The following is a 271,441-nucleotide window of genomic DNA, read 5'->3' as shown; positions in this document are numbered from 1 at the left end:
GCTTGGGTATTGCAATACTTAAGCTAATGTGCTCTCAATGTGGGAGAATACTGTCCAACTTTTTTAAATTATTATTATTTTTTTTTTATTATTATTATTTTTTTAATCCAAAAAAAAAGGCTATAAATCTGCACCTTCCATGAGTTGATAGTGCCCGGAAAGGAATACCTTTCTGATTGCTCCTTGTGCGTGGTCAAGGATGTGCCATATTATCCCAACCGTAAGGTGCACCGGTATATAAATCGCAGCAGCAAAAATTGAGCAAAAACACATCGTTTGCCATGGATAAGGCACACTGGACTATAAGCCGCATTTATATGGTGGTAATATGAAACTTACATTTTCTTTATATATTTTTTTAATATTCTACCAACTAAAACATCCTCTCTTTAACAGACTGAACATGCCTGCATGTTTAGTCCCAACATTATATTTATAGAAAATGGATGGATGGCTATTACCAACAGAATACTGCAGTTAAATAGCATAGCATAAATACAATCATACTGTATACCGTATATCAAATTTACACGTCACAAACTTTTATACAAGATCTTATTCAATTTAGACTTTACATATATGTGTGTGTGTATATATATATATATATATATATATATATATATATATACACACACACATATATATACATACAGTGGGCCCCCGGTTTACGAACTCCCTCTCTTACGAACTTTTCGACTTACGAGCGTGGACCGCGGCGTTTTTTGTCCCCCTCTTACGCACAAACCTTTCATCTTACGAACAATCCGACATGCCGGTCAATGTGATCGCACAATTATTTTCGCTTTGCTGCATCAACGAAATCAAATGATCACGCTTGTCACGGCAACGCTGAACGCTATTGCTCTTACAATGTCACAGTTACTGTCTCAGTCACGGTGTCAGTCACGGAGATGCCGATATGCTATTGGTCAATTAAGGTCACAGTCCCAGTCTCACTCACGGAGATGCGGATATGCTAATGGCCGGCGTCATGTCAATCGCAGAAATGCCGATATGCTATTGGCCGAACGCCTTCATCAAGCTTGATGACACAGCTGGTCGGTGTGTTGTGAAGACTTTGCAAACTTTATCTGTTAGACATGGCTTCTAAAATTGCAAGTGGCGGTAAAGGAAGAAGTAAGAGGATGATGACAATAGAAACCAAGCAGGAGATAATAAAAAAATACGAAGGAGGCGCACGCATAGTTAACCTTGCTCATGAGTAGGGCCGTAACCGCTCGGCAATCTTCTAAGGGTAAGACTTTCCTTGCCGAGGGACGAACCTCGGTCGACAACAAAATGGAGAGGCTTCTTCTATTATGGATTAGGAAATCGCCGGTGATATGTTCTCGTTTAAGAAAATAAATCAATAAATTCTGCGGGTTGGTCTCTGCTCCCCTCCACCTCCACCCAGCTCAAGTCACGTCGCCCCAAAGGTAAATGTCGCCCCAAAGGTAAATGTCATATTTATGTTATTTAATTTAACTGTACAGTAGATTATGTTACTCATTTTTAATATGTGTATAAAGTCGTGATGTTTTTACCTAAAGTTTTTGCACGCGTTGCACGCATTCACTAATTAACATAGGTTTGGATTGCCCGTCATACGAGCAATTCGGGTTACGAGCATAGCCATTGAACGGATTAAGTTCGTAACACCGGGGCCCACTGTAGTTATACATATATATATATATATATATATATATATATATATATATATATATATTGAAGGAATCCAGAAAAAAGCTTCTTGCCTTAAACTAGTTCCTAGCGTGTTCATTTTTGTTGAAAGATCGCCCATACCACAACATAGTGAAACAATTGATTTAATCCAGACAGAGTGGGAAAGTACACGAGGCCTCGGGCCAGTCTTGCCACAGGTCGGAGCAGAAAATGGCAACGTTTCACCTTCAACATTCAGTTCTTATACCCTTTTGGGGCATCTAGTCCCACTGTGGAATGCAAGTGCGTGTGTGTGCGTGCGTGCCTGTCGGTGTGTGCGTGTGTGCATGCGTGGGGGTCTGTTTGCGTGGTAATGGTGTCTTCAAAAGTCTTTGTTCTCCCGGCCATTCTTTGAAGCGGTAGGAAGTCTGAGCGCCATAAAACCCTGACTGATATCTTCTCTTGAAGGCCACACCTAGCCTTTTGCCCATGGTGGAATGTTGGTCGGGGGATGCCATCTGTTCCTTTTGGAGGTGCCGACTTGTCTTTATTTCCCCTGGACCAGGACCATATCTGCTTTATACTGACATTACATCGTCTCAGTCTTTATTAGAATAACACAGTTCCATGTACACACTATTTTATTGATATATTGAATTTGAAAAATATGAATTTCCTTCAATATATATATATACACACACATATAGATATTTTTAAAATAACATTTTAAAACTCTTTTTGAGCACAGCCATTGATTCACATCTTTTCAGTTCTATTTCATAGTTGTTGCATAAACTGACTCCTTGAACACACATTTGCTTGACCGGTGGGAAAAAAACAGCAGATAAGCCCCACTGGACAATAACCCGCAGGGCTCAAATCATGATGAAAAAGATGCGGCTTATAATCCAAAAAATACGGTAAGTGTTCTGACCAGTCAGCTAGCTAGCAGGAAATCGCCAAATTTGATATTTCTCTAGAGAAGACAAAACTGTCTGCAGGAGCAATAGTATATGAGATGAAACTGACCAATGAACCATAGCAAAGTCTTCGTTCTTGTGCTGTGCAGTGTACTTCAATGATCTCGGTTGACTATAAGTGGTTTGGTTGCGAATGTAAATGTACATTCATTTGATGTTTTACATTGTCAGTCTGCATGTTGAGATTAGTGCAAAGATGTCCCCAGTTAAATCACATTTCATTTTTGGATATGACAACTTTTTTTTTCTTTTCTTTAAACACAGGGTTCTGGGATGACCATTCTCGGCAATGTCAGTTTTGGATATGACAACTTTGTTTTTTCTTTAAACACAGGGTTCTGGGATGACCATTCTTGGCAATGTCTATTGCCTTATTTGGAACTTCTAACCTAAAGTCTTCATGTGTGACCTGGAATTTTAATTTGTTCTTATTGTACCTCATTTTCATCGTGGACTAGCATAATGGCCTGGGCAGTTCATAGGTTTGCGGCTTTCCTATTCCATAAGTGGTTATGGATTCATGTGAAAACTATTATTCTCAGAGAATGTGCCAATGACTTCTCAGAGTAGTTTAAAATTGCTCTACAGAGAAGTTACACAGATGTTGAGTGGATTTTTTTTAGAGTTGATGTTAATTTTCTCTTATAAAATCAGTTTGTTCATAATCATTTATGAGATATAATTACAGTTGTTTGTAGTTACCTCCTAAATATCCTCCTTTAGTGGTATTTGTTGTTCTTTCATATTCATTCAAATATTTGGTGGAAAAGTTATTTCTCTGTGATAAGTGCAACTTTTTGAACAGTTCTCACAATTGGGCATGAGGATGTGTCAACATTATTGGAATGAAACTGAGATTTTGACCGTGTCATGTCAGACAGTTAAAAATCCCAAGGCAGAAATTAGAAACGCGTATGAAAACAAAATTTATTTTTTATTGGTAATACTGCTTTCTGCTCACTGTATTGCTTAGTTCTTGGTATGTTGTGTGACTTAGTAATACTAACACTTTTCTAAGATATGAATCTACAGTTATCTCTACAAATTATGCAACTTGGATTATCATCAATGTTATCATCATGATCTTTTTGGGTCCAAAAGTCGCAATGGAAGTGAAATGGAAAAAAAAAAAAAAAAAGACCTGTAACTGCAGGATTTCACCTTTGGGAGTATTTACATCAATAACAAGTAAACCGTTTAAGAAGTAAGCAATTTATCAGTTTTGACAAAAGTCACTTTTTAACTTGTTCGATTCCAAAGACAGTTTTATGGGGGGTTTTCTTAACTCTTTCAGTGCCAATTGTTATTGGAAAAGGAAACCTCCGTGCTAGTTGACCATCGGCCAAAAGTGGTCGCTGTGCCCAGTAAAGGGTTAAAGTAATCAATTATATTTGCAGTTATTTACCTAAAGTAATCGATTACTCAGGTATTTAACTACCTAAAAAATTACTTCAGTATTTAATTTATTTACTATCATCCAAACCTTCTTTTACCCAATACTTGGAAAAGAATGAAAAAATGTAAATCAGTAACTGGGATTGACTGTCTTTTCTAATCTATTAAAAAAAACATTAGAAATGTCCTTGGAATGACATGAGTTAAGGGTTTGAATGTTGTCTTTTTGATTCAGACTTCAGGCTGTAATAGACATCAAAACTATTTGCATCTAAGTATTAAACTGTCCAATCTAATTTGTGATTGCTCCAATACTTTTGTTCTCTCTAAATCAGGTTTGATCTTATGTAGTGGAATTTGTAGTGGAGTCCAAAAGATCAGAATTATCAATCTCCCAATATTTATAAACTCGATCAAGTCTGTGTCGGTTTTTCAAAAATATGTATTTTTCAGAAGCTGCTGCACCTCCAACTTCTGGTTAAGTATAACACTGGCCACACACGTCATAAAACTACGGCCCTGAATACAAGAGGGGTCCCCAACCTTTTTATCACCACGGACTGTTCAACACAGGAGGTGGGGCAGAAATCTGAATATCAAGTGAGCTCACTCTTAACAAAAAACTAATGTGAGTCCTCAACCTTGCCTGAGTCTCGAACATACTTTTGGGACTGCCGCCTTAAAATGTACACATTACGTTGATTAAATCAATCATACAACTGTTACAAATGCTATTCATTTCAATACAAAACGTTAATTAGATGCAAATGAGTAGGCTACTTATTAATGCAAAATGTTTTCATATGCTAACATACCAAACAAAAATGCTAACGAGCTTAAGGCATACAAATGCAGCAATATATAACATGCTGAAGATAAGAACTAACATTAGCTAGCATGTTATCCACAGTCACACGTTGTTGGATCAACAAACAAATTTATATTATCACAAATGACAACATTCTTACAAAGAAAATGTAATTTACAGACACTCGTGGGCCAGATTGCAGAGCAACAGAACACTGACCGTGATTGCTCTCAATTGAAGCCACACCCGTCCTCCCTCACGACAAAAGGTAATATCAAGACGGGCCACAGGCAGCGGCAAAAACAAAGATCTAGGCAAACAGGTGTGGCCCATACCAGCTGATCCCCGCACTAGATAGCATAGATACTCGCATTTCTTTTGACGAGATATATCAGTTCAAAGTGCCTCCTTTGGCAATTACACTTCAGTTGTCCTCATGTTATGACAATGGGAATTGGAGTGTTATTTCAGGTTATTTTAACAATGGCCCTGAACGAAAGTCTGTTTATGTTGGAACTGTATTGAAAGATGTTGTTGCCAGTATGTGATGAAGAGTAGAATGACTCTTTTACCTTTTTTTTTAAAATCATTGTTTAATATTTGCTGTTGCTTTATCAACATTTTTTTTTTTTTTTGGAATCAAAGAATTCTTGCCCATCTCACTTGTGCTCATCTATCCATTGTCTTTGAGAGTTTTATCAAGACGTGATAAACTCTAAAGTCATATTTAGCCACGTGGAAGCCAATGGTTGGTTTCAAAACCACAGTCTAACTTCAAGGCACATGAAGTATAGAAAAATGTATTTGTGTGATGTAAAATGAGCCCATAGTTGGCAGGGATGAAGGCGAACTCTCTTAGTTGCCTTACGCACTCTCCTGTTAAGATGAGCTGGGTATTGAAAGCACAGTCCAGACAATCATGGAGACAAAGCCAACCGCAGAGAAAAGTCTCATTTTCGTACAAGGATTTGACTGAGGCTCGCATGTTGGACTTTTGATAACACACAAATCTTCTTTTTGTCCTTCTGGTATACCTCAATTTTCCCAACGCATATAGAATATAATTCCTATTCTATTTCATTTGTACTGACAGTATCTCTTTTAGATCACATGTTTATAATTTCACATCAAGCCTCCACACATTTCAAGAGTAGAAATGTGTAATTCTATATGCAATGACCCCCTTTCTGTGAATAACAGGTCCAATTGTGAATGTAGCAATTACTGCCGTGTTTTTTTTTTTTTTTTTTGGGTGGTGTTTTTCACAGTGCTACATCCTACATTCAGGCTGGAGCATTCACATTTTCTTGTAATTATAAACAGATCCGTGTGTGTGATTAATCTTTTTTTATGATGGCATTATTATGAATCGTTCATGGTACCTGAAATTACTTGAAGTGTATGTGCCTGTAATGTCCCCTTAATGATATGTAGATACTGGAAGTCCCACCTTTACACTGTGAGGAAATAAAACTTGGAGCACTGAAATTTTATGCTATGAAAATATGATTTAGAAACCTTGATGCGCTATTGAAAACTAAAAGCACAATAAATACGGGATTCACATTCAATCAAAACTGATGATGTGAGGCTATCAACTATAGTACTGTGGTGCAGTTCTATTATAAGACTCAGTCAATTACAGGCAAGACTGCACAAATATAAGACTTTGTGCAATAACAGCATGACACTTAGTAATTTCTGCCTTTAATAAATATTGTGCATGACAATATTTATTGTAATTTTTTGTCCCATCTCACAAGATTTCTTACTGAAGCATTCCAAAAAAAAAAAAAAAAATCCTTCTTGATGTATAGCTGATTTCCTCCGTCTTGGATGTGCCTTTATTTTGTTGTAACATCTCATTTGTTGTATTTGTGAGATGCCATGAAAGAATGGTTTTGAGATTTGAACAATATTCCTGACTGTGATTGGGAATGATGGAAATGAGACAAAAAAATGTGTAACCTCTTGATTCAACTGTTACTTTAAATCATTCGTGATTGGATGTATGTAACAATAGATTCTATGTTTTATTTACTTGAATCGAGATATTAAAGTGATCTTAAGGTCCTCAACATCCTGTTCGTTTTTTATTGCTATTCACTGTGCTGTAGTTCTTTGTCAATATTAAAGGAAATGTGTGGGTTTTTTTTAAATGCAATATATCAGTAAAATAACGTGCATTATAATGAGGATTGACATGACTGGAAGTCAGTATCAGAAACAGGAATGACTTGGTCCCGGAGACGTTGAGACCAGATGCCACCTAGAAAAGAAACAAAAGGCTTCCTCTAACATCCCACTGTGAACTGAAGAAGATAACATTCAAGAGTTATGGCGCACTGATTTCCCCCTCTTCAAAAGAATGGTCGGCGAATGAAAGACTTAAAGACACCATCTCCACGCACACACATGGCCACGCACATGCACACTCGTGCACACACGCACATTCACACCTGCATTCCATCGTGGTTATGCCGGCTTTGTCCACAAAAGGGAGAGACGCCAAGGATCTTTGCACTGATGTTTACTGAAGTTCATTTGGTTACAACAGTTCACACCGTAGAACTGACACATGCAAAAGAGATGTCAGCTACGGACAACATTATACGCATTTAATGCAAATACATAAACCAAACGCATACATACCACTTTGGGCCGCTAAAGATAGACAAAGCTGGAAACACTTTATGTCTTCAGTGAATGCGCGTGCCGTCGCGTCTGACGTGATGACGGCAGCGTTAATGACCTTCCCGGAAGCACCTTTCGCAACCCTAAATAAACTCTGATAGCTGACGGATTGAAAATCATCCATAAATAAATACTATTGCGGTGGACTTAGAAATAATATGTAGCCATTTCAACCAAAATACAAAATATATAAATCGAACAGAACAAAATTGGGATAGGTTTGAATACAACATCGTCCTCTTCCGGCGTATGCACGGCATTTCATTGCCAACCGCCAACCCCCAACCCCCAAAACTAAAAGAATTCAATGTGGAAGGTAAAAGGTTGCCATTTTCTGCTCCGACCTGTGGCAAGACTGGCACGGGGCCCCGCGTACTTTCCCACTCTCTGTCTGGATTAAATCAATTGTTTCACTATGTTGTGGTATGGGTAAGCTTTCAACAAAAATGAACATGCTAGGAACTAGTTTGACACGAAGTTTTTCTTTTTTCCTTCAATACACTTCCTGTATTCTGCCTAAATACTTTACCAATATCTCCTGCTAAGTGCACTGACATGATTTTGATCATATTTTTGCTACACTGGTAAATCTGCTGGGTTAAAAGTAACCAGCATTGGGTGAAATGGCTAACCCAACTCGGGGACAAAAAGGAACCCAGCCAATGCGAAAGAACCCTGTAGTAAGGCCAAGGTTTTGATCCAACCGGGGATGTACAAATAATATTGGGTACTTCAAAACTGCAATGCATTATTTTATCACTTATTACTGTCTTTTCAAAGTAATTAGTTACCGTACTTTCCACACTCTAAGGCACACCTAAAAGCCTTACGTTTGTTAAAAAGCCGACGGTGCGCCGTATAATCCAGTGCGCCTTATACATCAATCATATCACGTGCTGACTGCAGAAACTGCTGACTTCGCTGATCATTGAGTTGACATTCCCTTGAGCGCAGCTCGATCTCATGGACACATAACAGAATGCAAATGCAGCCCTAGCCACCACTGTAGTTTTGATTCCATGCACATAAAAGCCTTAAATTTGTGTTGTGAAAACACCACCTGACTGACATTACTTCTGGAAAAAAACAAAACAAAACAAAATGCTGTTCATTTTTGTATTCATTTTTGGAGTGAACAGAGCTGTAAGAATGCTTATATACTATTAATAAAGTTGGAGTGACTTATCTGATCAATGACTTGACATTCTATCAGAATAATTGTAAAAATTGTGATTATACATTTGCTATAAGAAAAATATAACTACTTGCAATGAAGAAATTCTTTTTTGCTATAATAAAAATAACTTCTTGCAATGAGACTAGATGCACTGCTTCAGATGAAACTGTGTGCTATGAGAAGATTGCTGTCTCAAGTTTCGCCGTATGAAGGACGACCAGCCGGATCAAGCTTGGCCACAGTCAATGTCACTTTGCTTGTTTTCTACAAAATATCTTGTCACATACAAACACAGGAAGACATGTGTACATGGTTCCAGACATGTTTTTTTTAGGTTGGGAACCTTTATGTAAATTAGGAACTTCTAAAATCAAATAAAACCAGAGGGTTCGGAGGGGCGGCTTCAGCCTAGTTAGAATTGATCTTGTGCAGTCTTTCTCCGTTCTCCTCATGCATTAGCAAGAAAAATGCCTTCTTTGTGGAAAGTTTCTCATAAATGTCCAACAGGTGAACCTGACACATCTAGTGCAGCTTCATGTAGTGCAGGCATGTCCAAAGTCCGGCCCAGGCGCCAAATGCGGCCCGTGGCCGTCCGGCCAGCTGCCTCCGTCATAAAATCAATAACGTCTGGCCTGCATGGAGAATGAATACATTGGGCAGCAGCGCTGTCACGTGTGTGTGCTAATTGCTACCATCTATCGGCTCAGTTAGGAACAGCAAATTAGTACATGAGTAATTGACTGTATGAGCCCCTAACTTTCTAAAATGGCATTAATCAAAAAAAGGAGGAAAGTTAACTGCGAGGGCCGACGGTCTAAGGATGAGTGGAAATTGGACTATTTCTTCACTGAAATACAGAACACCTGTGTCTGCTTCATTTGTAAAGAGACAGTGGCTGTTTTTAAAGAGTTCAATATGAAGCGACATTACCAAATAAAACATGCTGACGTATATGGCAAGATCATATGTAATGAAGGCAGCGAGAAACTGAAACATCTTGAAGCTAGTTCAATCTCACAGCAGCAATATTTTACAACTTTTACCGACAGCTGGATGAGGACAAGTTCCGAGAGATTCGAGCATTTGGTAAGAAAATGCTAAGCTTGTTCGGGTCTATGTATTTGTGTGAGAAGACATTCTCGGTTATGAACTTAAATAAGAGCCGTGTGGGGACACGGCTATCAGACTCTCACTCATGAGACATCTTGCGCATCCATACTACTGACATAGATCCACACCTGGCCTTTGTCCTGCACTCCAGATCTCAGTTTCACCCATCACACTAATTCGGACAAATCATTTTTCATTTACGTTAAGTCTGAAAAGATTTATTTATTTATTTAGTTAGTTATGTATGTATTTATTTATTTTAAGTTTTCACTCCAGAATAATAACCATTTAAAAATCCAATCAACATTTATAGTTACTAATGTCATATTTTAAATGAGCTCTGCACTTGTTGATCTTACTATTACTGGTTCATTTCTCTGTTATTGTGTTTAATTTTTTTATAAATATTAAACTGCCATGGTGAGATTTTTTTTTTATGTTTCAAATGTAATTTTGCACCCAAGAGTACAATTACTTCTGTTCAGCTGTTACAAAAAAGTTGTAGTGTTAAAAAAAGTGAAGTGAATATTCAAATTCAGTATTTCATGTCAATACAATTTTGATATGCATGTTTCAAATTAACCAAAACACATGCTTAAGATAGCTGAAATTAAAATAAAAGAGCAAATGTGAAACACAGAACGGCTCGCTGAAATGTATTTAAATGAATTGCTGTTATATGTAAAGAATGCCCGCCAAGGTTGACCCCCCCCCCCCCCCCCCCTACATTTTTAACACAAAAAACCTGGCCCCCTTTGCAAAAAGTTCGGACACCCCTGCACTAAATGGAGTTGCATTATGCATTCACTAGATAATGGTGCACCAAAGGGAATGTGTTAAAAACAATCAGCTAAATCATCAAACTTTATTCATAGAATTAAACTTTATTAATACAGATAAGCGTTCTCACAGCCGCCAAAATGAATAAACAGCTTTTTTGTTTGAGTACTATCTGAAGAATGGGGGAAAAATACCTCTTGATTACATTAAAAGACTGTTTAGATCAGGCATGTCCAAAGTCTGGCCTGGGCACCAAATGTGGCCCGTGGTCAATTTCCATCCGGCCCGCGCCTCAGTCAGAAAATCAATAACGTCTGGCCCGCATGGAGAACGTTACGTGCGTGTGCTAATTGCTGCCATTTATAGGCTCAATTAGGAACAGCAAATTAGTATATGAGTAATTGACTGTATGAGCCCCTAACTTTCTAAAATGGTGACAATCAACAAAAGGAGGAAAGTTGACTGCGAGGGCCGACGGTACAAGAATGAGTGGAAATTGGACTATTTCTTCACTGAAATACGGAACAACTGTGTCTGCTTCATTTGTAAAGAGACAGTGGCTGTTTTGAGTTCAATGTGAAGCGACATTACCAAACAAAACATGCTGATGTATATGGCAAGATCAAAGGTAATGAACGCAGCGAGAAACTGAAACATCTTGAAGCTATTTTAATCTCACAGCAGCAATATTTGATAACTTTTACCGACAGCTGGATAAGGACAAGTTCCGAGAGATTCGAGCATTTGGTAAGAAAATGCTTTGCTTGTTTGGGTCGACGTATTTGTGTGAGAAGACATTCTCGGTTATGAACTTAAATAAGAGCTGTATGAGGACACGGCTATCGGGCTCTCACCCACAAGACATCTTGCGCATCCATACTACTGCCATAGAGCCACACCTGGCCTTTGTCCTGCACTCCAGAGCTCAGTTTCACCCATCACACTCATGCGGACAAGTCATTTTTCATTTGCGATCAGTCTGAAAACGTTTTTTTTTTTTTTACTTTTCACTCCAGAATAACAACCATTTCAAAATCCAATCAACATTTATAGTTACTATTGTCATATTTTAAAAGAGCTCTGCACTTGTTGATATTACTATTACTTGTTCATTTCTCTGTTATTGTGTTTAAATTTTTTATAAATATTAACCTGCCATGGTGAGATATATTTTTATGTTTAAAATGTAATTTGCACCCAAGAGTACAATTACTTCTGTTCCACTGTTACAAAAAGTTGAAGTGTTAAAAAAGTGAATATTCAATTTCAATATTTAATGTCAATTCAATTTTGATATGCATCCATAACCACGTATAGCCTGACTGCTTTCTCTGGATGATCTTTTGGATCTTTTGCAAGACATATTTTTGAACACGACCATGGACTTTTTCCTCCTCCGCAGATCTCATTATGCTTCGATATCACCTCTGTTGATTCATCGATCGCTTGCTCTGTAGATTCCTCAGTGTCTGCCTCCCCGCCTTGCTGTACCACCTTTGGCATGTTTTTTTTCTGGAGCAGGCCCAGGGTGCAGAGCGGAAACATGCCTTTCACTGCCACATTCTGTACACTTTCTCAGAACCTTACAGTCATTTGCAATGTGTTTTGTTGAAGCACAACAGTCAAAACAATAGTGATTTTCCTTGAGGAAAGCTCTACGTTCTTCAATTGTCTTATTTCTGAAGCTGCGGCACTTACTGAGGGGATGAGGCTTTTTGTGGAGAGGGCAATATTTCTCCTGGTCATTGTTTTCTGTAGATCCACTATCCACCTTAGTCTTCCTTACTGACACTTGAGTTCTGCTTTTCAGTTCTTTCTTGGTGAGCTGTGGGGGACCACAGGAAAGGAAGTTGAAACTAGGATCATTTCTTGTCCTGGCATGGTTGCATACAAATTGTGAAAAGAAGGTGAATGGTGGAAAAGCGACTTTGTTTTGGTCTTTGTAGTGGGAACCTGCAGTGATCCACTTCTCTTGTAATCCATATGGTAGCTTTCCAACAATTGGATTAATTCCTCTGGCTGTGTTTAGATATGTGAGTCCAGGCAAATAGTCTTCCTCCACTGCAAGCTCCAGTTCCAGAAGAAGATCTCCTAACTCCTGTAGTTTTAAATGGTCTTTGTTGGAGATTCTCGGAAAATCGTCTAGTTTCTTAAAAAGGGCTTTCTCAATTGCCTCTGGAGCACCATAGGTTTCCTCTAGACGCCTCCATACCATATGCAGGCCTGCAGCTGCGCTCTACACACGTATAGAACCGATCCTCTACGCCTGCTCAGATGACTGAGGTCCGAGCCACTTCACCAAGAGATCCAGTTCTTCTCTTGGGGACAGTCCCAGATCTTTAGTGAGGCTGATGAAGGAGGATTTTCACCCCCAGTATCTCTGTGGACAGTCGTCAAACTTCTGGAAGCCCAAAGTTACTACTTCCTGCCGAATTAGAAATTTCACCATGTCTGGGAGAGCAGCTGACTCATTAGTGGGAGAATTTTGTGAATTTGTTTGAGGAGACACATCATATTTCTTCAGAATTGGCATGGGTTGCTGGCCCGCATCCAACTTTGGCTGTAATATGTGCGCTCTCAATGTGTGGCTGGGTGGCAATGGCTGGAAGTTTATCGCTTCCTCAACTAGTTGTCCAGTTTCTATTTGGTTTTCACTGGTATTTTTTATAAATATTAAACTGTCATGGTGAGGTATTTTTTTATGTTTCAAATGTAATTTGCACCCAAGAGTACAATTACTTCTGTTCAACTGTTACAAAAAAATTATTAAAGTGTTAAAAAATAGTGAAGTGAATATTCAATTTCAATATTTCGTGTCAATTCAATTTTGATATGCACTTTTCAAATTAACCAAAACACATGCTTAAGATAGCTGAAATTAAAATAAAAAAGCAAATGTGAAACACAGAACGGCTCGCTGAAATGTATTTAAATTAATTGGTGTTATATGTAAAGAACGCCCACCAAGGTTGACCCCCCTACATTTTAACACATCAAATCTGGCCCCCTTTGTACACGTTTGGACACCCCTGATCTAGTGGATACTTAACAGAATTCAAATACAGCCTCAGTCACCACTGTAGCTTTGATTCCATTCGTCTTATTATCCGGCGCGCCTTATGTATGAATTTAAAAAAAAAAAAGGTAATTTATTGAAGGTGCGCCTTATAATCCGATGCACCTTATAGTGCAGAAAATACGGCACATTACAACATTACTGTATTTAAAATATAAAGAATTACTCTATTATTTCATTACTTTTATATTACTCATCAACATAACTGGAAATATGGATTTGCCATTCTAAAAGTGGCTCATTACACTCAATACACATCCAGGGGAAGGTTGTCTTAAGCCTAAAAACAGTACAAATCATTTGCTATCTTTTGTGTTGTAAACCTTTAAAGACAAAATACTGTACAAAATATTTTATTGTAATTGAATCCCTTTATTACTTTGCTTGACAGCATAGCAGTGGTGAACCGTAAGGACCAGCAAGGCCTGGCTTAACATAACCTTGATATCATTATCATAATAAACTATAATAATTACAAAAACTATAATGAAAGTCAATTTCATTTCAAATTCATTTTTACGAAATATATATATATATATATATATATATATATATATATATGTATATATATATATATATATATATATATATATATATATATATATATATATATATATATATATATATATATATATATATATATTACTTATACATTTTTTATTTATAAAATTATTCTCCATGTTCTGTTCTTTTCGTGTCACATTATATCCATTTGGTTACACTCCTTCTAGTGTTGTAGTTTTAAGTTGGAGTTTTTAGCCAATTAGAATCCAGCTAACTTGTCGCCAGGGTGTATGTAATCTGCCTTAGCCAGAAGCTAGGGCATTCGCATCAACACGGCACGGGCTTCTCCACAAGCGCAAAATAACTTAATGGACAGCTGTTAAGCAAATCAAGTCATAAGATCGCCTTCTAGAGGCCTCATGTTGAACGTGACGTGAGTCACTGCTCACTGCAGGAAGGTGGTGCAATGCTCAACAAGCAAGCTACTCAGTGTTGGCTTTGGCTAGAGGCGTAGCGTAGCTATTAGCTAACCTGTACCAACTTGGCCATATTTCTGAGTGGGCTACCAGGGGCGTGAGCACCTGATGCTGCGTCGTCAGTAGGTAAATGACTAGTTAGTGTAAAGCGCTTTGAGTACCCAAGGTAGAAAAGCGCTATATAAGTGAAAGTCCATTTACCAAGTCCATTTAGGATGCTTTTAAAAACTTCTTGGGACACACGAGTGAATATACAGTATTGTACATCTCAGTCCGAAGGTAAAGAGATCTCCTCAAAGCGCTACGGTGCTTTTAAAAAACTTCTGGGAACACCCAATACGCCCAATACCGTGATTGAAGCAAGGATTCTCGCACTCACTTGGAATGATGTTTATTCATATATATTAGTAGGAGAACACCATTGATACACACTGTCAGTAGAGCCCGGTTATCTTGTGTGTCTTCCTGTTCCAAGTCTCGCAATACTAACACTCATATATCAACTTGAATACTGTTTTAACTGTAACTCACTACATCCCTCCTTTTCAACTTTAGCTCACAATTAAAAAAAATATTGTAAGAAACCTGTGCTGGACTTTTTTTTTTCTTTTCACTTAGCATAAGAACATGACTCAATACCTGCAGGAGGTTGTTAGAGGCTATTACAACTGTCAAAACAAACAGTCTAACTTTGGTTGAACACAGTGTAGCAAAATCAATGCAAAACACAAACGACATATCTCCTTCCACTCACCATGTTTCACCAGTACGCATTGAGTATTGAATCAAGGTATTGAACATTTGGCTTAGAAACTCTCCCGTATCTAGTGTGATACACACCAGTATTAGGCAGGCTGCTACTCAACCCGTTTACATTCTTCTGGGAGTCGTGTCATCATTTGATTCATTTTGATGTTGTTATGAGGAAACACCTGCTGAGAAACCAGTAACATCAGTCACTCTATTTGCTTGTCTATTCATGTGTTGAGATATTTGCGCATGTACATGTGGAATACATGTAAGATTTTTTTCTACTGTTCACCACAGCCAGTAGCTTCTTCTGTATTTGGGCATACTTCAACTTTGTTTGGGTTAGTGTTCGTGATGCGTTAGCAATAGGATGTCCTTCCTGAAGACAAGTGGCTCCTAAACCATATTGCGATGCATCGCAGGTGAGAGTCACTGGTTTTCTCACGTCGTAATATTGCAGCACTGGTGGACTGGTCACGCATGCTTTAAGTTTGTCAAACGCTTCCTTTTGATGCTGATTCCAGCTCCAAACTGCATCCTTGTTTAACAATTGAGAGCGTAGTGTTGATATCTCACTCAAGTTTGGGATGAATTTTGCCAAATCATTGGCCATTCCAAGGAAGCGTTCTAAAGCTGATTTTTCATCAGGAGGTGGCATCTTGCTGATTACTGTGATTTTCCTTTGATCAGCTTTGAGTCCTTTGTCCGTGAACACGTCCTACATAGCTCACCTCATTAAGCTGGAATTTGCATTTTTTCGGGTTGAGCCTAAGCTTGACTTTTCTGGCTTGCTCCAACACTTTTCTTATGTTTTCATCATGTTCCTCGACTCCTTTACCACCAACAATGATGTCATCTACAATTATGGCACACGGATAGCCAGAAAACAGTTGCTCCATTGCCCTTTGGTATAATTCAGAGGCAGTATTAATCCGGAAAGGCATTCTCTTGAACTTGAATTCTCTTGAACTTGAACCTGCCAAAGGGTGATGTCAATGTAGTTAGGCGAGATGAGGCATCATTGAGTTTGATCTGCCAAAAGGAGCTCTTAGCGTCCAGGGCGCATAAGACAGTTGTGCCTGCCAATTGAGCTGCTACTTCTGGGATGATGAAGGCTTAATTAAGCTCTCCACGATGCAAGTCCACAAAAAGAATGCGGGCCTTTTCAACTGTGTCCTTTCACCATGCTTCTCATCACAAAGCACCCTCTGGAAGTACGAAACTGCTTTGCGCCGCCAGCTACTCCTAGCTTTGTTGACAGATTTCACAGCAAGAATGACGTATATCAATTTATTAGTATGAAGCTAACAGATATAAGTAAAGAAAAATCAAATTAGGCTCCATTTTCATTGCAGTGTGTTGCAGCAGCTTATTTGGTTCACCATCCTGCTTGACAAGAGGGGGAGTGCAGTTTCTCCCCCCCTGCTTCACGTCACCAGTTCAATTTGAATAAGTTACCCCGTCTGCTGTCCCTCGGTAGCAACGCAAACTCATGGGCCGCGGACCAGGAACTTCCCACCAGAAACGTCCTCGTCCTCGTCCAGGAATTGAGAGTTCCTTAACTGTTTGGTGTGAAAGGGGCTATACTGTGTAATTAAGTCTAAATTAATTTATTAAAAGCAGTTACAGAAAGATTTAAAAATCAAGAAAATTAAAAAAGCAGCATACTAAAAAGAAGGTGAGCATTTTGGTAAGGATGTTTTTGAAAATACTTAAAAAAAGACTTTACCTATCAATGTATAGCAAAAATGCATAGTTGTTTCCCTTTAAAAGTATTCACACTTTATTGCTATGTTTGAACATATGAACATATTCATATGACTCAATGAGAATGAAGAAAATTGGGGAACGATACACATAAATACAGAGAAGAAAGCTGTTTTAAGCTGTTTAAGCGTGAATACGAGGTGGTGTATTATACATTATTAGTTTTTACTGGAATCCAATATGATCAAAATCCACAACTCTCCTGAGTCAGGAATTGGTTCCAGTATTTTTTTATGTGGCCAATGCTTGAAAGAAAAATCTTTGGTCTGGTGATACGAATATGAGTAAAGACACACACACACGCGCACACACACGCGTACACACACACACACACACGCGCGCGCACACACACACACACACACACACACACACGCACGCACACACACACACACACACACACACACACACACACACACACACACACACACACACACACACACACGCTATTATTTTATAATATTTTAAAATTAGCTTTAAAAGTGTTTAATTCTTGCTCCAGTTGATTTTTCTGTTCCTCGTCATTTGATGGTGTCAGCCTTTTTATTATATTATTTTGCCCTGTTGAATTACTAGTCTGTCGTCCTTCTATTTCAGTCGTTTCCCTCACATCTCCAGTGTATCCTCCCTTCTTACTTTCTTCTACCCAGTCACCCTTCTTGTTCACCCTCCCCCGCTGCTTTTGGCCATTTGTAGAGTCCAGCCAAAACTGGGAGTGTGGCCTCAGAGCTCCATAAATCCATGCGGCCATCAGCGTTCTGGCCATAATGAGGAAAAGATAGTAAAAATGTGGTTATTATCTGGAAACATGAGCGAATGAGGGGGCAGATGAGTTGGACACATGCTGTTTTCAACACGATCCAGTTGGATGGACAAATAAGTGAAAAAACACACTTTAAAGGAATCAGCCTGCAGATGGAGGTGCTCAAATGGACCACCGCTAGCTTTGTCGTTTTAATTTAATGAGGGTTTTTTTTCTTCACATCCCTTTTTTTGACAGTAAAACGGTAAATGGTGGGACACAGAAGCTTTCAGGTAGAACAGGTTCCCATCTGATAAGGTGAAAATATGTATCTTGTACTAAGCAGCAGTTCCAAAGTAGTTGGAATGTTGTACAAAATATTCTTAAAAAAATAATGCAATATTGAACTGAGTATAAATTAGTAATGTGGAAAGTGATGGATGGAGCAGTCGTTGATACGTCCGTCTCACAGTTCAGGGACCCAAGTACAAATCCAGCTGGCTCCGGCCTTCTTGTGTGGAGTTTGCATCTTCTCCCCGATCCCGCGTGGGTTACCTCTGGACAATACAGCTTCCTCTGACACTCCAAGAACATGTATTGGACAGACTAAATTCAAAGTTAAAGTCAATTTAATTGTCAATTTCTTCACATGTGCTTAACATACAAAGGAATTGAAATTCAGTTTCTCACTATCCTCTGCGTGTTACATGTACAATAACAAAGTGGAGGTGCACAAGACGAGACAATCCTAAAACTAGATTCTTATCAATAATAACGTGCAGTATGTTAGGGCTACTTTGCCTCGTGTTGCTAAACTAAAACTAAAAACGAAAACCATCATCACCGCCCTTCATCACTTTCCACATTACTATTTTATACTCAGTTCAATATAGTGTTCATTGTATTATTTTTTTAAGAATATTTTGTACAAACCAGGTGTGGAAATTGTCCTTAAGGGTGATTGGGTGCGTGAATGGTTGTCCGTGCCTGTTTGCTGGGATAGGCACCAGCAAGCCTGGGACCCTAATGAAGAAAATGGGTGGAAACTGGTGAATGTTATTTATTTCTTGTGCAAATATTTGCTCATTTTGAATTTGATGCTTACAACATATTCCAAGAAAGTAAAGCAAAAGGCCAACAAAAGACTACTAAAGTTGAGGAATGGCTAAAAAAAAAAATAACACGGGTTTTGGAACATTCCACAGGTGAATTGGTTAATAGGGGAATGTGATTGGATAGAGTGGAAGCATCTCCAAAAGGCTCATTTGTTTACAAGCAAGGATGTCATCTCTTAATGAGAAAATAGATGAAAAGTTTAACAACATTTCTAAATGTACATATTTTTTAAAAAAATGCAGGAATTTCATCATCTATATGTTTGACAAGCAGCAAGGTCAAAATCCAACTTTAAATACTAGTAACCTTCTCTCTGGTGGCACTGCACAAAAATCCAGCACCATTTTTTCAAGCAGGCATTCTCAAACATTTTGGAGTCAGGGACCCCTTTTAGAAAGCAAAATCATTGGAAAATGACCCCCATTGCAAATGTTTTGGGGAACAAAACAAATTTAAAAAAGCAATTTAAGCCAAACTAAGTGCCCTTTTTAAGCACCAAAAGATTCAGTTTGACAGCAAGTATAATTACTTTTCAACAATAAGGAAGTTTAGAAGATAAAAGTTGCAAATTGCATGCCTCAGGTTGCCGTCAATCATTTAGTTGAAAACAGCATTTTCAAATAAAATAAAAATCTTGTGTTGATTATTGCTACCACGCTGTTTTATTCGTCTATTAAACAAAGTCAATCCAAGACTCCAACACTTGAAATTAGTCATCACCGCATACTGGAAATATGTGATGATGTCCCCCAGCTCTCAGCCTATTTCCTGGCAGATTTACGGAAGCAGCCTTGAATGTCCGCCTGTTGTACATGGATCGGAGCCCATCGTGGTCTGGGAGATGAGTTCAGTCAGCCTAGGCTCTGATCCACAATAATAGCAAGAGAATAAAGGAAGGGCTCATGTCCACCCTAGTCACATATCAACTTGACATATGAGTTGGTTTGTACTTCAATGCTCAGCTCTCATTTGCGCAAGCAGAGTGTAATCATTAAAGCGCATGCTAAATTATTAGTGCAAATTCATAAAGAATGTCGGACATATACAACCCATGTTTCTTTTTGTTGAAATGGTAAGCAGTGAAAATGTGCAATTCACTGTCAAGATAATAGCTCAAGGGAGTACATTACATTACTTACATTAAGTGCAAATAATCTTTAGGAAGTACCTTCTACAATTTATACAAGTCTGAGTTACATAGAACAAAAACATGTGATTTAATTACTTAATTCAATCGTCACTTCAAACCCCAAATTACAGGTGACAAATGTTTATTCTGGAATTATTTGGCTCTGCTTAATTTAACCTACTTCTTTAAATGACAAACAATAACTAATCCTAATAGAATCATGCCTGTGGGATTCTAGCTCAAAGCTTCATTTTAAATATAGCCAATTAAAAATCATTTTCATTTTATGCATACTTAAAGCAATTTTAAAAACTGGTTATGAAAATGGTACCTAAATCAGTGCTCCATTATTGTGAGCCCCCCACCTACTCACCCACTTGCTCCCTTACAACTGCATATGGAGATACAGTAAACCTCAGATCCAAAATGCCCCTGTGATTTAGTAGAATTTCAAAGACTATATTTTCCGCACTATAAATTGCACCTTCGATGAATGGCCTATTTTTTTTTTATTCATATTTAAGGCGCACCGGATTATAAGGCACACATAGAACAGAAACTACAATTACGGCTGGGGTTGCATTATGCATCCACTAGATCAGGCATGTCCAAAGTCCGGCCTAGGCGCCAAATGCGGCCCGTGGTCAATTTCCATCCAGGCCACAGCCTCTGTCAAAAAAGCAATAACGTCTGGCCCGCATGGAGAATGAATACATTGGGCAGCAGCGCTGTCACGTGCGTGTGCTAATTGCTGTCATCTATCGGCTCAATTAGGAACAGCAAATTAGTATATGAGTAATTGACTGTATGAGCCCCTAACTTTCTAAAATGGCGACAATCAACAAAAGGCGGAAAGTTAACTGCGAGGGCCGACGGTTCAAGGATGAGTGGAAATTGGACTATTTCTTCACTGAAATACGGAACACCTGTGTCTGCTTCATTTGTAAAGAGACAGTGGCTGTTTTTAAAGAGTTCAATGTGAAGCAACATTACCAAACAAAACATGCTGATGTATATGGCAAGATCACATGTAATGAACGCAGCGAGAAACTGAAACATCTTGAAGCTAATTCAATCTCACAGCAGCAATATTTTACAACTTTTACCGTCAGCTGGATGAGGACAAGTTCCAAGAGATTCGAGCATTTGGTAAGAAAATGCTAAGCTTGTTCGGGTCGACGTATTTGTGAGAGAAGACATTCTCGGTTATGAACTTAAATAAGAGCCGTGTGAGAACACGGCTATCGGACTCTCACTCATGAGACATCTTGCGCATCCATACTACTGCCATAGAAGTAGTAGTAGTAGTAGTACTGCCTTTGTCCTGCACTCCAGATCTCGGTTTCACCCATCACACTAATTCGGACGTCACTTTTCATTTACGTTAAGTCTGAAAAGGTTTTTTTTATTTATTTATTTATTTTAAGTTTTCACTCCAGAATAATCACCATTTAAAAATCCAATCAACATTTATAGTTACTAATGTTATTCTGTCCTCGTTTGACGTCGCTGTCGAACTAGACAGATAGCTAACAAGAGTTGAGTTGGTTCAATGAAAGCTTGAAGCATGGAAGTTTAAGTCCTTTACTTGTTTTCCTTGCTTGTACAGCTATTTAGAACCTATACTCATTTTCCTTTCTCTCTTTCTCTCTTTCTGCAAACAGACATATAATTTCTCAACTTTGCAACGAACGAGGTGTTTAACTGTAGACTGGCAATCTTCAAATGACCGACGGCAGAGCCTCTTGGGCATATAATGTAAATGAACACAAGGTGGAACTAAAGGACAAAACAATAACCCCATCAACCTATAATGTGGAACAGAACAATCAAACTGTGTAAATGAAACAAGTATAGTTCCAGCACACTCCCCGCCTGGTATAAACATTATTACTACGTTACGCAAAGAAAGTCCATTTCTTCAGGATTTCTTTGGAAGAAGAAGAGTGAGTTCCGAAAGTGGCCTTAAATAAGTCTTGACAGTTCCTTGCTTCACAACTTTCACTTCTGCCTTTCTGACTTTATTGTCCCGGCTTGAGATGATATTTATGACCAGTCCATTGGGCCATTCATTCCGCTTGGTCTGGCTATCCTTAAGCAACACAACATCTCCCCCATGGATTTTGCGGTTCTCTTCAGTCCATTTTCTGCGGGGCTGAAGCGTCACCAGGTACTCTTGTCTCCAGCGCTTCCAAAATGTGTCGGCAATACACTGTACATGCTTCCACTGTTGTTTATAGAGGTTTGAGAGATCAAATTCCCCATGTGGAGCTGACGTTGGTTCGATCTTCCCAGTTAAGAGCATAGCTGGTGTTATGATATTGGGTGACTCTGGGTCATATGACAGAGGAACCAATGGCCGGGCGTTCATAATCGCCATTACTTCCGCCATCAGTGTAGTAAGAACCTCATGGGTCAGACGAGTGGGCCCTGCTTGTAACAACATACCGTCCAAGATTCGTCGTGCGACCCCAATCAGTCTCTCCCAGCATCCGCCCATGTGTGATGAATGAGGGGGATTAAAGGTCCAGGTGCATCCCTCACCTAAGAGGTAGTTTTTTATCTCAGGGTCATCTGTCTGGATCTTCAGTTCCATGCAAGTGCCAATAAAGTTAGTCCCGCGGTCAGGCCTGAGAAGCTTAGCAGGACCTCGGACAGCAAAAAATCTTCTCAAGGCGTTAATAAAGGTTGATGTAGACGTGCTCTCTATTATTTCTATATGAACAGCTCTGGTCCCAAGACAGGTAAACAGCACAGCTCACCTCTTGCTATCAGCACTTCCTCCCCTTGTGCGGCGCGTAGTAACGCTCCATAGTCCAAAGACGTCTAACCCCACTCGGGTGAAAGTGGTTCTGTGATGAGTCGTTCAACCGGTAAGTCTGCCAGGATTTGCTTTTCTGTCTTTCCTCTCAGCTTATGACAGATAACACAACCATTTATCACACTGGAGACCAGCTTCTTACCTCCGATGATCCATACTCCTGCAGAACGAAGGGCCCCTTCCGTGAGGTGACAACCTTGGTGAGCAACTTTTTCATGATAATGATGTACCAGTAGGGTCGATATGTAATGTTTCTTTGGAGGATGTACGGATGTTTCTCATCTTCTGGCATGTCCGCTGCAGACAGACGGCCTCAAACACGTAGGAGACCTTCCAGGTCAAGTACGGGTTTCAACTTGTGTAACAGGGTTTTCTTGGAGACCTTCTGTTGTTATTTTAGTCTGGCGATGTCCTCCTTGAAGACTTCTCTTTGAACACACCTGATGACCATGACTCTTGCTTGTGATTGTAAATCTTGAGCGTTCGGTTTGGGAAGTTTGGAGTAGACCCTTGCGAGGTGGATGAGCCTTGATATGCCTCGAATCATTGACCTCCAAACTGAAAAACGCTCAAAGCGATGAGTGCTGAGACATTCTGCCCCAGCCTTGGTTGAAATGGTGACCTGTGGCCGTATCTCTCCGTCTGTCTCAGGATCCACAAGCTCAAACTTCCTTAGTGTCTCTACTGTGGATTCTCCATTTTCAACCTGCTTGAGGAAAGCAGGACCACAAAACCAAGTGGTGAGTTCTAAAAGACCTGCTGGAATAGATCTAGTGGTGTGGTCTGCTGGATTGTGGTCAGTGGTCACATGATGCCACTGATCTGGGTGTGTGGACTTTCTGATTCTCATGACTCGGTTAGCGACATAGACGTAGAACCGACGGGATGTGTTATTGATGTAGCCCAGGACAATGTTGCTGTCGGTGTAAAATTTCACAGCTTCTATGTCAAGGTCCACCTCCCGGGAAATTACCTCTGCCATTTCAACTGCAAGGACGGCAGCACATAACTCCAGCCGTGGGATGGTGTGAGCTGGTTGTGGTGCTAATTTAGCCTTTCCCATCAAAAAAACAAGGTGACACTGTCCGGAAGTATCCACTACCCGTAGGTAGGCCACTGCTGCTATGGCAACAGTAGACGCATCAGAGAAGATGCAGATCCCTTTCTGTCGTGCTGAGCACAGGGGTACCTTGGTATAGGGCCTTGGGATGGATAGGTGTTCCAAAGCACGTAGCGAATCTTTCCAAGCTCGCCAGTACTGTTCCTTTTCAGGAGGAAGAGGGTCATCCCACTCACATCGCTCAGAAGATAACTCCCGGATCAGAGCTTTTCCCTGTACAGTAATGGGAGCTACAAATCCTAGAGGGTCATAGAGGCTGTTAACTGTGGACAGCACACCTCTCTTGGTGTATGGCTTCTCTTCTTTGGACACCCTGAAGACGAAACTGTCCGACTCGAGGTTCCAACATAGTCCTGGACTCCTCTGGACAGGTAACGGCTCCCCTCCAAGATCCAAATCTTTGAGACCTTTGTCTTCTGAAGGAAAGGATCTCATGACTGTGTAGCTGTTAGATGCTATCTTGTGAAGGTGTATGTTGGACTTTGCCAACATGTTTCTTGTTCTTTTTAGAAGGTCGATGGCTTCTTCTTCTGTAGGGACAGAAGTTAACCCATCATCGACCTTAAAGTTTCTGTTGACAAATTCCTTTGCATCCGTACCATGTTCTTCCTCTCCGGCGTGTGCAGCTCTCCGCAGTGCATATATCGCCACAGCTGGTGAGGGGCTGTTCCCGAATACGTGGACGTTCATCCTATATTCGGTGATGTCCTTCTTGAGATCATGATTTTGGTACCAAAGAAATCTCAGGTAATATCAATGGTCTTCGCAGACACTGAAGGAGTAAAACACCTGTTGCACATCTGCTGTTATGGCTATGGCCTCTTTTCGGAAGTGCATAAGTACTCCTACCAGTGTGTTATTGAGGTCAGGACCACTTAATAGGACGTCATTCAAGGAAACACCTTCATGTTTTGCACTCGAGTCAAAAACAACCCTGATTTGTACTGGTTTTTGTGTGTGGTAGACCCCAAAAATTGGTAAGTACCAACATTCTTGATTACTTTTAAGTGTTTGCACTTGTTCTGCATGTTTTTTGTCTAGCATATTTTGCATGAAACTGATGAAATGTTCCTTCATGTCCGGCTTCCTATCTAGTGCACGTCTGAGAGTATTGAGACGTCTCAGGGCTTGACTTCTATTATTTGGAAGGCAGGAGCGTGGTGTACGAAAGGGCAAGGGAGCAGTCCATGTGTTAGAGCTATCCCTGACAACTTCCTCATCCATAATGTCAAGAAACATCTGATCTTCTACTGATAGAGCAGGCCGATCGTCATCCTTCATCCTGACGAACACTGTTGAACCGAGACTGTCTGTGGTCTCGTTTTGTACAGTGCTGTCACTAGAGTCCTGCCGAAGATGGCTTGGCTGCGTTGTACGACCAGACAAGGATTCTTTAACATGGATTGTGTTTGAGCAGGGTGTGAGAAATGATGACCTCCCATTGTTCAGCAAGTTTGTTTTGTAGACTGTTACATTGGTGGGCTTGTGAACACATCCAAGACACACGTCTCCAATCACAACCCACCCTAGGTCGAGACGTTGTGCATATGGTGCATCTTGAGGTCCATTGTACTGCTTCCTCACTTTGTGAAGTCTCAGGACGTCTCTATCTAAGAGTAGGAGGATGTGTGCCTGGGGGTCGAGCGGTGGGATTTGGTCAGCCACTGCTCTCAGGTGGGTATTATGTTGCGCTATATCTGGAGAAGGAATCTCGGACCTATCATCAGGAATTAAGTCGCACTCCAAAAGAGTAGGGAGAGGTACTTTTGTGCTTCCATCGAGAGATTCCACTATGTAGCCATGTGCTCTCCTTCCTGTTGTTTCCATTACACCCAAGCATGTCTTTAGCGTGTTGGTCACAACGTCTCTGCCGATGTTGAAAAGATCGAAGAAATCTGACCGTGCTAAGGACCGGTTGATTTGGTCATCCATAACCACGTATAGCCTGACTGCTTTCTCTGGATGATCTTGACAAAAGAGCCATCTGTTTGGGGCGTCAAAAATTGCAAGATGCCTGAGACCCAATGATATTCGTTGTGGTTAAAAGTACCGACCCAGATGATAGGGTCTATCAGATTCACCCAAGAGATGGAGCTGGGGATCTCAGGAATGTAAACAGATCTGAAACTGAAAGTCCTGTCTCTTTCACCAACCTTCAAAGCTCAGACCCAGGCTTGATAAATAATCACCCTCAACGATTTGGTTCCGATTCGTCAGAGGAAAGTGAGTCAGATGCCAGTCAGTGTGACTCTGCATGTTCATGAAGCTCACTTCACAAAATTTAGATAAAGTAACAAGACGCTCAGCGTCATAGCTTGTGAGACTTGGCTGACCAGTGCTCCCAGATTTGTATCCAACACGTGATAACAGTAAAGTTAAAAATATCATTTGAAATTATCGATATATTAAGCTCACCGTACAAGGCGCACTGTGAGCTCTTGAGAAAATTTAAGGCTTTTAGGTGTACTTTATAGTCCATAAAATACGGTACTTCCAAGGCATGTATTTGTTACGGTGGTCCCTCGTTCATATGGGGAGTGCAAGTCGAGTTTTTTGTTCTCATTTTCAACACCCATAATAGGAGGATTGACTTGTAAAAGCATCATTCAAAACAGGTCAATTTTTCCACAAATCTGTGTTTGGATAACATTAATTTGAATGGTAAATAAGTAATATTATGTCATTTACAAGGCTTAAAATGATTATATACAGTATAGCTCTAGTGGTGTCTCCAGCATGAAAAGTTGAGTGGGGCACCAGTGTGGGCACGGGAAGCAAAACCTACACAATAAATTTCTATTCAAGAACACAATGCTTTTTATTAATAGTTTTACAAATTATGCCTATGAATAAAAGCTTTAAAAGATTCCAAATGAAAGTATCCCTCACCAGAGCTGTTCACTTCTTGAATAGAAAGGATGCATGTCTATCTGTCATCTGGGTAAACTTGTCAAAAACCCATTGTGCATTTAATCTCTGCTGGCCCATTGAGTTTCTTGAAAATGTCTTGATACTTTTTAGTGTTGAAAAGTTTTGTTTTTTTCCCCCACAATTTGAATGCTGTCAGCGGCTTGGTGGCATAGTGAATAGCACCAAACAGTGGATTTTGCAGGTTAGTATTATATTTAAGCAACCTGAGTTTTTGACATGTGGGACAGCATTGGCCCATTAGTATTTGGAAGCGGAATAAGCTCACTATATACGACAGGGCTGTCTCTAAATCATTGTTCAATTATTTTTTGCAAAGTCCCCTCTAGGAAAGAGAAAACATTGAGTGACCCACCCATTAACAATGAAAAAAAGCAATATAAATACATTTTCCGCAAATGTTAACTTTTAAGCCTGCCCCTTGGGGTCATGAGCGCTCCCCCTGGCATTGCCTCACGGCCTCAAGGTGGGCCCGCTCCACTGTTTGAGGACTGCCCTAAATCAAGCTAATTTGATTATTGAACAAGTGAACAGTGAAATCATATTAAAACAAACAACATTTAAATCAGACAAAATCACTTATATTAAAAGAGTTGAAACAAGTGAAAACTTAATTTCAATAAGACAAAAAAGCTTTTTTTGTTTGTTTTTGTTTTTTCCCCCTGGTATTTTCTTCCATGTAGCTTTGCTCCTTGTATGTCTAGTTAATGCTTTACCTTCAGGTGTTGTGGTTTCTTAATATCTGAAAATAGATGTTGCAGAGAGGGCTGATCTTTTTTCTCATGTATTACTATCTGGTCAAAATGAACAAAAACGTAATGGTTTTTTTTGGTGAATGTTTGTTTGTTTATGCACTTTTGTTTACACACTTCACTTTTGATATCACCTCTAAACGGTTAACAATGCACAGGTACTAACCAAAACATAAACACAAAGCTGTTCAATAACAAAGCTAATTCTTATTTGATCAATTATGAGAATTTACACGTAGAGTTGTGTGCTGAAAACACTGCTCTTGGTATAAGTACTATGTTGCAGAGAGATGCACTGTGAAGGTTTACTGCATGGCAGACACACGAGTTAACCATAAATGCACTTACCACGGGCACTCCTTGGACGTCCAACTGTTGCTTTACACATATTTACTTAAATCTTAAATTATTAAACCTTATACAACACTGTACTATTGTCCCTTTCCGTTCCCGTTTGCTTTGAATGTAGTCTCGGAGAGCCACGGAGGGAAATTAATTGCAGCCGGCTTTATTTTTAATGTTCCTTTGTGAGTTGATATACTATGAATAACATAAATCAGCATAGATGTACATGTACACACTTTTGTACTAAAGGTAAATCCAAAATAGCGACGTACCTGCCTAAGCAAAGGGATGTTGTGCCACCCTAGGGGATCAATATTTCCAAATAAGGCAAACTGAGATAGTGATTTGTTATCTGAGTTTTAATTGTTTGACTCCAAATCAACTCCTCATCTCTCCCAGTTATCATTTTCAGGTTAAACAGAGATAACTCTGAGCTGGCTTCTTAAACCTGAAGTATTTAAAATGGGCCAAAACAGCCATTCCTTTGAGCGCCTCTTTGAAAGAAACAGATCGGGCCGCATTGTAAATTTCTTACCTAGATTTTTTTTTTTTTAAATTATAGATTGGAATAAGTGTAAACTCTGACTGTTTGGTCAGCTACAGGCTTCACTTTAATTAGACTTCGGGGCGCCGCTTAATATAACCGCAGCTCTCTGTGTCAAGTCGTGGCATGGCGGCATGAGGCGGTGGAGGGAAAGGGACTCAAAAACGCAGGAGGACGGAGAGGGTGTGCTCAAACAAAAATGCTCTTTTAATAATAAAACAAGGCAGGAAAAGCAGTAGACAAAAACTTGACAAAGTAGCAAAATAAATGAGGAACGGAACATAACTCACGAGACTTAATTCGGATGACGGGGAAGAAAGGAGGGTGAGTAGGAGGGAAAAAAACACAGGGGCACAGGGAACACGAATTGACGATATCGGTGGGGTGAGAGGTACAATAATCCGACGAAGGCAACAGAGGGTCGGTGGTTTAAATACATGAAAAGTAATTACAGAAAACACACTACAGCTGGACGGGGACAAGAGGCAGGGGAACCGGATTGGCTAACACGTGTGGAGCGGGGGCACACGGACAACTGGTGGACGAGATAAAACTAACGTGACAGAGAAAAAGGCAGACGCAGGGAAACCAACACGAATGAGTCAGACGAAATGAACCAAAACTACTTAAACTAAATCCAAAAACCCGAAAAACCCACACAGAATGTGACACTCTGTGAAACTACAAATGGATGGGGAAGGATAACAGTACAGTTACTATACAAGGTTTAATAATTTAAGATATTAATATATTTGTCCTATGATGTAAAGTATAAATACTTTTCACATTTAAAAAAAAATCAGGTACCCACATACACGTGGATGAAAATTCCGTCAGAGGGAATTTTACTTTGTGGGTTTTCACTTATTGCGGTGCGGTCCCCATTAACCACAAAAAACGAGGGATCCGGAATGAGGTAAAATGAGGATTGCAATACGATGTTCATTTTCCAATATACCGCATATTGGTTTTGAAACGCCTGATTTTAGTTTTTTTTTTTTAAATTCAATATACTCCAGAGTGGGTTTCTGTTATGAATTTTGTCGTATTATAAATCTTGTTTTACATGTAAATCATTCGAAGCACTTAAAGGACTAAATATACAATTCAAGCTACTAAACCAAGTCCATCAAAGTATGACCAGGACAAAGACTCAAACAACATGAATAAAATTGTTGGTGTACCATAAAGCAGCATCCATTCATTCAAAACCGAAAAACACCTTGTAGCACTGATATTGCAATAAAGCTAAAACTCAAATGCGGTCTCTCTGATCACCATAATGTATTATTTTCTGTTAACTTACCAAAAACATACTGAACAAAAATACAAATGCAACATTTTTGTTTTTGCTTCATTTTTTCTCAAATATTGTTCACAAATCTCTTGAAGTTTGTTTGAAAACATTTCTTTGCCGACATAATCCTTATCAACAGGCTTATCAAGATGCTAACTACATGATGATTATTGCACAGGTGTGCCTTAACAGTGCTGCCCACCATCTAAGGACACTCCAAAAATGCACGTTTTGTTTTCATTTCCATTTAATTTCATCACTGACAATAAGGACACTTGTAAAAATACATAAACAAATAATCTAATGTTGCAATTTCATTTTTTCTAATGCCACAGGGATTTTATGTGTTAGAGTATTTTAGTCTGAACCAGCCACGGTTATGATGTACAAAATGATGACCACATGTACATTTTCGGCGCAAATTCTGTTACACCCTGAAATACAGTGCTTTGCATGACGCAGTGCTTCACAATTATTTTTGCTAAGCCCCCTTCCAGGAAAGAGAAAACCTTTTGCACACCCCCCCACTCACTGCGCTAACTCTAAATCAGAATATCATCTCTAAAATTTGTATAAGTATACCCAAAATTGTTTCCTGCAATATAAATTAACTTTCAAAAACTGTTAACTACTTTTTACAAAGCTTATACATGTTACTGGGTAGCCTGAATCTGAAAAAAAAAGTAACAAGCGCATGGCTGGCTCATATTGGGCACAAGCTGACAAATCCCTCTGGTGCAGTAGGGAACTCCAGTTCCTCTCCTTGAGTGCTGCATCCTCCCCAATTTCAATTTCGCACGTTCAATGATTCAATGATTCAAATGCTGTGCATCCTGATCAGGCTGATGGTCTGAAGCATCGAATCAGGTGTGTTGATAGTGGGAGACTGAAAATGGGCAGGATATTACCCTCGAAGAATAGACGTTCCCTATCCCCAAGTACTGCAATTTGATCATGAGGAACTCTTTAATGGCATGAACAGCAGTGAAAAAACTCACAAGGAATTCTCAAGACACTAAGATGCGATTGCCGTAGTTTAATGGAAAAATCACATTAAATCACAAAAAACACATCTTACATGTTCGAAAATCTGATTAGCATCGCCTGAAAACATTTGCGAATAACTGAACTTTATTTGGGACCACAACTTGATATTTAAGTAGGAAAAATATGAATATGAAAGAATATTTATAGTTTTGAATGATAGCAATAATCCAAATACTCATATCAGTAAAATTAAATAATTTTTAAAAGAAATTGAGTTGGGTGTGCTTTTATCGTTATTGATTAAACTGTATAAAACTTGACCCATGTAGAAGTAATGTTTGTGTGCATGTGAGTGTGCACGTATCTACAGTATATATATATTATATATATATATATATATATATATATATATATATATATATATATATATATATATATATATATTCCTCGCTACTTTGCACCCCTTTGCATGGTGGATATTGCATAGAGGTATACTGTGAAGGTTTACTGCATATATATACACACACACACCTACACACAATTAATTACAGCAAATCTATCCATCCATTTTCTTAACCACTCATCCTTACTAAAATCCTTATTAGGATTGCAGGCCAGCTGTTGCCTATTCCAACTGTCTATGGCCAGTAGGCGGGGCACACCCTGAACTGGTTCCTAGCAAATTGCACAAGCCAAGGGCATACAGAGACAAACAACCATTCACATTCACAGGCACACCTGAGGGCAATTTAGAGTGTCCAATATACCTACTACACATGATGGGAGCTGAGATTAAACCCACGACTTCATTCAAAAATGTTTTTTTTAATTAGTTTTAGTGTTATTTTTAAAAATATGGAGTGCAAGATAAAAATCTCGTACAGAACTATATGAAGGTTAACTACAATTGACAAACAACTGACCTTCCTTCTTGTGTGACTACAGATCTACAGCAAGACTGAAATAAATACAAAAACACACCAAAAGATCATGTATTATATTAACGCATTCAGTGTTATTGATGTCTAATGACGTTTTTACTCGTCTAATAGTGAATAAGTGAATGTATTCTGATTGTGTGACGACAGTCACTACAATGACTAAGTGAACTACTGTGACTAAGTGAACTTAAATGGTAAATGTTCCAAAATGGTTGACCCCATTCTAAATAACCATATCTCGACCAAACTACTTAATGAATCTTAATGAAACTAAGTAGACTTTATGTTGAAGGTCCTAAGTTTTATTGGTTAAACTTACAAAGAAAAGAACAAATATTTGTTGGTTCTATGACAGATTTCCATAAATGTTCAATGTGAGCACCACCTGTGACTCTGCAGACGTTGATGATTTAGGTATGCATAAGCATGTCACGGGAGAAGGAGAGAGGACCCAAGAGCACGCATGAGCTGGTAAGAGCAATGAGAGGGTATTTATTGAACGGAATATGCAGGCAGTAGTGGGAGCTGACGGGAGCGTGGCATGGAGTTCTGAGAGGGTCCTTAGTAAGGGAAGCTGAGATTTGGCAGGCAGCCGGGCGAAGGGAGGTGGACGAGAAGGGGGCTTGGGCGAATTGGTTAAAACGGCAGGCTAGCGGGTGGTCAGAGGCAGGCAGGGTCGAAATACCAAGGGTCCAGACAAGTCGGCAGGCAATCGGGTGGTCAAGGACGAACGGGGTCGGAGAACAGGCAGTCAGGCAGGACGAATTGCTGGAAAGCTCAGCGTGGCGCATTGAGACAATCTGGCAGGTTGTGGATGGAAGTGACCAGGCTTTATACTAGGCGGGTGAGTGGTTGCAGGTGTTAGTGTTTGGGCTGATTAGCAGGAGGGCTGAGCAAGTGAGGCTGGGAGTGAGGTGGCTGAATTGGTGAACTGTGACAGAACCCCCCCATCAAGGGACGGCTCCCGACGTCTCAAGGCCACCACCGGGCGGAAGGGAAAGGCCAACGGCCGGGTAACCCCCCTGGGCGGGGGGGCGGGCAACATGCCGGGGTGCGCCACGACGCCCAGACGGTTGATCAGGGTGAAGGCGGTGAAAGTTCGCAATCAGTGTGGGGTCCACAACTTGGCGGGCGGGGATCCATGATCGTTCCTCAGGACCATACCCCGCCCAGTCAACCAGGTACTGAAGGCCCCTACCCCGACGACGGGAATGGAGCAGCCGCCGGACCGTGTACACCGGGCCTCCATCGACGAATCGAGGAGGTGGGGGGGGGCGGGGCCGCCGGTACCAGGGGGCTTTCCATAACTGGCTTGACTCTGGAGGCGTGGAAGGTTGGGTGGACCCGCATCGAGCGGGGGAGCATGAGACGTACTGCTGCAGGGCTTAACACCTTCTGAATCGGGAAGGGACCGATGAAGCGGGGCGCCAGCTTATTGGATTCCACGTGGAGGGGTAGATTCTTAGTTGACAACCAGACCTTCTGGCCAACTTGATAGGTTGGCTGCGGGGAACATCGCCTGTTGGCGGTGTGAGTGTAGCGCCCACTTGCACGCAAGAGCGCAGAGCGAGCCTCGAGCCCAGGTCTGTCGGCATCTGCGAGCGAAGGTGAGGGCAGAGGGGCAGGAGGTATCATTATCCAGGGCAGGAAACAGCGGGGGCAGATACTCATACACGCACTCGAAAGGAGACATGCCGGTTGCCGAGCTGGTCAGGGAGTTATGGGCATATTCAGCCCACAGGAGCTGGGTGGACCAGGAGGAGGGGTCGCGTGAAGCTAGGCATCTAAGGGCTGTCTCAACCTCCTGAATAATCCGTTCCGTCTGTCCATTGGTCTGGGGGTGAAATCCAGATGACAGGTCGGCGGTTGCCCCGATTAGGCGGCAGAACTCTTTCCAAAAGGACGATGAGAATTGCGGTCTCCGGTCAGACACTACTTCAAGGGGCATGCCATGAAGGCGGAACACATGGCGAGTCAGAAGCTGGGCAGTCTCTTCAGCTGACGGGAGTTTTGGGAGTGGGACGAAGTGGGCCATCTTGCTGAAGCAGTTACGACCCTGAGAATGATGTATTGCCGTCGGATCGGGGAAGACCTGTAATGAAGTCCAGGGATATATGAGACCAGGGTCAGTGCGGGACAGGAAGTGGGTGCAGCTGACCGGCAGGGAGCTGATTGGCAGGTTTGTGTTGGCTGCAAACAGGGCAGGCCTTGATGAACTCCCGCACGTCCTTTTCCAACGTAGCCCACCAAAAGCGTCGCTTCAGAACGTCAATCGTACGCTGGACTCCTGGATGGCAGGTCAGCTTCAAAGAGTGTGCCCACTGGAGAACTTCAGAGCGAAGGGATTCAGAGACCAACAGGCAGTTAGCTGGGCAGGCACTGGGAATGGGCTACCTTCTGGCCGCGGCCTTTACCCTCTCCTCAACCTCCCAGGTTAACATTCCGACAATGCATGGTGGAGGCAGGATAGACTCAGCATCCTCGCTCAAGCTTCCCTCACGCTCAAACTGCCTCGAGAGGGAGTCCGGCTTTATGTTCTGGGATCCAGGGCGGTAGGAGAGGGTAAAGTGAAACCGTGTGAAGAACAGTGCCCAATGAGCTTGGCGGGCATTCATCCTCTTAGCCGATCGGATGTACTCAAGATTCTTATGATCAGTCCACACCAAGAATGGGACCTGGGTGCCTTCAAGCCAGTGTCGCCACTCCTCCAAAGCCATCTTGACTGCCAGCAGTTCACGGTTGCCTACATCATAATTCCTTTCAGCAGGAGAGAGGCGACGGGAGAAAAAGGCACATAGGTGAAGTTTATTATCTTTCAAAGACCGCTGGGACAACACCGCTCCTACGCCGACATCAGACGCATCCACCTCGACTATGAACTGTTGCTCTGGGTCAGGCATCTGGAGAATGAGGGCTGGGGTGAAGCGTTCTTTAAGGGTCCGGAATGCCTCATCTGCAGCTGATGTCCACTGGAATCTGGTCTTAACTGGTGAGGGTTGTGAGTGGTCGGGCCACGGTACTGTAGTTTCGGATAAAGCGTCTCTAAAAGTTGGCGAATCCGAGAAAGTGCTGCAAACTGCTTTCTATTTTCAGGGACCAGCCAGGAGGTGACAGCAGAGACTTTTGCAGGGTCCATGCTAATGCAATCCTTGGAAATTGTATAGCCCAGGAATGAGACTGAGGGTGAATGGAAGTCATATTTCTCAGCCTTGACATACAGGGAGTTTTCTAGCAGTCGTTGCAGTACAGAGCGGACGTGGAGGACATGCTCCTGCAGAGTTCAGGAGAACACTAGGATATCATCAAGGTAAACGAAGACGTACGGGTCAAGCATATCACGCAGAACATCATTCACCAGAGCCTGGAAGACTGCCGGGGCATTTGTGAGGCCGAAAGGCATTACGAGGTATTCGTAATGTCCCAAATGGGTGTTGAAGGCCGTCTTCCATTCATCTCCTTCCCTGATCCTCACTAAATGGTAGGCATTGCGCAAGTCCGACTTAGTAAAGTAAGAAGCACCCTGAAGGAGCTCGAAACCGGAGGTCATGAGAGGAAGGGGATATCGATTTTTGACCGTTATGTCATTTAGGCCTTGATAGTCGATACATGGGCGCAAGGTATGGTCCTTCTTCTTAACAAAAAAAAAAAATCCCGCTCCTGCGGGAGAGGATGACGGGCGGATGATGCCTGCGGCTAATGAGTCATTGATGTAGGTTTCCATTGCCTTGCGCTCCGGACCAGACAGTGAATACAGACGGCCTTTTGGGGGCGTCGTTCCTGGCAGCAGGTCAATTGCACAGTCATATGGGTGATGCGGAGGAAGGGACGTGGCCCGGATCTTGCTGAACACAGGGCGAAGGTCATGATATTCGGACGGAAGACTCGAGATGTCTGGCTGAGGGGATGAGACGACACAGGGCTCTGGAACTGATGCTTGTTGGAGGCAAGTGAGGTGACAGGATGGACCCCAGCTGAGAATGTTTCCTTTCACCCAGTCAATGTGGGGGTTGTGCCGCTTCGGCCAGGGGATCCCCAGGATCAATGGAATGTTTGGCTGAGCCAGGATGTGGAACTGAATCTTTTCTCTGTGGTTGCCTGACAGGTGCATGGAAAGGGGGACTGTCTGGCGTGTAATCAGTCCTAGGGGACGCCCATCCAGGGCATGGGTTGGGGTTGGTTTTGGGACGGGAGTGTCTTCAAGGCCGAGTTGTGTCGCCAATTGTTGGCTGATAATGTTGGCATCTGCCCCGGAGTCCACTAAGGCCGCCAGGACATGTGTACGCTCCGGCAAGATCAGCCTGACCTGGAGATAACGCCCTTGTTGCGGAGGAGAAAAGACGGCTTGACCCAACCTTATCCCCTTGCTTATGGCTGGGACCCTGGCTTTCACTGGACAGGAAGCAACGTAATGACCATTTCCCCCACAATAAAGGCAAAGCCTTCGAGTACGGCGTCGGCGCCGTTCGTCTGGTGTCAGAGAGGCACGGGCCAGCTGCATTGGCTCCTCCTTGCTCCCAGAGGGCGCTGGTGCGGCCGGTCGACGGCGGTCCGCCTCTTCCGAGGAAGCCGCCCACCTACGCAATGCCGCTCCTTGTCGCTCGCGCTGTCGGTGCTGCAGCCGAATGTCTATGCGTGAGGTGGCATACGTGAGGAACGCCTCACATGTTTCCGGATCGCCCTCGTATCGTTCCGGGGGCCCAATATGAGGCTCGGGGGCATTGTGGACCTGGAAGGAGGACGGGGGAACTGGAGCGAAGACGGGCGTTACGGGCGAGGCCGTGCTGGGTCCATTGTTGGCCAGATTGTACTGTCACGGGAGAAGGAGAGAGGACCCAAGAGCACGCATGAGCTGGTAAGAGCAATGAGAGGGTATTTATTGAACGGAATATGCAGGCAGTAGTGGGAGCTGACGGGAGCATGGCATGGAGTTCTGAGAGGGTCCTTAGTAAGGGAAGCTGAGATTTGGCAGGCAGCCGTGCGAAGGGAGGTGGACGAGAAGGGGGCTTGGGCGGATTGGTTAAAACGGCAGGCTAGCGGGTGGTCAGAGGCAGGCAGGGTCGAAATACCAAGGGTCCAAACAAGTCGGCAGGCAATCGGGTGGTCAAGGACGAACGGGGTCGGAGAACAGGCACGCAGGACAAATTGCTGGAAAGCTCGGCGTGGCGCATTGAGACAATCTGGCAGGTTGTGGATGGAAGTGACCGGGCTTTATACTAGGCGGGTGAGTGGTTGCAGGTGTTAGTGTTTGGGCTGATTAGCAGGAGGGCTGAGCAGGTGAGGCTGGGAGTGAGGTGGCTGAACTGGTGAACTGTGACAAAGCAGCCCTTTTCTTGAAATTTATGGTGCCAAGTCCTAATTTCTTCTTTGCAAAATTTGTTAAGAAGGCACGCTGCACTGTCTTCTTATACTTTAACACACAAAATGCCTTTTATTTTGAAGTGAAGGGCATTTCTTAACCTGAAAAGATAGAACTGCCAAACGTTACACACAAAAACATCAAACGTTTTTATACAAGCTGTGAAAATTTGAGGTCATTCCAATGAAAATTGTCATAATTATTGTCCTAGAAAATTGGGTCAAACATTTTGGAACACCCATTTACAGCTTTCAAAGTAGAAAGTAGAAACCGAGAGCTACTTATTTGGTACAGAGTAATATGAAGGACTACCAGTTTATGTGATGACCCTGATCCTGTTATTGATTTCTCACAATAACAACAAGAAAGAGCTGTAGTAAATATGTAAATCAAGTGTAATGTATATGTCATACATGAAATAATCATTGGTAAAATTCCTGGAAAATCACAATGTTCTATCACTTCTAAACAATTTGCAGAACAGGTCTGTGGGCTACTCATGTGATACTAGGGGGCTACCCAGTGCCCGCGGGCACCACGTTGGTCACCCCTGAACTACGCTGTATATTTATATATTTATGAAATTGAAATAGTAGTATTTATTACTTCATAATCAGAGTATTATGACTTTTGAAGACTTACGTGTTGTGGGAGACCTGGCTAAGCCAATCATCGATGGCAATGAAAGCCTTGCAAATGTCATAAATAGGCCGCTTGTGCTCCCCGGTTGTTTTAGAGTGTCAACACAAAAATTTCTATTGCGCCCTATTTGTGAGTTGCCGTTGAAAAGATTATTGCAAAAATCGGGGGAAATGCCTGATAAAACATTTTCAATATGTCCAAAATGGACAATATTTCTTATTTTGAATGACAGTAAATGACATGGGCTAAATTTGACTAAATTTCCTTTGAATATCACATCAAAAACATCTAAAAGCCAGAGTTGGGTCAAAATTTCCCCCAGGGGTTAACCCAGGAATTACACCTAAATGATGTTGGTCAGTCAATTTCGAAAGCAACAAAACATGTGAGTGCTTCTCAGAGTGGGCCACAACCTCTCTGAAATAAATACAAGAATTTGCCATGAAAGAGCACTATTTAAAGTCCATCAATGAGAAATAGTAACTAGGCTATTGTCAGCAATAAGTTAAGAACAGCGGAGTCCAATCAATTTTCCTATGTTGGAAACCTTTCCATCTTGCTTTGACCCGAAGACATTTACCACATTTTAGAAAATGGGTTTAAATGTTAGAATATTTGACTTTTTATGTGGTGTGTTCCTAAGACTCCTTGTTTCCTTCCATCGTTTGATCAAGCAGATGTGGTGTCTCCTGTCCGGACGCGAGCCTCAGACTGGCTTGGACGCCAGAGAATACCTCCTCTACACTGCCACAGTAAAGCAGGGAACGCATGGGCCATTTCTGTGGGAGAAAAATATTTCATTCCATCGGCACTTTGTCCACAATCACTTTTTTCTTTGTATTCGTATGTATGTAACAATTACTCGTGTTTCACTCTCATATTACACTTGATCATAATAAATTTTGTGTCCATTATTTTAGTTATGTCAGAGAAGACAATGTCAAATATTTTGAGAACAGCTCTCTGTATAACAATGCAGTTCTATACACTACAAATTACAACCACAGTCATCAATGGCTTGTTAAACAAATACTAGTTTTGACATTATTATCTAAAGGCAAACTACTTGATACAACTCTTGTACTAGATTTTATGGCATTGGGCGGGTTATATTATTTATTTATTTATTTATTTGCATTTCACAGTGTCTTGTAACTATGAAGCCTGCTTCTCGTTTGCATTAGCAACATTAAACTGACAATTTGAAAAAACAAAAGCTACCCTAGAGAGCTCAAGTTGTATGGCCTGAGAAATAAGGATATACCTGTATATATACCGTATATATTTACCTGTTTTCTAAGGTTGGTCACATGACGTTCAAACCAATATTTTGATGCTGGTTTTTGAGAAAAGTAAAATACTGACTACTGATCGATTACTGTATTTTTCAGAGTACAAATCATGTTTTTTCCTTCATTTTCAACGCCCATATTAGGGGAATGACTTATAACTGCATCACTCAAAACAGACCAATTTATGCCATATATATGTGTTTGAATAACATGAATTTGAATGTAGAATAAGTGATATTATGATATTTACAGGGCTTAAAAAGATTATTTATACCTCTAATTCGATATAGTATGCATCTGTTGATGCGTTTGAGCAGAACGACGTAAAAATGCACTTACATCAAGCACCATATAATTTCCTCCTTGTAACAACAAGGCTCACTTTTTTCGGCGGACATTGATGCATTATGAAAAGGAAAAGATGGCCTCAGATGTGTGCTTGAACATGGATGTGGACAGGTGGGGGGAGAAACAACAAAGGGCAACCTTCCTTTGAAATTTGTCAAAATACGTTTTATGTCTACAATTGCTTGCTACCTAGACGATGAAGTGACTTATAACTAGTCATAGGAAATATATCAAATTTCGGAAGTAACATGCCTAAGAATCATGCCTAAGCATAACCACTAGTCTCTAGTACAGTGGTTCCCAAAGTGGGGTACACGGAATCCCAGGGGTCCATGGCCTAATTGCAGGGGGTCTGTAAAATATATATATATATATATATATATATTTTTTTTTTTTTTAAATACATTTGTGTTCATTTTATTTTATTTTATATTAAATTATTATATTAAGTTTTTTCATGACTCATCAATAAAGCAATCAATTCATCCAGTTTAATATATTTTTGAAAATGTACAGTAATAACTTTGAAATTTGTCAAAAAGCGTTTTGTGTCTACAATTGCTTGCTAATGAAGCAATGGAGCCAGCAAAGCTAAAGTGGCATTTTATTTGATAATTCTGTTGTTGACTAAATAATTGGCAGCAAACCTTTGGGGGGAAATTGATCTGGTTTGTTATAAGGAGGCGTGAAATTGTCACATTTTGGTTGGGTTAGTTGCTTTCCTCGGGTTGTGTAGTGTTGGTTCAGGTCCTTAGTTCATGTTTAGGTTTCCCTCACGTCTGCCTTTTCTCTCCATGTCTCATTAGTTTACCCGCTTCCCCCACCTCTTGTCTTCTTCCAGGTGTTTCGTGTTGTCTTGATTATTTTTTTGTGTCTATTTAAAGTCCCTGTCCACGTCGAGCCAGTTGTCGGGTCATTGTGTTTGTACATACCGTGCTGCACTAGTCCTCACAGACCTTCCTACTCGAGCCTCGTAGTCCCCTGTCCCCCATAAGTTTGTATTTGCTTCTTGTTCTTTTGCTACTTTGTCTCTTTTTTGCCATTGATGTTCCTGCCTTATTTTTCCTATTAAACAATTTACTTTTGAGTCATCCGCCTGCACTCCTGCACTTTATTGGTTCACCTCTCCCACGTCCTGCACCCTCCTTACGTCGTCATGCCCGACGTGACAGAAATGTGCAATTTTTATTTTCTGAACTTAGGTGTAGCTGAAAAGTAAACAAATATACTTTTGGTCACATTGCATGTTTCTGAATAAAATGGGCACTTATGTTCAGCTTAAAATATTTTTGTTGTTGTTTTGTTCCAACTAAAATTTGCAATGGGGGTCCTGGGGAAAATTTGCTTTCTAAAAGGGGTCCCTGACAACAAAAAGTTTGAGAACCCCTAATTTAAACAATTCATTTTTCAATTATTTTGACAGGTCTGATATGATGTTATTTGGTCTGTTATTGTAAACCTTTTATCTCATTTTGAAGCTGGGACTGACCATACCTGTTTTATTATTATTGACATAATTTAGACAACAGATTATGTGTCATTACGTTCATATGTAGTATTGTGTTAAATAAAAAAATAAGGGGGGGGGGCTGCCAAAAATCAACTAATTAGTGGAGGCCCATCAAATTGTATTGATCTTATTTTAAGAAAAAAAAAACAGCACCGAGCAGCATCATTTTATGTAAAATAAGCAGATTTTAAGCAAAATATGCTCAATTCCAATGTTCATGTTGTGATTCTGTTTTCTAAAAAAAATCGCTCAAGGGTTTATTTTATTAAATATGTACAGTGTGTAGGAAAAGTTCAACAGTCAACATGATACATAAAACTAGGGTTCAGCTGTAGTTCAGCTTTACCTTAACCGGGTGAAGATAGCCTGGTCTCGGTGGCAAGGTGTGCTCACTCAGAGTTCTTCCCTGATCCAGTGTCTGTGTCAGGTAGGCAATGTAGTTGGTCGCCAAAATCAGAACATCCAGTTTGGACAATTTAGTGTCACGAGGGACTGAGGGCAGAGCAGCCTAGGAAAGAATTGATGATCACCATATTTTTTCAATTTGGAACATAATACGTACATATTTGGATCTGGAAAATGCCACTGCTCACGCCACTTGTTCTGCAATGGGCTTTGCAAAGCACTTTGTTATAATACAGGTGGTGAGATATATAAATATATGTGATATGTGTGTCTTTGCATATTGAAATTAATCCAATAAGAAAAACAGCACTCTACAATATTATATACTTTAAAAAACATCAGAGTAAAAACTTTCAAAAAGCAAAATAAGATGTGAAGAATTAATTACTTGTTGGATTCAAGATTCCGTACTGCATTCCAATTCAAAATGCTATGTCTGCATCGGCCGCTTGGAGTCAGTCGACAAATCAGGGCTATGACAGTCAGTGACTTTGTAAAATGCTGAAATTGGACATTTTTTTCATATAGGATAGAAAATATATGACCAAAAATATGTACTGTAATTCACCAAATACAAGGTGCACCTGTGTATAAGACACACCCTTAATTTTGGGGTCAAATTCTGGTCTTTTCTTTGTTCCCCTGTATAAGACGCACCAAAACAAAACAAAAAGAGTCTCATCTTCCTTAGCTCTTCATATTTTCTTGTGTATATATAATCTAAATCTTCCTCACTGTCCCTTTATATAAGTTATATATTTGTTCGCCTTGTGTGTTTCAGAGTTCCCACATTGTGAGCAGTCAGTGAACGACTCGCCAGTGTTACGTTTGAATGTGCTTGAAGCAGTTTTTCCTTTTTCTCACAACGTGGCTGGTGTTCATTTAAGCATAAATTCCCAAAGTTGTGCAGCAACCATGTTTCACCAAGTTTAGGATTGTGTGTATTAGCTGACCACAGCAAAAAGACCACAATTAATAAACGAGTCAAGTGGAATACCTGTTTGTCAGTGGATGCAGCTTGCCACTCTTAATTGATTTAGCTGGACATTGGTTCAGTCTGCTCGCTTCTTTTATTGAAAATAATGCCATAACAACCGCAGCTAACACAAGCTGCTGTTAGCTGCAACAGACAACTGAAGTCCAACTCAAGCTCGTCTGGATACGGTAATTATTGTATGTAGGGCTGCACAATTAATCGAATTATAATCTCGATCACGATATTGGCTGCCACGATTAATTAAGCTGATCCTCAGTGAGATTAACATTTAAAAAGCCGGTTATACATGTCAAATCAATCACTTTGTCATTCTACCACTATGGGGCTATATTTCCCACCTGTTTGCATGATAAAAGCGCCTGCTTTTCTCACCTTAATATGTTATTTACCAGTGTGAAATGGTGTTGAGTTTCTCACCTGATTCCTATTATATACAGTGGTAGCTGTCAATTCTGATCCCAAATTGGAATAAAACTCGGTTTAATCATAATAATAAATTTGAAAATGACATTTTTACTGCTAATTGATTAAAACGTGCATAAAAGTAAATAATATGCTTGGTTACTGCTTGTTTAAAAGACGGGCAATATAGACCTGTTTTGACCAAACGTGATGAATTATCATGATTGATAATCATGATTTCAAAATTGACCTAAATACTGTAATTGTTATTATTGTTTTGGCCATAATTGTGCAGCCTTAATTGTAAGTAAGAATACGGCCGATAAACAAATGCACATCTGTGTGGCAAAATTTGGCATACGTTTCAATTTTCCTTGAATGGTGTCGCATAAAAAAAAAAAAAAAAAATCTAGTTTTAAGTTACTGTTTATAAGACACACCCATACCCTTTGGCCTTTGCTACTTGCTGTTGACTGAAAATGACATCACTTGCTGAACACTCCACTTTTTTAATGAAAATCTAAATCTTCCTAACTGTCCCTTTAAAGCGCAGGGTAACTAAAATGCAGGTAAAATAAATGTATGAAATGCCACAGCCGTGTGTCATTAAAAAAATGTTTTATTAATTAATTAAGCGTGTCTAAAAAATAAATGTTTAACTAGTTAATTAAATATGCCATTAATAAATGTTTAACTATTAATTAAATATTTGTACTTAATGAAACATTAAATAAAATATGTAATTTTTTACATATGAAACGTTTCATTAAATAAAACAATGAATTAATGAAACATTTATTGAATTGATGACAAATGTTATTAATTCATTAATTAAACATTTAATTATGTAATTACACTTTTATTTAATTAATGAATAGTACATTTATTTATTGAATTTTGGCATTTCCTGTCCTCCATACACCGTAAGCATGTAAGTAATGTTTTCCATTTATGTTAGCATTAAGGTAATATGGACTCTTATGAGGTAGTCAAGTCAAAAGGCATCCCTAAAATAATACATTTATTAATATACTGAAAATGAAGTCATACATTAGGGTATCAAATGTTTTAGTGGTCAAATACAGTATTGTTATTTTCCTTCTGTAGATACCCTGTCCAAATGTGACCGAAGGATTGTTGATATTTTTCCTTTCTTTTTCATCAACAGACTATGAATCAAGGCATTTAAAATAGAATTTGAGTACCTGCAGGCTGTGGAATGCTTGACGCAGGTTGCGCACACGGCTTCTCTCTCTTGCTGCGTTTTCCGGGGAGTGATGATTGCGTGCTGTGCTGATGGTCAGCGTTTGATCGTTCGTATTGGATCTAGGCCCGCAAGCAGATGGCACCTGAAAATTACACATTCCCAATTAAAAAGGGACAGAAAGGATTCAGTAAGAGATCTGTTCAGTTTTTGTACGCTAAAGAGAAATGAAAAGATGTTCTTTTTTTTGGGGTATTTTTTTTGCCAATTTGCCAATGAAAATACTCTGTTATACATAAACCAAAAAATTAAATAACATTTTGGGTCTTTTTACATCAATGCCAAAAAGAAATACATTCTGGGGGCTCTGCCAATCACATCATCAAAATATTAAGCACTATTGAGTATGACTGCTACATAAATATACTATAGTGCAAAATAAAGTACATGATCTAATGCAGGGGTTCTCAAAGCAGGGTATGCGGGCTCCTGGGGGTCCGTGGCCTGACTGTAGGGGTCCATGAAAGAATTTGTGGTATTAATATATATTTGTGTTAATTTCATTTTGTTTTTAATTTATTTTATATTAAATGTCTTTTTTTTAAAGTTGTTTAATAAATTATTATTGAAAATATTAAATTTTGAATGTACTCATGTCTCTTCAATAAAGCAATCACTTCAACCAGTTTAATAGATTTTTTGAAAATGTAATAATTTTGAATTGTGGGGAAATTGTGTCAATGTTATTTTTTACCCCATGTTATCCCAACATGGTGTATTTTATAATGCTGTCTTTGACTTGGCAGCAACCTGTTTGGGGAAAATTGACCCAGAATTTATGAGGAGGCATGCAATTTGCAAGTTTTATTTTGTGAACTTCAGTACTGCTTAAAAGTAACAAAATTATTGTTGTCAAATTGAATATGTTGTAAGTGATTGCTAAATAAAAAGGGCCCTTATGTTTGGCTTAAATGTTTTTTTCTTTTTGTTTCCGCAAACATTTGCAATGGGGGTCTTTGGATGATTTGCTTTCCTAAAAGGGGTCTCTGAGTCCCAAACATTCGAGAACCCCTGATCGAATATACTGTACTCCATATAGTCCCATGAAAAGAAAGTTCACTTTCCCAAATGCCAGTTGTATGTGTCATTCAAAAAAGAAAATTTTTGTCAATGTCTCAACAATATTGGAAGTATCTTTTGAATTGTGTAGTGGTTTGCGTTTCGACGGGTTTATCTTTGAAGCAAACAGAAAAGATGAATATTATTTATTCTTGTTTTTCTCATCATACAGAAGGCTTACATCTCCTTATGACTATTTCAACTTCATAAACACTTAGCTTGCACTTATGGTTTGCTTAAGCTATTGTTGATTCTGAAATTAGGCAAAACAATAATAATAATGAATTAAAGACAGGAGCAACAGAGGGGAAAAAAAAAGCAAGTCTGACGATTTTTTTCACCAATTTCTTCTGGAGAGATGTCGTAATGCCATATCATTGTCTTACGATGTAATGTTTTATACCAGTGCTAAACAATTAGACGATCATGAGGATAAGAGGTTAATGTAATGGATGGAGGAATGTATTTTAGCCTATTCAAAAATAGGTCATGTGGCCAGTATCTAGCCCTATTATTGAGTATTATTGCAATGATAACTTGCATTTCATTAGTAAGTACATCAGAGTGATATTATTCAATTCTTAGATGTGATAGATAATATGAAATACTTTATATGTGAAATAATAATTTGATTCTGTCATTTAAAACAAAACATATTTTATGTAATTCAGGAGTGTCAAAATTCTCCAAAAAGAGTGTGTATCAACGTCAATGAAATAGAACCAGACTAAATGATTCAATACACTCAGATACATTATTAGTATATTGTGGCTAAGCGCTATCCAGTTGAGTCTATCACACTGGTAAAAGTAAATTAGATTTATTTATTTTTGCTCACCAGATAACACAAGTTAGAGTTGCTATCAATGCTGTGCCGTCTTCTTTTCATGCACGCTGGGTTTCTTCTGGTGGAGGCTTGCTGGGTCTCAGGTTCTGCTGGTTGGTGGCTCACGGCGACCAACATGAGACTCTCCAAAGGATTTCCTGCCATTAGTGCTGGGAAAGAAGTAGATGAGCGTAGATTGTCCTGAGGCTTCACCAAATTGTACTGTTGAGTCTATGCCCATTGGCTGGATACTAGTTCATCCCAGGGGTTGACATGGTAATTGATATCTTCACCTAGGATTTCTGTCAGTCATTCATCGCTTCTCGAGAATTTTCAGTATTGAGGTGTCATCTCTGATACCTCAACAAGGGGTGAGAAGTCGATCAGGAAATGTTTGAACGCGATAAAATCCAGTCATAGTTTTCCAAATGCTCCCCTACTGTCTCTGTCTGTGGCTCTGCCTTATAGAGCAAGTGGTGAAAAGTTCACAAGCAAAGCTCTGAGCAAATCTGCATCCATCTAGAGCATTCCAAAAAATGGGACCCCCCACCCCCCCATACCCCGCCCACTTAGCGCCGTCTCACTTGTTCCTTTATCAAGTGAGGTAATGTGGGGAACTTCATGTGGTCCTTATCTAGGCTGCCCGGTCGTCCTGATCCTCCCTGCTTGTTCTGCTGCCAAGAAGAGCATGAAGCGGGCAGTCAGGCCAGGGGGAGTGCAGGACAAGAAGGGGGTCCTGAGCCGGTGCACTCTGGGCGGCTTGGGAAACTCAAAATTGTGCTTAACAGCTGGACTTGGGTGGAACGGAGAGGGTCAGGGGCAGACCAACATTGGTTATGAAGAGTTTGAAGAATTCAGGAATACAGTGAAACCCGTGAAGTATTGTATCAGTCCCTAGATTTCTATGTACGCCCCAATATAACTGCAGTAATCATAAACAATCCCCTTTTTTATTTTTTTCCTATTATTTAACATTACATTATCCTTATTAACATTATTGTATATTCATTAAATAACAAATATAGTGATCCCTCCTACTTCGCGGTCTCAGATATTGCAGTCTCAGTACTTCGCGGGATTTTCCAGGAAAAATTAAAAATATTTCAAAATAAAAAAATAATTTAAAAAGTGCGCAAAAATTGAAAAAAATTGAATAAAGCAAAAAAGTACACTATACAGTACTCTATCCATCAAATAACTAAGTAATATTAGTTAATAACTATGTTAAGAATTCTTCAAGCGTTAGAGTTCGTGACGTTTTTTTATTTATTTTGAAATTTATGCTTTTAATTTGTCGGGTCGCGTTGGATTTCCGTTTCCTATTTTACGTTCTCTGTATGTCTTTCAACTCGTCACGGGTGACGTAGTGAATGACAACGTAAGCTCATTTTTATAGTTTATTATCATTTATGTTGATAACGCACATCACTGCCTATGTTTAGTAAGCGATGAGTGTTTATTCTGTTTATGTGTTCGTTTGTGTAGAGGTTGCACTTTACAGTTGTTGTAGTTGTTGTTGTTGCTAACCCGCTAATGTCGGCTAAAAATACAGTAAATTCATAGATTAAAGTTCGGCAAGTGTTTATATGTTAGTTGACTGACTTTAACATTGTTGTTGATTTATTATTCATCAGATACTACATGATCCACCATACATGAGCCAAAATAAAAGTGAAGTTCAACGTGATGATTTGCGTACTCTTTCACTGGAGTCTTGGTGCAGATAACCAGTCCTGAGAACAAATTCTCAACAAACCAAGTAATACTGTATACCACCTTTCTCTTCTAGACACGTTATGACCCGTAAATATACAAGAATAAAATTAAATATGCCACATGAGCGTATAAAGCAGGGGTGTCCAAACCTTTTGCAAAGTGGACCAGATTTTGTGTGTTAAAAAAGTAGGGGGGAGCAAATTTGGCAGGTGTTCTTTAGCTATAACAGCAATTATTTTAAAATTCATTTCAGCGAACCGTTCTGTGTTAACATTTGCTTTTTTATTTTCATTTCGGCTATCTTAAGCATGTGTTTTGGTTAATTTGAAACATGCATGTCAAAATTGAATTGACATTAAATATTGAAATTGAATATTCACTTATCTTCACTTTTTTTAACACTTTAATTTACTTTTTTGTAACAGTTGAACAGAAGTAATTGTACACCTATGTGCAAATTACATTTGAAACAAAAAAAAAGTCTCACCATAGCAGTTTAATATTTAAAACATTTTTAAACACAATAACAGAGAAATGAACAAGTAATAGTCATATCAACAAGTGCAGGGCTCATTTAAATTATGAAATTAGTAACTATAAATGTTGATTGGATTTTTAAATGGTTATTATTCTGGAGTGAAACCTTAAAAATAAATAAATTAAAAAAAAAAACCTTTTCAGACTTAATGTAAATGAAAAATGACTTGTCCGAATTAGTGTGATGGGTGAAACTGAGATCTAGAGTGCAGGACAAAGGCCAGGTGTGGCTCTATGGCAGTAGTACGGATGCGCAAGATGTCTTGTGAGTGAGAGTCCGATAGCCGTGTCCTCACACGGCTCTTATTTAAGTTCATAACCAAGAATGTCTTCTCTCACAAATACGTCGACCCGAACAAGCTTAGCATTTTCTTACCAAATGCTCGAATCTCTTGGAACTTGTCCTCATCCAGCTGTCGGTAAAAGTTGTAAAATATTGCTGCTGTGAGATTGAATTAGCTTCAAGATGTTTCAGTTTCTCGCTGCGTTCATTACATGTGATCTTGCCATATACATCAGCATGTTTTGTTTGGTAATGTTGCTTCACATTGAACTCTTTAAAAACAGCCACTATCTCTTTACAAATGAAGCAGACACAGGTGTTCCGTATTTCAGTGAAGAAATAGTCCAATTTCCACTCATCCTTGAACCGTTGGACCTAGCAGTCAACATTCCTCCTTTTGTTGATTAACGCCATTTTAGAAAGTTAGGGGCTCATACAGTCAATTACTCATATACTAATTTGCTTTTCCTAATTGAGCCGATAGACAGCAGCAATTAGCACACGCACGTGATAGCGCTGCTGCCCAATGTATTCATTCTCCATGCGGGCCAGACGTTATTGATTTTATGACAGAGGCTGCGGGCCGGATGGAAATTGACCACGGGCCGCATTTGGCAAGTATCCCAGACTTAAACAAGTAATATTGTAACATTATAACACTATGAGCTCCACAGCTGGACCCCAACAGACTGGACATGCACACAAGGATAAGTCCAATATATGAATTTATTAAACAAATGAGCTTGCAACACGTGAAAAAAGAACAACACAAAAATGGCAAAGTATCAACTCAAAATCTCGGTATTAAAAAATCTGTCAAATTAAAAATAAAAAAGACATAGAAACAACTGTGTGGCTGAAAATCTTCTAACCAAAATGCTGGGGGGGGGGGGGGGGGGCAAGCCAGCTGGAGGAAGCCGTAGAAACTGAAAGCACAACCAAAACCTGATATGAGGAAAATTGCACACTTTCAAGTAGCAACAGAAATACTCCCAACTTTGGGTGCAAAAGCACCCGAGGGAAGAAGAGAAATGGGACGATACAGAAATTATGCAGTTTACTCCGACAACCTCCTCCTGGTCCAGCCGTGAAAAATGGCAAAGATATAAGGAAAAAACTGAAAAAGTGGAATTGTGGGTAATTTTTGAATTCTGGGAAGAAAGCGAATATCACCATAGATGGGGGGGCATTGGGGGAATTGATTAAAGTTGGAACGGTAGGAATCGGATGAAGAATGGCATAGATACAAGGGAAAAACTGAAAAAGTGGAATTGTGGGTAATTTTTGTATCATGGGAAGAGTAAAATGGATAAACCAATGGAATGGCTGGAATTGGGGGAATCAATTAAAGTTGGAACGGTAAAAATCGGATGAAAAATGGCAAAGATATAAGGGAAAAACTGAAAAAGTGGAATTGTGGGTAATTTTTTATTCATGCGAAGAGAAAAATGGATAGACCAATCGAAAGGCGGGAATTGCGGGAATCGATTAAAGTTGGAACGGTGGAAATCGGAGCAGGAATGGCCAAGATAGAAGGTTACAAAGTTTTGGTGAGGAAAATGGGAATGAGGAATTATGGGTAAAATTATTAATATTGTTATGAATTACTGGTAGGTGAGAATATGTGTAATGATGACAATGTGAAATGAATTAGCTGAATGATTTGAATGCAAAATGGGGAAGCTTCACGTAAGAAATGTTAAATCTGCCATTGGGAATGAATTACGAATTGTTATAGGTGAAAAATATGGAATTATGGGAAAATATGAATAATTATGAACTATAGGAATGATTGGGATGAGCCATAAGGCAGATTGAATGAGTTAATTGTTATGAATATGAAAAAGGAAAGCTCAAAATGTGAAATGTTCAATCTCCCATTGGGAATGAATGGGAAGCCCTCGCATTGGAAATGAATTAAGAATATTTAAAGATGGAAAAATGTGGAATTATGGGAAAATATTGAAATGTATTAATTACTGGAATGATGGGAAGGATCCCTAAGACGAGATGAATGAGTTAAATGTTGAAAATATGAAAAGGGAAAGCTGTAATAATGAAACAAAAAATGACCCAATGTAAGTCAATGGAACTTTTTGGGGTGGAAAACTGGGAATTCTGGGAAAACTGTGAATATTTGGAATGTGAAAAATGGAAGCCCCTCATTCCTGAATAAGTGGAATAACATGAAAGTGGAAGAAGTTGAATTAAATAAACTGGGAATGAGTTGAAACGTGCCAAAAAACAAGTTGAAAAACTGAAAAAAAGTTGAACTGTGGAATTTGAAGATGAACTAGAATATGTGCAATTCCTGAAGAAATTGCGTGTGAAGGTGAAATACCTGAAGGGAGAGGTTTTGAATTATGTGGAATGGCGGAAATTGGGGGAATCGATTAAAGTTGGAACAGTCGGAATAAGATAACAAATGGCAAAGATAGAAGGGAAAAACTGAAAAAGTGGAATTGTGGGTAAATTTTGAATTGTGGGTAAAAATGGAATGGCAGGCATCGGGGAATCAAATAAAATTTGAACGGTCGGAAACAGATGAAGAATGGCAAAGATACAAGGGAAAAACTGAAAAAGTGGAATTGTGGGTAAATTTAAAATTCTGGGAAGAAGTAATTGGATACCATAATGGAATGGCGGGACTTGGGGGAATCGATTAAAATTGGAACGGTCGGAATTGGATGAAAAATGGCAAAGATATAAGGGAAAAACTGAAAGAGTGGAATTGTGGGCAATTTTTGAATTGTGGGTAAAAATGTATGGACGGGCATTGGGGGAATCGATTAAAGTTGGACCGGTGGTAATCGGAGCAGGAATGGCAAAGATACAAGGGAAAAACTGAAAAAATGGAATTGTGGGTCATTTTTGAATTCTGGGAAGAAAAAAATGGATACCACCATGGAATGGCGGGACTTGGGTAAATCAATTAAAGTCAGAATGGTAGGAATCCGATGAAGAATGGCAAAGATATAAGGGAAAAACTGAAAAAGTGGAATTGTGGGTAATTTTTGAATTGTAGGTAAAAATGGATGGGCGGCTATTGGGGGAAATGATTAAAGTAGGAACGGTCGAAATTGGATGAAGAGTGGCAAAGATATAAGTGAAGAACTGAAATAGTGGAATTGTGGGTAAATTTTGAATTCAGGGAAGAAGAAAATTGATACCACCATGGAATGGCGGGACTTGGAGGAATCGATTAAAGTTGGAACGGTAGGAATCGGATGAAGGATGGCAAAGATATAAGGGAAAAACTGAAAAATTGGAATTGTGGGTAATTTTTGATTTGTGGGTAAAAATGGAATAGCGGGCATCGGGGGAATCGATTAAAATTGGAACGGTTGGAATCGGATGAAGACTGGCAAAGATAGAAGGGAAAAACTGAATGAGATGTCTGATCAGATATCCAAGATGGCCGCCCCTGAGGGTTGATGGGAAATGGAATCTCAGTGTATGTAGTCAAGTGTCCAAGATGGCCACCTGACGACCCCATGGGAAATGGAGTACTTTGTCTACCTAAACAGTAGTCCACAAAGGCCTAACGCCCACACAATGAATGACCTCATTGAAAATGAATTGGTTCATTAAAGGTACAATATGTGGAATTGTGGGAAAATTTTGATTCCTGGAAAGAGGTAAATTAATACACCAATGAATTGGCGTGGATGAATGGAATCGATTAGAGTTTGAACGGTCGGAATCGGATGAAGTTTGGCGAAGACAGAACGTTACAATGTTTTGGCAAGAACAATTAACTAAGGAATTATGGGTAAAAAATGGTAAAAACTTGAAATTTTTGGTGCGAGGGTGTTCTTGCCAATCTAACCCATAATGGGAAACACCTAAATTTGGAACGATAAGTATAGGTCGGACGCAAATGGAGATAGCACAAGAGGAAACGCGAGTTTTAGGGGGCTATTACTTATGCAAATTAGATGCATTATGGGTAAATGACACTCTGAGGTCATAGGCAGGGTCAAGATGAACGGTTAAACGCTAAATCGGCCTGAATCGGACAAATACCTGTAGTCATTAAAGTGAAAAAAACAACAATTTTTTGAATTTTGTAAAAGATCACAAAATTTAAAAAAGTGAGAAAAAAGTACACTTAAAGTTCAAATTCAATAAATAATTAATAGTTTGGATGTTCAACATTAGGAGAGTTTTGTTTTTATTGTTCTGAGTTAACCAAGATGGCCGCCATCTTGGGTGGAAGTTGGGCTGAGCGCTCATGATATGTCTGATCAGATATCGAAGATGGCCGCCCCTCAGGGTTGATGGGAAATGGAGTCTCAGTGTATGTGGGCAAGTGTCGCAGAACAATTACGGGAAACACCTAAAGTTGGAACGACCAGTATAGGTCTAACGCAAATGGAGAAAACGCAAGAGGTAATCTAAAATAGCTTATATTATACAGGTTAAGCGGGCGGCCATTATCGAACTTCGGAAAATCGGCTCTATTCGCTTATCGGAATGTCGGAGCGTCGCGGCGTTAAAAATCCACAACGATGGTCCATGAGTTAGGTGGTTCCGCTCATTTCCACGTGAGGGTTTCCCAAAAAATTATTTTTCCCCACTTTTTTCCACTTTTCCCCATTCAAAGTGAATGGGCTGCGGCAAGAGCTTGTCAAATGTCCAAGATGGCCGCCTTACAGGGGTGTATGGGAGCTGTAGTATTTGATGTAGGTCAGAGTTCATCCAAGACGGCCGCTGGATGGGGGTACCATGGTAAATAGAGTACAACGTGTACCTGAACAGTAGTCCAAGAAGGTCACATGCTCACAGAATGAATGACCCCATAGAAAATGAATGGATTCTTTGTGACTACAGAATGAGGAATTGTGGGTAAAATTTTGAGTTCTGGGAAGCTACCCCTTTGGAATGCCGGGATTTGGGGGAATCCATCAAAGTTGGAACGGTGGGAATCGGAGTAGGAATGGCCAAGATAGAAGGTTACAAAGTTTTGGTGAGGAAAATGGGAATGAGGAATTATGGGTAAATTTATTAATATTGTTATGAATTACTGGTTTGTGTGAATATGTGTAATGATGACAATGTGAAATGAATTGGCTGAATGAATTGAATGCAAAATGAGGAAGCTTCAAATAGGAAAAGTAAAATCTGCCTTTAGGAATGAATAACAAATTGTTATAGGTGAAAAATATGGAATTATGGGAAATTATTAATAATTTTGATTTATTGAATTGTTGGGAATGAGCCATAGGGTGGAATGAATAAGTTCAATGTTATGAATATGAAATGGGAAACATCAAAATGTGAAATGTTAATTGTCCCATTGAGAATGAATGGGAAGCCCTCCCATTGGAAATGCATTATGAAATATTAAAGGTGGGAAAAATATGGAATTATGGGAAATTATTGGAAACTATGTATTACTGGAATGATGAGAATGATCCCTAAGGCAAGCTGAATGAGTTAAATTTTGAAAATATGAAACGTAAAAGATGTAATATTGAAATGAAAAATCACCCAATGTAAGTCAATGGCACTTTTGGCTCGGAAAACAGGGAATTGTGGGAAATCTATGAATAATTGGAATTATAAAAATACACGCGCACCGAATGGGAATAAGTGGAATAAGATGAAATTGGAACGGTGTGAATCGGATAAACTGGGAAAGAGATGAAATGTCACAAAAAACGGCAGAATAATAATAACTAGAAAATGTGCAATTTCTGAAGAAATTGCGTGTGAAGGTGACACCGTTGAAGGTTTGGGAGGTGAAAAGTGGAATGATGTGGAACGATTGAATGATGTGAATCTGTGAAGAAATATGAATACAAAGTTGAAAAACTAAAAAAAAGTTGAACTGTGGAATTTGAAGATGAATGAAAAACTGAAAAAAGTTAAACTGTAGAATGATGTGAATCTGTGAAAAATTATGAATCCTACATAGTTGAAAAACTGAGAAACTGAAAAGAAAACGAATGTTTGAATCATAAAAAAGTGTGGATGATCCGAAGTAAAAGCAGAAGAGAAAATACAATATTTATTTTTCACAATTCTTCACTGTTTCACATCAATCCACAATCCACCTCATTCAATCCACCTCATTCAAATGATTAGCTCTGTATCAGGAGTTTAAAAATGATCCCTAATCCAACTTTTTCAGTTTTTTTACTGCTTGAAATATGAATAATACAAAGTTGAAAAACTGAAAAAAAAACTGAATGTATGAATCAAGCTGAGTTCACCAAGCCAGAAGCTGTACTAGGTGGAAGCAGAAGTGAGAGGTAATGAGACGTCTAAGAAAATATCCAAGATGGCCGCCTATGAGGGCAGATGGAAGTTGGAGTCTTCAGTGGTCTAAGATGGCCGCCCGATGGCATCATGGGAAATGGTGTACTTTGTGTAACTAAACTGTAGGTGTCAAACTCCAGTCCTCGAGGGCTTGTATCCTGCATGTTTTTGAATCACACCATTCACTTAACATTAGGCCATTTTTTACGGTAGAAAAACTTGAATTGTAGCTGAAAGATGAACTGTGGTATAATGTTAATGTGAAGAAATATGAATAATACAAAGTTGAAAAATTGAAAAAAGTTGAACTGTGGAATGATGTGACTGTGTGAAAAAATATGAATAACACAAAGTTGGAAACTAAAAAAAAACGAATGTTTGAATTATAAAAAAAAGTGTGGATGATCCGAAGTAAAAGCAGAAGAGAAAACCAACTGTAAACGTGAAACGCGATTTGCCCGAACCCGGACACGGACATGTTGAAGATGACAACTCTAACACTGGGCCACTGGGGGGCGGTGTCAGACCACACTGTGAAAGCTTTAAATAAAGGGAATGAAGTATGTTTGAACGTGAATCTGTGAAGTATTACGAATAATACAAAGTTAAAAAAACTGAGAAAAGTTCAACTGTCGAATGAAAAGTAAGATGAAATGAAAGTAAGAACAGTTTGAAAAGGCTAAATTCTTTAAATATGAACAGTATAAAAACGTGAATTGTAGGAAAACGATGAATAGTTGAACATTGAAAAATACAAAAGCACGGCATGAACGGCATGAATTGGATGAACTGGGAAGGAGTTGAAAGCAAAAGAAAATACGGAATTAACTGAAAAAAAAAAACTGAAAGTGCGAAAAGACGCAGCCTGGGATTGAACCCACGAACATGACGTGCGAATGCGGTACACAAATCCCATGAGCCACGGGGACATAGGAAATGCCGAAACCGTTAAAGTTTAAAAATAAAGTACGAAGACCAGCCCATTCACTTAACATTAGGCCATTTTTACGGTACAAAAACTTAAATTGTAGGAAAACGATGAAAAGTTGAAACTTGAAAAATATACCCGCACTAAACATGGATATGTGGAATGATATGAAGTTTGAACGGCATGAATTGGATGAACTGGGAAGGAGTTAAAACGAACCTAAAAAACGGTCGGAATAAAAAAAAAAATAATAATAATAATAATAAAGGTGGAGAAAAACATAAGTGTGAAGGTTTCACCTTCACACAATAATAAAGGTGGAGAAAAACATAAGTGTGAAGGTTTCACCTTCACACAATAATAAAGGTGGAGAAAAACATAAGTGTGAAGGTTTCACCTTCACACAATAAAGGTGGAGAAAAACATAAGTGTGAAGGTTTCATCTTCACAAAATAATAATAAAGGTGGAGAAAAACATAAGTGTGAAGGTTTCACCTTCACACAATAATAAAGGTGGAGAAAAACATAAGTGTGAAGGTTTCACCTTCACACAATAATAATAATAAAGGTGGAGAAAAACATAAGTGTGAAGGTTTCACCTTCACACAATAAAGTCAAGGAATAACATATGTGTGAAGGTTTCACCTTCACACAATAATAATAATAAAGTCAAGGAATAACATATGTGTGAAGGTTTCACCTTCACACAATAATAATAATAAAGTCAAGGAATAACATATGTGTGAAGGTTTCACCTTCACACAATAATAAAGCGGTAGAATAACATATGTGTGAAGGTTCCACCTTCACACAATAATAAAGAAAATGGCCGAGCATAATAACATATGTGTGAAGGTTCCACCTTCACACAATAATAAAGAAAATGGCCGAGCAAAATAACATATGTGTGAAGGTTCCACCTTCACACAATAATAATAAAGAAAATGGCCGAGCACAATAACATATGTGTGAAGGTTCCACCTTCACACAATAAAGAAAATGGCCGAGCACAATAACATATGTGTGAAGGTTCCACCTTCACACAATAATAATAACTAGAATATTTGCAATTTCTGAAGAAATTGCGTGTGAAGGTGTAACCTCTGAAGGAAAAGTTGTTGAATGGCAAAGATAGAAGCTAAAAACTGAAGTAGTGGAATTGTGGGTCAATTTTGAATTTTGGGAAGAGGAAAATGGATACCACCATGGAATGGCAGGAATTGGGGTAATCGATTAAAGTTGGAACGGTTGGAATCGGATGAAGCATGGCAAAGATAAAAGGGAAAAACTGAATAAGTGGAATTGTGGGTAATTTTTTATTTGTGGGTAAAAATGGAATGGCGGGCATCAGGGGAATCGATTAAAGTTGGAATGGTCAGAATCGGATGAAGAATGGCAAAGATAGAAGGTAAAGACTGAAAGAGTTTAATTGTTGGTAATTTTTGAATTGTGGGTACAAACGGAATGGCGGGCATCGGGGGAATCGATTAAAGTTGGAACGGTCGGAATCGGATGAAGAATAGATAAGATAGAAGGAAAATTCTGAACAAGTGGAATTGTGGGTAAATTTTTAATTCTTGAAAGAGGAAAAAGGATACCACCATGGAATGGCAGGAATTGGGGTAATCGATTAAAGTTGGAACGGTTGGAATCGGATGAAAAATGGCAAAGAAAAAAGGGAAAAACTGAATAAGAGGAATTGTGGGTAATTATTGATTTGTGGGTAAAAATGGAATGGCGCTTATTGGGAGAATCGATTAAAATTGGAACGGTCGGAATTGGATTAAGACTGGCAAAGATAGAAGGGAAAAACTGAATGCGATGTTTGATCAGATATCCAAGATGGCCGCCCCTGAGGGTTGATGGGAAATGGATTCTGTGTATGTAGTCAAGTGTCGAAGATGGCCACCTGATGACCCCATGGGAAATGGAGTACTTTGTCTACCTAAACAGTAGTCCACGAAGGCCAAACGCCCACACAATGAATGACCTCATTGAAAATGAATTGGATCATTAAAGGTACAGTGTGTGGAATTGTGGGGAAATTTTGATTCCTGGTAAGAGGTAAATGAATACACCAATGAATTGGTGGGGATGAATGGAATCGATTAAAGTTGGAACGGTGGGAATCAGATGAAGAATGGCGAAGACAGAAGGTTACAATGTTTTGGCAAGAACAATTAACTGAGGAATTATGGGTAAAAAAATGGGAAAAACCTGAAATGTTTGGTGCGAGGGTGTTCTTGGCAATCTAACCCAGAATGGGAAACACCCAAAGTTGGGACGATAAGTATAGGTCAGAAGCAAAAGGAGATATCACAAGAGGAAACATCAAAAATCTGATTTTTCGCGAGTTTTAGGGGGCTATTACTTATGCAAAACAGATGCATTGTGGGTAAATGACACTCTGAGGTCATAGGCAGGGTCAAGATGAATGGTTAAAAGCTGAATCGGACTGAATCGGACAACCACCTGTAGTCATTAAAGTGAAAAAAATTATAAATTTTCGAATTTTGTAAAATATCACAAAATTTCAAAAAGTGAGAAAAAAGTAAACTTAAAGTTCAAATTCTGAATTTTGAGGGATTATATTTAATAGTTTGGATGTTCAACATTAGGAGAGTGTCGTTTTTATTGTTCTGAGTAAACCAAGATGGCCACCATCCTCGGTGGAAGTTGGGCTGAGCGCTCATGAGCTGTCTGATCAGATATCCAAGATGGCCGCCCCTGAGGGTTGATGGGAAATGGAGTCTCAGTGTATGTGGGCAAGTGTCCAAGATGCCCTGCCTGACGACCCCATGGGAAACGGAGTACTTTGTCTACCTAAACAGTAGTCCACGAAGGCCAAAGACCCACACAATGAATGACCTCATTGAAAATGAATTGGTTCATTAAAGGTACAGTGTGTGGAATTGTGTTAAAACTTTGAATTCTGGTAAGAGGTAAATGAATACACCAATGAATTTGCGGAGATGAATGGAATCGATTAAAGTTGGAACGGTGGGAATCGGATGAAGAATGGCGAAGACAGAAGGTTACAATGTTTTGGCAAGAACAATTAACTGAGGAATTATGGGTAAAAAAATGGGAAAAACTTGAAATTGTTGGTGCGAGGATGTTCTTGGCAATCTAACCCATAATGGGAAACACCTAAAGTTGGAACGATAAGGATAGGTCGGACACAAATGGAGATATCACAAGAGGAAACATCAAAAATCTGATTTTTCGCGAGTTTTAGGGGGCTTTTACTTATGCAAAACAGATGCATTGTGGGTAAATGACACACTGAGGTCATAGGCAGGGTCAAGATGAATGGTTAAACGCTGAGTCGGCCTGAATCGGACAAACAACTGTAGTCATTAAAGTGAAAAAATCAACATTTTTTTTAATTTTGTAAAATATAACAAAATTTCAAAAAGTGAGAAAAAAGTACACTTAAAGTTCAAATTCTGAATTTTGGGGGAATAAGATTTAATAGTTTGGATGTTCAACATTTGGAGAAAGTCGTTTTTATTGTTCTGAGTTAACCAAGATGGCCGCCATCCTGGGTGGAAGTTGGGCTGAGCGCTCATGAGATGTCTGATCAGATATCCAAGATGGCCGCCCCTGAGGGTTGATTGGAAATGGAGTCTCAGTGTATGTGGGCGTGTCCAAGATGGCCGCTTGACGACTCCATGGGAAATGGAGTACTTTGTCTACCTAAACAGTAGTCCACGAAGGCCAAACGCCCACGAAATGAATGACCTCATTGACAATGAATTGGTTCATTAAAGGTACAGTGTGTGGAATTGTGGGAAAATTTAGATTCCTGGTAAGAGGTAAATGAATACACCAATGCATTGGCAGGGATGAATGGAATCGATTAAAGTTGGAATGGTGGGAATCGGATGAAGAATGGCGAAGACAGAAGGTTACAATGTTTTGGCAACAACAAATAACTGAGGAATTATGGGTAAAAAAATGGGAAAAACCTGAAATGTTTGGTGCAAGGTGTTCTTGGCAATCTAACCCATAAGGGGAAACACCTAAAGTTGGAATGATGAGTATAGGCCGGACGCAAATGGAGATATCACAAGAGGAAACATAAAAAATCTGATTTTTCGCGAGTTTTAGGGGGCTATTACTTATGCAAAACAGATGCATTGTGGGTAAATGACACTCTGAGGTCATAGGCAGGGTCAAGATGAAAGGTTAAACGCTGAATTGGCCAGAATCGGACAAACACCTGTCGTCATTAAATTGAAAAAAACAACATTTTTTGAATATTATAAAATATCACATCATTTCAAAAAGTGAGAAAAAAGTACACTTAAAGTTCAAATTCTGAATTTTGAGAGGTTATATCTAATAGTTTGGATGTTCAACATTTGGAGAGAGTCGCTTTTATTGTTCTGAGTTAACCAAGATGGCCGCCATCCTGGGTGGAAGTTGGGCTGTGCGCTCATGAGATGTCTGATCAGATATCCAAGATGGCCACCCCTCAGGGCTGATGGGAAATGGAGTCTCAGTGTATGCAGGCAAGTATCCAAGATGGCCACCTGACGACCCCATGGGAAATGGAGTACTTTGTCTACCTAAACAGTAGTCCACGAAGCCCAAACGGCAACACAATGAATGACCTCATTGAAAATGAATTGGTTCATTAAAGGTACAGTGTGTGGAATTGTGGGAAAATTGAGATTCCTGGTAAGAGGTAAATGAATACACCAATGCATTGGCGGGGATGAATGGAATTGATTGAAGTTGGAACGGTGTGAATCGGATGAAGAAGGGCGAAGACAGAAGGTTACAATGTTTTGGGAAGAACAGTTAACTGAGGTATTATCTGCTTTATACTGACATTACGTCGTCTCAATCTTTATTTGAATTACTCAGTTCCATGTACACACTATTTTATTGATATATTGAATTTGAAAAATATGAATTTCCTTCACGACATACCCTGAGACTCCCTTTCCCATCAACCCTCAGGGGCGGCCATCTTGGATATCTGATCAGACATCTCATTCAGTTCTTCCCTTCTATCTTTGCCAGTCTTCATCCGATTCCGACCGTTCCAATTTTAATCGATTCCCCCGATGCCCGCTATTCCATTTTTACCCACAAATCAAAAATTACCCACAATTCCACTTTATCAGTTTTTCCCTTATGTCTTTGCCATCCTTCATCCGATTCCTACCGTTCCAAATTTACTTGATTCCCCCAAGTCCCGCCATTCCATGGTGGTATCCACTTTCTCCTTCCCAGAATTAAAAAATTACCCACATTTAAATTTTTTCAGTTTTTCCCTTATATCTTTGCTTCCTGCTCCGATTACCACCGTTCCAACTTTAATCGATTCCCCCGATGCCCGCCATTCCATTTTTACCCACAAATAAAAAATTACCCACAATTCCACTTTTTCAGTGTTTCCCTTATATCTTTGCCATCCTTCATCCGATTCCTACCGTTCCAACTTTAATCGATTACCCCAAGTCCCGGCATTCCATGGTGGTATCCATTTTCTTCTTCCCAGAATTCAAAATTTTCCCACAATTCCACTTTTTCGCTTATATCCTTGCCATTCTTCATCCGATTCCGACTGTTCTAACTTTAACAGATTCCCCCAATTCCCGCCATTCCACATCATTTAACACCTCTCCCTTCAGGTGTTTCACCTTCACACGCAATTTCTTCAGGAATTGCACATATTCTAGTTCATCCATCAACTTTGAATTAAAAAAAATACAATATAGTAAAACATGGTATCTTTTCTTGATTAAAATGTCAAATAACAATTGTGTGAATAATTTCTGACCTCTGCTCAGATTTGGCTATGACAAGTTGAATTGACTTTTTCATTTTTAAACAATTGAACCTCAAGAAGTCGCTGAAACTCCAGAAGCATTGAAGAATTCAATAGTCATGAGTGTCGAATTGTGGGTGAACTAATTTCTCTAAATGTTATTACTAGCTCGTTTGTTTGACCATTATGCGTAAGTCTTTCCAAGGATGTCACACATTGCACGGCGTATGGCCGAGCATCAACTTATTTAGAGCCTTCTAAGAATAAAATCAAACAATTATACTTGAGTAAATTAACATTTATTGAAGAATTTAACTGTTGTAAGCAAACATCAATGTTGAGCTGTTGCAGAAAATCGGAATGTCCCTCTTCAAGTTGTGTTCATGCTTATAAAAGATGACGTGTGGAGTTGAGGTCCAAATCAAATTTGAACTTTTTGATGTACTTGAAATTCAGCTTTCAACATCAATGACTATCTCGTTTGAATAATAAATGAAAGCTCTCCCAAAGAGATTAGGGTGCGGAAACTGCTAAAGGAGCAGCACTTTTTGTCTATTTTGTACATTAGGCCCGTATTTCTCTTTCTGCTCGATTGCAATCCCACACAATAAGAGATGTGATCCAATGCTTCGCGTGGAGAATCAGGATTTAAAAAAAAATAATCAGACAGCAAGGTACAGATAACATATGGACTATATTGAATAAGATCATCTAGCTTGTGTTAAATCTCTTTTCTCCGATCCTGGTGGTGGCGCTGTGGTCCCAACAACCACAGTCAACTTAGTCCAGGCAGCGGTACTCCTTTTCCGTTATGTTAGTCTGTCTCCATTGCACCGCTGTGCGTCTCTTTGGACACCATCAGTCTCATTAATTTTGCATGCAGCTTTTCAATCTTCTTCACATCTTGAGCCTGGTCTGTCTTGTACTGTAAACACTAAGGAGGGATAAACACAAACAATACACATGACCATTCTGAAAATCTCTGACTGCATGTATGACACCACATCCATCTTGTGTCAACGGCACAACTTTGCAGTAAACAATCTTCCCAGAAAACAGTTCATATTGTTTCTAAAGCAGGCTCTGCTTTTCCATGCTGCCTCTGACAGGTTAAATATGGTTCTGGAATTTGGTTTGGAAAACATACCGTACATACAAACTAAATGTGTGGGACAATGACTGGCAAAACATACTGAAAGTACATTCAAAAGTTTAGAGATGGTCAAATTAAGTTGAAGTGCATTTTAAGGTGATCCTGAAGATCTACCAGTATTTTTTTTGTGAGCAATATTTACAGTTATTCATTGAAATAACCCACTCTAAATTTCAATTAGGTGTAAATAAATGTGTTCTATCAACGTTTTCTTTTAGCTATGAAAAGCAAAACGTCCGTCAACATAATTCAAATAATCTTTTGGGTGTCACTTTGTGTCTTGTGTGCAGTTGAGTGAGTTACTAGTTTGTATGCCAATCGCAAATAAAAACGGATTTAATGAGACCAAAGAATCTTATTTTTTATGGTCTGAGAGTCCCAAAAAGTGTGTTTTTTGGCTAACTGTGCTGGCTTACATTGAGGAGCAATGAGGAGATGCTTCTGTCAGGCCACTTTGTCATAAAGCTCCAACTAGTGGAAGACTGCAGTGACAGTTGACTATGTAGAACTTTCTCCCATCTCCTTACTGACTCTGAAGCTCACCCACAGTAATATTTTAGTTATTTTATTAAGTTTCTCACCAAGGCTCTTCACCCAAGATTGCTCAGTTTGGTCAAGGATGATCAAGGAAGAGTTCTATTCACCCCAAACTTCATCCAACTGACGATTATGTAGGTCACTGTGCTCTTAGAACCCTGAGTGCTGCAGAAATTATTTCATAAGCTTTGCCTGAGATGTGCTTTGCCACAATTCTTTCTCTGATCGACAGTAATTGGGCATTTTTTTTCAACCTCATGATTCTCACTTTCTCTGATAAGCACTGTAAGCTGGAAAGTCTTATATAGACAGGTGTTTGTGCCTTTCCTCATTAAATCCAATCAGTTTCATTCAACACAGCCAGACTTCAATGAAAGAGCAGAACCATCTCAAGGAGTTTCAAAAGAAATGCACATCATGTGAGTTAAAGATGAACGTCACTGGGGTCTGAATACTTTGCGTATCAATAATAATATTGATACAATAATGATGGTCAATGCACACCCACGAGGCAAAACACATGATTATGAATCTTGAATCCACTGTTTATCCTTCCCAGAGGATAGCCATTCTCCCATTAGCTGGCTACTGATAATGACACCACAGCTGCTCAGGGTTAAAGTAAGAACTAATCATGACTCACCTATTTTCTGAGTTTTGTCATGTGCCGTTGGCATACATGGTTACTTGTTGTTTGCTTCAAGGCGCTTAGCGAATCTTTCATATACTGCACATTGAAGCATTAAATATAATAACTAAAAAACAAACAGTTTCTTTAGTCATTGTTTAAAAATGAAATTTCTAACCATACAACTGGTTAGGGAGTGCACGGTCTTGCAAAACTATAAAGAAAGGGAGGAAACAAAAATAGAAAAATCTTTATTTACTTAAAAATACTTTTCATTCATGATATTATATTATCCTGTTGTATCAGTTGTCTGCTTTTAATATCCTCTTATTTGTTGTTAATTGTTTTTTTATTTTTTTTATCATTATTGCCAGTATTGTGGACTTAAAGAGGTCTCCAATTTTAAAGTTCGTTATATACACTATGTATATTTGATCAACGGGGCACTTAAGTGCCAAACACTGGTTTCAGTGCTTTTACCTTACCATCTCCGACAAGTTTATCCTTAAAGAATATTTCCAAAACTGCTTGTGATATCACACTTACCACGGCATTGTCAGTCACTTTAATGCAAATTTTCCCGTCACAGTGCCTGTACTTGATAACCACTCTCGCCTAAAAAAAGAGGAACAGGCAAACAAACCCAATGAAATGAAAACATAACAGTTGTTTTCCCAAAACGAGATCGAGGGCTAAAATGGCTAGCCTGGTATTTCATTAGTAAAGCTGAATCTTACCTTCATGGGGTCCGTCAGATATAGTTTTTCAGCAGCTCGAGCAAACTCATCCCAAGTCTGAAAGTACGGCATTATTTTAGAGGCGGTGGAAAGCTTATTCGATCAAAATTGGGTATGTCGCATGAACAGCTATGCTAACTTAGTAACACCGTATCAGCAGCAACATGAAGGAATAGTAGCCAATCGGAAGAGAAGCGTGACGTAAAGTAGTTCCGGGTTATCCTTTCAAAACAAAACGAGAATTTGAGTTGAACCCCCTCACTCCCACCCCTCCATTCCCCCGAAACAATTTTTAAACGGTGGATTAAAATGTTCAACTGCATTTAGTTATTGTTAAGGTGATATGAGTTTGAATTGTGCAAATTTACAGTGAAGCAGGGACAGCTAATTTTAAAGTTAAACTCTTTTGTATAACTTTGACAGACAGAAGTCACTCTGCAAAAGGAAAACAAGAAACCACTCAGTGAAGAAGGATTGATTTGAATTGAATTAGCAAAAGTCCAACATCAAATTCTCAATTTCTATCCTTTATTCAAGATAAATTGAAGTGTGAAAATAATACATCTTAGTCTGTTTACTGCTAAGCATGACAATGAATTTGGAAAATAAACATGACAGTTTATCAATTTGGAGAGCCAGCAATAGAGCTGATGTAAGTACACAATGTGAGTCCCACAATATAAGTATGTCATATCAGCCAATACATACTTTTTTTTTAAACTATTCAAAACAATTAAAATGAATATTCAACGGATTAAAATTTAATGACAATCAAATAACCATCTAGAGGGATTCCAGGCACATTCTTGAGACAATATAGTTATATCCAAGTAACTAAAAGAAGGAAACTGATGCATCTAGCATACTATGCAATGCACATACACACATCCATTTTCTGTACCACTTATCCTCACTTGGGTCTCGGGGAAGCTGGCACCTATCTCAGCAGACTCTGAGCAGTCGTGCTGGCCTCCTATTTCTGCTTTTATCTGGAACATTTTGATTTAATTTGTAACTAATGATACATCCCCTGAGCCAAAACACACATATCATTGAATTTTTGACTAACTAAATTCAGTTGTGTGTAAAAATAACATGTTCCTCATTTTGTTTGTTCTCAGGTTCCATCAACCATGTATAAAGATGCTAGTACCCATTATCCAAGGTTCAACATATTATCGCGGCATCTGTGCCAAAAGCAGCGAGTATGCATATGTTGTCTCACATTTGCAAACTCATAACAAGTCAATAATTCATCACAGAGGTATGTCTGAGTTTTAAATCCAATATTACATGTGACTGGAACAATATGTTATTCTCATGGTAAGCAATTAGTTTTGTTAGTTTAAAGGGGATGTTCAACACATGTTTTTTTTACATCTTGCTTATATTTTTTTGAGTTTGTGAAATTTCTCTGCAGAATTCAGAGAAACATACAGGATCCCATTTGGCCTCATCACTTGCAGACACTGCAATGTAGTTTTTAAAGACACAAACGGCTACTGGGGATAGGGAAAGAGAGGAGAGTTCCTTGGATTCATATCAGACTTCAGTCCAAGAAGATGCTGCAGTGATTGCCTTTTTTTAAAACTTGAATAAATGTGCTTTTGACTCATGTTTTCTTTTTTTCTTTTTTTGGAATGGGTATCTGAATTTTAAAACAAAATGTGTGCACAGGCCATAGCAGCTAACATAGGTATTACAAAAAGGTGTTTATATTGGACCATTGTAAAATGGCAATTAAACACTTCGAGTAAAATTAACTTTGTATATAGTTATCGTTTACAGGGTTCAAAACATAACAAACGGAAATGTACAAATATGACAGCCAATGAGCACTTGACCTTTAATAATCCAGACTAGTTGATAAAAGATAATGAAAGCCAATTTAAAAGGGGGGGCATCATCAATTATATCACAGTTTATATGTTTAACACAAAAACCCATCAAGTCCTAGCCTTGTTCTCTATTACATCATAACAAATACTAGTTCTAGTTCATATATCAGCACATTTTACAGAGACACACATTTGCTTATGTTAGTTCTTACACTTTTTTGAAATTGCTTGTACCCCTTCAAACCATAATAGCCTTTTCTTATAGCGAAAAGCTTCTGGATACTGTAGCAAAGTTGGCCATTATATGTTATATACATCATTTGTGCCATTTTGAATTCCACTAAGTCATCCTAAGTAAGTAAGTAAGATCATAAGTTGTTCAAGACTCACTCCATAGCAGCAAACACTGCAACTGTCATTAATATATAATGTAAATTATATAAGACCAAGCACAGGGCCTTGTGGTATACCTATGTGGTATCTTCAGCTGAACTGATTTTTTTGTTATTACAGTAAATTGCACATACTGAGTTCTATCATCCAGGTAACTTGTTATCCATTTATATACCAGTCCTTTTAAAAAATCCATTCATACAGGATGGTCTATAGTAACAAATGTTTTATTTAAATCTATGAAAATCAAAATTGGGAATTATGTGTTATACATATTAGTCACAATTTCCTACAAAATCTCCAATATTGCCATTGAACTTGGACTCGTTCTTGAAACCATATAAATTTTCACTTATATGATACTTCTTAAAAGTGAATTTATCAATGAAATTATTAATTGTATGTGAATAGAACTTTTCTAGATTTTTTTGCCAATTGTGGTAATATTTATTTTGCTCTCCACTTTTATATTTTAGAATGACTTTTACCATTGCCATTTTGGATGGGGAAAAAAAACCCAGTTGTACGACGTATCAAGGATGTATCACAAATGTATGCAAAACGTTGTACTGTACTACATTTTCCATATTTTTTTTTACTAATGATGTATGAATATTACAACAGTCTGTCGACCGTTTTTTTAATAGTTCTATTGCACGTATTGTATTTAAGATTTCTTTTAATTACATAAATACATAACATAAACATTAGATGCATTATTTCACTCTATAATACAGTATCGCTTTGTGTATGTGTACCTGTCGGGACAAGACGTTTTCCATAATATTTTTACTGTCATATCAATATTACAATAGTCAGATGACCTTTTATTTTTTTCCAACGCTTTACAACATTTAATAGTTCTATTTCACTGCATTATGTTAATATGATATATAGTAATTACGACATAAACGTTAGACTCATTTCACCCTCTAATATAGCTTTATGTACCTGTCGGTACACATTAAGGCCTCCCTAGAAAAAATAATTACGCGCCCCCTTTTTCCTATAAAGGCAAAACCCCTCCCAGGGGGTGTGTAGTTCTTTTGGTGCCATTTTTGGAACCACACGCCCCCTGTCCAACATCCTGCAATCAGACCCATATGAATAAAACTGATTCTGATTCAGGGTCATGCCTTGCAAGCGGACCTTTGCAAAAATAAAACTGTCCACTAGAGTGAGCCATTGCATTTTTGCATGGACAGTTTTTCATTTATTTCCAGCCATAGGTTTATTTTTTTTGTTTAAAGGGATAGTTTGTTAGATTTAGACAGTTTTTCATTAACGACAGCAGGAGGTGCTGCAGCGGCTGTGTTTGTAGCTTTTGTCTGTAGCTTTAACAAACATGGCCGCCTCCAGAAAAGTGCCACCCCGCATGTAATATAATTTAATGATAATTAGACCTATGGTTATTTTGAAAACATACTGTTTGTCATTAAGAACACATTCATTTGCAAGTTTTTTTTTTTTAATTTACAATTGTTTAATTTATTCCTTTTGATAAAAAACTGTCAAAATCTTACACACTGTCCCTTTAAAAATTACAATATTCTGCTTTTATGAATTTGGAGTTTGAGTTTATTGGAAAGAAGCAATAGAACTTAACAATATCACATTTTTTCTACCCATTTGCAGGATTTCTTTCACTGTTTTGTAAGTCAGGCCATTGGTATCACTATTGCAAAAAGATGCTCACACTAGTATAAACATGGTATTATTGTATTTGTAGAATATGATTAAAATTGTAAAAATTCTCGGGGGGGGCATAATTTTACCACTTGTTGTCGACTAAGAATGACATCAAAGCTGCTTGAGACTCAAGTAACAACCAATCACGGCACAGCTAGCACAACATCACATAACTCGGAAAACAGATGAGCTGTGATAGGTCAGGGGTCAGGGTAGGGTGTCAAAATGCAGGATGAATATTGGGCACGCAAAATTACCCACAGTGTACCTTGAAACGTAATGAGCATTGATCATTGACTCAACAGATGGAAACAGATGGAGGAAAAGACCTCTTCAACAGCTTGCTGAAACATTCTGACGTCTGGGGTCACCCATGTGGGAAAACGACCTCTTCAACGGCCTTCCAAAACATTCTAACGTCTGGGGTCACCAATGTGGCAGAATGACCCGTCCAGGGTCACGCATTCTAACGTCTGGGGTCACCAATGTGGCAAGATGAAGAAACCACACGTTGCTGTGCTAGTGTACGTCTTTGTTCTTCGCATGCCATCACAAAACTCATACAACACTGTTCAAATAAGCAAAGACAAAGCCAACAGGTTCAAAGCATCAAAGGTAAATTGCAACATGCCTACTGTGTGAGAGACATGGTCCTCGTGCCCGCCATAGTCTCCTATTTCACAAACATTAAGCAATACAGTAATTAAACACTAAAAAAAAAAGTAAATATTTTCTTTTGGAAAGAAAATATGACAACGGAAACAAAATTTTTTGAGATGAATATATTTTTATTCACAATATTCATAGACGTTAATGCCCCTTTACGGTTCTACAAAAAAGTGCAAATAAATGAGTTTGGAATTCAACTGTAATAACTACCTTACAGTGTTTACGTTTCTTGCCAAAAGGTGTTTGATTTGAAAAACGGTTTAGACTACTAAGAATTGGTCAGTATTTAAGAATTTTTTTATTATTTCATAATATCTGAAAAACAATGTAAAAACAGCACAGCTCTTGAGTTTGGTTGCCAGGGGCAACCTGAGCTGCAACATCGAGCAATGCGTCACACGCGCCTTTACATGCAATGCGAAATCTAGAAATACGAGGGGGGGGGGGGGGGGGCACACACACACACACACACACACTCACACACACATACACAAGACCTTGCTCATAACTGTATTGCAATATCACTGTGAAATTTATAACTAGCATCTTTTTTTCTTTGAGTGCATTTGACAGTCAAAATTAACTTGGTGATAGAGTGGTGTTAATTTTTTTAAACACTCATTCCGTGATTTTCAGCCAGAAAATCTTATTGAGTGTATATTCTTGCCGTTAAATGAGCACAAAAGATGCATAAATAATTGAGGAGCTTACTGTATGTCCCTGAACGCAGCACTTGTTACAGCCATTGAATACTGAACTGCAGCCAACTGGTATTTGAGCGGCTTGGGGCCGCATCACATCTCCTACCGTACGTCACGAAAACCAGAGAAACACAGCGATCCCCCTTTACCACGTTCAGCGAACCAACATCAGAAGTGGAGCGGCAAAATACTAGACCATGTAGGATTAGACTGCTGCGGGTACCGATTATTTTTCGGTTTTGTTTTTTTGTACTTTTGTCGGTTTATCTATAAACGGAGCCACTAACACGCCGCCTGCCTTTTGCACATCTTTGCCTTGTATCATTGAAACCCGAACTTTGGTGAAAGCTACCAAGCAAGTTAAACGTCGTCGAAATACCAGTTTGGATATAGTCGGCGTGACAACACTTTTCACGATGAGGTAAGAAGCCACAGTTTGTGTTTAACAAACAAACAAAGACGAATGGGTGCCTTGCGATAACATGATGGAAGTTGGGAGCAGCGCAAGGACATTGCAAATAAGCTCATCGTGTTGCTTTAGGAAACGACGCTTTCTAAAGTTAATGTTACTGTCATTGGAATTTCCGAATATCCACAGCCTCGGGTATGTGGGACTGTTTTGAATATTGTTATGAAATAGTGTCAGCTTTTATACACGTCGACTGCCTTGTCAAACGCTAACTTGCTTGTGCAGCATTTTGAGTTTGGAATGGCGCGTATGCTGTTTACTGCTGCTGTTCCCAACACCACACAAGAGGAATTTTGATTGGGCGACGTGCATTTGATGCAAAATTGGATGGACACACAAACGCTCGCACACACAGTACAAAAACACAAGTCAATTGGAGTGAAATTAGTTCATCCTATCATTTTTTCTACGCACCAGCCAACATGTCCACTTCAAGGGAAATGTCCACTGAATAATGGAGGGAGGTCCAACGATAGAAAGACAAACAAGACACAGGCACATTTATAGAATGTCAAGACATTACTTCTTCAACCGGGTTGGTAATAGGATTTTCTGGAAATTTTCCAGTGGACCCGTCTCCTAAATCCACTGCAAAAGTGGCAACTCCATCCCGCACATGAAAAAATTTTGTATCCTGCATGTTTTCCAAGTTTTTCTTCAAATGATTGGCTCTTCAGGAGAATCGTAATGATCCTGATCATTTGAATCAGGTGGTTTGCAAAGCAAAGAATAGCAAAGCAAGCAAAGAATTTGAAAAACATGTAGGACACAGGACCTGGAGTAATATTAAATATTTAATAAAATATTTCCATATAAATGATGACCTTTTACCTTTGGCTATTGGCATAATTTTTTTAAATATGAGGATTTTTTTTTTTTGGTAGCAACATGTCTAACCAAGAAGGGAAACTACACCTCTCACGCTGTGGCTGCTGCATCCCTTTCATGACTTATTTTCATGGCAATTGAAGAGGACCAGCCACAAAACAATAACTAAGAAAAAAGCATACATTATCTTGGGGTATGCCAATTTATGTGTGCAACTGTGATTTTACTCAGTAGCTGATGTAAACTGTACTTCACATTGAAGAGGGTCAGAAGTTTAGTTGCCAGAGAAATATGCTCTATACATCATTAAAGTGCCATATTCATTAATGCACATGCTTCTATTTTGTACAGCAAAGCTAACATGTCCTTACAACTATGGCCTCCATCTGGCGCAAATGAGAGAATTGTGCCAGATTTCATTTGTAATTTTGCAGCAAATCCAGACTTACACGGGAGGTTAGGGGCGATGTAGAGGCGGTACGAGGGCTTTCCTTCCTGCTCTGATGTTATTGTGTAAGATGTAAAAATGGGGCCAGTGCTGAGAGCGAAGAATCATTCTCCGAGATTGGTCAAGGAAGAAAAATAACACTTTGGGGAGTTTTAGGATGAGTACTGTACAGTACACACTTTTTTTCCCCACAAATGAAGTCCAAAAGTTTGGGTGCGTCCTATAAACAAGCAGTCCCCAACCACTGGTCTGCAGCCCGGCACTGGTACGGTCCTGGTACTAGGCAACGTCAGCTGAACCTGAAATAATGATGTTTTGGAACCAATTTAGTTTAACAGTTCATTCATTTGTGCTTTGTTTTTTGTTCTGTTGAAATTCCATTTTGTAGTGAAAAGGATACTTTGGCTTTAATTGGCTTTAATCGATGACACACAAATTAGTTGGGGTCTCTGCAAAATCTGGTCCACGACTGTCTTAAGTTTAATTAAGGTTTTGTATGAAATGAATGCATTTGTAATTCATCCACCCATCCATCCATTTTCTATAGTCGCTTATCCCCACAGGGGTCACAGGCACCTATCTCAGCGGGCTTCAGGCAGTAGGCAGGGGACACCCTGAACTGGTTGACAGCCAATCGCAGGGCACACAGAGACAAACGACCAATCATGCGCCCAATCACACCTAAGGACATTTTAGTATGTCCAATTCACCCGCCATGCATGTTTTTGGGGAGTGGGAGGAAGCCAGAGTGCCCGGAGAGAACCCACGTGAGCTCGGGGAGAACATGCAAACTCCACACAGGAAGGCTGGAGCCAGGTAGATTTGAACCAGGACCTTTAAACTGTGAGGTAGACGTGCTATCCACTGCGCCACCGAGCCGCCCATTTGTAATTCAGTTGTATGAAATTATACTAAATGGACAACAACCTTCGCTGATATGAGATGCTGTTTGCTGCAAAAGGTACTGACAAAATATATCAAAATAAATATTCAACACAGTCATCGCTGACAAACTGACAGACAAGCTCCTTGCGCTTGGTCTGGCACCCCGCCTCTGGGATCTGCCGGTGAGGAAGTTCAGCACCCAGTTGAAATTAGTCTGAGTCCACAACCGCAAATCCAGCACCAGAACTGTAAGCACAGGGACACCCCATGGCTGTGTGCTGAGACCCTGCTCTTCACCGATGACTGTGTCGCCTCCCAAAACAACACCAGCATAATTAAGTATGCAGGTGACACTCCAGTCATTGGGCTGATCACTGATGGGATTGAGACAGCATACAGGAAAGAGGTGGCAGACCTTGTGGCCTGGTGTCGCAGCAAAAATCTCCACCTCAACACAGACAAAACCAAAGAACTGATCATAGACTCAAGGTGGCAGGTGGAGCTGCACAAACCGCCACCATTCATTCATGGGACAGAGGTGGATAGGGTGAATATCATGTTTGTTTGACTTGGCGGTGAAGGGTGTCAAAGTCAAGTTTATTGTCAATTTCTTCACATGTGCTTAACATACAAAGGAATCGAAATTGCGTTTCTCACTATCCTCTGCGTTTTACATGTACAATAACAAAGTGCAGGTGCGCAAGACGAGACAAACCTAAAAGCTACATACTTATCTATAGTAATGTAAAGTGCAGTATGTTTGAGCTACTTTGCCTAGTGTTGCTAAACTAACAACTAAAACTAAAAATTAAATACGAAAAACCAGGTATGGCAAGAGTACCCCAAGACAAGACATAGGTAGCAGCATATGACAGGACAATCCAACAGTACGAGACAAAGCAGGACAGCTCTGGCTGTGGTTGTCCCACTTGTGTGCATTTGAGGTAGTTGTGATAGTTCTAAGTGTAATCGCTAGTGCAATAGAAGTATAATTATAAATAAACATGGCAGCAGCAAGTCTGTGCAAATTTTGCAAGTGCATGAGTAAAGTTTGAGTTTAGGTGGGTGGCCAGCTAGGTGTTTCTTCTGGCTGGGGCTGAATGTGAGCGAGAGGAGTGGAGAGAGAGTTCAGCAGTTTCACGGGTGGGAGGGGAGTAGAGTTCAGCAGTCTCACGGCCTGGTGGATGAATCTGTTCCTGAGTCGGGTGGTGCGGGAGCGGAGGCTCCTGTACCTCTTTCCGGAGGGCAGGAGGCTGAACAGACTGTGTGCAGGGTGGCTTGTATCGGTGACAATCGTGACGGCTTTGCGGCCGAGGTGGGTGGTGTACAGGTCTTGCAGGCAGGGGAGCGGAGTACCAATAATCCTCTCAGCTGTCCTCATGATGCGTTGTAGATCCTTCCTGTTGTATTCGGTGCAGCTCCCGCCCCACACGGTGATGCAGCTGGTGAGGATGCTTTCGATGGTTCCTCTGTAGAATGTGGTTATGATGGGTGGCGCGGCACTTGCCCGCTTCAGTTTGCGCAGGAAGTAGAGACGCCGCTGTGCTTTCTTGGCCAGAGATGCAGTGTTGGTGGTCCAGGAGAGGTCATCGCTGATGTGCACCCCCAGGAACTTGGTGCTGCTCACCCTCTCTACTGCAGCACCATCGATGGTCAGTGGGGGGTGTTGGGTGCGGCCTCTCTGGAAGCTGACGACCATCTCTTTGGTCTTGCTGATGTTTAGCAGGAGGTTGTTGTCTTTACACCATCCGGTCAGAAGCTCCACCTCTTTCCTGTAGTGGATCTCGTCGCCGTTGGAGATGAGACCCACCAGTGTTGTGTCGTCAACAAACTTCACGAGGTGGTTGGAGCTGTGGGTTGCTGAGCAGTCGTGTGTTAGTAGGGTGAAGAGGGGGCTGAGCACACAGCCTTGTGGGGCCCCCGTGCTCAGGGTGATTCTGCCTGAGATGTTGTTGCCAACTCGCACCACCTGAGGCCTCTGGCTGAGGAAATCCAGCAGCCAGTTGCAGAGTGAGGTGCTGAGGCCCAGTTTGTCCAGTTTGCAGGTGAGTTGTTGGGGTATTATGGTGTTGAACGCTGAGCTGAAGTCTATGAACAGCATTCTCACATATGAGTCTTTCTTGTCCAGGTGGGTGAGTGCCGGGTGGAGGGCAGAGCAGAGTGCGTCGTCTGTGGATCGCTTTGCCCTGTAGGCGAACTGATGTGGGTCCAGGCTGGGGGGCAGGATGGATTTTATGTGTGACAGGACTAGTCGTTCAAAGCACTTCATGATGATGGGTGTCAGTGCCACCGGACGATAATCGTTGAAGCAGGATGGGGAGGATTTCTTTGGCACAGGTATGATGGTGGCAGCTTTGAAGCCTTGATGGCACAATGGCTTGCCTCAGGGAGGTGTTAATGATGTCTGTAAAAACATCTTTCAGCTCCTCTGCACAGTCTTTCAGCACCCTGCCAGGGATGTTGTCTGGACCTGCTGCTTTCCGGGTGTTGATGGCGGAGAGTGTCCTCCTCACGCTGGCAGCAGACAGGCACAGAGTTTTCATGCATGTTTAGATCCTCAAAAATGGGAAAGTGAGAGTAAATATTAATAACTAGATCTGCAAGGGCACGACTTTTAAAGTCCCTGCACTTTACGGTAGATCCGGAAAGAAGAGCATTGCTGAGAACTTTCACTTTTCTGGGATGTGACAGAGCCAATATTTTCACCGACAGCACCTTTATTCTTTGCGGCAATACTCGCCTGCCAAAAGACAAAAGTTCCAATGTCGCAATCAAGTGGCCGGGACCGTGCTAAATATTGTCCTGACAATGCAGCGCTATTGTTAGCTTAGCACATACCAGTTGTCCAAAGTTCCGCCTTTCGACAAGCCAGGTGAGTGCTCTTGCTTGGCTCTGTTTCGTATTAAAAGCTCAGCTGGCCGTGTTGAATCGCTCCCGGTGAGTACAAAATCCTCCGCTTTTTCGCCTCGTTCGCGTTCGATGCGCGCGTACCATTAAACTAAATCATCTCCAAAACATGATTTCGGGTGCAGCCCACGCGGCCCGGTACCAGTTGTTCCAAGGGGGTTGGGGACCACTGATGTAGAAGATTTAGACCATGAGTCTAAATGATACCGTCAATTTTCAGATATTTTAAAGCTTGTTCAGCTGAGTTATAAAGGTTTTGGTCACTGTGGCGCTATGCCTAATAATGGAGCACGCCAAATTTGAATTCGATCAGGTCAACAGTTTAGGACCTATTAGGAGGAATTTGGTACCTGCAAACATCCAAAAACGGTCCCAAAAGGCACATAAAAGAATGCATATCTCTGGTCCTGTACAATGTACAGTGTACATCCTAGCATATGGTGCTCCATAACTTTTTTGTAGTTCTTGAGGTCTTACAAATGCCTAACAAAGTTTCAAAGCTCTAGGTGAAACGGGCCGTGACCCAGGAGAAGTGTTCGACTCTAGGTGGCGCTAAAAATCAAATTTTTTGGAAACACCAACATACCAAATTTTACAGCAGGCCCGATGACTGTTCAAATTTTGGTGACTTTTCGTGCATGTTTAGGCCCTCAAAAATATGATTAATTTCAGAGAATAATAATAATAATAATAAAAAATAATAATGATAATAATAATCAGGAGAAGAACAATAGGGACCTCACAGCAGTTGCTGCTCGGGCCCTAATAATCTGGAGAAGAACAATCGGGACCTCGCAGCAGTCGCTGCTCAGGCCCTAATAATAATAATAATAATAATAGGGCGGCTTGATGGCGCAGTGAATAGCACGTCCACCTCACAGTTCAAAGGTCGCGGTTCAAATCCACCTGGCTCTGGCCTTCCTGCGTGGAGTTTGCATGTTCTCCCCCGAGCCCGCGTGGGTTCTCTCTGGGCACTCCGGCTTCCTCCCACTCCCCAAAAACATACATGGCAGGTGAATTGGACATACTAAAAATTGTCCTTCGGTGTGATTGGGCGCGTGATTGATTGTTCGTGTCTGTGTGCCCTGCGATTGGCTGGCAACCAGTTCAGGCTGTGTCCCGCCTACTGCCTGAAGCCAGCTGAGATAGGCGCCAGCAAGCCTGCGACCCCTGGGGATAAGCGGCTATAGAAAATGGATGGATGAATAATAATCTGAAGAATAACAATAGGGACCTGGCAGCGGTCGCTGCTCGCGCCCTAATAATAATAATAATAATAATCTGGAGAAGAACAATAGGGACCTCGCAGCAGTCGCTGCTTGGGCCCTAATCATAATAATAATAATAATCTGGAGAGGAACAATTTGGACCTTGCAGCGGTCGCTGCTCGGGCCCAAATAATGATGATCCGGAGAAGAACAATAGGGACCTCGCAGCGGTCGCTGCTTGGGCCCTAATAATAGTCCGGAGAAGAAAAATAGAGACCTCGCAGCGGTCGCTGCTCGGGCCATAATAACAATAATAATAACAATAATCAGAAGAAAAACAAGAGGGCTCTCGCAGAGGTAGCTACTCGGGCCCTAATAATATTAATAATCTGGAGAAAAACAAGAGTGCTCTTGCAGCGGTAGCGGCTCGGGCCCTAATAATAATCCGGAGAAGAACAATAGGGCTCTCGCAGCGGTAGCTGCTCGGGCCCTAATAACAACAATAATAACTAGAAAACGTGCAATTTCTGAAGAAATTGCGTGTGAAGGTCAAACCGTTGAAGGTTTGGGAGTTGAAAAGTGGAATGATGTGGAACGATTGAATGATGTGAATCTGTGAAGAAATATGAATACAAAGTTGAAAAACTGAAAAAAAGTTGAACTGTGGAATTTGAAGATGAATGAAAAACTGAAAAAAGTTGAACTGTAGAATGATGTGAATCTGTGAAAAATTATGAATCCTACTAAGTTAAAAAACTGAGAAACTGAAAAAAAACCGAATGTTTGAATCATAAAAAGTGTGGATGATCCGAAGTAAAAGCAGAAGAGAAATTACAAAGTGTTTCAACTTTGTATTATTCACAATTCTTCACTGTTTCATATCAATCCACAATCCACCTCATTCAAATCCACCTCATTCAAATGATTAGCTCATTATCAGGAGTTTAAAAATGATCCCTAATAAAACTTTTTCAGTTTTTTTACTGCTTGAAATATGAATAATACAAAGTTGAAAAACTGAAAAAAACTGAATGTATGAATCAAGCTGAGTTCACCAAGCCAGATGCTGTACTTAGGTGGAAGCAGAAGTGAGAGGTAATGAGCCGTGTAATAAAATATCCAAGATGGCCGCCCATGAGGGCAGATGGGAGTTGGAGTCTTCAGTGGTCTAAGATGGCCGCCCGATGGCATCATGGGAAATGGAGCACTTTGTGTAACTAAACTATAGGTGTCAAACTCCAGTCCTCGAGGGCTTGTATCTTGCATGTTTTTGAATCACACCATTCACTTAACATTAGGCCATTTTTACGGTAGAAAAACTTGAATTGTAGCTGAAAGTTGAACTGTGGAATAATGTTAATGTGAAGAAATATGAATAATACAATGTTGAAAAATTGAAAAAAGTTGAACTGTGGAATGATGTGAATGTGTGAAAAAATATGAATAACACAAAGTTGGAAACTGAAAAAAACCGAATGTTTGAATTATAAAAAAAATGTGTGGATGATCCGAAGTAAAAGCAGAAGAGAAAAAACAACTGTAAACGTGAAACGCGATTTGCCCGAACCGGGACACGGACATGTTGAAGATGACAACTCTACCACTGGGCCACGGGGGGGCGATGTCAACCCACACTGTGAAAGCTGTAAATAAAGAGAATGAAGTATGTTTGAACGTGAATCTGTGAAGAACTACGAATAATACAAAGTTAAAAAACTGAAAAAAGCTCAACTGTGGAATGAAAAGTAAGATGAAATGAAAGTAAGAACAGTTTGAAAAGGCTAAATTCTTTAAATATGAATAGTATAAAAAACGTGAATTGTAGGAAAACGATAATAGTTGAACCTTGAAAAAAACAAAAGCACTTCACGTGAATATGTGGAATGATAGGAAGTTTGAACGGCATGAATTGGATGAACTGGGAAGAAGTTGAAACCAAAAGAAAATACGGAATTAACTGAAAAAAAAACACTGAATGTGCAAAAAGACGCAGCCTGGGATTGAACCCATGAACATGAAGTGGGAATAGGGCACACAATACCCATGAGCCACGGAGACACAGGAAATGCGGAAACCGTTAAAGTTTAAAAATAAAGTACGAAGACCACCCCATTCACTTAACATTAGGCCATTTTTACGGTACAAAAACTTAAATTGTAGGAAAACGATGAAAAGTTGAAACTTGAAAAATAGACCCGCACTAAACATGAATATGTGGAATGATATGAAGTTCGAACGGTATGAAATGAATGAACTGGGAAAGAGTTAAAACGAACCTAAAAAACGGTCGGAATAATAAAAATAATAATAACTAGAAAATGTGCAATTTCTGAAGAAATTGCGTGTGAAGGTGAAACCGTTGAAGGTTTGGGAGTTGACAAATGGAATGATGTGGAACGATTGAATGGTGTGAATCTGTGAAGAAATATGAATACAAAGTTGAAAAACTGTAAAAAAGTTGAACTGTGGAATTTGAAAATGAATGAAAAACTGAAAAAAGTTGAACTGTAGAATGATGTGAATCTGTGAAAAATTATGAATCCTACAAAGTTGAAAAACTGAGAAACTGAAAAAAAACGAATATAAATATAATAATATAATATAAATAAATATAAATAAATATAAATAAAAATATAAATATAAATACGGAATTAACTGAAAAAAAAACACTGAATGTGCGAAAAGACGCAACCTGGGATTGAACCCATGAACATGAAGTGGGAATAGGGCACACAATACCCATGAGCCACGGAGACACAGGAAATGCGGAAACCGTTAAAGTTTAAAAATAAAGTACGAAGACCACCCCATTCACTTAACATTAGGCCATTTTTACGGTACAAAAACTTAAATTGTAGGAAAACGATGAAAAGTTGAAACTTGAAAAATAGACCCGCACTAAACATGAATATGTGGAATGATATGAAGTTCGAACGGTATGAAATGAATGAACTGGGAAAGAGTTAAAACGAACCTAAAAAACGGTCGGAATAATAAAAATAATAATAACTAGAAAATGTGCAATTTCTGAAGAAATTGCGTGTGAAGGTGAAACCGTTGAAGGTTTGGGAGTTGACAAATGGAATGATGTGGAACGATTGAATGGTGTGAATCTGTGAAGAAATATGAATACAAAGTTGAAAAACTGTAAAAAAGTTGAACTGTGGAATTTGAAAATGAATGAAAAACTGAAAAAAGTTGAACTGTAGAATGATGTGAATCTGTGAAAAATTATGAATCCTACAAAGTTGAAAAACTGAGAAACTGAAAAAAAACGAATATAAATATAATAATATAATATAAATAAATATAAATAAATATAAATAAAAATATAAATATAAATACGGAATTAACTGAAAAAAAAACACTGAATGTGCGAAAAGACGCAACCTGGGATTGAACCCATGAACATGAAGTGGGAATAGGGCACACAATACCCATGAGCCACGGAGACACAGGAAATGCGGAAACCGTTAAAGTTTAAAAATAAAGTACGAAGACCACCCCATTCACTTAACATTAGGCCATTTTTACGGTACAAAAACTTAAATTGTAGGAAAACGATGAAAAGTTGAAACTTGAAAAATAGACCCGCACTAAACATGAATATGTGGAATGATATGAAGTTCGAACGGTATGAAATGAATGAACTGGGAAAGAGTTAAAACGAACCTAAAAAACGGTCGGAATAATAAAAATAATAATAACTAGAAAATGTGCAATTTCTGAAGAAATTGCGTGTGAAGGTGAAACCGTTGAAGGTTTGGGAGTTGAAAAATGGAATGATGTGGAACGATTGAATGGTGTGAATCTGTGAAGAAATATGAATACAAAGTTGAAAAACTGTAAAAAAGTTGAACTGTGGAATTTGAAAATGAATGAAAAACTGAAAAAAGTTGAACTGTAGAATGATGTGAATCTGTGAAAAATTATGAATCCTACAAAGTTGAAAAACTGAGAAACTGAAAAAAAACGAATGTTTGAATCATAAAAAGTGTGGATGATCCAACGTAAAAGCAGAAGAGAAAATACAAAGTTTTTCAACTTTGTATTATTCACATTTCTTCACTGTTTCACATCAATCCACAATCCACCTCATTCAAATCCACCTCATTCAAATGATTAGCTCATTATCAGGAGTATAAAAATGATCCCTAAGCAAACTTTTTCAGTTTTTTTACTGCTTGAAATATGAATAATACAAAGTTGAAAAACTGAAAAAAACTGAATGTATGAATCAAGCTGAGTTCACCAAGCCAGATGCTGTACTAGGTCGAAGCAGAAGTGAGAGGTAATGAGACGTCTAAGAAAATATCCAAGATGGCCGCCCATAAGGGCAGATGGGAGTTGGAGTCTTCAGTGGTCTAAGATGGCCGCCCGATGGCATCATGGGAAATGGTGTACTTTGTGTAACTAAGCTATAGGTGTCAAACTCCAGTCCTCGAGGGCTTGTATCCTGCATGTTTTTGAATCACACCATTCACTTAACATTAGGCCATTTTTTACGGTAGAAAAACTTGAATTGTAGCTGAAAGTTGAACTGTGGTATAATGGTAATGTGAAGAAATATGAATAATACAATGTTGAAAAATTGAACAAAGTTGAACTGTGGAATGATGTGAATGTGTGAAAAAATATGAATAGCACAAAGTTGAAAACTGAAAAAAAAAAAAACGAATGTTTGAATCATAAAAAAGTGTGGATGATCCGAAGTAAAAGCAGAAGAGAAAAAACAACTGTCAACGTGAAACGCGATTTGCCCGAACCGGGGCACGGACATCTTGAAGATGACAACTCTACCACTGGGCCACGGGGGGGCGGTGTCAGACCACACTGTGAAAGCTTTAAATAAAGAGAATGACGTATGTTTGAACGTGAATCTGTGAAGAATTACGAATAATACAAAGTTAAAAAAACAGAAAAGTTCAACTGTGGAATGAAAAGTAAGATGAAATGAAAGTAAGAACAGTTTGAAAAGGCTAAATTCTTTAAATATGAACAGTATAAAAAACGTGAATTGTAGGAAAACGAATAGTTGAACCTTGAAAAATACAAAAGCACTTCACATGAATATGTGGAATGATATGAAGTTTGAACGGCATGAATTGGATGAACAGGGAAGGAGTTGAAACCAAAAGAAAATACGGAATTAACTGGAAAAAAAACACTGAATGTGCGAAAAGACGCAACCTGGGATTGAACCCACGAACATGAAGTTGGAATACGGTACACAATTCCCATGAGCCACGGGGACATAGGAAATGCGGAAACCGTTAAAGTTTAAAAATAAAGTACGAAGACCACCCCATTCACTTAACATTAGGCCATTTTTACGGTACAAAAACTTAAATTGTAGGAAAACGATGAAAAGTTGAAACTTGAAAAATAGACCCGCACTAAACATGAATATGTGGAATGATATGAAGTTTGAACGGTATGAAATGAATGAACCGGGAAAGAGTTAAAACGAACCTAAAAAGCGGTCGGAATAAAAAAAAATAAATAAATAATAAAGGTGGAGAAAAACATAAGTGTGAAGGTTTCACCTTCACACAATAATAATCCGGAGAATGGCAGCTGCTCGTGGTCGCTGCTCAGGCCCTAATAACAATAATAATAATCCAAAGAAAAACAAGAGGGCTCTCGCAGCGGTAGCTGCTAGGGCCCTAATAATTCGGAGGGCTCTCGCAGCGGTAGCTGCTCGGGCTCTTCCATAATGGTGGAACGTTCAAGCTTTGTTTGCATGTGCGCGCTTACAAAATGAATTTATAGTGCATTTTAGTGCTTAATTCAAACTTGAATTGGTTAGGCATGGGTCCTAAGATTGCTAGTGATGTTAAAGAGAGAAGTAAGAAGATGATTAATATGGAAAGGAAGCTAGAGATAATCAAGAAATATGAATAAGGCTGAGCTAGGCTAGGCTCCCATCACTATGGAATATGGCCGTAACGAGCTCTCATGTCAATCAAAGGCAAATGTCTTTTGCAAGGGCACCAATGATCCCAAGCTGCAGGAATTCATTTGCTCCGATTTCATTTCATTCCCTAGCAGCTCCAGTGTGAGTGTGTGGCTTCAATTTATTTTTATCAGGGAGAGAACCCATTGTGAATTTCTGTTGAATTAGGAGACATACAGAGTCGATAAGGCTTCTTCTTCTTTTGTTTTCTGTTTTTTTAAAAAGGCCTTAATTTAATACAGCTGTGGGTCAAACTAAATTGAACAAAAGCTTTAGTTTTTGCTTCAGAGCAGCAGTGCATGTTGGAGCATGAAAACAACTTTGCATTTATTAATCTGATTGCTTCCATCATCCCTGCTTCATATCACGTTTGGTAGATGAGATTTTTAAACGTTTGTCTTTTGGAAGCAGATCTGCTGACAGCACTGAAAAACTGATGACAGCAGAGAAGAATTGGTTTGTAAATATGCTTTCTCCTTGCTTTTAAAGAGGGCAGATCTGTATCCTGAAGGGTGGTATTTTAGTGTATCTGTATTTAGTGTATAACATGTCCGTATTATTGGCAGTCTCAGCTACCCACAGCTGACTCATGCAAGACACTGAGAAGCAGATGGGGAGAACTGCCCCCACTAACATTTGTACGAACGCTCTTTGCTACCACTTGAGTTCAATTTCTACTTATAAACATTTGGTGTATTATATACAGTTCTTTTATTATTGGTCTTGCAATATTTAACTAAGCAGTCAGGGCAGATATGATTTGCTTTCCCACGCGTACTGTATTCTTGTAATTGCACATTTGATAGTCATAATTTTTTTTTTCTTTCCTTGGTATCTCTAGGCCACAGGTATGTCAAACATACGGCCTTGCAGGATGGATCCGACCCCCAAGGAGGCTTTGTAAAGCATTAAAAAATTAATAGGACTGAACCCATTAGTTCACTGTCTATCATCAGTTGAGAAAAAAAAAATCTTACTTTTATGAGTAATGCCTCGATGAGCACTGCAACTTGCAAGCGAAAGTAACCAGTTGCCATCTTTCTGCAGAATTGCTTGCAGATCGCTTCAGTGACAGCAAGTAGACCAATTCACGTTCCCATTAGTATCTAGCGTCGTCGTTCTACTGCTCAGTGCTGATAAAATTCTTCGATTACCTCGAAGAGATTGAAAATAAGTCGAGGTTCCCAAATATTCGGCTGTAGTCCATGTTGTATTCAACAATCAATCTTGTATTTCTTTCGATGTGACATCATGACTTCTTTGTGTATTAACTTTTTTCCGTCACATACAGTATGTAATTACATTGATGCCACCCACTGTCCAAAATGAGACACTATAGCACCATTTTATTCTGTTAATTCTTCAAACTTTACTGTACGCTTTGCAAAGACTATTGTAATATTAAAAAAGTCAGTCTTGTATTTCTTCTTAACGTTGTATACAGCTCAGCATTTAGCACACAGCAGTTTCATATTTGACATGACATCACAGCTACTTATTCATGAGTTTTCAATTCTTCTGTCATATCCCGTATTTCTCCGAGTACAAGTCGAATTGGGTCAATTTTATAAAAACGGAAGTATAAGTCTACTCCTGATTTGAGTGGTTACATATCTAATGGATGTCCAATTAAAACACTTGGTGTGTGTTATTAAAAATACGAAATTACGCTACATTTAGAGGCATTTCAACATCACATATCAAGTAACATACTGTTGTGGTTATGGGTGGGAGGTGGGGTGGAAATGAGACAAGACTGCGAGGCAATGTATGTGTTCGCATAGACGCAAATGCTAAAATTAATGTCGCAATTCAAAATAAAGTGTTATTAAAACACAGATATGTGGAGAAAAATGGTCTGTTTTGAGTTATGCAGTTATAAGTCAATGCCCCTAATATGAGGGTTGAAAATGAGGGTAAAAAAACCTCAACTTGTACTCTGAGAAATACGGTGACACTGCGGCACCTTTTTATTCTGTTTAATTTTATTTACACTTCATTGTACTCCTTGAAAAGAAGTTGTACAATCACATATTTTGATTGGGGCTATTTTGTCACAGTCTGTCAGCCCGGCCACTCATTGCCCAACTCATCACACCTTGCTCAACCCTCCTACCAATCAGCCCTGTACATCAACAGCTGCCACCACTCAACCACCCAGTGTAAAACCCGGTCTCTGTCCCTCACAATCCGCCAGATTGTCTCCATGCGCCACGCCGAGCCTTCCAGCATTCCCGCCTGCCTGATTACCTGTGTTTTGATCCCGTCCGCTCTTGACCACCCAAATAGCCTGCCGATCTAACCCGACCTCTAGCGCTTTGACCCCACCCGATCCCGATGACCCGATAGCCTGCCGGTCCCACGAGTTGGCCTGTGTCTCCTCCCTGCTTGCTCCTACCTACCCGACCGCCCACCATCTCCCGACTGTGCCTGGCCCTGGCGACCTACCACAACAGCCTGTCCCCAAAAGTCTTCAAACCAGCAAGTGCCCGCTCGTAAATAAAGATCCCTTGACGGCACTGACCTGTCTCTGCATACTCTTGGGCCCTCTCTATTTCTCCCGTGACATATTTCCTTCCACTGCCTCCATTGCAGCGTCAACCAATGATGCACAAATCCTAGACATGATGACTACATGACCACATGCTGTGGCTGCCCGACTAACCGACATGTTTACGTGATGGTCAAGTTGATTGAGGCAGCGTTCCCCTCAAAGGCAAAGCTTTGACATAAAAAATGAAGTTGTAACTTTGCTCATTCGCAATCAGTTCTCATTAGATTTACTTTTCGTATCTATACCAAAACGTGTGCTACATGTACTCAATCGTGAAAACGAGTGAGCATTAAGAAATGGTGGCAGCCAGATGATTTGCCTGCAATGTGTCAAGCCGCACATACAGTAATGCTGACGCAGGGTCAATCAATCAATCAATTAAATTTTATTTGTATAGCCCTAAATCACCGAAGTCTCAAAGTGCTTCCAGATGGAAAGAGGTCATGTGGAGACTTCTTTCGAAAAAAGAAGTCATACAGAGACATCTTTTGGGTGTAAGGTACACAATTAGGGTCCCCTGTCAAAGCTCCCAGAAGGGGAAGGAAAAACTCAAAAACCCCAATTAAGGGAAAATTAGAAACCTCCAGAAGGGACCACAGGTGGGAGGAGCCCCCTTCTAAGCCCACAGAGGTTGAAGTGGATGCTGCATGTATCAAATACAGAAAAATAGATACACATTTCAGACAAGTACAGGTACACAATATAGATTACAGAAAACATATTGTGCTACATAGTGCAATGATGACTTGACAGCGCCAAAGCCATTGGGCAGGAACATTCCAATCAAGTGGACCGCAGATGGCCGATCTCCTAACCCGTGATGGTCGATCAGCGCAGGGCCAAATGGAGGTGGTCACGTCAACCCTCACCATCTAGCTAGCCCCCTCTCCGAACTGGAAGAGGGGGGCAGGAAAAAGGAAAAAAAGAAGAAAGCTGCAGACAGGCCCATTAACTAAATGCTTTTGAGTATAAATGTGTTTGTAGTCAGGATTTGAAGATTTCTACTGAGGTGGCTGCGCGAACTTCCATAGGTAGAGCATTCCATAGTACTGGCACGCAAATGGAAAATGCCCTTGATCCCGCTGACTTCTTTTTAGCCCGTGGGATCGATAGCAAACCGGCATTTTGTGACCGAAGTAATTAACAGAACCTTAAAATCACATCTCATGTGTATTGGAAGCCAATGCAGGTCAGCTAGAATCGGAGTAATATGAACGAACTCTCTCGTCCTTATCAATAGTCTCGCTGCTGCATTCTGTACAGACTGCAGGCTTTTGATGCAGGACATGTAACGTTTTGTTTTCTGGACTTTCCAATAGTCTAGGCGCGACGCAACAAATGCAAGTATTAATGTTTCTGCATCACTCGGATAGGGCGAATTTTTTTGCGAAGGTGAAAAAACGCTGTTCTTGTCATGTTATTAATATGTGTCAGAAAGGAGAGAGTTGAGTAAAATATTACACCGAGATTTTTTGCAGAACTACTTTGGGAAATAGTACAGTTTTCCAGGTTCTATGTGGTATTCTTAATCAAGTGCTGATGATGAGCAGGGCCAATAATTAACATCTCTGTGTTACTAGAGTTAAGACGCAGAAAAGACATCCATTGTTTAATCTCGGCAAGGCAGGCCTCCAGTTTACTGCACTTGCACGGATCTGTTATTTCTAAAGGCATATACAGTTGGGTATCATCGACATAGCAATGAAAACTAATAGCATGTTTACGTATAATATCGCCAAGAGGAATCATGTAGATGTTGAACAGTAAGGGACCAAGTACTGACCCCTGCGGGACACCACATGAGACGGAGAAAGATTCAGAGATCGCATTGCCATAAGAGACACTATGCATCTTTCCCAGGATTTAAGATCTGAACCAAGAAAGTGCTGATCCCGAGATACCAACACATGATTTAAGACGTTCTATAAGAATATGATGATCAATAGTATCAAATGCGGCACTAAGGTCAAGCAATAATAATATTGATGAGATTTTGGAATCCATGGCTAAGAGAAGATCACTTTTACAAGGGCTGTCTCAGTTTAGTGGTAGGCCCTAAATCCTGACTGAAGGAGTTCAAATCTACTGTTATCAATCATGTAATCCCTAAGCTGTTGTGCTACAACTTTCTCAAGAATTTTTGCAATAAACGGAAGATGTGACACCGGTCTATAATTAGAGAGATGTTCAGGATCGAGGTGAGGATTCTTAAGTAATGGTTGAATGACGGCCATCTTAAAAGCTTCTGGTACAATGCCAGAGGAAAGTGACAGATTGATTTTTATTCAAGAGAGATGACCCTAAGACCGGGAATAAGTCTTTAAAACGAGTTTGCCTGGAAGCGGGTCGAGCATGCATGACGTCGGCTTTGCTGCATTAACCAGGTGTAAGACACTCCAGGGTTACTAAATCAACCTGGGACAGGCTAACCAGAGTTTCTTGAACCTCAATTGTTATTGAGACATTTCTTGTCTCAATTGTTATTGAGACAAGGAAAATAAGTGACATTGTCAGGGTTACTGGACTGGGAAGAGCCATGGTGACAAGCCTTAACAACTGTGGACAGACGTGCCTCTCAGGCGCTGCAGTTGGACACCACAGATAAAACAATACAAAACAACAGAAGCGTAGACCTGTTTAATTGTAGAGTCGGACCTCATGAGATTAGATAAGATTGATTAACTTTATTGTCCCCAGGGGGAAATGTTTCCTGGTCAAAAGGGATTTGACCACAACAGTGTTAAAACAGACATATAAACACACATCAGCATAGCAGCAGTGCAGAGAAATTAGGCCACTCTAGCATGTTAATGGCAATCCTGCAATAAAATCAGTCTTCTACTTCAAAATATCAACTAATCTACTTCAAAAATCAAAATAAATACCAAAGATAAAAGAACTTGATCCTGCTAAGGCTCTATCCTTTTGACTTTTGTTCAGTAAAACAAACTATAAGTTCAGTAATACCATTAGCTCTGCAGGATGCAATAATAAGGTCAGCCGAAGGCCAATTTGGAATGCAAATAAATTCATTCAGCGCAAGTAGGTTCTGAGGGACAGACTACCAGGTGACACTGCCTTATATATGTCCCCGATGTCATATACATGATGTTTTTGATGGTATGCATTCTCGTCTTGCGCTTGCGCGAAGGCTTGTTCCGTGCTTTTAGCACCGCCTCTGGCGGTCATCTGGGGCTCATAGAACCGCTGTTACATATGCAACTGTCTTTTCCTTATGAATTTTAAAAGTGATTGGTTGTCAACAGTGACTCATTAAACTTTGACCTGCAAGATAATGCATCACGTTTGTGTCACGGCTGATTTGACTGCTCAACTCCAGTTAACTCGACTCACAAGGGTCGTGGGCTCGTGGCTTCCTGGTGCCTATCCCAGCTGTCGACGGGCAGTAGGCAGTGGACCTCTCGCTTGCGCTTCACACACGATCTCGGCTGGTTGCTGTTGTCCATCTTCCGCTGTACCGGCTGTGTTATGCACCCGTTGCGTTTTTTTTTTTTTTTTGTGGCGTGTTCCTCTTGCCGTTCGGCGGCATCTCGCCTCCGCTCTCAGCACCCTGTCTCCGGCTCGCATGGGTTGTGTCCCGCACCGGCTCCTGCCTAAACAGCTTTTGTTGCACTTTTCTCAGTCGTATGGAGGGTTCTGTGCTGTGCTCCAGTTGTGGCTGTCGCGTTGTGCTGGCAGACTCACAGGGTGGATGCAGTTTGCGTTGCCGTGACTCGGCGCACTTTAACACGGAGGTGAGTGTGGCAGTGAATGATGTGACTGGTCCTTTGGAGTCCAACAAGGTTGCCTATTTGCGTCCCCAATTGGAAGGGATGTCTGCACTGTTGCAGGAGCACCTCCAGCCATGTGCCTCTGCTTTCGGTGAGCTGTCCTCTTTTCAAGGCGCTGTTGCAACAGACCTTTACAAGGATGTTGATGCCATTTCTCTGTCTGCTTCAGACTCATGCTTCCGTGGGTGGGTCTGAGTTCGATTCTAGGGACTCCACTGTTGGTTCCCCTCCTTCTGAAACAGGCTCGTCCCTCAACGTATTGGGTGATGCGGATTCACTTATGTCCCTTTTGCGCGCTGCTTTGCGGGACCTTCAGGTGGACGTCCCTTGTCCCCAATCTCCCCAGAGAAATCCCTTTTTCTGTGGTGGCCGCTCATCTGCTGCCTTCATTGTTCCACAATGTGGCCATGATTTAGATCTCTTGCAGTCCTGTTGGGCCGATACTAGTGCTTTTGCCCGCCTTACTTCTGAGGGGCGTATGTTGGCTGCTAACATTGGGTTAGACAGCATGTATGTTGTGGAGGAGGATGTCGATTCCTTGCTCTTGTCACCAGATGATCTCTCTCGGAAAACGCGGCGTTGTCCTAACGTACAATGTCACATGGCGAATGACCTGTTGCATGTGCACACTCGGCTCGCATTGGCAACTCTGTCTTGCACCTTTTGTTCGCTGCCATGGATGTGGCGAAGAAAGGAGATACTGAGTCGGTTTTGTTGTTTGGCTAGGCATGTCTACATGCTTTTGCCTTTATGACAAGGGACCACGGGTGGGTGATGTCCTACTTGGTGTGTTCGCGCCGCCTTTTGTGGGTGTCTCAGTCCTCCTTGACTGAGTCCTCCAAGCGTACTCTGCGGGACTGTCCATGTTGTCCCTGGGACGTTTTTCGGTTCTGGTGCAGTGGAGGCACTGGAGCGGTTGCTCTGGGTCCATCAGGCCCGTGTGCAGCTCTCCAACCGTGACAGAGCTTCTGCCAGTTCTGGTCCTCCTTGTTTTCCCGCCTCTGTGCCTCGTTACCGTTTTCCGTCGCTTAGCCAATTGTATAGGGGCACCAGTTCCTTACGTCTCCCCAGAAGATATGCTGCTGTGGGCAGTTTCTCTTCTGCGCGCGTGTCCACAGCAGGTTGCAGTTCCGGCGCCGGCCCTCCTAACAAAGTCCAGTCCAGGAGACCTTTATCGTCGACACGGCAAAGGCCTTGGCCCTTGATCAGGAGCTTCTTACTCTCCTGGCCAAAGGGGCCATCGGGCCTGTTTTCCTTCCATGGCTATCCAGGGACTTTTATTCCCCTTACTTTCTTGTCCCAAAGAAGACAGTTGGTTATCGTCCGATTTTGGACATGAGGGCTCAATCGTTACTTCAAGAGGTTACCATTACGCATGCTAATGACGTCTGACGTATTGCGGTCGGTCAGTTTTGGCGAATGGTTCACGTCAGTCGATCTGACAGACGCTTACTTTAATGTCCCCATCACGCCTCATCACAGGCGTTTTATGCGCTTTGCTTACAGGGGCGCCCACTGGCAGTTCTGGGTGTTTCCGTTCGACCTCTCACCAACGGTGTTCACTCGCTTCATGAAGGCGGCCCTTGCCCCCCTGCAGACGAGGGGCATGAAAGTTCTCCCATACCTGGACGACTGGCTGATCTGCGCTCAGTCTCGTGCTCAGGTGGTCAGGGATACTACCATGCTGCTTCATCACGTGTCTCGGTTGGGCATCAGGGTGAACTTGGCAAAGGTTCCTTCACAACAGACCACCTTTGTTAGGGTGTCACTGGACTCCGTGGCCATGCTGGCCCACCCTTTACTTGAGCGAGTGGACGACGTTTTGCGTGTCCTGGAGGGTTTTTGCTTAAACAGGCGCCTTTCTTTCGTACATTTTTTTGTACCTACTGGGCAAGTTGACTTTTCTCACCGCGGTGGTTCCTCTGGGGCTCTTACACCTTCGTCCCTTACAGATGTGGATGCCAATAGACATCGGGACCGATGCCTACGGGTGTCTCGTCGCTGTCGCATTGGCCCCATGGCGCCGGCGTGCTTTTGTAGCCGCGGGTGTCCAGCTCGCGGTGGTGCCGTCTCACCGGGAAGTGGTATCCACGGATGCTAGTCCCTCTGGCTAGGGTGCCGTTTGGAAGCACAGGTTCGCTCAGAACATTGGTCATCAGCGGACACCACAGACCACATCAATGTCCTGGAACTTCGGGCTGTGGATTTGGCACTCATCCACTTCCTGTCATTCCTTCGGGATCGGCACATCCTTGTACGGTCGGACAATACCTCGACAGTTTTCCACATCAATCATCAGGGGGGTACCAGGTCCATCAGGCTGCTGCTGGTCGCTCGAGCCGTTCTTCAATGGGCGGCCGCCCACCTAGCCAGGGCAGCCTTACTTCCGGGTGTCCTGAATCAGGTAGCGGGCTTGTTGTCTCACGGGGTTCCAGCGCCAGGGGAGTGGCATCTGCTTCCGGAGATTGTGCTCACTGTATGGGCTTGTTTCGGTCAGGCTCAGGTCGATCACTTTGCCACGCAAGAGTTCACTGTCGCCTTTGGTTCTCCCTGATGGAGGTCAACAGTCCACTGGGGCAGGATGCCTGACACATCCTTTGCCGTTTTGTCTCCTATATGCCTTCCCTCCACTTCCCCTGATCTGGATGGTGCTCCGGAGGGTCCTTCAGGAGGGCCACACCCTGTTGCTGGTGGCCCCCTTTTGGCAGGCACAAACGTGGCACTTCACCTGTGTTTTTGGCCTCTGGGGGGCATGACCCATTGCTGAGCTGCTGCTCTGATTCAGTCAGGTGCACTATTTTCAACGCCAGGACTCCTTCCACACGGTTGTTGTATAACAACAGGTGGACGTTTTTTGTGCCGTGGTGCACGACGCTTGCCACGGACCCAATGGCTTGCCCTGTTCTTGCTTTCTTGGAATTTCTGCAGTCTCGCCTGCAAAAGGGTCTTTTGCCAGTTTCTACTTTGTGAATGTTGCAGCCCCCCATTCTCTGTGGTCTTGGGCTCCTCGAGGGCGTCTGTGAGGTTGAGGTGAGTACTGTGGTCTCCTAGTGACTTCCCTGTTATTCGTCATTCCGTGCTTTTAGCACCGCCTCTGGCGATCTGGAGGGGCGAACTAGAACGACAGTTACGTATGGAACAGCGGTTCTATGAGCCCCGGATGACCGCCAGAGTTACTTGTCACTCCGATTCCTTGTCTCTGTGTTGTTTGCGCGAGTAGGTTCTGAGGGACAGACTACTGGGTGACACTGCCTTATATATGTCCTCAGTGTTATATACATGACGATTTTGATGGTATGCATTCTCGTCTTGCACTTGCGCAAATGCTTATTCCGTGCTTTTAGCTCATAGAACCACCGGGGCTCATAGAACCACTGTTACATAAGTATCTGTTGTTTTCTTGATACAAGGAATAACATTACCTAAATTAGCATAAACTTTAGACTTATGTTTTCTAGCTAGCCGCTTCTTTATCCCTGCCATGGGCAAAAATCTTTCTGCTTTTCAAATAGAAGTTACAGTTCGAGCCAAATTAAAACAAAAAGAATACAATTTAAAAAGTGTTTTAGGTTCAATTTACTGGCTTTATCTGCCCGTTTCCCTTTACCTCTTTCTCTGTCGCTCTCCCTCTTGCTCGTTCACTCACTGACAATTAGTTGAGTTTTTTTTCATTGATTAATTTGTGTCCAAATAAATCCATCTTCTCTGGCCCAAGTTTGTGTGAGGTGAACTCGTTTGCTATTTCTGGGTGAAGGTAACAAGCAATCTAATTGGACAGCAAACAGTCTGTCAATGTACTTTTGCTAGTTTTGATTGGCTGGCACTTTCTTAACACGTGTGCCAAGCAGAGCACGCAGTAAGCACATCTACAGTAGGTGTTGAGCAGGGAGAGGCCTATCGTGTTGAGAGATTTTTAGCAAGCAAAATCTTATTGTGTGCAAAATTTTTGATTCATTGCTCGTTGATTGCTCGATAGTGATTTCACCTGCGACATAGAGGAGGCTCTTTCTCGCGGGCTCTCTTTCCCTCTCTGACAAGGAAGTACAGATGATAACGCTGACATCTTGAACGTAAATAAATTACCATATTCATGACCCATGTGAGAGTTGCTTATGTGGAGCGCCGTGACATATCAACACAGTAGTAAAGTATCATAGAAAGTAGAATGTTATGTTAACAGGGCTGCATGCATTTTGTGCATAATAACTATTATTGTAAATGATATGTTTATATAAAATGTGAATTAAATAACTCAGAAAAAAAATATATACTCCTGTTTCATTTCAGATTATATTTTGTCATTACAGGGTATGGGACAAGAGAAAAATATATTTCTGTTCGGAACATCCGGGACATCTTTCTTGATGATCTGTTGTAGTGATTGCTATTATTTTAATCTTGTTGTTTTAGGTTTATCTCCATGCTACCAATGAGAAGTGATAGAACATGTTTGTTCACATTACGTTCTTAAATTATTATCAGGAATAGTTTTCAGTTTTTTTTTGTTTTTGTTTGTTTTTTATTGTCGTTATTGAAACATTGGCCACATATTACTGTAGGACCACTATGATGAAAGCACTGATAGAAACAGATGCGTAGAAAACTTGAAATATTTCCTTCAGTTTGGCAGAAGGGTTGTTTGTTTACCCTGTAAATTGGTGTCCTTGCCATACTGCGCCTCTGGTAAGTGTCTGTCACTGAACTCACATACTGGGAATGAGAACATGGAATGCTGTGAACTTGTAGTCGGGTGTCTAGACGAAGGCCAGAGGTAACTTGGAAACAAAAATGACAGAGGCTTGCCTAATGGGCGTGAATGACAGACTAGCAGGCTGTCAGTTTGTAATTGTTGACACCTTGTATCTCTTAGCCTATTCCCTAACATTGCTAGCAGCTAACATGAAATGATTAAAGCAGCTTGTACTTACTGTAAATGACTTTCATCTCAAAACTGAATGTCAGAGTTTCTCTTTTTTTTTTTTTTTTTTAACTTTTAATCTACGATCACCTTTTACTTCATGAATCTAACCAGGGAATCTGACCATAACAAGCTCATCACATAAAGGTCAATAAATCCTTTCCATAGTTTTTATTTATGATGTTTTTTAATTGTATACATGTATATTACTGTATACATACATACTTACCATACTATTTTGGTACCAGTTTTTAAAATGTATATACAATTTTGATGTTTTTACCTGGGGTTTTACATGCATTAGCAAGTTAACATACAGTAGGTTTGGAATGCCCGCCATACAGCAAATCCACGTTATGATCCCAACTGCGGAACAGATTAATCTCGTAAACCGGGGGCTCACTTTATATATAAATAAAATAATACACCAATGAAAAGTCAAGGTCCATGGAAAAAAACTGATGAATGTTCAGACATGTATCAACTAGCCTTCTGATTCGTTAATTCAAGGCTGTGGGTATTTCAAGAAATGGTTTTCGAATTGATTTTAGTCCAAATAAGACATGCGTTACTGCCCTGTTGCAGTGTCGACTATTTATTATTTATTTACTATTACTAATTATTGAATAATTCATATTGGTTGGCTAAGAGAGCATTTTTACACCCAGCTCACACCAAAGATTGGCTTTACCTGAATTTTCTGCAGATTTTAAACTTCAGAGAGAGAGAAGCTGGAGTAATCAAATCCTATGTTTAGTTGAGGAAATAGTTTAGCTTTGATTTGTCTTACAGTTTGGCGAGTAGATTATAATGCTTAACCACCTCCGATACAGAAACAAAACAGGAGGAAAGGAAGCTTGGGATCTGCATTTCTGTATTGACCACTGTCCGTTTTTTATTTTCTGTTTGACAATTCTCTTGGACTCTGAATTTCACTCCCGTTGGTGCAATGCATTTTGAAAAAATGGCAGTGGCGATCGTGGGAATCGTAGCATTAAGATGAAATGGCTTCCCAGTGGTTCATTACACACCTAGGTACAAATTCTAATGGCTACTAGCAACTTTTCTTTTCACAAGAAGCTAGTGCTCAGCCTACTTTTAACAATTTACGTTGTTTTGTAGAATTTTTGTAAATTAACTATCTAGTACTACGGAAATATATTGATGATATGTGCTATATAGCTATATAATGTATGTGTTTTTTATAGATTACACTGATGACTATGTATTGTAGGGGTTTGGTGATCATTTTCACTTTTCTGGCACCTTTATATTATTATTATTGTTTGAAGGCATTTTTCATCTTTTTTATTCCGCCCGTTTTTTTGGCGCGTTTCAACTCATTCCCAATTCATCCGATTCAAATGGTTCCAATTTCATATTATTCCAATTAATCGTGCAGCAACTTCCATTTTTGTCATTACAAATATTTACAGATTTCCCACAATTCTGTTTTCCATGCCAAAAATCCCATTGACTTAACATTTGGTGATTTTACATATCATATTTACAGCTTTCACATGTCATATTTTCAATATTTAGCTCATCAATCTCTCCTTAGGGATCATTCCCATCATTCCAGTAATTTATGCATTCAAATATTTTCCCATAATTCCTTAGTTTTCACCCTTTAATATTTCAAAATTCATTTTCAATGGGAGGATTCCCCATTCATTCCCAATGGAAGATTTAACATTTCACATTTTGAGCTTTACTATTTCAAATTCATAATATTTAACTCTTTAAATTCACCTCCTTCCCACCATTCCTATAATCATAAATATTCATATTTTCCCATAATTCCATAATTCCTCTGCTGGAGCAGAGTAGTTTGATAATTGTAGATTAGATGGGCACATCTGATAGTGCGGGCCTTAGCCCTCTCGCTAGTCTGATTAGCATTCACGCTAAGCCGCTAGTGTCGGCTTGCGTGGGCTGTAGCCTACCTGCTAGTCCGGCAGCAGCCTGCTAGGCGCGGTGAGCCTATTCAGACGCATAATCATTTTAGCCCCCTTGTTAGGCACACACCATTTCAGTCTACTGGCTCCCGCACATTAGTTATAGGGGACTCCATCAATCCTGACATTAAGGTTAAAACGCCAGCAATGTGTATTCCTGGGTCCAGAGCACCTGACATTGAAGCTAGTCTCAGGGAGCTGACACGCAAGAGACCTTAGACACCAGCATAGTGCAAACGTGATACATGTCGGCTCCAATGATACGTGATTGAGACAGTCTGAGATTACAAGAAGAACATCGCTAGGATTTATAATCTCGCTAGAAAAATGAGTCACATCAAGTAATTGTCTCTGGCCCTCTGCCTGTGAGAGGCAATGATGAGAGGTTTAGCAAATTATTGTCGCTTAATCGGAGGATGGCTAGTTTCTGTAGAGAGCAAGGTTTCCAGTTTGTAGATAAATGGCCCTCTTTCTGGGGCTGGTCCAACCTGCTGAAGAAGAACGGGCTTCATCCTATTTGGGAAGGCGCCAACACTCTTTCTGGAAACATAGATTACTGTTTGAGCCTTCCATGACTTCTCATATCAGAGCATGTCGGATCGCAGGTGAGTAGCGAACCTGCTAGAACTGGTGTTGAGTCGTTAAGGCTAGAGTTAACTGGCACAAGGCTAAACTGTTACAACACACTTAGGCTAGGTCACTGCAATCCACGCAGTTTCATTGCCTAATGCTGAATCACCTAGTGATAAGATTTCTGCTGAGGTGGCACTAAGTAAGGAACATATCCATGCTTCCTCAATCAGTCGGATTAGTGACATAATACCTTGGAGGAATATTAATACTTGCGTGGTACCCATTAACAACCTGATTCCTACATTATTAACATTGCAACAAGGTTTTTATTACTTAAAATACAAACTGAGACCCAGGCATCAAATTCGAATTAATATTCGCACTGCTAACTCTAAAACAATAGTTTAGGAAAACATTCACGGTTTAAATTCGGCTTTATTAATATTAGGTCACTCTCCTCAAAAGCACTTCTTGGAAATGACCTTATCAGAGATCACAATGTTAAAGTGTTTGGTGTCTGCGAAACCTGGTTAAACCAAATGAATTCTTAACGATAAATGAGGCCTCTCCCCCAAACTTTGTGGGTTCACACGTTGCTCGTCATTTTATAAAAGGGGGGAGTGTTGCCCAAATTTCAGAATCTGGTCTCAAACCCAACACAAGTACTAATCACACCTTCAGGACATTTGAGGCTCTCGTTATGCGATCCACCTCATCACCACCATTCTATGTGGCAGGTATTTACCGTCCTCCGGGTCCATACTGTAATGCTGGGTTGTTAGATAAATTTCCTGAACTTATGGCTGATTTAATAACTCATGCGGACAATATATTAATTATGGGTGACTTCAATATTCATATAAACTCCCTGTTGGAGCCACCTACTGTATCTTTTCAAGCAATAATCGAAGCATTTGGTTTCACACAAATGCAGCGACTCACCAGAATGGTAATATCTTAGATTTAGTGTTAACCCGTGGCCTTACTGCCTGGAATGTCACAATTTTGCCGTATGCTAACACTATGTCTGGTCATTATCTTTTAACCTTCGAAGTCCTGGCTCAGTGTGATCTTATTGACCACAACCAAGGTTATAAAAGCCTTAATATTAACTCATTAACCACTGCTGCACTTTCTGAACTACTGCCTTTGGCAACATTTACTTTTCTGTCTTTCATTGGTTCAGTCGATAAGCTCACATACGATTTCAATAGCTACGGTTCTTTTAAATTCGCTAAACTCCGTAGCACTGTTAAGATTTAAAACTTGTCTGAAGCGGGACACTCCTTGGTTTACGAATGAAACGCATGCGCTTAAATTGTTAAGCAGAAAACTTAAATAAATGCCGAACAACCAAACTTGAGATTTTTCGTCGAGCTTGGTGCGATAGCTTGCTGAAATATAAAGAGGCTCTTAGGTTAGCTAAAACAAATTATTTTTCCATAAATGATGAGTCTTAATAAATATAACCCAAAATATTTATATGATATGGTAGCAAAGCTAACACAGCAGAAGTTTAATCATAGCTTCCTCCATTCAGCACACAATTGCATTTACTCAGCGGATTCAGCTAATAAGGGACGAAATAAAAAATGCAGCGCCACTTACCCTCTCAGGTTCTGTGATTGCTGATGTTGATTTGGACAATCAGGTTAATGAAAGTCTGTTAGCCCCGCCCCAGTTTTATTCAGTATCTCTGGAGTGTCTTACACACCAGGTTAAAGCAGCAAAGCCGACATCCTGCATGCTCGACCTGCTTCCTGGCAAACTTGTTTAAGACTTATTCCCAATCTTAGGATCATCTCTCTTGAATATTATCAATTAGTCACTCTCCTCTGGCATTGTACCAGAAGCTTTTAAGACGGCCGTCATTCAACCATTACTTAAGAAACCTCATCTCGATCCTGAACATTTCTCTAATTATAGACCGGTGTCGCATTTTCCGTTTATTGCGAAAATTCTTGAGAAACTTGTAGCACAAGAGCTTAGCGATTACATGATTGATAACAGTAGATTTGAACTCCTTCAGTCAGGATTTAGGGCCTACCACTCAACTGAGACAGCCCTTGTAAAAGTGATGAATGATCTTCTCTTAGCCATGGATTCCAACATCTCATCAATGTTATTATTGCTTGACCTTAGTGCCGCATTTGACACTGTTAAGTTCCACTCTAGTTTCTCTCTAAAGGGACACACGGGGACAACTCTTGAGTCCATATTGACGAATTTTTATTTCTCAATTTAAAAATATGTTGGCGTCATGTAGATCATCATTAGGTTGATAACATTCAAAGCACAAAAAGCAGAGGCTAACTGTCATTTTGCTAATACATTTCAAACAGTTCCCAAAAATGAAACCAATGAATTAATCATTTTAAGTTGAATGATTTGAATATCAAAAACAATTAAATCCAACTTCAAGCATTTCAAACTGATCAATACATTCGACATTGAATAATGAATTAAGTTAAATCAAAGAATCACTGTCATTCATATATTCATTTCCAATGGGAGATTTAACATTTCACATTTTAAGCTTTCCCCTTTCATATTGACAACATTTATCGCATTCATTTTGCCTTATGGATCATTCCAATAATTCATACATACAAATATTTTCCCATTATTCCATATGGTCATGTCAATATTCCAATACAGTGGACCCCCGGTTTTACAGCGTCCCTGGCTTACAATTTTTTCATGTGCGATGTGGAGTTTTTTTTGTCCCCTCTTTAAGGTATTTTCTCCGCTTTGGAACAAAAACAACTGTCATGACCCTAGGGGGTTGGCTGTATTTGTGTTGTTTTGTCCCCATCTGTAGGCGTCTTTACGTAATTGCACTTATTTTCTGTTGCTGTCAGTGCCTCCATGCAACGTGTCACTAATGCTGGTTTGCTATTGGTCGGTGTCTCCTCTTGGAGATGCTGGTCTGCTGTTGGTTGGCGTCACCCGTTTCAAAATAGTGGAATGGTAAATCTTTGTTCGATTGTGAGTGGTTACAAAACCGTATTTATAGTGCATTTTACTGCTTAATTCAAACTTGAATGGGTTAGCCTTGGGTCCCAAGATTGCTAGTGATGTTAAAGAGAGAAGTAAGAAGATGATTTATATGTAAACAAAGCTGGAGATAATAAAGAAATACGAAGCTAGCCTAGCCTAGGCTATACTTACTAGGGAATATGGGCATAACAAGCGCCACTCAAAGGTAAATAAATCCTGTCTATATTTTTTATTTAGGATGTTTTCTGATTGTATTCATGTACATTATATATATGTAGCGATTACTATACTATTTTGGTACCAATTTTTAATATGTATGTACATTTTGATGTTTTTATCTGAGGTTCTAAACACATTAGCTATTTAACATAGGTTTGGATTGCCCACCATATGGCAAATTTGTCAGAGAAATCTCTAAAAGAAGACTAGGACAAGCCTAGCTGCTAAGCAGCAAAAAGAGTAACTCAGACCAGCCAAGATTGACTTTTCTCTGCCCAGACAAAGGGAGAAGAGCTTGGTGTACGTACTCATGCGCTGCCAATAACACCTTTTCGTCACTCAAGCGTCCCTGCCTGCTTTTTATTCATTCAGCAAAGCATTGCACATGACAAGACAACAACAAGAGCTTGTCGGGCGCCACCAACAGCTGGGCCAAGGTCCCAACTCACACTTTCCTGTGTCAACAGCTTTATCTAAGGACTGGGGCGAGATGAACAAGGACTGCATAGATGCACACTACTCTAGACAAGAAATAAGCACATCATGTTAACAACCTAATATATGATTACCTTCACAATTCGCCTTACGAGCACAACTGCGGAACGGATTTATCACGTAACACGGGGGCCCACTGTATTCATATCCAATAAAAGACTTAACATTTCACATTTTGAGCTTTCCCATTTCACATTCACAACATTTAACACGAGAAAGACCAGAGAGGTGTCATTTGGCACGTCTACCTACAAAGACCATCAGAGTGCCAAATGGCACTAAGGTTTATACATTAGTTCGCATCCTCAATCACCTGTGAATGGCTAACTTTTGAAAATGGCCTATTGAAATGGCCTGTTGGATGCAGATTGCATTACTATTAGGAATTCTCAAGAATTCTGTGGTGTGCAAACCCCTAAAGAACAAAAATGCAGAGAAGACTCAATGCTCAACAGGCATTGGAAATAATATCGGATATAGTATCTTGAGTGAAGTAAATCACAATGACTCAGATGGAGAAGACATAAACCTTTCGCTGTCTTCAGGAAACATTCTGTTTCATATTATTCTCTTTTTCATATTTCTTTTCCAACAAGGTGAAAAATGCAAAAAGTGGAGTGTTTGTCTTTTTTTTTTTTTTTTTAACTTTTTTACCTGTCCACTTAGCACCTTGTAAAGAGTTTTGGGCCTTCTTGTAGTCTCCATTTTGTTTCTGGGGGTGGGCTCTTGCGCCGAGTCACCAGGGTACCGTCACTAAATGTCTGTTGGTCAGTCAGATTCTTTCTGCTTCCTCTTGCATTCACTGCTGTTCTCTCAGTCCTGGAATGAATGCCAACAACTGAAAAGCATATTGCCATTTCTATTTAATGGTTTATTTTTTATAAACACAGTTTAGCTGCCGAAGCATGTCTGAATGTCAGCGTTTGAATTACAGTTGATCGTTTGTTTTGCAAATGATGAAGAGTGACTTTTTTGATAATTGGGAGCTTGTTTATACATTTCAAAGCACAATTCATGCATCTGCCATGACATAATTTCCATTTTAAACAATTCTCAAGGTGTCAGTTTGGAAGATTACTGTGATATAGATAGATAGATAGATAGATAGATAGATAGATAGATAGATAGATAGATAGATACTTTATTCATCCCCGTAGGGAAATTCACATTTCCAGCAGTATCCAGCAGTATCAGATATATTCTTGTCTGTGTCATTTTCAGTGTATGAATCAGCGTTTGGCACGTGTATGACGTGCCAAACGCTGATTCATATACTGAGCACTAAAACAGGTGGCTGCTCTGTTTGTCCACCTGTCTGCTCTTGTCCCCCAGCAGCTGTCTGAGTGTGTTTTTACTCAGGTCAAGACACACAAACAATCTGTAATCTCTGTCAATCTCCTTGTACCCCTATGAACCATTTGTTCCTACCTAATTACAGTTTTGCCCTTTACTTAGGCAGTGTTCTTTTCCAGTATGTATTGGTCCATGAGGCACACCATATTATTAGGCCGATCATTGAATATGTCTTTTTGAAACCATTTTCATAGGCCCTTCATTTTGGCGGAGCATTGTATGTTTAATGGTTCATTCATATTTTACCAATTGTTTTTATGACATATTTAGTGCAAACAATCTGTAATCTCTGTCAATCTCCTTGTACCCCCATGAACCATTTGTTCCTACCTAATTACAGTTTTGCCCTTTACTTAGGCAGTGTTCTTTTCCAGTATGTATTGGTCCATGAGGCACACCATATTATTAGGCTGATCATTGAATATGTCTTTTTGAAACCATTTTCATAGGCCCTTCATTTTGGCGAAGCATTGTATGTTTAATGGTTGATTCATATTTTACCAATTGTTTTTATGACATATTTAGTGCTATTATGCTTGGTTCAGACCAAACACACAATACAGGATAAGGTTGGATGTCGTTCTTGGCTGTGGTCGGCATGCAAGTAAGCAAATCTTGCTTCAGGTAAAGAAGACAGTGATCTTCCGATTGACGGAAAAACACATGAACATTACTTGTCTGATAATGACCAGTGGTCATTGTTATGCTGGGTAATGCTGAATTTTGTTTTGTTTGACAGTTCAATGGCTGTAAACAAATGAAAGCACTCACCATTTTCCAAGTTTTTATTTATTTTTTGTTTTGTCACTGAATGAATAGCTGTCATTTACCTCGTGCCAGTCCTACATTGTAACATTGGGAACATGCTGCCTGAATTCGCATTTACATCTCTGTCTTCATGATGGTAGTGTCCCAGATTGTAGTTTATAAAATTTGCTGCCAAAAACACTGAGCTTGCTAAATGTGTAACTGAACGATAGGGCCAGTTATTAGAACTACATTTTCCATGATTCTTAAATATGGAAGCACAAAGTTGTTCCATTTCGGATTTTGATAAAACAGACACCTGCTTATGATTAAAAGTGATTGAGAATGATAACACAAGCGTAAAGCAAGGTAGACTAACTAAAATCCAAGATACATCCACCGGATTATAAAGCGCAACTTCAATGTATTAACTTATTTATTTTTAGGAAAATTAAAGGATTTTAAGTGTGCCCTTTGTTTAAAAAAACATGATTTATGCTTCACAGAAGTGACAAATGATCAGTTTGAAGAAAGAATAATATTTTTTTTTGAGAAATGATCATTACATACTAAACTGCGCATGAGTTATTAAACATTTACTTTGATTAAGTTTTTGACAATGAGGTGCTTCTTACAAATGGCTCTTGTTATGAAAAATTTCGGTTATGAAAAGCCTCAACAGAAAAATTAAGATACGAAAGGCGACATTGTTGGCATATATGAGCCACGCAACACTTGCGCTTGCTACAACAAGACTGTATGTAATACGTTATCACAACTTGTGATGTCTACCGTATTTGTTACAGTTTGTGACAGATTTTGAAACACCCTCATTTTGACTAAAAGGGAAACAATGTTCCTTACAGCAGTGCAAGAAAAAGAAATAATTAATATAAATAAATGTAAACAAAAAACATCTACTGATTTTAATAACATCAATATGAAAATTGTGAAAAGGGTCATTGTGGTGATTTCAAAACCATTAACTTTCAACTGTAACTTATCATTCCTGTCACAGTTTACCAGTTCAGCCACCTCACTCCCAGCCTCACCTGCTCAGCCCTCCTGCTAATCAGCCCCAAACACTAACACCTGCAACCACTCACCCGCCGAGTATAAAGCCCGGTCACTTCCATTCACAACCTGCCAGATTGTCTCAATGCGCCACGCCGAGCTTTCCAGCAATTCGTCCTGCCTGCCTGCCTGTTCTCCGACCCCGTTCGTCCTTGACCACCCGATTGCCTGTCGACTTGTCTGGACCTTTGGTATTTCGACCCTGCCTGCCTCTGACCTGGTAAAAGCCAGGGCCCAGCCGTAGATAAGGGGATATGGCTGGGCCAAGCTCTCTCTTCCCCCCCTCGTTCAAAACGCCTTCCCCAGGTGCGCTTGGTCCTATCTGGTGGCATGCATATCCTGGGGGCTCTGGTTGATTCTGGGGCCGACGCAAACATCATCAGCAGAGAGCTGGTCACCCAATTTGGCCTTGCAAATACTCCCTTGCCCAAACCAACACCGTCCTGTGCTCTGGATGGCCGCCCTCTCGGCCTGATTGTCTGGGAACCATGAGGAGAAGATCCAATTCCACATTCTGAACAAACCAAACATCCCCTTGATCCTGGGCCTCCCCTGGCTCTGTCTCCACAATCCTCACATAAACTGGGAGACAGGAGTCATTCTTAGCTGGTCTCAGTCCTACCACTGGTCCTGCCTCAAACGAGCTTCGACTCCTGACTAATGTATTCCTCCACCGGCCCAGGTGGACATGGCGGGCGTCCCCCCTGAATACCATGATCTCTGCCAAGTTTTCAGCAAGGCGCGAGCGACATCCCTTCCTCCTCATCGACCATATGATTGTGTCATCAACCTTCTTCCTGGGACGACGCCTCCCAGGGGTCGCCTCTAATCATTGTCTGCGCCAGAGCGACGAGCCATGGAAGAGTACATAAATGACTCCCTGTCAGCAGGCATTATCCGCCCGTCCTCCTCCCCTGCGGGGGCTGGATTCTTTTTCGTCCAAAAGAAGGACCAGACGCTCCGTCCCTGCATAGATTACCAAGGCCTCAATGACATAACCGTTAAAAACCGGTAAACTCTCCCCCTTATGACTTCTGGGTTTGAGCTTCTCCAGGGCGCCTCCTTCTTCACCAAGCTGGATCTGTGCAGCGCTTATCATTTGGTTCGGGTCCGGGAAGGGGATGAGTGGAAAACTGCATTCAACACCCCCCTGGGACATTATGAGTATTTGGTCATGCCCTTTGGTCTCACAAACGACCCAGCAGTGTTTCAGTCTCTGATCAATGATGTCCTGCGGGATATGCTGGAAAAGTTCGTCTTCGTATATCTTGACGGCATCTTAGTGTTTTCCCAGACCCGGGAAGAACACACATCCCATGTTCGCACAGTACTCCAACAGCTGCTGGAAAACCTGTTTGTGAAAGCAGAGAAGTGTGACTTCCATAAAACATCAGCCTCCTTTCTGGGATACATCATCTCAATGGCAGCATCGGTATGGACCCTGCCAAGGTCTCGTCTGTCACCTCCTGGCCTGTCCCCGAAACCCGCAAGCAGCTTCAGCGTTTTCTCAGATTTGCTAACTTCTACAGATGATTCATCAGGAACTATAGCACCCTGGCCCGTCCACTCACTACCCTGACCAGTTCAAAGATCAAATTTCAATGGAATCCCGCGGCAGACGAAGCCTTCCGGTTGCTTAAAGCCCGCTTCATTTCAGCTCCAATCCTGATGCCAGATGCGGAGCGACAGTTCGTGGTGGAGGTGGATGCCTCCAACATTGGACTTGGGGCCGTCCAATCCCAACGCTCCGCAAAAGACAACAAGCTCCATCCCTGCGCTTTCTACTCCCGCCGCCTCACTCCGGCTGAGGATCAACTATGACACCGGGAACCGAGAACGTCTTGCCGTGAAAGCGGCACTAGAAGAGGGGCGGCATTGGCTGGAGGGCACCAAGGTTCCCTTCCAGGTGTGGACAGACCACAAGAACCTCGAATATATAAGGCAGGCCAAAAGACTCAACTCACGCCAAGCCTGTTGGGCGCTCTTTTTCACACGCTTTAACTTCGTCCTTGCCAACCGCCCTGGTTTCCTGAAACATAAAACCGGATGCCCTTTCCAGACAATTTGAACACATGGATTCCCCAAGCAAAGAACCAGATCCGATCCTTCCGCCCTCATGCATCATCGGAACCCTCACCTGGGACGTTGAGGAGAGAATAAAGTCAGCCGCCAGGGATCAACTCACGCCTAGCGCTTGCCCGCCCAACTGCTTGCCTGTCCCCGACCGCCTGCGCTCTGAGGCCTTGCAAGAGGCTCACTCCACCAAATTGACCTGTCACCCCGGGGTTCACCGAACAATAGAGGCCTTGAGACACCGGTGGCCCACCTTAGAAAAGGATGTACGTGAGTTTGTCAAGGCCTGTCCGGTCTGCAACCAAAATAAACCCAGTCGACGACCCCCTGCTGGCCTATTGCACCCTCTTCCGATCCCCCATCGGCCCTGGTCCCATATCTTGTTAGACTTCATCACTGTTCTACCCCCTTCCAATGGCAACACAGTCGTTCTGTCGATAGTGGATCGGTTCAGCAAAATGGTCCACTTCGTTGCACTCCCAAAACTCCCATCCGCCAAGAAAACGGCCTCCCTTCTCTTAAATCATGTCTTCCGACTCCATGGGCCCAGTTCGCCTCCTCTTTTTGGAAAGAATTCTGTCTGCTCCTTGGGGCAAATGCCAGTCTTTCGTCCGGGTTCTATTCCCAGACCAATGGGCAGACTGAAAGGATCAACCAGGAGCTTGAGAAGGCCCTCCGATGTCTGTCCTCATGGGACCCGCTGTCCTGGTCCACCCACCTCCTATGGGCTGAATATGCTCTTAATTCACAGACCACCTCTGCCACAGGCCTAGCTCCCTTTGAATGTGTGTTTGGATACTTACCTCCGCTGTTCCCTGCCCTGGACACTAAAACCTCCTGCCCTTCCGCTCTTGCATTCGCCCGCCGGTGTCGGCGCACATGGTCTCGAGCTCGCGCCGCACTCCTGCGGGCAAGGGAACGATACATTCGCACCGCCGACAGGCGGCGCACCCTGGCGCCTGCATACCAGGTGGGCCAGAAAGTCTGGCTGTCAACCCGCGACCTTCCTCTCCGGGTAGAGTCCAACAAGTTGGCTCCTTGTTTCCCATACAGAGGGTCTTGAGTCCGGTTGTGGTCCGTCTCTCGCTTCCCCGCTCGATGGGGGTCCATCCAACCTTCCACGTCTCCTGGGTTAAGCCTGCGGTTGACAGTCCCCTGGTCCCGGCTGCTCCGCCCCCTCCTCCTCCTCGGCTTGTTGACGGAGGCCCTGTCTACTCGGTCCGCCGGCTTCTTCGTCCATGTCGGCGGGGCAGGGGCCTCCAGTATTTGGTGGACTGGGAGGGGTATGGTCCTGAGGAGCGTTCCTGGATTCCTGCTCGCCAGGATGTGGATCCATCCCTGATTCCTGACTTTCACCTCCTTCACCCGGATCAGCCGTCTGGATTATCTGGGCGTCGTAACGTGCCCCAGCACTTTAAACACTTTCAATCATCAGCTTTCAACACAATCAATCATGATATATTAATTAATAAACTGGAACAGTATGGGATCAGGAGGGATAGTTTTGCACTGGGTGAAGAGTGATTTAAGGGACAGGAGACAATTTGTAAAGTTAGGAGACTTCTTCTTCATGCCTAGACATTGCTTGTGGCATCCCCCAGGGGTCAGTACTGTGTCCAAAACTATTCAGTTCGTCTGTAAAGTCTCTAAGGTTTTAAAATTAGTTTTATTTGCAGAAGACACAAATATTTTTTGTTCAGGGGGGGGGGGGGTTTACACAAGCTTTTGGGCATGATCACTACAGAAATGTGCAAATTAAAGAAGTGGTTTGACAGAAACAAATTATTAAATCTAAACAAAAATAAATATGTTTTTTGGGAATTCTAAGAGGGACATTCAAGCACTAATACAGGTAGATGGGGTTGACATTATGAGGGTTCACAAAAATACATTTATTGGTGTAATTATGGACGATAAACTATCATGGAAATCTCACATAAAACATGTGCAAAACAAATTGTCACGGAGCATCGAGTACTCAGTTAGGCAAAACACTTTCTAGACCACAAATCACTCCACATTCTCTACAATGCTCTACTATTACCATATTTAAGCTACTGTGCAGAGATCTGGGGCAATACTTATAAATGTACATTACAACCACTGTCTGTACTGTCAAAAAATAGTCATAAGGATAATTCATAACACTGGTTACAGAGAACATACAAATCATCTATTCTTAAAATCAGAAACATTGAAACTTACTGATCTGGTTCAATTTCAAACAGCACAAATCATGTATAAAGCAATAAACAATCTACTTCCGGGAAATATTCACAAACTGCATTTTCAAAGAGAAGGGGGATATAATCTGAGGGGAGAACTGAATTTTAAACGTCTCTGTGCTCATACAATCTTAAAAACATTCTGTCTTTCAATATGTGGAGTGAAACTGTGGAACAGGCTGACGGGGTAGCTGAAGCAATGTCCAAGCATGAGCAAGTTGAAACAGCGGTACAAACACATCATATTCACAAGGTATGGGGAAGAAGAAGTGTGTGACAGCCATTCGTGTTCTCATATATTGTCTGTCTACTTGTTTATTCATTTTTTTTGTACCTTATTTTGGGCACATTCATAATATGAGTATGTGATTAAAAAAAAAAACAGGATACACAGAAAAGATACATATTAACTATTAAGTGGAGATTGGGTAGGATTAAATAAGATTAAGCTTCCTCCTACTCCTTTTCGAACATGATAAACCAATGTTGTTTCAACTGTTTTCATTTTTCGTTTTTTCTTGGTTTGTTTGTTTTGTATAATCACATGTTCAAAATAAACAGCCATCACAACTATTGGGTGTCAAAACCTTTCGTTAACGAAATTCCAACACTGTCTTATTTTTATCATTTATTATTATGCTGGCTTGCCCACAAATGAGACAATAGTTTTTGCTTTGATGTTTACTGTGGTTTTCCACTTTTCATCTTTACTCGTTTCATCTATACTTCCCACCAACAATTTACATCATAGAACTAACAAACAAAATTGACATTCGCTACAGCTAACATTATACACAGTCACAAAAAAACACAATATGCAGGTTTGTTGTTGTTTTGAATGATATGTTTGCAGAAGGACTTTTACCAACCCATGTTTTTCTTATTGCTTATGTAGTTCTGCTTACTTTGTACTATGCTTATATATATCTGTACTATTTGTAATTTTTTGTTGGAATATGATAAAATCCATTAAAGTTAAAAAAAAAAAACACAATATGCAACATTCCACTTTGGGCTGTCGCATATGACGTAAGCGTTGTTCGCACATCGTTAGCACTTAGCTAGTGGACTGATTGTCATCACACATGAGGCACTTTGCACGACCCCAAACTACACTTAAGTAAACTTACATGCTCAAAATAATTCAAACATAAATATTATTGCTCCTGTGGACTTCTAAATGATTGCTGGATCACTGAATATATAAAATAAAAATATGCACATTAAATTATTACAGTACTGCATAACTTTCCAAATGCCTGGTAGCCTCTACATATGACCTGAAACAATGTTGTTTCTTTTGGATTAGCCAAGTCTGCTCTTATCAGTTCAAGATTTTCAGCTAAAGAAATTTCACTCAGGGTGAACACCTTATCTCCCTTTTTTCCATTCCCTTCATCATTATACTTTCCTTCCCCATGGTCAATTGTGTTCTGCCCCATTACTTTTTTTTTTTTTTTTTAAACTTTAGTATTCTCATCAAATTACAGAGATTTAATGCGTCTGAGTCATTCAAGCACCGGGTGAGATTAAATGTAGCTTGGTATATTCAGTTGGTGTTGATCTTCCCATCGAGAATAAACAAGCAGGTTTTAGCTGTCTAAATTGTCTCTAACTGCAGCTGGCTGTTGCATTTTATGTTGCAGTGACTCATCACTTACATCATTTACAATCCTGGAGCAATCTTGACTTCTTGAAATCTGGTTAATACCGGTAATATTAAAAATAATCTTGTTCTTCTTTTCCCATTTCGGGATTTTCATTCGGCGAATCAGTTGCTACCATCTAATCCTGTCCTCTGCATCCTCTTCTATCACATGTACTACTTTCATGTCCTCTTTCACTACAACCTCCTATTTAGTCTTCCTCTAGGCCTCCTCTCTGTTATTCAAAATTCAGTATCTTTCTACATATACACTGCATTTGCTACCTCTCCCGTGGACATGTAAGAATGTCCAAACCATCAAAGTCTGGTCTCTCTGATTTTATCATCAAAACCTCTAACATGTGCTGTCCCTCTGATGTATTCATTTCTGACACTATCTTGGTCACTCCCAAAGAGAACCTCTGCATCTTCATCTCTTCTACATCCAGCTCTCTCCTGTCTTTTCCTCAATGGCAGCCAAACAACATTGTTGGTCTAACCACAGTCTTGTACACCTTTCCTTTCATTTTAGCTGAAACCTTTCAATCACACACACTTTATAATTATTATAAACACGACGTCATCATCATCATCATCATCATCATCATTGGCTGACTTGTGAGTTAATTTTAGGTTTGTAATCAGTTCCGTAAGAATTTGGAAGGGTAGAAATTAGAGGGGCAGTGTGGGGCTGCTGGTTTAAGTCTTTGTTGGCCTTAAATCCATCATGCTTGTAATGGAGATACTGTACGTTGTTACATTTGTAACCGGGAACTACTACGTAGCTGGACCCCAGATAGACGGACAGCTCGCAAATGGTCTGAAAAATGGAACTATGGAAAAACTCGGAAGGAAGGAAAAGTATCAACGTAAAATAGGCTAGGCTGTCAAATAACAACTACTCAGCAACTGGGAACTCGGAATGGCACGGGCTGGAGGTGTAAAAAATACTCCACCTTGTTCAAAATATTTGGGATTACCATCCTGATTGATATTAACTTTGAATATTCGTTGAGGCCAAACACCGTAATTTCCCAAATATAAGACACACTTGTGTATAAGACGCACCCTTAATTTTAGGGTCGTAGTCTGTTATCTTGTATGATACCGTGAATATGATGCACCACCACTTTGGCAAAAATCTAAAAACTATAGTAAAACAGAATCAATCTCATCTTCCTCATCTCTTTATATTTTCTTGTCTTCATGGTAGTAAGTTATTTATTTGTTGCGCGTGTGTTTCAGATTGCCCACATTGCGCAGGGTCAGTGAATGCCTCGCCAGTGTAACTTTGTATGTGCTCCGAGATATTGTTTCTTCTTTTCTACACGAGGCTTGAGTTAATTTTATTTTATGTATGTCAAAAGACCAAAATTAATAAACACGTCAAATAGAAAACCTTTCTGTGTTCTCTAACTGGTGCACTAATTGAATCAAATGGAGACATCATAACTTTTGCATAATCCTCTCCATTTTAGTAATATTCCTTTGCGCGAACAAGGATGGACATTGGTTCAGTCTGGCCACTTCTTTGATTGAAAATAGTACCTTAACAACCTCAGCTAACACAAGCTGCTGTTAGCTGCAACAGGCTCTTGATGCTCACAGCCAACTGACGTCCCCCTCTAGCTCGTCCCATTATTGTAATCATTGTACGTAAGAATACGGCCAATCTAAAGTTGTGCATCTGTGCCTCAAAACTCGGCTTATGTGGCTGACAGATCAATCTTCCTCAAATTGTGTCGAAAAAAAAATCAAATTTTTAAATTACTCTTTAGGACGCACCCATACGTTCAGCATTTATTTTGGGGGGAAAAAGTGTGTCTTAGTTTTATGGTAATTACGGAAACAGTTTTCCTTTTCACATTTAAACCTTTTGTATCACATATTAAAGGGAGTTGACAACAGATGAACTACAAATGATTTTTTTAATCTAAATCTGGTGCAACTGGCTTGATATTTTATAAGAAGAAAATAAAGGAAAAGGCAAATGAGGCAATTTTTGATGTGGGAATGGCATTCACGAAAAGCTAAACCTGATCAGTCAGGCACTTTGCAGAGAACCTTAAAGGTTAGTGTGTAAGAGTTAGACAGTTTTTCATTACGGACAGCAGGAGGCGCTGCAGGTGCTGCATTTACCATTGTTAGCTATAACAAACACGGCCACCACCCACTATGTAAGATTATTTAGTGATAAGTAGACTCATGATTATATTCAAAACTGTCGGTCATTAAGTAAACATTCATTTGCAAGTTTTGGAAATTTAAAATCATTTAATTGATTCCTTTTTCATGAAAAACGGTCTAAATTTTACACACCGTCTCTTTAAAAGAGTCCAGGGTAGCAACTGGTCCCATGTGTAACATTGTCTGTTTTCATCATGGAGGATAACAATGATTTAGACACTCTGACACTCAGCACTGAACGCGACAAAGTGTGTCGTTTACGCTCTACCTGTGGCATTTTGTTGCGAGGTCAAGATGATCACTTTTGTGAAGTCACTTTTTGTCGCGCGAGAGGAGGGGAGTGAGCTTACTCTGCACTTAACAGTGGATCCGGAAAGGAGAGCACTGCTGAGAACTTTCACTTTTATGGGATGTAGCAGAGCCAATATTTTCTTCTACGGCACCTTTATTCTTCTTTTTTTTACACTGCGTGTCCCTCGCTTTGCGGCGTCTCGGGTCCCTCCATACCCGCCCATCGCGTCGCCCGACACGCCATCACGCCCCGTTACGTGAACTCCATTGACTACAACACAAAACTGTCCGCTTTTACGTCTTGATCGCGTTTGGTGTGAACGCAGCATTAGAATCACATTTGTTCAAAGTATTCATGGATTTCAAAATATATCATGTAAAGAATAATAATAATAAAAAACTCTCCTAATCCCTTCAATGATATTAAATGTTGCAGTGAAAACACGAATTCAGTTCCTTTGTCTGCCTTGAGATGGTACTAGTGTGTTGGTGACAAGTGCAGAAAGAGACCTTTTTAGGTCGTTTTCGTTGTACGTTATTATTTTACATTTCCAGTGATCATCGGCATCGGGAGCGATAATATTTATTTTTGGATTATCTTGAGCATGTAAATTTACTCACGTTTAGTTTGAGGTCATGCAAATTGCTTCCTGTGTGATGTCATGCAAAGTGCTGCCTGTGTGATGTCATTTAGCAACTATTAAAGTGCCAACAACATGCTAACGACGCTAGCATCACGCGCGACAGCCCACAGTTACAGATGTGTTTTTATGTGTGTATGTACAATATTATCCGTAGTCCGTAGCTAATGTCAGTTTTATGTTTGTTGGTTCTTCGTGTGAATTAGTGGTCTAAAGTGTGGATGAAGCAGGCAAAGATGAAAAGTGCAAGACCACCGAATACACCAGTGGAAACAACTCATGTCTCTCGTTTGTGGACAAGCCATTATAAAAATACAGTCGACCCCCGGCTTACGAGCACCCTGATTTACGAACAATTCGCCTTACGAGCGTGGATCAGGGAGATTTTAATCCTCCGCTTTCGAACAAACCTCTCGCCTTACGAGCATTCCGAATAATCCAGCCATTGAATTTGTTGTAATGTTCTCGCTTAACTGCGTCAACAAATTTAACAGTTGCGACATCGTGAACGCTATTGGTCTTACAACGTCACACTGACTGTCTCACTCACGGTGTCTAAATATAATTACCATTTAAGTGTAGTGTTTGTACAGCTAAAGAGAAAAACAGCCGACATGAAATTAAATGTGCCGATTGCAGGACAAAGAATTGTCATTGGTTTAAATGTGTGTTTTTTTTAAAATTAATTGTCAATACATTCCAACCGTTTAAAAAAAAAAGTGCGAATAATTATCAGCCAGTCAAGGAGACGCCAATATGCTATTGGTCGATTAAGGTCACCCGGTCTCACTCACGGAGATGCTATTGGCCGGCGTCACACGTCAATCACAGAAATGCCGATATGCTATTGGCCGAACGCCTTTATCTAGCTTGATGGGACAGGATGGAAGGAAGTAGAGAAAATGTGTGAAAAACGGAATGTTTTGAAGACTTTGCAAACTTTATCTGTTAGACATAGCTTCTAAAATTACTAGCAGCGGTAAAGGAAGAAATAAGAGGATGATGTTTTAGTATCTCCGTGATTTGCACCATGACTGAAAGAGTTACTGTAACACTGTAAGACCAATAGCCTATTTGCGTTGCCGTGTTGGCATTGAGCGTTAATCACTGCATCCTTTTACGGGTGGAATTTCAGTGCTGTTTAATGGTCGTTCTACATAACTGCATGTCATGTTAGACGGCAACCTCCCGACATGCTTTGGGACAGCGCCCTTGTTGCAATACTGTGAGTTGAAACCAACATTGAGCTAATGTTCGAATAAGCTATAAGTATGGTGCCTAGTCAATACAACACACACACCCTCCCCTCCGCCTCCACTCAGCTCAATTCACGTCGGGAAAAACAGCTGACATGAAATTAAGTGTGCCGATTGCAGGACAAAGAATCGTCACAGGTTTAAATGTGTTTTAATCAATTAGATGTCAATACATTCCAACCGTTTAAAAAAACGTGCCAATAAGTATCAGTCAGTATCAGTCAGACGCCAATATGCTATTGGTCGATTAAGGTCACCTGGTCTCACTCACGGAGATGCTATTGGCCGGCATCACACGTCAATCACAGAAGTGCCGATATGCTATTGGCCGAACGCCTTTATCTAGCTTGATGGCACAGCTGGTTGGGATGGAAGGAAGTAGAGAAAACCCTGACTGAAAAAGTTACTGTGACACTGTAAGACCAATAGCATGTCTGGTTTATAGTGTTGACTTCTGCTTATCTCAGCTCAAGTCACATCTTTCCAAAGGTAAAAGTCGTTATTCCTTTGTATTTGTTATTCAATGAAACTGTACAGTAGATTATGTGACTCAATATTAATATATGTATACAGCGTGATGTTCTTACCTAAGGCTTCTGCGCGCGTTGCACGCATTCACGAATTAACATGGGTTTGGATTGCCCGCTATACGAGCAATCCGAGATACGAGCGTAGCCGCTGAACGGATTAAGTTCGTAACCCGGGGGCCCACTGTATATCAAAAACTCTTAACAAATGGACATTGCGGGTTGTGATGACGTACTACATTACATTAGTACTACATTATTATTATACGCCAACAATGTCGCCTTTCAAATCCTGATTTTTTTTTTTTTTTTTTTGTAGCAAGAGGTGATCAGAAGTAGAGGTACCACTGTAGTAGGATTGCAAACACTGGTCATCACGTAAAAACATTAAAAGCTCAAAATGTCCCAGAAGACCTGATACAGATGGAAGGTAATGAAACAACAGATGCTAAGGTGTGGAAAACTAAAGCTAATTGCATATCAGTGTATATTTTTGCACAAGTGACTTTATTCATACACAGTAGGATTTTTTTCAGCAATGAGGGCAGGCATGCTGAGATACTATGTAAACAAATTACACTTGACTGCAGTATAGTATTCAACAATTTCATTGAATTGTGATTTTTCTGGCAAGTATTTCGATTTTGATACAATTAATGTTTTTTTGTTTTACAACTCCAAATTTCAGTGTATCATCACAATGTACAATCAAAACCTTTCAAAATATGACAGAAAATTACATCATACGTCAAAACATTGAAAGCTGTAAAAAAAAGGTCTTGTGAACAAGGCAGTCCTTTTTAACAGTTTTTAAAACACGTTAAAGACAAGAACTATTCTACTACTTTGCCAATTTTTTAAAAATTAATTGGCAAAAATATCCAATTATGTGGAATAGTGTACGTGAAAAAACGTTCTCATTTTAAAAAAAATCACACAAAGCTGCATTTGAAGGCCAAGCAAGGAAATGTAATCATCTAAGCAGTCTACCGTAAATTACCATATATGGTATGAATGTACGTATATAGCATAAAAATTAGCTGGGTAAATACTTTTCTGTGTTGATTCTCTGTATTTTGTTTTTTTACACTTGTTAGGCATACTTAGCCAATTCTTACTTCTGCAGCAGTTATGCTATTCGCTGGATAATATCATATCATATCATATCATATATATGAAAAAAGTTAAAATGCGAAAGCCATCCATAAACTAAAAATGAAGACAACACCTGCTAACAGACTGTCCATCCTGGCATCATTTGATTTTCCAACCCTGCTAAACCAAATTAACCAAACTACCAAACTGTTAGTATGTGATTCTTTCTCTGAGCTGTTGTTTGGTGCATATATATGCACAGCTAACAATCAGAACCTTTTGACACAATTCCTCCTCAAGCTGTAACTGGCAAGAATCCAGGGTTGTCGGCCTGGTCACAAGGCACGCTTGGGCCATACTCATGTACAAGGTGGGGTCTCTAGGGAAGAAAAAAAAAAGTTCATTTCATGTAACAACTTGTTTTGCAAACCCACACATGCTCATTATGATGCTGCGGCCAAGGATCTGTAAGTTCTATATTTATTGCACGTTTAGTTAAGCGTCTTTCAGATTTGCCACATTGTGAGCAGGCAGTGAACACCTCGCAAGTATTGAATGCACTCAAAAACTGTTTTTCTTTCTTATCCTTGCGACACGGTTCGATTTCATTTGACCATGAATAATACGAATTTGAGCAGCATTCGTAATTCACCAAATTTATAATTGTGTGTAAATGCCAAAAGACCGCAATTAATAACCAAGTCAAATGCAATACCTTTTCATCGTCTCTCACGGGTGCACTCTTAATTGAATCAGCTGGAGACATCATAACATTTACATGATCCCTTCCGTTTTAATATTATTCCTGGACTCGTACTTTAGGTATATCTGCTCGCTTGTTTTATTGAAAATAATGCCATAACAACCTCAGCTAACACAAGGCACTGTTAGTTGCAACAGGAGCTTGTTGCTAACAGCTAACTGACATCTTCCCTTCAAGCGCATCCCGTTACTGTAATCATTGGAAGAATACGGCCGAAAAATAATGCACATCTGTGTGTTAGAACTCATCATATGTGGATCAGATCAATCTTCTTGGTGTTGATTAAAAAAATAATAATTTTTGAGTTACCATTTATAGAACGTAACGTTTCTAGCCTTCATTTTTGGGGGAAACAAAAGTGTGTCTTTCATTTGGGGATTTTTGGTATTTCTGGTTTACATATATTTTCTATGTGTGTAATCTGTTTTGCAACCGACGAAGGAAATAAAAATTCCCAAATTACTCCTTGTAATTCTGTAACAGCCTTCTCTGACAGGCTCAGCTCAACGTGTGCACTGTACAGAATGTAGAAGTAGCGGCAGCATATTAAAAGCAAAACATTTGATAAATTTCTCTGCTCCATGCTTTCGAGTAATTTGAACCTTGCAAGATACTTGTCAACAGGAGTGCTTTATTATCTTTCCCAGTGAGACAGCATAGCGCTGTTTTACTCAATCTGTAAGATTAACAAAACTGCTTTCAGAAATGATTTCATTCTGAGCTGATGTTAATTTTGAACCACAAGGTTAAAAAGATAAATCATCAAAGAAGATAAGAGAGAAACAACCAATCATAGTACACGACTGCTGCTGTCATACCCCACCGGCTTTATCAAGTTGAAATGAGTATGCCAAATATTAAAATTACAATTACACCACGAGCTGACAATCATTCCCCTCATCACTGATCAAGAACTTACACCATTTTCTGATGTAATTAAAAATGCGGGTGTTATGGAAATATTAAAAATAGCACAAGTTAATTCTGTGGCTTTTGTTGAACTAGGCCGCAGGGGTGGGCAATTCTAGGCCTTGGGGGCCGGTGTCCTGCATGTTTTCCCGTTTTCTCTCTCAAACACACCTGATTCAAATGATTAGGATTAATTTCAAGCTCCAGCGGAGCTTGTTGATGAGCTAATGGTTTAAATCAGGTGTCAGGTGTGTTAGGGAGAGAAAACTGCAAAACATGCAGGACATCGGTTGCCCACCCCTGAACTAGGGGATACATTTAGGGCTTTTGAGGTTATCTCATTTTCAACAAACATTAAGAAGTTAGTTCTCAAAACAGATGTGCAATGTACTACCATCATATTTTCCTTACTTAATCATATTCCACAGTATCAATATAACTCATGCTTTTTGTTTTCCTCACATCAAATCAGAAAGAATATAAATGTACGTTATTAGAAAATAAAATAGTTAAAAAAAAAAAAAAGGTGGATACATCTTTATCAAGCTGTTAATGGACAACACCAGGCCAGTTCCACCTTTCACAAGACTGGTACTCCATTAAACACCCAAAGTCTGGTGCATACAATGAAAATAACAAAATGTGGACTGTACTTGACCATTTTTTTCCTTTTTTTTTTTTTTTTGTCAGATACTTCGGCATGATATGACTGTCCAGGTTAAAGAAAGAGAAAATATTCTGGAGACAAGCAATTGAATGAATGAATGTTTAATCCTTAGCAGGTGTATGTTTATTCATACACAATAATTTGTCAGTGCTTTATACTTGGGTGAACATATTTTGACTATCAGACTCCCCAACAATGATGAACTAGGACTTGAATTTCCTCATTTAAATACCCAAAAATGAAGCAAAACTTTCAACACATAATTGAAGTGTATACTATACTGAAGTGTATACTGTATCTCGCGTCCCCCGCGTGACTATAAATAGTATCATTTGTCTATAAAATTGTTATAAGTACACCTCTGCATAACACTGTATCCTTATTAATGTATAAGAGAATAAAAACATATGGACCAACTCACAACAGCTTTATTAACTGTAACAGAAAAGATTTAAAGTGCATCTGAAATTCAAAAATAAAATTAAATCCTTAATTAAACTATAAACATTTTTTGACTGACCATGTCAAACCATATGATACTGAAAAATAAAGTATAATAAAATTAAATAAAATCAATATATATATATATATATATATATATATATATATATATATATATATATATATATATATATTTATATATATATATATATATATATATATATATATATATATATATATATATATATATATATATATATATATATATTGATATAACAATGCATTCAAACTGATCACCAACATTAACTTAAGAGCACAATATTTAAAAAAAAAACTTTGACCTGCAAAACAAAAATATATAAAATAATTTGTGCTGATTATTTTAAATCAAAGATGATGTCTGGATTAAGGCTACAATGAGCATGTTTTGCAATCCACAGCTTTTCGAAGCGGGCTTTGAAGCAAGACACAGCAACTCTCAGCTCCTGCTCAATTTGTAGAGCAGAGCAGCAGAGAAGCCAGATTCACACCAGTAAGAAGTTGCAAATGGAAGAAGAATGTGCACAGCTCTTTGTCCTAAAAGTGGGTATTGCTTCTCCACATTCAGCCAGAATTCACTCAGTGTCTGGGATGTGAAACTTAGTCTCATTGTGGAGTCAGATGTGATGTCTATGAACTGCTCCTCCTCTGCAGAGTTGAAACCACTTGGAGCAGGTGCATTAAAAGGATCTCTCACCCAGTCATACTGTGAACTGTTTTCAAGGAAGTACTTTTTAAAGAATCCCATCAGTGATGAAATATGCTGCTTAAAATATGGAATCACTGAGGTGGCATCATAGTTGTGATAACAAATTCCTGTAGGTTCTCAAATGGCTCAGTAATTCCTTCATCAAGTTGCCTGTCCCACATTGCAAGCTTTCGTGTGAAAGAGCTGATCTTGTCTGTGACCCGAGGAGGTGTTGAACTTTCCCTTGAAGCTGTAGATTTAGTTCATTGAGCTTTCCAAATATGTCACTCAGGTAGGCCAGTTTCATCAGAAAGTTCTCATCACCAAACTTGCTTGCAACTTCATACTTGTGTTCCTGCTCCAAAAACATTCTTATCAACTCTCTGAGCTCAAAAACTCGGGACAACACTTTTCCTCGTGACAGCCACCTTGCCTCACTGTGAAACAGCACAGCTTGATGTTCAGCTCCCATCACCTCACAGATAGCAGAGAAGACTCTTTTAGTGGTCTGGTCTTCATTAAATTGACTACACCTACAATGTCAGTCATAACCTCACTTAATTCAGAGAAAAAGTGTCTTGATGGCAGTGCTTCTCTGTGTATAACACAAGGTGTCCACTAGCATTAGGTGAGGCCTTCTTGATTAGAGTCCTAAGTCCTTTTCTCATCCCTGCCATGGTCTGTGCACCATCACTGCAAACACCAATGCAGTTCTCCCACTTTAGCACATTCTCAGTCAGGAAGCAGTCGATTATTTTGAAGAGCTCTTCAGTTGTGGCTCTGTCTCTGACATATTTACAAAAAAGTAGATCCTCACACAGGGAATTTGTCATGTCAAAACGTACATTAGCAATAAACAGTCTTGGTTGCTGTCAGTTGCTTCATCAAATTGTAAGGCAAAACGTTTGTCTTTGAGTTTATCTACCAGCTGTTCTTTAAGATCGTCAGCAATGTCATTTATACGTCTAGCAACAGTGTCATTGGACAGAGGGATAGTTTTTATAGTTCCAGCACTTGCAGCATCCAGCATGACAGAGACCATGTCTAATGCTGCAGGCAGTGTCAGCTATGGTGTGGGTTTTTTTGCACAGTGCAATTTGGTACACCACCTTATATGATGCCAGCAGTCACAAATTGGGATGATTGTCGGCAATATTCGGCACATTTTCGCTAAAAGAACTCATGTGGCTTATCAGAGTGATTGGGGTGTAATGTATTTAAGTGACGCCTTAATTTATTGGGCTTCATGCTGTCCGCTGCCAACATTTTTAGACACAGTAAGCACACCGGTCTTTCCTCGTCTCCTACCGTAGTCACAGTGAAGCCAAGCGCTACATACACTTCTTCATATTTCCTTGTCTTAGCTTTTGGGAGATTTTCGTTTGTGTTTTTATCTCTTTCTCTCTCCGCCTGTCTTCTCATCCCTATTTTTTCATGGTGTCACTTGAGGGTCTGCTACACTTCGTGTCTACACTTCATACTCAAACTCTGTGCTGTGTGCAAAGCGCGCATGCTCAGTGCAAACAAAACTCCAACACCACCAAGCGAATGCTCCCTGCGTACACTCTGCCAATGAGAGCGCCACTGCCCCCTAATGTAGTGGAAGTGCAGTTGCACTTTATTCTAAGACAGTAAAAAAAAAAAATCAAAATAAAAAAGCATGTTCCCCGAGGCCTTGATGGCCCCCTGGGGGGGGGGGGGGGGGGGGGGCACTTTTTGAGAAGCACTGGTTTATGGGGAGGGCGGAAATGAGACAAGTGTGAAGCAAAATGCGTGTGTATGTCGACGCAAATGCAGTAATGTCATCTGCATAATTAATTATGCTGATGTTGTTTTGGGAGGCGACACAGTCATAGGTGAAGAGTGTTTTAAGCTCAGCACACAGCCCTGGGGTGTCCCTGTGCTTACAGTTCTGGTGCTGGATGTTCGGTTGTTGACTCTGACTAACTGGGGTCTGCGTGTTAATTGGGGTTTGCCTGTGAGGAAGCTCAGCACCAAGTTGCAGAGGCGGGGTGCCAGACCAAGGCACTTGATCAAGGTGCATTTTTATGACCTTCTGTGCGAACACTCTGAAACGGATGTATGCTATATCGAATTAGAGATTTATACAATCATTTAAATTTCATGATAATACATATTTCGTATTCAAATGAATGTTGTTCAAACGAATATGTGGAAAAAATTGGTCTGTTTTGTGTTATGCGGTTGTAAGTCGACCCCCCCTTATATGAGGGTTGAAAATGAAGAAAAAAGAAACTACTTGCACTCTGAGAAATACGGTGGCTGTTTATTTGATGTAATGGAAATTTTAGATACAATGATCAAAAACATTTGCCGTCAATATGTACTATAAGTCTGGCGCTGATGGGCTTCCTGAATATCTTAGTGAATTTCCTGTTTGTTAGACTTTTACTGCAGCCAGCTTTCATTTCCTCCTGACATATCTTTTTTTTCCTACTTTCAAATTTAGTGTGAAGAAAGCTTTATTGGCGATGCGATTAAGCCACTGATTCAGCCATTGGAGAAAACTCAATTTATTTGCTTCCAAGCAAGTCAAGTCTCTGCTGGTACTAATTCAACATTTCCTTTAGAATGAAACTTTAAACGACTTTCAACATGGTACAAATTATTAGTAAATATCAAGAACAGGAAAAAGAACATGGCCTCTGACATTCTCCAATTAGATTCATTGAATTGAAGAGATCATGGTCATATTGTCTCAGCATGATGAGAGATGGGCCCTATCCAATGTGGCAACATACAGTAGATGAGATTTTGTATAGCATCTCCCTCCATCAGCAATTCTCAGGCATACAGTATATTATGTGGTACCCTTTCTGATTGGGGTGCGTCACAGCGGAAGAGTGGTTAGCTCATCCGCCTCAAAGTTAAAGGGTCAGAGTTCAATTCCAGCTGGCGCGGGCCTTTCTGTGTGGAGTTTGCATGTTCTCCCCGAACACTAAGGCTTCCTCCCGCAGTCAAAAAACATGTATTGGACACTCTAAATCAGGGCTCACCAACATGGTGCTTGCGGGCTATCTGGTGCCCACGAGCACCAGAAATAAGTAGCCCACAGGCCTGTTGTGCAAATAGTTCACAAGTGATAGAACAGTGTGGTTTTGTAGGTTAGTTGCAATTATACATATATTACATGTACATAACATAGTTCACTTGATTTACATATTTACTACAGCTATTCCTTAATTATTGCGAGAATTCATTAACATGATCGGTGTCTTTCCATGAACTGGTGCCCTTCGTATTAGTACCAGAAGTAGCTCTCATTTTCAAAAAGGTTGGTGATCCCTGCTCTAAATTGTTCCTAGGTAGGATTGGATGTGTGAATGGTTGTTCATCCCTGTGTGCTCTGCAATTAGCTGGCAACCAGTCCAGGGAGTCCCCCGCCTAATGCCCGAAGACAGCTGGGATTGGCACTAGCAAGAATGCGACCCTAATGAGTATAAGTGGTAATAAAAAATGGATGGTTGATTGGATGTAAATAAACAACTTCTTGACCTCCCTTACTTCCGCGGTCACGTTTCTGACCGGTGATTGTGATTGTGATTGTGAGCTGTGCCAGTAAATGAACAACAGCTCATCTTGTGTGTCAATATTTTTATGGACTAGTATTTTGTTTGTCTCTGTATGAAAGATATACTTGTGTCATCAGTATGATAATATTACCACAATGGCACATCACGAGTAGTGCTCAAACCAGGATGGTACTACACTGATCAGTTTATTTAACAGTAGGAGTTGCAAGTGCAGACTGAAACATATTTGTTTATCAGATTCATCATGTAACATTCAAGTATATGCAGCTAAAAATTATGCCATGAAACAGCATCCCAGCAGTTCAATGTACACTTATCTGCAGATTCTAGTGGAATTTAACTTTTCCATACACAACAAGCCAGTGCTGGGCCCACTAACAACAATGTACTGTAGCTTGCATTGTCAATTAACCATCTAGTCCTGTGGAATCATGTGTGTTACTGTAGATTACAGTGATTAGTATGTATTGGAGGCCTTTGATGATCATTTTCATTTTTCTGGCACGTTTCTATTCTTCTTCTTCTTCGTCTTCTTCTTCTGATTATTATTATTATTATTATTATTATTATTATTATAATTAAATACCGATGGAACAGAAAATCCATGGGCCTGCAACCTAATCTATGGAAGTGGGAATTGTTTAACTAAATTGTCAAGTATCCTAGACTTATAAACAAGAAATATATGCTAGCAGACCCCCCGATCAAGGTTGAGGCTTTACTGGTGAATTTTTTATCTTTTATTGATGATCAATATTATTTTTCATTGCCATCATCGGCACTTTCACCATAATTACATACACCTGGATCACCCTCTCCGTAAAAGCTCAAAACAATGTTCAAACATGTACAAATATAAACTCAATACTTGTTCCGATTATAATCAAACACATGAAATGAAATTAAACAGGTAATAAGAACACATTTTTTGCCTCTTCGGAGGGACTTGCTTGCTACTGTTCAAACTCAAAGCTCCGTGCCAACGGACAAATCAAGCTACCTTTTATCTATACTGCAAAACTGGAAGTGCGAAGGAAAAATAAAAGTGTCCAATACAAACCAGCTTGTAATTGTTATGCAAACAAGTGGGATGCCTTCTTTTGCAATCGTCACAAATGTGACGATGGCGACAATCTTTTGCATTGTGGCCCACTTTTAAGGATCCATAGCAAAGTTTGTTTTGCTTAATGTACGTGCGCTTCTCTTCCAGGGGTTTAGTTGTGAAGATTGGGCAATTTGACAACTGGTGGCCTTCCTCTTTGCAAACCATGCAAGGTGCCTTTACACCTTTTCCCTTTGTCCTTACGTTATCGTTTTGTAACGTGGTTTGCAATGCAAATGCTTGAGTGGGTCTGTTTGATCTAAGGTTCTTTGTGTTCTCATTCTCACAGGGTGATCTGTATTGATGGAGAGTATTTAAAGATGTTGCACGGTTACATGCAATTTCTGCTTCGATAGCCACAAACTGTGCAAAATCAGTGACGAAAGGAAAGTCTTTGCCTTCAGGGAGCGTAATTGTGAGTTGACGATTCCAGCGAGATGACAACCACTCGGGAACGTTGTGCAACAGCTTTTGATTTTCTTCACAGTCACTTAATATTTCGAGGCCTTTTACATGTGGAGCAGCTTGGATACATGCATCTGAAAATTCAATCAAATCTGAAAATGTCCTTAATCCTTCCGCATCTTTTGAATTTATTTTAGGCCATTTTGCTAATTTATCTCTAAAGGCTCTTTGAATAATAAAGGGTTGTCCATAACCTTGGTCAAGCTTTTTCTCGCATCTCTGTATGCTTCTTCATCACTGTGATAAAATGTGCCCTCAAGACAGTTTTGTGCTGAGCCCGTGACGTATCAGCAGGAGAAATGCTTTTACTGTCAACAAGTGACATGAATGAGGTTTTCCATTCAACATAGGTGATTGGGTTTCCGCTGAAGACTGTTGGCATTGGCACGGCGATTCTGTTTATGGCTATGTGGTCTTGGATCGCTTTGGCCAACTGGGAGATGTCCGTAGAACTTGCTGGGATGGCAACTGTTGGCTCTGGATTAGACTCATTGAGATATGCAGCTTTAGAGATTTTGGTTTGCGACATGAATGAATGGGATATGCCACTAGATGGTGCTGGTGGTTTAAGTATTGGTTTACGGTCAACAGTGGACTCCATATTGATCTGCGTTTGCTGGTCAGATGGAAACATGTTTAGTTCTTTGTCATAAACTTCCAATTTAGCATGAGCAGCTTGTATTTCTCTTTCCGACTTTAAATGCTCAAGTTGCGAATTTTGTGCTTCCATCTCCCTTTTGTATTGTTCCTCGATATTTCTTAATTTCTCCCTTTGCTTAATTTCATCCTGCTTAATTTTATACTCTGCTTCCTTTGTTGCCACTTCTGCCGCTGCCCCTATCCTTTTGGCCGTGATACTGGAGAAGTTTTCAGGGTTACTTTAAAAGTGTCTAAAACTTTAAAAGTAGACTAAGACAAGCCCTGCTGCTGAACAGCAAAATAGTAACTCAGACCAGCCAAGATTGACTTTTCTCCACCTAGGCATAGGGAAAAAAGCTTGGCGTACATACTCATGCGTTGCCAATAGCATTTTTTCATCGCTCTAGCGTCCCTGCCTGCTTTTTATTCATTCAGCAAAGCATTGCACATTAACATAACAAAAAGAGCCAGTCGGGCGCCACCAACAGCTGGGCCAAGGTCCCAGCTCACACTAAACTGCGTCACACATAAGCACATAATGATAACAACATAATGCAGTATATGATTCTCTTCACATAACCCTCCTGATTATCATTATTAAAACACATCAAACGATGTCAAAAGCTATTGCTTGAGTGGGAGGAATACTACCCAAAAACCCAGTGGGAAAATGGTAGAAACCCTTCCCAAGCAAGAGCTGGTTACAAAAGAAAAAAAAAAAAAAAAGCAAAAGCTAAAGCTCTTTTTGGTCCAATACATGCACATCACAAACCATGGGACATCAACATCCTACGTCTAAAATCTTTTCCGTAGGTGCATCTTGAATGATTTACATAGATGTTGAATCATTGTCGGAGTCAGAGTTAGAGTCAACAGGTTGATATTCAGTCATGGCCACGGTCACTTGCGCTGCTAACCCCAACAGCATCCACGATTGTCTCTTTTGGATGGTTATAAGTTAAGTAGCATGTAATTGTGAGGCTGAATGCCTCAAGGTATGCCTTTGGGTGCCTCCGTTGAAATCAGTCAACGTGTATACTTTATGATTTAAATAATTGAGCAACTTGTGTGTTTGTACACAGTCACTGGAAAAAGAGCACCACTTATAGCAAATGCGAACCCGCTGCATTTGCTTTGTCAATCAATTTGTCTTTGTCAGGAATGCTCCAGGTCAGGCCAATCGCATCAAAAATAAACTGAAGTTTGTCTGGTGATTGGGACCAGTGGTTTGTCAGTGTTGCGTTTGGACCTATGGGTGGAGTTCTCAACAGGGAAATAAACATAACATTTATCACCGTTCCTGTGATGTCCGTCAGGAGCTGGGGGTTGCCCATGACGCTGGTGGGCAACCGCTGTGTGAGAGGTAGACGTTGTTGGTCGTCCGGACACAAGGGCGCCACCAAGCAGCATGCTGCTCTGAGAAGTGCTGGCGGACAGGTCATTCTCCTGAGAGGGGTGTGTTTACCAAAAAACCCTTTTTCCCACTGTGGTCTTTCTTTGGTGCACCTTCCATGCACTTGGGGGTGTTGATTCTCACTTCGAGTGACTGGCATCGCTAGGCCCGTCAACAGGGGGTCGAAGGATCTTGCACTGCGACTGGTGGATCCACCCGTCACGTCCTTCAACTTTCACCCCAGCTGGTGTTGCTGCGATCACCTGGAACGGGCCATCCAAGCGTTCACTGTCCCAACGAGGTCGTCGGCACCTTAAGGAACAACTTGCCTCCGAGTTGGACCCGGATATTCTGTGGGATAGAACACACTGGCCAGTCATTGTGCTTATACATCTTCCTTGTGCCAAACAGTGTTTTCATGTGCACTGAAATAGAACATCCACTAGGTGGCTGGTCAGGGGTTAAGTCTGGTTGTGCGTATTGTCCTCCATATTCTATTTCAAATGGTGATAACGTTTTTCCTTCAGCAGAACAATTCTCATTCCTGTGGCCCCAATAGGAATGCAATCTGGTCGCGGTCTCTTCATTGCTTGCATTGTTTTTATGAGTATGGCCTTGACTGTCCCATTTGTTCTTTCAACAAGCCCTTCTGATATTCAACAGTTCTCCAACTTTTGTTACAGCTTTTTTCACAAAATGTAATCCATCGTCATTGTTAATTACTCTTGGAATGCCAAATGTCTGTATGATTCGATCACATAATGCTTTGACAACTGTTTATGCATCACAATGCGCTGCTGGGAATAATTCAACCCACTTGAAGAACGCATCTAATATAATGAATCAATACTGCTTTCCTAATGCCTTATTTGATTCAATGTCATCCATATATATATCATATGAAATGGTTTCAGTGGTTCTGGAAATTTGCCTCTATGTGGTCACAAATAAACTTGCGCATTATTCCAAAAACAGATATCACAACATTTACAAAATAAAAAAATGGAGTATAATGTGAACCCATGTGCAACTGATCATACATATTCCCCCCGTTAACACACGGCAAAGCTCATGTGTCAACTGCTGCTCATTCAGATCAATACTTTAGTAACCATGGTTTTCCAACTGCCAATCTACTTATTCTTTCAACATCGTGTTTTGCTCCTTTATTGCTGATTTTTACCTTGATTTCAAGATGGTCTGTGTGTTTTGTTCATCACAAGGTGTGTCAATTCGGGTGTCAATGCAGCTGTCTTGTGTTTTGGCAACTTTGGGCACACCTATGACTGTTTCAATGGCTGCTTTGTTTGCCTAATCGGTTTCCTGCTGTAATTGGGTTGTTTATTTTCCTATTGTGGTTTTGAAGCCGCGGTTAGCCCAAAGTTGACAAAACATATGCCATACTGGCTGTCTGTCCATATTGTTAACATCTTTGCTTTCAAATATTTCACACGCTTTGATCAGTGCGGCCAATTCAGCTGCTTTCACTGAACATGTTGATTTTAATGTTCCTTGAAACTAAATTTTCATATATGTAGTAACTGCATATCCCACCCTGTTGCGGTCGTCTTCCCCTTTGCTCACTGAACCGTCAACAAAAACAACTTCTCCAGTCGGGAGAGGGGTTTCAGTCAGGTCAGGTCTTGGTTTTGTGGAAATTTGGACGTGGCTTCCACAGTCATATGGGATGCCGTCTACAGGCGTGGGCAAAAGTGTCGCAGGGTTTAATGCTCCACATCTAACAATTACAATGTGTCCCTGTGATCAAAGTAACGCAGTGCAATATAAATGTCATGCAGGCGATAAAAGTGTCATTTTTTTTGGTTTCCAGCTACAAAACAAATACATAGAGAACCTTCAACGTGAGGGGGTGAAACAACACAACCTCCGCTGAAGCCTCCACTGCCAATGCTGCGGCCAGCACCACCTGAACACCTTCAGGGGTTGGCCCAGCAACTGCATCCAATTCCTTCGAATAAAGTTCAACTGACCTCAGTTTCCCGCCATGCTTCTGCAATGAAACTGATGTCATGAATCCCTGTTTAGGTGCTCAAATGGTTTGCTGTAATCAGGTAGTGCCAATATGGATGAATGAATCAATTCCAATTTTCACACTTTCAAATGCATTATCAGTTTTTTTTTTTTTTTTTTTATAAATGATATCCGACAGTGGCCTAGTCAACGCAAAATAATTTTGGAATCCATGTGCTACAAAATTACACAGCCTCAAAATGACATAATTTGTCTTTTGGTCTGTGATTTTCGGGCCTTTGCAACGGCCTCCTTTCATCTATCACTAACAAATCTGCCATCCTTATCTCGTTAGTTCTGCCAACCTTCTTCCATTTGTTTTCATTTGCCCAAAATCTTTCTTGCCACAACTCCAAAATTCTTATGCATTCAATTTTGTCTTTCAACTCTCTCTTACTACATTCTTCTACCTTTTTTCTTCTACTCCACCCTCAGCTGAATCGTGAACTTATCTAATCTCTTAATGTTGGAGTTCACTCACGTCCACACTTTTATTTGTAGTATAATTCTATTTAGTCTTGCATTTTTTCAGCTGCTGTCAATATGTTCAGCCTGTTTATCCATTATCTACCATAATGCAATTTGTTTTTAGAAAACTCGCAAATTATACTATATCAAACAATTAACTAATCAACTGGTTCATCCTCCCTTTGCACAGTTGAATCTATTTGATTTTAAAATCTGATACTATTATGCTAATCTATCCAAACAATTATTACACTATAAGCCATCAATATTCTACGTTCTTAATTCATATCTTGTAAGGTGCCAGGCTTTCCTCCGCTTTTATGTACTTGTCTTTTGGGCAGGGCCAGTTTACAAAAATGATTCTTCTTCATCTTAACATGCAGGGTTTGCTACTTGGATCATGAAATACTCCCTATCACGTATCTATGCAGTTTTCGTTACAGGTGTGGATGGCAGAGAAGGGTCATATTCCTGTTTTCAGAAAGTGGAGGATAAATTCCAAAATAAGTAGCAGTTGCGGTAAAAAGGGAGGCAGAAGCCTCTGATTGCCACTCCTGCTCTCCACGCCCCTGCTTTGTCCCATTATCTGCAATCCTCCCAAGCAGCTTTGTTTGGTGTCTACTTGGCTGTTTTATTTTCTCTACAGGTCCTTTAATGGCTGCTGCTCTTTACTTATCCAATTTTTTTTCTTTAATCGATTTTGCTATTTGAAGTTTTTCTTCAGCTTTGTTCTAACAAATTCGGTGGTCTCTATCAATTTCCCAATTTCAAATATTTTCCACATTAAAGAACAACAACAACAAAGCCAACTTTAGCAATAACAACAATTCTCACAACTATGGCAACAACAATAACAACAATGCATGCAGCAAACTGTGTAAAAATTTTAACAGAGCAAGCTTCACAGGCTTACACTCACAATCTCTTCTCATTTTCATACCACAGTCTCCCAAGCTGGCTATCATACAACAACAGTCATGCCTACATCTTATTAAGCTATGAAAACACATCATTTACAATTAATTCAACATTCTCTGGCTATCCACCCTTGGCATAGCTTCACATATAACGCAACAACCTTGTGTACTTTATTTGTTTCAACCACTAATTATTTATTGCCAGTTAATCGAGCATTTGAACACATCCTAATTCATAATTTAATCTCACCTCATCCCATAATATATTTTCCTATTTTTCACTCATTTCACCTGTGTGCTGAGAATTCACCCTGTGAATGAACCAGTTTCTGTCCACAAACCTCAGGTTTGACACATCTAAAATTTGTCATTTTGACTTTTAACCATGCAGACTAGATAAAGCATGATCTAACAATGCATTTTGGCCCCATTTCAACCAATTTCATTGTTTATTTCTAACAATCTAACATACAAACATGTAAAACACCAATAGTTAACACACCAGCAAACATGCAGATCCACTTCACACAACATACAGTTCACAATGTTTATGCAGACTCTATTAATCTATTAAGCACGTACAAGACACATTTTTTGCGCACACCATTTCAAATGCCTTTACTCCCTTGGCTTCATGTCAACCCTCAGTACTCAGATGTGGAGCTGAGACCCAGTCCCTAAAAAGGGTCTTACTGCCTTTGCCATAGTCTTGCTTGGTAGTCAACTCTGCCTCTGAAAACCTCAGGTGTCTGGGTTTAAGAAAATGGTGGTACACTCAGGTACTAATTGTTGGTGTCTGTTTTCCACCGTTAATTTGGGTTCCTGTCTGGCTACATTAGTTGCTGGCAGAGCAGTGGCTGTAGTCAGATCATTATCTACTTTCTTTTTTTCTTTCTTTTTTGTCAGCCACTTTCCTCTCTCATTTCTGTCTGGCTCTATCAACTAAAGCCTTGCATTTAAACAACTGTTTATCATCACTGTTTTTACTCTTTTCTCTGTCCTTCAATGACAACTTTCTCAACACTTTCTCCAATCCGCCACTGTCATCTACATCCCCTGAAAAACCGTGTTGGTTTTTCCATTTTTCCCATATACTTAGTACTTTCTTTTTCTGCTAAACATACATTTTCTTTCAATTCATCTACACTGTAACAACATTCCCATTCCCATTCCGCCTCCTTGGGCCGAGTAGCGACCTCGGAGGACTTATTTTTGTTACTCATGATTAACTATGTTTCCTTTGTCACGTGAAAAATGCTACGTGCCTGGTGTCGTGTCGGATACCGAGCTTCTACCTCGAAAGGCGGATATCCCCAGGTGTTTATACTCACGACCCGTTTCACCAGTTTTAGATTTCCTGTCACTCAGGACATTCACTCCACATGTCCACACTCCACATAGAATGTCTCCACACTACCTCACAGAAATGATCAGTAACTGTGCACCAGATATTAAACTGTCTCATTTAGGTCCAACTGCTTGTTTAAAGTCTGATGGACTGTTCGTTTAAGGTCCAATGGACCGTTCAGACTCGTCAGACTGAATCCGTCAAGACGTTCGTTTAAGGTCCGATGGACCATTCGTTTAAGGTCTGATGGACCGCTCGTTTAAGGTCCGATGGACCGTTCGTTTAAGGTCCGATGGAACGTTCAGACTAAACTCGTCAGACTCGTCAGGCTGACCTTTACTGTTCGTTTAAGGTCCGATGGACAGGGCAGACTGACCTTTTTGTTCTTGCAATCTCTCTGCTGGTCGAGTCATTCTGGTTCGTTGGATGGTGTTTGCGTTCCTCCGGTGAGATGTGTCCAACGTCTGGCCTTGTGGAAAGGAGAGCTTCTAGAATCCAACAGATTCCAACGGTGCACCGATTGGTTTAGTCGTCGTTGATCGTCCACCAAAGAGAAGGCGTTTTAACCATCCCGGCTCAAAGGACCAAGTTATGTCAGGGTTAGCTTTAAAAATAGACTAAGACAAGCCCTGCTGCTAAACAGCAAAATAGTAACTCGGACCAGCCAAGATTGACTTTTCTCCTCCTGGGCAAAGGGAAAAAAGCTTGGCGTATATACTCGTTTGTTGCCAATAGCATTTTTTCATCGCTCAAGCGTCCCTGCCTGCTTTTTATTCATTCAGCAACGCATTGCACATTACAAGACATAACAAAAAGAGCCAGTCGGGCGCCACCAACAGCTGGGCCAAGGTCCCAGCTCACACTTTCCTGCGTCAACAGCTTTATCTAAGGACTGGGGCAAGATGAACTAAGACTGCATAGATGGATAGCAACGCACACTATTCTAGACAAGAAATAAGCACATAGTGATAACAACCTAATATATGATTCCCTTCACAGAAGTCTGATCGACTACTACTAATGTTTGATAACGAGGCGGTACCATAGCTGGAATGGGCGTATTCATTGGACAGGAGTTGTTGAAGTTGCTGCTTTTCTCTATTTGCATCAAACTCATCTATTTCTTTTATATGTTAATTTCTGATTTGCATAATGTCTTTTGTTACCGCTTCACATGCGTCCATTTTGCGTCTTGCTTCAGGACATGAAGTACTTTCTCTTATTTCACGATAGACTGTCATCATCACCTTTGTGATGTCATTCGCCATTGAACACAGCCTTTGCTCTGATAAGTCCGTCCTTAACTGTTGTCTAGATGTTCTGATAAGTTCTTTCCATCGCTCATAAATACTTAGCAACCGTTTATTCCTTTTAATCATCTCATCCCGTTGGTAGGCTAGCATATTTTCGTTAGCACACGAGGCCGTTCCGATCGCCTAGGATCGCCTTGAATGATGTATCCTGCTGTGTGCTCAGCTCACTTAACTAACATTCATCTGTTGATATGCTGTCAACAGTTCCTTTATCAAGCGACGCACTTGCGCCATCCATTTCTGTTTGTAGCTATAGCGTTTGCTCTTCGATGCCGTCCGTTTTCTGTGTAGTTGTTCGATCACCGTTCTTTCGCCATTGTAGCTCCACCGCATTAGCCGCCATTGCTGCTCACCCTTTAGCCGTTGTATCTCCACCTTTAGTCATTGTAGCACCACATCATTATTGAGCAGCTCGGCAGGAGCAGAGGTAAGCTCTTACTGTAGCAGACCCCCGATCAAGGTTGACGCTTTACTGGTGAATTTTCGATCTTTTATTGATGAGCGACATTATTTTTCATTGCCATCATGGTCACTTTCACCATAATTACATACAGCTGGATCACCGTCACCGTAAGAGCTGAAAACAATATACAAACATGTACAAATATAAACTCAAAACATTGTTCCGATTATAATCAAATACATGAAATTAAACAGGTAATAAAAACACACCTTTTGCTTCTTCGGAGGGACTTGCTTGCTACCATTCAAACTCAAAGCTATGTGCCAACGGATAAATCAAGCTACCTTTTATCTATACAGTAATCCGTCGTTTATCGCGGGGTTTGTGTTCCAAAAATAACACGCGCAAAGTGAAATCCGTGAAGTAGACAGCTTAGTTTTTTTTTTTTTATTTTACAATGCAATACTGAACTATAGAATAAAACCAAAAATCAAAACTAGTTTTAATGTCCCAAATTAGTAATTAGTAAATAATAAGTAAGTAATTAGTAATAATTAGTAAATATAGTAATACAAGGTTGGAAACATTGTCACTCGCGTATTTCACAGTCCCAACTGTGCTTCTTTGTCCTGACTCCGCACATTGTGATGGATAGTTGTTGGCGCTCTTCCTTTTTCCGAGCAAGAAGATTTTTATAAACGGATATGCTTGGACATCGAATTAAATTGAAGCCTCTTATATCATAACAATACACTTGAAATTTCAATTTAGTACAAAATAAATCTTGGTAAAAGTCAGATTTCCAAAGCTGCGCATTTCTTCGTTGCTGTCTGTGTGACTACATAGTGTGTGCGTTTGCTCTCGGCATGCCTATAAGTCACGTGATCGGCTCCCAGAGACAAAGCTCTCAATCAATGTGCTTACTAGCACTTCTGTAACTTGTGCGTGTATGCTGAGCTGAGTGCACACGGGTGGCTACAGGAGAGACACAGGAGAGACGAAAGCAAGCTTTTGGATCCTCTTGCCTTTTTGCAATAAATTGACAAGTGAAAAACCAAAACAGTAGGACGCATCCATGGCACTGCACGCACGATAAGAAAGCTCCGGACATTTTGGCCACTTTTTTAAGTTTTGCCCTCTTCTCTGCCAAGGTGTTGTCCTATTTTCGTCGGCCCGTTCAACTAAATGTCTACGGCACGCAAACAATTAACTTTGACTCCTTCCTCAACCAAACAAAAGAAGAAAATTAAACCAGCTAACAGCCTCGACACTATTGCTAATGCTAGCAGCATGGATGAATCCCTGGCCAGGCTTGAAAATGTGGTGAGATCTGAGATGGCCGCAATGAGAAATGACTTATAAAGTCATATGGATACTATGTGCGCGAAGGTCGACAAAATAGCTGGAGATCAGAAAGAGCATAAGTCCATCCTGAACAGCCATGCTAGCCGTTTGGACACAATTGAACAACAACTTGTTGAACTTCAGGACCGCAGCAGACGCAACAACATCCGCCTGCTTGGCCTCCCAGAAGGTATAGAAAAGAATGATATGGCGGGCTTTCTCAAGATATCACTTCTGATCTGGCTGCCTACACTACCGGACAGGGATTTTGAGATTGAGAGGGCACACCGCACTTACGGGAGTGCTTCAAACAATAATAGGAGATCACGACTTGTCATCTTTAAACTTCTCCGCTACAACGATAGAGATCTCATACTACGTGAAGCCAGGAAACACGGTCCTATTCATCTGGATGACGGAACGACACTTAGCCTTCTTCCTCTTCCTACTCCTCTACGACGGCCAAAAAGCGGAGCTCCTTCACTGCGGTGAGGAGAGAGCTGAGGGAGAAAGGGATTCAGACCTTTCTTCAATACCCTGCAACCCTGAAAGTTACCTGGAACGGAGAGACTTAAGTTTTTGAAAACACCGGAGGATGCCCATGCTTTCATCCAATCTACTTGATTATGAAACCACCTCTTCAGGTAATAACAGGGACTGGCTGTTTGTCCATCTGGCTTGCTTATCTGCTAAATGACTGTCTGATAGTGAATATACACGGAGATTAAAATCTACTTAAGGTCCGGTTTGAAATAACAGGTTATAATTTAATGTGAAATTTCTCCCTCACTTTACAAACGATGCACATCTTACAATGTTTATGTGTTAAGTTACTGTTATTTGTTGAGGGTATTTTCTTTTTCATTTTCATTTATGTATTCTGAAATGGGGTTTCATTTATTTTCTGGGTACTTTAATTTGTATTTATTTTATTTGGGCATATGTCGGAGCTCTAAGAGTGTGCATACCAGTGATGATGTCACGGATTAATAAGGACTGTGACAGACCAGGGCCTGTTCGGTGCCCTGGCTGCACAAGGGGTATTCTTACATGTTCTAGTTACTGTAAGAGTGGAGGGAGGGGGGGTGGGGGGCGGGAGGGTTTGTTCAGGACGGGTTTCCACATGGGAAGGTATAGTTGCAGCATGGACAAATGGGCCAACTCAGTTTCTGTTTTGAATGTGTTTGACTCAGGGAAAACTTGCTACAGATCTTTCAGTCTATTCTTACCATACCTCAATAATGGCAGTAGGTAAATATAACGTGATGTCGTTTAATGTTAGGGGGCTGAACTCTCTTAATAATTTTGGTGCCTTATCTGGTTTCAAAATAAATCTCACAAAATCTGCCTTGATGCTATTAAATGAAGATAGGGGTCAATTGGTCCTACCATCTGCTATAACTTTAACTAAAGAGGTCAAATACTTAGGTGTTCTGATTCGACTCTCTATTCCAACCATAGCCAGCTTGAATTACACTTCTGTGCTTGGGAAGGTGGAGGAGGACGTTAAAAGATGGACAACTCTACCTGAATCTGTGCCCTCCGGTATTGCTGTAATCAAAATGAATATATTGCCCCGCATCAATTTCATTTCCTCTATGTAGCCGTTGTCCCCACCAATTGGTTACTGGTCTAAACTTGATACACTACTTACAAGATACATATGGAATGGTAGACGCCCCCGCATTAAACGAACCACGCTTCAACGTAACAAACTAGATGGTGGCTTGGCACTTCCTCACTTTGAATTTTATCATTGGTCATTTTGTATTAACTAAAGTTGTGTATATAAGTACTCTGCTATGTTATACTGTAACCTTTATCTAAAAACAATAAAAAATGAGTACGAAAAAAAAAAACAGTAAAGCGTCAATATTTTATTTCTAGACAACAGTAAAGCCCCTGAGCCAATCAGGATTCAGAGCACAACGCACTGTAAAAAATATCCACACTGTAAAAAATCTGTGAAGCAGCGAACCTGTGAAAGATGAACTGTGGTACATCGAGGGGTTACTGTACTGCAAAACCGGAAGTGCGAAGGAAAAATAAAAGTGTTCGATACAAACCGGAAGATGCCTTTCAGGCATCAAATTCTTGATGTTTTTTTTACATATGCCATAAGTTTTTTTGTTTGTTTTTTTTTCGTGCCCGGGGGGGGGGGGGGGGGGGGGGGGGGTGAAAGGGTTAAGAGCATGAACGTTTGCATCCTTTTTTGTTTCTTGCTGCTAAATCCTTTGGAACAATCAAGAAGTTATGAGAATTTTTCCATATTGTGGAGCATTTAAATTCTTTTGTATATGTGTCTAAGTGTGAGTGAGCATCAAGGAGGTTCCAAAGACCAGAGAAACTCAAGGAACCATTTATCAGTCCTTCAAAAATGTCCTTTGTAAAGGACATTTGCTTTTGCTCTACTTTTCATACACTTGGCACTGCTCACCTGTGGCAGAAAGGCTTTATGTCTTTCTCTAAATCTGACACACACAGATTTGAAATGTGCTTATTTGTGTAAGGACTTGAAATAAAGTAAAAGCCCAAGTTTCTAATGATGTATGTTTATGATTTTCTAGGCCATGTGATTACATCATCTTGACTATAACAATTGCTTTATGTAACCAAAAATTTACAATTAACTTACCATGATCATTTTATTGAATAGTGCAAAAATAGTTTGAAGTGTTCAGGTTACAGGTTGATGTTGTGTTTATGGGGGTGACATTCACAAATGAGTGTCCCAAACCTCTTTTCAAGTTGATGTCGTCACCAGTTGTTTCATTTGGTGCAGACCTTGTATTGGTGGCTCCCGACAAATCCCCCAGATAATCCTGGTTGATGATGCATGCAGGTCACAAAATCTATTTTTGGCGGAGGACACATACATTCTACGGAAGAATTTCACAGCCCCTAGCAGTACACCAGTTGCACCCTGCTGTTCCCCCTCCCCCAGCCACTCTACTTTTAGCCCAGGCTCCAGTGAGGTGAATGCGGGTGGGTGCAGGCTCCAGCTGGCTGTGTGGGTGGGTGTGCACCCTCCCTCTGTCACTGTCGGTCCAAACCCCAGTCACTTTCTCCCTCTGAAGTTAGCCATTCAGTCCTTCAGCTTGCCAAGCAGTTCGTGGACAAAGCGGAGACCTCAGTAGTCTGAACAATATTTGCAACAGCAGAATTTTCTTGTAGGCGGAGGTGCTGGATTCACCCATTGTTGTTGTCAAGATGACTCGTGACTCGTAAGTTTGTGGTTGCTCACTTAGAGTTATTATTGGATATTAGGATAAAATGGTAGTCTAGGCCACGATGTCAAATTAAAGATACGGCATTTCTCTATAAATGAAATGAGATAAAAATGTGTTAAAAAGATGAAGAGTATTTTCATTGATTTTTAGTGAATATTTTAATTTTCATTTTAATTTTTAATTTATTAAATGCATAGTATGGCCATATAAAGTGTTTTTTTTTCACAATAACCTTACCTGTAGTAGTTAGGGTATTAACAATATGGCCCACTACAGCAAAAATAAAAAGTAATTTCATTTATTTTTAGTGAATATTTTCTGTAATTAAATACATAGTATGGCCATATAAAGTGTTTTTTTTTCACAATAACCTCTCCTGTGTGAGTTGTTAAACTGTGTACGTTTTCAGATTTTGTGTTAGTACCTTCTTCGTCGTTTCCATTATCTCATGCCCTACCCTGAGAAAACAACGCATTATCTCATACCCTACGCCGAGAAAACAACTCAGTCCGGCAAATGAATACACTCCTGAATAAGTGAAGCCGTTTACGCAGTGGTTCACTCAGTCGTCAACAGCTGTAACAAAAATATCAATCTTAATATTAATTAATTAAAAAAAAAAGTTCTTATTGGTAACTCTTTTGATTTGATGCTTATGCATATGACTTGTACAGATACTGTACATTTGTTTAAATCCAACAAATATTAGTTCACTTTGACCAAACTATTTCATTGATAGATATACAAAACGGGTACCAGAAAATTGGTCATGTTTGTGCCATGGCATTGTCAGTAGTTAAAAGCCTGATCTACACTTTCTGCATGTGTCATGTTTTTTTTAAGTTCACGTCACAGATAGTCAATTCAAAAGGGAATAACTGCTCACTAACTCAAAACCAAATTAGACGTTCTGCCATCTTCAGCAAAGCTGACATTTCAACACACTGGCTATTATTAGAGTAGATGAAAACAAATGTCATTTATTCAAAATTTTACAGAATATTAACAAAACATGTCTTTATTTTTTACAAAACAAAGGTGTGAACATGACAAGAAAAATACTGGAGCAAATGCCAAATGAAAGTATCAAGGTCCTTGATAAACATATCGACCAACAATGCTTTTCACACATATCAATGTTTAACATTTCAAAAGTATAAAAAGATAAAAACTGGCAAAGATTTACATTGAAATTCTATCTAAACTTATGACATTACTTATGTACAGTAGATGCTAAAAGATTTCATGCTTTAAATCAGAATCACCATAGTCTGAGCGAAAGCCAACTTTTGTTGTTTGTTATTCTTTCATATTATTCTTACGCTAGTTTTTAAAGCTGTTTGAGTTTGGGAATGTGAAATTGGAACTTTTTTTTTCTTTACATTTGTATTGTAAAGGTAAGGTGGGGTTTATTAGGTTCCAACTGTAATGTGGTATATTTATTTTGTTACATTTTCTTAAACAGTTTTTGAAATATATTATTATTATTAATCTTATTACAATAATATCGCTGCAATTGGCAGACATTCCCAGCAGACCCTCATGGTGCGTTTGGGTCTGTAGGGTCTGAGGGCTTCCTCCCCCACCATCGAAGCTAACACACCACCGGGTGGTGATCTGTTGACAGATATGTCCCTCCCTTCACCTCAATGTCCAAAACATGCGGCTCCAGTTCAATGACATAACCACAACGTTCATCGGACTGTGTCATAGGGTGTCCTGAGTGTCCTGGTGCCAAGTGCACATATGGACACCCTTATATTTTGAAGATGGTGTTTTTTATGCCTGATTTGGCTGGCAACCAGTTCAGAGAGCCCCCCGTCTACTGCCCATAGATAGCTGGGATAGGCAACAGCAAGCCGAAGAGCTTATAAATATGGATAATTACAAATACTGTTTTAAAAGTAGGAAGTCACCTCTGTAAAAATGTCAAATTAAAAGTAAAATTTGCTCTGATTGCTGTCTTCTGTGCAAAAAAGAAAGTAAAACGCTTTCCAAAATCACATTTTTTAAATTAAAGATTTTGTATCTGTTAAGGCAATTTTTAGAAAAGCCCTGAGCTGTTCTGTGCCAAAATATGATTGGGCCAGCAGTTTCTTTTTACTTCCACTGTAGAGCAGCTTCCCAAGCAAGCAAGTAAGCATAGCAACCAGTAAAAGCGAGTAAGATTTGCTGTATCTTCAATAAACATTTGGCAATATATATATATATATATATATATATATATATATATATATATATATATATATATATATATATATATATATATATTATATTTGAGTTATTGATTTTGGATGAATGGTATCATTATCACAGTAGCACTGGTTGTTATCCTGTTGTATGACGATGGTAGCCAGTCGCGTTCAATTATGAAATAAAAGCACTGAATTACATTGGAGCCGGAATTTGTAGATTTCAAAGGCTTTACATATTATATTACTTAGCTGGAAGTGCTCTGAATTCTTTGTGTTGGCAGTGCATGTTTAACATCATGTTTGAGCATTCTTTGTTCCATTGCCATCAAACACGATAAACTGTGACTGGCTCGGTCTTCCCAACTTAACATATTTATCTCTCTGTGAGGGAAAGAGAGGGAGCTGAGATAGGTGGGTGGCTGGTGTGTTACAAATAGCACATACAGTCAAGCTGATAAGCCACAAGCAAAGATAGGAAAGGGAGGAAGGGACGGGGCCAAGAACAGATGAGAGACTGAGAACAAGTGGGATGCAAGCGATGTGAGTTGGCTTCAACAGAGGAGCAACACAGCCACTCCCCACTGCCGCTGAACCTTCCGGAGCTGAGCTGAGCTGGGCTATATGATTCTTCCGCGGGGTGTGATTCACAAAAACAGCTTTCCTACTGCCGAGCCCCGAGTGCTCAAGAGCCTGTTGCCTGGATACCTGACTGGTGTTGCGGCTGCAGAAAGAAAGCTAGGACTGATTCAACTGTGTATGTTTGTTGGCATGTGCTGCGGCCATGGGAAAAGTGCTGCTGACTCTTTCGATGGCTCGCTGGCATTCTCACTTTCTGGCTGACTGGCTGACATGGCACGTATGAATAAGTAAGGAATCCCCTTCATACCTTTTGTGAGAGGGGTAGACTGGAACCAAATATGGCGAAGAGGACAACAGTTTGGTAGAGCGAAGGAAATTGTCGAATCACCTGGGATACTAACCACAACTATACCAAAATAGGGGAGGTCTATCTATGACAGGGAGACAATTGAAAGCCAGGGAAAGGTTTGTAGACTATTAGAGACGGAAGCTGGTGAGGACTGGTGGGGCATTAGAAAAGCAAGAAGTGGAAGGCAGCGATGAACAAACCTGTGTGTGGAGTCATGCAGATCCAGTCTTCTGGTCCACATTGCAAATCCTCCATTTTCGTCCTCAATGAAAGATGTGTGCTGGCATCCAAAATGGAAATTCATCGGTAGGTAGCTGTTGTCAAAGATGACTCATTGTTGTTTTGTTATCCATTCATGTTGCTATTCTGTTGCTCAATTTAGTAGTTGAAGAGAGAGACTTTCTTCAAGCCTTCACAATATGATTGAAACGAACATATTTGGCTATAAAGTGTCCGGTTTCATTTTTTTGCCATTCACTCTTCTCTCTACATTTGTTCTAGTTTGAAGGGCTCAGGTTGTTAGTCTCACTGTAAGTTTGACAGAATAACACAAGGTGGCTGCATATTCTTGAATGCGTATCTGAGACACCTCAAACCTGTAATGAAACTATAGTCTAGCATTTATCATCATTCTGTGACAGTGTCATTTTACAAGAACAATTAAAAATCATTTTTCATCCACATGCTGTATTTCATAAAACCATTCCCAAATGAGTCTTGTATAGCTTAACTCTATTTTTGCACTGCCGCCGTTGTTTGTTACACATGCTCGTTTAATAAATTCCAATGGATTTGATGGCGTGATTACAGTGATCCCTCGCTATATCGCGGTTCATCTTTAACTGCTTCCCTGCGTCACAGATTTTTTATAGTGTGGATATTTTTTACAGTGCATTGTGCTCTGAATTGGCTAAGGGGCTTTACTGTTGTCTAGAAATAAAATATTGACGCTGTACTGTATTGGTTTTTCACTTGTCAATATATTACAAAAGGCAAGAGGATCCAAAAGCTTGCTTTCGTCTCTCCTGTGTCACTCCTGTAACCGCCCGTGTGCACACAGCTCAGCACACACGCACATGAACGTGCTAGTAAGCACATTGATTGGCACCTTGGTCTCTGGGAGCCTATCACGTGACTCGTAAGGGTGCCGAGAGCAGACACACACATCTGTGTGCCTACATAGAGAGCAACGGAGAATGCACAGCTCGGGAAATCTGACTTTTACCTAGATTTCTTTTGTAATGAATTGAAATTTCAAGTGTATTGATATAAGAGGCTTCACTTAAATTTGATGTCCGGGCATATTCGTTTATAAAAATCTTCTTGCTCAGAAAAAGCAAGGGTGCCGACAACTACTTATAACTATATTCTTCTCTTGGAGAAAGACTCCTGCGCCTTCAGTAGAAACAGTCACTAAAACGGAGCGGAGTCAGGATGAAGAGGCACAGCTGGGACTGTGAAATACGCGAGTGACAATGTTTCCAACCTTGTATTACAATATTAAAATTGTTTTAAACAAATTTTGGGCTTTAAAACAGGTTTTGATTGTTGGTTTTATTCTATAGTTCAGTATTGCATTGTAAAAAAATAAAAAAACATAAAGCTGACTACTTCACGGATTTCACTTTGCATGTGTTATTTTTGGAACGTTACCCCTGCCATAAACGAAGTATCACTGTCCAAGAACAATGGAGACTGACTTCATGACGAGCAATTGCAATTCATTGTTTCTCCATGAATCGATGGTAAGCAAGGGAAACTGTTGTTGCCGTTAGACATCTTCCTTAAAAAAGCAGTGACATCAAAATCAGTAAAATCAAAATCTGTATAATTAATGGTTTAACTCTTTAAGTACGAAGCACTGTCTGAAAAGGCAACCCCGAGTGCCAGACTGTTTTAAGCATTTTTCAGCCGACAGAATAGTGTATTGTATGACTATGTAGACATTGGTGGTACCATATGAATGATTGGATTCCATTCTTGACTTAGAAAAAGAAAGTAAGATTCTTCAGTATATATATATATATATATATATATATATATATATATATATATATATATATATATATATATATATATATATATAATATATATATATATATATATATAATATATATATATATATATATATATATATATAATATATATATATATATATATATATAATATATATATATATATATATATATATATATATATATCGCTTTGCTACATCAATGAAATCACGCATGTCATGGTAACGCCGACGGTGTCAGTCACGGAGATGCCGATATGCTATTGGTCGACTAAGTTCACAGTCCCGGTCTCACTCAAGGAGATGCAGATATGCTGTTGGCCGGCGTCATGTCAATCACAGAAATGCCGATATGCTATTGGCCGAACGCCTTCATCTAGCTTGATGGCACAGCTGGTCGGGATGGAAGGAAGGAGAGAAAAGGAGTGAAAAACGGAAGGAATGTTTTGGATACTTTGCAAACTTTATCTGTTAGACATGGCTTCTAAAATTGCTTCTAAAATCACAGAAATGCCAATATGCTATTGGCCAAATGCCTTTATCTAGCTTGATGGCACAGCTGGTCGGGATGGAAGGAAGGAGAGAAAATGAGTGAAAAAAGGAAGGAAGGAAGCAAGGAATGTTGTGAAGACTTTGCAAACTTTATCTGTGAGACATGGCTTCTAAAATTTCTAGTGGCAGTAAAGGAAGAAGTAAGAGGATGATGACAATAGAAACGAAGCAGGAGATAATAAAAAAAAATACGAAGGAGGTGCACGCATAGTTAACCTTGCTCGTGAGTATGGCCGTAACCGCTCGGCAATCTTCTAAGGGCAAGACTTCCCTTGCCGGGGGACGGACCTCGGTCAACAACAAAATGGAGAGGCTTCTTCTATTATGGATTAAAGAGAAGGAAATCGCCAGTTATATGTTCTCGTTGAAGAAAATAAATAAATAAATTCTGTGGGTTGGTCTCCTCTCCCCTCCGCCACCACCCAGCTCAAGTCACGTCGCCCCAAAGGTAAATATCATTTTTCCTTTGTATATTTATGTTATTTATTTTAACTGTACAGTAGATTATGTTACTCATTTTTAATATGTGTATAAAGTCATGATGTTTTTACCTAAGGTTTTTGCACGCGTTGCACGCATTCACTAATTAACATAAGTTTGGATTGCCCGTCATACGAGCAGTTCGAGTTACGAGCGTAGCCGCTGAACGGATTAAGTTTGTAACACGGGGGCCCACTGTATATATATATCAGTGGCAGTCCATGACTTTTCATATGTACTCCTTTTGTACGTTCTTTTGTAAAAGCTCCGTAGCGCATTGAGGAGCTCTCTTTACGTTCGAACTGAGATGTACAATACTGCATATCCACTCGGGTATCCCTATAAGTTTTTAAAACCACCGTAGCGCGTGTGTCCAGCTGTGCTGTGGTGTCTCGTTGCCGCCCTGCTTAAACATATGAAGTTAGCAAATCCAGTGTAGCTCCAAACACAAAATCGATCCTTTGCAAACAAAAGGCATTCCCAGCAGATCTATTTGCCAGGGTTAGCTCACGCCCCTGGTAGCCCAGTCAGAAATATGGCCAAGTCGGGACAGGTTAGCTGATAGCGACGCTCCGCCTCTAAAACAATCAGGAAAAGCCAACACCCCCAAGCTTGGTTGTGAATGAATATAAAATGAAATTGACTTTCATTATACTTACTATGATTATTATAGCTTATTTTAGTTAGGTTATGTTAGGCCAGCAGAGAGGGCCTTGCTGGCCCTGACGGCTCACCACTGAGAAAAATATGAAGCCTACTTAGAACCAAGCACATAATACAACCAACAAGTAACAACACCTACAACAACCCTAAAGTTTTAGTTTTTTTTTTTTTTGCAAAAAAAAAAAAAAACACTACAAAGGTACCAGAATCACTGTACCAATCAAGTGAGTATGGCAGTCAAAATGTCATCTTTGGTCATTTCACACCCCATTTGTTCCAAATTTTGGCAATCACTCTCATAGTGGTGCTGACGAGAGGCTGCTGAAAGAACCAGAATCACTCAAAGTCAACATGGAGAGATCGGATTTTTCAAAATGGGTTTCAATTGACAGCTAGTATAGTATTAGGGGCTGAGAAACGCAGAGAATTTTAGCATGAAGCATGTGGAAAACATTGTCATCTAAAGGCTCTTCAGGTGGGATTGAAATCTGATATCTCCGTTGCGCGCCAGCAAAACCAAATTCAGTGTTGCCATCACGTCCTACTGATAAAGCGAAAGAAGACACGTGGAATCTCGCCAGTACAAGTTATGCAGCACTTGTTACATGTGGCTTTCCTTGCAGTCGGCTGATATTCTCCCATATAAATAAATGGACTCTGCAGCATTAAATAACACTAGTAGATTCAAACGTGGTAAATATGTTCCCAAGTGAAGAACACTTCACCGAACTGAAGTGAATGAGTCTATTGCAGTAAATGGGAATAAATCCTGTTTTTGAATGTACACCGATTTTTATCTTTATTATAGCCCACATCCTTTTTCCTTACCATCCTGTGTGTTTCTTGATTGACTGTATGCAGAAGCTCTAAAGAGGAAAGTGTAGACTTGAATAGACCCTTTCACTTGAATGGATCTGGCAAGGTGCAAGCCATTTGCGAATGTTTATACCATAAGCTTTTTTTATAATTGTAATTCTGGTTAGGTTTTATTGTAAAAATATAATCATATTTTTATTGTATGTACTCTAATTCCATGACGCTTCCATACTTGGAAGCGGCAAGCTGTATTTCACTCGATTGGCATGATCGGAATTGGATACTGTTTGGCATTTTATGCAAAATCTGTGATCCGCTCAATGCCATAAACTCTGACTTTTTTGCATGTACTCATCCTGATTTATTGACTTGTGATTGATTTATTGAGATTTGTGATTGTTTATTCGTCATTTTAAACTCACTGAATGACAATCATGATTGGCCCCAAAATCCTGATCGTGTAAAGTCTAATTCAGGGAGTACCGTATCCTACCTCTTGTTGAAAGACACCTGCGATTGACTGGGCTCGGTTGCAGATATAGCAATAGACGTATGCTTTGGATGAATAATTTGAAATATTGAAAGGAAACGTGCAGTATATTTACCATGTGCATATTTACCATAGCTTCAAGGATAGAAGGGGTCTCTGATGAATGATGAGGCCAAAGCATGGAGGAATTTGTAGGGACTGTAACAAGTTTAAAGACTATGTAGACCCTACTTGTGATTCAACTGAATCAATGTTGGTGATGTGCTACCAAAGGTTTGAGCAGGAAGCTTATTTGTGGCCAGACTGCAGTCTGTCTGAAACTCTACAATTGTCAGGATGAGAAATTGTTGACATGAATGAGGGTCTTGGCTTCTGTCGGTTGGTGAAGGGCAGAGTCTGGAAATTCTTTAGAGCTGGTAAAAGGCTGACTTGGTGATGGATTTGATGTGAAAAATTACGTATAACTACATATACTCAAAATTGTATGTTTTTTAACATTGACACAAGGAAAAAGCAATATTGAAAAAAAAAACACTTTCAACAGCTTTTAAGTACTTTTTTTTTTTACAGTATTTATACAGGTTAAAGGTTAGCCCCCCCCCCCCCCCCCCCCCCCCTCCCCCCAGCATCGGCCCACGCCCCACGAATTGAGAACGTATGGAAAAGTATTGAAAACATATGAGCAATTTCCAGGTATCAAAATTAATGGAAAATAAAAAATAAAGTATGGCAAAATATTTGTTTCCAGACTGTTTTAAAAGATCTTTCAAAATGAAAAAAAAATGTTTTAAAAAAGTTGTTCCCACATTAATTCAGTCACTCCTGATTGGGATTTATGCTGGGTCAAGGACAGTTTGTGTGAGAGCAAAAATCTGAAAAAAATCCTCCTCACCTCACCTAATTCTCAGGCAGTCTGTGTGCATGCATGAAGCATATCACTGGTTCTTAAATTGATACTTGAGGCATTGGTTTCATTTATTTTACTTTAGTGAAGGAGCCTGTTCCAGATCCTTTTATTGTCTAATTTATGATATATTTAATTTGTTGTAGTGCTTTATAATGTATAGTTTTTAATTTATTTTATAATTGTTTCACAGTTTTTATGTCACATTCCTCTGACCCTCAAGTGACCTACTGTCATATGAAGTGAGTAAATGTATGAATTTAAACTCAAATACTGCTGAAAATGCTTCAATGAAACGTCACAGGAATCCTCAGCTCCTTGCCCTGTTTAAGTGTTTCTATTTGGATCATTATGCATTCCAAGAAAGCTGCCATGCACAGGTGACTGTTCAGGTCCATGAGCCTCTTATTGTTTTTAACTGTTAGTTTTATACTGAAGCATAGGAACAAAAAAGGTTGACAGTTTGCTGCTCATATGCAGGTGTGTATGTGATGCTATGAATTTGTCCTGTAATTTACAGAAATTGTGTGTTCATATTCAGTGTCAAGAGGTGTTTGTTCTGATGTAAAACAAAGATGTTGGTCTATATAGGTGGTTAGAAATGCTGGCATGCTACATAGGAATAGGTATTTTTTTTCTTTTTTTTAAACAATAAAATACACACGTTTAATGTTTAGATCAGGAGTAGGGAACTCATGTTTCTTGAGAACTGTATCCTGCCTGTTTTTTATGTCTCGTTCTTCCATCACAGCTGATTTAAATGATCAGATCATCAGCAAGCTCTGTGCAAGCTTGTTAATCTTCCCAAATATTTGAATTAGGTATGTTGAAAGTAAAAGGGATAAACAAAAAAACTAAGGACGGGTAGAGGGATGCAACACTCAAGGAACCGGAGTCTCCTACCCCTTGTTTAGACAATTTGAGGCGGCATTTCTCAGTGGCAGTGTAGTTCTCTCCAAACCAAGAGGCTGTGGGTTCAATACCTGGCCATTGTGACCGTGCAAAACACTGAACCCACAGATGCTCCTGATACTGCATCATCTGTATACACATGAGTCGTCAGTGTAAAGTGCTTTTTGTAGCTAAAGTAGCAAAGTATGTACAGTATAAGTGAACTGTTAGCATTTTCAAATGAAGTTACTCAATCTAGAATAATTATGGTACATGTTTTACTATGATACACTGATATATTTACTCAGAAGATATATATTTACACACATTTTTACAAATTTGTTTGTGAACAGCGATGGAAAGGAAAGTTCATCACATTTAATGATTAACATGACCAATTTAATGAGACAATGCAGTTATTCACTTGAAGGCACCACAGTAGTTGTTTGTTCCTGCGGGTTATATATAAGGAGTGCAGTCTAATGCAGTCCAGACCTGCTCTCAATGTCTTCTCTGTCCCTGTGTGAATGGTCATGTCATTAAACTTGTGTTAAATGTACCAGTATTCCACTTAACACACAGCCTGCACTCTGAAGTCGAGCAACACCCTAAAAGACCTATGACTGTGTATGGTGCCATTGCATCTTTAACTGTGATCTTTAACTGACACTTTTGCGTGATTACTACTTGACTTTGTTCAGGGGTATTTGACTTAAATATGTGCATGAAAAATATGTCCTTTTTGTAAATTTCTCCAAAGTGTTAATTTAGTACCTTGCTCAGTTGTTTACTTTTTGAAAGTACGGTGGGCCCTCGTGTTACGAACTTAATCCGTTCAGCGGCTACGCTCGTAACTCAGATTGCTCGTATGACGGGCAATTCAAACCCATGTTAATTAGTGAATGTGTGCAACGCGTGCAAAAACCCTAGGTAAAAACATTACTTTATACACATATTAAAAATTAGTTACATAATCTACTGTACAGTTAAATTAAATAACATAAATGTACAAAGGAAAAATGAAATTTACCTTTTGGGCGACGTGACTTGAGCTGGTGGTGGGTGGAGGGGAGCAGAGATGAACCTGCAGAGTTTATTTATTTATTTATTTATTTTCTTGAACGAGAATTTTTCTCAAACTAGAACATATCACCGGCGATTTCCTTCTCTTTAATCCATAATAGAAGAAGCCTCTCCATTTTGTTGTTGACCGAGTTCCGTCCCCTGGCAAGGGAAAGTCTTGCCCTCAGAAGATTGCCGAGCTCTTACGGCCATACTCACGAGCACGGTTAACTATGCGTGCGCCTCCTTCGTATTTTTTTATTATCTCCTGCTTCGTTTCTATTGTCATCATCCTCTTACTTCTTCCTTTACCACCACTAGCAATTTTAGAAACCATGTCTAACAGATAAAGTTTGCAAAGTCTTCACAACATTCCTTCCTTCCGTTTTTCACTCCTTTTCTCTCCTTCCTTCCATCCCGACCAGCTGTGCCATCAAGCTAGAAGAAGGCGTTCGGCCAATAGCATATCGGCATTTCTGTGATTGACATGATGCCGGCCAATAGCATATCCGTGACTGAGACCGGGAATGTGAACTTAATAAACCAATAGCGTATCGGCATCTCCGTGACTGACACCGTGACTGAGACAGTGACTGTGACATTGTAAGAGCAATATCATATCGGCATTACCATGACATGCGGGAACAGTTGATTCTATTGACGCCGCAAAGCGAAAAAAAATACTACGGACACATTGACTGGCATGTTGGATTGTTCGTAGGACGAAAGATTTGTGCGTAAGGGGGGGACAAAAAACGGCGCGGTTCGCGCTCGTAAGATGAAATGTTCGTATAAGAGGGAGTTCGTAAACCGGGGGCCCACTGTACATCTAACAGACCGGACCACCGGCAGCCCCCTGCAACTACTGCCAGACGAAGGTCGTCGTGGGTTCCCTCATCCCACTGGAGGTTCACCCACACCCACACCTAAATCCCCACTTATGTGCAAGCTTCTTGCTCCCCCCCCCCTCCCCGTCCCCCTTCTCAACCACACAAACCCTGTCGACCCACACATCTTATATAATCTCCCAGACCTGCCACTAATCGTAGGCCTCAACACACCTCCAACTTACTTTGAAACCTAGCAAACCATTGCGGGCCTAAGAACAATAAAAGCCCTGGACCCGATGGCATCCCTGCAGAGGTTTTTAAGCATGGTGGGTATCTCCTCACACACCGCCTGCACCTCCTGATCCAAAGCATATGGGAACATGGGCCCCTCCCACAAGACTGGAAGGATGCCATCTTCATGGTCATATACAAACAGAAAGGGGGCATAGCAACCTGTTGGAATCGCAGGAAAAGTTCTGGCAAAAATAATGCTTAGTGTGGCTTCCGAAAGACTAGATGCACCACAGACGTGGTCTTTGTTTTATGGCAGCTAATTGAGAAGAGCGGAGAACACCACTAGGACCTCTACATAGCCTATTGACCTCAGCAAAGCCTTTGACGCCACCAACTGTGAGTTGCTTTAGAAACATCTCTCCAAGCTTGGGGCAGTTTCTCTGCATCCTCCAGCAACTGTATGATGGTATGCAAGCCAAAGTGCTCACAGGAGAACTCCAGTCAGAGCTCTTCAAGGTGAACGTTGGGGTGAAGCAGGGCTGTGTCTTGGCTCCATTTTATTCTTTTCTATTCCTCTTTATATTACCACAAGTAATATGAACATCTTATATGATGATTGTCATGAACATACATATATTATTATCCGGTTATATAAAAGATACTTCTTGACACAATAAACATTGATTTACATTTTCAAATCTAATTGCTAATAGCTTACTACATGCACATCCATTCAACCCACAAATCTGTCCGTCCACCTACCCATCCATCCATCCGTCCGTCCGTCCCTCCGTCTGTCCATCCATCCATCCATCCATCATTCCATCCATCCATCCATCCATCCATCCATCCATCCATCCATCCATCCATCCATCCATCCATCATCCATCCATCCATCCATCCATCCACAATTTCAACCTGCATTTTGAGCTGACAGTATTCACAAGTCTGTAACTCAGTCTGATATAATTGCCCCGTCACACTGATCACATTTAACAAATTAAGTTATTGTATTAAAAAAATACAATTTGAAATTATAATACTAACACTATTATATTAATAAAGTAATAATAAATGTTTTTTATCTGCTTTGGATGTTTTTTATGTGGCAACAAATATGCAAAGGTCTCGCAAGGTTAATTTAGTCATCTCCCTTCCTAACTAGACTAGAATGACATACATCCAGATGTAATAAACACTCCAATATCTTTTTTTTTTTAATTAGGGCCCGAGCAGCGACCGCTGCGAGGTCCTTATTGTTCCTCTCCGGATTATTATTATTATTATTATTACTAGGGCCCGAGCAGCGACCGCTGGTGCAGCTGGTCCCGGCCCGTTTGACCTAGAGCTACGAAAATTTTTAGGCATATGTAGGACCTAAAGACCTACAAAAGTCAGCGCGAGCCATGTGTTCAGATGTACAGAAAAAGTTATTTTTTTGAACGTGCATTTTTGGCCCATTTTTGCACGTTTGCAGGTCCCAAACTGCTCCTTGTTTCTCCTAAACTCTACCCAATCGCCTTCAAATTTGCTGTGGTGCATTATCAGACATAGGGACACAAATTTGCAAAATTTGGTGAAGATCTGCTGACAAATTTGATAAGGGCGGGGCTTCAAATTATGTATTCAATTTTTCCTTCGCCAAGAGAGACCTTAATAACCTTAATAACTCTGATGTACTAGCTTAAAAAAATCTAAAACTTCATAGACACATGGAGACTTATGCTTTTAACACCTTTGTGTAATTATTTTTTAAATAGCTTCTAGCGCCGCCGAGTGGTTGATTAAAATGTCATATTTTAGATTTTCATGTATTGTGCTCAGTCTGTTTAAGTAAAAAAACTGAAAATTGGTCAGAAGACCATTAAGACATGGAATATTAAGGTTTTAAAATTTTATGACTTTTCGATAATGGGCATAGTCTGTACGCCATCTCAAAGTCAGATGACTCGCCAAAATGAAAAAAGTGGCTGTAATTGGCCCCAAAATGGCCTTATGAGTGGAAAATAGCCTCTCACTCCCGGCCCGTCTGACCTAGAGCTCCAAAAATTTGTAGCCTTATGTAGGACCTCGAGCCCTACAAAAAAGTTAGTGCGAGCCATATGCTCAGATGTACAGAAAGAGAGTTATGAATTTTTGAATGTGCACCTTAGGCCCGTTTTTGCTCATTTGCAGGTCCCGAACTGCTCCTTTTTTCTCCTAAACGCTTTACTTAATCGACGTCAAATTTGCTGTGATGTTTTATCTGACTGTGAGGCACAATTGTTCAAATTTTTGTGAAGATCCGCCATCAAATATGTTAGGGGCGGGGCTTCATATTATGCCTTTGATGATTACTTTGCCATATGTGAAACAAACCTTTATAACTCAGCTTTACAAGCTTGGAAAAATCTGAAACTTCACAGACACATGAAGACTCAAGCCCTTAACACATGTGTTTAAAAAAAATCTTCAATTGCTTATAAGGCCACCTAGTGGCAAACAAAAATGTCAGTCTGATGTCTCGCCAAAACGAACAAAGTTGCTGTGTTTGGACCCAGATGGTCTTATCTTTTGTAAACTTTATATATTTGATGGGTTTTCAATGTGGAATACACCTATCAACGTATTTTGTGTGATAGTGCGAGCGCCACCTAGTGGCAGCCAAAAATATAGCATTTTTTAAACGTTTTTATGTGTTAGGGTTAGCTGAGCCTTTTGAAGTAATATCGCTGAAATTAGGTCTGAAAAGCCTGTAGACACCCCTGCTGACCTCCACCAAATTTTACGATATTTTGATAATGGGCGTGGCCTATACGTCCATTTTCATTCCGAAGCTTTATCGGACCAGTAAAAGCTGCTGTAAATTGACCCAGATAATCTGATCTTCTCACAATCTCACACATTGGATGAAAATCTATTCCTGAAGACATCGACAAACATATACTCCAGTTTAAAGCTAGCGCCACCTAGTGGCTGCAAAAAATTTCATTAGTCGAAAGATTACAGTCAATCTTGTTTGGTTTGACCTACAGTTATGAATATTTTTAGGGATATGTAGGATTGTGAGACCTACATAAAAGTCAATAGAAGTGATGGACTAGGATGTACAGAAAAATTGTTATGAATTTTTATAATAAGCTATTTTGCCCTGTACTTAGACATTAGCTGGTCTCAAACTAGTGCCTTTTTCTCTTAAACGGTTCACCCCATGACCTTCAACTTTGGCATGGATCATTATCCGACTAACGAGCACACACAGTCCAAATATCATGAATATCTTATGACTTATAAGATGGGGATGGAGCTTCAAATTATGTTTGATATTTCCTTCGCCAAGAGTGACAAAAACCTTAATAACTCAGCTGTTTCAGCTTCAAACCATGTGAAACTGTAGAGTTTGCAGGGACTTTAAAAGTCATGCCCTTATATAGCTATGTGATAGTTATCCAAATCATTTACAGCGCCACCTAGTGGCGGACAAAAATCAAATTTTTTGCACTTTCATGTACAGTGCAATGCCTGTTTGACTAAATTAATTCAAAAATGGTCAGAAAAGCTATGACACAGTGGAAAATGAAGGTTCTCAACTTTTATGACTTTTCCATAGAGGGCGTTGCCTGTATGCCAACTCAAAATCCGATGTCTCGCCAAAATGGTAAAAGTTGCTGTAGTTGGACCGAGATGATCTGATGTTTGCAAAACTTCATATATGGGATGGGAATCTAATGTGAAACACACCTACAAACCTATTTTTAATCATAGTACGAGCGCCACCTAGTGGCAGCAGAAAAAAAGGCAATTCCTTAACGTTTTTATGTACTCTGCTTAGCCCCTTAAAGTGATATCCCTTAAATAATGTCTGAAAAGCCATTGGCCACGCCTAATGCCCTCAACTGAATAGTACGATGTTTCGATAATGGGCGTGGCCTATACGACAGCGCAAAGTCACACAACTGTAACAATAAAAGCTGCAGTAACTCAACCCACATTATCCCACCTTCTCTAAATTTTACAAATTTGATAAGAGTGCTCCACTGAAGTCATCTAAAACTAATTTTTCATCGTTCATATTCCTTGTTCATACCCCGAACTGCTTATACCCCGAACTGCTCATACCCCAACGTGCACAGGTCTGCGAGGGCCCTTTATAGCTGCTAGCAGCTCTAGTTATTATTCCTCTCCCGAATGAATCGCATTTTTGAGGGCATAAACATGCACGAAAAGTCACCAAAATTCGCACACCTGTCGGGCCTGCTGTAAAATTTGGTATTTTGGTGTTTTCATACATAAAATGTAAAAAATTGATTTTTAGCGCCACCTAGAGTTGAACACTTCTCCTGGGTAATGGCCAGTTTCACCTAGAGCTATGAATTATTTTAGGCATATATAGGACCTCAAGACCTACAAAAAAGTATAGAGCACCATTTGCTAGGATGTACAGAACCAGAGATACAAATTTTTTTATGTGCCTTTTTGGACCGTTTTTGGATGTTTGCAGGTACCAAGTTCTTCCTAATAGCTTCTAAACGGTTGACCCAATCAACTTTATATTTGGCATGCTTCATTATCAGCCATAGGACCACAACTAAGCAAAATTTTAAGAAGATCAGCCAACATAAATGATGGGGGCGGGGCTTTAAATTATTTATTTCAAATTTCCTTTGCCATAAGCAACAAAAACCTTAATAACTCCAATATGCAAGCTTAAAAAATCTGAAACTTTATAGAAAATTTACTAGTTATGTCGTTAAAATATCTGCATGATAAATTTTCAAATTAATTACAACGCCACCTAGTTAGAGGCAAAAATGTCATTTTTTTAAACTTTCATGTATTGCGCAAAGCCCATTAGAGTAAATGAACTGAAAATTTGTCCGAATAGCATCGAGACTTAGAGAAAATTGGTTTTCAAATTTCAAGACTTTGTTATAAAGGGGGTGGTCTGTATGCCACCTCAAAGTGAGAGTTTTCCCAAATCAGCAAAACTTGCCCATATGATCTTTAAAAACGGCAGCCCCTTCCGACCCGTTTGACCTAGAGCTCCGAAATTTTTTAAGCATATGTAGGACCTCAAGACCTACAAAAACATTATACAGCGCCATGTATGTACAGAACCAGAGTTATCAACTGTTGAATGTAGCATTTGGCCCAATATTGTACATTTTTCTGTACCAAAACCCTTGACCCGATCAAGTTCACATTTGGTGTGCCTCATTATCTCACATAGGGGCACATTTGGACAAAATTTCGTGAAGATCGGCTAACATATATGATCGGGGTGGGGCTTCAAAATGTGTTTCAAACTCAAATTTCGTTCGCAATGAGCAACAAAAACCCTAATAACTCCAATGTGCAAGCTTTAAAAAATCTGAAACTCTACGGAAATTTTACAAATTTTTCCTTATCGGTGCCGGCCATTACGTTGCCTCAAAGTTTGATGTCTCGTCAATACCAAAAAGTTTCTGGAATTGAACCCAGATGGTCTTATCTTTTCCAAATTTCATATAGTTGAAGGGAGTCCAATGGAAAACACACCTAGTAACCATTTTTTTGTCATACTGCGAGCGCCACCTAGTTGGACCAAAAAATGTCATTATAGTTGATGGATTGCAGCCAAACCCAGTTGGTTCGCCTTACAGCTATCAACATTTGTAGGCGTATGCAGGACCCTAAGACCTAAAAACAATCAAATACAGCCATACGCTAGGATGTAGAGAAAAAGAGTTGCAGATTTTCGACTTTGCAATTTTGATGCATTTATGGCCTTTTGTAACTCTTCCACTGCTGCCGTCTTCTCTTACACTGTTGACGCCATCAACTTTCAATTTGGCCTAGATCATTATCAGACATAGAGGCACAACTGGTCCAAAATGAGTCACGATCTCATGAAATATATGATGGAGGTGGGCTTTCAAAACATGAAGTCAATGTTTCCTTCGCCCAGAGTGACAAAAACCTTTATTACTCAGTTGAGTTTTAAAATATCTAAAAATTCACAGTATCATTTAGACTCATGGTCTAAATCTTCGACATGACACATTTCCAAATTACTAATAGCGACACCTGGTGGCAGACAAAAATGTTAATTTTTACACTTTCATGTTCTGTGCAATGCCGGTTTCAGTAAATTTACTGAGAATTAGTCTGGAGAATATTGAGATAGGGGACATTATGAATCTCAAGTTTTATGACTATTTAAATTTGGGCGTGGCCTTTACACCGCCTCAAAATCCAATGTCTGGCCAGACTGGTAAGTTAATGTAATTGAACAAAGATGATCTTCTCTAAATTCCATTTCATGGGAGTACAATTCTAAACACATTTTTTTTCCTCAAAGTGCAGGCACCACCTGGTGGCAGCAAAACAATTACATTTTCATTTATAGGTACCTTGTTGAGCCTGTCAAATTAATATCACTGAAGTTTTTTCAGACAGGCCTTCAGACACGCTTAATTTCTTCAACCAACGATTACAATGTTTTGATAATGGCCGTGGCCTATTCAGCAGTGCTGGAAGATGATCTCATCTTGTCACGACTTCACACGTTGATTGAAAGTCAATTGAAAGTCTAGAGGCTTTTCAGACCTAAACAACAAACATATATTCCACCATAGTGCTTGCATCACCTCGTGGCAGGAAATATATTACAAAGTTTGCGATTCCAATTACTTAGTTAAGCCCGTTGGACAAATGCAAATGAAAATTTGACCTTTTCTTAAACATTAACCTCTAAGGTTCACCTGCATATGCACGAAAACATTCATACCCAAAAATGTTCATACCTCGAACTGTTTATCCTTAAACGTGCTCATGTCTGCGAGGGCCCGTTATAGCTGCTTGCAGCTCTAGTTATTACTATTATTCTTCTCCCGAATGAATCGCAAATGTGAGAGTATAAACATGCACGAAAAGTCACCAAAATTCGCACACTCAGCGGGCCTGCTGTAAAATTTGGTATTTTGGTGTGTTCATACATAAAATCTAAAAAAATTGATTTTTAGCGTCACCTAGAGTCGAACACTTCTCCTGGGTAATGGCCAGTTTCACCTAAAGCTTTGAAATTTTTCAGGCATATATAAGATTTGAAGACCTACAAAAAAGTTATAGAACGCCATGTGCTAGGATTTATAGAACCAGAGATATGAATTTTTTTATCTGCATTTTTCGACCGTTTTTGGATGTTTGCAGGTACCAAGTTCCTCTTAATAGCTCCTAAACTGTTGTCCCGATCAACTTCTAATTTGGCGTGCTTCATTATCAGCCATAGGACCCCAACTGAACAAAATTTTAAGAAGATCGGCCAACATATATGATGGGGGCAGGGCTTTAAATTATGTGTTTCAAATTTCCTTCGCCATGAGCAACAAAAACCTTAATAACTCCAATGTGCAAGCTTTAAAAAATCTGAAACTTTACAGAAAATTTACTAGTTATGTCCTTAAAATATCTGCATGATAAATTTTCAAATTATTTACAGCGGGTTTTCAAATTTTACGACTTTGTGATAAAGGGAGTGGTCTGTATGCCAAATCAAAGTCAGAGTTTTCCCAAATCAGCAAAACTTGCCCATATGATCTTTAAAACTGCAGCCCCTTCCGACCCTTGTCAATATCTCAAACCTTTAAAAATGTTCAAACGAGAGAAAAGTCTCAATTGCAGTATTTTATTTTAATTTTACAAATATTGTTTAATATAGTTTTACAAAAACTGTTTATTGGGTTGGCATGGCTCAATGGTAGAGTGGTCGTCTCCCAGCTGAGAGAATGTGGGTTTGATCTCCCGACCATCAAGACCATGTCCAAGTGTCCTTGAGCAAGACACTGAACCCCCAGTTGACTAAATGACTAAATGACTAGTTAGTGTAAAGCGTCTTGAGTACCCAAGGTAGAAAATGTTTGTGTGTGTTGTATTAATAAAGCACAACACACTTATAGCTTGTTTAAGCACCTGTTTACTGTTGTGGCTCAGCTCACAGTATTGCGGCAATGGCGCTGCCGCAAAGCATGTCGGGAGGTTGCCCAACTAACATCACATGCAGTTATACTAAACATCCAATTGGTGGTACTATAATACCACGCATAACATTAAAGTGCTATATAAGTGAAAGTCCATTTAGCATTTGTTTAAACCAGCTTTCCTGTCAGGTCCATAAATGTGAAATTCTGGTAATCAAGTTTAAAAAGAGTGAAGAAGGAGAACAATTGCTTACTTTTATTAGCTTGCACATGGAAACTGGGTCAAGTTCCATGTGACATGTTCTTACATTGCTGCACAAACTAGTCAGTTGCGCAACCAAGGACCCGCTGTGCAACCAAGGACCCGCTGTAATTGATTGATATAAAGTCTTGTGTGGAAAATTGTGGACTTGAGCTCTGGCAAATTTTGATCTGTATTGCTGTTGATTGAGTCTTAAGTTGCCTGAAACAGACTTGACACACAGCAAATGATGAGCTACATCTGGCTTAGGCTTTATGATGGCTACAACATTTTGCTCAGCACAAGACTGACGATTACACTTAGAACTATAACAACTACCTCAATGCACACAACTGGGACAACCACAGTCAGAGTTGTCTTGCTTTGTCTGGTACTGTTGGATTGTCTTGTCATATGCTGCTACTTATGTCTTGTCTTGGGGTACTCTGTTTTGTACAAAATATTCTTAAAAAATAATACAATGAACACTATATTGAACTGAGTATAAATTAGTAATGTGGAAAGTGATGAAGGGCGGTGATGATGGTTTTCGTTTTTAGTTTTAGGTATTAGTTTAGCAACACTAGGCAAAGTAGCCCTAACATACTGCACCTTACTATAGATAAGAATATAGTTTTTAGGATTGTCTCGTCTTGTGCACCTGCACTTTGTTATTGTACATGTAAAACGCAGAGGATAGTGAGAAACGCAATTTCGATTCCTTTGTATGTTAAGCACATGTGAAGAAATTGACTATAAACTTGACTTTGACTTTACTTGACTTTGAGACTGAGTTCTGAACATGACGAGAAATTGATCTGTTTTAATAGAATACATTTTTATTACATTACAGTATTTGTGCACAATCATCCAAACTGTGCACTCAAAATGTGCAACGTGGAAACTTGTACAGTGAGCTACGTAACATTTAGTGGCTGTGCTGGAGTTCAGATAATGTGATGCAAATGAGTTCTGGTCTGTTCATCTCCAATTTCACCTCTGTATATCTAAATCTTTAAATTTGATATAATTATTTTATATTTTTTTATAAATAATATATAAGTTATTCCCACTCAGATAAAATTGTCTGAAGTGCCCTTTTGATTGTGTTGTAATAACAGCCTACAAATCGTCATGGGGGCCTATTCTGTAATCAGTTTTAAGTAGGTATACAAACCACTGCAACTGTAGCTGCTCTTGGGATTTGTACATAAATTATATACAGTGGGCCCCCGGTTTACGAACTCCCTCTTTTACGAACTTTTCGACTTACGAGCATGGACCGCGGCATTTTTTGTCCCCCTCTTACGCACAAACCTTTCGTCTTACGAACAATCCGACATGCCGGTCAATGTATTCATGCAATCATTTTCGCTTTGCTGCATCAACGAAATCAAATGTTCACGCTTGTATGCTAACGCTGAACGCTATTGCTCTTACAATGTCACAGTCACTGTCTCAGTCACGGTGTCAGTCACGGAGTCAGTCACGGAGTCAGTCACGGAGATGCCGATGTGCTTTTGGTCGATTAAGGTCACAGTCCCGGTCTCACTCACGGAGATGCGGATATGCTATTGGCTGGCGTCATGTCAATCACAGAAATGCCGATATGCTATTGGCCAAACGCCTTTATCTAGCTCGATGGCACAGCTGGTCGGGATGGAAGGAAGGAGAGAAAATGAGTGAAAAATGGAAGGAAGGAAGGAATGTTGTGAAGACTTTGCAAACTTTATCTGTGAGACATGGCTTCTAAAATTTCTAGTGGCGGTAAAGGAAGAAGTAAGAGGATGATGACAATAGAAACCAAGCAGGAGATAATAAAAAATACGAAGGAGGCGCACGCATAGTTAAACTTGCTCGTGAGTATGGCTGTAACCGCTTGGCAATCTTCTAAGGGCAAGACTTTCCTTGCCGGGGGACGGACCTCGGTCAGCAACAAAATGCGAGAGCCTTCTTCTATTATGGATTAAAGAGAAGGAAATCGCCGGTGATATGTTATAGTTTGAGAAAAGTTCTTGTTCAAGAAAATAATTCAATAAATTCTGCGGGTTGGTCTCTGCTCCCCTCCGCCTCCACCCAGCTCAAGTCACGTCGCCCCAAAAGGTAAATGTCATTTTTCCTTTGTATTTTTATGTTATTTAATTTTAACTGTACAGTAGATTATGTTACTAATTTTTAATATGTGTATCAAGTCGTGATGTTTTTACTTAAGGTTTTTGCACGTGTTGCACGCATTCACTAATTCACATAGGTTTGGATTGCCCGTCATACGAGCAGTTCGAGTTACGAGTGTAGCCGCTGAACGGATTAAGTTCGTAACACGGGGGCCCACTGTATTATACAAAGAAATACTGTTGCAAATTTGTGCTCTTGTACTGATGATGTTTGACAGCTCCTCAGTTTAGGTAGAATTATAGTGCAACCTATGCCCCTGAGATTCAACAATTTGATGATCAATTACCATGTTGAGGCAAGTATGCCCTACACACATGCATGATGTTGCATAAGAGAACAACTAGTTATTCTTTGTGTCACTGTGTGTGTGTGTTTTTCCATTGTTTTTTTTTTCTTTTAGCTTTTTGCAACTTTTAAATGCTCTCGTTTGCCTGCGTCCCCGACACATTATTCATGCCGCGGAATACATAATTTCAATTCATCTTGCTACCCCAGGATACAACTTTTTTTTTGTAAAGGTGTCGCGAAACAATTGTTTCACAAGAGGCAAATGCAGCCTGCAACGGGGGTATCTTCTCAATGTGACTTATACTCTTTGGCTGCCTTAACCAATCACGTTCTCACGTTCACTTTCTGTAATATTCTCTTGATGTGACTCACACTCTTTGGCTGACTTAGCCAATTGCTACGTTGATGCTAGTTTCATGGAGCTTTATTTTGGATATCGTTCGAGGTTGGACACAAGCATTCTATCGCACTAAAGCAGGGGTGGGCAATTCCAGGCCTCGGGGGCCGGTGTCCTGCATGTTTTCCTGTTTTCTCTATCAAACACACCTGATTCAAATGATTAGGATTATTCTCAAGCTCCAGCAGAGCTTGTTGATGAGCTAATGGTTTAAATCAGGTGTGTTAGGGAGAGAAAACTGGAAAACATGCAGGACACCGGCCCTCGAGGGCTGGAGTTGCCCACCCCTGCACTAAAGTGTGGGTCAAGAAGGTGAACCAATTGAATTAGAATTCAAAAGCGAATCCGACTGTCTGAGAGGTTTTTGGGTTTTGAAAACGCCTTGGCACCAATGCGAGACTGACAGACAGAACAAGGCTTTTAAGGGGGAAATAGACTCTCATCGACATGAAATTTTAGAATTCACATTGTTCTATTAATGAATACATATAGTAGTTGAACGATTGATTTAAAATAATATTCTATCACTCTATGAAAGTTAATCTTGAATCACTCATCTTTCAAAATATTGTTGTACATTTATACTATGAATAAAATGGTTTATATCATCTAGAAAAATGTCTATTTACCCAAAAAGACTTTAAAATTATATACTTTGCTGTAATTTCAATACAGTGATATTTTTGCTCAAGGTTATCTTATGATAACGTCATATTGTGATATCATCCCATGCCTACTCATAAACATTCAAAATACATAAATAATGTCACAATTGTGATTGCCAATCCTCCCAATATGCTCACAGATGACACACGTTTCATGCTTTGCACACACAATTTAGCTGCTCACTTGAAAACGTTTATTTTCATCTCTTGTTTGTCATAAATGGACTTAGAAATATTAATATTTTTCATTTGGGCAACAGCACATAATATTTTGGTACTGCAATTTTCTTGGAAATCATGTTTGCAAATCTGTACATTGAAGCAGAAATAATTTTTGATTGAATCAAATCATTTTGAATGGGAGACCCCAAAATCGGAATAAAAAATTCCTACCTCTAGTTTTTGGAAATCAAAATATAAATTATTGTCCATTTACTCTTTTTGTCAGCAAAACTTGACCACTTACAAACTTTTTGTGATGCTTTGCGACACTGGAGATAACGGGTGTGTATGGACCCAACAGAGAATGAACAAAAAGTAACAAATGAGGAGGAAATGTAACACGCGACCGGGAACCAACAGAACGACGACGTCGAAAGTTGTGCCAAAAACAAGTAACAAAGTAAGGCGCTCGAAAAACGGGCTCGAGGGGAGAAAAATTAACGACAAAAGCGCGGAAAATACTCACGAGGCAAAGTAACAATTGAGGGAAACGACTAGGAGACGGACAAATAAATACGATAGGTACAAACTCTGAAAAAACTTGGGAAGTAACAGAAGCAGACGCAACGGGGGTTCAGAGAATAATCCGACGCGGCCGTCCTGTTCCGGCTGCGCTAAATAGATCATGGAATTGAGAACAGGTGCGCAGCCGGTGGTTCCACCCCTTACTCGGTCAGGCCTGTCCTGCAAGAAGACAAAGCCCTCACAAGGGGGAAACGTGGCAGGTCATGACACATTTTTACAACTTAGTCCACCATGTTTGTTTTGATCTCGCAGGTCATGTTTTCTCGTTTTTACCCGAGATCCTGTTGTCATGAGATTTCGTCTGCAGGATCTGGTTATAGAAAAAAAAAGCCTCCTAAGAGTGGTATCTTTCGGCCCAAAGCAACATCAGAACAATTTTGCATTCTTTCTCTGATTGGCTCTTGGCCAGGAAATTTAAGTTTTTCGATTCCCTAATTAAAGATGTTTTTTTTTGTTTGTTCGTGTGTTTGCTTGTTTGTTTTCATAAATTCTACTTCAGCAAGACTTTGTTTTACTTGTAATGTATGTGACAGATGAAATTTAGACAAATGTTAAGAAAACAATCTTCTATAGTTGAGTGTCATGTAAAGCGTGATAATGCCATCCAGTGGACATGATTTCTAATTGCACTCTCATCTCCTGCATTCCCTCAGATGTGGCATAATAAACATGATGGTGTATTATAGCCTAGGGTTAGCTGGCTTTGTTTTTGTGTTACACTTATATTACTGTGTTATGTTTCAATAGCAGTGTAACTGTAGAACCACAAACATGGTATTAACTTGAAGTGTAAGCACGAAAATCGAAAAAAGAATTAGTATGAGTCCAGACAGAAGTAGGTCAGCGCCTGACGAATGATGGACCTGAAGAAGACTTGTCAAATGTCACCCTCTAGTGGTGGCAGAATGTTGGGCAAAAATACATGGACGGACTGACGGACCGACAATTACAGTTCAGTCTGGCTTGAAAAAATGACAAATTGACGATGAGAGAAAGGGGGCAGGGCTCTGACGAATGTCGGACCAGCAAAAAAATGTAAGTTGCTCACCTCTGATCGTTCAGTGCTGGCGAGCCACACAGCATGCATTTATCCATGATCTTGACGACTCAACCTTACGGGGCTCACGGCTGATGGAGACTATTCCAACAGAAAGAATAACAGTGCAAAAGCAACTGACATTAAAATGCAAAACGATGTCAATACACAGCTCTCAATAACACATGTTTATCAATTCAGTCCCCGTGGAAACCCAGTATTCATAACAATAGTTCTGCCCATGGGTGAATTATTTACTACTGACATTGATTGTTCGGCTATGTGCTCCCAAACACACATTTTCACCACTTCAGTATTTTCTACTTTAAAATATTGTAGCTCATAAATGAAACGTTGCGGTTTACTTGGCCGACTCGGTACAAAATCTCATTTCCTCAACTCCGGAAGTAAAACCAAACTAAAAGGTAAGGTCGGTGTGTATTTTCCCTTGCACAGGCAGTCTGGGGAGGTGTACGAGAGGTACCAATTGCTTTTGATGTCATAGCTTCAAGCTATTTTCATCAGTATGGGAATTGCAGTTGTGACGCAGAATAAGCAAGAAAAACTTAGAATTGCATCACTGAAGCAACGTAACACTTTGGGAGTGTTAGGGTGAAAAATCAAATTTGGAACATTTTTAAAAGCTCCAAGAATTTTCATGTCATGGCCCCTTAAAAAATCTCCCATGAAATTGTAGAATGTAGAATAATTTCCATCTCAAATTTTATTTCAATTTATTGGTGATAGATATTAGTTTTAATTTAGTTGAACTTTACTAGAAAATTGTTTGTGTACTCAGGGTTTATAGGCTATTAGAAGTCACACTGATATGTTGAATGTCAGAGAAATCTCAGAAAAGAAGACTAGGACAAGCCTAGCTGCTTAAACAGCAAAAAGAGTAACTCAGACCAGCCAAGATTGACTTTTCTATGCCGGGCATAGGGAAAAAAAGCTTGGGCAAATGTAACTCGTGGGTCTTCCAACGCTAGTTTTTTACTGCCCAGCCGTCCCCCCCTGGCTTTTATTGAGTAGAAGCATAGCAGATTACAAGACACAACAAAAGAGCCAGCCGGGCGCCACCGGCAGCTGGGCCAAGGTCCCGGCTCACACTTTCGTGCGTCAACAGTTCTATCTAAGGACAGGGTCAAGATGAACTAGGATTGCATAAATGGGTAACAATGAACTAAGCACATAATGATAACAACCTAATATATGATTCCCTTCACATTAATGCAGCTTTTTTTAGTGTAACGAAAGCAAAAGCAGCATATTGTAATCACAGTTGCGTGCAGTTAAAATTTAAACAGTTAAGTGTAAAAATGTGTACAAACTGAAAGTATAATAAATAAAGAAATTGAATTTTTATTGTTGTTTCATCCATACAATAGTACACCAAGCATTCGAACAATGAAAAAGACTTGGTATGAGGACCTGTGTACATGTTACATTTTCAGTTGCTACTTCATGATCACTGTGTAAACCCCATGTTCTCTTGTTTGTGGTTTGTTTTCCTTCAGTGAACAGAGTATCTGCCAGGCACGAGCTGCTGTCATGGTGTACGACGATGCCAATAAGAAGTGGGTGCCAGCGGGTGGTTCCACTGGCTTCAGCAGAGTCCACATCTATCATCACACGGGAAACAATGCCTTTCGAGTAGTGGGCCGCAAGATCCAAGATCATCAGGTCAGCGCTTATGTTAATTCGATCATGAAGACCAGGTTGAAGATCAGTCTTGTCATGTCTTAACAGTATGTTTGGTGTTATAAATCTGCAACTTTGCCCTTCGAAAATGGAAATGTGGTATGGTCTAAAGTGGTCTCCAACCACCGGTCCGCGGGCCCGTACCGGTCCATGGATCAACTGGTACCAGGCTGCATAGGCTGCACTCGAAATAATTATTTTTGCAACTGATTTAGTTAAACGGTTCCTTCATTTGATTTTTGGCACCATCTCTGGCCGCTGTCTTTGTTGGCCTTACTTGAAGGCTGGCTTCCGGTCCAGGGTTTACGCTATGGAGTAAGTACGCTTCGTATGAGTACAGTGCTCGTAAGATACGACTTCAATCCTTTGAATTTGTAGATCTGAGCCTTTGGATTTGAGTTGAATGTGCAAATTGCAGAAAAAAATTGCAGGTCAGTATCAGGCAAAGTCAGTCAATCTGCGAATCATCCATGCCACTAATAGTCAACATGCATACGTCTTTTTGACAGCGATCTTACTCCATACATGAACAGCTGATTGTTTGCAACGTGAATGTCCAATTTATTTGTAAATTATTTTATGAAATTGGGCTGACAGGCTGTCACTTGCATGGCGAGTGGAGGTGTGAAAGGAAGGGGACCCTAAAAAGGCAGGAAGGGTAAGGGGTTGAGGCTCACAAAAAAACAGATGTTTGATAACGAACAGAGGTGAGGACTACAGGAACCAAAATATACAAAGTACAACTGAAAAACTCAAAACCAAAATGAACTCATGGACAACCACAGGGGAACGACGACGAGATGACAGGGGTAGTGATGGGTCCCACAACACCGATGCGCCGGCGCATGTGCCGAACTCAGAGAACGACTCTTGTGTCGTTTGTGTGTACCGCTTTAAGACAGTCACGTGACTGTGTCATGAACTGTGTCGACACAGCAAGAACATGCCAAACTGTGTTTATAAGGAAGTGCGTCTGTCAACATGATGTAGCCACTAAAACGAGCCAAATCACACGGTTGTTTCACTGACTTGTGAGCGTGTTATCACTCCCAACATTCCAATAATTCACACATTGCAGATCTTTTTCCATAATTTCATATTTTTCAAACCAATTGTCAGTTGGAATTTTATCCCTCATTCCTAATGGGAGACAGTCCCATCCGTTCTCAATTTGAATTTTATCTGTCAGACATCAGATGGCTGCTTGGTACGGTGGTTAAAGTCCTGGACCAATGCGGGAAGAGTCTGTGGTTTGATCCCAGACTGTATTCGCACTTCCTTTACTTCTCAGATAAATAGTTGGTTTTCTATTTTCATACTTCCAATTTCATATTATTCTACATATTCACGAGAGGACTGCATGTATTTTTCATATTCTAATTTTTTATCCTTTTCCCACAAATCCTCATTTTCTATTCCAAAAAGTCCCATTGACTTACATTGGGCGAATTGACATTTAACTATCAACATTTACCTAAAAATAGTTTATTAAATTTGACAAACTCATTCATTATATTTAATACTTTATAATAATCTGGTATAATTCCTAATTTATTAGGTCTATGATGCCCCTGGTATACACTAGGTCAGTTCAGTTTGTCAAGTGGGTTGCCTGCAGGGATTTTTAATGTCCAGCAGCTGTCAGTATTTGATGACACAATATCAACACAGTATCAACACAATGTGTCAGTGTGCCGACACCAGTGATGAGAAGTAACGGAGTGTACTTATGTAAATTTTGCGTTTACTTTGTACTTTTAGAAGTATTTTTTTTCCTGACAACTTTTTACTTTTACTCCCTACATTTAAAACACAATTATCATACTTTTACTTGGTACATCTTAAAAAATGCCTTGTTACTTTTTAATCTTTTTTATTTTTACCAATTCACAATAAAAGGCCTTGTTACTTTTCTTTCAGCATCTTTGCGCAAGCTACGTGAACCGTGTTTGACCAATCAGGCTGGATGCCGCTAAATTTTTAAAAAATGCAGGAACGTCCCACAACTGTCATCGCCTCATTATCTGAAGAGCAGAGAAGCTAGCAATAGGTAGCCTTTGCTAGAAGCTAGTGTCGAATAAGACACGGACAAATAAGCCGAATAAGCACAGGCTCAAGAGGCTAAAGCCCGCAGCCATTCACCCTCATCAATGGCCTTACTTGAAGGATTTCTTCTCGTTCATTGGGGAAGCCAAAACCTCATGGGGTGGCTGCCTTTGAGAACTCTCCTTTGAATCTCAGAAGGCACGATTAGGTAAGTTAGCTAAACACCGCCGCCGTTATGATTTTGGTTGTTCGCTAGCTAGCTTGGATATGTTTGCAACTTGGCTAATGTTAGCTAGCTACGCTAATAAAGATAATGCCAATGTTGTTAGCTAAGGTTTCTTTTTTTTTTGACAAAGGTCTAGGTCTGTATTCTCATTGGTTTTTATCTTCTACCGAGGTATGAAACCCCATTTAGCAGGGGTAGCCCATACCAAGCAAAATTGTGGGGATTTTTCCAGCATAATTGATTGATTTAATTCATCTGTGCCTGTGTGCCTTTAACTTGCAGATAGCACCATAGAAATCACTGAGTTGATCACACAGGTTAAACCAAACAGAAATGTTGTTTCCCTAATTTAAGATTAAATATGATATGCATAATAAGCATGATTGAAGTTGGCTGCAGAGAACTTCCACACATCTCAAAGGCAGAAATATAAAAATCTAAAATCAATTTGATCATATTTTATTATCATTTTATTTATCAGTTTATTACGTTGTTGTACAAATTGTTATGAATAACCCCAAGACACGAGTGGGTGGCGGACCCAGACACGACACGCTGGGTTCAGCTTCAAAGATTTATTAACAAAAATCGCACGGCAAGCGTGGGGAAAAAGGTGCAACAAAAGGAGAGACCAAACGGGTCTAAACGATTAAATAGTCTGGCACAAGGGGACAGGGTCAGCAGGAGGACAATCAAAAAAACTAGGAACAACAAAAAGAGGCCCGGAGGAGTAGCAAAAGGCAAACGAGCAACGAAGCAAAAAAGCATAAGGCAAAGTACAAAACAAAACGCGCGACTGCGGAGACTCGAGATTAGAAAACACTGGAACGACTAGGGCTTCGATGAAGAGAGGCTCAAGGAATAACCCGGCGATTGTCCTCCTGCGCCGGCCGCCTTAAGTAAGGCCTTGATGACGATGGTCGTCAGGTGCGCGGCCAGTGACCCCGCCCTCTCGTCGTGGCAGGAGGACCTCGCCTACAACAAAAAAGACATGATAAGCTAGGGATGTGACACAAATAAGGAGAGTGGATTTTGAAAGGAATTGAGTACTGTACATCAACGATTCATTTGCAGTTTTACATTTTTTTGATGTCCTTGGCATATGTATGTGTTTTTATTTGGTCATTTTGGACATTTAATTTGCACAGTGCAGCTGGGAGTAAGAGTGGTTAGCACATCTGCCTCACAGTTCAGAGTCCTGAGTTCAAATCCAGCTTGCGCTGACCTGTGCAGATTTTGCATGTTCTCCCTGAGCCTGTGTGGGTTCTCTCCGACTTATTTCCACATTCCAAAAACATGCATGTCCCCCGTCTACTGCCCGTAGACAGTTGGGATGGGCACAAGCAAGCCAGCGACCCTAGTGATGATAAGTGGCTACAGATATTGGATGGATGGATGATTTTCACAGTACGTAACTTAATTTTATTTGCTTTAAATGGGACAGTTAACATTATTAAAGTAACAGTCTGGATGTTCCACTCCATGCTCATGCCACTTTGAGAATAATAAAAAGCACTGCTGTAAAATTTCATTAGGAACGAATGGTACTATTTAAAAAAAATAGATTTAAAGATAGGTCTATGAGTATGATTCCATCCTCATTAAGATCATCCTGGTGTCATCCAGAACAAGAAGTCTGACGTGTAACTAACAAATGCATCCAATGCTGCGAACTTTATAGTGAAGTACAGTACGTCAAGTAATGCATCCATCCATGCATTATAGCATTATGCATGTAGTTGCTTAGCCTCACTGAGGTATCTGACTTGCTATCCCAGCAATAGGCAGGGGACACCCTGGACTGGTTGCCAGTCACTCATAGAGAACACAGTGACGAACAACCATTCACGCACCCAATCACACTTCAGGACAGTTTAGAGCGTGGATGTCAGCTCGCGGGCTGGTTCTGGCCCGAACAGGTTTAATCTGGCCCGCAAGATGATTTTGGTAAATATAATAATTAGATTTTAATTTTTTTTTAAAGAACAACTTAAAATGTTTTATGATTAATAGTAATGTTCTTTTTTGTCATTATTAATGATGTTGTGTTTATACTATTTTGGACAGTACATAAAAAAGAATAATAAATCTGAAGTTGCACTTTTATTATATAAATATATACCATGGTTTTATTTGTCCGGCCCACTTGTTAATAGATTTTCCTTTGTTTGACACCCCTGATTTTGTATGTGACCATTTAGAATGTCCAATACACCGTCCATGCATGTTTTTGGAATGTTTGAGAAAGCATGTCCACCGCCGACAGCCTGTAGACAGTTGTACCAACCCGCTCCTTCTTGAACATAACTGACATTTATCTCAATGGCATACAAAAAAAATACATTGGAATTGTGATCTTTGAATCACGAAAAAATTATATACACCTTTTGTTTTACATATCATACATTTCAGAACTTGTACTTTTACTTGAGTAGATTTTTGGTTCAGCACTTTTACTTTTACTCAAGTCATTTTTTTTACATTGGGCAGTTTTACTTTTACTCAAGTAAACAATATGTGTACTTTGCCCATCACTGGCCGACACGCTCCATAACGCCTCACCAACTCATCATTAGATGGGGTTAGGGGTACTCGAAATGGTGGACGGAGAATACACTGAGCGGGAACTCAGATGAAGGAGACCGGGGAAAGCAGCAGCGTGACCAACAGACAACATGACATAGACAATAACCCAACAAGAACTGAACTGAGACTGGAGACTAAATACCTACACAACCTACACAGCTGGACAGGAAACAATTGGCAGAGGGAGCTGATTGGTCAACACACAGGGGCAGGTTGACAAGGACAGGTGGACACAATGACACTAACAAGAAACTTGTCAAGGAAAACAGAAACATGAACAAATACCCATGAAATTAGGAACCAGAAAACCCACAACAGCAACAAAAAAACAGATCCATATATTATTTGAAAATCATTGCTATAAATTATACATTGGTCCGTCATGATGTTTTTTTAAAAGATTAACTACCACATAACCACAACAATAAATACGTTAACAATTAATATAAAATATTTATTTGTATAATTCAAATAAAGATTAATTATCTTTATTTCGTAATAAGATTCCTCTTCAGCGTTCGTGTCTGCAGTTCCAATTTCCAAATCTGATCAATGTTTATTTCTGACAGCAGAGGGCAGTAGCTGTTAAAGAAGCTTCTCAAAATTACGATGTTTTCCAAAAAATTGGCCCTAAATGGCCACAAATGGCCCACAAAAGCTTAATTTGATAATTAGAAGGAGAGATTCATGCAAAATGTGGTTGTGTCTAGTGAAAGTTGTACTCATATGAATGGTGAAACACGCATACGTCTTTTTGACAGCAATCTTACTCCATAGTATGCCACCCACTGCCTGAAGACAGCTGGGATAGACTCCAGCATGCCTGCAACCCTTGTGAGGATTGTCAATTAAGGTAATGGATGGATATGGTATGTTGTATCTCCAGAGGCAGCCATTTTACTCCTTGCTGTTGACTAAAAATTACATCAAAGTTGCTCAGGCCCTGAGTCACCATTCACTGACATCCATGGGAGACACATTACCTAGTTGTTCATGAGGATGGCCCATGGAGAAACTTTTATAGAACAATGAAAACAGATAGTACGCACGTAGCGTTGTGAATTTTCACCGCCAGATTCAGAACGATTTCTGTCCAAAACTCCTTTTAATCTCAGGATTCTCACCGCCATTGGGATTGTTTTGAATTCCCTCAGTTATTGTGTCATTTGAACACAAGATGACACAGAGATGAAAAGTTTTACTGCGCTACACATCTTTTCTGTGTATTAACTGCTTTATCAGATCAAAAGAGGCAAAAACATTTTGTGTTGCTGGATTGTTCTCATATTTGATGATGCTAAACTAACACAGCTAGAAATATTTCAGTCAAATCAGTTATCTCCTATGAGCATATGGAAGTGAAAAACTCATAGGGTTAGCTTAAAGGCCTTCCTTTATGGCTATGAGCCTCATAGAAAAACATGATGCTGTCACTACACCATGAACACAGATTCATTGGCTTGCGTAACTATTGGAATCGGCTACAGTAGTGTCAGTTTCCGGCCTTGCCCTTCAATGTCTGTACAGTGATCCCTCGTTTTTCACAGTTAATTGGGACCGGAACGCCCCCGCGCTAAGTGAAAACCGCCATATAGCACACTTTTTTAATGCTGTAAAGTCGAATCATTATTGTTTGAATAGTAATTGCTTCAATTTCCTGCGATAACTTTACAAAAAAATATTCAACAAAATTAGAAACTCCCTCCTCAAAATAAGTCAGTGATCTGCAAAACAGCTCGCCATACAAATAAAAGTATTCCAAGCATTGCTATGTCAGAACTCAAGAGCCTCTTTTTTTTATATCATTCCATCTTCAGGTGGTGATAAACTGTGCCATTCCCAAGGGGCTGAAGTACAACCAGGCCACGCAGACTTTCCACCAGTGGCGGGATGCACGACAGGTCTACGGCCTTAACTTTGGCAGCAAGGAGGATGCCAATGTGTTTGCCAGTGCCATGATGCATGCCCTGGAAGTCCTGAACTCTCGGGAGACAGGTAGCGTCTAAAGTGTTGTATGTCAGGCATTTGTTATTATTACAATTCTTTATAAATACAGAGTTTTTAATGATTTATTGCTTTCTGAAGCCATTTGTGAAATAGGAAATTTAGTACATCACAAATTATTTGTCGTAAATATACCACAGAAACATTAAGTTCACCCTCACTGAGTTTCCACACTTGAGAATTTTTTCTTTTTTGGCGGGGGGCTCGTATTTTTGTTGTTGGGGGGGTCTTGTATTTTTGTTGTTAAAGGGAGTATGTGTAATTTATTTATTTAATCAGTAATTTTGTGCATGTGTATGTGGGTACCACAATTTTTTTAAATATGAAAAGTATATTTTACATATTTAGGAGAAATATTACTGTACACAAATTTACTTAAATCTAAAATGATTAAACCTTATATAGTAACTGTACTGTTATCCATTCCCGTTTCCGGGATCACAGAGAGCCTTGGCTTAGCATCGCCAGGAAGTGGAATTATAGTGAAACCTATAGCTGGCCAAATATGATAACAAGCAAGAGTTTGCAGTTGAAATTCAAATTTATTGCAAAAGAAATCTAAGAGATTTACAAAGCTCGACTGGGGCTCCCTTCATGTCTCCCTCACAGCATGTTTGAGGTTAAGGCCCGCCAATCTCAGTGTGCAGGTATTATTTACCTGCCAACCTGTCAATCAGCTCATTGGCCCTCCTACAAGACATGTAATTGGCTCCCAACAAGATCACTGACCAATGAGGGCAGGAGTTATAATTTGGAGTTACATCCACTTTCTGCATACATATTTGATGTTACGACCTGCCGCTTATCCATGACAATTGTGGTTCTGCTCAATTTTTGCTGCTGTGGCTTATATACCGGCGTGGCTTATATATATTATTGTTATATTATTATATTTACGCAAAAGATGGTATATGAAGTTTATATTTTTTTTTTTGTTATATAAGTTTTTTTGTAATTGTCTGCCAACAGCAACATCCTCTCTTTAACAGACTGAACATGCCTCCATGTTTAGTCCCAACATATTTATAGAAAATGAATGGATGGATGGCTATCGGTTAGTTAAATAGCAGTTCAAAATCTAAATAAATACTTCAATAGCATCTTTTTTGTCTCCCTTTGTTTGATAGTTTATTTTAGTGAACATAACACATTCTAAATAATTCATCCATCCATTTTCTTCCACCTATCCGGGGTCGGGTTGCAGGGGCAGCAACCTCAGCAGGAAAGCCCAGACTTTCCTTTACCCGGCCACTTCATCCAGCTCCACCGGGAGGATCCCAAGGCGTTCTCAGGCCAGCTGAGAGACATAGTCCCTTCAGTTTGTGCTGGGACGTCCCCCGGGGCCTGAACACCTCACCAGGAAGACGTACGGGAGGCCTCCTAACCAGATGCCCGAACCACCTCATCTGGCTCCTCTCAACGTGGAGTAGCAGCGGCTTGACCCCGAGTCCCTCCCGGACGACCGAGCTCCTCACCCCATCTCTAAGGGAGCCATGACACCCTGTGGAGGAAACTCATTCCGGCCACTTGTATCCGGCATCTCATTCTTCCAGTCAAGACCCACAGTTTGTGACCATAGGTGAGGGCAGGAACACAGATCGACCGGTAAATAGAGAGCTTTGCCCTTCGGCTCAGCTCTCTCTTCACCACAACAGACCGGTATAGAGCCCGCATTACTGCAGACACTGCACCGATCTGCTTGTCGATCTCACATTCCATCCTACCCTCACTCGAGAACAAGACCCCAAGATACTTGAACTCCTCCACTTGGGGCAGGACCTCCTCCTTATCCCGGAGAGGGCGCCCCACCCTTTTCCGACTGAAGAACATGGTATCAGATTTGGAGGAGCTGATCTTCAATCCAGCCACTTCACACTGAGCTGCAAACAGCTCCAGCGAGAGTTGAGGTCACGGTCTGAAGAAGCCAACAGCACCACATCGTCTGCAAAGAGCAGAGCTGCAATGCGGACTAAACTCTGACATCAGCCCGTATCAGGGTGTTCGGTGCCCAGTACTACCGAAGCACCCCCCACAGAACTGCCCAAGGGACATGGTCGAATGCTTTCTCCAAGTCTACAAAACACATGTAGACTGGATAGGCGAAATCCCATGCACCCTTGACGATCCTGCCGAGGGTGTAGAGCTGGTCCACTGTTCCACGGCCGGGACGAAAACCACATTGCTCCACCTGAATCTGAGATTCGACTTCCAGATGGACCCTCCTCTCCAGCACCCCTGAATAGACTTTACAGGGGAGGCTGAGGAGTATGATCTCCCTGTAGTTGGAACACACCTTGCGATCGCCCTTCTTAAAAAGGAGGACCACCACCCCAGTCTGCCAATCCATGGGTGCTGTCCTGGATGTCCACGCAATGTTGCAGAGGCGTGTCAGCCAGGACAGCCCTACAACATCCAAAGCTTTTAGAAACTCCGGGCGCATCTCATCCACCCCCGGGACCTTGCCACCAAGGAGTTTTTTGACCACCTCGGTGACCTCAGCCCCAGAGATGGGAGATCCCACCTTGGAGCCTCCAGACTCTGCTTCCTCAGGGGAAGACGTGTTGGTGGAATTGAGGAGGTCTTCAAAATATTCTGCCCACCGGTTCACAACGTCCCAAGTCGAGGTCAGCAGTGCCCCATCCCCACTATACACAGTCTTGATGGTGCACTGCTTTCCCCTCCTGAGACGCCGGATGGTGGACCAGAATTTCCTCGAAGCCGTCCGGAAGTCGTTTTTCATAGCCTCACCAAACTCCTCCCACACCCGCCTCTGCGACTGCCGAAGCCACACACTGCTTGTCCAGTCGGTACCTGTCAGCTACCTCTGGAGTCCCACAGGCCAAAAATGCCTGATAGGACTCTTCTTCAGCTTGATGGCATCCCTTCCCGCTGGTGTCCACTAGCAGGTTCGGGGATTGTCGCCATGACAGGCACCGACCAACTTACGGCCACAACTCCGATCAGCCGCCTTGACAATGGAGGCACGGAACATGGTCCACTAGGACTCAATGTCCCCCGCCTTCCCCGGGACGTGGGAGAAATTCTGCCGGAGGTGGGTGTTGAATCTCCTTCTGACAAGGGACTCAGCCAGACGTTCCCAGCAGACACTCACGATACGTTTGGGCCTGCCAGGTCTGACCAGCATCCTCCCCCACCATTGGAGCCAACATACCCCCATAAAAACATAAATAAAATCACATATACTGTGTACGGTATATAAAATTTACACCACAAATGTACCCAAAATTTTATACATTCTCTTATTAGACATTTTTTTAATAATATATTGTTTTAACTCTTTTTGAGCACAGCCATTGATTCCCATCTTTTCATTTCTATTTGATAGTTGTACCATAAATTGACACCTCGAACAGATACACACATATGCTTGCTGGTGGCTAACAAAGAAAAAAAAAAAAAACACAGATAAGCCGCACTGGACTATAAACCGCAGGGCTCAAAACATGAGGAAAAAGTCGCAGCTTATAGTCCGAAAAATATGTTTTTTTGTTTTGTTTTTCAATGAAAACGTGAATTGCCATTTGGGGCTGATTAATCATATTTGGATTATTTGCTGTGTTCAGATGACATGATGATCTGCTATAGGAGGTAGCGCAAGTACAGCCCTGTCGCATACACCGTCATGTACATGCATCTGGCTTCTGTGTGGTGTCGTTCTGGACATCAGATCATGGTGTTTTCAACTTTTATTGGTCGCTATGTCCATTTATATAAATCATTTGTGAATGACGTTAGAGGTGTGGATCTCCGGCTTATTTGTTGACAATGTTACCGAGAAGAGCTATAGGTAACTAGTTAAATAAAAATACAGTTTTGGATATCTATCCAAAATTAAGAACTTTTGGAAAACAAACGTACACATTAAATTTTCTACGACTATCTTATATTAAGTTCATTCAAAGTGTTTATAGTCATGTGCACAGTGTAGAAACAAGTTTCTCCGTACAATGAGAATTATTTGCTGTCCACACAAATGTCATAAAAAAAGAGTAAGTACCAAGTTAATTCAAAAACAAGGTATAAACTACACATAAGTTTGAGACCATAGTATGAAACGTTAGCTTAGCATGGAACATGCATTTTGTTACCAGTCTGGTTATACTGTATTTTGTTCATATACCTGTCCTGTATATTGCAGTTTTTGTTTTATAAAGAGTTTTTGGACAATATAGTTTTACATTTTATTGCTTGTATTGTTACACCTTTACTTTATTTTGTTAACATACTTGCACGTTCACACAGGATATGTACTGTCATTTTAAAACTACATTTGTACTTGGGCCTGCTGTGTTGCCGTAGCTATTGTTTAGCTTTATGTGAATTCAACCCCCCTGCCCTGACATTGCAGTAACCAGTGTTTACATGGACTGCAATTGATCAATCGGTTTTCACACTTGTTGTCTGGCATCTGAAATTTGAAGTCCATGTTTGCAGTCTGTGTCACTTGATCTGCATCTAGCATTTCAGTTCTCACGTCATGAAGATATTTTTGTAGTCTCACCATGCAGACCGAATCAAATGTCTTCCATAGGGCGTCATTATAGCTCAGCAATATGATAGTAGATGTGTTAATGAGCTCCTACCCCATAACTTGAGACCCTGACTCCTCTGAGACTCAAAATACCATTTTGGAATATAGGACGTTGTAGCAGTATAGTGTCATATGTAATACCTGTAGGTGCAACATAATAAAGCTTTGTCTAATATTTTGGTTGCCTCAATGACTTTGATGAAAGAGCCAAATACTTGAATTGATATTTTACATAGTTTATCAAGCCTCCTCCTACATTTTGAAATGTGTTGTCGGAGTGTCTCTAAATTTAACAAACACATTACTGGGAATGGTTGTCTATATGTTGTCCTTCACTCCAGGACTCGATATTTTGCTTTTTTTTTTTTTTTGTCGCATAAGCGCAGACAGTGAAACAATTATGCACATACAGGCTGTGATAGTTGATGCTGCTGGCCAGATCGCCAGATCTGGCCTGCTGTATCATTTTATCAAATCAAATTTATTTCTTTAGCCCTGAATCACCGAAGTCTCCAAGGGCTTCACAGGTGAAAAGAAGTCGTACAGAGACTTTTTTCATAACTACACAACAGCATCCCCTGACCAAAGCTCCCAGAAGAAGAAAGAAAAACTCAAAAACCCCAATTCAGAGAAAATCAGAAACCTTCAGAAGGGACCACAATGGGTGGAGCCCCCTTCCAGGCTTAACAGGTTGAAGTGGATGCTGCATGTACAAAATACAAACAAATACAAAAGAACACTTTGTGCCATATTAAGCAGGAAATGTCCAGTGCAAAGATGTCTCGACAGCAGGCGAATCCACCGGGCAGGAACCTCCACACAGTCCGGCCAAGTGGGTCGGATCCCAACAAAAATGCCACCGGGAAGGTGGTCCATCTCATAACGCATGACGGTCGATCAGCGCAGGGCCGGATGGCACCGTTCAAATCATCTCTCACCATCTAGCCCCCTCTCCGAGCCGGCAGAGGGGGACAGGAAGGAGAAGAAGAAACCTGCAACCAGATAGACCCATTAACTAAATGCTTGCATGTATAAATGTGTCTTTAGACGGGATTTAAAGATTTCTACTGAGGAGGCTGCGCAAACTTTGATAGGTAGGGCATTCCAGAGTACTGGCAAAAACAAATGCAAAAACCCCTTGATACTGCGGACTTCTTTTTAGTCCGCAGGGTCGTTAACAAACCACCATTTTTTACCTGAAGTTGTTGGGACAGAACATATGGTGATACTAAATCGACGAGATAGGAAGGAACTAAACCGTGTAAAATTTTATAAGTAACACCTTAAAATCACATCTCAGGTGTATTGGAAGCCAATGCGGGTCAGCTAGTATCGGAGTAATATGATCAAACTTTTTCGTCCTTCTCAAGAGTCTTGCTGCTGCATTTTGTACTGACTGCAGACTTTTGACGCATGACATGGGAAGTTAAGAAAACAAAACGTTACAATAGTCAAGGTGTGACGTAACAAATGCATGAATTAATGTTTCAGCATTCCTAGGAGAAGAATAGGGCGAATTTTAGCGATATTGCGAAGGTGAAAAAATGTCATTCTCGTTGTGTTCTTAATATGTGTTTGAAAAAAGAGAGCTGAGTCACATATCACACCGACAGTTTGGGCTGAGCCACTTTGGGCAATAGTACAATTATCCAGGTTAAACAAGTGCTGATGATGAGCAGGGCCAATAATTAATATCTCTGTTTTACTGGGGTTAACAAGCAGAAAATTGGAAGACATCCATTGTATAAGCTCGGCAAGGCAAACCTCCAGGTTACAGCACTTATGCGGGTCTGTTATTTCTAAAGGCATGTATAGTTGGGTATCATCACCAAAGCAATGAAAACTAATAGCATGTTTACGTATAATATCACCAAGAGGTATCATGTTGATGTTAAACAGTAAAGGACCAAGTACTGATTCTTGCCGGACACCGCATGAAACGGAGAAAGATTCAGAGGTCGCATTGCCATGAGAGACACTATTTGTCCTTCCTAAGATGTAAGATCTGAACCAAGAAAGTGCTGATGCCGAGATACCAACACATGATTCAAGGTGTTCTGTAAAAATATGATGATCAATAGTGTCAAATGTGGCACTAAGGTCAAGCAATACAAATATTGATGAGTTGGCTAAGAAAAGATAGTATGTCACTTTTACAAGGGCTGTGTCAATTGAGTGGTTGGCCCTAAATCCTGGCTGAAGGAGTTCAAATCTACTGTTATCGGCCATGTAATCGCTAAGCTGTTACTATAACTTTTGAGAATTTCGCTATAAACAGAAGATGTGACACTGGGCTATAATTAGAGAGATTTTCAGGATCAAAGTGAGCTATAAGTCGCTATCAGAGCTTATAAGAGCTATAAGGTAAATAAATCCTTTATATAATTTTTTTATTTATGATGTTATTTAATTGTATGCATGTATTTTATATATACCGTAATTTTCGGACTATAGAGCGCACCTGATTATAAGCCACAACCCACTACATTTTAGAGGAAAACCGATTTTGTACATACACAAGCCGCACCTGCATACAAGCCGCATGTGCCCACATTAAAACATGTAAACATATTTACAAAGAAAGACGGTACACAGAGAGAGTTTTCAAAGTTTTAATAATATAACTTAACAATAATAATATAACTTTCTTCCCAAACGGTGCCTGTGACAGGGCAGTAAAACGGTAGCAACATGGTAGCAACACGCTAGCGGCATGGTAGCGACACGCTAGTAACACAGTATAACAGGTCTGGTAAAACAGGTCTGATAAAAGAACATACTGGTAAAAATCACGGCAAGCCGTCTTCATCTTCCTCCTTTGCACTGAAGCCTGTGACAGGGCAGTAAAACAGTAGCAACATGGTAGCAACACGCTAGCAACATGGTAGCAACACGCTAGCAGCATGGTAGCAACACGCTAGTAACACAGTATAACAGGTCTGGTAAAACAGGTCTGGTAAAAGAACATACTGGTAAAAATCACGGTAAGCCGTCTTCATCTTCCTCCTTTGAACTGAAGCCATCAAAGTCATCTTCCTCAGTGTCGGAATGAAACTGTTATATAGACGTCGTCACACACTCCCTGGTCATCCAATTCTCCCATTCAACACGGATCGCCACTTTAAATGCACGATTCACACTAATGTCAAGCGGCTGCAAATACTTTGTTGTGCCCCCAAAAATCACAGCTGGAATGGAGTTTGTCCTGTGTTGTATGCCTTTCTTTTTGCATTTTCCATGATGAGGGTATGTTCACGCTAATTTAATTTATGCACAAGACAGGAAGTTGCAGTCTTCCTCGACGCATATATTCCACCGGTCTTAATCTTACCTTTTATACTCGAGCGCCCCTAGCGGCCGTTAGAAAAATTACATAAATTGGCCGCATCACTAAATAAGGGTTGAAAGTTTTGGAAAAAAGTAGCGGCTTATAGTCCGGAATTTACGGTAAGTAGCACATACTATACTATTTTGATACAAATTGTTAATATGTATCTACAGTTTTGATGTTTTTACCTGGGGTTTTAGCTACTGGCTATTTAGCTATTTTACGTAGGTTTGTATAGCCCTATCGCCTTACGAGCCCTACCACGGAACGGATTAATCTCGTAAACCGGGGGCCCACTCTATACATACCTGTGTCAACCACGGCCAATTGCTTCCCTTATTAATGATTGCAATTCCCCTTTTTAAGCGATAATAAACCTTACAATCACAACAAGGCACAAATTTACTCACAGCAAGACAGACTATGTAGAATAAAAACAAAGATAATTTGTTCAAATAAGTTTTATTATTTTTATTTTTTTAATGTACATTCATATCCTTTTTACACGGAACGCAGAATGAGAACTGAGGACTTTTTGTTGACGATTTAATCCATCCAAAATATTCACTTTGGAGAGACTCCCATTCTATTTGGTTTCGACCCGATCCCTGAGTTCTTCTCTTCCTACTTGGCGGTCCTTCCATGCTAACTTTCACGATTATTATTGAATCTTCGATTACAACACAAATGCCTGACTTCAAAACATACGGAAATGGCAATAACGTGACGCGCCTGCGCATATCATGCTTTATCGACAAGGCTGTGATAAGCGCGTAAAATAAATGCATGATCGAGGACAACTTTTGCTAGTGTACCATGACAATATTAACAACAGACGATGACGTTGTCGTCTGTTACCATTGACCGAGACGATCGGATTAGAGCCGAAATTGGTAATACGAGATCGGTCTTACAAAAAAAACCTACTCTTTTTTTTTTTTTTTTTTTCCCTGTACAAAAGTTGTTATGTGTCATACACAATTTTAAATGATAAAAAACGTATAAAATGCGGGAAAACATATAAGTTGGTATGTGTATAACTTGACTATTCTATGTTTTGCCATCTACAGGTCCCACATTGCCCAGGCAGTCTCCCCATGTCCAGAACGGCCCCACACCAGAGGAAATCGATCTTCGAAGAAGGTAAGGCTCACACTTCAGACCTCTTCCTCTTTTCCCTCTGGCCTTCTTACCTTTCCTTTTGAAATTTATACTATTGTGATCAAGGTCTTCCCAGCCAAAGGCTTGAACTTGTAACACACCTAGTTTGCTACAGTCTTTTTTTTTTTTTTTTACACTTATTAAGTTTTAATTTGTAAGTAAAATGCCTTTTTCCACAAAAATGGCAGGTGGACAACTGCTACTTTTTGAATCTAGCTAAATTGTGTAGCTTTAGTAGGGTTTTTGTTTGTTTCAACAAAAACAAGGTAGAACTAGAGCTAGAAGCAGCTATAAAGGGCCCTTGCAGACCTGTGCACGTTGGGGTATGAACAGGTCGGGGTATGAACAAGTAGCAGTATGAATGATGAAAAATTAGTTGTAGATGACTTCAGTGCAGGACTCTTATCAAATATGTAAAATTTAGAGAAGGTAGGATAATGTGGGTTTGAGTTACTACACCTTTTATTGTTACAGTTGTGTGATTTTGCGCTGCCGTATAGGCCACGCCCATTATCAAAACATCTTACTATTTGGTGGTGGGCAATAGGCGTGGCCAATGGCTTTTCAGACAACATTTAAGCGATATCACTTCAAGGAGCTCAGCAGAGTACATAAAAATGTCAAGGAATTGCTATATTTTTTGCTGCCACTCGGCAGCGCTCATACTACGATAAAAAATAGGCTTGTAGGTGTGTTTCACATTGGACTCCCCTCCCATGTATGAAGTTTTGAAAATATCAGATCATCTAGGTCCAATTACAGCAATGTTTACCATTTTGGCGAGACATCGGACTTTGAGTTGGCATACAGGCCACGCCCTTAATTGAAAAGTCATAAAAGTTGAGAACCTTCATGGTCTAATGTCTCAAAGCTTTTCTGACCATTTTGGAGTTTATTTACTCAAACAAGCATTGCACAGTAGATGAAAGTGTAAAAAATGAGATCTTTTTCCGCCACTGGGTGGCGCTGTAAATGATTTGGAAGTTTATCACGTAGCTGTATTAAGGGGATGACTTTTAAAGTCCCTGCAAAGTTTCAGATGGTTTGAAGCTGTTACTAATTATTTTTTATTTATTTATTAGTTTATTTATATAGTTTATTTATATAGTTTTATTAGTTATTTATTTATTTTTATTAGTTATTAAGGATTTTGTCGTTTTTGGCGAAGGAAATGTTAAACATAATTTGAAGCTCCACCCCCATTTTATATGTCATGGGATCTTCACGATATTTGGAATATGTGTGCCCCTAAGTATGATAATGATCCATGCCAAAGTTGAAGGTAATGGGATGAACCGTTTAAGAGAAAAAGGCACTAGTTTGAGACCAGCTAATGTCTAAGAATTGGACAAAATGAAAATGGACGTACTGGCCACGCCCTTTATCAAAACTTCGTAAAATTTGGTGGAGGTCAGCAGGGCTGTCTAGAGGCTTGTCAGACTTAAATTCACTGATATTACTTCAAAGCACTTAACGTTTAAAAAAATGCAATATTTTTGGCTGCCACTAGGCGGCGCTTGCACGACGACGAAAAATCTGGTGATAGGTGTGTTCCGCATTGGAAACGCATCAAATACATGAAGTTTAGAAATGATAAGACCATCTGGGTCCAAATACAGCATCCTTGTTTGTTTTGGCGAGACATCAGACTGACATTTTTGTTTGCCACTAGGTGGCCTTACAAGCAATTGAAGAAATTATTAAACACATGTGTTAAGGGCTTGAGTCTTCATGTGTCTGTGAAATTTTAGATTTTTCGAAGCTTGTACAGCTGAGTTATAAAGGTTTGTGTCACATGTGGCGAAGTAAACATCAATATGAAGCCCCGCCCCCCAACATATTTGATTTTCACGAAATTTTGAACAATTGTGCCTCCCAGTCTGATAAAACAATACAGCAAATTTGAAGTTGATTGCGTCAAGCGTTTAGGAGAAAGAAGCAGCAGTTCAGGACCTGCAAATGAGCAAAAACAGGCCAAAAGTGCACATTAAAAAATTCATAACTCTTTTCCTGTACATTTGAGCACATGGCTTGTGCTAACTTTTTTGTAGGGCTCAAGGTCCTACATAAGGCTACAAATCTTTGTAGCTCTAGGTCAAACGGGCTGTGACTGAGAGGCTATTTTCCACTCATCAGGCCATTTTGGGGCCAATTACAGCCACTTTTTTCGTTTTGGCGAGTCATCTGACTTTGAGGTGGCATGCGGACCACACCCATTATCAAAAAGTCGTAAAATTTGAAAACTTAATATTCCATGTCTTAACGATGTTCTGACCAATTTTCAGTTATTTTACTCAAACAGACACAGACACAATACATGAAAGTGTAAAATAAAACATTTTTATCAACCACTAGGCGGCGCTAGCAGCTATTCCAAAAACATTTTTCTTAGGTATTAAAGGTATGAGTCTTTATGTGTCTATGAAGTTTAGATTTTTTGAAGCTTGTACATTAGAGTTATTAGGGTTTTTGTCACTCTTGGCGAAGGAAAAATTGAATACATAATTTGAATGTTGGGGGATCGTCACCAAAATTTTGCCCAGTTGTGCCGGTATGTGTGATAATGCACCACAGCAAATATGAAGGCGATAGGGTAAAGCGTTTAGGAGAAACAAAGAGCAGTTTGGGACCTGCAAGCGTCCAAATATGGGCCCAAAAAGCACATAAAAAAATCATAACTCTTTTTCTGTACATCTGAGCACATGGCTCGTGCTGACTTTTTTGTAGGTCTCTAGGTCCTGCATATGCCTAAAAATTTTCATAGCTCTAGGTCAAACGGGCCGGCACCGGCTGCACTTTTTCAACCTTAGGTGGCGCTGCAGAGCCATTTTTCTGCTTAGTTTTAGGAAACACTAAGGCCCTCAAAAATGGAAAAGTTCTACACAGTAAATAATAATAATTATAAAAATATAATATAATATAATATAATATAATATAATATGATAATATAATAATATAATAATAATAATAATAATAATAATAACAATAATAATTAATAATCCGGAGAAAAACAAGAGGGCTCTCGCCGCTGTAGCGGCTCAGGCCCTAATAATAATACTAATAATCCGGAGAAGAACAATAGGGACCTCGCAGCAGTCGCTGCTCGGGCCCTAATAATAATCCGGAGAAGAACAATCGGGACCTCGCGGCGCTCGCTGCTCGGGCACTAATAATAATAATCCGGAGAAGAACAATAGGGACCTCTCAGCGGTCGCTGCTCGGGCCCTAATAATAATCCAGAGAAAAACAAGAGTGCTCTCGCAGCCGTAGCTGCTCGGGCCCTAACAAGATACACTGTCATTTCACAAGCAATTGCAGTGCCAAAATATTCTGAAAAACTGTTGCCATAATGAAAAATATTAATATTTGTCAGTACATTACAACAGTACAACGATATGTAAATAAATATTTTCAAATGAGCAGCTAAACTGAGAGTATGGGCAAAGCATGAAACCTTTTCCAATTTGTTTATCTCTGAGGATATCGGGAGTATTATTGGTCATAATTGGAACATATTATTTGGTACAGTATTGACAGTATTTTCATTCATGTAGGTAATTTAGGTTTTGTGAATTAAATTTGAGTTTGCATACATTATTGTGTACTTTATTTTGTTTTGTTTAATTTTATTTTGTTTTGTAGACTGAAGACTGTTGAAGACTGTTTTGTAGCTGAAGTTTTGTGCTGCATTTAAGCCACCATTAATGCTTAGAGTCACTCGGTCTATGATGGGCAAACACCATTTGTTAGCATCGGAGCGAAACGTTGCATTTATATCTGCAGCTGTGCGGCTTTCGTGCTCACACAAGTTTGCAAAACGCGACAAGACTGCCTTCAATGAGGATGGAGCCGTTAAATTTCCTCTATTGTTTGTGTTTGTATCGATTTCTCTTTTTATCTTTAGTATTGATATGGGGACATTCCCCCTCCGTGAGGTGTCACCTTATCATGGTGGAGGGGTTTGCGTGTTCCAGTGATCTTAGGAGCTAAGTATTCAGGGGCTTTATGTCCCTGGTAGGGTCACCCATGACAAACAGATCCTAGGTGAGGTTTCAGATTAAACACAGTTCACAGACTCACTTGAGAAGAAAAACATAATTGGATCTGGTTTTCCCTTGCCTGGGCGCGGATCACCGAGGTTCCCCTCTGGAGCCAGACCTTGAAGTAGGCTTTGTTGGCAAGCGCCTGGTGGCCGGGCATATGCCCATGGGACCTGGCCGGGCAAAGCCCGAAGAGACAATGTGGGTTCCCCTCACATGGGCTCACCACCTGTGGGAGGGGCCAAAGGAGAGGAGGGTGCATAGTGAGCTGGGTGGCAGCCAAAGGCGGGGACATTGGCACAACTATCCCCGGCTACAGAAGCTAGCTCTTGGGACATGGAATGTCACCTCTCTGGCAGGGAAGGAGCCTCACCAGCTCAGGCCGTATGTGAGGCAGAAAAGTTACGACTAGATATAGTTGGACACTCCTCCTCACACAGCTTGGGCTCTGGTACCAGTCCTCTCAAGAGGGGTTGGACTCTCTTCCACTCTGGAGTTGCCCACAGTGAGAGGCGCAGAGCAGGTGTGGGCATTCTTATTGCCCCCCCCCTCCCCAGCTCAGCGCCTCTACATTAGGGTTTACCCCAGTGGATGAGAGGGTAGCCTCCCTCCGCCTTCGGGTGGTTGGACGGACCCTGACTGTTGTTTGTTACTATGCATCAGACAACAATTCAGAGTACCCACACTTTTTGGAGTCCTTGTACGGTGTGCTGGACAGCGCTCCCTCCGGGGATTCCCTCCTGCTGGGGGACTTCAATGCTCATGTGGGCAGTGACAGTGAGACCTGGAAGGGCGTGATTCTGAGGAACGGCCCGCAGGTCTGAACCTGAGTGGTGTTGTTTGTTTTGTTGAATTGTCGATAACGAACACCATGTTCAAACATAGGGGTGTCCATATGTGCACTTGGGACCAGGACACCCTAGGCCGCAGTTTGATGTTCGACTTTGTGGTTGTACCATTGGATTTGCAGCCAAATGTTTTGGACATTGAGTGAAAAGAGGGGCAGAGCTGTCAACTGATCACAACCTGGTGGTGTGTTGGCTCCGATGGTGGGGGAAATTACCGGCCAGACCTGGTAGACCCAAATCCACCGTGAGGTTCTGCTGGGAACGTCTGGCAGAGTCCCCTGTCCGAAGGAGTTTCAACTCCTGCCTCCGGCAGAATTTCTCCCACGTCCCTGGGGAGGCAGGGGACATTGAGTTTGATTGGACCATGTTCTGCTCCTCTATTGTCGAGGCGGCTGATCGGAGTTGTGGCCGTAAGGTGGTCGGTGCCTGTCGTGGTGGCATTCCCCTAACCTGCTGGTGGACACCAGCAGTTAGGGCTGCCGTCAGCGTGAAGGAGGAGTCCAATTGGGCCTGTATGACCGGTGGGACTCCAGAGGCAGCTGACAGGTACCGGCTGGCCAAGTGTAGTGCGGTTTTGACGGTCACCAAGGCAAAAACTCGAGTGTGGTAGGAATTCGGTGAGGCAATGGAAAACAACTTCTGGACGGCTTTGAGGAAAGTCCGGTCCACTATCCGACGTCTCGGGAGGGTGAATCAGTGCCCCATTAACACTGTGTACTGTGGGGATCAGGTACTGCGGACCACAACCCTGGACGTCCTGAACCGGTTGGCAGAATACTTCGAAGACCTCCTCAATTCCTCTGACAAATCTTTCTCTGAGGAAGCAGAGTCTTTGGGCTCCAAGGTGGGCTCTCCCATCTCTGGAGCTGAAGTCACCGAGGTGGTCAAAAAACTCTCTGGTGGGAAGGCCCTGGGGGTGGATGAGATCCGCCCGGAGTTCCTGAGAGCTCTGGATGTAGGGCTGGATGTCCTGGCTGACAAGCCTCTGCAACATTGCATGGACATTGGGGACAGTGCCCCTGGATTGGCAGACTGAGGTGGTGGTCCCCCTTTTTAAGAAGGGGGACCGGAGTGTATGTTCCAACTACAGGGTAATCACACTTCTCAGCCTCCCCGGTAAGGTCTATTCAGGGGTGCTGGAGAGGAAGGTCTGTCAGGAAGTCCGATTCTGGAGGACCATTGTGGTTTTTGTGCCAGCTGTAGGTTGGACTCTGCCAAGTCTGCCCTTTGTCACCGATTCTGTTCATCATGAGGGGGTCCGGTTTGTGAGCCTTAGCATTGCATCTTTGCTTTTTGCGGATGATGTGGTGCTGTTGACTTCTTCAGGCTGTGTCCTCCAACTCTCACTGGAGCGGTTGCAAACCGAGTGTGAAGCGGCTGGAATGAAGATCAGCATCTCCAAATCTGAGACCATGGTCCTCTGTCGGAAAAGGGTGGAATGCCCTCTTCGGGTCGGGGATGAGGTCCTGCCCCAAGTGGAGGTGTTCAAGTATCTTGGGGTTTGGTTCACGAGTGAGGGTAGGATGGAACGGGAGATCGTCAGGTGGATCGGTACGGAGTCTGCTGTAATGCGGACTCCGGTCGGTTGTGGCGAAGAAAGAGCTGAGCCGAAAGATGAATCTATTTACCAGTCGATCTACGTTCCTGCCCTCACCTATGGTCACGAGCTGTGGGTCGTGACCGAAAGAAAAAGATCCCAGATACAAGCGGCCAAAATGAGTTTCCTCCGCAGGGTGGAAACTCCCCGTCTCACCCTATCTCCTTTATAATAGGTGAGAAGCTCGGTCATCCGGGAGGGCCTCAGCGTCGATCCGCTGCTCCTCTGCATTGAGAGGAGCCAGTTGAAGTGGTTCGAGCATCTGGTTAGGATACCCTCCGGACGCCTCCCCGGTGAGGTGTTTCGGGCATGTCCCACAGGAAGGAGGCCCTGGGGACGACCCAGGACACGTTGGAGAGACTATGTCTCTCGACTGGCCTGGGAGCGCCTGGGCATCCTTCCGGAGGAGCTCGACAAAGTTCCCGGGAAGAGGGAAGTCTGGACTTCCTTGCTCAAGCTGCTGCCCCCGCGACCCGACCCTGAAACACAGCGGTAGAAGATGGATGGGTGGATGGGGACATTTTAAATCGGAGTAAATGAGAATTCCTATTCTTATGTGAATGGTTTCTTTGTTTTGTTTTGTTTTATAGGCATACTACTGGTATTTAACTACATTTCCTTAATTGAAGAAATTAAATCAGTTGTGACACTGATTCTTACTTTTTCCTTCTTTTTTTTTTCCTAAAGACATGATTAAGTAACAATCAATTTCACACATTTGACCAAATTCTTAAAATCCACCTTTATTATAGTAAGGTTTTTAGAGTTCAGAAGCAAGGTGATTGCAACTCAAAAATGATGTAAGAGAGCAATTATCTCTATAATGCTGTTGAAGGAGTTCCCACTAAAATCTTCACAGTTTAATTCACAAAAATGAGAAGTGCTGAAATATTGTTTTGGGTCATCTCTTTTTCTGTATGCCATATGTGCACACGATCATAGACTAACAGACCATATGCGGCCTCTGACATTTGGTCCAACATTGCCTTGTTCATTAGTCATTGAATGATGTAATCATCTGTAAAAAAATAGGTTTACTAACACTCCACAAGTACCAGAGGTCAGGTTTCCTCATGAAAAGCTCATCATAACTAATACCATCACATGTCGACATGTTGTAATGCATTCTTCAGGTGTGAGTCAGGGGTTTGGCTATTTTTGAAGTCAACTGCCAGGAAGTCAAAGTATGCCTGCCTCATGATATTGGTTGCTTTCCAGTCTTTCCTTTTGTCATACACGCACATGCACGCACAAAAACACACCACACGATGCACGTAATTCGATCAATTTCTGATGTCATCTACAGCCTGCTGATGGCCCTGTTAATAATAAGGCATAATGGCACGGAAAGTGAAGAATGCACAAAGGAGTAAAAGGGGTGAAAAAAGAAGAATTCACATGAGAATTCTGCAGGGGGGTGGAGGATACAATTTTGCTTTTTTTTCACTTATCGTGAAGGGTTTCCGGTCCCCATTAACCGGGAAAATGAGGGCTCATTTAATTACTAAAACGTTATGATATCACTGTCTGATTCAATTAAGAGTGCGCTGTTTAGAAAACACAGAAATGTAATCCATTTGGTTATTAATTGCGGTCTTTTAGCAAACACATAAATCATAAACTTGGTGAAACACAGGTGCTGCTCAACTTGGGGTATTTATGACAAAATGAACTCAAACCGGGTTGCCAGGAAACGGAAAAACAACAGCTTAGAGCACATTCAACGTTACAGTGGTGAGGCATTCACTGACCGCTCACAATGTGGGAAATCTACAAAACGTTTAACTTAACACATATGTAAAATTATGAACATGAACATAAGGAAACATGAAGCGTTTACAATAGATGAGACTTTTCTGTTTTGCTTTAGCTTTAGCTTTAGCTAACATACAACAGTGGTTCTCAAATGGGGGTATGAATACCCTTGGTGGTACTTGAAGGAACCTCAGGGGCTCTCGAGATTTTAAATAAAACAAACAAACAAACATGCAAAAATTCTTTAAAAATAATATTTAATTAATTGTTTCAAGAAAATATACGTTCTTAAACAAATTTTATGGTCAGTAGGTTATTCAATTTCATTTTCGTAAAAAGCCATATTCTTCCCCATAACAGAATGGTTCGACCCAATCAGTCATGTGCTAACTCTCGACACCTGTGGTGTTAATGATTTATTTTTGTGAACACATCTCTACTATGATCCCAAAAGAGGACATTTAAGTTAAATATTTTTCTGTTGACAAATATTTATTGTCATTTCTTTTTGAGAACTTTGTGTTGATTATTTTTTGGGGGACAAATAAATATTTTATTACAATATATTAATAATGAAGTTATTGATTTATTTTTGTGAGAAGCGCTCTACTGTAATCAAAACACAGGGCGCTTTATGTTGAATTTTTTTCTGTATGTATTTATAAATAATTATTTTTGAGAACAGGTCTGACACTTTATGTTGATTATTTTTTGTAGACAAATATTGAATAATAATTAAGTTAATGTTTAAATTTTGTGAACAGATCTCTACTCTAACCCCAAAAGAGTGTGTTTCATGTTTAATATTTTTCTGTGGAGAAATATTTATTTGTATATATACATATTTTAGAACAGGTCTGACACTTTATATTAATTATTTTTTGTGTAAAAAAAAAAAAAAATAAGTTATTTATTTTTGAGAACATATTTTTTTCCTAGATCCAAAAGAGGACACTTTAGGTTGATTATATTTTTTGTGGACCAAAACAAATTATGTTTGAAAGAGTCTAAAGTTTAATAAATCAGACACCGATGGCATGTTTTAATTTTATTTTTTAACCCAAAATTGCTTTGCACTGGTTAAAGGGTACTTCATCACTGAAAAAGAGGTTGAGAACCACTGACATAAAAAATACCAGAATTTGAGCCCAAGATTAAGGGTGCGTCTTATAAACATGTGTCTCATATTTGGGGAATTAAGGTAACGTATATTAAAGTTTCAAAATTCACCACCTTCTACCAATACATTGAATGTGCGTGATGTCCAGATATTATTTTTGTCCACTTGGACTCGTTCTCCACACATTCTACACAGTTGCAACTAATGCCGCGTTCAGATGGAGCGCATTGTTTACGCCAAGGGTGTCAAACTCATTCTTATCGAGGGCCACGTTGCAGTTACAGTTTCTCAGTCAGAGGGCCGGGATGACTGTGATAAAATACATTTTGGCTGTATTTGTCACACTTCCAACTAGTTTTGAAATCAGAGAGAGGATGAGGGCAAAAAGCGCTTGCTTTTTACCCCAAACAATTTTAAAAGCTGAAGACGACTTACAAATGTGGTATTTTGACTGGAAACTTGAATTGGAATGGGTGTTTCGCGGTCCGCATGAAATGATGTGGCTGGCCGGATATGGCCCCCGGGCCTTGAGTTTGACACCTGTGGTTTACGCTCTACACGAGGCGTTTTGTCGCAAGCGCAAGATGAAGTTCACTTTTCACACAACAGTGTCACGCGAGAGGAGGGGAGTGAGCTTGCTGTTCACTTTACAGTGGATCCAGAAAGGAGAGCATTGCTGAGAACGTTCACTGTTCTGGGATGTGGCAGAGCCAATATTTTCTCCGACAGCACTTTTATTGTTTTTGTTTTTTTTACACTGCGTGTCCCCCGCTTTACGGCAATACTCGTCAAAAAAAAAAAAGTTTCAATCTCGCAATCAAGTGGCTGATACCGTGCTAGCTGTCAGTGCTGCACTATTGTTAGTTTAGCACAGTAACTACTGTTCAACAGCTGTTAAAAAAGGAAGCAAACGCTGCACATACCAGTTGTCTGTCCCAAGTTCTCCCTTCCGCCTTTCTACAAGCCAGGTGAGTCCTCTTGCTTGGCTCGGTTTTTGTTTTGAAAGTTCAGCTGGCTGTGTTGAGTAGCTCCGGTGACTGCAAAGCAGCTGCCATGGTTCATTCCTGCCCCCTGTATGAGCCGTTGAATGTTCCTGAAGTTGATTGACTGTGGCGACGCGACTTGTGAAAAGAGTTAAACATTTTTTATCTCTCGCGTCACGCGTAATTACATGCCGCGCGTCGTTCCATCGTGCAAACTCCATTGACTACAATACAAAACCGTTCTCTCTTCGCACACCGTCTGAACACAGCATTGGACTGTGAATTTGTAAAGGCGTGTGTGTTTTCCTCACCGAGTTTAAATTGAATATATGGGTATGTACTTATATTAGACCGACTATTGAAGGATGCTAAGAAAAATGAACAATATCATGACCATTGACATTCACCCACTTCATACTGTGGAGGTGTTTTGGCAGAGCCGCTTCAGTGGCAGGCTTCTTATGGAAGGATAGTGAGAAACGCAATTTCAATTCCTTTGTATGTTAAGCACATGTGAAGAAATTGACAATAAAATTGACTTTGACTTTGACTTTAGATTACAATTCATTCTTAACCAGTAGTGGTAGGCTATATGCAATTAGTTCATGTGGTATATTTACTTGAATGGAAACATGTAGTTGTACTGCATTGTACGATAAAATCAGTCCCTCTTTGAACTCTCAATGAGGGAACTGCGATATAACAGCATTTCCTCTGTTGCTGTTTGTATTGATGATTTTGTTCAGAAATTCCATCAGACAGAATGAGTACAGCATGATGTTTAAGAGGAGTAGAAAAAGCAAAAAAGTTACAATTCCTCCTCCTTCCTCCCCCATCTCCCACCATGCTCTGCTCGAAATCTCTTTTTTGAGGCAGAAGATGCTGACCTTGGTCATGACCCTCCAACGGTGACTAAATGTCTGACAGACATATTTATCATATGTATGAGCACCTTAATGAAAGACTTGGAGTGGGAAGATAATTCACTTTCAATTAATTCTGGGCACTACCCTTAGATTAAAAAGACTTGAGCTGCAAATAATGGGCTGCGGTATAAATAGCTACACAGCATATGGGAGTGTGTCCAGGGGAGCAAGCTTCTTGGTGAGGTGTTGAATGGAAAAGATGAAGACGTTAAAAAAACGACATTGAATGAACATACGATAGCTAGCGTTTAACAGCTAGGACTGCTCCTAACTGAACACATGTTGACATTGGCAACACATGTCACACTTACACGTGAATAGAGACACTAATACTCAAACTACAATTCCTTTGCTTTTGGCTCGGATAACATTTAGGGTGTTTTGTTTGTAGGGCATGCACCACATGGAAAGAAAGAGAGAATCTGTGTAGTGAATACTGACGAGATCCTTGGACTGAAGTCGGTCCGTATGGTCCATCTGCACTCATATCCATTCAGTTGTCTTTTCCTGCTTTTCTGCGCCATCCAGGCAAACCACTAAGTCCAGCTGGCCAACGGATTCTGCCAGAATTCAACTGTCGTGGAAGACTTAGAACAGTTGTTACTTGTAGCAAAGTGGCAAAACAAGATGATGACATAACGCCTCAAAATGAAATCTCCAGTAGAGCAGTGGTTCTCAAAGTGGAGTCCGTGGCCTGACTGCAGGGGATCCATAAAATAATTTGGGTGTTTTGGAATGTGTTTATTTTTTTGTGTCTTTTAATAGTTACAGATTTGTGCCTTGTTTAGCTTAGTCTCTGTTTTTTGGCGCTGCTGCTTTTGATAGCGGATTGATAGAGCGCTGCTTCTCTCCTTAGATAGAAGCCATTGTAACATCTCGGGAGGACAGAACATTGGGTTATTCATCAAAAAATATATATGTGTTAATTTTTTTTTTATATTAAATTGTGAAAGTATTCATGACTCTTAAACAAAGCAACCAATTAAACTAGTTTAATATATTTTTTAAAATGTAATAAGTATAAAATTTGTCAATTTGCATTTTTTGTCTACAATTGCTTGATAACGAGGCATTGAAGCCAACAAAGTTAACGCTGTTTTTGACTATAAACCAATCTTTTTGAAAGAAATTGACCCGCTTTGTTATAAGGAAGTGTGCAATTTGCAATTTTTATTTTGTGAACTTCAGTATAGCTGAAAAGTAACAAATGTACTTGTCAAATTGAATTGAATATATATACTTTTTTTTTGTGTGTCCGCAAACATTTGCAATGGGAGTCCTTGGCAAATTTGCTTTCTGAAATTGGTTACTGACCAAAACAGTTGAGAACCCCTGCAGTAGAGTGCACAGTGGACCCCCATGTTACAGCATCCCTGTCATACGTTATTTTCATGTCGCGACGTGGAATGCTGAGTTTTTTCATCCCCTCTTTATGGTATTTTCCCGGTTTTGCGACAAAAACAACTGGCATGACCCTAGGGGCTTGGCTGTATTTGTGTTGTTTTGTCTCCATCTGCAGGCATTTTTAGGTAATTACACTTATTTTCAGTTGCTGTCACACTTGCCTCCCTGCAACGCGTCACTACAATTCTGGTCTGCTATTGGTTGGCATTGTCGTAAATAACCCCAAGCCCGGATCGAATGAGGACCCCAGCCAGACACACGAGGAGTAGTGTTCAAGAGAGTTTATTAAAACAAAAGGAGCACGTCTAGCGTGGAGAACATAAGGTGTCCAGAAAACAGGAAAGTACAAACAAAACTCACAAAGTATCAACTGAGGGAAAGACGACAACGTCTGTGTGGTTCAGTCTAAACGGGATGGGAGACAACGAGGGAGCGGAGGATGCAGGAGAGCGATTAGGACAAAGTTACAACAAAAGATATAAAAAATGTGCAAAATGCAAAGGAATTAAAGTACAAACCAAAATGATCACAAGAAGGGAGGTCGCGGAGCGGGAGCACTGGAGAGGTTACATGACCGGAGTGTGGCGAAGGAATAACCCAGTGTCGCTCTTGCAGTCACCAGCCTTATAAAGCCCTAGATGGGGATCGGGAACAGGTGTGCTGGGCTGGTGACTCCGCCCCCTCGTTGCACAAGAGAAGCTCTGCCAGAGAATCGCACAAGGTTAACAAAACCAAAACAAGACAAAACAGGAACATAACAGGCATCTCCTCACAGAGATGGTGGTCTGCTATTGGTCGGCCTCACTCGTTTCAAAATGGTGGAACGGTAAAGCTTTGTTCGATTGTGAGTGGTTACAAAACCATATTTATAGTGTATTTTATTGCTTAATTCAAAGTTGAAAGAGTTAGCCATGGGTCCCAAGATTGCTAGTGATGTTAAAGAGAGAAGTAAGAAGATTCTGGAGATAACCAAACAATTCTGGAGATAACCCTTTTTAGGGAATATGGGCATAACAAGGGCCACTCAAAGGTAAATAAATACTTTCTATATTTTTTATTTGTGATGTTTTCTGATTGTATACATGTATATTTTATATACGTAGCACTTACTATACTATTTTGGTACAAATTCTTAATATGTATGTACAATTTTGATATTTTTAGCTGGGGTTCTAAACACATTAGCTATTTAACATAGGTTTGGATTGCCGGTCACACGGTGAATTCGCCTTACAAGCCCAACCACGGAATGGATTAATCTCGTAACACGGGAGCCCATTGTACTTCTGTTTCCAAGCATTTATTTATTCAAGGCACCTTTTTCACATCGAGGGGAAAAAAAAAAACTGATGGCGATCAACTAAGCACAAAGATTCACAAAACGTGGATACACAGGATAACATAATGTTAAGCTTTTTATTATTTTTCAAGCTATTCTAAATGACAGATAATATACAGTCAAATTAACTTTATTTTTTAAATAGAAGATAAGTACCCGTCATTTTTCCATCAAAGTACAGTGGGCGGCTTTGCTCGTAACTCGAATTGCTCGTATGACGGGCAATCCAAACCTATGTTAATTAGTGAATGCGTGCAATGCGTGCAAAAACCTTGGGTAAAAACATCACGACTTTATACACATATTAAAAATTAGTAACATAATCTACTGTACAGTTAAATTAAATAACATAAATATACAAAGGAAAAATGACATTTACCTTTGGGGCGACGTGACTTGAGCTGGTGGTAGGTGGAGGCAGAGGGGAGCAGAGATGAACCCGCAGAGTTTATTTATTTATTTTCTTGAACGAGAACTTTTCTCAAACATTAACATATCACCGGCGATTTCCTTCTCTTTAATCCATAATAGAAGAAGCCTCTCCATTTTGTTGTCGAGCGAGGTCCGTCCCCCGGCAAGGAAAGTCTTGCCCTTAGAAGATTGCCGAGCGGTTCCGTCCATACTCACGAGCAAGGTTAACTATGCGTGCGTCTCCTTCGTATTTTTTTTTTATTATCTCCTGCTTGGTTTCTATTGTCATCATCCTCTTACTTCTTCCGGGGGCCCACTGCACTTGAAATGATAATTTCCCTCGATAATTTTCCGCTCGACAAAAAAGACTCAAGGGGTGGAAAAGGAACAACAAAGGCTACGCGGGAAATACTCACGTGACATAGTAGCAATTGAGAGAAACAACTAGGAAAAATGCAATATATACTATACGTAAAAACTCTGGAAAACTCGGGGCGTATGAAATGCTGGCACAACTGACATTCAGAGAATAATCCAAAATCGGCGCCCTGCTTCGGCTGTGCTAAATAGGTGATGGATATTGAGAACAGGTGCACAGCCGGTGGGTCCGCCCCTCGCTCAGACAAGCTCGTCCTGTAATAAGATAGAGCCCCAGCAGGGGGAGACATAACAGGTCATGACATTCATCACTTGTGTGCCTATGTCAAAATGGCAATATTATATTAATATAACTTACAACTGTTATTTTTTTAATATTACAGATTTTGCTCTGGATGAATCTTAGCTAAAATCAAATTTTCCCGAGTTTGTTCAGTACAAGTCAAGTCAAGTCAAAGAGTTTATTGTCATGTGCACAGTGTAGAAACAAGTTTGCCATACAATAAAATTCTTACTTTGCCATGCACACAAATGGCGTAAAATAAGTAAGTTAATCCTTTACCGGGTTAAATCAAGTGTAATATGTTGTATAATGTATAATTGTTCCAAAATCATACTGTTCTGTCACTTGTGAGCTATGTGCAGAACAGGCCTGCAGGCTACTCATTTGATCCTCGCAGGCACCATGTTGGTGAGCCCTGGTGTATAAAATACCAGAAGAAAGAAAATTCACCCAAAAATACAGTAGGTTCTAATAAGTCTGCTTTTTTTGGAGGACTATTCAAATAAGAGAATATTTACTGTTGAAACGCTGAAATTCCAAAGAGTTGTACAACTTTAACCTAATCTGGAAATCATTAATTGATTGTCAAAAATTTGTTGAAAGTTGATTTATATTGGGTTTTTTTCTTCTGTAAAAAAGAATACAGACTGAGGTATACTTGTATAACTTTTTTTCGATAATTTAAATAGAGTCGGTGCAGTGAGCAGGGGGGTGCGAAAGGTTTTCTCTTTCCTGGGGGGCCCTTGCAAAAATTAATATACTGTAGAAGCCCTGTTTTAACCTGTGCATTTCTGTTATGACATGGCAAAGATTGTTAAACCAATGCAAAGATTCTGTACTTTCTGTACTGTACTTTTGATTCTCGACAAAGAGCATAGAAGCATATGAAGAAAATGAACATGTTATGTAAATAAACATATTGCCCCATCCTGTGATCGGATCAGTCATGGGTTACTGATTATTTATAAAGTAGCTAATCATCGATCGTAATAGGCCCCCCAAATGCTGATGGTGTAAGTCAGTATTGATTGTGAGGAGACATCAGTTTGATAGTCACTCCTAAAATGAAATATTTGCTTGAATTTCGTAGTAGTATGTATGCATACATTACATAGTAGCAATTCAGAACTCAGTGCCACCCACACTTTGCTGGCAACAGTTTCCTCAACAACTCTTGTCAGGGGGCAACCAAGATGCCGGTTAAACAGGGCAGGGGGCTTTTGCCATCGGAGGCCCCTCAGATGTTCCCCATCAATATAGTATGGTGATTTTTGTCAATTTTTCAGTTAGGTAAAAGTATCGATACACTTCTGTCAATCAGGGTAGGGAAAAAACTGCTTGCCCAAAGTCCCAACATTTCATCATACCGACACAATTCTATTTCTAAATTTGTAAGAATTTTTGTGTAAGTGAAACGCCCTGCCCGTTTCTATCATCGTCGGTCAGTCATTTTTTCAAGTCAGACGAAATTGTAATAGCCGGTCTGTCAGTCCCTGGCTGTATTTTTGCCCAACCTTCAGCCACCACTAGAGGGTGACGTTTGCCTTTTTTTTCACTGACCCATCATTCGTCAGGCGCTGGACTACTTAGATTAGATTAGATTCAACTTTATTGACATTACACATGTATAACAGGCAACAAAATGTAGTTTAGCATCTAATGTACTTCTGTCTGCACTCACACTACTGTAAGTCTTTTTCTGTATTAGTACTTGCACTGAAAGGGATAGTGTGTAAGATTTACACCATTGTTCATGAAAAACAGTATGCTTTAAATATAATCATAGGTCTAGTTATCATTAAATTATATTACATGAGGGTTGGCACTTCTCCAGAGGCAGCCATGATTGTTATCGCTAAGGACAGTGATATATCTTACACACTATCCCTTTAAAGTTAACAGCATGTCTTTGGTTGTATAGTTACACTGCAATTGAAACATAACACAGTAATATAACTGTAAAAACAAAGCCAGCAAAGGGCTGTAGTACCTCTGTAGTACCTCATGTTTACTATCCTACATTATGAGAAATGCAGGGGACAAAAGTCACTGGATGGCATTATCATGTTTAACATGACACTCAATTGGTGAGTGTCGGTTGTCATTTATAACTGCCTGCCCTACAACTATAGAAGACGGTTTCATGTTAAATGTCACATACACTACAAGTAAAACAAAATATGGTGAGGTTGAATTGCCTAAAAACATTTTTAATTAGGAAATTTAAAAACCGTCTCAAAAAAATTCTACCTTGCAACTCCTGGCTAGGAGCCAATCAGCGAAAGAATGTAAATTTGTAATTTAGCTGTGCTTCCTGCTTTTCATTCCAGTGACTTTAAGTTAGCAGTGTATGCAAGGACCAGATCGGGCCCGCCACATCATTTTATGTGGCCCATGAAATACTGTGATTTGATTTCAAGTTTCTGGCTAAAATGCCAAACTTGCAAGTTGTCTTCAATTTTTAAAAACTTGGGAGATAGAAATTTTTTTTTTGGTTCCCAAGCTCTTTTTTGAACAGTTTTTACCAGCCTCTGATCTCCAAACTTTGGTAAAGTGTGTGACAAACACACTTAAAATTGATTTGACTTCATAGTCATTCCAGCCCTCTGACAGAAACTATGATTACAATGTGGCCCGCAGTAAAAATGAGTTTGGTTTAAGTCATGGAATAAATGGAGGTTTTCTTAAGTATCTGCCAGTCTTAATGAAACCATGCTCCTCTACTTGTAAACTTTTGGCAATGTGAAACACTGCTTTCACTGTTCAAGAATGTGAGTGTAATGTTAGGGCCTGGAATAGCTAACACTGTTACGTGACATCTGTCGAACAGTCAAAATGTACACTAAACTGAAGGTGTCATCGCGAAAACAACAGCCTCTTTTGTACTAGGGGTCATTTGAACCACTTGAATTTTCAGTTGAAAGAATGACTATGTGATAAAGCAAAAAATTATCCGCTTTGTTGGTCGATTTATGTTGAGTTTGGCAAACACTATGTTTTAAAGTCCTTTTTTTTTTTTTTTTCATAAGTAGAAAGAACTCTTTAGCCTCCAGACAACCGAACGGCCATGGCCATCCTAATGAGGACAATTCAAGCGCTTCCAAATCAGATGGTGTGTTGAATATGAAGCAATGCTTAAAACATAATACACTATAAGAACATTTGTTTTCTTCACCAAGATCAGTAATGTTGATCATAATCGACGACCAATCAATTGGAGCACCACTACTTGTAACCTACTGTATTTTATAATACATGTAAACTAGGCTAACTCACTAAATGCTAGGGATGTATTTTCAGGTTTTTTTTAAGATTCCAGACATAAAATTCCAGATACATAATCATTTAATAGATATTTAAGTATAGACATTCATTTCCAGATTCTTAAGTATTAAATTGATACTTAAGTATCTGGGATTGAATGTCAACTGAACTGAACTTAAAAACTCCAACACTTCATTTAAATTGCTTGGGATCACTCAATCAACACAGAGAAAGGCAGAGTAAAATAACTTAGTAAAATAATAATAATTTTGTTATAGTACCGTATTTTCCGTACTATAAGGCGCATCCAAAAGCCTGATTTTTTTTAAAAGCTGACGGTGCGCCTTATAATCCGGTGCACCTTATATATGGATCATATCATGTGCTGACTGCAAAAACTATAGTTTATGCCTAAAAAAATCCAGATCAAACTGACCTGGCCCGAGGGTATTAAAGCCGACTCGGCCCAGTGCGATTAATTAACTTGCAGGCCCAACACGATTTTTTTTCTTCTGAGGACTTAAGGGTATGTGGCACCACACTCATGTTTGTCATTTAAATTTCCCTGACTTTCGTTTGTTGGTAGCTTCTTTGTGCTCCATATTGAAATAGCGGGTCAAAAATATATAAGGCATGCAGAGGAAAAAATTAAAAAGAAGGCGGCGCCACGCGTTCACCTGCGCTTGGCTCCTCACTCATTTTTGTCATTTAAATTTCTCTGATTTTTGTTTATTCATTACTTCTTTGTGCTCCATATTGAAATAGTGGATCAAAAAAATATGATGCATGCTAAGGAAAAAATTAAAAAGACAGCGGCGCCACGCATGTTTCTCATTTAAATTTCCCTGACTTTCGTTTGTTCGTAACTTCTTTGTGCTCCATAACGAAATAGCGGGTCAAAAATATATAATGCATGCCGAGAAAAAAATAAAAAAGACGGCGGCGCCACGCCTTCACCTGCGTTTGGCTCCTCATTCATACTGTTGCATGTTTCTTGTTTAAATTTTCCTGACTTTCGTCAATTTGTAACTTCTTTGTGTTCCATTACGAAATAGCGGGTCAAAAATATATAATGCATGCAGAGGAAAAAGTAAAAAAGACGGCGGCGCCACGCCTTCACCTGCGCTAGGCTCCTCATTCATTCTGTTGCATGTTTGTCATTTAAATTTCCCTGACATTCATTTATTCATCACTTCTTTGTGCTCCATATCTAAATAGCTGGTCAAAAATATATAATGCATGCCGAGGGGAAAATCAAAAGGATTGCGGCACCGCGCGTAGTGCATAGCTTGAACTGGAGTTAAATAGCAAGTAAGTTAAATAGCAATTACCAATAACGCATTCTCTGTTTTTTCAGAATTTTTTTTTTAACAATTTTTTTTTAACAACAAATATTTCTTAGTATCAATCAATCATCCATCCAGCCATCTTCTAGAGCCACTTATCCCCACAGGGATCGCAGGCTTCCTGGCGCCTATCTCAGCAGGCTTTGGGCAGTAGGCGGGGGACACCCTGAAATGGCCAGCCAATCGCAGGAGGGCACACAGAGACGAACAACCATTCACGCACCAATCATTCCTATGGACAATTTAGTATGTCCGATTCACCTGCCATGCATGTTTTTGGAGTGTGGGAGGAAGCCTGAGTGCCCGGAGAGAACCCACGCGGGCTTGGGGAGAACATACAAACTCCACACAGGAAGGCCGGAGACAGGTGGGTTGGAACTGGGACCTTTGAACTGTGAGGCGGGCGTGCTATTCACTCCGTCCCCGAGCCGCCATCAATCAATCAATCAAATTTTATTTGTATAGCCCTGATTCACCGAAGTCTCAAAGGGCTTCACAGATGAAAAGAAGTGATGTTAAGACTTCTTTCGAAAAAAGAAGTCATACAGAGACATCTTTTCGGTGTAAGGTACACAACAGCATCTCCTGTCAAAGCTCCCAGAAGGGGAATGAAAAACTTCAAAACCCCAATTTGGGGAAAATCAGAAACCTTCAGAAGGGACCACAGGTGGTAGGAACCCCCTTCCAGGCCCACAGGTTGAAGTGGATGCAGCATGTACCAAATACAGACAAATATATACACCTCACAGACAAATTCAGGTACTCAATATAGATTACAGAAAACATAATTGTGCTATATAGTGCAGCGATGACTTGACAGCAGGCAAAGCCAGTGGGCAGGAACCTTCCCACAGTCCAACCAAGTGGACTGCAGACGGTCGATCTCTTAACCTGTGATAGTCGATCAGCGCAAGACCAAATGGGGGCGGTCAAGTCAACCTTCACCATCTAGCTGGCCCCCTCTCCGAGCTGGGAGAAGAGGGCAGGAAAAAAAAAAAAGAAAGCTGCATACAGGCCCACTAACTAAATGCTTTTGAGTATAAATGTGTTTTTAGTTGGGATTTAAAGATTTCTACTGAGGTGGCTGTGCGAACTTCCATAGGTAGGGCATTCCAAAATACTGGCGCACGAATGGAAAAAGCCCTTGATCCTGCGAACTTCTTTTTAGCCCGTGGGGTTGAGAACAAACCGGCATTTTGTGACCGAAGTTGTCGGGACGGCATATATGGTGATGCTAAGTCGACGAGATAGGAAGGAGCTAAAACGTGTCAAATTTTATAAGTAATTAACAACACCGTGAAATCACATCTCATGTGTTTTGGAAGCCAATGCAGGTCAGCTAGAATCGGAGTAATATGATCGAACCTTCTCGTACTTGTCAGTAGTCTCGCTGCTGCAACTTGTACAGACTGCAGGCTTTTGACGCAGGACGTGGGAAGCCCAGAAAACAGAATGTGACAATAGTCTAGGCGTGACGTAACAAATGCATAAATTAATGTTTTTGCATCGCTATGAGAAAGAATAGGGCGAATTTTAGCAATATTGCGTAGGTGAAAAAGCGCCGTTCTTGTTGTCTTATTAATATGTGTCCGAACAGAGAGAGTTGAGTCAAATATCATGCCGTGGTTTTTAGCAAAAATACTTAGTACAGTTATCCAGGCTCAATGTGGACTTCTTAATCAAGTGCTGATGATGAGCAGGGCAAATAATTAACATCTCTGTTTTACTATGGTTAAGGAGCAGAAAATTGGAAGACATCCAGTTTAATCTCGGCAAGGCAGGCCTCCAGTTTACTGCACTTGGACGGATCTGTTATTTCTAAAGGCATGTATCGTTGGGTATCATCAGCATAGCAATGAAAACTAATAGCATGTTTTCGTATAACATCGCCAAGAGGAATCGTGTAGATGTTGAACATGATTTCAGACATTCTGTAAGAATATGATGATCATTAGTGTCAAATGCGGCACTTAGGTCAAGCAATAATAATATTGAAGAGATGTTGGAATCCATGACTAAGAGAAAATCATTTGTTCAAGTTTCTTCAAGTTTTTTTTTTTTTTTTGTTTTACTTCCGCGTTTTGCGTCGCCACAGTCAATCAACTTCAGGAACATTCAACAGCTCACGCAGGGGGCAGGAATGAATCATGGCGGCTGCTTTGCGTTCACCGGGAGCGATCCAACACGGCCAGCTGAGCTTTCAATACAAAACAGAAACAAGCAAGAGCACCCACTTGGCTTGTAGAAAGGCGGAAGCGAAAACTTGGGACAACTGGTATGTGCAGCGCGTTTACTTTACTTAACAGCTGTTGAACCGTAGTTAGTGTGCTAAGCTAAAGATAGCGCAGCATTGTCAGCACAATATTTATCACGGTCTTGGCCACTTGATTGCGACATTGAAACTTTTATTTTTTGGCAGGCGAGTATTGCCGCAAAGAATAAAGGTGCTGTCGGTGAAAGTATTGGCTCTGTCACATCCCAGAAAAGTGAAAGTTCTCAGCAAAACTCTTCTTTCCGGATCTACCGTAATGTGCACAGCAAGCTCGCTCCACTCCCCTCCCCTCTCCTCTCCTCGCGCGACAAAAAAGTGGACACAAAAAAGGGGAGCAGCCAGCGCCCCCCCCCACCCGGTCCACAATATAAATCTAAGGCGTTGACCAGTCCGTGGTGATCAAAAGGTTGGGGACCACTGCTCTAGACAATACTAAAATGAATGAATTTCTTCAAAATCTTTCTAATCCTGAGATTGATTCTAATATTGCCAAACAATTGGACTCCCCTCTATCTATTGAGGAAGTATCCAATTCAATTAAAGCTATGCAATCTCATAAAGCCCCAGGCCCTGATGGGTTCCCAACTGAATTTTTTAAAACATTTATTGGAAAACTGGCACCACTACTCTTATCCGTTTTCAACAAATCTTTGGAATCTGGTTGTTTACCACCAACACAACACAAGCCACTATAGCTCTCCTTGTTAAAAAGGATAAAGATCCAACCCGCTGTGGTTATTATAGACAGTTATCTCTGCTTAACATTGATGTAAGGTGCTGGCTAAAGTAATTGCATCTAAGTTGAAGAACATGCTCCCTTCTAATATATCTAAAGAGCAAAATGGTTTTATAATGGGACGCCAACTGTTTTTAATACCCGTACGCATTTTAATATAATATATTAAAAGTATTCAGATGAACCTGCTGTTTTAAGTATTTTGGAGAACTTCAGTTCGTTTTCAGGTTACAGATTGAATTTGGAGAAAAGTGAATGTTTCTCATTAACACTGCAGCATGTGGCCTCCAACACAGATTTACCTTTTCATTTCAGCTTGTCGGGTTTTATATAGGTATAAATGTTACGGGTTCAATATCTAACCTCGCATCAGCTAACTTCAATCCTATATTCAAAGGTGGGGTAACCGCCCCCTTTCATTAATTGGCAGGATTAATGTTGTCAAAATGAATATTTTCCCAAAATTTCTTTTTTTTATTTCAGTCAATTCCTGTTTTTCTACCGAAACACTTTTTTGATTCTCTGGGTAAGATAATTTCTTCTTGTATTTGGGCTGGGAAGCCACCGAGGGTTCGTAAATCTTTATTGCAGAGATGTAGACTTAGTGGGGGACTTGCATTACCCAGTTTTCGATCTTACTATTGGGCTGCTCACGTTCATAAACTTTGCTTCTGATTAAACCGCTTTTTCTCACATAGCCGAGCCACATTTGGCTTGAGGGAGAAGGGAGTGGAGACCCTCAAGAGGGCATGAAGATGCCCATCCGTGAGTCTGGACCTGTATTTGGATTTATTGAAGTTTAACGTGGATAAGAGGTTCTCACACAAGTATGTGCTCCCAAAAAGGCACATGTTCTGCTTGAACATTTTGGAAAGTTCAGGGAACCTGGGGGTCAACTTTCTCAAAAATTGCCCAAGCTTGTCTGCTTCTCCACTCACCTCCCTGAACTTGGCTTTGAGTGCAGAGTTTCACTGCAGGTCAATGAGCTCCATTTGAAGCACAGGAGGGGCATCTTGCACATCAAAGGAGAAGGGGTTAGAAAAAATTTGGAATGTGGCTCTGTGCATCTTGAAGTCTGCAAACCTGTGATCAAATTCCTCCTGTTGCTTCAAAATGGCTTCAACATACTTCTCACCACTGAATGGTATGCCTGCATCCACAAGTGCCTTGCATGCTGGGAAATGGCAAAGGTTTGTCTGAGAGCTGGGCTTTTTGTGCAGAATGCTCTCACTTGGTCATAGGCAGCACTGACAAGTTGCCCCTGGCCTTGTAGCTTCTTGTTCAGAACATTTAGGTCATGTGTAATATCAACAAGAAAAGCTAAGTCCATGAGCCATTTGGAATGACTAAGCACAGGAACAGCGTCCCTGTCCTTCTCCATGAAGTCTTTTACTTCTGCTCTCAACTCAAAAATTCTCTTCAATACGTTTCCCCTGCTGAGCCAACGTACCTCAGTGAAGTAGAGCACATCCCCATATTCTGACTCCATTTCCTCTAAAAAAGCACGGAACCTTCTGTGCTTTAAGACCCTGGATCTGATTACGTTGATGCATTTCACAACGACAGACATCACATTGTCAAAGTTCAGGCATCTGCTGCAAAGGGCCTGCTGATGGATAATGCAGTGCAGAGCTATGGCCTCCTCCACACCCTCATCTTCTAGTTTTGTTTGAACCAGTGCAACCAGACCATTCTTCCACCCTATCATTGATGGGGCTCCATCAGTTGTTATTCCAACAAAGCTCTTCCATGGCAAACCAGCATTCTCAATGGCATCACTCATCTGGTGAAATATTTCCTTAGCAGTGGTCCGGCCATGCACTGGAATTACTCTGAGCAACTCCTCCATCACTTCAAAATTGTCATCAACACCATGGACATATATTGCAAACTGGGCAGTGTCTGTGATGTCTGTGGTCTCATCAAGAGCCACTTAATATACACCGAAACATTTTGCTTTCTCGCACAGTTGATCATAAATGTCACTTGACAGGTCAGAAATGCGCTCTGCCTGTTAGCAGAAAGGCTGATGTTGGTAAACTGACCTTTCTTTTCTGGAAAGACAATATGTGCAGCCTTTATCAGGAACCTTTTGACAAATTCACCTTCTGTGAATGGCTTTCCTGCTTTAGCAATCGTCTCGCTAACGACGTAGCTAGCTTCGACTGCTGCATTATTTTCTTTGGTTGCTTTCTTAAAGAAATCTTGTCTCCTCAGTAAACGTTTTTTAAAAATGGCAACCTGGTTGGCGCTCTCATCTCCCTGGTATTTTTCGTACTCCTCAGCATTTCTAGTTGTATAATGACGTTTCAAATTGTATTCCTTGTGCACCGTAACTTTCTCAGTGCAAATGAGACACGTTGGGGTGCTCCTGTGCTCAACAAAGAAATATTGCACTCCCCACTTTTCCTGAAATTGTCCACGTTCATCACCAACCTTTCTCTTCACTGCAGGATTTGAAAGCGACATCTTTGGGGCTCTGTAATGTGTGATTCCACCAGGAGTCCGTCTATCCGGCTGTGGCGCATGCGCACTTTCGCTTTCCAATCGTTATCGGAACAAGGCGTATATATGACTTAGAGTTCTGGGTAGCGTTGTAGTGAAATGTAAACACCCTTTTCCTTGATAAAAAAGTAAAATCGTAAATAAATACGACGTAGCTGAGTGAGGGGAAGAGCACTCGGCTGGTCACCTAATCCCTTACTTATCTACGTCTGCCATAGAGTTCCTTTAGTGCAGTGGGTAAATTGTTTACTTGCGGTGCGGAAGGGCACTAGTTCGAGTCCCGGCGGATTAAGATTTTACGCCCTAACCCTACAATGCGGAAGAAATTTCAACGTTAAAATGAGCGGAATGCTGAAGAAATTTCAACATTAATATGGGCGGGGCAAAATAGGGTCAATACCTCACCGTGATTGGTTCGTTCAGCTCCACACACAACAAGAGTCATTCATATCAATCTTGCGGGCCGCACTAATATTAATCTTTCATATCAAGACGGGGGCCGCAGATTATCGTCCCGGGGGCCGCAGTTGGCCCGCGGGCCGCAAGTTTGAGATGCTGCTCTACACCATACCTATTTATGCCATGGATACCAGTTTCCTTTTGTAACGCAACAGACAAAGGCCCCATTACGATGGCAAACAAAAGAGAGCTCTTGGAACGATGAAGATGAAAATAGTCGGATGTAATGCCATTTGAACTAACTGCAGCCTGTGGACATACATATAGCAGCCTTACCCATGACACAAATTTCTCCTCAAATCCAACTTCCCCAAAGTAAAAAATAAGTAATCCCATTCAAATCTGTTGAAGGCTTTCTCTGCGTCTAAAGATATTAAGGCTTCCGGTTGAGCAGTTGGAGAATAATTATAAATCGAATTGAAAACCTTCTGAGATTGTAAAAAGAGTACCTATTACGGATGAATCCAGTTTGATCCGCGGATCTGATCAAGGGTAAGACTGTTTCTAAACGCCTGACCAATAATTTGGACAGCAACTTAAAATCCACATTCAGCAAACTAATCGGGCAATACAAGTTACATAACTTAGGGTCTTTACCCTTCTTCAAAAGCAATGAGATTGAAGCTTGATTCAGAGTTTGGGGGACAGCACCTACATCAAACGACTCAGTGAACATGTCCATTAAGTATGGGGCCAGCTGTTTCCAAAATGTTTCATAGAAACTGACCGAAAAACCATCAGGCCCTGGACTTCTGCCACTTTGTATAGACCTCATTGCAGCCTCCTATTCAACAAGGTTAATCGGCCGCTCCAACTCCTTGGCTGTATCCTGATATAAAGTCACCATGTTAAGGTTCTCAAAAAAGGACTTCAAGTCGGTTAGCTCAGCAGAACAGTCAGAAGAGTACAATTTCCTATAGAATCCCATTAATATTTTATTGATTTCCAATGGGTTAGATGTCACTCCGGAGCCAGTCTCAATTTGAGGGATCAGTTGAGATGCAGATATTTGACGCATCCGATGAGCTAACAATTTACTTGCCTTATCTCCTTGTTTATAAAAGTTGATTTTGAGCGAAGTAGTAGATCAGTGGACTGCTGTGAAATTACACATTCGTTCCTTAAAGATATTTGGGTGTTTCAAAGTGGCATATGTGGAGTCTAAGAATGCAATGTGTTGCGACAGCTTGGCCAACTTCACCTTCTCTCTTTTTTTTCGATGGGCCGCGCATGATATAATCTTCCCTCTTATAAATGCTTTCATTGTTTCCCACAACACAGAAGCTGTCACCTCAGGCGTTTTATTAATCTGGAAAAAAAACCAAGTTGTTCGCAGACAATATTAACAAAGTTATCATCTAGTAATAAATAAGCAGCAAGGCGCCAAGGGGGCCTAGCATTTATAGAAACCGAAGCATGATTCAGTACTACAATAGAGTCATATTTACAGCCTGAAAGCGATATCAACAGCTTGTTGTCAATTAAAAAGAAATCAATACGAGTATATGTATGATCAACATTTGAAAAAAATAAGTATGTCCTTTCACGTGAATTAAAGAAACGCCATGGAGCAATAACATCATACTCACTCATAAAAGCATGAATAATCTTGGCTGACTTGGACAGGGTAGCTGGGGTTGAGGAAGATAGATCCAAAAAGGGTCCATCCAACAGTTAAAATCCCCTCCCATAATAAGATGATATTCGGACAGGTCTGATAGCTTTACAAAAAAAACGCATAAAAAATAAAATAATAAAATAATAAAATAATAAAATAATAAAATAATAAAATAATAAAATAATAAAATAAATAATAATAAAATAAAAAAGATTCATTGTGCCAGTTAGGATCATAAACATTTGCAAGAGCCACCTTAACATTGCAAATGTGCCCTAAGACTACAAAGAATCTGCCAGAAGGGTCAGTAATTGTCTTTAAGTGAGCAAATGGAAGATCCCTATGCAGCAGAATAGCTACACCTCTCGACTTAGTAGAAAAAGAGAAAAAAAATACTTCACCAGACCAGCGTTTCTTCAATTTAACACTGTCTTTATCTCTCAAGTGCATCTCCTGTAAAAAAATTATATGTGCATCAATCTGACGCAAATAATGTAAAACCTTAATGTGCTTAATTGGGTTGTTTAGCCCTTTACAACAGAGGCTAGAAAACTTGATTTCCCCACCCACTCGAGGTGGCGATGTCTTAGGTTGAGCCATCAGCAAGTTAAGAGGTAATTAAGCGTATGTATACATGATACACTGAGGAAGAGAAAAATAAGAAACAAGAACGTTTGTGACTGGCATAGGTGCCATCCCTGACCCAAGTAAAACACAACCCCCCCCCCCCCCCCCCCCCCCCCCCCCCCATGTCCCTCCTACTCTAGCAGAAGCATCGGAAGACCGATAAGCGCTACCTCCCCCCAGAGCAAACCCCACCTTGTCGCTACATGTAGCATTTCCAAACTACAAGGCGAACACTGGGAATGTGCATCCTAAGTGGTCCAATATATAAGCACAAATCAAGCGTTCGATAAAGAACATCAAACTCAGCGCCAAAACCTACTAGCTATCTGGTCCAAACAAAGTCCACAGCTGACTCAAGATAATATCCATGCCTGAGAATTCAAGTAAATTAGAGCATTGCTGTAACAGCGTCGCCGTGAAAGTTACGAGTCTCAATATCACAAACCAGTCTGGCAGAATTCCATTGAGGATTAGTCCCCGTCCAATGCTGGGATCTTCTTGAGTCTCTTGCACACGTCCAAAGCCAAATCCAAAGCCAAATCTGGATCTTCAAACTTGTGGATCTGGCCGGAAGCCGTTGTAATTTGCAATGTAGCTGCATTCCGCAAGCGGAATTTAACATCGGCGCAGCTGTGGAGCTCCCTCTTCACCGAGATGAAAGCCGCCCTCCACTTCACCACTGTTGGCGTAAAGTCCGGAAAAATATGAATCCTCTTCCCATTGTGGAGCAAGGGGGAAACCTCTCCAATCAAACTCCGAGACTGTAACCGCGTCACCCTGATGACCATCGGACGCGACGGCTCGCCCACCTTCGGTTTCGATCGTAATGTGCTGTGGGCCCTCTCCAGCGCGGGTTTCTCATTCAGACCCAATAAATTCTTTAGGAATTCAGCGATGAATTCTGTTGGTCTCGGTCCTTCTGATCCTTCAGGTAGGCCCACCAACCGAATGTTGTTCCTCCGGGCGCAAGCCTCCAAGTCCTTGCACTTTTTATTTAGCAAGTCGATCGCGGTAGTGAGACTAACTACATCAGTTTGTATGCTCGCAATGTTGTCACTGTGTTCATTAGCCAAGTGCTCCAAATCACGAATAGTAACAGCCTGCAGAGCAAGTGCTTCTTCCAGTGGTTTCAGAGAGGCCGAGACAGCCTTCTTGACCGACTCAGATATTATAGCATCGAATTTGGAGATGATCTTTTGTTGCTCATCCATCATGACTTTGATGCAGCATAGCATGTCATCATTGTTAGCCTCCGGCTTCTCGGGGGACTCAGGTTGTTGGTTCGGCATACCACGGCCAGATTTAGTGAACTCGGACTTCACCCTAAGACTCGACATATCTGAAATTTCGGTCCGGCTGTTATACGGAAACGAGTCACTATCCGAAAACTCAAAAAATGGAAAGGTGTGAACCGGGTCTTAAATATCAACAAACATAAATTATAACCACATTCCCCGGGAGCTCCTGTTACACGCGCCTTACATTAGCCACGTCCGGAGGCGGAGTCCTTTTTTTTTTTTTTTTATGTGAAGTTTTCATATGTATGAAAAATGTAAATTGTAATTCTGTAACTGGAATTGTCCTATAATCTTTTTCAATAAAAAGATTGTCAAAAAATGGAAATGGATGAAGAAAAGGTTTGGTTCGCTCTGGTTTGATAATTAAGATGGAAAAATAAAACAAAGTCAAACCACATACAGTAAAAGAATAACTAGTTACTAGTCGCTAGTCTAGTATGTGTATGACACAACTGTGTTAACATGAACTACTATTTATGTTTGTGGTTTGATTTTTAAATTTTTACCTTTGCAATGAGAGAAATGTTTGCACGTCATTATGATGCTCCACGTTCATTTTGTTTCCTGTAATACAGTAAAATACATTTTGTTTTGTGTTTTTCCAGTAGATTTCTGTTCATAATCATGGCCATTGACCTTGACCATTTTTATGTACTGTATATATGTTTTGACAATCACCACAATCACATCAATATGACAAACTGAGACTTTAGACAACTTATCCTTCATAGTTTTTAAGTTTCCGTCCTCCCAACATAGCTGATTCAAATAATCAACTCATCGGTAAGCTCAGCGGAACCCTGATATTGGTCCCAATCATTTGAATTAGGTGCGGCGGAGGACGGAGGACAAAAACATATGGAAAAGCGGTCCTCAAGGACCGGGTTTGGACACTCCTGCTGTAAAACATGGTCACACGCGTGCATCATGCTACCTTCTGTATTCTGCTGCTATCTAGCGGCCAGGCCGTGAACTTTAAGCAAAAAATATGCTCAGCTACCCTTCCATGGTTTGTTTCCTCTTCAACATGTTATGAGATAATTAAGCGTGTTAAACATTTAAAATATGTATACCTTCACATCTTAGGAGTAATCCATGCTTTTTAATGATGTATAAGTTTTGTTTCTGTTCTTTCAGTCAAGGATAGTGTGGTCCAAATTGCACACTTCAAATTACTCTGTCCCTAAAATTTATATTGCATAACATGGCTGCTATGCCCAGTAGCAAGTATTATATAATAATATTGCGTGTTATGTAATGGCTTCATCATCAGCTCTTGCTTGTGGGTCAGAATGGTGAAGACCTGGCCCAATGTAATGAAAGGAAAAATAAATTCCACCTGGCAGTTTTGAATCTTGCCCCCTTTTTTTTTTTTTTAAAGAAAACCAAAGACTGTGTGGATGTTTGCTGTATGCGTTCTGGCATTATGGAATATAAATGTGTGTTTTTGTTATTTCTATTCAATATTTTTCAATCCAGGCAGCTCCAGGAGCTACAAAGGCAGAAGGAGGTAGAAAGAGAGCGGCAGGAGCGCGAATGTCAAGAACGGGAACGTCAGGAACGAGAGCGCCTGGAGCGAGAGAATCAAGAACGGGAACATCAGGAGCACGAACGTCAGGAGCACGAACATCAAGAACGAGATCGCCAGGAGAGGGAGAATCGAGAAAGGGAGGCGCAGGCCGAGAGGGAGCGATTGGAGCGTGAACGTCAGGAGCAGCAGGAGCGCGCAGAAAAAGAGAAGGTGGAGAGAGAGCGACAGGAGAAGGAGCAGCAAGAACTGTTGGACAAAGACCAGCAAGACTGGGAAAGAGGGAGACGCATCTCTAATGCTGGTGAGTAATGAATGCACTTTGTTATTCGGCACACTACTATTTCACATTTGATCAGAATTTAAGTCTATGTTGCTATTGTATACATATTTTCTCTAGTCTGTTTCTAATTGATTATTTTTTTCTTTTTAACATTAATGATAATGGAAGGAAAAGGGATGAACCCTAAAGAACATGGCACCGTTTATGCTTGTGCAAACTAATGAACCTTCACAAACACCAAAGCCACTTTGTGGCACAATAAAACTGCAATCTAATGTATATCAAATTTTGAATATATTAACACCTTGATTAGTAAAATACTCAATTTTTGGTGAAGCATTATTAGTGATGGGCAATAATATTGATATATTGCAATACTAAATTTTACTACCAGCTTAGATGTTCAGGATGTTTCGTGCATCATGATTATGATCTCACATGTATATACAATACAACAAAACAAACAAAAACAAAACAAGCACACAAAATGCTATCGCCACCACACCAATTTGCTATTCGTTATTTCAACCATATTGGCCCCTATCACCTTAATACACAGTGATCCCTTGCTTTATTACAGTTCAAGTTTCGCAGCGTCACCACACCGTAGATTTAAAAAAAAAATTAAATATGTTAAGTGTCATTTATTGATAATACCGTAGATGCAGCGTCTATGTCACTTAACATTGCTGCTCCACGGCAGTGCCTCGCCGATGTACAATACTGCATTAACACTCCCCCACTCAGTCTGAGTGTAAAGTCTGAGGCAATCTAACAGCCTGTTAATATTTGGTCTTGTTCAGACGCAAATAAAGTCCCTATTCCTGAACCCTTTCACTACCATTGGGACAATGCATCCCTGTGCTTTTCAAAAAGCGGCACTGGGTATAGGAATGAAGTGGCATCCCAGTGGTTCAATACACATCTATCAACAAATTCTAGTGGCTTCTAGCAACTTTTCCATAAACACCAAGCCAGTGCTGGCCCACTGTCAACAAGGTAGCTTGCGTTGTACAATTTCTCCTCAATTAACCATCTAGTACTGTGGAAATATATTGATATGTGCTTTACCTGTGTGTTTTTATAGATTACACTGTTTAATATGTATTGTAGATGTTTGGTCATCATTTTCACTTCTCTGGTATGGTTTTTGTACAATTATCATGGTCTATGAGATATACAGTCCCAGTGGTATTTGTTGGTGGAAATGGAATTGGGATTTTTTTAAACCAATTTTCCAAGTATCCTTATGAACATTTTTTATAAGTTTTATAAGTTTAAAATGTCTAATTTTCAATGAGTCTGGGCACTCACACACACAAACTCCTTGAGCAGACTTTAGACCAAGGTAAGCAACTTCTGACATGCACACAGTGAGTCACTGTGTACATAACTGATGTTGCTCCCAAAGTGACCTTTATCAGTGGTCCCCAACCTTTTGATCACCACGAACCGGTCAACGCCTTATGCCGCGGTAAGATGGAGCGCGAAGAGCAGATGGTTTTGTATTGTAGTCAATGGAGTTCGCGCGAAGTGCGCGATGACGCGGCGAGCGACGCAATGGATCGACGCGCTGCGCGTAATTACGCGTGATGCGAGAAGTTAAAAAAATTGAACTTTTGTCACGTGTCGTGTCAGCCAATCAGCTTCGAGAACGTTCAACGTCTCAAGCTGGGGGCAGGAACGAATCATGGCAGACGGGTATTGCCGTGAAGCGAGGGGCACGAAGTGTAAAAAAAGAATAATAAAGGTGCTGTCGGCGAAAATATTGGCTCTGCCATATCCTGGAAAAGTTAAAGTTCTCAGCAATGCTCTCCTTTCCGGATCCACTGTAAAGTGCACAGCAAGCTCACTCCCCTCCCCTCGCGTGATACTGTTGCATCTTGACCTCGCGACAAAACGCCTGGCGTTGAGCGTAAATGACGCACTCCATCTGAACGCAGCATTACATTTATATCGCGGACAGTATATCGTGTTGCTCTAAAAAACGATATCATCCTTCTCACTATGTATGCAATTTCAATGCCAGTCAGAGGCGGCGCCAAAAAAACAAAGATCAAGCACAAATGTAGATCTGAAAAGAAGAGCATTGCTGAGAACTTTCACTTTTCTGGGATGTGACAGAGCCAATATTTTCACGGACAGCACCTTTATTCTGTGCGGCAATACTCGCCTGCCAAAAAATAAAAGTTTCAATGTCGCAATCAAGTGGCCGAGACCGTGCTAAATATTGTGCTGACAATGCTGCGCTATCGTTAGCTTAGCAGTGTAACTACGGTTCAACAGCTGTTAAGTGAAGCAAACGCTGCACATACCAGTTGTCCCAAGTTCTCGCTTAAGCCTTTCTACAAGCCAGGTGAGTGCTCTTGCTTGGCTCTGTTTTGTATTGAAAGCTCAGCTGGCCGTGTTGGATCGCTCTGGTGACCGCAAAGCGGCCGCCATGATTCATTCTTGCCCCCTGCGTGAGCCGTTGAATGTTCCCGAAGTTGATCGGCTGTCGCGACGCGAAACGTGAAAAAAGTTAAAAAACTTTAACTTCATGCGAAAGGCAAAATTTTGCTTCTCCTGACCGTGCGCGGCCATTCGCGGCGCTCCATTCGCGTTTATCGCGTCGCCCAACGCGTATTCGCGCGAACTCCATTGACTACAATACAAAACTCTCCGCTTTTTCAATGGTTCACGTTCGATGTGCACGTAGCATTAAACTAAATCATCTCCAAAACATTATTTCGGGTGCAGCTCACGCGGCCCGGTACCAGTACCGGTCCGTGGACTGGGGGTTGGGGACCACTGACCTATATCACATAACAAAGGAGGGGGGGCTCTGAGTAAATCCAGGGGCCTTGCTGTGGCCCTGGACTGAGCGGGCCAAGGGCACATTTGTGGCTCGTGCTTTGGTGATGCAAGGCAGCTCTCAACTCCAAGAATTCTTCTATTTGCATATACCAGCCATTCCATCTTAAAAGAAGTGCATTTCTTTTTTACTTTGGCTTGGTGAGTGGATGTGTCGCCAGTCATTCGTTTCGCCAGGAAAAGGGGTTAGCATTTTCGTCTCTTAACTCCACGTGTTGTTGGCTAGCTAACCTGCGCGAGTTGTATATGCAGGGAACGTGTCAATGCATTTGATTGGATGAATAGTGTTAGTGAAACTTAACGTATCATTGGCTGGACACTTGTCACTCGCTGTCAAAATGAAAAATGGTACAGAAAACAATATTACTTGTCTAATTAATTAGATAAGGTGAGGTCTAATATAAGATATTATTTAATATGTTTATATTGCATTTTGTTTTATGCGCGGCATAGATTTTCTTGTGCGTTGAGAATGTGCGAGCAGTGTGCAATTGATCCTACACGCAGTTTTGCGGGAACACTGCTTATAAACAAGTAATATATGCCATAAGTTTTTTTCTTTTAAAAATAATAAATAAATAAATGATCTGTAGTGAAAGGGTAAAGGGCTTGGCTTAGCCTGTGATTTCCGTTCCTGCTCCCATCCCCCTGACCGCAGTCGGAAAACACAGGGGAGATCTTCTCTCCAGGGTCGTAGCTGCCCTTGGTGTAGCGGCCGTCAACTAACTTGGGAGAACACAGCCAAAACTAAATAAATAAAATAAAATTTTAAAAAAAAAAGGACAATGGGAAGGCAGCCTTCACGCTTGGAGCAGTTTGTTTGGTTGTTTGTAACTGCTCGCACGTTGTTTCTACAGACATGCAACACTCCTATTTCTCTTCTGCACTCAATGAAGGCCCATTATGCATCCACAAAATGCCGAGGGTTTGGTGTGGGTTCTGTAGGTTTAACAGTGTTTAATTGTGGGGTAAGACTTGTGGTGGTGTGGATTTGATCAATGTTAGTAAGAGTACTATTAAAAAACAAATATTGCCATGGCATCCAAGTATTGTATATGTCTGTCTAATCAAATTCAGAACTTTATGTCGAAATATCAACACTTACATCAAGTTTATTACAGTGTAGCTGCAGGGGTAGCGATATCCCAGTGCTTGTAATCTATGATGAGCATGATGACGATCCATGGTTTGAGTTTGATTTGACATTAGAGGTATATTCCAATTCACTACTGGGTCAGAATTGATGGCAGCATTGTGGTGCGCTTCATTGTCATGTTCGCCCTATTAGCATATGCACTCATGACCACGCATGAAGGCTGACACAATTCAGCAGTATTACTCACAAGCTAAAAATACATCAGGGAAAATGCTGGTCAGACCCTCAGGGGTGCTTGTTTGTGTTAGTATGAATGCTTGTGAAATCCTTCAGTGGGCTTTAGGATTATGAAGGTGTGCTGATGTTTTGAAGAAGTCAAGAGAATATTGAGAAGGGTATTGAGTAAAATTTTTCATGGAACAGATTGAAAGAGAAATTAAAAAAAAAAAAAGAAAATCACTGTAATTAGAGAAAATGTTGGGGATGATGTTGAAGAAGTAGTATGTGTAGTGGAGTAGAAGTCATGATGAGCACTGAATCTCGTTATCTGGAGAATGCTGCTTGGCATTAGATGTCAGAGCATTTAACTTGAAGAAGTCCCTTATAGTACAAGTAAGTCATTCCGTCCAATAAATACTTTAATTTAATACGCTCATTAATCTCATGTTTGTGCGTATGTGTGTCTAGTCGATCAAAGCAATATCCACAAATGTAGAATGAAAAAGGCTGTAAAAGCTTTTCATGAACTGTATTTGTATTGAACCTTGGCTAAATACCTAAAATGCTATTCTCACTGTCAGCCCTGTATAAATGTGGTTTGAGGTCAGTATACCTTGCATTCATTCTATTATTTCCTGAACAAAAATGAAAAAATAAATTTAGGTCCATATTTTCCATTTTTATTTTTAAAACAGAAATAGAAGAATCATTTTGTGGAGTTTTCTAGAAAGGGGTTGAATTTTTATACAGTATTTATATTTTCCAAAGTTCAATTTACGATTGTTACGCTTTTCAGACAGGTTGATTCGCACAGAAAATATAGTAGCCTCTAGCCAGTTGCCATTATCCAGCCTTAATAGTGCAGTGGTCCTCCAACATCGGTACCAATACTGGTCCAATATCGTACCGTGGATCAACTGGTACCCAGCTGAATGTGCCACAACTGAAATAATGAACTATTTCCTGTTCATGGATTATTTGAGTCTGAAAGATATTTTATTTTGAAAAACATTTATTTTAATATTTTAATAATAATCTCTCTTGGTAAGGATTTTGATCGCGATTTCCCAACCAAAAAGTAGCTACAAACTGACAAGGAATGGATTCTCGACCTATTTGTTAACAAACGTTGACTGGTCTGTGGTGATAAAAAGGTTGGGGATCATTATTTTAGCGTACTGTAGGTGAAGCAAACATTGTTCGTGTACAATATACTCGGGTTGCATCGGAAACAAACGCTGTCATGATTGTGAACAACATTGCCAGGATATTACTGCAATTCAAGCCAGCCCCCACTTGAAAAGGCTAAGTCTTGCCAACAAACTTTCTTATTGTTAATTAAAATAAAACAAAAGAATGAAATCACAGCCTTTCTGGACTTATCAACAATAAAATGCATTTTATAATAATTTCTTAAGTAAAGGAAGTCTTATTTAAGTATTAATGCTATCATGGCAAAACTCAACATTTAATTGTACATTGTTCATTAATATGACAATAAAAATAATAAATCATATATAAATAGATATAATCATTTGAAGACTTCTTGCAGTCACATGATATGATGTGATTGTGAATGCATACTGCCTTGTTATCCGTTTTTTTTCCCCCAAAATTTTATTGAAGCTATGTAGGTAAAACTGTCACAAACCTTAATATTTTCTTTTTAGCTGATATAAACTCCACATAGTGACTGTAGTTATTTGCATATTCAAACGGCTATGATGTAGTTTAGACATAAACGTTTATCTGAATGTTCACAAAACGCCTTTCACCTTTCAATACCAACACTGATGATTTTTAGGATTCAGATTTGACAAACAATGAACAAGAAAATGTACACGTATAAAGTTGGAAATGAACGGCAGCCAAACCCGCTATCAGTATCATGTCTCTGCCCCCTGTTTGCAAGAATGACTGTTTGCATGTTGGGTTTCCACAGCTTTTACAAGATTGCTTCAATAAAGCCAGCGAACCAAAAGCGCGTTTGTATGCATTTGAATGATAAAAGATGTATGTTTTTCCCTCTCAGCACCACTTGTATACTTTAATGTAAATTTGATTTTTGTATGTACACAGCCTTTGTACCCAAAGTCATTAGGGGTAGCTTCCACCCGCAACCCAAATGAGGCAATCACAGAAAGGGTACAGAAATTTTGTTTTGACTAAAGTAATTCAAGCTAGGGGCGGCTCTATGACACAATGGTTAGCACGACCGCCGCACAATAAGAGTCCTGAGTTGAAATACAGCTCGCTCCAGCCTCCCTGTGAGGAGTTAGCATGTTCTTCCCAAGCCCACATGGGCTATCTCCGGGCACGCCGGGTTCCTTCCACATTCCAAAAACTTGCATGGCAGGTATATTGGACACTCTACAATTGTCCTTGGGTGTGATTGAGTGTGTGAATGGTTGATCGTCGGCTTGTACCCCACAGCATGGGATAGGCACCAGCAAGCCTGCAACCCGTGTGAGGAGAAGCAGCTCTAGAAAATGGATGGATGAAAAGAGATTTTTTTTAACTTAAGTAATTCAAGCTAGGGACAGCTCGGTTAGCATGTCCGCCTCACAGTTCAGTCCCAATGAACTGCTCGCTCCGAACCTCCTGTGTGAAATTTGCTTGTTCTCCCCAAGCCTGCATGAGTCTCTCCAGGCACTTTGACTTCTTCCCACCTTATGAAAACAAGCATGGCAGGTGTATTGGACGCTCTGAAATTCTCCTTAGGTGTGATTGGGTGTGTGAATAGTCATTTGTCCTTGGATGCCATGCAATTGGCTGGCAACAGGTTCAGGGTTTCTCACACCTACTGTCCCAAGACAACTGGGATAGGCACCATCAAGCCAGCGACCTTATGGCGGATGAGTTGCTATATAAAATAGATGGCTGGATGAAGTTAAGCTAGTTTGTATCACTTGGCTTGACTTGATGTTTTCTTGAGCGTTGTGCTCTTTCCAAAATTTCCATCCTTGTCGTCTTTCCCAGCAAGTCTATCAAAGCTTTGTTTATTCTCTGTTTTCTACAGCACTGTCTAAGAGGCATCTGTCCACTAACAAAGATGCATTACCTTAGCTAACTGAATTACATGAAATTTTTGGGAATCAAACTGTGATATAGCTCTATGCTCTTTATTCCTTGCTTCATCTGCTCCACCCCCCCACCCCCCCACCCCCCCTTTCCATCTTTCTCTTTCCTGATGTGTCGTCCTTCCACTGTGTGCACGATGGCTGTCTCCTACCGGGGTTGATGCCTTCCCTTCCGTCATGTGTTGTTGTCCTTCACCATGTCTGTTCGTGCAATCAGCATTCGAAAGCACGCTGTATAGCCCCACTCCACAGGAGTATAACAGGACATCATCCACACCGTCATCTCCACCCACACTCACCTATCCAGTTCCGGGGGCCATTTTATCTTCATCCACAACACCCCCCACACCACCTCTGAGGCACTTGGCCTCCCGTTTTGCCACTTCGCTTGGCTCTGCCTTCCACCCTGTCCTTCCCCACTACGCCACCGTCCCAAGGAGACAGCAGGCATTTGCCCAGGCACCAGCTCCTGCTCATCCTCCAGTCCCCAACCCCGCCTCTATGCCCAAGTCTGTGGCGTGTTCCGCATACAACTTTACTCCCTTGCCCCCGTCACCCCCTGTCATGATTAGCAGTCCACCAGGGAAAGCTACGGGCCCACGGCCACTCATTCCCATTGCAGCTCAATCGACGTTCACTCAGAAACCACCCTCACCATCTCCAAATGGCCCACCTATGTTTCCCGCACCTTCCCCAGTCACCATCATGCCACACAGCCAGCCTGTTGGCATAGCCTGCCCGACCCCACCACCTCCGCCCACCCCGCCGCCATTCACCTCTTCCACAGCACCTCATTTTTCTTCGTGCGTCTCGTTTCCCCCCTCCTCATCCCATGCTCCTGGTTTGCCCTCTCCCTCCACAGCGGCCTCTGCTGCAGTTTCTTCCACCGGGCACCTCATCCTCCCTCTGAGCCTGGACCCATCAGGGCCAGTGGATTCAGATGCAGCAACAAGCCAAGAAAACCACCAACAACATTCAGGCTCCTCTGATCAGCCCCATGGTAAGGCTCCCAGACAGATTACTACTGTCTCCCTGCTGTCTTTCACTGCCTTCACACACTAACAGTAGTAATTCATCCTGATCTCAGCTTGTTCTGAAGTGACTTTTTCTGCACCAGATCTCTATGTATAACCATCACGGTTGTTCTGTCTTTCATCTTTGTCAGTCTTCTGCAGCGCTCCATATGTGTCTGTGTCTGCCTACAAGTAAAAGCCACCTTTTTGAAAGTTCACTCAAAGTGCAAAATATTTGGTCTTTGAGCGGCATGCATGTCTTACAAAATACAGTGGGCCCCCGTGTTACGAACTTAATCTGTTCAGCGGCTATGCTCGTAACTCGAATTGCTCGTATGACGGGCAATCCAGATCTATGTTAATTAGTGAATGCGTGCAACGCGTGCAAAATCCTTAGGTAAAAACATCACGACTTTATACACATATTAAAAATTAGTAACATAATCTACTGTACAGTTAAATAACATAAATAAACGAAGGAAAATTGACATTTACCTTTGGGGCGACGTGACTTAAGCTGTTGGTGGGTTGAGGCGGAGGGGAGCAGAGACGAACCCGCAGATTTTTTTTTTTTCTTAAACGAGAACTTTTCTTAAACGAGAACTTTTCTTAGACGAGAACATATCACCAACGATTTCCTTCTCTTTAATCCATAATAGAAGAAGCCGCTTCATTTTGTTGTTGACCGAGGTCCGTCCCCTGGCAAGGAAAGTCTTACCCTTAGAAGACTGCCGAGCGGTTACGGACATACTCACTAGCAAGGTTAATTATGCGTGCACCTCCTTCGTATTTTTTTATTATCTCCTGCTTCGTTTCTATTGCCATCATCCTTTTACTTCTTCCTTTACCGCCACTTGCAATTTTTGAAGCCATGTCTAACAGATAAAGTTTGCAAAGTCTTCACAACACACCGACCAGCGGTGGCGTCAAGCTAGATGAAGGCGTTCGGCTAATAGCATATCGACATTTCTGTGATTGACGTGACGCCGGCCAATAGCATATCTGCATCTCCATGACTGAGACCGTAACTGTGACCTTAATCGACCAATAGCATATTGGCATCTCCGTGACTGGGACCATGACTGTGACCTTATAAGACCAAGAGCATATCGGTATTGAATATAGTTAGTGTGAAGTGTGAATATAGTTATATATTATATTTAGTTATAGTTGCGAGAATAGTTATTTTTGTTGATGCAGCAAAGCGAAAGAAATAGTGCGGACACATTGACCGGCATGTTGGATTGTTCGTAAGACGAGAGGTTTGTGCGTAAGAGGGGGACAAAAAATGCCACGGTCCATGTTCGTAAGATGAAAAATACGTGAATCAGGGAGTTCGTAAACCGGGGGCCCACTGTACAAATCTCTTTTCGTCAGTAGCTATTTGTCATTCAAACATAGTGTACATAGTGTCATTTTTTAAGCCTGACAGAATATTGTGCGCTATGTCTATGTAAACATGGATGGTATCATATGAAAGTTTGATTTCCATTCCTTACTTACTTGTAATATATGTGGTTTATGTGTAAAAACACCGGCGTCCAAAAGTTACAGTTATCACGACAGGGCTCAATTGGCTTAATATGAGATGTACTAGTCAAGGATGTCGGCTACCCTCCATAAAAAAACAAACAAACGAAAAAAACAAAAACAAAACAAAACGGATCGTATTATTGTACAAAACAATAGAATTGTACTATTTATTATTTTTATTACTGTTTTAAAACACTAGAATTTTCATTCATTCATGCTGAAAGAGTTAAGGGTGCACTTAAAAAAATGACTGGGAAAATTTGTATTCAGTTTATTCCACATCATTTGAAACATGAGTTTTGTTAAGTTTGTCTGGCTTCTGGTTTTGAAACAGGCTCTTCAGGACATTCAGTTAGATGTGGTCAAGCAATGCTTTAACATATTTTATGAAACAGGAAAAATATTAGTTATTAAATATCCCAAAGAATATTATCAAGGCCTGGTATGGTGACTGACAATAAAAATATTCAAACTCTTCTAAAATATGAGCACTTTGGCCCTCAAAGGCCAAAATATTAGAGTTTGCATGTGAATCCAACATGTACTGTCAGCAACAGGTACCGTATGTCAATGATGGCATCATTAAGTTGTTTGTTCATGTCCTGAATTGGTAGTTAAACATGAATACAGATTAAACATGTGTTGTGCTACTAAATTTCAAAACCAAAATGCATGATTGCGTTTGTGTCCAATTTTATTTGTTAAAGGAAGTTTTATTTTGAAATTATTTGAAACCTTTTCAGTGCCTTTTTCTGCATGATTTTTTTGTCACGCAGTGTACAGTGGGCCCCGTGTTACGAACTTAATCCGTTCAGCGGCTACGCTCGTAACTTGAACTGCTCGTATGACGGGCAATCCAAACCTATGTTAATTAGTGAATGCGTGCAACGCGTGCAAAAACCTTAGGTAAAAACATCACGACTTTATACACATATTAAAAATGAGTAACATAATCTACTGTACAGTTAAATTAAATAACAATATACAAAGGAAAAATGACATTTACCTTTGGGGCGACGTGACTTGAGCTGGGTGGAGGCGGAGGGGAGCAGAGACCAACCCGCAGAATTTATTGATTTATTTTCTTAAACGGGAACTTTTCTCAAACTAGAACATATCACAGGCGATTTCCTTCTCTTTAATCCATAATAGAAGAAGCCTCTCAATTTTGTTGTTGATCGAGGTCCGCCCCCCGGCAAGGAAAGTCTTGCCCTTAGAAGATTGTCAAGCGGTTACGGCCATACTCACGAGCAAGGTTAACCATGCGTGTGCCTCCTTCGCATTTTTTTATTATTTCCTGCTTGGTTTCTGTTGTCATCATCCTCTTACTTCTTCCTTTACCGCCACTAGCAATTTTAGAAGCCATGTCTAACAGATAAAGTTTGTAAAGTCTTCACAACATTTCTTCCTTCCGTTTTTCACTCATTTTCTCTCCTTCCTTCCAACCCGACCAGCTGTGCCATCAAGCTAGATGAAGGCGTTCGACCAATAGCATATCGGCATCTCCGTGACTGACACCGTGACTGAAACAGTGACTGTGACATTGTAAGAGCAATAGCATATCAGCGTTACAGTGTCTTGCGTGAGCAGATGGTTTCGTTGATGTAGCAAAGCGAGGTCAATTGTACGTACACATTGACTGGCAACGCGTGGTGAAATTATAGTTAAAACCATCACGAATTTACACACATATTTAAAACTAGTACCATAATCTGCTGTATAGTTAATTTAATTAACATGGATATACAAAGGATAAATGACATTTTCCTCTGGGGCAACGTGACTTGAGCTGAGAGGAGACGGGAGGTGAGCAGAGACCAACCCGCAGAATTTATTTATATATTTTCTTAAACAAGAACTTTTCTCAAACTAAAACATATCACCGGTGATTTCCTTCTCTTTAATCCATAATAGAAGAAGCCTCTCCATTTTGTTGTCGAGCGAGGTCCGTCCCCCGGCAAGGAAAGTCTTGCCCTTAGAAGATTGCCGAGCGGTTCCGTCCATACTCACGAGCAAGGTTAACTATGCGTGCGCCTCTTTCGTATTTTTTTATTATCTCAAACTTGGTTTCTATTGTCATCATCCTCTTACTTCTTCCTTTACCGCCACTTGCAATTTTAGAAGCCATATCTAACAGATAAAGTTTGCAAAGTCTTCACAACATTCCTTCCTTCCGTTTTCCACTCATTTTCTCTCCTTCCTTCCATCCCGACCAGCTGTGCCATCAAGCTAGATAAAGGCGTTCGGCCAATAGCATATCGGCATTTCTGTGATTGACGTGACGCCGGCCAATAGCATCTCCGTGAGTGAGACCGGAACTGTGACCTTAATCGACCAATAGCATATTGGCATCTCCGTGACTGACTCCGTGACTGAAACAGTGACTGTGACATTGTAAGAGCAATAGCGTTCAACGTTGCCGTGATGAGCGTCAACTTGACGTAGTAAAGCGAAAATAAATGTACGAATACACTGGCCGGCATGTCGTATTGTTCGTAAGATGGAAGGTTTGTGCGTAAGTGGGGGACAAAAAACTTCGCGGTCCACTCTCGTAAGTCGAAATGTTCGTAAAAGAGCGTGTTAGTAAACTGGGGGACGACTGTATTTAGGATTGAAATATTTATTTCTGACGTGCACTCAAATACTGTATATCGTTATCCGGGGTAAGAAAAAAAATGCCTGGGCCATTCTTTGAACCGACTTATTCCAATTACTATTTCAGCCCAAGAACTTCTATTTTGCATGAACCATAAAGATCCGGCCTCACATTGTTCACAAAGGAAAGATGCAGGTTACAGAACACAATAATTTTGGTAAGTTTTTCCCACATTTGTCTTGTTGCGTCACTGTTCTTGTCCCACCGGACCCGCCTTTGAAATGAACTCACCAGAGTTTGTTCCTGCATTCTAGTCCACCCACATTCATTTTGTGTGTAGCTGTTTGGTCTTAGTCTACGTTTCATCCTCAAATCTTGCATTTGGCTATTGCATTCACTGGAGTTTTTTATGTTGAAATGTTGTCTGCATTTTCTTTCACTGAGGCACGCTCGTTTATTTTTCCTCATCATGAAAAAGCTGCCCCACCATTGGTTAAGAGGGGTCTGCCTCAGGTAAACTGGATATTTTGGCTGAGCATGTATTGAAGAAGACACGCCACAACACTGGATGCTGCGTTCACGTTCAATATTAGTATCTCAAAATGGCATTGGCCACTGATGAAAAGCGTTGAGTTTCTCCTTTGATTCTTAATATATACTTTGCTAACTGTCAAGTGAGACCCATTTTGCATAATTCGATGTTGTAGATGTTGTTACAGGCCTGTTGTATGTAGTATGTGCTTGGTTCTAAGTAGGCATTATTTTTTTCATTGGTTTGCACTCAGCAAGTTAAGTTTAGCTGTGTTACTGTGCGCCAAAATTTTGCTATGTTTTGGGTGAATCTTTTTTTAATTATTTACTTTATTTAGTTTAATTTATTCTTTAGTTTATTCTTATTATTTTGAAGTACAAAGCTTTTGAAGCCTTGTTCATATGCTGCTCTTTTTTTCAAGAAGTACAAGAAATACACGTTTGACCAAACAGGATGAATAATCGTGATTAATAATCGTGATTTCAATATTGATCAAAATAATTGTGATTATTAATTTAGACATGATCATGCAGCCCTACCGGTATGGGCATCAGAAGAGGACTCGTTTTGTTGTGATGAAATATTGAGCTTACTGCGCATATTAAATAGAACTTAGTGAGCACTGCCATTCATACATACAACTGACAATCGGATTTCACAGACTTACATAGTATGTAGATTAGATAAAATTCTCACTTGCATGCTGCCCCTTAATGACTTAGGATAATTTTTGCTCAATTTGGGGAAGAGTATACCTTATTATTGTCATTGTTGTCTGTTTATTATTTGGACATGCTTAAGCATATAAGCCATGTTTAACACTTGATTTTGTTTGTTAACCAAAGGTGAATAGTTTTATCCTTAAGTTCTTTCTTTGGTTCTCCAACCCCCAATTTACCCACAGACAGTGTACAGCCAGTAGGGTTGACCACACCCACACCTCCTCCACCTCCACCCCTGCCACCCGGCTCTACTGTGCCATCTGTGGCCACCACCCCTACCACACCATCAGGACACCCTCCCCCACCACCGCCTCCACCTCTGCCTCCTATATTGACCCCAGCCGGGACCCCTACATCTCCACCTGGGCCACCACCTCCTCTCGGGGCACGAACACCCCCCCCACCCCCAGCACCTCCTCTTCCCGCTGGCCTCTTCTCCCCTGCAGACGACCGCCCTGTGTCAGGCCTTGCTGCCGCCCTCGCTGGAGCTAAACTGCGCAAAGTGCCAAGGGTGAGCACGATATGTCTTGCCTCTCTCGAGGGCTCTATCCCATTTAGGTTTCTGTTGATTCCTTTTTTGAACAGTTTTGTCCATAATATGAGACGGTAATACAGCTTTGTAAAGCTTTTTTTTTTTTTTTTTTTGCTTTGGGATGTTTAGATGTACCACTAATATACTGTTTACAACATATTTAAGATTTTGACTCTTATCTTTCACCACTTTTGGCCTATTGGAATCCAATTACACCTTTTTTCATCACAACCCCTCGGTATTAGTAGACAAGGAGTTTTCATAATTCTGCTTGCACTCATATTCAAACTCAATTACACTACAGTGTTCCTTCATTTTTCGTGGTTAATGGGGACCAAAAACACCTGCGAAAAGTGAAATCCACTAAGTAGGACATCCCCACCTACCCACACCCAGGAATTTTCATGTATGTGTCATTGGGTTCCAGAAATTTTAAAATTTGAAAAGTGTTTATACTTTGTATATTTGAGACAAATATTATTGCAGTACACATATTTACTTAGTTTTAATTATTAAACCATATACAGTAACGTTACTGTTATCCCTTTCCCGTTTCCATCCCTTGGCCGTAGTCAGGGAACATGGTGGGTCGGAGTTGCCCTTGGAGTAATAGCCCTCGGGCGTCGGCCTAGTTTGGAGCGCGTCGTTGACCAAAAATAACAGGGAAGCAGAACTTACGCTTGAAATTCCAATTCATTCCATCAGCAATTTGAAATATCTTCCCAACACTCTCTCATCCCCGCCTTACTCCTTCTGACATGTCTTCTCACTTGCGTGTGAGATTCACTCAGAGATAGCAACTGGAGGCACTGTCATCAACAGCTTGGACAAGACTGGTGAGGCAGTCAATCAACTAACTTCTACAAGACACGTGTTTAGCTCCCGGCCCGACATAGACCAATGAGGGCAGGATTGGATTACAATGCCTGCCGTCATTGGTCGATATCGGGCCGGGATTCAATCACATGAGAGTGTTGGGAAGATGTGAAAAATGATTTTGTATTAATTGGAATTTTAAGTGTAAACTCTGTTTCCCTGTTTCATGTTTGAGCAGATAAGGGCACCAATCTCGGTCAACGTCCAAGAGCCATCACTCCAAGGGTAAGTCAGGCACTCCTTGTTCCCTGACTATGGTCAAGGGACTCTAGAGGGGACTCTAGGTCGACGTCAAGAGTGCCCATGGCATGTGTGATTACAGTCAACTCGTCTGTTTGGCATGCAGGAAACTGTCACAGTGCACCACTCCGTAATATAAAAAACTGAGGGCACAAAAGGTGAAACGCAAAGTAGTAAGAGAACACTGTATAATTTTCCTGACACACCTCAATGCATTTTTTTAAATCCTTTGTTCTATCGAGACATTTTGCAGTCCATATCTGCAACTTGCAGTAATAATAAGATAAAAAAGCCTTCCTACAGATGTACTTAAAGCTGTTTATATATATATATATATATATATATATATATATATATATATATATATATATATATATATATATATATATATATATATATATATATATATACATACACACACACAGGGGCCCTTGTTACGAGATTAATCCGTTCGAATTCAGGCGAATTCACCGTATGACGGGCAATCCAAACCTATGCTATGCGAAGCTAAGGCTTTAAGAACCTCAGATAAAAACATCAAATTTGTACGTACATATTAAAAATTGGTACCAAAAATAGTATAGTAAGTGCTACCTATATATAATATAAATGTATAGAATCAGAAAACATCGTAAATAAAGAATATAGAAGAGATTTATTTACTTTTGAGTGGCGCTTGTTATGCCCATATTCCCTAATAAAGGTTATCACCAGCATCATTTCCATTGAAATCATCTTCAACTTCTCTCTTTAATATCACTAGCAATCTTGGGACTCATGGATAACCAATTCAAGTTTGAATTAAGCACTAAAATGCATAATAAATACAGTGGGCCCCCGGTTTACGAACCCCCTGTTTTACATATTTTTCATCTTACGACTTGAACCGCGGCATTTTTGGATCCTAATATTGCTAGTGATGTTAAAGAGAGAAGTAAGAAGATGTTTTATATAAAAAGTAAGCTGGAGATAATCAATAAATACGAAGAAGGCTAAGCTAAGCTAGGCTACCCTCACTATGAAATATGCCCATAACAAGCTCTCACGTAACTCAAAGGTAAATAAATCCTATCTCTATTTTTTATTACAATTTTATTTAATTGTATACATGTATATTATATATAAGTAGCACCCACTATACTATTCTTATTCCAATTTTTGATACGTATGTACAGTTTTTATGTTTTTACCTGGGGTTTTACACGCATTTGCTGTTTAACAAAGGTTTGGATCGCTCGCCATACGGCGAATTCGCATTACAATCCCAACTGCGGAATGGATTCATCTCATAAACCAGAGGCCCACTGTATAGTGTGTAAACTATATACCTTGTTTGTTCCTCTTTATTATATGTGTCCAGCACTATATACTTTGGGAGTTCCTAAAGGTAGTTATTTTGAAAATGTTCCCAGAGTGATGATGCTGGGGCAGCTTTGGCAGCAGCCTTGTTGGGCACAGCAGGTGTCAAAATGGAATCCAGAGGAAATGGCCCACTTCCTGGAGGAAGTGGGCTCATGGAGGAGATGAGCGCTTTATTAGCAAGAAGGTACCACCACAGAGTTATTTTATTAATTTGAAATGTGGTTTGGCTTTTCAAGCTTTGGTTTATTTCTGTGTCTGCCCCATTGGAAATTGAAAATACTAAATGAATGAAACCATAATAAACAGTGCAGACTCCTTTCCTTTACAGACGAAGAATTGCAGAGAAAGGCTCTTCACCCGAACCCGACCAGAAATCAGTAAGCCTAATCAGATTTGCTCATTTCATCTTCATGTCTGCCTTTACAACATTGAGAACAGTCCTGTCTGAGCTCACTGGTCAATACCTTTGTGCTTAGCTCTGTGAGTTTTCTGCATGACTTGTTTGGATTGCATGTCAAAGGACAGTATTACAGTCATGACCAAAAGCTTTGTTATGGCTTATTTTGTGTTTCGCTACAATCACAACATCTGTGGGACCTTATATAGACAGTGTGTATCTATCCAGATACACTTCTCCGTCAGTCATTTAGTTGTCTTCGACAACATAGGGAGTCCTATTCATCATGAAGTCATGAAATCAAAGCAACTCTGTGGACCTCAATGATGGGATTGTAACGAGGCACAAATTTAGAAAAGGGTGCAAAAATACAGGTATTTATACTTGTTTTAGGTTTCCAATAAGCACAGTGACCTCTTGTGAATGGAAAAAATGTGAATCACTACTAATCCCAAGCAGGCCACTAATTTAAACTGAGTTATTGGAGGAAGGAAACTTTGTCAGGGAGGTGAGTACAAATTCAATGGTCATTCTCTCTGACCTGAACCATTGCTCTGTTGAAAGAAGAGAACATAGAGCTGCCAGACAGAAGTCAGTCGATAGTTATGAGCCTATGGCAGTCTACCTGGATTTTATACTTCAACCCTTTGTACAGTTTTTGACCGTTTTGAGTCATTTTCTTCCACATCATTCTTGCAGTATTTTAGTCAAGGCTTGGCATCTCCTGCTCGTCAGTGTGATAACTAAGTTGTCGTACCATGTCGAACTTTGACATGTTGTCACCATCTGGGTAAAATTTCAGCTCCCTAGTGTCTTCTTTGAATGCTTTTCATTTCTTGTGAAATGTCAGGTCGTCTTGAGTATTTTTGCCCACCCTTCCACCATCACTAAAGAGCTAAATTTGACTTGTCAAAGTTATTGTAATCGTCAGTTCGTCAGTGTATTTTGCCCACCCATTGGGCGAAATTTGACAATCTTTCTTGTAGTCCATTGTTCATTAGGTGTTAGTCTACTTTTATCGGTACTCTTTTTATTTGTCTTTTCTGAATTTGTATTTAGAAATATCACCATGTTTGGAGTTCTTCAGTTTTGATGCAATTGAACTACAACACAGTAACATATGGTTAACACAATATTAAAGCCATTCGACATTCATCATGTGAGGGATCACAGAAAATGAGAAGGCAATTATCACTCATGTTTACTGGATGGCATTATTATGCATAACATGATGTTCTTAATCAAGTACTGATGATGAGCAGGGCTAATAATTAACATCTCTGTTTTACTGGAGTTAAGAAGCAGAAAATTGGAAGACATTAATTGTTTAATCTTAGCAAGACAGGCCTCCAGTTCACTGCACTTGCATTTCTAAAGGCATGTGTAGTTGGGTATCATCAGCATACCAATGAAAACTAATAGCATGTTTACAGTACATATGATATCGCCAAGAGGGATTATGTAGATGTTAAACAGTAAAGGACCAAGTACTGACGCCTGCAGGACACCACGTGAAACGGAGAACGATTCAGAGATCACATTGCCGTAAGCGACACTATGCGTCCTTCCCGGGATGTAAGATCTGAACCAAGAAAGTGCTGATCCCCAGAGACCAACACATGATTCAAGACGTTCTATAAAAATATGATGATCAATAATGTTCAAGCAATAATAATATTGATGCAATGTTGGAATCCATGGCTAAGAGAAGATCATTCATCACTTTTACAAGGTCTGTCTCAGTTGAGTGGTTGGCCCTAAATCCTGACTGAAGGAGTTCAAATCTACTGTTATCAATCATATAATCGCTAAACTGTCATGAATTTTTGCAATAAACGGAAGATGTGACACTGGTCTATAATTAGAGAGATTTTCAGGATCTAGGTGAGGTTTCTTATGTAACGGTTGAATGACGGCTCTCTTAAAAGCTTCAGGTACAATGCCAGAGGAGAGTGACAGATTGATAATATTCAAGACAGATGATCCTAGGATCGGGAATAAGTCTTTAATGAGTTTGCCTGGAAGCGGGTCGAGCATGCAGGATGTCGGCTTTGCTGCTTTACCCAGGTGTGTAAGACACTCCAGGGATAGTAAATCACGAACATGATTGTCCTAACTACCATCAGCCATCATAGAACCCAAAAGGGTAAGTGGCGCTGCATTTTTTATTTCGTCCCTTATTAGCTGAATCAGCTGAGTAAAGAATTGCATTAAATTGTGTGCCCCCAAGTGAACAGAATTTTGCTGGATGTGAGTTTTGTCAGGGGTTTGACTAGCATGCTATAGTTGCGTATAAAACGCCTATAGAAATTGGCCAACCCCAGGAACTGTTGCAATTGCTTTCTTGTTGTGGGAGAAGGCCATTCGACCACAGCCTGGATTTTGGCAGCATCGGCTCGTAATTGGCCTGTCTCCACGATAAAGCCGAGGAACGGGATCGAGGAGACTGTTACACCCAGCCTACTGGGATATAACATGTGTGTGCTCCCCCGTCCGTACCCTCACCACCAGAAAAGGCCCGTGGAACTAAACGTGTTGAACAAAAACAGCAGCTTTTATTGTCTTCGGAGGGAGAGCAAACATACAAAATAATAAACAAAAAGATCTTCTGAATCCCTAACTAACTAGCCAAACAAAAAGGAAACGAATGACAATTGGCTCACTATCTACCTAACGCAAAAATAGAGAGAAAAAGGGTTAAACAAAAACGGCATCTCCCTCTTTTTCGATGGTGCTGTAGTGTAACTGGTGCTTTTTGAACTTCTTATAGAAGTAACAGATTTCCATGATCATCTTCCTGTAGTAGCACCGCACCGTGCCGAGCGCACTAGCGTCCACCTCCAACTTGAAGGGGCGCGCAAAGTTTGGGGCCACGAGCACAGGAGCGCTGCAGAGGAGAGCTTTGGCAGCTTCAAAAGCGGTTTGACAGATTTCCGACCACAGGAACGACGATTTTGGGCTAGGTTACGTTTGCCGGAAAGGTTTACATCAGGCTCAAGCTTGACAGAAATAGGCACGTTTCCCTTACTCTCTTCAAGTGTTTTTGGTGGATCAGAGGAACATGTCAAAGAGTTGCTAAGATCAACCAAATCTTCAAATTTTCGTGCCTGAGCACGTGTCACAGCACACACAGGAAACGGGGCCAACACGTCTGGCCCAAGTGGGTCAGAATTACAAACAGCCGCGCACAGATTTTCAATTACCTCGGGTGGAGGAAAAACTTTTCCGCCCGCCAAATCGTTTCCGAGGATCAGATCCACCCCAGCTAATGGTAGCTGTGGCCTCACGGCAACTTTAACTTTGCCAGACACAAAACGAGAACTCAAATTAACAAAATGCAATGGTGCACGCACTACACTCAACCTTACCCCCCACGCTAAGACGTCTGAGCCACAATATGACTCAGCCGAGAAAGGGAGGACATCGCCGCGGATAACTGTTTGTTTCGCGCCTGTATCCCGCAGGATAACGATCGGAACCGGCTCTTTGTTTCCCACCAGCGCAACAGAGCCATTCAAGATGAACGGTCTAAAACCTGTATCGATTTGATCTTTTGGTTTAGCCAAATTCAAGCGTTGCGTGGAGGGTAGTGTGGTACCGATCAAGCCGATTGGCAATGGGGTTTTCCCACTTTTACTCAGCTCCTTCCTTTTAAGGACCGGACAGGAGCCGATTAAGTGTCCCTGCTCATGGCAGTAGAAACACTCGCGGGTTTCTGTGGTGGCAGGGGTAACAGGGATGCGGCGGTTACTTTTGGGGGACCTAATTTTCCGGTCAGTGGAGACCGAATCACAACGAACGAAAGGGGCGAACACGTTCTTGTGTGTCAAAGCGAATTCATCCGCCAACACAGCGGCATCAGCGAGGCAAGCAGTTTTCTGCTCGTTCAAATACACCACGATTCTTTCCGGAAGACAATTCTTAAATTCCTCAATCAAAATAAGCTCGCGCAAATTCTCAAATGTTTGAACCTTACTGGCCTGGCACCATTTATCAAACAACAAATTTTTCTCCCTAGCGAACTCTACATATGTTTATGTAGCAGTTTTTTCACATTTTCTAAAATTTTGCCAATATGCTTCTGGCACTAATTCATATGCACAAACGTTTCTCCCTAGCGAACTCTACATATGTTTGTGTGGCAGTTTTTTCACAATTTCTAAAATTTTGCCGATATGCTTCTGGTACTAATTCATATGCACAGAGGACGGTGGCTTTCACAATGTCATAATTTAGGCTGTCCTCAATAGAAAGAGAATTGCAAACCTCTTGAGCTTTGCCAACAAGTTTACACTGCAACAAAAGTGGCCATACATTCTTAGGCCACTTCAACGTAGTTGCAATACGCTCGAAGGCGTTAAAATACGAGTCCACTTTGGACTCTCTAAAGGGAAGAATTAATGCGATGTGCCGACCAACATCAAAACTGTCCTGGGGCGTACCAGTGGATGGTGACTGCGCGGTTGAGGGACGAGCTGTCGCGGCAGCACCCCGCTCTAGCTCCAGAGCCTTCAACCTTAACATCATGGCTTCCACCTCCAATTCCCGATTTCGCACCTCAACCTCCTTTATGCGCAGAGTCAATCTGAGCTCCTCTGCAGTCATGCCAGTTTGGACTGGGGAGGTGCGGAGTGGGGCAGGAACACCAGGCACAGCACTCAGTTCAGCTCCCTCCGCAGGGGCTGGGTCAAAGAACAAACCCCTTTCATATAGGTTCTGGTGCAGAAGCTCTTTTAACTCCTGCTTCTTGCTCTTGGGTGGCACAGGCACATCAAAAGCAGCAGCTATCAAAATCAAGTCGTTCTTATTGTATTTTTCAAGTTTGCTAATTGTTGGATTAGCAACAAAATCTTCTACCTTAAATTCCATACCCGCCACCACCACAAAAGAAAAAACTGCCAACAAAATGGAATTCAAATTTCTCAGCCTTGACAATAAGGCGGTTCTCGAGCAGGCGCTGCAGAACTAGGTGGACATGCTGCCGGTGTTCCTGTAGGTTTTTAGAAAATATTAAAATGTCATTGAGGTAGACGAAGCAGAAGGAATTAGTCATGTCGCGCAAGATGTCGTAGATCATATTCTGAAAAACAGCAGTGGCGTTGGTGAGGCCGAAGGGCATGACGAGTTACTCGAAGTGCCCCATGGACGTGTTAAACACGGTTTACCAAATAAATTTAAGGAAACGTGGTAGTTCAGTTGAGTCATTCCAAACACGCGCCGTGGCCATCTCTTTCCTTGGGGAAAACGGAGCCAAGGGAATTGTGTCTGTTTTGAGATTGCCGGTTCATTTTGTTTCCAGATTGACGTATTGCATTGCATATTAAGGCAGAAAGACAGATAGATACTTAGATAAATCAGAAAGATAGATAAATATATGGATATTTTATAGAATAAAAAACATGCAAAATAGGTATTTATATGTTAATATTATCAATAGAATATATAACATACTATGCCCAATTCCATAATAAAATGCGTATTTACACTTACCTCATGAGAACATTGTGACATTTATCTCTATTTTTTTTTTAATTTTACACTTCCGACATTTTCAATTCGCCATTATTTTAGGGCATTCCAGCCATTCGTCAGTCTGTCGGCACAACAGGTGTCCTTCTGTGATGGACTGAGGGACAGTCTGTCAGCACTGACAAAGTGCCCACCTCTGTTGCTGAGGACTACAAAAAGCTCACATATGACCTGAGTAGAGTCATTAGCGAGGCCAAGAAACAGTACAGGCAGAAAATGGAGAGTTTTTACCGCTGACTTTCAACTCATGTGGGGAGGACTTCAACACATCACGGACTATTGGCAGAGGAGCAGAGCAGTCACATTCAGCCAATCCACACTGCCAGATGAGCTGAGTGAGTTCTACGCCCACTTTGACGCTCAGAATCCTGATCAACACAGAAAGATGCTGGGCATGGAGTGTGCACATGACCCACCTCTCATGGTGACATCAGTAGATATGCGCAAGGTTTTGACCAGAACAAACCCGCGGAAAGCAGATGGTTCAAGTAACATCCCTGGCCATGCACTCAGGGTTTGCTCATCAGAGCCAGCTGTTGGCAGACATCTTCAATCTGTCCCTTGTGCAAGCCTCTGCCCCACCTGCTTCAAGTTCACCACGATAGTGCCTGTCCCCAATCAAGACACTGTGACCTGGGTCTTACTGCACTCAGTCCAGTAATACATGAGAGGATTGTCCTTACTCGACATCAAAAGATCATTCCAGACACCGTGGAAACTCTACAATTTGGATATCGTCAGAACCGGTCCACCAACGATGCAGTCAACACCACCATACACACAGCCCTCATGGAAACATGTTCTCTTCTTCGATTGCAGCTCAGCATTCAACACAGTCATTCCTCACAAACTGAGAGATAAACTCCTCACACTTGGTCTGGTTCCCCCAGTGATCATTTTACATCTGAAAACTGTCCTCAGGACTCGCAATACTAAAAAATTAAGGGTCAAACAGAATTGTTTGAAGTCCCAAAAATTGCGCTGTAAAAACGACAATGTAAGTCCAAGGTTCAAACAGCATTTACAAGATGTGAGCAAAAATCAACATCAAATATTGTAACAGAAAAATTTATTGAAATAGAATGAACTTACAAGTAAGCATCTGTCATCATTTTATTCATTTCACAACCACTAATATAACGGTCCATTTTGGTTGAAAAGTCCGCTTTTTACTTTGTGTGTTCATTTGTTTAATTTGTCCCTGATACAAAAAAAATAAAAAATAGCCGAGTTTACTTTGCTTTGGGTTTAAAGATACTTTTTAGAAGGCATTTTTAGAAAGGGTCAACAGATCCCAGATTCTTTGTCAGGACAGACAGAAGTCCTCTTTGCAATCTCTGTGAAATAAATGTGAATGGTTTTAAAATTTGTCCCACAACTTGAAAAGGAAACATGTTTTTCCTCCTGAAGGTAAACAATTTGAGAACTACTGCACTATCCAGAGCAGGGGTATCAAACTCGTTTAAGATTGCGGGCGCATGGAGGAAGATCTATTCCACATCGTTGTGATGCCTAGCTAGCTAGGACTTCATTGACTACATTCCTTGCTGCTGCAGGTGAATAACTTTCTGATATCCATCTCAGATTTACACTTTAAGTCAATTCAAAATTATATTTTTAACAAGTTTGTTGCTAAACTTACCGACTTCTTGCAGTGATTTCGTCTCTGCTGCCGATTCCCTTTTGCTCTCAAGTAATATACATGAATAAATTACCATATTAATTAGCTATGGGTGCATTGTTCATGTGAAGCAGATACAATAGCAACAAGTTACTATACTAAGTAGTAAGTGGCATGTACGCTTTGAAATCAATTTGTTTTTAATTGGTGAAGTTTTTACCCAAGCACTGCAGATCAGTACTGAAATGTAGCCTGTGCCATGGTGACATCTTGTCTGGTGACTGTCGTCAGGCTGATCGCTGTTGGGGTCAAGATAGCATACAGGAAAGAGTTGGCTGACTTTGTGACCTGGTGTCGCAGCAACAATCTCCACCTTAACGCATACAAGACCAAAGACCTAATCATTGACCCAAGGCGGCAGATGGAGCCATACTAACCACCACTATTCATCAATGGGACAGAGGTGGACAGGGTGAAATCCTTCAAATTCCTCAGCTGCTACATCAGCGAGGAGCTTACCTGGTCCCACAACACCTCAAAAAGTCCCAACAGTTGACTGTACTTTTTGAGGAGACTGAAGAAGTTCGGCATGCCAGCAAAGATTTTCAACAACTTCTACAGATCTACACTTCAAAGGTTCCTCACCATCTCCATCAGAGTCTGGTACGGAAACTGTACAACACTAGAAAGGAAGGCTTTTCAGTGTGTGATTGAGGCCTCAAAGTACATCTATGGAGCGGTTTTCCCACCATTTACCACACCAGGGTTCTGCGGAGGACAAACAATCTCATCAGGGACAATACTCACCCACAACACAATCCGTTTAAACTGCTGCCATTAGGCAAATGCTACAGGAGCACCAGGACTACGAAACTGCCTAACAGCTGTTAGTAACAGCTTCTACCTACAGGCTATCAGGATTCTGAACAAATCCCACGCGCACTAATCTGCTCCATCACCAGTCACTTCACAGCATGCACACATGTACCTTACAAAGTCTGCACACTGCACATAGCCGGACTGCTGCTAAATACATAATACAGGGTGTTCCAAAATGTTTGACCCCATTTAGTAGGCCAATAATTTTGACAATTCTCATTGGAATGACCTAAAATTTTCACAGCTTGTGTAGAAATGTTTCATGTTTCTGTGTGTAATGTTTGGGAGTTCTATCGTTTCAGATTAAGAAATGCCATTCACTTCAAAAGAAAAGGCATTTTGCGTGTTAGAGTATGCTCAGACTCAGTCAAAGACAGTGCAGCGTGCCTTCTTCACAAATTTTGCAAAGAAGGCACCAACTACAAAACAAATTAGGACATGGCATCATAAATTTCAAGAAAAGGGCTGCTTATGCATACCTAAATCGCCAGGACGGCCATCAACATCAACAGAGACAGTGGAGTAGGTTCGTGAAGCCTTCCTGCGTAGTCCTCGGAAGAGTTTTAGAAGAGCAAGCGTGAAAAACCACATTCCAGAAACAACAGTTTGGCAGATTCTGAGGAAACGATTGCATTTTAAACAGCTCCACCTACAGCAAGTTTGGCACGAGCTTGAGTACCAACGTGTGCAGAGTCACAGGCGGCACTCATATTGAAAATGTATGAAAATCTGTCATAGAACCAACAAATATTTGTACTTTTCATTGTAAATTTAATCAATAAAACTTATGACCTTCAACATAAAGTGTATTTAGTTTCATTAAGATCCATCGTAGTAGTTTTCGAGGGCATTTAGAATGGGGTCAACCATTTTGGAACACTCTGTATATTATTTTGCACTATCATCCTCATATGTACTGTACATTCAGTAGTTTTTTCCATTCCATCTACTCCATAATCGGTTCAGAATGTGAGTCTATTCTTATATTTGTGCCTCAATATCACTGCCCTTATTGCCCTATTACTGTTTTTATTGCCTACTTTGTCTACTTTTTGCTGTATTGTGTGGAATTTAAATCTGCTGGGGGAAAATAGAACAAGAATTTCATTGTGTAGTGTTACTATGCATATGACAGTAAAACTCTTCAATCTTGAATACTGCACAAGGGTTAAAGGCACCTCTCACTCTCAAATCATGGGAGTAAATATTCTCAGGTCTGATAAGACCTGTAGTATACCTCTTTTTGTTGAAAACCATCCCTGCAGTGAAGCATAGTTTTGGCAGCTTCATGTTGTTGAGATGTTTTCTCGCAACTGTGACAATTTATTTTTTTCAATTATGTGGTTAAATAAAGTACAGTTCAATATGGTGCATTTTAAGTCTAAAAAAAATAAATATACAGTATCTCTCTGTTTTTTTAAAACATTTTGTACCCGAACTGTGCGTGAATTATCTGACTTGCTCACTTCTCTCCAATAGGAAGAGGGTGAGATAACAATGACCCCCAAAGTGTCAGCATGTAGCACACCAGGTGAGTGTCAAGAGAGAAAAATAGTCATCATTAAAGGGGAAAGATGAAGTTGAAAGTTCAGTGTTTGAAAATGTAGGAATGTGTGATTTAAACAAATGTTTCTGTTTTTTTCCCTAAAGACATGCCAAGGAAGCCATGGGAAAGGACAAACAACACTACTATGAATGGTAGCAAATCACCAGTTATAGGAAGGTACGATATCTTTCTCAGCACTCACCTGTTGCCCAAAAAAGCTCTTTTAGGCAAAATATATCTGTTAAGTAGATGTTTTGAAAATGCTTCAGAACCAGATAATATTGTCCTTTTGATACACCCAGCATATTCCTGAAGTAGCTATGTTCAGCATGATACTGTTGGGAATGCCCAGGGTTTGCTAACATCACTAAAGCTTATGTTGGCTTCATGTGCTCATCTGACAATCAGTTTACAACTGGGATGTGAATTAAGCAATAAATGCACAATACATAAGATTTTGTAACCACTAACACGAGAACAAATCTCTAACATGGCGCCATTTTGAAACCATGACACCAACCGATAGCAGACCAGTATCTCAGGGAGTTGTGACTCTGACCAATAGCAGACCAGCATTGTAGTGACGTAGGCAGTGACACATCTAGCGACGTATGAGCGCGGTCATGCACGGACACTGACCGCCATGTTTGAGAAGAGAACTTATTGTTTTTGCTGTCAAAAAAACGTAAGGCAGGGACATTGTAAACCACTGTGTGTGTGTGTGTATATATATATATATATATATATATATATATATATATATATATATATATATATATATATATATATATATATATATATATATACATATGTATATAGGCCCTTGACGCATAATTTTTGCTTTTGTCTTCCACATCGTTTTATTACATCAAAATATTAATCATTGTCCATCTACTCTTTTATTCAACAAAACTTGAGAGCCTCAGAGTCATGAGAAAAACCACAGAAACACTTTCAACATCTTGTAGATCGCACAAAAATTGACCAGTGAGGTTTCCCAACCTCTCTAATCTGTCCATCAGTCCCTTATCTGCTATTGTGGCTTGGATGGGAAATCGAGTTGAAAAACCCACCACGATCGTTTACCAAGTGGCTACATAAGTATCATTGTACCAGTATAGGAGAGGCATTATTTGGGCTGCTTTGTAATAGTACCTCAGGCAGCGGAGGCTTAAACCCCTGGCCTGCTTTGGAAGTTGAAGTGTGTTAAACCTTATTCTCTGCTTTTGGCCATGTCAAATGAACCTTGAAATCAGCTTGTTCCATTCTCTAAATTGTTTGCCATCCACTTCCACTTGTAAATTCCTAAATACAGTAGGTATAGTAGTCTTGGAAGAACGTTCATCGTTGTCTTTTCCTTCTTTTGAAATGGCTTATCATTGATATGGTTGCATGAATTGAGTCTCCACAGCGTATTGCGTTTCTTCTTAGTGAACTGAATTAACAGCGAAATAGGACTGTGGTCAGAAAGGTCCCATAATAGTATATTGCAGTCTTTAACCTTTAATTTATCTATATTAAACATAAAAAAAGTAGTCAAGTCGGGCATAAACTTTAAATGGACCCGAATAGTGTCTATAGTCTCTGCTAGAAGGGTATAACCTCCATCAAACATCCATTATTCCCATTTATATCAGATAAGTCTTGACCTTTCTCATGATTGGTGAAACTTTGTTTGTCGGGTTAGAGGAGTCTAATGTGAGGTCGAGCTTGAAATTAAAGTCTCCCCCACATATGACCACACCTTGAGAATCCACCAATAAATTTTCGAACATTCCTGTAGAGCAGTGTTTCCCAACTTTTTGATCACTGCGGCACAGTCAATGCCTTATATTTTGTCTGCGGACTGGGGGGGGGGGCAGCTGTCCGCGGCACGGTCAACGCCTTGAATTTAGAAACACCTTAAATTTGGACTGTGGAGCGTTTTTGTCCACTCTTTTTTTTTTTTTAATCGCGCGAGGAGAGGGCAGGGGAGTAGAGCGAGCTTGCTGTCCACGGTATGGAAGAGTACTACATGAGTACGCTGCCAGGCGCAAATCCTTAATTTAGATGATATCTTATTAATTTTTACCACATTCAAAACCGCGTTCACATTGAAAGAAAGTACTTTCACTGGGTCACCTTGCATCATAAATCAAAGTTTGACCAAGTCCCATGCCCCCCACAGCAGCAGACAGCCCTTTCCCTAGTGAAAAAATATAACCATATTTAACAAACCTATATCTAAATGTGACAAAAAAGGAAAATAAACATTACCAAACCGAACATTTCCAACAAGACTCCCAGCAGTGAGTTGTTACCCCTGCCTCCGTCTGTTTTTGTCCTTGAAACAGGGGGCCCTCTACTAAGATGTAGTTAGTGCTACCTATATCAATAGTTGTCCTTTCCCTTTATCTCGAATATATATTTTTATTACTCATTTCGTCCAAGTCAATTCTCAACTATGCTAGTTTTCATCACGTCGGAATACATTCAGCTTATATATATATATATATAAGCGACGACGCCATCACCACCACCCTCCACTCAGCCCTCACCCATCTGGACAATAAGAATTCCTACGTCAGAATGCTGTTCATCGACTTCAGTTCAGCCTTCAACACAATCATCCCCCAACAGCTCATCATTAAACTGGACCAGCTGGGGATCAACACATCACTCTGCAACTGGCTGCTGGACTTCCTGACTGGGAGACCTCAGGCAGTCCGGGTCGGCAAAAACACATTCAGTACGACCATATTGAACACTGGGGCACCACAAGGATGTGTGTTAAGCCCCCTCCTCTTCACTCTGCTGACCCACGACTGCACAGCACTGCACAGCTCCAATCTCCTCGTCAAGTTCGCTGATGACACAACTGTGGCGGGCCTCATCAGCAACGACGACGAGACCATCTATCGGAGCGAGGTGAGCCGCCTGGCCCTGTGGTGTGACCGCAACAATCTCTCTCTAAACGTAGAGAAGACGAAAGAGATTGTTGTGGACTTCAGGAGAACACGCCCTCAGCATGCGCCCCTGACCATCAACGGTGCTGTGGTTGAGAGGGTGAGCAGCACCAAGTTTCTGGGGGTGCATGTCACTGAGGACCTCTCCTGGACCACCAACACCGCATCACTGGCAAAGAAAGCCAACCAGCGCCTCTACTTCCTCCGCAAATTGAGGAGAGCCAGGACCCCGGCCCACATCATGCGGACCTTCTACAGAGGCACCATTGAGAGCATCCTGACAAGCGGCATCACCGTGTGGTACGGAGCCTGCTCCAGCTCCTGTAAGAAAGTCCTCCAACGCATGGTGAGAGCCGCTGAAAAGACCATTGGTACCTCTCTCCCTTCTCTCGGAGAGCTGTACACCTCTCACCTCACCCGCAAAGCCCTCTGCATCACGAGAGACTCCACCCATCCGTCACACAGCCTCTTCAGCCTGCTGCCATCAGGCAGGAGACTGCGGAGTCTGCGAGCCAGAACAAGCAGACTAAGGGACAGCTTCATCCACCAGGCTGTCAGGATGCTCAACTCTCTCCCTGCTCTGCCCTCGCTCCTCACATCCACTCCACCTGGACTCTGACTTCCCAGTCCCACTCCATTTCATAAGCAACAGTCACTTTACTCACAGTCACTTTACAATAGGCACTTTATAACAGGTACTTTATAGTCACTTATAACAGTCATTTATAAATAGTCATCTAGTCATTTTATATAACCATCCCTTTTTGCACAACCATGCACACCTGTTTTTATTTTGTGTTTTGTTCATAGATATTGTCAGATTTTACAGTTGTCTATTTTTATATATATTTACTTTTCTTTAGCTCATTTTTACTTGCCACTAAGGTTAGAGAGTCACGAAATTTCAATTCTCTGCCTGTCCTTGCACATGTGGTAGAATTGACAATAAAGCAAACTTTGACTTTGACTTTTGACTTTGATATATATATATATATATATATATATATATATATATATATATAGAGTGGGCCCCCGTGTTACGAACTTAATCCGTTCAGCGGCTACGCTCGTAACTTGAACTGCTCGTATGACGGGCAATCCAAACCTATGTTAATTAGTGAATGCGTGCAACACGTGCAAAAACCTTTGGTAAAAACATCACAACTTTATACACATATTAAAAATGAGTAACATAATCTACTGTACAGTTAAATTAAATAACAGATACAAAGGAAAAGTGACATTTACCTTTGGGGCGACGTGACTTGAGCTGAGTGGAGAAGGGGGTGAGCAGAGACCAACCCGCAGAATTTATTTATTTATTTTCTTAAACGGGAACTTTTCTCAAACTAGAACATATCACCGGCGATTTCCTTCTCTTTAATCCATAATAGAAGAAGCCTCTCAATTTTGTTGTCGATCGAGGTCCGTCCCCCGGCAAGGAAAGTCTTGCCCTTAGAAGATTGCCGAGCGGTTACGTCCATACATACTCACGAGCAAGGTTAACTATGCGTGCGCCTCCTTCGTATTTTTTTTTTTATTATCTCCTGCTTGGTTTCTATTGTCATCATCCTCTTACTTCTTCCTTTACCGCCACTAGCAATTTTAGAAGCCATGTCTAACAGATAAAGTTTGCAAAGTCTTAACAACATTCCTTCCTTCCGTTTTTGACTGATTTTCTCTCCTTACTTCCGTCCCGACCAGCTGTGCCATCAAGCTAGATGAAGGCGTTCGGCCAATAGCATATTGGCATTTCTGTGATTGACGTGACGCCGGCCAATAGCATCTATTGGCCGTGACTGAGTCCGTGACTGACACCGTGACTGAGACAGTGACTGTGACAGTGTAAGAGCAATAGCATTCAACGTTGCCGTGATGAGCGTCAACTTCTAGTTGACGTAGCAAAGCGAAAATAAATGTACGAATACAATGGCCTTGCATGTCGGATTGTTCGTAAGACGGAAGGTTTGTGCGTAAGTGGGGGACAAAAAACTCCGTGGTCCACGCTCGTAAGTCGAAATGTTCGTAAAAGAGGGCGTTTGTAAACCGGGGGCCGACTGTATACATATATATATATATATATATATATATATATATATATATATATATATATATATATATATAGAGAGAGAGAGAGAGAGAGAGAGAGAGAGAGAGAGAGAGAGAGAGAGAGAGAGAGAGGAACGCCCAGTGCAGTGTAGTAATTATCAATATCATGCCAGCAGGCATCCAGAGATAAGGGCTTTTCACATTGTGTGTTACTGCACGTCGAGTGACAACTTCAATTTCATAACCATTTCACTTTTATGTTCCATTTTTTTTCCTATTTTAATTTGATGAAATTAATCTAATTTTGAACTCAACAACAACAACAAAATATTAAAACCCAACCAGATTTTTTGCATGTTGCATGTTGCATGTTTTTCTAGTCAGTTACCAAATAATTATAAAGTAACATTAAACAAAATATTGTCCATCCTGTTTGTCGCACAATTGCTAGTTTGGCAAAGACCGTATTTCTCAGAGTACAAGTCAAGTTTTTTCTACACATTTCCAACCCGCAAATTGGGGGGATCAACTTACCACCACATAACTCAAAACAGACCAAATTTTTCCACATATCTGTGTTTCAATAACAAGAATTTGAATGCAAAATAAGTCATATCGTGTCATTTAAAAGGATTTTAATTATTACATATACCACTAATTTGATATATTGTACATCTATTTTAGAGTGTTTTCACACAAATATTGTGAAAATTGACTTTTGTCAAACGCCGCCTAAATGCCTCTTTGTTTTCAACGATGAGGCTGGGTGGCTCCGTGTATAATTTTTTCGGCGGACTTTGACAGATAGTGTAAAGCGGTGGTTCCCAACTTTTTTGTCACTGCGGACTGGTCAATGCTGGTGGTGAGGGGGCACAGTGAAAGCCGCACAGTCCTTCCTCCTTGCAAAATGTAATATCATCAGCGGCCAGAGGCAGCGCCAAAGATAAAGCCTGACAAAGCAGGAATGAGTGAACTGTTAGTGGGAATATGTGTAGATTTCTGTATGTGCCTGTGGGAGCTTAGGGGCATTACGGCAAATGCAGAAAAACACACTGTTCCTCCTGCTGTCCGTAGCTTTACCAGACATGGCGACCTCCAGAACAGTACCACCCACCATGTAATATTATTTAATGATAAATAGAACACAATTACAGTGGGCCCCCGGGTTACGAACTTAATCCGTTCAGCGGCTACGCTCGTATCTCGAATTGCTCGTATAGCGGGCAATCCAAACCCATGTTAATTCGTGAATGCGTGCAACGCGCGCCGAAGCCTTAGGTAAAAACGACACACTGTATACATATATTAAAATTGAGTGACATAATCTGCTGTACACTTGCATTACATAATAAATACAATGGATAAATAGCTTTTACCTTTGAAACGACTAGACTTGAGCTGGGTGTAAGCAGAGGGGTGGCAGAGTCCAACGCTCAAAGTTAACACGGCGATAGATATGCTATTGGTCTTACAGTGTTAGAGTAACTCTTTCAGTCAGGGTGCAAATCACGCAGATACTAAAACATCATCCTCTTATTTCTTTCTTTACCGCTGCTAGTAATTTTAGAAGCTATGTCTAACAGATAAAGTTTGCAAAGTCTTCACAACATTCCGTTTTTCACTAATTTTCTCTCCTACCTTCCATCCTGTCCCATCAAGCTAGATAAAGGCGTTCGGCCAATAGCATATCGGCATTTCTGTGATTGACGTGTGACGCCGGCCAATAGCATCTCCGTGAGTGAGACCGGGTGACCTTAATCGACCAATAGCATATTCGCATCTCCGTGACTGACTGATAATTATTCGCACTTTTTTTTAAACGGTTGGAATGTATTGACAATTAATTAAAAAAAAAACCACACATTTAAACCAATGACAATTCTTTGTCCTGCAATCGGCACATTTAATTTCATGTCAGCTGTTTTTCCCTTTAGCTGTACAAACACTACACTTAAATGGTAATATATTTAGACACCGTGAGTGAGACAGTCAGTGTGACGTTGTAAGACCAATAGCGTTCACGTTACTGGCACAAGTATCTACTGATGATTGATGATGTCGCTACTGTTGATTTAATTGACACAATTAAACGAGAACATTTCTACATACTCAATGGCCGGCATGTCGAATTGCTCGTAAGGCGAGAGGTTTGTTCGTAAGCGGAGGACAAAAATCTCCCTGATCCACGCTCGTAAGGCGAATTGTTCGTAAATCAGGATGCTCGTAAGCCGGGGGCCGACTGTATATTTAAAATGTACTATGGGTTGTTAAGAACACATTTATTTGCAAGTTTTTAAAATTTATAATCATTTAATTTATTCATTTTTAATTAAAAATTGTCCAAAATGTCACTTCAAAGGATAAACTCAATCAGTTCCAAAACATCATTATTTCGGGTTCGGCCCATGTGGCCTGATACCAGTTGATCCATGGACCGATACCGGGCCACAGACCAGCAGTTTTGGGCCTCTGATGTAATGGAAAAGGCTTGACTTGTCTACTTCATCCCTTGGATGTGTGCTTAAACAAGCCGTTGAAGACAAATATGCAAGAGCAGCGGTATGGATGTCAGCAGGTGGGAGGTGGTAAGATGATTAGCATTTTACTACCTGTGGAGGAGTAACGAGCATATTTAAAGAAATGATGATGAGGAAAAAGACCACATCTAACCCCATAACTACAACAGTATGACACTCTATTATGATGTAGAAATGATCTATGTTACCACTAAAGTCAGGGGTAGACTTATAATCACGTTTTTGTAAAATTCACCCAAATTGCAGTAAAAAGGGGGATTGACTTATAAACTAGGTTGACTTGTACTCGGAGAAATACGGTTAGCATTACAAAGGCTCGCTACATTAGCGTCAGTGTTGCTATCAGCATTGTGGCTGCAATCGCAGCTGGGTACTGTGCATATACACTATATGCTTGGCTGAACTTGAGCTGCTTCTGTGGTAAGCAAGCTCATTTTACAAAAAAATCACTATCACGCTACCTATATCAAAAGTGCCATTGGGGAGTTTTTTTTTTTGTTTTTTTTTTTTGCAGACATGAATTTCACCATTTATCAGACCGACTTATGCTGCCCATCCACTAAAAACAGGACCAGTTCAGGTTATACCAAACACAATAACAACAGCCAATCCATGCCCATTTCAGGGTGTGACTGAGCTTTGTTTTCCAACAAACAACAACAAGAAGCCTGATGCATGAAAATAGTTGTAATCATCATACAGAAAGAATAAAGTTAGAGATTAAAAATTAGATTAACATGAGTCCAAAAATAAAAATACTTTAACTGGAATCGTAATTAATTGACCGCAATTAATCTGTTAATGTGACACCCTCCAGTACATAGATCACAGTACATAGATATTCAAAATGGATGATGCAAAAGCAAGGAGAAACTGCTGACAGTCCTTAAATATCTGACCCACAGAGTGCTCTACAAGTGTATCATTAATGGTATCATATAAAAATATTAATTAGTAAAATAAAAAAAATAAATAATAAACCTTCATCAATGTTTACGGTGAATAAGTAAGTCGATATTATTTATTTTGTATGTAATGTGTAATCTTCTACAGAAACTCTTGAAGTGATTTTACCAAGAACGATATTTTACTAACCCACCAGCAAATTCATTTCCTTTTGTTGAATGTTCCCTTCCTGTCTTACTTCCTCTTTTGCTTTAAAACCACAGTATTAGCTTTTGTCAACTGTAGCATGGTCAAGTGAGTTTTTAGACATACTTGCTGCAAAGCAGTTCGGTAAGTTGGTTTTATGTAGATTTATTTTGAATTTCATAATATGTTGAGTACATGTCCCCAAAGCTTTTCACATGTACTTTTTATTCACAGCGAAAATGATGATGGTATAGCTGATTAATATTGAGTTATTAAATCAAATTCACTTCCCTATAATTAATTTTGTTGACGTAACTTAAAACTTTTGTGACATAACTGGCCGCTTGTTCATACCAGTTATACACTGCTGGTTTGATTTGCATATAAATACTGAAAGGTCTCTTTCTGTTTGTTTTTTTTCTTCTTTATTAATCTCAACAGTTTAACCCTCTCACTCTTCTCTTTTAGACCTAAATCTACTCCAACACCTACAGCATCCTTAAGTGCCAATGGCATACCAACAGAAGCTGTTGACTATGACAAGTTGAAACAGGTTGGCGAACAAGTTAAACATTGTTTGCAGTTTTTGTTGTTGTTGTTTTAACCTGTATTTCCGTTGTAGTATTTCATTTATTTTAATGGCTTATGGTAGCCACAAATAACACCAAATTTGTGAAGCAGCATTGTATGTACTGTGCACTGATAATACCTTTTTATATTATGTCTTTCATCTAGAACACAAACAAAGACATTCAGTATAACAGTTCAACAACACTAAACAAGTCAATGCACTCACCGTGATCTGCCCTTTTTTGTTTGGTCCTAGTGCTGTACCAGTGTGGTCAAATTTGTATATCCTGCCCCTGCAACTCGGGTTCATATGCGGCTGTTCTGTACTTAATTTTCACTTAAAAGGCTTCTCTTCATCCAGTGGTTTATTTGAAGATGAAATGTAGTCTGTGCTGTAATTTGACATCAATGTTTGTCGTGTCTTTGGTTCAATGATATAAGTCACATTTGAAGTATATGGAAATGCAAATGTGTTCTGTTGTGCCCCTTTAGGACATTATGGATGAGATGAGGAAGGAGCTGTCCAAATTAAAGGAGGAGCTCATTGATGGTAACTTCAGCTTTTCTTTCATTTTGGTTTTTTACTCTGAACTTAAACAGCAACTCGAGGGGAGCAATTTTATGAATAACCTTCTCTATATTTTTGCCAGTATAAGCCTACCAACATACCGTGTAAACATCACTCTTAAACTTAAGAATAAATTATACAATGGTACAAGTTAAGTTTGTTCTTTGACCACTCCACCATTTAAAATAATATTTGCCCTATTAAAACGAATGGCAAAGCAATATGTCCATTCAAATCAATATACTGATTTTTATCAGTGTGTCCCCTTAGATCCATGGGAACAGTATAAGACAAAACATGTTTAATTTACAGTTCAAATTACAGCTGGGAAAAATAAATCAGCACCAGCACCCTTAAACTGAATCCCAGCTACCCTTCTAAACAAGCTAAAGAAGTGGGTTGTCTTGCAGTACTTTGAAATTTAAAAAGAACAAATTTGCAACATCTCTAAAATGGTTTATTCCACCCAACCTATTGCATTTCTCCCAAAATGAGCTTTGAGCGTCCTATTCGCACTGAAGAATATGCTCCCTTCCAATATTATTTAGTCAGTACAGGCATGATTTAAGTAGTAAATACCTGGCTTAAAGCAGGAACATTTTTTATGAACTTTTACCGTTTATGAACTTTTATTGTTCAGTAATTTATTAACACTACTATTATTGTCATTCATCAATTCCATTCCTCAAATTGCTGAATTTAATCATAGGTCACTCTTCATGTTGTTTGGTAAAAGTTAGCAGAAAATGTTTTTTTCTTCTCGCTAGGACCCATTTCAGGTGGCAAACTGATTCAGGTTCATTACTGCCACCTAATTTACTGCAATTAACTTATCACAATTCTCCAAATTTAAGACGCACTTTCTTTCCAAAAAAATGAAGGCCAAAAGTATGGGTGTGTCTTATAAACGGAAACTATTTTTTTTCAACACCATTGAAGGAAGATTAAACTGCAAGACACATAAGCTGAGATTTGACGCACAGATGTGCATTTTTATATCGGACGTATTTTTATCAATCAAATCAATCAAATTTTATTTATATAGCCCTAAATCATCGAAGTCTCAAAGGGCTTCACAGATGAAAAGAGGTCGTACAGAGACATCTTTTCAGTATAAGGTACACAACAGCATCCCCTGTCAAAGCTCTCAGAAGGGGAAGGAAAAACTCAAAAACCCCAATTTGGGGAAAATCAGAAACCTCCAGAAGGGACCACAGGTGGGAGGAGCCCCCTTCCAGGCCCACAGGTTGAAGTGGATGCTGCATGTACCAGACACAGAAACAATATAAATTACAGAAAACATTTTGTGCTATATATTGCAGTGATGTCTTGACAGCAGGCAAAGTAATTTTTACTTACAATAATTACGGTAAGCGGAGAAGCTTAAGGGGGAAGTTCCTGTTACAGCTTACAGTAGCTCGTGTTAGCTGAGGTCGTTACGGCATTATTTCCAAAAAAAGAAGTGAGTAGTTTGAACCAATGTCTGAGTACATCATTGTTCACACTTAGGATTATTGTTAAAACAGAAAGGATCGTGTAAAAGTTATAAAGTAACTAGTTTATTAAATTAAGAGTGGCAAATTGTGTCCACCAGTTAAGAGTATTCCATTGGACTCTTTTATTAATTGTGGTCTTTTGGTGTATACGCACAATCATATACCTGTACCTCGTGAAACACGGGTGCTGCAAAACTTTAGATATTTATGGTAAATTGAACTTGAGCCACGTCGCGAGAAAAAGGAGAAACAACTGCTTTGAGCGCATACAGTTAGACTGATGAGGTGTTCACTGACCTCTCACAATGTGGGAAATCTGAAATACACTTAACTTTACACGCAACAAATATATAATTTACGGAACACAAGAAAATATGACTAGTTTAAGAAGATGAAATTTATTCTGTTTTGCTATAGTTTTTGCATTGTTGGCATAGCGTTGATGCGTCTTATGCACGTTAACAGAAAATACCAGAATTTGACCCCAAAATTAAGGGTGCATCTTATACACAGGTATGTCTTATGTTTGGGGGATTACGATACGTATTCCCTGTTTTCCTTATGCATCAAACCGTGGCATCTGAAATGAGACTGTTAGAGATTTATACAAAATCCAGTACACCATTTGTCTAGTACTGTATGTAGCGTTGTTTGGGCTTTGTCAGAAATTTATATTGACCCTTTTCCATTACTCAGCAACTACAGAAAAAAAGCAAAAGAAAGCACTTAGTTAGCACATTTCACTCACAGTTTGTATTTTTCATGTGTGTCCTCAGCAATCCGGGAGGAACTTGGCAGGTCCAGTACAACATAGATGATCCATATTACTGCTTCTACACATCCAAGCCCACATGACCCAACTTGGGTCACTGTAATATTAGACAATACAGCCGCCCTGAACGAGATATCAACCCAGTAGCGGTGATGACAATGAAGAAAGCAACAACAAATACCTGAGAGGATATCTGGGGTGGAGCGACATCATCCTGAGTGATGTTTGTAGAATTCTCATAGATGGACCTCCTCCTCCTCTTTTTCCTCAAGCCTCCTGCTGAGGACATCACATCCTAGAGGACTTAGCAGTCTGAAAGGAAAGTGCATGTCTATATGCAAAACAAACTTTGTTCTCCTTTAATGAAGAAAAATGTTTTACAAAACATAACAAAACTTCTCAAAGATACTGTAACGTTCGTTGGTGCAGAAGCAAATCAGAAAGCCTTGTGTGGATTTTTCTATCAAAGGGCACGTTTTATTAAGAAATAGGAATAAACTAGCAATGAAAAATCTCCCTCAACCCTCTTCCCATAATGCCATAGCAGTAGCGTGTGTGCGAGTAAATGAACAAGCGTGAATGAATAAGAAGGGGGCGGCCCGCCACTGCTGGATTGCTGTAAAGCTTGTCTTCCTCAAATGCTATTTTAATCTAAATATTTTAAAAAGAGAGAAGAAATTATTTAGCAAACGAAACCATAAGGCCATATCAAGTAGCTCCATAATCATCGTATTTAGATTGCCTCTATTCATCGTCTTAGTTTCTCTTGATTAGCGAGGGAAGCTGCGTGTCTGAGAGCAGCTCTGGTCGTGCTCTAGCAAACAAAAAGTGCTATTTTGCACTTAACATGCTATTCCAACATGGGTACTGTAGATGTCCCTCCTCTTTGTCTCATTTATCAATGTTTCATTTTTTTTTCCTGATAAGGTAGAGAATAAATAAACCTGCCAAGAAAATTCATCCACTCACAAGTTTATTACAAGCAATAAGTGTAGCATCTGTTGTAAAGCCCTTTCAACTACAGTATGTTCATGGATGGCCTGTCAGAAAGAAAGAAAATGACTACGTGCAACGATGTCATGTGATTTGTTTGCTAACCGAAGAGATCTGTAAAATCGCCCAGCTATTTCTTAGTGTCATTTGCTGTTAGAACATTTTTTTTTTTGTCTTTTAATTTTTCCGTAAAACGCTTCCACTTGAGTGCACAACCGGTGTGGGGTGTCTTCAACCATGTCAGTGTGCCATTCAATCTTTCCCCTGTGCTTACTTTTTTTGCCTTAAAGTAACAAAAAAGTCTGAAGATAGTTTAGAACGCACCTGGCACATCATTTTATGTGGCCTGCAAGGGGCTAATTCTGACTTCAATTTTCTGGCTATAATGCCAAATTTGCAAGTTTATCTTCAACTTTTACACATTTTTTTGTTACCAATATTCCATTTAAACGTTTTTTTTTTTTTATCTGATGTCAAAATGTGTAAATGTGTGACCATCATACGTCAAACTGATTTGACCTCACAGTCAAAATGGCCCTCTGACAATGTGGCCCCTGATAAAAATGAGTTTGACACACCTGGTTTAGCTAAACATTTTTGTCCCAATTTTTTGGGAGAATTCACTTAATGAGAGCTAAAAACATAGTCCAAAATATCATATAATAAAAATACAAATTTTATTCAAGTGAATGCTGACAAGACTGTGAAAAAGAACATAGAGTACCGATATATGCAAAATCGCACAGTCCAATTGCAAAACTTTAACGCCTTGAGTCTTTGGGTGATTTAATATAGATGCTGGCTTTATGACCGGGTGCTGACTTTTCCTCCTTTGCTATGTATGTGCAGTAAGGCATACAATTCCAAAATAAACCTGTCTCATCCACATTGAACACTTGATAAGCAGAATAACCCAGCTCCCTAATTATCTCAGCCAACGCTTTAGGAAATTCACTAGCTGCTTTCCCATCCCCACGAGCAGCTTCAAAATGCACTTTAAGGTTATGGTAATTAGCCCGAGCCTTAAATCGCATAAGCCAACCCCTGCTAGCCGAAAACTCTTCACTTTCACTTTCTTCCAACCTTCCTTTTTTCAACGCTTTAAATAACCTTTTGGCCTTTTCCTGAATCACCATTAGGCCCAACCGGAATACGCCGTTGATTTTGATCTTCCAACTAAAGCATTAATAATCTTTCCGTTTCAATAATTAAACCACTACGCTGCTTTGTTATCACTGTTGCTTTCATTGGAGCAGGTCCTATTACATGTTCAACAATGCGCTCTTTATCCTTGAGAATAGTAGCCGCGGTCGAACGACTAAGGCCAAACGATCACCCAATGTTCGTTGGTGTTTCACCGTTTTTAGCCCGCTTAATAATATCTAATTTTACTTCCATGGTGATGGCCTTTCTTTTCTTTGATGCACTACCATCAGAAGAATCTGCCTTATGCTTTGGAGCCATAACGAATGGCAAAAAGTTAAAAAAAAAAAAGATCAAACATGTGAGAGAGACAACAGGCAAACACAACCTGAGAGAGGCCGTCTTCCTCGCCCACAACCACCACAAAGCGTATTCATCCACTGCATGCTAGAAACTAGTTCGCAACTGTTTACGACGCTTATGACGCTCACGACATTAGACGGAACGAAACGTAATATTATTTTTTATATTTTTATGGGGCGGTTTCATAACCTCGAAACATCGTAAGTCGGGACCGTTGTAACCCGAGGACCCCCTGTACATTATTTGAAGCTAACCTAGAAAGACACATACTGCGAAAATTTTAAGATAAAGTGAATTTTTGTTTGTTGAATTTGGGGTTTTTAGACATCCATAAAAAAATATTTCTAGATATCATGGCAACAGATATTTATTAGGGAGCGTAATAATATCCAAACATCATAACATGATATTGTCACAAGAACCTTACAATATGACAATTATCCTAATTTATGGGGGAGGTTGGTGATAGAAAAAAAACCTCTCATATTAGAAACTCACTATCATGTAAAAAAACAAAAATGAAATAAAATCACATTTTTTACATAACAGCAGTGAGTATATGCTTGCCTAGTTGTTTTTTGTCATGTGTACAAAATATCTTGGTGCAGTTCACAATGCTCTATTTGTCAGAATCAGGTGAAAAGTCTTTTTTTTTTTCATGGTGCTGTATTTAACATCTGAACATGACAACATTTTTTTCACATTTTAAAATTGCGATAAAGTATATACATCCCTAATATTTAAAAGAGTTTTTTTTTAGTTTGACTAAAGGTTCCATCCAAATTTGTTCATATTCCATGTTCGAAAAATTTTAGGTGGTGGCTTTAGAATGATCATGTTTCTACAATTTTTTTACGATAACATCAGTAATATGAGTCAGAAATCAAATGTAACATTGTCCTTTTAACGTATTTTACTTAATGTCATGTCAATGTCAACAAATTAAATTAAATTTGACTTTGCCTCAATATTTGGTGAGTGACAGAATCATTCACCCTAAAAACTTGCAGTATAGGCAGAAGTAGCAACAATTTCTGTTAAAGGGTTTGAAGGGGAACTTTTACATCAACAACCATTTCAATCATCCTATCCTTTAAAACCACATTGGCTATACTGTACAAGCCAAAGCAGCAAATACATATAAATCTGAATTGTCCTTTTTAAAACGTCATCTCTAAATCCACTCTTTTATTAGAAACATTCATTCAAGATGCTAGCTGTGATTTAGCCTTCTTTGCACTTTAGTACAAAACCACAAGACACACTCAAACATGTCACAAGTGCAGTGCAGCTTTTTCTCACCAAAGGACTCAACAAACGATCATGCTCAACAAAGTTTAGTTTTCAATCATCAATGTTCAATCATCAATGTCGAGATTCAATAGCAGAAGCATATTTTAACAACACAGTACATCCAGTTATTGGACAGGTAAATGTTACAATATCTTTCAAATCTATGTTTTTTGTGCCTTGTTCCAGAGTTGCGTTTAATAAGTGGCTAGTAATAATATTTGTCCATCAAGTACACTTGGGTATTTCTACATATTCCTTTGAAGGAAGAGCTCAATGACCTTGATACTGTTCCTCATCAAGAAACATCTTTGCAACAAGATCTACTTGGTTATTTTCACCAAATTTAGCTGTTGTTGTTTTTTTTTTCCTCCCGCTATGACGTACAATCAAAAGTTACCCTACAAGGCTTAAGAGGAGATCTTCTCACTCATTTTGAAAGACATACGAGTCCCTTATGCTATGGACTACCTAAGTGCCAAAATTCAATCAACAAATCTACCATGTTTCATTAACTAATTAAAAGTGTCATTAATTTGATAAACGGTTCGTTGATTCATTAAATGTTTCAATAATTAAATAAAACATGTAATTAATTACAATTTTAGTTAGTGAAAGACACATTTAACTAGAAAATGTGCAATTTCTGAAGAAATTGCGTGTGAAGGTGAAACCGTTGAAGGTTTGGGAGGTGAAAAGTGGAATTACGTGGAACGATTGAATGGTGTGAATCTGTGAAGAAATATGAATACAAAGTTGAAAAACTGAATAAAAGTTGAACTGTGGAATTTGAAGATGAATGAAAAACTGAAAAAGTTGAACTGGAGAATGAAGTGAATCTGTGAAAAATTATGAATCCGATAAAGTTGAAAAACTGAGAAACTGAAAAAAAAAACGAATGTTTGAATCGTAAAAAAGTGTGGATGATCCGAAGTAAAAGCAGAAGAGAAAATACAAAGTTTTTCAACTTTGTATTATTCACAATGCTTCACTGTTTCAAGCAATCCACAATCTACCTCATTCAAATCCACCTCATTCAAATGATTAGCTCATTATCAGGAGTTAAAAAATGATCCCTAAGCAAACTTTTCAGTTTTTTTAGTGCTTGAAATATGAATAATACAAAGTTGAAAACTGAAAAACTGAAAAAAACTGAATGTATGAATCAAGCTGAGTTCACCAAGCCAGATGCTGTACTAGGTGGAAGCAGAAGTGACAGGTAATGAGACGTCTAAGAAAATATCCAAGATGGCCGCCCATGAGGGCAGATGGGAGTTGGAGTCTTCAGTGGTCTAAGATGGCCGCCCGACGGCATCATGGGAAATGGTGTACTTTGTGTAACTAAACTGTCGGTTTCAAACTCCAGTCCTCGAGGGCTTGTATCCTGCATGTTTTTGAATCACAGCATTCACTTAACATTAGGCCATTTTTTACGGTAGAAAAACTTGAATTTTAGCTGAAAGTTGAACTGTGGTATAATGGTAATGTGAAGAAATATGAATAATACAAAGTTGAAAAATTGAACAAAGTTGAACTGTGGAATGATGTGAATGTGTGAAAAAAATATGAATAACACAAAGTTGAAAACTGAAAAAAATCCGAATGTTTTAATCTTAAAAAAGTGTGGATGATCCGAATTAAAAGCAGAAGAGAAAAAACAACTGTAAACGTGAAACGCGATTTGCCCGAACCGGGACACGGACACGTTGAAGATGACAACTCTAACACTGGGCCACTGGGGGGCGGTGTCAGACCACACTGTAAAAAAGCTTTATATAAAGGGAATGAAGTATGTTTGAAGGTGAATCTGTGAAGTATTACGAATTATACAAAGTTAAAAAAACTGAGAAAAGTTCAACTGTCGAATGAAAAGTAAGATGAAATGAAAGTAAGAACAGTTTGAAAAGGCTAAATTCTTTAAATATGAATAGTATAAAAAACGTAAATTGTAGGAAAACGATGAATAGTTGAACCTTGAAAAATAAAAAAGCACTTCACGTGAATATGTGGAATGATATGAAGTTCGAACGGCATGAATTGGATGAACTGGGAAGGAATTGAAACCCCCAAAAAAATACTGAATTAACTGAAAAAAACACTGAATGTGTGAAAAGACACAGCGGGGATCGAACGCACGAACATGTAGTAGATATACGTCAACAGAACGTCTGAGCCACGGGAAATGACGAAACCGTGAACGCTTTAAAAGGAAGTAGGAAGAACGCTCCAATCACTTAACATTAGGCCGTTTTTACGGTACAAAAACTTAAATTGTAGGAAAACGATTAAAAGTTGAAACTTGAAAAATAGACCCGCACTAACTAAAAAAGACTCACACAACTAAAAAATGACGCAGCCTGGGATTGAACCCACGAACATGAAGTGCGAATGCCGTACACAAATCCCATGCGCCACCGAGACATAGGAAATATCGAAAACGTTAAAGTTTAAAAATAAAGCACGAAGACCAGCCCATTCACTTAACATTAGGCCATTTTTACGGTACAAAAACTTAAATTGTAGGAAAACGATGAAAAGTTGAAACTTGAAAAATAGACCCGCACTAAACATGAATATGTAGAATGATATGAAGTTTGAACGGCATGAATTGGATGAACTGGGAATGAGTTGAAACGTACCTAAAAAACGGTCGGAATAAAAAAAATAATAATAACTAGAAAATGTGCAATTTCTGAAGAAATTGCGTGTGAAGGTGAAACCGTTGAAGGTTTGGGAGGTGAAAAGTGGAATTACGTGGAACGATTGAATGGTGTGAATCTGTGAAGAAATATGAACACAAAGTTGAAAAACTGAATAAAAGTTGAACTGTGGAATTTGAAGATGAATGAAAAACTGAAAAAGTTGAATTGGAGAATAAAGTGAATCTGTGAAAAATTATGAATCCGACAAAGTTGAAAAACTGAGAAACTGAAAAAAAAACCGAATGTTTGAATCGTAAAAAAGTGTGGATGATCCGAAGTAAAAGCAGAAGAGAAAATACAAAGTTTTTCAACTTTGTATTTCTCACAATGCTTCACTGTTTCAAGCAATCCACAATCCACCTCATTCAAATCCACCTCATTCAAATGATTAGCTCATTATCAGGAGTTAAAAAATGATCCCTAAGCAAACTTTTCAGTTTTTTTAGTGCTTGAAATATGAATAATACAAAGTTGAAAACTGAAAAACTGAAAAAAACTGAATGTATGAATCAAGCTGAGTTCACCAAGCCAGATGCTGTACTAGGTGGAAGCAGAAGTGACAGGTAATGAGACGTCTAAGAAAATATCCAAGATGGCCGCCCATGAGGGCAGATGGGAGTTGGAGTCTTCAGTGGTCTAAGATGGCCGCCCGACGGCATCATGGGAAATGGTGTACTTTGTGTAACTAAACTGTAGGTTTCAAACTCCAGTCCTCGAGGGCTTGTATCCTGCATGTTTTTGAATCACAGCATTCACTTAACATTAGGCCATTTTTTACGGTAGAAAAACTTGAATTTTAGCTGAAAGTTGAACTGTGGTATAATGGTAATGTGAAGAAATATGAATAATACAAAGTTTAAAAATTGAACAAAGTTGAACTGTGGAATGATGTGACTGTGTGAAAAAATATGAATAACACAAAGTTGAAAACTGAAAAAAATCCGAATGTTTTAATCTTAAAAAAGTGTGGATGATCCGAATTAAAAGCAGAAGAGAAAAAACAACTGTAAACGTGAAACGCGATTTGCCCGAACCGGGACACGGACACGTTGAAGATGACAACTCTACCACTGGGCCACTGGGGGGCGGTGTCAGACCACACTGTAAAAAAGCTTTATATAAAGGGAATGAAGTATGTTTGAAGGTGAATCTGTGAAGTATTACGAATAATACAAAGTTAAAAAAACTGAGAAAAGTTCAACTGTCGAATGAAAAGTAAGATGAAATGAAAGTAAGAACAGTTTGAAAAGGCTAAATTCTTTAAATATGAATAGTATAAAAAACGTAAATTGTAGGAAAACGATGAATAGTTGAACCTTGAAAAATACAAAAGCACGGCATGAACGGCATGAATTGGATTAACTGGGAAGGAGTTGAAAGCAAAAGAAAATACGGAACTAAATGAAAAAAAAAAACACTGAATGTGCGAAAAGACGCAGCCTGGGATTGAACCCACGAACATGAAGTGCGAATGCAGTACACAAATCCCATGAGCTACTGGGACATAGGAAACGAGGAAACCGTTAAAGTTTAAAAATAAAGTACGAAGACCACCCCATTCACTTAACATTAGGCCATTTTTACGGTACAAAAACTTAAATTGTAGGAAAACGGTGAAAAGTTGAAACTTGAAAAATAGACCCGCACTAAACATGAATATGTGGAATGATATGAAGATTGAACGGCATGAATTGGATGAACAGGGAAGGAGTTGAAACGAGCCTAAAAAACGGTCGGAATAAAAAAAATAATAATAATAATAAAGGTGGAGAAAAACATAAGTGTGAAGGTTTCACCTTCACACAACTAGAAAAAGTGCAATTTCTGAAGAAATTGCGTGTGAAGGTGAAACCGTTGAAGGTTTGGGAGTTGAAAAGTGGAATGATGTGGAACGATTGAATGGTATGAATCTGTGAAGAAATATGAATACAAAGTTGAAAAACTGTAAAAAAGTTGAACTGTGGAATTTGAAGATGAATGAAAAACTGAAAAAGTTGAACTGGAGAATGATGTGAATCTGTGAAAAATTATGAATCCTACAAAGTTGAAAAACTGAGAAAAGTTGAACTGGAATAGTGTGAATCTGTGACATTAGGCCTAATGTTAAGTGAATGATGTGATTCAAAAACATGCAGGATATCAGCCCTCGAGGACTGGAGTTTTAAACTCCTGTTAATGAATGAGCTTATCATTTGAATGAGGTGGATTGAATGAGGTGGATTGTGGATTGATGTGAAACAGTGAAGAAATGTGAATAATACAGAGTTGAAAAACTGAAAAAAACTAAAACGTATGAATCAAGCTGAGTTAACCAAGCCAGATGCTGTACTAGGTGGAAGCAGTAGTGAAAGGTAATGAGACGTCTAATAAAATGTCCAAGATGGCCGCCCATGAGGGCAGATTGGAGTTGGTGTCTTCAGTGGTCTAAGATGGCCGCCCGATGGCAACATGGGAAATGGATTACTTTGTGTAACTAAACTATAGGTGTCAAACTCCAGTCTTCGAGGGCTTGTATCCTGCATGTTTTTGAATCACACCTGTAATGGAGGTGTCGGAGTAGCGTCCAAACTTGTGACCTCCTTGAAAGGACTGTACTTGACTGATTCAGAGGATCCTCAATCTTATCTGGTTGTCCGGCCAGAACATAAAGACGATGCACACTCTCATGCCACTCTTTATTTGTATATAATGTTCTATTTATTTATCTGGGTTGGTGTGTGTGTGTTTCTGTGTTTGTGTGTTCTGTGTGTGTTCTATGTTTGATTGTGGGTGTGTGGTCTCTGCAAAGGAGAGCAGAGAACATTCACTAAACATTGATAACTAACATAACTAACATTGTACAATATGTTACATCATATGCTCACATGACTCTATATTAGCTTAGAATAACATAAACAACACAGGCAAACATACCGTACAATGATAGGAAGAATGAATTCAACCCAATCGTTCCAAAATGTGCGTTAGGTAGGAAAGGGTTAATGGAGCCGAATAGATTTGAGTGGGCGGTGACGTCACTCCCTTACGGCGGAAGGATCATATTGGCACACACGGCAAACATGCGACAAACACGCACTTTTTGTGGATGAAACTTTAACGTGAATACTAAAAGTGAAGTATGAAAAGTATGGTATATTTGCCTTTAGCAATTATACCAAACTTAGGTGCAATAACAACTTAGACATTAATGGACAAAGTGAAGCCGTGCAAACGTAAACATGTATCCAAAACCACGAACGGACAACATATTCAAACTGTACTTACATTCTCATGGACGCACGGAATAATAATGAAAGGAATGAGATAATCCACAGAATGATTGAAAGCAGAAAAAATGACTGTCCGTTACAACGATACCTGCCGACTGACCGCATACCTGCAAAACAACCTATGATAGTGTAAACAGAGTCCTGATTGGTAGTGGAGGAATGAAACGCAACTTGTGATTAGTTGCTAGGCGGTTGCTAGGAAGATCACATGACCACAGGAGAAACATGTCCAGACGTAAATAGTAATAACAGAACGATTCAAACACGAAATCGTTAAGTATAATCAGAAACTTCTTAACAACACCATTCACTTAACATTAGACAATGTTTACGGTACAAAAACTTGAATTGTAGCTGAAAGTTGAACTGTAAACGTGAAACGCGATTTGCCCGAACCGGGACACGGACATGTTGAAGATGACAACTCTACCACTGGGCCACTGGGGGGCAGTGTAAGACCACACTAGGGAATGAAGTATTTTTGAACGTGAATCTATGAAGAACTACGAATAATACAAAGTTAAAAAACTGAAAAAAGTTCAACTGTGGAATGAAAAGATGAAATGAAAGTAAGAACAGTTTGAAAAGGCTAAATTCTTTAAATATGAATAGTATAAAAAACGTAAATTGTAGGAAAACGATGAATAGTTGAACCTTGAAAAATAAAAAAGCACTTCACGTGAATATGTGGAATGATATGAAGTTCGAACGGCATGAATTGGATGAACTGGGAAGGAATTGAAACCAAAAAAAAAATACTGAATTAACTGAAAAAAACACTGAATGTGTGAAAAGACACAGCGGGGATCGAACGCACGAACATGTAGTAGATATACGTCAACAGAACGTCTGAGCCACGGGAAATGACGAAACCGTGAACGCTTTAAAAGGAAGTAGGAAGAACGCTCCAATCACTTAACATTAGGCCGTTTTTACGGTACAAAAACTTAAATTGTAGGAAAACGATTAAAAGTTGAAACTTGAAAAATAGACCCGCACTAACTAAAAAAGACTCACACAACTAAAAAATGACGCAGCCTGGAATTGAACCCACGAACATGAAGTGCGAATGCCGTACACAAATCCCATGCGCCACCGAGACATAGGAAATATCGAAAACGTTAAAGTTTAAAAATAAAGCACGAAGACCAGCCCATTCACTTAACATTAGGCCATTTTTACGGTACAAAAACTTAAATTGTAGGAAAACGATGAAAAGTTGAAACTTGAAAAATAGACCCGCACTAAACATGAATATGTAGAATGATATGAAGTTTGAACGGCATGAATTGGATGAACTGGGAATGAGTTGAAACGTACCTAAAAAACGGTCGGAATAAAAAAAATAATAATAATAATAAAGGTGGAGAAAAACATAAGTGTGAAGGTTTCACCTTCACACAACTAGAAAAAGTGCAATTTCTGAAGAAATTGCGTGTGAAGGTGAAACCGTTGAAGGTTTGGGAGTTGAAAAGTGGAATGATGTGGAACGATTGAATGGTGTGAATCTGTGAAGAAATATGAATACAAAGTTGAAAAACTGAAAAAAAGTTGAACCGTGGAATTTGAAGATGAAAGAAAAACTGAAAAAAAGTTGAACTGTAGAATGATTTGAATCTGGGAAAAATTATGAATCCTACATAGTTAACAAACTGAGAAAAGTTGAACTGGAATAATGTGAATCTGTGACATTAGGCCTAATGTTAAGTGAATGATGTGATTCAAAAACATGCAGGATATCAGCCCTCGAGGACTGGAGTTTTAAACTCCTGTTAATGAGCTTATCATTTGAATGAGGTGGATTGAATGAGGTGGATTGTGGATTGATGTGAAACAGTGAATAAATGTGAATAATACAGAGTTGAAAAACTGAAAAAAACTAAAACGTATGAATCAAGCTGAGTTAACCAAGCCAGATGCTGTACTAGGTGGAAGCAGTAGTGAAAGGTAATGAGACGTCTAATAAAATGTCCAAGATGGCCGCCCATGAGGGCAGATTGGAGTTGGAGTCTTCAGTGGTCTAAGATGGCCGCCCGATGGCAACATGGGAAATGGATTACTTTGTGTAACTAAACTATAGGTGTCAAACTCCAGTCCTCGAGGGCTTGTATCCTGCATGTTTTTGAATCACACCTGTAATGGAGGTGTCGGAGTAGCGTCCAAACTTGTGACCTCCTTGAAAGGACTGTACTTGACTGATTCAGAGGATCCTCAATCTTATCAGGTTGTCCGGCCAGAACATAAAGACGATGCACACTCTCATGCCACTCTTTATTTGTATATAATGTTCTATTTATTTATCTGGGTTGGTGTGTGTGTGTTTCTGTGTTTGTGTGTTCTGTGTGTGTTCTATGTTTGATTGTGGGTGTGTGGTCTCTGCAAAGGAGAGCAGAGAACATTCACTAAACATTGATAACTAACATAACTAACATTGTACAATATGTTACATCATATGCTCATATGACTCTATATTAGCTTAGAATAACATAAACAACACAGGCAAACATACCGTACAATGATAGGAAGAATGAATTCAACCCAATCGTTCCAAAATGTGCGTTAGGTAGGAAAGGGTTAATGGAGCCGAATAGATTTGAGTGGGCGGTGACGTCACTCCCTTACGGCGTAAGGATCACATTGGCACACACGGCAAACATGCGAAAAAATACGCACATTTTGTGGATGAAACTTTAACGTGAATACTAAAAGTGAAGTATGAAAAGTACGGTATATTTGCCTTTAGCAATTATACCAAACTTAGGTGCAATAACAACTTAAGACATTAATGGACAAAGTGAAGCAGTGCAAACGTAAACATGTATCCAAAACCACGAACGGACAACATATTCAAACTGTACTTACATTCTCATGGACGCACGGAATAATAATGAAAGGAATGAGATAATCCACAGAATGATTGAAAGCAGAAAAAATGACTGTCCGTTACAACGATACCTGCCGACTACCGGTGAAAGAGCAAAACAACCTATGATAGTGTAAACAGAGTCCTGATTGGTAGTGCAGGAATGAAACACAACTTGTGATTAGTTGCTAGGCGGTTGCTAGGAAGATCACATGACCACAGGAGAAACATGTCCAGACGTAAATAGTAATAACAGAACGATTCAAACACGAAATCGTTAAGTATAATCAGAAACTTCTTAACAACACCATTCACTTAACATTAGACAATTTTTACGGTACAAAAACTTGAATTGTAGCTGAAAGTTGAACTGTAAACGTGAAACGCGATTTGCCCGAACCGGGACACGGACATGTTGAAGATGACAACTCTACCACTGGGCCACTGGGGGGCAGTGTAAGACCACATTGTGAAAGCTTGAAATATAGGGAATGAAGTATTTTTGAACGTGAATCTATGAAGAACTACGAATAATACAAAGTTCAAAAACTGAAAAAAGTTCAACTGTGGAATGAAAAGATGAAATGAAAGTAAGAACAGTTTGAAAAGGCTAAATTCTTTAAATATGAATAGTATAAAAAACGTAAATTGTAGGAAAACGATGAATAGTTGAACCTTGAAAAATAAAAAAAGCACTTCACGTGAATATGTGGAATGATATGAAGTTCGAACGGCATGAATTGGATGAACTGGGAAGGAATTGAAACAAAAAAAAAATACTGAATTAACTGAAAAAACAACACTGAATGTGTGAAAAGGCACAGCGGGGATCGAACGCACGAACATGTAGTAGATATACGTCAACAGAACGTCTGAGCCACGGGAAATGACGAAACCGTGAACGCTTTAAAAGGAAGTAGGAAGTACGCTCCAATCACGTAACATTAGGCCGTTTTTACGGTACAAAAACTTAAATTGTAGGAAAACGATGAAAAGTTGAAACTTGAAAAATAGACCCGCACTAACTAAAAAAGACTCACACAACTAAAAAATGACGCAGCCTGGGATTGAACCCACGAACATGAAGTGCGAATGCGATACACAAATCCCATGAGCTACGGAGACATGGGAAAAATCGAAAACGTTAAAGTTTAAAAATAAAGCACGAAGACCAGCCCATTCACTTAACATTAGGCCATTTTTACGGTACAAAAACTTAAATTGTAGGAAAACGATGAAAAGTTGAAACTTGAAAAATAGACCCGCACTAAACATGAATATGTGGAATGATATGAAGTTTGAACGGCATGAATTGGATGAACTGGGAATGAGTTGAAACGTACCTAAAAAACGGTCGGAATAAAAAAAATAATAATAATAATAAAGGTGGAGAAAAGCATAAGTGTGAAGGTTTCACCTTCACACAACTAGAAAATGTGCAATTTCTGAAGAAATTGCGTGTGAAGGTGAAACCGTTGAAGGTTTGGGAGGTGAAAAGTGGAATTACGTGGAACGATTGAATGGTGTGAATCTGTGAAGAAATATGAATACAAAGTTGAAAAACTGAATAAAAGTTGAACTGTGGAATTTGAAGATATGAATGAAAAACTGAAAAAGTTGAACTGGAGAATGAAGTGAATCTGTGAAAAATTATGAATCCGACAAAGTTGAAAAACTGAGAAACTGAAAAAAAAAACGAATGTTTGAATCGTAAAAAAGTGTGGATGATCCGAAGTAAAAGCAGAAGAGAAAATACAAAGTTTTTCAACTTTGTATTATTCACAATGCTTCACTGTTTCAAGCAATCCACAATCCACCTCATTCAAATCCACCTCATTCAAATGATTAGCTCATTATCAGGAGTTAAAAAATGATGCCTAAGCAAACTTTTCAGTTTTTTTAGTGCTTGAAATATGAATAAAACAAAGTTGAAAACTGAAAAACTGAAAAAAACTGAATGTATGAATCAAGCTGAGTTCACCAAGCCAGATGCTGTACTAGGTGGAAGCAGAAGTGACAGGTAATGAGACGTCTAAGAAAATATCCAAGATGGCCGCCCATGAGGGCAGATGGGAGTTGGAGTCTTCAGTGGTCTAAGATGGCCGCCCGACGGCATCATGGGAAATGGTGTACTTTGTGTAACTAAACTGTAGGTTTCAAACTCCAGTCCTCGAGGGCTTGTATCCTGCATGTTTTTGAATCACAGCATTCACTTAACATTAGGCCATTTTTTACGGTAGAAAAACTTGAATTTTAGCTGAAAGTTGAACTGTGGTATAATGGTAATGTGAAGAAATATGAATAATACAAAGTTGAAAAATTGAACAAAGTTGAACTGTGGAATGATGTGAATGTGTGAAAAAATATGAATAACACAAAGTTGAAAACTGAAAAAAATCCGAATGTTTTAATCTTAAAAAAGTGTGGATGATCCGAATTAAAAGCAGAAGAGAAAAAACAACTGTAAACGTGAAACGCGATTTGCCCGAACCGGGACACGGACACGTTGAAGATGACAACTCTACCACTGGGCCACTGGGGGGCGGTGTCAGACCACACTGTAAAAAAGCTTTATATAAAGGGAATGAAGTATGTTTGAAGGTGAATCTATGAAGAACTACGAATAATACAAAGTTAAAAAACTGAAAAAAGTTCAACTGTGGAATGAAAAGATGAAATGAAAGTAAGAACAGTTTGAAAAGGCTAAATTCTTTAAATATGAATAGTATAAAAAACGTAAATTGTAGGAAAACGATGAATAGTTGAACCGTGAAAAATAAAAAAGCACTTCACGTGAATATGTGGAATGATATGAAGTTCGAACGGCATGAATTGGATGAACTGGGAAGGAATTGAAACCAAAAAAAAAAAATACTGAATTAACTGAAAAAAAACACTGAATGTGTGAAAAGACACAGCGGGGATCGAACGCACGAACATGTAGTAATATACGTCATCAGAACGTCTGAGCCACGGGAAATGACGAAACCGTGAACGCTTTAAAAGGAAGTAGGAAGAACGCTCCAATCACTTAACATTAGGCCGTTTTTACGGTACAAAAACTTAAATTGTAGGAAAACGATAAAAAGTTGAAACTTGAAAAATAGACCCGCACTAACTAAAAAAGACTCACACAACAAAAACATCACGCAGCCTGGGATTGAACCCACGAACATGAAGTGCGAATGCGATACACAAATCCCATGAGCTACGGAGACATGGGAAATATCGAAAACGTTAAAGTTTAAAAATAAAGCACGAAGTCCAGCCCATTCACTTAACATTAGGCCATTTTTACGGTACAAAAACTTAAATTGTAGGAAAACGATGAAAAGTTGAAACTTGAAAAATAGACCCGCACTAAACATGAATATGTAGAATGATATGAAGTTTGAACGGCATGAATTGGATGAACTGGGAATGAGTTGAAACGTACCTAAAAAACGGTCGGAATAAAAAAAATAACTAGAAAAAGTGCAATTTCTGAAGAAATTGCGTGTGAAGGTGAAACCGTTGAAGGTTTGGGAGTTGAAAAGTGGAATGATGTGGAACGATTGAATGGTGTGAATCTGTGAAGAAATATGAATACAAAGTTGAAAAACTGTAAAAAAGTTGAACTGTGGAATTTGAAGATGAATGAAAAACTGAAAAAGTTGAACTGGAGAAAACACGAAATCGTTAAGTATAATCAGAAACTTCTTAACAACACCATTCACTTAACATTAGACAATTTTTACGGTACAAAAACTTGAATTGTAGCTGAAAGTTGAACTGTAAACGTGAAACGCGATTTGCCCGAACCGGGACACGGACATGTTGAAGATGACAACTCTACCACTGGGCCACTGGGGGGCAGTGTAAGACCACACTGGAAAGCTTGAAATATAGGGAATGAAGTATTTTTGAACGTGAATCTATGAAGAACTACGAATAATACAAAGTTCAAAAACTGAAAAAAGTTCAACTGTGGAATGAAAAGATGAAATGAAAGTAAGAACAGTTTGAAAAGGCTAAATTCTTTAAATATGAATAGTATAAAAAACGTCAATTGTAGGAAAACGATGAATAGTTGAACCTTGAAAAATAAAAAAGCACTTCACGTGAATATGTGGAATGATATGAAGTTCGAACGGCATGAATTGGATGAACTGGGAAGGAATTGAAACCAAAAAAAAATACTGAATGAACTGAAAAAAAACACTGAATGTGTGAAAAGACACAGCGGGGATCGAACACACGAACATGTAGTAGATATACGTCAACAGAACGTCTGAGCCACGGGAAATGACGAAACCGTGAACGCTTTAAAAGGAAGTAGGAAGAACGCTCCAATCACTTAACATTAGGCCGTTTTTACGGTACAAAAACTTAAATTGTAGGAAAACGATTAAAAGTTGAAACTTGAAAAATAGACCCGCACTAACTAAAAAAGACTCACACAACTAAAAAATGACGCAGCCTGGGATTGAACCCACGAACATGAAGTGCGAATGCCGCACACAAATCCCATGCGCCACCGAGACATAGGAAATATCGAAAACGTTAAAGTTTAAAAATAAAGCACGAAGACCAGCCCATTCACTTAACATTAGGCCATTTTTACGGTACAAAAACTTAAATTGTAGGAAAACGATGAAAAGTTGAAACTTGAAAAATAGACCCGCACTAAACATGAATATGTAGAATGATATGAAGTTTGAACGGCATGAATTGGATGAACTGGGAATGAGTTGAAACGTACCTAAAAAACGGTCGGAATAAAAAAAATAATAATAATAATAAAGGTGGAGAAAAACATAAGTGTGAAGGTTTCACCTTCACACAATAAAGGTGGAGAAAAACATAAGTGTGAAGGTTTCACCTTCACACAATAATAAAGGTGGAGAAAAACATAAGTGTGAAGGTTTCACCTTCACACAATAATAATAAAGGTGGAGAAAAACATAAGTGTGAAGGTTTCACCTTCACACAATAAAGGTGGAGAAAAACATAAGTGTGAAGGTTTCACCTTCACACAATAATAAAGGTGGAGAAAAACATAAGTGTGAAGGTTTCACCTTCACACAATAATAAAGGTGGAGAAAAACATAAGTGTGAAGGTTTCACCTTCACACAATAATAATAAAGGTGGAGAAAAACATAAGTGTGAAGGTTTCACCTTCACACAATTAATGAAACATTCATTTAATTAATGACACACTGTTGCGGCGTTTTTTTTTTCCTCCCGCTATGACGTACAATCAAAAGTTACCCTACAAGGCTTAAGAGGAGATCTTCTCACTCATTTTGAAAGACATACGAGTCCCTTATGCTATGGACTATCAACAAATCTACCATGTTTCATTAACTAATTAAAAGTGTCATTAATTTGATAAACGGTTCGTTGATTCATTAAATGTTTCAATAATTAAATAAAACATGTAATTAATTACAATTTTAGTTAGTGAAAGACACATTTAATTAATGAAACATTCATTTAATTAATGACACACTGTTGCGGCGTTTCATACATTTCATTTATCTGTCAACCTCGTTTGTCAAAGTTTGATGGGCAAGTCCTAACATCTGATTGGTTACTCCGCACTTCAAACCAAGACGGCTCCTAATACCTGATTGGTTACCCTGCTTTTTAAGCCAAGACTGAGCAGGGTAACCAATCAGGTGTTAGGACCCGCCCTCAAACTTTGACCAGCAAGGTTGGCGGATCAACCATGCATGAAACGTCGCAACGGTGTGTCATTATTTAAATAAATGTTTCATTAATTGATTAAATGTTTTATTTAATTAATGAAACATTTAATTATTTAATTAATTAAACATTTATTTAATTAATGAAACATTGAATTAATGAATTAAACATTTATTTAATTAATAGTACTTTTAATTAATTAATAAAACATCTCAAGGGCACTCCGCCTTCCTCACACACTCCAAAATCATGCACGGCAGGTGAATTGGATGCACTAAATTTTCCTTAGTTGTGATTGGGTGCGTGAAAGGTTGTTCATCTCTAGGGGCCCTGCTGGCAACCTTCAGGGTGTGTCCCGCCTCCTGCCCGAAGGCAGCTGGGATAGGCACAAGCAAGCCTGCGACCCTTGTGAGGATAAGCAGCTCTGGAAAATGGATGGATTTATTTATTTAATGACACTTATATTTATTTATTGAATGGTACATTTACTTCTTGAATTTTGGCATTTTCGGGCCTCCATACTACGCCAGTTAAACAAATGTGATTACTTGCTTTCCAATTGCCTCTGTCCACAAGTTCTTGTGAGTCTAATGATGAAAACACCTGTCTATGTTTGATTTCTATTGAGGAATTGTGACATTGCAAGAGATTTTACGATGGGGTTTAAAAGTTTGAAGGTACAACACATTTTAAAGGGTGGTTTTCCAAACCTTTTCATATAACATCGACATTGTGTACTATACCGTGTTCATGTTAGTCTTTTCTTACATCTAACTTTAAAATTGCAATACAAGACATAAAAAACATTACTTTGTCCATTTGTCATTCTTACACTTTCTCTTGAACGTAGTCTTGTATTTACTGTAGTGATTTAAAAATTGAAATACCCTGGTTTTAAAAGTATGAATTTAGCAAAACAGTTGGAGGAGAATATTCTTCTAATGTCGCACAAAACCACAGGATGAATGAGCATCGAAATGTGAAACCTGAAACGGATTGATTCATTTTCTCAGGTGTGGTAGTTTCTTGTATATTTCAAATATGAAGCACAAGACAATATTTTTTCATAGCTCAATATACACAATATATTGTTTTATTATATAGAAGTGAACTTTTTGATTCCTAATTATGGGTGGCTCAGTGGCGCAGTGAATAGCATGTCCACCTCACAGTTAGAGGGACACGAGTTCAAATCCACCTGTCTCCAGCCTTCCTGTGTGGAGTTTGCATGTTCTCTAGTGAGAACAAGATTGATAGCTTTCTAGTGAGGATAAGTGACTGCAGTCAATGGATGAATGATTAACCATTTACAGTATATCTGTAATAGTTGTATCTTGTGAGTTCAAGTCTAAATTGTGTGTCCAAGTACATGTATAGTAAATTGTGTGGGCTTCTAATTTATTCTTGTGGGGACGCAAAAATGTGTGGGTTTCAATATTTTCCTTGTGACTACAAACAAAAATTGTGTTTTGCGACCATGAATCTAAACTCTGTGAGTGCAAAGGCGTTTCAATACAACTGTCACTTCTACAACTGCAAATCTTCACTAAACACTACTTTACATCTGTGGAAGAACCTCTCGTACGGCTTGTCGCCTGTGGGTATGAATCTCCTCTGTTGATTTCCTCTTGTACCAGGCACAGTAAGCAAACTGAGATGACAACACTATCATTTCATTTGGAGAGAATCAGAGTCATCCACCCGCATACACGTCAAGAAAAGATCGACGATGGCAGACAGCCAATGGCATGGAATATGGAACTTTCAACAGCTCATCACCCTTCAGTGTTTTGGCCAGTGTTTCTCAAATAGCAGGGCGCGAGGTGATGCCAGGAGGGGGGCGCGGATGACTCCAGGAAGAAGGATTTGGTTTTACCATGTGAACTGTAATTGTGATAAAATAAGGATTGGCATCTTTTTTTTTCCAGGCACTTCAATGCATTTGGGTTTTTTTCTGCTTAGACCACGGGTGTCAAACCCGTTTTACCTTACAGGCCTTATGGAGGAAAATATATTCCCAGATGGGGTGCCAGACCTATACAATCATGGTATATATTTATATCACATTAAAACAACAACTTCAGATTATTATTATTATGATTATTATTTTCTTTTTCTTAATCACTGCCCAAAATAGTAAAAGCATAACATCACTATTAATCATAAAACTTTTCAAGTTTTTCATTCAGAAATTAAAAAGATTCGGATCATTTTTATACTTTACAAAATTATCTCGCAGGCCGCATTAACCCCATTTGCGGGGCAGAACCAGTCCGTGGAACATATGTTTGACACCCCTGGCTTAGCCAAACCTTTAACCTGTATAAATGTTGCAAAAAAACATTAAACAGTTGTTGAAAGTTTGTATTACTGTTTCCTTGTGTAGATGTAAAAAGGGATACAGTTTTAGGTATACTCATGCAATTTTTATTGATAATCATTTATGATCACCGTGGCAAGTGGGAGGGCGCCAAATGTTTTCTTTTTCCTAAGAGGGGCTTTGCAAAAAAAATTGAGAAACACTGGTTTTAGGGTATTGTATGATCATTTATGCTGATTGTCGAATGAAGCTTGGCCGTTTGCCATTTGGGGCCAGTTTCTTCGAAAATTGATTAATTTTCTGAAGCTTCAGTAACACCCATAAGGAACTTTCCTGGCAGAAACAAACCGCAGTTGATTTGAAAGTGTATTTCCCTTGAAAAACCTGAAATTCATTAAATGTCTTGCTCTTTTACAACCTCATGATTGAATTTAATGCCAGACTGTCAGACTCACACTCGCTCCTTTTTATAATCTTACAGTACTTTGAGGAATGCCATTTTGAGTTGCCGCCTCTGTGTGAGCACATCGGTGCCACAGCATCTTACATACATGCTCAGCGAAGAACAGGAAGAGGAAGAACCAATAAAATGGAACTCCTCCATTGCATATGGGTTCAGTTTTTTCTGCAAGCTTATTGTCGGTGCCACTATAGAAATCTAGTTTACTTTGTTTTATTGATGTTGTGGCGGACACTAGGATCATGTCTCTGACCCAGTCGGCATGTTGCTATGATCCTTTGATGCTTTGAACCTGTTGGCTTTGTTTTTGCTGTTTTGGACTTCGTTGTATCAGTTTTGTGATGGCATGCGAAGAGTAAAGATCTCCACTAGCAGAGCAACGTGTGGTTTCTTCGCCTCGCCACAATGTCATAAAATAGAGGAGGTTCTTTGCACCAGATGCTATGATAAGTGGTGGAAGATCGTCACAGCATTTCGACCCTAAAATCAACCACATCTTAACAGACATGACTCCATGAGACAGAATACCATAGTTAAAAGTGATAGTGATTTCAAAATCAATCTAATACAAATTGCTGGCCTTTTGTGGAATTTTCACAATACTGTCAATTTGCAACATATGCAAGGCTTT

General features: G+C 40.1%; 4 protein-coding genes, 2 long non-coding RNA genes and 2 pseudogenes across 14 annotated transcripts in view; 4 read left to right on the top strand and 4 right to left on the bottom strand.

Moving 5' to 3' along the window:
• slc5a6a (solute carrier family 5 member 6a) overlaps positions 1–6,923 on the top strand; it is a 59,175-nt gene extending 52,252 nt beyond the window's left edge. For all 3 annotated transcript variants that reach the window (XM_088402796.1, XM_088402794.1, XM_088402795.1), the window contains exon 17: positions 2,907–6,923. The gene's annotated coding sequence lies outside the window, so the exon portion shown is untranslated. The remainder of the gene's footprint in view (positions 1–2,906) is intronic.
• On the bottom strand, positions 6,097–7,574 carry LOC148407545 (uncharacterized). The gene is made up of 3 exons (XR_015863756.1): positions 7,498–7,574; positions 7,305–7,416; positions 6,097–7,114 (listed from the first exon to the last, which is right to left on the bottom strand). It is a non-coding gene; the product is annotated as an uncharacterized LOC148407545 (long non-coding RNA).
• Positions 7,575–37,564: 29,990 nt separating this feature from the next.
• Positions 37,565–46,203, bottom strand: tcf23 (transcription factor 23). Its single transcript, XM_088404177.1, has 4 exons — positions 46,012–46,203; positions 44,056–44,199; positions 41,393–41,554; positions 37,565–38,675 (listed from the first exon to the last, which is right to left on the bottom strand). Exons 1-4 carry the CDS (start codon positions 46,162–46,164, stop codon positions 38,535–38,537), a joined length of 600 nt encoding a protein of 199 aa, XP_088260303.1. The 5' UTR covers positions 46,165–46,203; the 3' UTR covers positions 37,565–38,534.
• A 15,586-nt stretch (positions 46,204–61,789) lies between these two features.
• srp9 (signal recognition particle 9) lies at positions 61,790–64,766 on the bottom strand. The gene is made up of 3 exons (XM_088404175.1): positions 64,568–64,766; positions 64,377–64,445; positions 61,790–62,446 (listed from the first exon to the last, which is right to left on the bottom strand). Exons 1-3 carry the CDS (start codon positions 64,637–64,639, stop codon positions 62,327–62,329), a joined length of 261 nt encoding a protein of 86 aa, XP_088260301.1. The 5' UTR covers positions 64,640–64,766; the 3' UTR covers positions 61,790–62,326.
• A 5,162-nt stretch (positions 64,767–69,928) lies between these two features.
• enah (ENAH actin regulator) lies at positions 69,929–252,763 on the top strand. 5 transcript variants are annotated; one of them, XM_088402654.1, is made up of 14 exons: positions 69,929–70,278; positions 163,957–164,122; positions 170,816–170,993; positions 179,953–180,025; positions 210,732–211,084; positions 218,529–219,311; positions 224,890–225,218; positions 227,768–227,901; positions 228,046–228,094; positions 237,623–237,674; positions 237,794–237,866; positions 246,781–246,865; positions 247,375–247,432; positions 249,723–252,763. In XM_088402654.1, the coding sequence occupies exons 1-14, from the start codon at positions 70,274–70,276 to the stop codon at positions 249,758–249,760; spliced, it is 2,376 nt and encodes a 791-aa protein (XP_088258780.1). In that variant the 5' UTR covers positions 69,929–70,273; the 3' UTR covers positions 249,761–252,763. The 5 variants fall into 5 exon arrangements, with proteins under 5 accessions (XP_088258780.1, XP_088258779.1, XP_088258778.1 ...); XM_088402653.1 differs by lacking the exon at positions 69,929–70,278 and adding an exon at positions 136,730–136,888; XM_088402652.1 differs by lacking the exon at positions 69,929–70,278 and adding an exon at positions 139,512–140,323.
• LOC148407542 (uncharacterized) lies at positions 96,371–97,812 on the top strand (annotated as a pseudogene).
• Positions 184,142–187,667, top strand: LOC148407541 (uncharacterized; annotated as a pseudogene).
• On the bottom strand, positions 192,983–259,648 carry LOC148407539 (uncharacterized). Of its 3 annotated transcripts, XR_015863735.1 has the most exons (5): positions 259,474–259,648; positions 249,900–250,030; positions 249,695–249,815; positions 194,435–195,099; positions 192,983–193,417 (listed from the first exon to the last, which is right to left on the bottom strand). It is a non-coding gene; the product is annotated as an uncharacterized LOC148407539 (long non-coding RNA). The 3 variants fall into 3 exon arrangements; XR_015863734.1 differs by having other exon boundaries at positions 192,983–195,099; XR_015863736.1 differs by lacking the exon at positions 259,474–259,648 and adding an exon at positions 259,123–259,264 and having other exon boundaries at positions 192,983–195,099.
• Positions 259,649–271,441: the final 11,793 nt, after the last annotated feature.

Source organism: Hippichthys cyanospilos, chromosome 20 (genome assembly GCF_059441005.1).
Source record: "Hippichthys cyanospilos isolate Australia breed blue-spotted pipefish chromosome 20, RoL_Hcya_1.0, whole genome shotgun sequence".
Taxonomy (NCBI): domain Eukaryota; kingdom Metazoa; phylum Chordata; class Actinopteri; order Syngnathiformes; family Syngnathidae; genus Hippichthys; species Hippichthys cyanospilos.
This window is presented reverse-complemented; position numbering and strand designations above follow the sequence as displayed.

Bases quoted from the DNA above. Each gene is read 5' to 3' on its own strand.
- tcf23 (XM_088404177.1), bottom strand. From the start codon at position 46,164: ATGGCAGGAAATCCTTTGGAGAGTCTCATGTTGGTCGCCGTGAGCCAC. The intron at 44,200-46,011 runs GTGAGCAAAAAT...TGTAATTTTCAG, and splicing joins ACTCTAACTTGTGTTATCTG to GTGCCATCTGCTTGCGGGCC. The intron at 38,676-41,392 runs GTAAAGCTGAAC...TTTCTCCCACAG, and splicing joins GCTATCTTCACCCGGTTAAG to AAATGGCCCATGCGTTCCCT.
- srp9 (XM_088404175.1), bottom strand. From the start codon at position 64,639: ATGCCGTACTTTCAGACTTGGGATGAGTTTGCTCGAGCTGCTGAAAAA. The intron at 64,446-64,567 runs GTAAGATTCAGC...CTCTTTTTTTAG, and splicing joins ATCTGACGGACCCCATGAAG to GCGAGAGTGGTTATCAAGTA. The intron at 62,447-64,376 runs GTAAGTGTGATA...ATCCCTCCTTAG, and splicing joins AAGTGACTGACAATGCCGTG to TGTTTACAGTACAAGACAGA.
- enah (XM_088402652.1), top strand. From the start codon at position 140,208: ATGAACAAACCTGTGTGTGGAGTCATGCAGATCCAGTCTTCTGGTCCA. The intron at 227,902-228,045 runs GTACCACCACAG...TTTCCTTTACAG, and splicing joins AGCGCTTTATTAGCAAGAAG to ACGAAGAATTGCAGAGAAAG. The intron at 228,095-237,622 runs GTAAGCCTAATC...TCTCTCCAATAG, and splicing joins CCGAACCCGACCAGAAATCA to GAAGAGGGTGAGATAACAAT.